This window comes from Eublepharis macularius, chromosome 8 (genome assembly GCF_028583425.1).
Source record: "Eublepharis macularius isolate TG4126 chromosome 8, MPM_Emac_v1.0, whole genome shotgun sequence".
NCBI lineage: Eukaryota > Metazoa > Chordata > Lepidosauria > Squamata > Eublepharidae > Eublepharis > Eublepharis macularius.
Window position 1 is genome coordinate 101,223,945 of NC_072797.1, and position 288,358 is coordinate 101,512,302.

Genomic DNA, 288,358 nt, shown 5'->3' on the forward strand with positions numbered 1-288,358 from the left:
CACAGTAGAATTCAGTAAGCTTCGGGAGCTGCAGCAGCAGCATTTCTTGCTGCCAGCAAGAACCAACTCTTTCCTGCCTGTTTGTCCCCAGCTACCTCCAATCTCCATTATTTCCTGTGGAGAAAACTATGGGGGCTATCCAGGGGGGTGGAGGTGGCATTTTGCAAAATAAATCTACACAATATTCAGGGGAACTACTACTAACTGTCCTCTAATGACTCCCCAAGTTTCAAGGAGATTGGACCTTATGCAGCCATTTTATGTCCCCCAAATGAAGGTACCCCCAGCCACTTCATTTGTTTCTATTGTGGGGAGAAAATGACTTCCGCTGCAGAAACCTATGGATAGATAGCTCCCCTAGTTTTCCCCATAGGGAATAATGGAGATTGGAGGTGGCTGTGGACACCTTCTTTGGGGGGTTATAAAGTGGACAATCTTTATTAAACTTGAGGGGTCTTTAGAGAACAGTTAGTATTATGTGTCAGGTCCAGTATATATCTTAGCTATACTGACTCCATTTTCTAATGCTTTTAGTGTTTAAGTATTTTCTCCTCAGGTGCACCAGTTCCCAGGCAGCATTCCCACCAGAGGAGACTGTTTTGTCTAACACCGTTCCACTAGGCATTGGCCTTGAAGGAGAGCAGCTTCCCAGGACTGAAAGATGTTGTTTTGAGAACTGTGGGGGGAGGCTGTTCCAGATGGGTATTGTTACTCTGTATCCTATGCTTGCTCTTCATTGGTAACAATGATCATGTACCATCCTGAGTCTCCTATTCAGGACAGTGGACTATAATGGATCTTTTCTGCAATAAAGCTTCCTTTGCCAGACATTGGACTTATTCTTGCTTCTAAAGGGAATCTTGCAGAGAGTACCTTATCTAGCCACAGTCTGACATTTTGTTACCAATCATGTCTGAGTCGGGCCCAGCGGAATCCAAGGTTGTCCCGGACAGGGATCCTTTGTTTGATCCGTATGCGTCTCCCGACAATCAACCGGTGCAAACCCAAGACTCCCAGGAGCTGGGAGCAACCGGGAACGGAACCGGAGCCTCCACTTCTACCCTGCCTCTCATCGACTTCAGTACTCGGAACGAGACCGAAAGCAACCTTGGGGCAAGGCCGAAAGCAACCGCTCTCCCCTTGATCTCGGTACCCACCCCGTCGGAGTGGGGAGCCAGACCCCGAGAAACCAGAGAGCGCCGGGCAGGTGGACTCCATCCACGAGTCTCGATGGACGGGCGCCGAAGCCTAGAAACCGTCCCGGAACTAGATAGCAGCCAACCATGGCGATATTGGAACAGGACGTTTGAGCAGATGGAGGGGGACACGTCTCGCCGTGGCGCCCTGAGTTGGGATTATTCCGAACTTGCTCCGTGGAAAGAGCCAACGGAAGTCCCTGAACAAAGTTGGGAGCAGATACGGGGTCGCACCTATGCGGTAGATACCAGCATCTCGGCCGTGACGGGTATGGCCAAGGGAATTCTAGCCGCGAGGTCGCGAATAGTCCAAGGGGACCCTCCTCCGTGGGGCCCTTTCTCCCCGGTGAGTACAGCGAATGAAGGTTCCCTGAGCGAACAACCAGGGCCAAGTCGTATGCAACAATTAGAAGCTAAGCTGTTGGATATGGAAGAAAGTTTGGCTCACGCCATTCATTTAATTTCCTCAATGGGGGCAGGAGAAAGACTGTCTCCTGAAGAGATGGCGATACAGATAGCTACCCTTCAAAGTGTCATCTCCTATCCGATGGAGGAAGTTCAGCAGCGGTCGTCACCTACCAGCGAGGGGGGCACCTATCCTGGCGAATCGGGAGAACAACCCAAGGAACTTCCCACTCAGCGGGAAATTCCACCGAGAAGGGATCACCCGGTTGTGCCATCCGGTGAGACTCCCATCGAACCTCCTATCACGGGAGGGGAGGTGCCGCCAGACGAGACCCCCGTTGAGAGGCCTATGGAAGGGGAGGAAAAGCCAAGTGATACACCGGTAATACCCCCCCATACTTCCCCTATAACGGTCCGGCCGGACCAAGCGGGAGCACCCGTGGCTCCATCCGGGGAGGGAGCCCCTGGTCAACCGCGCGAAACTGTTCCTGTCGGGCAACCTCCGGGAGATGGTCTACCAGCGCCAAAAGGCCAGCCGATGCTTCCCAGAACAACAACGCCTGGGGGGGCAAGCCCGCGCGGCCTTCCACCCATTCGGCCTTCGCCGCTGCGGCCCCTTCCGCTTCGACCACAACTAACCCCGCCGCTGCAGCCGATTCGTTTGCCACTAGAACAGCCCATAAGACCACCTCCGAACCAACCGATGGGGCCTACACCACTACGACCCCACCAACCCACCCCTCAGCGGCCGATCATTACTCCGCCGCACCGACCTCAACCGCTACGGCCAGCACCTCCGGCATTGCCGCCAGCCCAGCCGAGAGCACCACCACCAGCCCAGCCGAGAGCACCACCGCCAGCCCAGCCGAGGCCGCTACCCCCGGCTCAACCGGTGATGCCGCCGCCAGCACAACCGGGTCCCCCCATACCTCAAGTGCCATTGATGCTTCCGGCGGACTTCTACCCAGCACCGGCTCCGAGGCAAGACCTCCCAATGGGTTGGGTGAAACTGGACGCCACTTTTGATGGGGATCCCTCCAAACTGGGCTTTTTTCTAGTGCAAGTCGTGCAATTCTTCAACCGGTGGAGACACCTCTTCGGCAGCGAGGCCAGCCAAATTGAACATCTCGGCTCCCGCTTACAAGGGAAAGCAGCGGACTGGTATGTCGGACTATATAATATCGGGGCCCCAGAACTCGATACTCTCCAGGGGTTGGTAGATGCTATTAGAGCACAATATGAAGACCCCTTAGAGGAAACCAGGGCCCGAACAGAATTGCAGGCCATTAAGCAGGGCAGCATGTCAGCGAGAGACTATATCACGAAATTCCGACAATTGGCTGCCAAGTGCCCCAGGTGTGAGGAGTCCACAAAAATTATTATGTTCAAACAAGGACTTAATCCGAGACTTTTGGACAGAGCCCTCATGCAAGACAATCCCCCTACGTTGTTAGGTTGGATTCAACTTGTTTGCGAAGTGGAGAATCGCATTTTAGAAGTCCGTTTGGTTGAGCAACAACAACAAACGGGACAAAGAAGACCATTGACCTTACAGAAGGGAGCTCGGGGAGCTGGCTACGCCACCCGTGGAGCGAGAGATGCTAGATGGCAACAAGGGCTGTGTTTGCAATGCGGACAGGCTGGTCACTTTGCAGCACAATGCCCCTACCGGCCTGTGCAAAGACCTCCGCTTCAATTACGGCGTCCAACCCTTGCTCCGTTCCCTACGCTCCAACGCCCGACTCCAGCTCCACGAGCAAACAGAGGCCGCGGCGCTTCCCAAAGGCCAGCCTCAGAAAGAGGGCTGGAAGCGGAAGAAGTTATGGAATACGATCCCGCTTCCCCATCTGCAGAAGTCAATCCAGAAAGTCCCCAGTCGGGAAACGAGATGGATCTGTCGTAAAAGGGCCCAAACGACAGATCCGCCCTAAGCCTGTCCCTGCACGGAACCGGCCACCTGGGTCCATTTTATTCATGCCAGTGACTCTAATCAACCCAGAGAGAAAAATGCACATTCGGGTGCAAGCTCTTATTGACTCGGGTTGCTCAAGAGACATCATAGCCCCAGCTCTAGTCAATGGACTGGTCTTACCAACTCGGGATTTACAAAATCCAGTAATTTTTGAACAAATGGATGGTACCAGCATGAATCCGGTCACGACTGAAACCATCCCGGTGATCACAGGCATGGGACAACATTGGGAAAAGAGGTCCTTTGTCATCAGCTCTACTGCCAAGTACCCGTTAATTCTAGGCAGCAAATGGCTATGTGATCACAATCCCTACATAGACTGGGCTCAAGGATGTATTACCTTCAATCATGCCAACTGCAAAATTCACCGTTGGAATCAAAACTGGGGCGAAGACCCAACATACAAAGAAAAGGCCCTTCTCACCCAAGAAGAAGTCAACCAAATACCCGAACCGTACTGGCCTTTTCTAAATGCTTTCTCGGAGGAGGAAGCTGATACTCTACCCCCGCACCGACGAACGGACTGTGCGGTGGAAATTTTACCCGGAGCCTCATTGCCTAAAGGACGACTCTATCCCATGAGTCTCCATGAACGTGAAGAGCTCCGGAAATTCATCGACACCAACCTCCAACGAGGGTTCATCCGCCCAGCCTCTAGCTCCCACGCCGCTCCAGTTCTCTTCGTGAAAAAGAAGGATGGGGGACTCAGACTGTGCACGGATTTCCGAGGACTAAATGCAGTGTCCACCAACAACGCCTATCCTATACCGCTCATCCGAGACCTTCTCAACGTCGTGGCCCAAGGTAAGATCTTTACAAAATTAGATCTAAAAGATGCTTACTTCCACGTTCGTATCAAGGCAGGGGATGAGTGGAAAACCGCGTTTAATACACCCCTCGGACAATATGAATACTTAGTTATGCCTTTTGGATTGACGGGAGCCCCGTCTGTATTCATGTCCATGATAAACGAAGTTTTACATGAATTTCTGTACAAAGGGGTGGTGGTGTACCTTGATGATGTTTTAATTTATTCTGACACCGAAGAAGAACATGTTCAAATGGTACAAAAGGTCCTGGCCACCTTGATGAAGAATAAACTGCCCATCAAATTGTCCAAATGTGAATTCCATAAAACCGAACTCACTTACCTTGGGTATTGTATCTCACAAGAGGGATTGAAAATGGATCCAGCCAAAATACAGGCGATTCAGGATTGGCAAACACCCACCACCCGCAAAGAACTGCAATCCTTCCTGGGTTTTGCCAACTTCTATAGAGACTTTATAGCAAATTTCGCCCAAATCACGCTCCCCTTAACAGAATTGCTGAAAACCAAAGATAAAGGGGACCAAGCCAAAAAACCCTCTGCTAAACTACAATGGACCCCCGATTGCCAAACGGCCTTCGAATGCCTTAAAAAGCAATTTGTAACGGAACCCATCCTCTCCCACCCCAACGAACAGTCCCCCTTCATAGTACAGGTCGACGCCAGCGATACGGCGATAGGGGGGGTTTTGCTGCAGAAGGGGGAGGATGGGAAATTGCGGCCTTGTGCATTCTTGTCTAGAAAATTCTCAGAGGCAGAAAGGAATTGGAATGTGTGGGAGAAGGAGGCCTTTGCAGTGAAAGCAGCTCTCACAAACTGGAGGCATTGGTTGGAGGGGGCGAGATACCCTTTTGAGGTCTGGACAGATCATAAAAATTTGGAGGCCCTCCGAAGCCCACGCAGACTGAATGCCAAGCAATTGCGGTGGGCGGAATTCTTTTCCAAGTTCAACTTCACCCTCAATTATCTCCCGGGCAAAACTAACTTTTTGGCAGACGCCCTGTCGCGCATGCCCCAACATAAGAGCAAACGGGCGGAGACTGTCGACACGGTCTTCTCGCCTAAGCAACTTGGGGGCGTGGTGACTACTCGCAGCCGTGCTAAGCAGCCCCTCCCGGCCGACCAAGAATGGAAATCGAAACTTAAAACTGAAGTGGAGAAGGAGGGGAATAAAGCTCCGCTAAACAAACTAACCCAATCCCCACAGGGGGATTGGCTAGCTGGGAGCAAGTTTTACGTCCCGGACAGCCTTAAGCTGGAAGTCTTGCAGCGCTGTCATGATGCTCCCACTGCTGGACATTATGGGTACCTGAAAACTTTACACCTAGTTCAAAGGCAATTCTGGTGGCCGGGCATGCGCAAAGACATTTCCCAATACGTTAGTTCCTGCCCTGTTTGCCTCAGCGCCAAGACCAGGAAAGGGAAACCTCCGGGTCTCCTGCAACCATTAGAAACGCCGAACAGGCCCTGGGAAGTAATCTCCATGGACTTTATCACTGATCTACCTCTTTCAAAAGGACATAATTGTATTTTAGTTGTGGTAGACCTGTTCTCCAAACAAGCCCATTTTATCCCCTGTACTGCTATACCCTCCGCTCGAAAACTAGCGGATCTGTTTCTAAAACACATCGTAAAATTACATTCTTTTCCGTCCAAGGTGATTTCGGATCGCGGCGGACAGTTCGTTGCCAACTTCTGGCGGGAGCTTTTGAAAATGTTGAATATTGAACAAGGTATCAGTTCAAGCCACCACCCACAAACCGACGGGCAATCCGAAAAAACAAACCAAATATTAGAACAGTTCCTTCGTTGCTACATCAATTTCCAACAAGATAACTGGGTGGACCTTCTCCCTCTAGCCGAATTCTCCTATAACAACAGTGTACACGCTTCAACGGGAGAAGCCCCATTCAAAATTGTATATGGGACTCACTTCAATCCCTTCCCATTGGACGCACCCCCTCTCCAATCCTCTAAATCGCCAGATGTATCCTCATGGTGGGGGGAGGCGGTGCAGCAATGGACTATCATTAAGAAACACCTTGAAAAAGCCAAATTGGATTACAAAAAGTACGCAGATCGCCATCGTGTGGCCGAATGGGAATTACAACCAGGAGACCATGTGTATATTTCCACAAAGAACCTAAAGCTAGCTCAGACAAGCCGCAAACTCGCTCTGAAATTCTTAGGACCTTTTCCTGTGCGCAAGGTAATAAATAAAGTGACTGTTGCTGTAACATTGCCCAAGAACCTTCGCCATGTGCATGATACGTTCCATGTCAGCCTTTTGAAGAAAGCTCCCATCGACAACAAATGGCATATCAAAGCTCCACCCATTCCAACTTTAATTGACGACCAAATACACTATGAGGTGCAACAAATTTTGGACTCTAAAATCAAGAGAAATCAACTTTTTTACCTCATTAGATGGAAGGACTTTGATTCTGGTTACGATGAATGGGTGAACTCTGCACATGTTCATGCTCCTAGATTAACCAAAGCTTTTCATACTCGCTACCCATATAAGCCAGGGGGGGATCTATTTTAAGGGGGGCAGAAATGTCAGGTCCAGTATATATCTTAGCTATACTGACTCCATTTTCTAATGCTTTTAGTGTTTAAGTATTTTCTCCTCAGGTGCACCAGTTCCCAGGCAGCATTCCCACCAGAGGAGACTGTTTTGTCTAACACCGTTCCACTAGGCATTGGCCTTGAAGGAGAGCAGCTTCCCAGGACTGAAAGATGTTGTTTTGAGAACTGTGGGGGGAGGCTGTTCCAGATGGGTATTGTTACTCTGTATCCTATGCTTGCTCTTCATTGGTAACAATGATCATGTACCATCCTGAGTCTCCTATTCAGGACAGTGGACTATAATGGATCTTTTCTGCAATAAAGCTTCCTTTGCCAGACATTGGACTTATTCTTGCTTCTAAAGGGAATCTTGCAGAGAGTACCTTATCTAGCCACAGTCTGACATTATGTCTCCAACAAATTTGGTAAAATTTGGTTCTAAAATGCCCCCCCAAATCCCTGGAAAACCCCAAATTGCATTTCCCATTGGAAATAATAGCCAAACTTTACTCAATTTGCTCTGTATTGCCAAGCTGAACTGGAGAATGAGTACCCCCTCCCCATCCTTTTCAGGTTCATGTATCAGGCATGTTTCTGAACGTTGGCTCAGATGCTTGATTGTGTTGCTTCCATCTTTCTTCCCAACTCTTCCTTATCTTGACTGAAGCCGCTGCATGGAGAGGAGAAGGAGGGTGCAAGAAAGAGGAGTAGGGAGAAAGAAGCGTCAACTAGAAAATGGGAGGATTTAAAACATGACAGATTAAAAGTAAAACAGTTTGGGTGAAAGCTGGATCTAAGGGCAAAAAGAGGGGAGAGGGAAGCAGAAGCCTCTCAAATTCGATGCTCTGCAATGGAGACTCACTGATTATGACCATGGACTCGCAACCATGACTACACCAGTTACCTGACACGTGCATGAACTAGGGCTACTGGACACATATTCACCTGGAGTAAAATGGACACAAGCAGGCAGGAACAGGCATGATTCTAGACACTTGCATAGCCTTGTTGTCAGGCTCTGGTCCTGGGCTGTCGGTGCCTGGGGGAGGTGGGCCTTCCAGGTTGACCCCCCCCTCCATGAGCAACATCAAGGTTATGCTTCGGACTTGGGGGGAGGAGGAGGGGTTTACAACAACCAGGTCCCTCTCTCCCTCCATCAAGTAGACTGCACTCTCACGCTCTCCGCTCTCTCTCTGGCTTGTCTCGCTTCTTTCTGTCTCTCACCCACGCTGTCTCCCAACACTCTTCATCGGCTTCCCTTCCTTTACAGGTTCATAACAATGGAAGAAAAAAACCATCCGACGGGCAGGCTGGTTCACTTTCTTGGTCCTGTTTCTGTTCTTTATCAAAGATGGTAGCTGGACTGACGTCAATTTCACAGTTCTCAAAGCATTCTATTCAGGTAATAATAGCACGGATGACCTGCCTTAGGAGCACTACCTGACGTGCTTCCATCTTACCCTCTTTGATCTGTACGTGTCAATTACATCCTATGAACCCAGCGTTTTGAGTTGCTGCTGAATACACCGTATTTTGCCCTGCATAGCACTTTAAATGACTTTTTGTATCTAGTTCATAGGAATTGTTATGGATGTATGCACTAGCACTTTATGTACAGTCCTTGAGGTGGGAAGATTGCATGTATATTGAAGGCAATTTATAAATGAAATATAAACTTTAATAATAAGCATAAGACACTGGAATTGTTTATACAATATATTTATAATTCATGTTTCATTGTATTTTAGTTAGTCTTCCACGATTTTTGAGTTGGGTTGCATTCACAGTAATCAGACAGGAAATTCATAACACTTTTTATGTTTCTCATATTGAGCTCAAGCAGCATATCTTCAACTCAATCACATCTGTTTCATTAACAGCAGTACAGACCTGAGCAGTCTTCTGTGTTCTTCTAAGACCAATGAAGGCAGTGATGGTCGTTGTGGATTTTCCGGGCTGTATCGCCGTGGTCTTGGCATGGCGATACAGACCAGAAAATCCACAACAACCATCATTCTCCGGCCGTGAAAGCCTTTGTCAATATATTGAAGGCAGTGATCTTAGTGTTGGAACAGGCAACTCAGCATGCCTTCGACTTTGGGGGGCACTGGATGTGTCTCTGTGTGTACATGTTATCTTCCAGATGAGCCAGTTGCTTCTTTTTGTCTAAAGTGGGAATGCCTCTCTGGCCACTCCTCTTCCTCCTGTGTCCATTGTGTGAGAGACTCCCCCATCCCTTCCTTGAGGTCTCCAAAAATGCAGAACACCTCTGCATCTTTCTCCTGCCATGGGGAGCTTCCCTCTTATACCCATGCAGCCATGATGCTGAACAAGAGTTGATTGTGGTGACTGGGAAAGTAATATTTCAGACTAGGATTCTTTCTTTTTTCCTTTCTTCTCAACAAGAATTGCTTGAAATAGGAATATGCCTCAATAAAATGTAAGTTATATCTTTTCTACATTGATCCAGAGGAGTTAACCGTGTTAGTCTGTAGTAGCAAAATAGAAAAGAGTCCAGTAGCACCTTTAAGACTAACCAACTTTACTGTAGCATAAGCTTTCGAGAATCACAGTTCTCTTTGTCAGATGCGTGGAGGGTAAGAAGAAACTGGTCAGATATATAGGTGGAGAGGGGAGGGGGGAGTAGATGCAATCAATAGCTTCTGATAATGGGATCAGTTTGCTTCTGATAATGAAATCAGTTACTTCTGATAATGAGATAACCATTCGTAGTCCTTATTCAATCCAAGCCTGACTGAGTCAAATTTCCATATGAATTCCAATTCAGCAGCTTCCCATTGGATTCTGTTTTTGAAAGGTTTCTGTTGAACTACAGTGACCTTTAAATCCTTGATGGAATGTCCTGATAGATCGAAATGTTCTCCCATTGGTTTCTGGATGTTGCCATTTTTAATGTCAGATTTGTGTCCATTTATTCTTTTATGCAGAGGTTGGCTGGTTTGTCCAATATACAGAGCAGATGGACATTGTTGGCACATAAGGGCATATATCACGTTGGAGGATGAGCAGCTGTAAGAGCCAGAGATAGTGTAGTTGATGCCATTGGGTCCCGTAATTGTATTTCCTGGGTAGATATCAGGGCAGAGCTGGCATCTGGGTCTGTTGCAGGGCCTGGTACCTGTGCTGGTGACTCTGCTAGCCGATTCATGATTGTAAGTGAGAAGTCATTTCAAGTTGGGGGGGCTGTCTGTAGGCAAGGAGAGGTCTTCCACCCAGGGCTTGTGAGAGTGAGGTTTCATTTTCCAGGATGGGTTGTAGGTCACTGATACATTGGATGGGTTTGAGCTGGGAACTGTAGGTGACAACCAGTGATGTCCTGTTGTTAGTTCCTTTAGGTTTGTCCTGGAGCAGGCTGTTTCTGGGTACTAGTCTGGCCCTGTCGATTTGTTTCCTCACTTCATTAGGTGGGTACTGTAGCCCCCAAAATGCTTGTTGTAAATCTCTTAAGTGGGAGTCCCGATCAAGAGCATTGGAGCAGATATGATTGTAACATAAGGCTTGGCTGTAGACAATTAACCGAGTGGTATGTTTAGGGTGGTAGCTGGAGTCATGTAGATATGAGTATCGGTCGGTGGGTTTCCAGTATAAGGTGGTATTTATCTGTTCATTATGTAGTTGTACAGTGGTGTCCAGGAAGTGTACCTGTTGTGTAGAGTGGTCCAGGCTCAGGTTGATAGTAGAGTGAAAGTTGTTGAAGTCCTGATGGAATCTCTCAAGGGCTTCCTTCCCATGGGTCCAAATGATGAAGATGTCCTCCAAGAACCTTAAGTACAGGAATGGTTTCAGTGGATGAGAGCTGAGGAAGCATTGCTCCAAGTCTGCCATAACTATGTTAGCATATTGTGGTGCCATGCGTGTGCCCATGGCTGTGCTTCCAGCTACCACCTTAAACATACCACTTGGTATGCTCCACAGCCTACAGACAACCCCCCAACATTAAACGACTTACCTACAATAAACCAGCTAGCGGAGTCACCAACACAGGTACCAGGCCCTGCAACAGACCCAGATGCCAGCTCTGCCCTGATATCTACCCAGGAAATACAATTACGGGACCCAATGGCATCAACTACACTATCTCTGGCTCTTACAGCTGCTCATCCTTCAACGTGATATATGCCCTCATGTGCCAACAATGTCTATCTGCTCTGTACATTGGACAAACCAGCCAACCTCTGCATAAAAGAATAAATGGACACAAATCTGACATTAAAAATGGCAACATCCAGAAACCAGTGGGAGAACATTTCGATCTATCAAGACATTCCATCATGGATTTAAAGGTCACTGTAGTTCAACAGGAACCTTTCAAAATCAGAATCCAATGGGAAGCTGCTGAATTGGAATTCAGATGCAAATTTGACTCAGGCTTGGATTGAATAAGGACTATGAATGGTTATCTCATTATCAGAAGTAACTGATTTCATTATCAGAAGCAAACTGATCCCATTATCAGAAGCTATTGATTGCATCTACTCCCCCCTCCCCTCTCCACCTATATATCTGACCAGTTTCTTCTTACCTTCCACGCATCTGACAAAGAGAACTGTGATTCTCGAAAGCTTATGCTACAGTAACGTTGGTTAGTCTTTAAGGTGCTACTGGACTCTTTTCTACATTATTTGGTTAAGAGCTGGGCACAAGTTTTCTGACTGAGTAACTGCTAGCAAACAAAAAAATTTTTTTTTCAGTATTTAGAAGGGTGTAACTCTGTTTAGGAGTACACTGTTGGAGCCATGAAAGATAAAGAAGCACTCCTCCAAACCTACTCCTCCTGTAGTTGAGTTTACTGTTCCCTCCCACTGATGGGAACCAACAGGATGCTCACATTGGACATGAACAGGGAGGGAGAAAGGGACATGGAAAGAATAGGGTACGGAAAGATTTTGTTGGGGGTAGCAGCAGCAATGAGATATAAGTTGCAGAGTAGCAGAGTTTGATAATAGCACAATGGAAATAAGCAGACAGACTTCTGTGATTGTAGCCCTGTAAAAATACTTTACTACATAATAGGGTAAAAAGGGTACATTTGGTAGGAAAAACAACAAACAATTTCTGACTACATCTTGATGTAGAGAGAAAAGCTTAGATTGCAAAGAGAAGTAGACTGAGCTTAGACTGCATGGTCTAGTGAAGTAGTGGTAGACCGTAGTAGTAGTGAACAAAAAGCAATAAAACCTTAGTATATGTTGCTAGCTAATTTCCCCCCAATAAACTGGCTCATCCAATAGACATTCCTGGATTCCCTTATTAAGACTAAAGACACCCACTTTCTCTGGCGGGAACTTCTCTCCACGCCTAAGTAGTCCTATGCTAACTAGCTATCTGACTAAACAAAAAAAGAACAATGATTTAACACTTTCATGACTGAGCGTAGGACACTTGCACAGATTCCAACAAAAAGCCAGGGCTTCATCCACTTCCATAGCTGCAGATAGTTAAAAAACAGAAGTGCTTTATGTTGACCTGTAGGATCATTTCACACAGTTCACCAAACACTCTGTTGAAAATACAGCTTGACTTGACTCATGTCGAATTCAACAAGTTTCAGGTTGATCATTAATGAGTGCCCACTGCAAAAGTCAATTCACATTAACATTCAACCTCTTTGGACAGGATTGGGTGACGTAATAAATAGAGGCTGAAGTGTGACAATGTAACACTAAACAAATGGCCATTTCACCTTATGGCAACCTAGTTGGGATATGTGGTATACCCACAATGTAGTGTTAAAACTTTGAGGTAGCTAAGTGGACAGAGTTCAGAGAAGTAACCAATCACTCAGTGAGAGAGTACATGTGTGTAACTCAGAAGGTTTTAGGGCCAATCCCTCAGTAGGACTGTAGAAACCTTAGATCTTGGGAGAGCCCATCAAAATAGACAATAGTAGGCCAGAGGGATATGTGATTTATTCCAGCTTCCTTTAAAATGCAGAATCAGCTTCCTTTAAAATGCAATATCAGCTCCAAAGCCTAAATAACACCTGTGATTGACAGTTGCTTGAATTTCTGTCCATCCTTACAATACACAGCAAAAATGAATATCCTGCCCACTCCAGGAATATATAACCACCAAAGCTTCCTTCCACACAGGCAAGATTAGAGTTGATTTCCTTTTCAGATTTTCCTGCTGAAAATGTCAATGGTTGGGAGCTTCTGAATGAAGGAACAGAGCCAAAAAGAAAAAGGATGCTTTGTTTGTCTTGCTTGGATCTTCTCAGTGCACTGAGCTCATCTGTTTATTTATTAGTCTTAGGGCCTGACCTTTGAGCCCTTCTTACTCACTAGGGCAGCTCTTAATCAGGCGGGTAATTGCAATAATCCTCTTGGTGGTCATTGATGTCTGTGGCCTACCCTAAGCCTAGCTCCAGAGCAATTCTATGTTTGGAAATAAATCTAAGTGATGTTGATGGGATTTATTTCCTAGCATGTGTTTTTTGAGATTGCTTATTTCAAAGTAAGCTTAATTAAAAGCTTTACTTTGTTTCATTTTGCTAATTCTACATTATCATTATTGGGCTGTTGGTATTGTCTTTTAGTTACATCTTCTATTGCTGTCTAGGGTGCTTTTAAAAAAACAGCCAACTAATTTATGGATGTTCTAAACTTCTAATAGTCCTTTTACTGATGGTTTTATTTAGTTTTATTGCTGTCTTCTTATAATTCAGAAGCTAAATTGTGAGCCCTTTAAAGTGAAAGATGTGGTATAAAATTGTACAGATTAATAAATATATGTTGGGGGGCAGTTATATTTGTCCAAGCATTTAGAATTGGAAGGTGCATTTGGGTTTAGCGCATACATTAAGTCTGCATTGAGAGCGGGACCACAAGTGAGGCCTGACACAGGTTGGACACTAGTCAGCTTCCCTCAAGTTTTGATGGGAAATGTAGGCATCCTGGTCTTGCAGCTTGACTCTCTGACTGCTGTCCAATGGACTTTTCAACTGTCACTTGTCCAACATTCCGCCAAGCTGCCTACATTTCCCATCAAAACTTGAGGGAAGCTGGCAAGTGTCCAACCTGTGTCAGGCGTCACTTGTGGTCCCGCTCTCAGATGTCAACTGGAGTCTGTTTCTTCCCCTAAACCAGGATTCTAAACCATAATCTCAGTTTTGAATCTCAGGCCAGGGGGACGAAACAACCTTCAGTTTCCCCGGGCACCTGCATTTGGATCTCACAGCCAACTGTAGTTTGATTGAAGGCTTCCCCAATCAGGAAGCTTTTAACCTCACTCAATGCATGAGGGACGTGGTTGTATGGAGGAGGGAGAGAGGGAGCACATGAGCACAGTGAACAGTGTCTGCCTCTCATAAACCACCAGAGGTTGGTTGTGATGTCTGAATGTGGCCAAACTGAATTTATAACTTGAATTAGTTTCCGGTTGCTCTAAGGACATTTATAGCTATGATGCTTCCTCATTTTAACAGCTGAAAACTTGTGCATAAAATATTGGGATGTTCTGAGCTTAAATATTTAATAATAAAAACTAAGTAAGTATTACAAAAGGCAGCCAATCTCACAGGGTTTCGAAAAATATGAGCTCTTGAGTTAAAACGTATAAATGTATTTCCTGAGACATTTTTAGATTTTAAACAGAGCCAGATATATGTAAGAGGGGGTAGAGTAGCTGATTAGATGGCTTATATCTCAATAGCTTTGTAATTACTTGTTTTTAAAAATGTATTGTGTAAACAAATTTTAATATCATCTTTTTTAAAAAAAACTTAAGGATGTAAAAATCATGTTGCCCTTTTTTAGTACATATTTCTGGACCAGAAATCCCTAATATAATCCATTTAGGGAAGGCTGACAGATATACCTCAAAGTACACTGAAATATGTCCACTGTATGATGTGTATAATTTCATCCCCAGGACTTGGAGAGGAATTGGTACTTTTTACTGGAGCCCAGGGGTCAGCCTGGGGAAACCTTATTCAGGATGTAATTCCATTACCATGATATGGTACTACAATATTTCAGAGATAAAATATATTGGGTGGAATCCCACCAGCTTTTCCGGTGGTGAAAATGAGAGGAAGAGATAGACTTTGATCATCAAAAGAGTGTTGGGCAACATGGGGACACGCATGGGGAAAAGCCATGTGCGAGAAGGCAATAAAAAGAAGGAGAACTAGTCAAGATTGAACAAAAAACCCTGGCTGGATAGTATCCAGCGACTCTGTCCTCCGGTCTGACCCCTGCCTTAGCCCTGCAGCAGCAGGCACCATCCTCAGGCCCTGCAGTGCTGCCTCTATCGTTACCTCAGCTGCAGGTGCCTCTACAGAGCCCCAGGCCAGCTTCACCATGGGGACAGCAGTAGTCCACGATGCCCAGGTACAACCTTAGGCAAAAGCTTCCAGCCACCCAAGCTGACTCATCCTTCTCCAGCAGTTTCCCAGGCAGCTCAACCTCAGCCAGGAGGGTTGACAGCAGCAGGAGCCGGGCAAACATAGGCTCCAGACTGCCAAGAAAGCCACTGGTGAGGCTTCAGAAGCAGCAGGGCCAAGCCAGGCAGAGAACAGAGCAAATGTCCTGTCCATGGACTGAGATACAGTAGGTGGGGTTGGGAGATTGCAGACGGTACCCAGCCCTCCCACTGGATATGCTAGGAGAACGGTGCTCCGTGATGCTGGGTGAGGATTTGGAGAAAACCCAGGAAAGGGGGGCAAGGGGAATTCTTCAAAGACAGGTTCCTGGAAGAGCTCAAGAGGAATTGCAGGGAAAGACAGTTGAGTGTGCTGTCACTTCCAGGGCAACAGAAGGAACAAGGTGGTGTAACCCCCTTCCCGCCTATCTGAGGCCAGAGGACACCTGCTTGGGGAGCTGGCAGGATAGCAAACAGTCAAGTGGGGAAGGAGCCTCACAGATACAACCTATTATTTTTCTTTTATAACTTACGTGATTGCATGCTACAAGTCTGTACCACTCCAGGAAAAAATTATGCTTGCCCCTTTCTTTTTCTCTCAAAAGCAATCAACCACTTAGTCAATCAATCACATATTTATTACACAGATTACTCAAATAAAAATTGACTTATATACACTAGAATCTTTCCCACTAGGGAAAAAAATCCAATAGTTTTGTGTGTGCATTTTATTTCTGGCAGGTATAATATTAAACTGAACAACTGGAGTTTTGAGAGAAATTTCCTGTAGCAAAGAAAATGCAGAAACAATGAACAGTTGAGAAAGTCTCAAGACACCAGAAACTGACAGTAAACTAGACAGACAAGCCGGGAGATGACAGAGATTCTGTGTATAACACTTGAGTCTTTGTGAGCAATGGCACAATACGTGCTGCCTGATCAATAAACAACATTATACACCCAAATCAGAAAAGAAAGGCTGTATGCCTTGTCACGTTGCTGGCATTTGTCGGGTCCATTGTGAACCACTTGTTCTATGGCTGTAAATTCACTTGTTAACTACTTCCTAATGCAACTATTCAAAGGGTTTGTAGAATCCAGAGACGGAAAAACAAGTCTCTTAAACATCAAGTAGTAAAGGGCATAGACGTATCACTGGTTCCTTGTATCAAGGAATGAAAAAGAAAAAATGCTCCGCAGCTGCAAAAACTAACTTTAATTCAATATATTACCAGAATGGTATACTTTAATAAAGTACTGAAAATATGTTAACACACGTGATGTATTACACTGGAAAATCCAGTTGCAAATGATTGCTAACGTGCATTGAAAGTGCATTATCCAGTGTGCGTGAAAGCATCATTTCACACTGTGTTCCTTATTATGATGTTCTTTGGATGACAACCATAAAGAGGAATTCAAAATGGCACCTGAATACACAGCGATTCTTTTCATGTAGATAGTATTAACTGGTTTCCAAGGAATATCCTCTCCTACGTGAAATGGCAACCTCTTTTTGTTCACTCAGTAAGTGACTTTACTATAAATGTGCAGTCTGTCACCCCCCTCTGCTCCCAATGTCCATAGCTCCAGTGGGGGAGGGGGTTGACATTCCCCCATTGCAGGTAACTCTCGCTGAAATAGTGAGCTAACATGGTGCTCCACTCTTGCAGCCCACTCTAAGATCGCTTTGTCCCTGATCGGCACAGCGGCTGCTCCGAGCCTATGCGGCTCTGTGGGGTCTTTGGAATTGTTTGAAGTTTCATCTGGTTTCCTGGGGATTCCCGTAGCCGGGTGGCCTGCCATAGTGCAGGTGGCCTCGTTCGTGGTCCCGGTTCCAGAAGTAGGCATTTCTGCCAAAATGTCAGTCCTTGGCAGGTAGGGCTACATGGATATCTTGAAGGGTAAACATTTTTAATATCCCACATCTGGCCCAAAGGGAGAAAAAACCCCTTCTATTACTTTCCAGGATTTTTGTACTGGTGTTACCTGAATCAAAGGACAAATGTTTTCATGCCAGTACCAGTGGTCAATATGTGACTGTCAGTTCCCTTTTTAAGAGGGTAAGGCTTGCTCCAGGCCTTACACATGAAGAGGGCCGCATGACAAACTGTACTACATTTCCAAGGCAGTAACAAAGTAATAGAACCCCAAGACCAAGGGTAATTGTTTGATTAGTTAGCCCATGGTTTCAGTGCAGGGATTTTTCTTATTGTCTGACTTCCACATTTCATCAATAGATAGTCCTCTCCCAAACAAATCAATAGATTGACTGATAAGCTTGGAAGGTGGGGCAATCTGTCCATCACTCTGGCCAATCAGAGCAAGAAATGCGTACTAGCTCAGCTCAAGGTCATGCTCAGCAAGATGTTTTAGATGGTACATTACACCAAAGATATTTTAAAAATGGACAAGAAATATGTGGGGTTATGCTGGAAATGTAAGGACGCAAATGGCTCTTTCTTTCATATGTGGTAGACATGTAAAAAAAGTAAAAAAAATTTGGAAAGATACACATGCTGAGATTCAGAAGATTTTAAAATTTAACTTTGCTATGAAACGTCAGACCATGCTGTTGGGAATTATACCAGACGATGTGGGCAGAACATTACAAGAACTATTTCGACATTTGCTGATGGCGGCAAGAGTGGTAATGGCAAGCAAATGGAAAGAAGGAGAATGCCCAACCAGAGAAATTTAGAAGGACAAAATGTCAGAATATGCAGTGATGGCAAAATTGACAAATTATATAAATAGAAGGCCAATTAAAGAATTTGAAGAGAAATGGGGAAAATATTTTGCCTATAATGATAAAATTTATAAGATGCTTTAGTTTTGCAGATTTGAAAACGATTGCATTATGATATATTTGATAACTTGATTGTAAGATAATTAATCATATAAAGATAATAGATTTTATAATATTGAAACATTGGCAAAAAGTAAATATTGTTACAGTTATGTAAAGTATAAGTAAAAGGTAATGAAAATATGGAGCAGAAATAGGTCAGAATTCTTAATAGTACTTTATTTTTAGGCTCTCAAAGGTGGTGATAATCAGTTATATTAAGGAATAAGCAGTGTTAGTGTTAACAATTATCTTTTTTCCTCTTTATTATTACTGGAATAATAAGTAGAAATAGGTTTGAACTTTGCATGTGTTGCTTATTCTGGGAAAATATTCAGTAGCTATTTTAATATTCATAAGCATCATGATGTCTGGTATTTTGTATTTTAATAATCTTTGTAGCACACAGTTTCATGTCTGCTTGTTCCTTCTCCCCCTTTTTCTGTACCCCCCCTTTTTTGCTTTAATAATAATTTAAAAAGTGAAAAAAGGTCATAATCAGCAGTGATGTCTACTTTATCTTCTCAGATTCTCATTAACCTTTAGTAATCTCCAGACAATGGTGGGATCCACTGGAAGGACTGCTTAACAGTGCATATTTTTTGCCTTCCTGTTTTTGAATCATGACATGTTAACATACTGCTGTATTGAATTCAATTGTCAAATATAGATGGTTTTTAAAAGATGATATGCATGTCTATTTTTTTCCCAATTGAGAAAATAAAAGACATTGAAACAGAGTACAGAGAGAAGGGGTGGGTCCTCAAGAGCCTCAATATCTCCTGTGATTAGGGAGGGTGCTGAGTTTACCTCCCTGCCCTGCCCCCCAATCTGAGCGATCTGTCCTTAATTAACTGGTAAGATTGCTCTTTGCTTGACATCTTGAAGTTTGCTAAGTAGGAGGGACGCCTGACCCATCCTCATGACCAGGGGTCATTTTGTAGAAAAAGAGCTGGAGGAACTCATTAGCATAACTCAATAGCATAACTCATTAGCATATGCCACGCCCCTTGCCATCACTGGAAGTGTGTCATTGGCATAACTGATTTGCATATGCCACACCCCCTGACATCACCTATCCTGGCTGTTTTGGACCCAATCTTGGCCATTCAGGGCCAAAATTGGGCCCAAAATGGCAAAAAGGGGCTGAAAATGGCTGGAAAGGGGCCCAAAATGGTTAGGATTGGGCCGCTGTTGAGTGGGAGAGTCAGAGGCCCGAATGGGCCCAAAATGGCTGAGAGTCAGGTGGGCGGGGCCACCTGACATGTGACCTCTTTGGGGAACTGCTGGAACTGCATTCCTGTGTGTTCCCCCTCGAAATGAGCCTTGCTCATGACTCAGAATCAGGACAATCTCCAGTACAGGATTGGGTAATGGGCCAAGACTTCAGGTCATCTCATTGAAGAGCAATACTAGAATCATCCCTTGCATGTCCACCACCCACCCCCTCTTCAGTCTTTACTTGAAAGGACTGATTCATTTCTGCTCGTTCTGGGACATTTGATATATTACTATTAATGTTGTTACTTGCTCCAATCCCCTATGTTTGTGAGAAAAGCAGCGGTATCGATATTTTAACTAAAAATAAAATGAACGTTCATTCCCTAGGTTTCTAAGAGAGCAATCCCAAGCAGGTCTCCTCAGATTCAATGGGATTTACTCCCAGGAGAGCGTTCTCAGGATTGCACTGTAAGAGTCTGGAAAAGGGACTGGCCAGTGCAATAAATACAACAGAGCCAAACTATCACTTCAGTGGATCATCTGAGGTCTTGGCAGGTGTCAGAAAGCAGCAGCCAGGGATGCATAATGGCTTGAATATATTAGTTATCCAGAGTGGTGGAAAACACTGACATCTGTTGCGTCCTGTGGAAACAGGAACATGGTGTTGATGTTGTCACAGAAACACAGCCGCTTTCCATCAAGGTCACTGCCAGCCAGAGACACTGGAGAAAGGTCACACAAAGGAGGCTGTGACTTTATGTGCATGGCTGAAAACCAGAGGGGAGAAAAATCTCACATTGAGTATTTCCCATTTTTCACTCCCATGCCTTATTCTGATTTCAAAATTTAAAAATTCTCAGGCTCAAATACTTTTAGAAAACTGAGTCCTGCCTCTTCCTATGGGAAACAAAGCTTTCCCACATTTTTGACTTGCCGCGTTTGTTACTAGTTTGAATCAGCATACATGTTCCTTTCAAAGCTAATTCTTTCCAATACAGGCCAGCTTTTCTGAGGTGTTAAAGTAGTCCAGTTTAGGATTGCCAGCCTCCAGGTGAGCCTGGAGATCTCCTGGAATTACAGCTGATCTTCAGACTACAGAGATCAGTTCCATTGGAGAAAATGGCTGGAGGGGGACATTATACCTTGCTGAGGACCCTCTCCTCCCCAAACCCCACCATCTTCAAGATTCACCCCCAAATCTCTAGGAATTTCCTGTCCTGAAGTTGGCCACTGTAGTCCAGTTTCTGAGTTACACAGAACTTTTCGCCTAGCAGGGTTGCTCAGCGCCCTTGTCGTCATTCCAATTTATCCGGAGAGGCGGATTCCGTTCCCCGCGTCGGTCCACAACCCCGTCCTCACAAGGGGCAGCGCCAGACCCTGCAGCACAGGCTCCCACGTGATGTGAAACTCGTCTGTGGAATCCCAGGATCGGGGGGGGGGGAGTAGTTTACATTGTTGGCTTCGGGCAGCAGCGCGCAGCCGCAGTGCGGGTGAGCCGGTGTGTGCGAGAGAAGCCGCTTGCCACAAAGAAGCACGAGAAGAGTTCGCGGGAGAAACTCTGCGAGCCGGTCCCGGGTTGCCGAAAAGAGGCGGCTCCCCCCGTCGCCTCAGAGTCGCTGCAGCGGCTCGGAGGGCTTTCCGGGCGGAGAATAAGCGGTGCCTGGCACAGCCTTCTCCCTTCGGGGCCGCCTGCTTGGGAAAGCCAGAGCTGCCTCTACGCGTCGGGACGTGCAATCCCCCCTCTCCCCGGGCTGAACAGCAGGGAGGTGAGTCAAGCCCTCTGGCTCGGGAGGTGGGCAAGGGGTTGGGCTGGGTGCGACCCGGAGGCGGGAAGGAGGGCTGCGGGCTTGCCTCGTTGAGAACCGGGAGGGAAACTTTTGTAGAACTGCGCCAAGAAATGTGTGTGAAAGCGCAGCTTGGTCGTGAAAGTCTGCCCTCCTTTCCGCACCCGGGAAGGTTGAATCGCCTGGAAACGGGTTTGGGGTGTGCTGCGGGGGCCCTTTGGCTGGAGGGATCGGCTGCCCTGTCTGCTGTCTAGCTCCCCTTCCTCCCTGTCTCCTCGTTGTTTTTTCGCCTTTGGTGTTCTTTATCACCTGCGTTGGGGGCGGGAAGGGGCTGCCTCTACGGAGAGGGGAAGCGGGGCTGTTGGTTGGCAGTCCTGTTGGTGCCTGCACAGCCTGGGGCTGCGGGACTTTTCGCTCGCTTTCCTTTTCCTCCTTCGGGCTCCCCTTCACTTGACATTGCAATAGCCGGGGCCCTGAGGGGAGCGGGAGCGAGGGCTGCAGCTTGCTTCCCTCTTCTCTCTTGCTGCTTGCTTCACCTCTTCCTCCAGTTCTTGGGAACAGCAGGGATGAGAGAAGCTTTTGTTCTGACATCAAAGGTATCTGGATGGGGAGGGGGCGTCATTTTGGAAGCCAGGAGATGATGTCTGTCAGCGCTTGGTCGTGTTGGCTTCGGGTACAAGGGGAAAGACTCAAACTTTCTTCCCTCCCTGCCTCCCTCCCTCCCTGCCTGGCTGCTGCTGTGCACCTGAATTAGCTAATGAAGCTGCATTTTATGCATAGCTGGAAGCTTATTGATCTACTGATTACTCAGAGGTCTGGCTTGAGGAGCCTGTTGAGAGAAAGCCTACCAGAAAATTATCTCCTCCAGCCCCTCCTCCTTTTGCAACTTGGTTGCTTGTTACTCTTGTATTTGTAGCCCGAGGACGGGGTTCACACGCTTGCCAAAAAGTTCATGGTTATTCCTCAGGTATGCCAATAGGTATCTAGAATCTCTCCAACCCACCTCCTGTCTCTATGGAGGCAGTATATTGTATGACTACTCTGTGCTTTACTACAAGCAATCCTTGTACCTGGGCCTGAAAAATGTAGCCAAACTTTGTCATGCATGTGACTCTACTTTGGATTACTAGTAACTATCTCATTCACTTTACAGCAAAGCATACGAAGCATTGCTTGAGTAATGTGGATTTTTTAAGTCCCTTACTGCAACTCTGTGTTTTTGGTAGGGGTTGCATGGGAGTGGTTAACAATTTCACCCTTGTGATGTGAAGAACAGTTCAAACAAACCACTGGCCATTTGAAGCTCTGTGTACATGGCTGTGTTGCAGGTAGCTGCACATAAAGGCTGTGCTATGGGAGTAGGCATAAGCCCTATTGATTTTGTTTTAAAGAGAAGAATTACCTTAATTTCTCCCACATTGCCATTTTGTAAAAGCATTCCTCTGTATTTTAGTATGATTATGGCTTAGCAAAGGTGAACGGGATTATTATTGCCAATTCCACAATATCAATAGAATTAATTGACTCTATGACCTGTTTATTAACCACGTCTGAACTTAGTATCTGCGGTAGAGAAAAAAGGATACTAAAGGTTACTGAAGTGTCTAACTTTAATACAGAATTATTGACAAGTCTCTTCGTCCTGGATGTGCTCTCCTAACTTTGTCCCAGTCGGATTTTAAACAAGGTTTAGTGTTGCCCTTGGACCAGTTAGGGTCCTGAGATGTGGTGGTGATACAGGAAGGGATATTGTTGCTTTGTTTCCAAGATACCCCTGATATCTGAGATTGGGACATACTTTGCTGTTCAGTTTTATTTGGTCAAGTAAATGAGTTTGCAGTCACCAGAATAACCTTTGAAAAGTTTCTTGCATATTCCTAGTCCATTTAACAGATATCCTATAGATGAACTAGAACTGAATCTCGAAAAGCAACAGCTGCCAACCAAACCTGCTGTGAACTCCCTGAGGAAATGCAGCTAGCCTTGGGAATAGCTGTTCACTGATGTGAAAAGTTTGGCTGAAGTGGGAAAGACTTCATTAAGCAATGCTGGCATGGCTTGGGATAGCTGTTTGCAGGCGTTGCTTCTGGGACTGTACAGAATCTGCTGGCTGGTATGATGCTGTATTGGAAACAAACTGGCAAAACTGGTAAAAATTCAAAAGAATTGGTTCAGCAGGCACATCGAATTGGGCTGCCACCTTTTGACCCAACTGAAAGTCAAAGCTGTTTAAAAGTAATTCTGTGTAGAGTATGTTACTCCAGTCCAAGTTATAAAACTGCCAGAGAATACATGAACTCACTGTCCCTCTGTCTGCCACGCCTGTCTTCTCACCCTACCTGGATGAGGGCCTTTCTCCCTAGCAGAAACCTCCTCTGGCCTGCTCCCTGGGAAAAAGAACGTAGGTTTTTTCCCCTCCCAGACTTATATAGCACTAGCTCCCTGTGTTCTGATTGGCCAAAAAGGGTGCCAAAATGGCCCAGGGGCTTCTGGGAATTGTATGCAGGCCTACTCCCACTGCTAACAGGCTTCTGAGGCCTTGCTAGGCCTTTCTGGCACAGACAGATGATGACACTCACAGTAACTTTTTTGCCACCAATCTGCAAGGTAGGAATGGGTTAATGTAGAACAAGTGTCCCAGAGGAATATTGTGGCCAATGGCAGCAAACGCTTCTGAGATATCCTGGAGAATCCACAAGATCTTGCTTTTTCTGTCTTTCTCTCAGATAGGTCACCTGTCAGGGCACCTAAGGCAGTTTCTTTTTTCCTTGTTATATATATATTTATTGTAAAAAGCAAAATGATAATATGGGGGGATACAAAAAAGAAAAAGAGGGATTATATAACATAATTATGTAAATCAGAAATAATTATAACAAAGTATATAAAACAGAAATTTTTATTTCCAAAATCCCCTTCCATCTAAGGCAATTTCCATCCTAAACTGCCTCTGGAAACCAAATTGAAATGATCTAGATAATTTGTTTCATCCAAAAATGCCTAGAGCTAAAACACTGTCTACTCATTTACATTGGTAAGAAAGGAAGCTGAATGGCTTTGGCCAAGATAGAAATAAAGGATAAATTGTATGTCAAGAACAGAATAAATTAAGTGATGGAAAGGAAGAAGGCTTTAACTTGAAAGCTGGTATACCTAAGTATCTAAGTGTGTGACAACCTTTTTCTAGGATATGAGAAAGCTTTTCTGTATTGATCCATATCTGTAGTAGTATTGTGGTCATATAACTCCTACCACTGGGTTATTGGCATGGGTAGGACAGTACTGGACTTTCCAATTATTACAGAACTGAAGCCATTGTTTGGCTGGTAGCATACAGTAGCTCAGTAAACTTGGCAGTGCAGGGCTCCCTTCAGATACAAATTTGCTCAGACAGAAGTAGAAAATGTACCCATTGTGGCTTTTAAAAAAAATTAATGAATGAGTCGGCCTTCCTTTCTGCTTTCTAAACTGTAATACCTCTTGGTCTCTCCATTCTTGCTGTGCATGGTCTATGTTAAATAATAGATGTAGGAAGTGAAATGAGAACTCCCTGATGAAGAATTTTCTTGGTAACTGATGCAGGCTCTGTTTTCTTGCTGTTTGCAGTGTGGCAGGAGCTGTCAGAAATGGGCAGCAGTTCATCTCCTTGGTTATAAAAGCATAATCAGTTAATTGGAAATGCTTGTAAACTTAGGCTGTCAGCAACCCTCTCTAGAGTTCATTTATTTAATGGAATTAAGTAACATAATATAATGGTAGTTTTAAACTTGCACATATGTATGAACCATTTGTACCTGCCCATGTTTTTTAATTGAGGAGAGGACAGAGATGTTTTTAACAGGAGGAGCTACTTTTAAAATCATGAGCAATTTAGAACTTTTTGACCAGTGGAAGTTTTTTAAAATAATTTTATCTTTGTGGACTTGGCACTGCAGCTAGAAATCACTGTGCAGCTTTTGTGGCCTTTTTCCTTTGCAGAGAGCACTGTTTTTAACTCAGTTTTCTGTTTATTATGAAGGTTTCTATGGTCTTGTCTCTTGTGATACATTACTGATTTCAGGGATTGGGTTTTGTATGTTAAGTGATTGGCACTGATGTAGAGAGTCATTTAGATTTCCCATGAGACATGAGGATATCAAAGATGCCACTCAATTATGGATTCAAAGGTCTATCTTTATCATCCCCATGTCTAATAGTATGCATCAGTAAGGATGGTAATATATGGTTTCTTCAGACAATGAACAGACAATTCTATACAGCAACAGCTATCCCTCTTAGATATGTTTTAATAAAAAGATTTGAACAGTTAGAAAATGCTGATATAAGGCTGGTGATTCATGGTAGCTCTATCTGCCTTTCTGTTTTGGAAGACCACAACATAACAGGCAATAAAAATAGCTAATTGTTATAATAAAACATATAATTAAGGAAACAACAAGGTCATAATGGATTGAACTCCAAAGCAGCCAGTCACATTCAAATGCCAGCTGAAATTGCTTAAGTTTTTGCTGCTTATTGAAAGGTCCATTGAAATGCTTTCTTTTGAAAATTCCGCAGTTCACAGCTGTGAACATTCCTGCCTCGTGTGCTCATCTGCCAGTTCAAAGGTAATGTAAAGGAAAGTGGAAAGAACCTCACAGTATGGATAAAAAAGTTGTTCATTTTGTAATTCCTCTTTTAACTTCTAATTACCAGCCTGGTCCACTATAAAGGCATTATAGGGAGACCTCACTTGTGTAATAAGAAGAATGGTGTTAGTCCAGACCCTTTTTTCAGATGGTCCTGCCCAGATTTTGAATTCCATACATGGTGCCTTATTATAGGAACTGTTCCTTAGATTTTCCCTAAGGAAATCCTTAGATTTCCTTAGATTTGTCCTAACCTGTGAGAAGTTCTTTTTGGCCATCGTCCCCAGTTTGTGGAAATTCCTCCCCAGAAGAGATTAATGCCCTCTCTTCTGGTTTACATTGAAGACTTTTCTTTCTTGAAAGGCCTGAGATCTGGATTAAGAATTGGGGACAATGCTACTATTGTTAAGGCTCTGAAATGTTGTGATTTTACTATTTTGTGTTGAGTGCTATATTTGGCATTTAAGCTAGTGAGCTGCTTTGAGGACATTTTCAGATGGAAAGGTGAATTAGAAAACTCTTTAAATAATAAACTCTGAGCAAGATTCCCTTTGCTGACTTAGTGGGAGATGGTATTCCCTTGAGTACACTGTACAAAGGTCTTTTTAGGTAAGCCGTTGTTGAGGTTTGAAATGGGATTGCTTTGTTTACTCAGAAAAGTAGAAACTGCTCAGAAACCTGTCCTTGTGCACAGCCAGAGTGCAGCTTTGAATTATATTATCAGCTTGTGCTGTTGAACCCTTGGTTCAACTTGAGAATTATATTTCTTCATTATAATACCATACCTCCTTGCCCTTTTCTCTGCAGAAAATACATAATATGCATAATTGCTGAAATGCTCTTTAAGAAGTAATAAGAAGAACATTTAATTCTGAATGTGCCGTGTTTGGAGATCAGCCTTTTTATTGGGCGATTTCACAGAAATATGTAAGACTTCCTAGGAAATTGCAAATCCTAAATGAGTTGCACACTGATACCTAATCTAATTTGAGCATAGCTGAGGATCCATAAGTTCCATGGAATGTGCCTGTAGGGCTCTAAGTGCCATAATATTGTAATGGTGGTTGTTAAGGCCAACCTTCCCCTTACCTAAGCAAGTACCATTTGCTTACACAGCATGGATCTCTGGATCCAAGCTTATCTTCTGGAAGATCAACACAAGTAGTGGTTATGATCATATAAAGTTACATCAAATGGTAACAAAGCTTCTGTGGCATATCTCTATAACCTTTGGATCTGAGCCATACTACTTCTACGTAATTATGTAATGCTATGATAGTAGGGACACGTCAGCTGAACTGTAAGGGTTTATCCCAATTAAGTTCCTGATTTCTGCAACTGGCTCAGCATACTAATTCTAAATTTAAACCAAAGAATATAGAACTTCACTCTCATGGAGAACACTGTGGCCAGTAACTATTACCAGCCTTTTTTTTCCTGATAGAGATCATTTACCTTTTTGTGGTGCCAAGTAGTGTCATAACAAAGAAAAAAGGCAGACTAAAACAGAAAAGACCACGGGAAAGATGTGCAACAATTGCAGGTTGAGAATCCATACATGACATAAACTGGCAAAACAATACATTGATTATAACTTATAAAATACTGAAAATATTAAGCTTTTAAAATATGCAATGTACCCTCTGTGGTTGTATCAAGGCTCTATCCAGTTATGTCAACATGATTTTATTATTTTAGCAAGGAAGTAGATTCCTTAAATAAAAGAGCTAGTAGGATACCGGCTGGAAACCTGGGAAAGGCTTTAGTTTAATCTTGAATAATCTTTAAACCAACCATTCATCATCAAGCTGAATGAAGTTGCCAGGCATCAGAGAAGGAGTTGGATATATGCTATGTTCTGTGATCTTACTATGGATGAACATCTAGAATCTTTTCATACGTGAAAGGTAAAAGAAGCCAAGGAGAGAGAAGATGAGAGAAGAAGATAAATTGAAGAAGTTAATATTGTGAATGATTGGAGGGGGGGAAATAAAAAATGGCTGTTCAATCTCCCTTTCTAATTCTAGGAGAAGGAACTAGAACTGAGTACACAACTGATTTCAATTAAGTTCCTACCTAGCATAATTGATTGAAATCTACTGCTTCCAAACTAATAATGGCCAGCAGTATTAACTGAGGTCAAACTGGGACCTGGTAAATCAATAGAAGAGACTGAATACCAACAGCTACTAGCTAATGCCAGTAATTCTCTGTAATCAAAGTCTATCTAAACTGTTTTGTGGGTGCAAAAGTAAATAACGGGAAAGGATGGATGAATATGTATTTATTTGATCCATTTGTATATCACCTTTCTCCTGTCATTGCATTAAAGCTGGTTTACAAGTAACTGCCCACAATATAGTACTCATAACGGAGAAGAAAATGGGGAAGGGAAGAAGGCAACGTGTACATTTGGCTACAGACTCTTGGGTAACTTGTACAACTATTATAAAATGACTACATGGAATGATCACTGCTAGTGACACTTCTGGGATGGGAGGAACTAAATAGCTGATAGTGTAGGCAAGTTGATAGAAGGTGATTCTATCAACCAGCCAGATAGGTGGATTTTGGAAGAGCCCTTCTGGATCAGTTTAGTGATTTTTCTAGTTCCAGTATCCTGTTTCCCAATAAAGCTGGAGAGATACTTCTTCCAAATATGTACGCCTATTTTGCCATCATGTGTAGTAGCCATTGATGAACCCATTCTTCTTGAATGTGACTTGTAGGAACCATATCACTCCAGTCTTTTCAACAGTTTGATTCAGATAATATTTACCTTTAGAGGGCCACATGGCTTGGGACCAACGAACTTGGATCGCCTACTTCCTTATGGGTTGGTTAGGCAGGTGAAGTGGCTGTTGCTTCGTGACTTGGTTGTGCCTGCCAGTAATGGGTAGTCACATGATATTAAAATAATTTTCTGTACTGAGCCTCACTGTTATGCTAGTGGAGACCCAAAGCAGCTTACAAGAATGATACAATTTAGAAAGACAGTATCTGTATAGTGGGGGCAGTAATAAAATAGTATGGGTCAGGTGAACTCTCCCTTTTCAGTGTAATGTTTGTGTAGCAAACCGACACAGAAAAGCAGAACTTCTGTTTTTTCTTACAATATATACATGTACGGCACTTGACTTGTACTGTTACAGAAGATGAGTAATAACAACTGTGTTCAAGAAGCCCATCTTATTCAAAGGTGTGTGTGTGTGTGTGTGAATTCCTTTTTGTGTTTCTGTGACAGACTGGCAACAACATTTTCTGTCTGTTTGGTATCTTTCAGTGTCATTCTATCGTCTCCTATGTACAAGAATGGCTTAATTGCTTTGTTACTGAGAGTAACATTGCTTTGTTACTCTCTCACTGTGTTTGTATAAATATCTCTGTATGCTTTATGCCTTTTATACTGAACTGACATAATATCCTTGGAGGTGTCTAGTTGCACTAGAGTTGCACATTTTTTCTTTAATTAGAAATAACTGGATGCTAACAAATATACTGCTGGTGGGAGTAAGGAATGTTGTTCTCTGCCACCCACAGCAAGGGAGTTCAGGAGAACCCAGTGAATAAGTGCTTTGCTTGTACAAAGCATATAAATCTCCCTCTTACATTAAAGTTTTTTCACATTTATTTAAAAAACAGTCTCTTTTAAAAGCCACAACACCAGTCTCTTGCTTCTCTACTACAAGAGGAATTGGGGTGCTCACTGCGGAACTGTTAGAGGCTCCACAAGAGTTTAGTACAATGAAATAACCTGGCATAATAATTTCTTACCATCTTCTTCCTGTTCTGGTTCCCAGTTAGGAATGGTTAACTGTTATGACAGCATACACTGGCACTATGAGGACACTAGGATATCTAAGGGATAGTCTGTGTGTTTGCATAGAAGTCAAGGGAAGATGAATAGTTTACATTAATGTATGTACGTGTGTGTAGGGGGAAGGGCAAGATGTAAATCCAGGGGAATATTCTTTTTTTTTTTCACCTTATAATAAATTCAGATGTTAGTTGAGCTATTTTCTTGTGTATGTCCCTATGGCTGGCACCAATATTTGTGACTGGGTGTCCAAGTATGATGCAGCCTCAGATAGAAAATTAATTTCCATCTCCAGATTTTCACTCTGGTATAAACTATTGAAAAATGACTGTGCCAGAGCCTCCTATTTGACTAGCACCAGTCTCCATAACACCAGAACAGAGTTTGCATGTGTCTGGTTTCAGACCATGACAACAACGTTGCTTGATGGTTGCTGTTCCTGCAACTGCTTGTGTGGTGCTTTTGTATATGCCCAGCTCTGGTTCTGGATGATTTACTCCAGTATGTTCTGTCCTGTCTACACAGAGCCTAGAACCAAATTTCTTGCTGTGATCTGAAGAGCTTAAGCTCTTCCTTAGAAACAGTGAAGATAATTTTCTTTCTTTGGATGCTCACCTGTTCATATCATATAGAGTGTCATTTGCTTTGGCAGCTAGAAAAATAAGAGTGAACGTTCCATCTCAAGGGTGTTATGTTTTAACATGAGAATTTTCAGATCTGGTTATTTTAGTGTTGATATTTATGATTTTTTCCTTTTATTTGGCTGTTTTTATAATGACCTTTGCCTGCATATTGTAAATGCTTTTGTACCTTTTTGTGTGTATATCAAATCTTTCCCTGAATTTGAGATCAGTTTTTATGTATTGAGTTTTTCAGATGATGAGAACTCTTCCATATGAAGTATTGTGTTAAAGAGCAAATCTTACAATTTTTTTAAAGCTGCCAGATACAGTGATATATCTCATTGGTTTTAGTACTGTTCTCTAGCTTGCCTGCTGTTGTTTAATTAATGACAACAGTGTTTCTGGCATATTGCCTGTAAGTCTGAGGAGAAAATGGTTTCAAATATCCTGTGAAATGTGTTCTTTATAGAACTGTAAGAAGGATGCAGTAAATAACTGACTTAGTCAAATGCTAATACTCCTAGTATGTAGATGTAAGAAGACTCGGTCTATCTTCACTTTTTCTGGCTGTGCGAGCCCAGTGCCAATTCCCAGGGCAACTGTGACAGCTGGTCGGTGTCCAAAGTCCTGCCTGTTGTTTAAACTTGTATCAGGAAATGATTTGTCAGAAGATCAAAGCCCTAGTGGGGTGAATGAACTCTTTTGCCAAACCACAACTTTGGCCTGAATGTAAATATTGTCTGACATATTTATGAGGCCTGTCAGTGCTCTTGACAAGAGAATGATTTCTGCCCTTCACACAAATCTGACATGTCTAATTTCATACACCAGTTCATTGGGGGCTAATCCATTTTGTATTTGAGAGATGTTGAGCCATAGAGTGGCAGAAGACTAATATTTTAAATGTATCTTCATCAAGAAGTAATTAAACTAAAGGCCATTCTGGGGACATGAGGTTTTCCCCTTAATTATACTTATCTGTTGAGTATTTTCCACTAAGTGAGAATCTCAGAACTCCTCTGTGGAAGGTAAATATGACCATGGCAATGCTGGTGACCATAACAGTAGATAAAGCTTTTTTAACATCTTAAGAGATTTAGATATGTATATGCTGCATGATTGCTCTCGTTGTATTTGTCACTTCTATTTCCCTTGGTTTCTGTCAATTCAAGTATCATTTGGGAATTCATCCAGTGACACATTTGAGACCAACAAGATTTTCAGAGTGTAAGCTTTTGAGAGTCAGATGGGTGCCCGTGAAATAAATTAACTACGCCTGTGATGGTTATTAAAAGTTCCTCACTTTCCCAAGGTGTGAGCATTTCTTGAGGCTGCATGGCCAGCTTCAGTTTCCTTTGGATGTGGAAGCATTAGAGACTTTTGGTGTGTTTATAGTATTTGATTTATAAATATACCTGTAACACAGATGGGCAGGCCCCCTAGTATTTTGGCCCTTAGCCACAATAAAAGTGACACATGATGTGCATAGTAACGTGTGAAACTTAGTAAATGCCAAAAATTTCACAAACATCTAAATTTTAGTTTCTCTTTAAGCTTGAAGTCCAGGCCAAATGGCCCTCTGCCGCCCCCCACTGGCTCTGCATATGGGCCCTGCATATGAGAGGCAAATGTCTTTAGCAGATTTTCCAGAAAGAAACCTAAACTATTAGTTTCATTTAATTCCACTTAAAAACTCTCTTTGTCCTGTTTAGAAAGTGGAAACTGTTTTTTTAACACCGCAAACACCCTGTGGGCATTGGTCTGAGACTCCCACTGCTGCAAGTGTCATGCTCGTTCAGGAGACCAGCCACAGTAATTAAGGAACATTAAAATTCCTTTGCTCCAATTCAGTGCTCATGCTGTCAACATTGTGATTATACTTGGTGTATCAGCAGTGACAGCTGTAACTGGCATGTTGACAAACCCCAGCATCAGTGTTCTGTTATACCAGTGGTTCTGTGCGCAGGCGGATGAGATTTTCTTCCTATCAAAGCTCCCTTCATCAGATGCCAAGGGATGCTTTGACCCTCAAATGCTTATACCCTGAAAATATTGTTGGTCTTTAAGGTGCCATTGGACTCAAATCTTGCTGTTCCACTCTAGGCCAACATGGCTACCCAACTGAAACTATCTTTATAGAGATGAGTAGTCTTGTCCTGAGAATTTCAATTTCACACTAAGACTATGTTTTTGTCTTGTGAATGACCACCTTTTATCATCTAGTGATATTATGAAACCGTGACTTCAAGTGTAGCTGCTTGAGCTGTTACAGCTTCTTGGTGTGTGGCAGATGTCAATATGATGTTGTCCAGGCTTGCAGTGGAACATGGAAAATGTCTGTGAAGCCTCAAGGCACCATATAAGAAAGGTGGCTCCACTGAACGAACATGCACATACATACGCACACGCACACGCATTTCCATTAAGAAGCAAAGATGTTAGCTTCAATTACATAATCCAAAAGAAATGTACAGTACACAGAAGATTTTGAATGATACCTTTTCAATATATATAATTTTTATGCTTGACTTGGAAAATGTAGTATTGATTCATTCATTAAAGGGCAATTGCGCCCCCCATCCCCTTATTGCTTCATCTCTTACCTCCAGAAGAGTTTTTCCTAATTGACTTTTATGGCTGGCAAAATATCATTGTGAGAAAATGGAGAATCTTTATGACTAAACTTTGTCTTTTGCTCAAACAGTTTAGTGAATGTTTTCCTTTGTTTGATACCTCTGCGCAAAAAGTTCAATGTGGAAAACACCCAACCTCACTCACCGAACCTTACCCAAAAACATATGTGAAACTGCCATATATTGTTTGCTGGCAGTGCCTTTCGTAAAGCACATCTACTTGTTGCATCTTCCTAAACATTGCAGAAATCTTCAGTTGAAAGAGCATATAAATTAGTCACAATGCTCCAGAGTTTGAGTGTTGCCCATCCCTACTTTAGGAGAAAATTTAAGTATGGAAATGAAACATCTTATGAAATAACAAACTTGTATTTATTTGAATTTTCAATGTATAGCCTTAAGTGCCATAGCAATGTTGTATTCATGCTATAATTATACTTTGTGGATCAAACAAAATGGAAAATTTCCAAACTCATTATGCATTGGCTTTCTAGTATTTCATTCAGTAAAATACCACCCACCTTCCCAGAGAGGTCAAGTTACCACTCCAGGGAATATAATAAAACAGTGTGTTGTGTGTTCTCACAGACTGAATATAGTAGCCTAGATTGTACTGGTTCTTTGGATGGGATTCCCAAGACATAAAATATAAAATCCAGCAATCCAATTTAAAGCATGGCAGAATGTCATGGACAGTTTATGGCACAGTGTTGGGTTAAGGGGATGGCAAGCAAAAGCACAGAAATCAATCTGAAAAGGAACTTAGATTTGCATATATTTGTTTCCAAAAATAATTTTTGGGGTTATTCCCAAACCATACTTTCCTGCTACAAAGAGATGGTTCCCTGTAAGATGCCCCTAGCATTCTGGAAAGAGGATAAAACCCCTTCTGTGCATGGTAGTGTATGGAGTTGTGCTGTTCTCTGGATTGTGACCCTAGTTTTAAAACTGTTGGACAACAGTTACTTTTCAAAAAAGTGTTTAATATAATGACTATAGCTAAAGTGTTTTTGCTCAGGTGAAATATAATCATGTAACCCCCCTCTCCCAATGGTTATTTCAGCACTTAAAAGGGTGGGGAGGAGGGAAGAACAGTGTTTCACCCTGTTGCTGAATCCCTGAGTTTGGTCCTGAGAGGGAAAGAGATCTTGGGGTTGTAGTGGGTAGGTTGATGAAAATATCACCAGCAGGGGTGAAAAAGGCAAACTCAATGCTGGGGATTATTAGGAAAGGGATTGAATATAAAACAGCCAGTGTTGTATTGCCCCCGTTTAGATCTATGATTTAGCCTCATTTGGAGCACTGTGTAAAGTTCTGATTGTGGTATCTTGAAAAGAATATTCCCGAGCTAGAAAAGTTCAGAAGAGGGCAGTCATTCCTATGAGGAAACGCTGAAGAGACTTGGACTTTTCAGTTTATAAAAAAGCAAATGTGGGGGGGGGGGGGAGTCTGAGATTAAGTTAAGTGTGTGATAGAGAAAGTGGATAGAGGAAACTGTTTCTTCCTTTCACATAACAACTTTGGGCACTCAGTGAAGATAATGAGCACTAGATTCAGGAGAGACAAAAGAAAATACTGTTTTATTCGACAAGTAGTTAAACTGAAGAATTCACTGTCACTGGTCAATAGTAATGTTCACAAGCATGGATAACTTTAAAAGGCTCTTAGACAGTACATGGAGGAAGGCCTGTCAGTGGCCACTAGTCATGGTGACTAGGGGTGTGCACACTGAAAATATTTGGATTTCTTGCTTTGGGTTTACCCAAAGCAGGAAAACTAGGGGAGCTATCTAGGGGGCTGAGGTGGCATTTTGCAAGCAAAATCCACAGAATTTGCAGGGGACCTACTCCTAACTGTCTTCTAAAGACCTCCCAAGTTTCAGGGAGATTGGACCCTGGGGAAGGCAAGATTTGTGTGTTTCTGCAGTTGCTGTCATTTTTTCCCTGCAATAGGAAGAAATGGGGTGGCTGGGGTCACCGTCTTTGGGGGAGCATAAAATGATTCCCCAAGATCCAATCTTCCTGAAACTTGGAGGGTCCTTAGAGGACAGTTAACAGTAGGTCCCTGAAAAATTTTTAGATTTATTTTGCAAAATGCTATCCCCATTCGCCTGGATAGCTCCCATAGGGAATAATGGAGATTGGGGGAGGCTGTGGACAAACAGACAGGAAAGAGTTGATTCTGGCTGGCAGCAAGAAACGCTGCCATGGCTCCTGAAGTGGGGATTGCCCACCCCTTTTGCACAGATGCCCCCCTTTCCTGGCAGGCTGAGCTGCAAGATCTCAGCAGAGATGTGGAACCCCCATTTTTAGCCCCTCCCCCAGAAACTCACCAGGGTTTTTTCCCCTGATACGTCCAATTAAACAAACAAGTTTCCCTCTCAGAAAAGCTACAGAGGAAGGTTTGAGCATGTGTGAAGAGAAGGTGTATCATGGGATACTATCTCTTGTCTGGGAGGAAAGAGAAAGAAACACGTGCCAGTTCAACTACGGTATCGAGTGCAGCTCAAGTGCAGTGTGACCACAGTGTGTGAGTGAACAAGAAAGCAACAGGGAAACACTCATAAGTGCGTTCACATGTCATATACCTGTAATTCGTCCTGTGTAGTTTGGCCTAGGTCAAAATGGTTCAGAAACAGACCAGCTGTCATGTTAAGCATTACTTCTGCCTCATCTGTGTTACACGTGGCACCCAGATCAGAGTGTAATCGAGCTATTTTATCAGTCAAAAACTTTGCAAAGGTGTCACAGCTAATTGTCTGTTCTTGAACCAGCAAGTGTTCAGATTTAGGGCTCAAAAGATATCAAGATATTTTTTTTAAATATAAATATTTTTATTTTTAAAAAAGAAATAGAAAGTACAGAAATCATCAAATCATTATTATCTATTTCATGCAAGAAGTCTATAAGGGGTTTTCAATCAGCTATAAACAAACTTACTGTCTTTTCTCTAATCAGTAAAGTAAGTTTCGCTGTTGGTGAAGGTGCAATCTCCAGCACCTTCACCAACCATTTCCTGTGTTGTAGGCCATATTAGACTCTTCCACTTTTGCGCATATAATAATCTCGCTGCCGTTGTCATTTAAAAAAAACAAAATTTCATGACTTATTTCCTTCTGAGTGTCCATTAATCCCAAAAGAAAACACCGTGGTTTCAATTGTATATTTGTCTTTAAAATCTTATGACTTAATAATTGTATTTGTGTCTAAAATCTTTTTGTTTTCTTATATGTCCATCACATATGGTAAAATGTTCCTTCATGTTTTCACATTTTCAACATAGACTTTGTACATTTTGGCCAGTTTCTCCAGAGTCCTATACCAACAATACATTATCTTATAAAAGTTATCTTTACAACTAGAACTTAATGTAAATTTCAACCCTTTTAACCATATATTTTCCTATCGTTCCATTCATATATCATATCCAAAAATTTTAGCCCATTTAAATCACAGATTCTTTCACTTGGTCTTCCTCTGTCTCAAATTTCAACAAGAGTTTGTACATTTTGGCAATAACATGTCCATCATTTGTACTCATTTCTGTCTAAAATTTAGTCTTAGATTGCTCAAAATTCTTATGCCTTTTGTCTTCTTCAAAATTTTCTAAGATTTGCAAATAAGAAAACCATTGGCAAGAATATCCTTCTGTTATCAAATCTTTTCTTGCTTTTATTTTATATTCACCTTGCAAAAAATTCTAACGTATCATGGAATGTTAACCATTTATTCAGAGTTGTTATCTCTCTTCTGAAGTGAGTTTCTCTCAAACGTTCAGCGCAAATGATTAAATCCAAGGTTGGCCTTTTTCATGTGTGGGGCCTGTCACCATTTGAGACAGGCCTAGGGCTGTGAAGCTATGAAGTTCTGGGCTCGCACTGACATGGAGCATTTAGACTAGGGCTGAATCCACATTCACCTCTCACCCACATTTTTCCCGGTATTTTTGCGTTTGTCTTCAATCCGCAAATTTCTCCCCTCCGTTCACATTCCATTCTCAAATGCGTTGTTCTCGCGCGCTCCTACGTCACACAGAGACTGGAATATCTGCATTTTTAAAAAAAATTTTGAACTGACTTTTCCGTTATTTCGATCTCGCCTTATAAGGAAACATCAGTGAAGCGATATAACACGTGACCGTGACCGATATAACAGTGTGCCCGCACGTCTCATGCCCCATTTTCCTGGTGTGAGGTTATAGAACATCATCCATGACAGTTTTCGAGGAAATGTAAAATGTCATTGGGGACCGATTATAACTTGGGGGAAACATGGAGGTGTGATGGAGGTCCTGCTCTGTGTTTTCTTAAATTCGAATGATTGATTCACCATAATTTCGATATCACAGTAATCCAGAGAAAAATAAAAAACAGTTAAAAAGGATGTTTCGCGAGTCTGTTCTGAGGAGGGATTCACCCCAAAATGATTTTTCAAACGACCAGATTTGATTTAGAAACAACATGATCAATAAATCCAACACTATGAAGTCAAAAACAGTCTTTTGCAGACTACGGAGCACTTGAAAGTTGAATCAGCCAGTAGGAACTCTTGGAACGGCAGGAGAGACAGGAAGGGGGGTGGTTTTTTAAAAAACCGTGTAAATTGCGCATTTGCCTGTTCATGTCCACCGTGAAACTCCCGATGAAAACCTGTTACCACATATTCGGGAGAAATGCGAATGAAATGCGTCTGTTTAATGAGGTAATGTGACCGGCACTGGGGATTGCGTGGAGAATGCGGGGAACATGCGACTTAGATTGAGTAATGTGGATTCGACCTAGGTGTCTCCAGCACCATGTCCAAGAGCACCTTGCCTGCTCAGAAAAAGGTGCTTACTGGGAAGCTGAAGTGGCCAGGACACTAGCAGAATACCCAACCTGTCCTTAGTTCCCAACGTAAGGAGTATGCAGTCAGTGCCTGCTATAGTTTGTACCTGGAGTCTGCGGAGGTTAAAAGTTTCACGGAGTACAATAGCAATACCACCTTCCCTGCCAACTGTGCAGGGTTGGTGGAGGACTGCATTAATCAGGTGGAGTTAGCTGGGTTAGGGACACCATCATTTTTTCCCAACCATGTCTTGGTTATGTAAGCCAGGTCAATTCTCCAGTGGTCCGGAGTGGGGCAGTCAAGACCTCTGGGTAGCTCCTCCTCCGTCTCTTACGCAGGGCCGGACAGATCTGCGATCCTAGGGGGAGGGGCTCCCAGGCAGCTCAGTTTTTTCCGGCCCTGCTCTGCAGGCAGACATAGTTTTCTTTGCTCCGTGGGAGCAGCGGTCCTAGGAAGAAGAAAAGAGACGCAGGCTCGCTGGGGAAAGGAAGGAAGTATTCCTCCAACCCCTCCCCCCCCTCCTGTTCCGAGTGCAAGGCTTGAAGGCCTCGGGAGCGAGCAGCAGAGCCGACGATCCTAGGAAGCTAGGACCCGGCTTCTGCGGAGGCGCCACTTTGCAAACGGCTGGAAACGCCGTAGAAAAGCCGCGGGAAGAGAAGGACGCCCGGCGCGGTTTCTGAGCGGCGGCGGCCTCGTATTTAGCGTCTTGCTCGTGAGTATTCCGATGGACCCCGTGGAGAGGCCTCGGAACCTCGAGGAAGCGGGAGAGGGGGGAGGGGGAATCTACTTGTAAGCCCCTAAACGGCACGGGGACAGAAACGGCTATATAAAAAAGAGAAAACCGGAGGTTTCTTTCCCTTGAGTTCCCCCTTCTTAGGCCCAGTCCAGTTAATGGCAGCCTGATTGCCTTTGGCCTGAATGGTGCAAACTGATCATTTTGTAGCCTTTGGAAGCTGAGGAGGGTCAATGCTTGCTTATTTGTCCCCTAATTCCTGCGGATTGAGGGATGTGGGGTTATTAGGCTCTGGCTGCATTGTAATGCCCGCCTACGCTTCTCTTCCATTTAGGCGGGAAGATTTGGCGGGAATGACGTCACAGGCCAGTACAGCAGAGCAACAAGTGGCTGAATCCGCTTTAAGCAGCATGGAGTCCCCAAAGTTAACAAGGCAGCTACACCCTTCTCAAGGGGAAAGCCTGGGGGGCAGTGACCCGGATCTTGCAGGCCCAGATGCAAAGGCAAATATCTTAGCCTGGCTGCAAGCTGAGATTAAGAAAGGAATAGACGATGCAGTCAAGAATCTGAAGCCAGTTTCCCATAAGAAAGGCAAACAGCCAAGTACCTCCAAAGGGAAAAGGCGTGCAGAACCCACTACCCTAGTTAAAACCAAAAAGAGAAAACTAAGGGAGTGGGAGGATGAAGACTCCAGTGACTCAGATGTCCCCCTGGAAGATTCAGAATCATCCCACAAGTCCTCAGGGAGTGAAGAAGGGGAGCTATCTGAGGAGGAGGAGGTGGATACTAGCCAAATGCAATCTAGGCTTTTCCCTCCTGATATGTATTCTAAGTTGCTTTCAAAGGTATTAAGAACTCTGGAGATATCACAGTCTATTGCAGGCAAAGAGGAGACGGAATCCTCCTACCCCCAAGGTCTGGAGAGAGCCTTACCTAAGATGGGGCCTAAACACTCAGGGGTGCCCTTACCTGCTATTTTCCACGACGTCTTGAAAATGGAATGGGATAATCCAGCAAAACCTAAGCTGTATCAATCAGTTTTTCACAAATTCTACTCCTGGAACCCAGAGGATGCTAGAAAGATCAAGCTGCCGATCGTGGATGACCCAGTTACCAGTCTAGCTACCACCTCGGTTCTGCCCATGGATGCTGAGGGCATGCCTAAGGACCCATCAGACAAGAAGATCGAACAGGCCCTGCGCAGGGACTTCGAGGCATCAGCAGCGTCTCTAAGATCCTCAGCAACTGGGTCCTTGTTTGCTAGGGCGGCCTATACCTGGGCCTCAGATCTGGCAGCGGCAGGCAGAGAAGTCCCTAAGGAAATTAAAAATGAAGTGAAGAAAATAGCCCTGGCAGCAGCATTCGCAGCGGACGCCACCTTGGACTCATTCCAAATGTCTTCTAGAGCCATGGGCTTCAACGTGGCAGCCCGTAGGAACACGTGGCTGAGGAGCTGGGATGTGGACCAACAAGCTCGTAGCAGGGTGGCAGCGATTCCGTACACGGGTTCCAAACTTTTCGGTGAAGCCTTGGACAAATATTTAGTGGAAAACGCTGAAAAGAAGAAGGTGCTGCCATCCAAGAGAAGGGACACGAGGTATAAAGGAAGGCATTCCTTTCGAGACTTCAGAAGAACATCCAGACAGAACTCCGAAAGACCTTTCAGGAACAGGTGGCAAACCAAGCCGAGATCGGATGCCAGACCATTTGCCTTCAGGAAATCAGTCACCCAATCCAAAGGACAGAAAAAGAACAATCAAGCATGACTATCCGTGTCAGGGGAAGTCAAACCAGATTGGAGGTCGTCTTCAAGCCTTTGCACCCCAATGGAGACGAACAGTATCCGACAGGTGGGTACTGGAGACGGTATCCAAGGGCTATTCCTTGGAATTCGAGGAGGTGCCAACCAGACGCTTCATTCAAGTGTTTCGCAGCCGGTCGCAACACAAACATCAGAAAATGAAACAGGCTATCAAGCACCTGTTGCAGATCAAGGCGATAGAACCAGTACCCACACAATTCAAGAGACAAGGGGTGTATTCTATTTTCTTCATCGTCCCGAAGAAGAACGGGGAGATCAGGGCCATTCTGGACCTCAAGTGGCTGAACCTTCACATAAAGGACAGAAAGTTCAAAATGGAAACGATGAAGTCCACCACCGGAGCCATACAGCAGGGGGACTTCCTGGCATCCATCGATTTGTCAGAGGCCTATTTGCACATCCCTATGCGACCATCTCACAGGAGGTACTTACGTTTCGCCTACGACGGGGAGCATTTCCAGTACAGGGCTCTCCCCTTTGGCCTGAAATCTGCACCAAGAGTGTTCACCAAGGTGCTGGTAACGCTGGTGGCCTTCCTCAGAGTCCAGGGCATTGCCCTGTCCCCGTACCTCGACGACATCCTGATAAAGGCGCCGTCCCTACAAGCAGCACAGACAGCGGTCACAAGGACTTTGGATTGCCTGGAGGATCACGGCTTTATTGTGAACTGGCAAAAGAGCATCTTGCTCCCTACTCAGAGGATCGTCCACTTGGGAGTTACAGTGGACACAGTATTGGACAAAGCCTTTGTATCACCGGAGAGACAACAAAAAATTCTGTCCTTAATCAAGGAAGTGCAAGCGGGCAAACCAGTGGAGATAATGCAACTGGCAAAGCTGCAAGGCATGTTGGTGTCCTGCCAGGACACACTGCAATGGGCCAGATTCCACACCAGGCCACTGCAACGGTTTCTACGTCCATACCAACGCGTGATTTGCCACAAACAGCACAGGCTGGTGCGGATCCCTCAGTCGTTGTCCAGGGCATTGGACTGGTGGCTGGATGCAAGCAGATTTGCGGAAGGATCTCCGCTCAGGGAACCGAGCAGGATACCCATGACTACAGACGCAAGTCTGTTAGGCTGGGGAGCCCACATAAAGGGCAGAGTGGCTCAAGGAGAGTGGCTTCCCGAGGAGAAAGAAGCAAGTATAAATTTTCTGGAGCTCAAAGCCATAAGGAACGGGCTACTGGAGTTCGAAAACGCCCTACAGGACAGTCACGTGATGGTACTCACCGACAATATGACAGCAAAGGCCTACATAAACCGGCAGGGAGGCACCAAGTCCAAGCTTCTGAACCAGGAGGCAGAGAGGATCTTCTCCTGGGCGGAAAGCAGAGTGCAGTCAATAAGAGCCAGTCATATCGCAGGACAACAGAACACCACGGCGGACTGGCTGAGTCGGAACAGACTCGACCAATCAGAATGGGCTCTGAACAAACAAGTATTTGCACTGATTTGCCAGAGGTTCGGCACCCCGGGAGTGGACCTCTTCGCTTCTGTGGGGAACAGGCAGGTGCCTCAGTTCTTCTCGAGGTACAGCGAGCCAGAGGCAATGGGAGTCGATGCGCTGACTCAGGAGTGGCCGAAATGCCTTCTTTACGCCTATCCCCCTCCGAAGATAATACACAGGGTGCTTCAGAAGATCCTCGATCAGAAGGCGGACGTCATTCTGATTACGCCGTTCTGGCCACGGAGGCCATGGTTCCAGGACCTCAAGAGGATGGCTCGGGGGCAACCGTGGTCTCTGCCGTGCAGGGAAGATCTTCTGACACAAGGGAAGATCCGGCACCCAGATCCTGCATCTCTAAGGCTGACGGCTTGGAGATTGAACATGGTCAACTTCGGGATTTAGGATATTCAGAAAGGGTGATTTCCACGATGTTAGCTTCAAGGAAAGTATCTACTAACAAGAGCTATAATAAAACATGGAAAATTTTCAATGAATGGTGCATTAAGAATGACAAAGACCCCATGTCAGCTACAGTGAAGCAGGTCCTCCTGTTCCTGCAAGATGGTTTGGACAAAGGACTCAGTACAAGCACGCTGAAGCGGCAGGTGGCAGCGATCTCGGCCATTAGGGGAACCAAGTCCGGGACATCTCTGACTACACACCCCCACGTCAAGAGGTTCCTGAGAGGGACTACTTTGCTGAATCCACCTCAAGTGCATCGTTTTCCTACATGGAACTTGAACTTAGTGTTGAACGCACTCACTAGAGAGCCCTTTGAACCAATGGCAACTTGTTCTCTGAAGAATCTGACTCTTAAGACAGTCTTTCTGGTGGGTCTGACCTCAGCTAGAAGGGTATCAGAGATAGGGGCGCTTTCTGTAAACAGGGATCTATGTATTTTCCACCAGGATAAGGTAGTGTTGAGAACGGATCCTGCCTTTATTCCTAAGGTAAACTCCTCCTTCCATAGAGGGGAGGACATCGTTTTGCCCTCCTTTTGTACTAATCCCAAGCATGATAAGGAAAAGGAGTGGCACAGGCTAGACGTGAGAAGGGCTCTGAGCTTCTATATAGATAGGACTAAGCAATTTCGTAAAGGGGAGAGCATGTTTGTTTCATATAGGCGGAACTCCATGGGTGGAAAAGTCACAACTTCGACACTCAGTAGGTGGATCAGGGAGTGCATAGGGTTAGCGTACAAAGCCAGGAACCTTTCGCCCCCGGAAGGCATCACGGCTCATTCCCTTAGAGGGACGGCCGCCTCAGCGGCGTATAGATCCTTTCCATCCTTGGAGAAGATATGTAAGGCTGCAACCTGGAAGTCAGTTCACACTTTCACTAGGCACTATAGGATAGATCAGATTGCGTCTTCCGACGCAGCCTTCGGCAGGAGGGTGCTACAGCACGTACTAGACTCCTAAGTTACCCGCCCAAATGGAACACTGCTAAGCATACATCCCAGAGGTCTTGACTGCCCCACTCCGGACCACTGGAGAATGGAAGATTTTTTCACTTACCGTGAAGCTTCCTTTCTCGGTGGTCCAGGAGTGGGGCAGTCACAATCCCACCCAATCAGGAAAGGGGTTAGTTGAAGCAGTCATATAGGACACAAGAGCAGACGGAGCAAGTTGTCAACTTGGTCTAGGTTACTTGTTGTGAGTGTGTGGTTTACACTGTTACGTTATTGGATAGTTCATCAGTTGCTGTTATAGTGTTTTGAAGCAGGTTGGTGGCAGCCTGGGAACGAACTGTATGGGGAGTCAACAAGGGCTTGAAAAGGAACTGAGCTGCCTGGGAGCCCCTCCCCCTAGGATCGCAGATCTGTCCGGCCCTGCGTAAGAGACGGAGGAGGAGCTACCCAGAGGTCTTGACTGCCCCACTCCTGGACCACCGAGAAAGGAAGCTTCACGGTAAGTGAAAAAATCTTCCATTCTCTCGTCCTGCAACAACACAGTCAGGTGGGCAAATTTGTGCCTCATCGATCTGGCACGACATAGTATTAGAGTGAAGGTGGGGGAAGAAGAAGACCTTGTATCATCAACTCTAGGGGTGCTATGGAGGTTGGGCAGGCAGCAAGCAACTGTCACGGGCTGGGCTAGCCCAAGCGAGGTGGTTCCAGTTCAAACCTTAAGGCCAAGGTCAAAAGGGAGTTCCAAGAGCGAAAGCCAAGTCAAACCGGTGGTCAGAGCACGAGATAATGCCAGGAGTGAGTCCAGAGTCCAAGAGCGAGGTCAGGCACAGTCCAAAGTCAGTCACTGATGGCATCAGGTCCAAAAGCAGGCACGGGCAAGGTTCACAGAACACGGAGTGGTTGCAGGAAGTAGACACATTGCCTCCATGCCTGGCAGTCGCTCCTGACTGGCTTTTATAGCCAGGCATGGTTTTCAGCCAGCTGCTGGGGCTCCATCCTGATGCTACTCATGGTCGCTCTCCAGCAGCTGCCGTCGGCTCAGGAGATGAGCACTGCGCCGTCTCTCCTGCAGTTCCAGTCTCTGGCACTGTCTGCGGCGCTCTCTAGGCGTGGGTGAACCTGGGGGGGGGGTTGGAAGCCCCTGGCTGGGCTTCCCCTGTGGTGCTGGTAGTCCCTGACTGAGCTTCCCCTGTGGAAGTTCCTGGCTGAGCTTCCCCTGTGGTATTGGGGCTAGAGGGTGCTGGTGTCTCAGCTGCTGGCTGTGGGCTTTGATCAGCCAGCAGCTGCTGCTCCTGATTGCCGGCTTCTGCTGAGTCAGGGCTAGGGCTGGCTACACGGAACTCTTCTTCTCCTGAGGAGTCCTGGCTGGCTACACAAGGCTCTTCTCCTCCAGAGGAGACCTCACTCTCAGACTGGGCCATGACAGCAACCTTGCTTGATATTGGCCATCTTTGATAAAACTCACCTCCTTATGTACCGACTCCCATCTGTACTGAGATAGTGCATACCTCAATTATCATTGGTTCAAATACTAATCCTAGACTTGATGGTTGCTCTCTGTGGGTGCTGGGCACATCTTTTACCATAAAAAGGTGAAATCTGAGTGTTCCATTTATATTCTGAGTTAGTCTTTTCTGCTAGGTAAACAAAGTGTTATCATTATCTCCACAATACAGCTGTGGAGCTGGAGCTGAGAGGAGTGGTTTACCCAAGGCCACCTGGTGAGCTCTTGGTTGTAGTGGGATTCAAATCAGCAGAGTGCTGATCCACAGCCCAACCACTGTGCTACATTAGCTGTAGTATATAAGAAACTCTCCTAATTTTCTGGAATAGAGTGAGTTATGTGTACAAAGTGTTTGAAAAAAGTAACAAATAGAGAGGTACATAGTCTAAAGTATATTTCTTAACTGATCTTTAGCTGATCCCTTTTTCAAAACTTTGTCTGTATAACTTGCCCTGCTCCAAAGTTAACAATAGCTAATAATTTTGCCATGAAAATATGTATCTTTTAGTTTAAAATATAATGCATCTGAGTTGCTAATTTAATATATCACATTTATCAAGGAAGTTCCTATGTTTAGGTTTATGTTAAACACTTCCTATTTTAAAAAATGGAGTGTTCCTCTTAGATCAAAGAGTGACTCCTATGTTTTTGGGGTAGTGTTCTAACCTAATGAGCAGCCCCTTCAACTTAGCAGATGCATTCCTTCATCTCCTTACTGTCTTACACACTTCAGAAAAATTTGAGAATATCAGGAAAAGCATCAAAACACTTTCTTTAAATCTTTCCCCATTAACCTCCCTCCCTAAGCATTTTTAGAGAAAAGGGAAATATATTTGAACCTCTGTAGTGTTGAAACAAATAGGAGCTTAACTGCAAGACAAGGGCAGCAATTTAAAGCATTAGTGTCCAGTGGCTTGTTAAGAATTTTAATCTTGCTTGCATTCCATTATGGCTAGGTCATACAGCTTTACGCACTAGTTAATGGTAATTACTGATATTATTCCTGAACAATTATTACTGGCTGGTCAGGCTTAAGCTAAAACCTCAGTCTTCATGATCTGTAATTGAGCTTCATTTGCTGACTTTATTTAGAACTGTTCCCACACTGTTCTGTTTAATCCAGTTTGTGGTGTTTTTTCTCTCCTTCTGTTGTTTCTACTAATATTTCTGTTAAGACACCAGCAACCATGTTGAAAAGAACTTTGCAGAGAGCATTTCTGCCAAGAGGATATGACAGTAGGGTTGCCAGGTCCAGGTTGAGAAATTCCTGGAGATTTTGGGGGTGGAGCCTGAAGAGAGTAGAGTTTGGTGAGAGGAGAGGCCTCAACAGGGTATAATTCCATAGAGTTCACCCTTCAAAGCAGCCATTTTCTCCAGGGGAACTGATCTCTGTTATCTGGAGATCAGCTGTAATTCTGGGAGATCTCCAGCTATCACCTGGAGGCTGGCAACCCTATATGACAGCCACTCTTTACAGTTTCATTTTTATATAATGAAACACCACTGGGGAAGGGATCTGTTGTTGCAATGAAAACAGAATGTTTAAAAAGTGCTTTAATACTGATAAATGGGATTGTCAGGTCTCTGTTCCCTCTTGGCAAGAGAGAGGAGGACCTGGCACTTATTGGGGGTATTTTCTTTGTGTGTCCACAAAGTGTGTGCATGCTTTTGGCACTGCCGCATCATGCCAGCTGTGGGACTGCTCCTGTACTTTGCGCAGGACCAATTCATCCCATTTGGGGCTCCAGAGGATTTTTCAGACCTTGAAATGAGATAAGAAATTTGTAGTTATTCACAATGATGATTTAATTTTTTTTATTTACTTCACATACACCCTCTCTTGCTTCCTAGTGGGAAGCCAAAAGCAGTTTACATGCATTCTCCTCTCCTCCTGTTAATCCGCACAACTACCCTATGAGATAGGTTAGGCTAACAGTGTGTGGTTGGCCCCAGGTCTCCCAGCAAGCTTCCATGGGAGAGTGGAAATTAGAACCCGGCTTTCCCAGATCCTAGTCCAGAACTCTAACCATTACACTAGAGTGGCTTTCAATACATTCTTAACTACTTTATTAAAATACATGGGATAGTTAAGAGGGTCTGTGTTATGCATAAATGAAGACTTGCAACCAATGTTCCCTCTAAGCTGTGCAGTGTTTTGAGCTAAAAATCTAATTTGTGAGCTGAAACAACTTGCATTAAAGTTTTGAGCCTCCTTTTAAAATAAAATTATTTTAGTCTACAAACATACAAACATAAACTACAAACTAATTTGTATTGTTTCTCGCTTAGAAGCAACAATTCAAGCAGTCATTCAAACATGGATTCTAAATATCAAACTAAATTACTCTGTAGGTAAAGTTATTAATACTTTTCCTTCCCAACTATTTGATATACCCATTTCATTTTAGACAGAAGCTGAGGAATGGCAAACCTGACGCCTTAGTAACTTTGTGCATGCAACTTTAATAGCCTGAAGTCCATTTGTCAGTTTTCTGGGACAAATAAATAAGAACTGCACAGTGTTGCTGCTCAGAGGCAAGTACAGAATTGCAAGCTTTGATTTTTCTTTAGAATATTTATGTACCACCTGTACAGAGAGCTGCTTGAGGTGGCTCACAAACAGAAAACAACATAATTTTTAAGAACTCAGAATGACAAGAGCAAACATTTCCAGAATGCTTTGATCTATCATCATTGGGATATTCTAAAACTGGGCCCATCAGCAGGTTGCAAGCTAGTTAACATGAACAGGATCAAACCCTAAACCTCTGGAATTCGCCAGTAACCCCTGGTTTTGTACAAAGTGAAAGAAGAGACTTTGTAGCACTAAAATTTAAAGTTTCAGTTTGGTAGCCGTCTTGGTCTGCAATAGAACAGCAGGATTGGAGTCCAGTAGCACCTTAGAGACCAACAAGATTTTCAAGGTATAAGCTTTTGAGAATGAAAGTTCCCTTTTTTTTTGTATCTGAAGAAGACAGCTTTGACTCTGGAAAGCTCATATCCTGAAAATCTTGTTGGTCTCTAAGGTGCCACTGGACTCAAACCTTGCAAAATCTTCAAGGCTTCCTGTTTAATTCAGCACCTACAGACTCTTCTGTGAACAAGGACGCCTTCCCTCAGCTTCTGCTGTAGGAGAGAAGGCAAGTCAGGCACAGCTGCCCTTGGAGGCTCACTTTAGCTTCAGATCCAAATTTGGGATGGGGAGCCAAGAAGGGTTGTGAGCCTGTGAGCCTGCAACGAAGAAGGTGGCTTAAAAAAGAAAATGAGAGAGCGAATCTGGAGCCAGCCCCAAAGCGGCTGTGCTAAAATAAACCCCCAACAGTGCAATCCTATGCAGAGTTACTCTGTTCTACATCCATTGATTTCATTTTAGATGGAGATGCTCGGCTTGCCGAGACAGGGCAGCCAGATCTGGTTCTTGGCTGAGTATGCATTTCAGGCTGTAAAAGCCGCATTGGAAGAGCTCTTGAAAAGGAGGCCTCATCAGTGGTAAAGTCCAGCCAGCCTCCTTCACCACAATGGTCTTCTCCTCTTCACCTTTTCACTGTGAGGAAAGGGCAAAGTGTTTAGGGTCTTTTGCTTTAAAGAAAAGGCTGCTGAAGGAGAGGTGTGGGTCATGACAGAGGCTTATAAAATCTGTACGCAATGTGGTCAAAGTGAACGGAGATCCCCCCCCCCCTTTATAATACTGGAATTTGAGATCACTGAGAAATTTATTGACAGTAGATTCCAGATAGACAAAAGAGTAGTTCTGCACACAATGCATAGTGAATTCATGGAATTTGCTGCTGCAAGATGTGGTGATTGGCCTGTGGCTTAGATGGCCTTTAAAAGAGGATTAGATAATCAATGGGGAGGGATGGATTTATCAATGACTGTTAGCCTTGATGGCTAAATTGATCCTTCATGTTCAGAGAGTGTGTACCTCTGAATGCTAGTGGCTGGAGGCCAGGCAGTGGGGACACCTATCACTGCACATAGGTTTCTTGCTTGCTGTTGTTAAAACAGGGTGCAGAATTAGCAGACTCTTTGATCTTCTGCAGCTAGGTTGTTCTTTTCCTTAGGGTGTGTTAACTAATGTGGAGGCCATAATACTGTACTGCTCCTTTTTAAGATGAATTTGCTTTTTGGTATAAAGGTTTAAAATGGGATGGGGTTATGATTTGGCAAAAAGTTTGGGGAAGTTATCCAATTCTTAGCAGTTTTGTTGGGCGTACATTAAGGTTTTATATTGGATACTACATACTAATATAACTCTGGCTTCAGGTATGTGAGTCTATAAGTGACCAGAGGACAGCGGAACTAAACCTGTTATTATGATTGAAAATAGAGGCTTGATTTTTTAAAAGGATTTATATATAAAGAAACTAATGAATTCTGTTAAAGCCTTGTCATCACTAATTATTGCTTGTCAAGTATTGTTGACTCGAGTGAAGTTTTTTTGTTTTTAATTGTATATTATGAGGAAATTATACCATAATGTCAGAATCTGCTTGGGGAATAGCCTACAGTTTCATTATAATGATACGATCACCATAGCTTTGGTTAAGATGAAGGAGCCATATATTGAGACCTGGTTTGCACCCACTCAACAAACAGCATTTGATCTAATGGGCAATTGAACCTGTAAGCATAGCATAGCCGTATAAATTGTTTCCATTTCTTACAACATGGATTTGCAAAAACAAAACGAAACACCCAAAACAAAATAAGCAAATATGTCTGTGCAAATAAGGAAAGCTGAACCTTAGAAATATGCTATCCAGATTTTTAAGAGATTATTTGGAGACGAACAGTGCCATCCTAAAAACACTTTCCTAGGAATAAGTCCCTTTGAACAGACTTGCAAAGGATTCTGAGTAGACCTTTTTTAGGATTGCTCTCTAAATGTTGGCTTGTAAGGTAATTGTCTTAAGTAACGTGGTCTCTGTTAGTGCTGTTTAGGAGCCTTTTATGTGGGTTTATAAAGAACTTTAGATATTGTGGTGCATTAAACATTTTCCGTGAAAGTAACAGGCAGAAGCTCTAACTTACATGAATAAGATGAAGAGAAAGTAGAATATACAGTCTGTTGGTCATCCTGTATTCAGATGTCACATTAAACTGGAGTTCAATCAAACCATTGTTTATAAACTGTGGTTTATTGTGACATCCAAATGGAGCCTTGGATTAATTTCCTTTGATGGTTTGGTGGTAGAGGATAAATGCTCTTTGTAAAGGCAAAAATGCTCATTAGTTGTGTGTCTTAAGATGCTAATAAAACTTTTTTTAAAAAAAGCCTTTAAAATGTTAATTCAGAAGTGGTACACCTGGTTAACAGTAGCTGTGTGGGTGGACTGTCCTTGAATTTTGTAGACTTAATTTAGCACTGCTCAGTACTCAGTGATGGAAAACAGCTATAAATTGTCTGTGCGCACCCATGCATTATTGATAAAGGGTAGAATAAAACTCCACAATTTCTTTATTTCATGTTGTCAGCACAACAGCTGGCTGATTATTTGCTTTGTTTCCTACTTCTCTTTTCTTCTCTCCCACTTTCCATTTGTAGATTTTTAAGAGGTGATGACAGCTGCAAATTTCACACCAAATTCTGTATCAAAAAATCTATAAATCTCTTTTTTTTCTCTGAAACCAAAGATTTGGGTACTGTCTACTGTTTCCATTTCTCTTATTCCAGTGTTACTTACTCTTTGACGTGCCACTTGTGGCTTTTCTGAAGTCTGCTCCCCAATGTGGCACCCACCCCATATTTCAGGATAGCGGGCAAGGGCATTGCTTGGTAAGGTTTACAATTGCCATGTGGTTCACAGTGGCAGTTTCAAAGGGTGGGCTCCATGGCGTCAAATTCCTGCTGAGCACCCTCCTCTTCCCAAACTCCGCCCTCTCAGCTTCTTCTCTCAGATTTTCAGGACTTTCTTTGTCCAGAGTTGACAAATCTTTTGGCAGCTGTCATGAGGAAAGCAAGCTGGCAAAGGAAGAGAGTAAAACCACCTGGGATAAGAGCAAGTAGGCCACAATGAGGGGGGGGGGGTTGATGGTTTTACTCCTCTTTTTAATCATAATAAAAACTGTGCTTATAAGCTACTCTTCTAGGCAGATTAGTGCCTCACTCAGACCAGTAAACAAAGTCTGTGTTGTTATTATCGCCACAATAAAGTTGGGGCTGAGAGGAGTGGCTTACCCAAGGTCACCTGCTGAGCTCAAGGCAGTAGTGGGATTTGAACCCACAGAGTCTGATTTACAGCACAAACACTTAACCATTATGCGACAGCAGCTCTGATGGCAGTTTGGTTTCTTCCAGGCACCATCTCTCTGACTCACCTGAGCTGCTGCAGTGCCTCATGCCGGGGAGTCAGTAAGAAGTCATTGTGGGGAGGATATAGTCCTTCTTGCAAAGAGAGACTTCATGCTGCTGCTGGCTGGCTCAGAGTAGAATTCTGCAACAGGAACCCTGAGCCCCCATTACTTACCTTGATGCTTTCTCTCTCCTTGGCACAAGGCAGAGTAGCTTTGGGCATCTCACTCTCACCAGAGATGTGAGCCTGGTGCTAGGGAGAGACTAAGAAGACAGTGAAGGAAATACAGGACACAGATTCAACAGTGGTGGGGAGAGACAGCCCTACATACTCAGAGGTACCCTAGTATTTAAAAGACTATAGTTATATATTTGAAATTAATACTTGTATCTTATATTATTGTATGTTTAGTGGGCTTGCATAAAGGCCCTGCAGTAGTCATGTGGTTCTTTTAGTTGACGGTAATTGCTTTCTACGTGCTGTAGAATGAGTACCACTGACTGACTCACTCTAGCATCTTCTTCCTGCCTTCCCCACAAACTGAAAGATCCACAGTTTACAAGAGCTTCAGAAAAATCTCTGCAACAACCAATAAAGTTTAGAGTTGTTATGGCATTTGTAGAAATAGAGGGTAAATCACAGAAGGATATTGTATCACTAGAAAGCTAAGAGTAGAATATCAAGTATTCTGCCAACTCATAGGCTACTTACGGTTCCTCACCTCTAAAGACTTGAGGCATGCTTATTGAGGAAACCATGAGACGATCTGATGGGGTTTGGCTCATATTTTCTAGCTTGTTCAATTGGTATGCTTATGTGCATGATGTATTTTAATACTGGTGGTCTTTGTTTAAATGGATTATTATTCCTTTTGAAGCTGCCTTGATTGAGGGCTGTTTTTGAGCTGAAAGGTGAGATATTAATTTTATTTATAAATGTATTGTCATTATATATACACACACTGTTCCTTTATAAAAGGCAAATTTAGTACAGCTAAGAAATATTCTTAATATTTCTTGCTGGTCTTTTTCTTGTTCTCTCATCATAAGTGTGAAAATATTTTTATTTACTTTTTAAAATACCTCTCCTTTTTCCTTAATGGGGGTCCAAAGTTGCTTACATCAATCTCTTCTCTCTCCTGAAGACTTTAGCAGATCATAATCCAATAGGATTAACTTGGAAGAATGGAAGTAAGAAAGAAAGAAGACGGAGATTAAATGATACTCTACTCCTGCAAGACAAAGTAATATAAAAATGTAGGAAAGATCTTATGGAATATTTCAAACTGAATAATACAACTGATGTCAACGCAACAACAAAGTGGGGAGCTAGTAACGCCTGTATTAGAGGAACTTTAGTGGCAATAGCTGCAGGAAAGAAAAAAGAAAAGCAGGAGACTATAAAAATATACCAAAAATTGAAGACATTGGAACAAGAGCAGAAGATTACTAGAAATCAGAAAAAATTGAAGGAAATGAAACAATTAAATAAACAGACTCATTGGAAGTAGAAAAAGTACAGAAGAAATTGGAAGATATTTAGCATTTAGATATTTAGTTTAAGAAAAGAGACAGAAAAAAGAAAGATACCTGGAATTAGGAAAGGAAATCAAGTAGTTTATGCAGAACAAGAAATGAAGGAGCAAATTAAAAATTTGTTTTTAAATCTTTATAAAGAAGACTCTATAGATAAAGTAGAGATGGAGAAATATATATCCGAGGTACCAAATAAAGAATTTACGTCTTAACATAGAAGAAATTTGAATCAAGTGTTAACAATACAAGCGATCAACCATGCCGTCAAAAAATAAAAAATCAGCAAAGCACCTGGTCCAGATGGATTGACAGCAACATATTATACATGTTTTGAAGATATATTAGCAATACCCTTACAAAGAATAATGAATGGGATACAAGACAGAAAGTGTATGCCAGTAACATGGCAAGAAGTGACTATAACTTTAATATATAAAGAAGGGAATGATCCATTATTACCACAACCATATAGACCAATTTCATTATTGAATGTGGACTACAAAACTTTTACAAAAATGGCAGAGAAATATTTCAGATGTGATTCATGAAGATCAAACAGGATTTGTTCCAAAGAGATATATGAGAGATAACATCAGATATCTGCTAAATGCAATTGAGTACTCAAGGAGAAAAGGAGAAAAAACTGCATTTTTGTACACAGAGAAAGCTTTTGATAATGTGTCTTGGAAATTTTTGATGGAAGTATTACAAAATATGAATTGTGGGACTGAATTTTTAAATTGGATGCAAAGCATTCCTATTGATCAACAAGCCAGAATTTTAGTAAATGGCTCCTAATGGAGAAAATTGAAATAGCGAAGAGAACTCAACAGGGGTATTCAGTATCACCACTATTGTATATTATGGCATTGGAAATACTGGCTGTGAAAATTAGACAAGACACTATAATTGCTGGAATAAAAGAAGACAAAGGAAAATGCAAAATTAAAAGCTATGCAGATGATATTGTTTTAACAGTTACAAAACCAAATAATTTTTAAAAATATATAATGGAACAAATATTTTGATTTAGATTGTATTCTGGATATAAACTGAACAAAAAGAAGATAATGTTATTAATGGCAACCAGAACAGAAGAAGAAAGAGAGAAAAAATAACAGATTGTATTTTCATCACAAAACCAGTCAAATATTTAGGGATAAATGTAATGGAACAAATGATAACAAATATAAATGTAACTGTCAAAAAGGAAAAAACAGTCCATGGCTGATATATTATCAAATGATGTCTAAATTTAAAGATCAACTTTAAATCGATTAAAAGAGAAAACAATGTTCAAACAACTAATTGCATATGTTTGAACAACTAATTACTAGAGATTCAAAGGACCTCTTAGGAAAAGTACATAAAATGTTACCGCAGTACGTCACAGAATCAGAATAAGTAAAAACTGTATGATATGTTTTTACTTGTTTTATATGTGTGTGTGTGTGTGTGTGTTATCCATACATGGATGCAAAACTTCGGTGAAAATATAAGTATGAATCAGTGGGAAAATGAAAAATTCAAATGAAGTTTGAATATTCATGAGTATTCTTGCCCCTTTTTAGAATTACTGTAAAAAGCTGCAAGAATACATCAGGGAAGAAGTTAGAATTATACTGTTTTAAAAAGTATATTTTCATCCCACCTTTCCTTTATGGGGCTCAGGGAGACAAATGGTTGTTCCCTTCTCTATTTTAACTTCAGAACAACAACAACATCTGATTTATATACCACCCTTCAGGTCAACTTAAACCCACTCACAGCAGTTTACAAAGTATGTTATTATCCTCACAACAATCACCCTGTGAGGTGGGCGGGGCTGAGAGAGCTTGGAGAAGCTGTGAGTGACTGACCCAAGGACACCCAGCTGGCTTCAAGCAGAGGAGTGAGGAATCAAACCCGGTTCTCCAGATTAGAGTCCTGCCACTCTTAACTAGTACACCAAACTAGCTCTCACTGGCTGAGAACTACCTGTGTGAAGCAGTTTCACCACCAGCTTGAATCCCATCTATCCATTACACAAATTGCAGAGCATTTCTTTTGTGTGAGGAGCTTTCTGCTGATGTAAGAGGCTCCACTTCTTACGTCAGTGAAAGGATTCTTGTGCAGGACAAAAACTCCAGCATTAGTGGAACAGATCTGTGGGATCCAAGCCGTGGTTTTTGAGTAATTTTCTCATAACCGCAAATGGTTTGCAAACTGTCACAAACCATTACCTAAGAGTAAATGATACTGATGTGTAGTAATGTGAGGTCTCACTTGTGGCTTTGTTTCTGCTGCATTGCCTAAGAAGCTATTAAAGACAAAGTGTTCATTTTTTACCTTTCCATATCTTGCTGACTTTTAATATAATTCACAAAGCAATTAAACTGGCGGTGTAGTTTCTGTCAGGAATAGCCCTTTCCTCAGTTAGCTAACGTGATTGACAGAGGCTTGCTGGAGATTTACATTAAGAATAACTCATTCTTCAAAACTCTTTTTTATTTTTACTTGGAGTTATAAGGGTAAATCAAATATAGTGGCTATGTATGATTAAAATGCAGAAGTTATGATTTCATATTGACTTTGTAAATCTCTTAACAGGTTTACCCTTACCTAAACAATTCTCTTGAGGAATAAGAAGGTATTGGGTGTTAAATAAACTCTTAAATGCTTTAGAATGGATTTATTTATTTAAGTAAAGTAAAGATTGTGAATTCAGCAGAAGGGCTTAAGGAGAAACTCAAGAAAGTGAGAAAAAGCAAACCATATAGTAAATGTTTCTCTCATTTTCTAAATACAAGTTTAGTACAAGTAACAGTATTTTATAGAGAAAGATAGAACAAATCTCTTCCTGACACGACAATATTACTGAAATACCTCTGGTTTCCAGACTTAGGAAATTATGTAAGCCTTGCTAATGGATCCCTTTGCAGTAGATCTGTATGGATCAGTTTGGACAGTTTTCTAAATAGCCTAATAATAGGGTTGCCAGGTCCCCTTACCCTCCTGATGGGAGGGGTTGATGTGGCACTCACCTTTTGAGAGTCCTTATGCATGTGCACTCCTGGCACAGTGTAATGACATCTCTCCTGGAAGTGATGTCATTGCACCCTTTGGGAGTGCGCCCGCTTTGTGCTGGCCTGGGAGATGAATAACTGGGTGAGTGGTGACAGGGCAGAGGCTGGGAGTGGGAGATCCCTACTTAATAATGAACATTAGTTTTCCCTTAAACAAAAGTTGGCAACTCTATTACTTCAGTTTGCTGTTGCACCAGGAACAAAAGTCTAGAAAGAGATTGTTCAAGGACAGTAGGGAAAATATGAAGAAAGGTTACTGAAAGCAGAAATTTACTCCGTAAAATTGAGTTAAAGTGCATGGAAATTAACCTGGATGATGCTTCTTCTATTTCTTGATGAGTCATTTTATTGGACGTTGGATTTGACATGATTGACCAGTGTGATACAATTTTAAGCTTATCAAAGAGTAGGATTAATAGTGCCACTTTTATTTTTTCCCTTGAAAGACAAAATTAGGCATAAAGTTCTAGGTTCAAGAAGGATGACAAGTTAAAGGGAGGCTTCTCTCTTTCACCACTGTGTTTATGTACTTTGTAGAAGGCAAGAACCCATGTAGAAGTTGTAGGTCAGTGGTAGAACACAAGCTTTGTGGAGCATTTCCAGTTAAGGTTCTCTTGTAGCCCAGACTAGGAAAGACTTTTCTCTACTGGGACCAATGGACTGATTTGGTGGACGAACACAGCTATAATCTGAATCCCTGTAAACTCCTAGTCTTCTGGATCACTGAAAACTCCTAGCCTTTAACAATATTTTGTTACTATAATGAATAATTCATGTTTGTCTCTGAGGAGTTAAATAATGTGTGGTAGAAACAGATTTTTTGATTCATGCATGATACTGCTTTGTAGCCATTTCCAAAATTTTGGTGACAGTTCATAGTTACTTATTACTGCCTCTTCTACACTTGGATGTAATTGCACTGATCATTCCTTACTAACAATAGACTACTCTCCCAATGTTTGTAGCATTTAGCTGTGTGCTGTGATGACAGAAGAAGGTAATGAGATGCATGCCTTAGGGTTGCTTTAGAAATTGAGGTGTTTGAACAGGGAGGTATCTGTCAGAGTGTTGGAAGTCAAAGAACACGTCTTTCTGTTCCGGCTTTGAGAAGCGAAGTGTTTATGAGGTTCACTCTGTAGATGGGACCTTCTTAAAGATTAACCAGGTAGGCATAGATGTTACATGCGTTGAGCAATATAAACGTGGGTGATGTTTGAGTGTATATTTAATAAATACAGTGATTTAAAGACAAGAAAAATGAAATGTTCCTCTTTTAGATCTTGCTACTTTTCAGAAGATGTTCTTTCAGAAATAATGAGTGAAACAAGACAGGCTTTGGTTCCGAGAGGTTAGGTTATTTTGGAGTGGGTGGGAAGGTTTCAGGGTCGCAGTACATATGTCTTGTATAAAAATATGAAAAAAACCCATGAAATCTTCTCCCAGCTATCATACAGAGTATTTTTCACAATTTAAGTCTTCATTAAGAGTAATTTTACTAATACTGCCATTTTTAATGGAACATAATCCTAAATCAAACTAAGGCTGGGAAAGCGAGAGAACTTCTGGGATTTGGGAGAGAGTGGATAAGGGGAGAATCTGTGGTCCAAGAACAGTTTGAAATAATAAGTCATAGGAAATAGGAAAGCTGTTATCCTAGATGTACCAGTACAGGAGTTACTTCTTTATTTTCAACAAAATGCTTCATTGTTAATCTTGGATGTATCCCCTTCAGTTAGAATATCTTGATAGACTGTGAAAGATGTGGCAGTTTTCACAATATTGTAGTTCTGATTAATATATAAAGGTATCTGTTAACGTAGCAATTTATTCTATAGTTTGGATTCCCTCCCACCCTTCCATCCACCTCTATGGGTTTCTTTTATTTTGTTTAAAAGGTTAATTAAGTTATGATAGATGTTGATAGGTGCAGATAAAGACACCAGAATACTTTATATAGCTTTTAAATTGTTGAAAGTGTTTTACAATGTTTTGCTGTAAATTTGAAAACACTCCAGTAAGTAGGGTCTGTCAGAGCCCCGTATCGCAGATGCTAGGCTATGGCTGAGAAAGTGTGGCTTAAGGCAATCTGTTGAGTTCATGGAAGAAGCAAGATTCATTCTGAGGATTTTCCAATTCATAGTTTAGCCTCTTAGCCATTACAATACTCCATTTGTCAAGGGCTTGGAGCACCTTCCTTATTAAGAAAGACTAGTGTTTGGTGCTTTTAGTTCATAGACCAGGTGACTAAGGATAATTATGGTACATAATTTTTATAAGCCTTTGTCCTGTGTAGAAAGTGAACAGACAATGTTCTCCCTCTCCCATAATTCTAAATCTTGGAATCACCCAGTAAAATTGAGGAGCAGTAGCAGATAATTGACTCTCACGACTTGTGGGACACAATTATGGAGATAACACTATCAATGCCTGTTTGCTATTACAGAACTCTATCAATGGCTGTTTGTCATTATGGTTCTCTTTCATGATGTTCAGAAGCAGTATGTCTCCTGAATGTCCTTTACTAGGTGGCAACAGCAGGGGATAACTGTTGCATTCGTGTTCTACTTGTGGGCTTCACCATAGTATCTGGTTTGAAAAAGATGCTGAACTGGATGAATCTTTGATTGGGCCGTGGTGGTACTCTTATGTTCCTGTCCAGGGGCTCAGAGTGGTATTTTAACCTAGCAGTAGTCTTTGACAGATTAAGTTTAGAGAAAGTGATTCCCCGCCCCAAATATTACACTGTAAATTCCATCTCGTGATTTTTATATTATAATAACCCAGTGATGCTCACTCAGTGGCTTGGGAGTCACATGTAGCTGTGTGACATGGTACTTGTGGCTCTTCTGAGCACCATTCCCCAATGTGGCATCCACCCCTGTTCCAGGAAAATGGGAAGACTATTTCCCAGTATTGGTTGGCCCCTTGAAACACAGCAGGGACTGGAGGATGGGTAAACTACTAGCCTCCCTGAGGTGTGGGCTGGGGATGGATGGCAAGGGCCCATCTTCTCCAACACCCCTGCCTCATTCTCCACGGCTTCCACACTCTCATCCCAACAGCTGGGTGAGTTTTTGCAGAAGAGATAGCTAGCCAAGAGAAGACAGAGTAAAACCACTATCACAGCAACCACCCAGGAAAAAAGTCAGCTAGCCACTTTCTCCACAGTCAGTTTGCTGGATTTGTATGCTGAATGTCATATCTTGGCGTAATTTTTATACTTTGTACTTTCTTGTATGTTTATATTTGATTTTATGGTGTATTTATTGTGCTATTTTATATATGCTTATGTATTTATACTCCTGTAGTTTATTTGATTATGATGTTTGACCCGCCCTGAGTCTACTTGTGGGGTGGGAGGGCTAGAAATTTAATAAAGCAAATCAAATCAAATCTCTCTTCTGTATGCCTTGGCAAGCTTATTCTCTTGCCTGAGCTACAGTGCCTCCTTGATGATGAGAGAGTAAATAGGCAGAGAGGGGCATAAAGTTCAGAGACATAAAGTTCAGTGGTGTTAGGAAAAGAATACTAAATGATCAGAGATACTCTGATAATTCAGAACATTATAGCTATATATTTAATATCAATAGTCATGTGTCTCTTTTGGTTGTTGTTAAGTGTGAATGTGGCTCTCCATGAATCTCAGAGTGAGTACTTCTAATTAGAGATGGGCACGAACAGAAAAAAACCCGAACATGATGTTCATTGTTCGTTGCCATCCATGAACAGGGACTCACAAACAACCACGAACATGGCCCAGTTCACGAACATGTTCATGGTTGGCTGTGGGGGCCACCAGGCTCTCCTCCAGCCATCATCCAAGTCAAGATCCCTACTGCACCACTCCCAGAAACCTGGCCTGAGCAGGCACCAGGAAAGGTACCAATAATAAATAATAGCTTGGCCCAGAGCCTGGCAGCAGCCCTGGAACTTGAAGGGGTAGATCCCTATCCCACCACACACAAAGAAAATTCAAGCTCCAATGTACTCTCCCTGTCTCTCTATCAAAATGCCAACTGGAACTGTCTCTCTCCCTTTCCACTGTCTGCAAAGTCAGAGCTGAGATCCCCCCTCCCCCCTGCTCTTTGCTCCCTTGCTGTAACAAATTTGGAGCGCCACACTTGAAAGGAAGACCTGCCTATCAAGCTAAATTGGGCTTAGATTGGAGTTTCCAGGGCAACAGCAGGAGTTCAGACAGAGTTCAGACAATCCCTGCGTAAGTTGCCAAGGGAATTGATTGCAGGTGCCAGATTGTCTGGCTTGAAGAACGAGGCTTGCAACGACCACCTGTTTGTTTAGAATGGGGCATCACGAACAGCTTGTTCGCAAACACCAGATTGGGCTGTTTGTGGCTTTTTTTTGTTCGTATAGCTGTTCGTGCCCATCTCTACTTCTAATCCATTTACATCAGCACATTATAGCTCAAATCCATGTTTCTGTGAGAAAGGCAGAATATTAATGAACTATTTTTATTTTTATTTTGTAATATGGAGTGTTAAAAAACTCTAACACTGTATGCGTTTTCCTCGAAGTACAATGGCTTGGGTTTTCCTTCCTGGTACTTCTTCTTGAATATATAATTGAAAGTTTACAGAGAAAATATAACTCACCTGACTGGTTAGACTTTCCTCAATTTTCTTCCAGTCTTCAGTAAACATTTTAAAGATAAAATTGACAGTACTGTATAGAACAAATGGGAAGATAATCTTATAGACAAGCAGAGTGTGTTCTCACTCTGGCAGGATCCATCAGTTGAACAAAGATTTTTGGCATTCAGTGAGTTTAACTGTGAGCTCCGTATTGGTTGAAAAAATAGAAAGGCATAGTCTGTTCTGAAGATTAGGTTCATGATTTGGTGTACAAGAGTGTTTCAGCAGAGAATGATTTTTTAAAATAGGTTTTTAACTATCTTACCGCTACCACCCCAATATTGAGATCCTGTTGCTTATAATTGAAAGCCTGTGCAGATTTTGTATTAATAACTGTAATAACCTTTTGTAATAACCTTCCTTTTCTTTCACAATACATTCATTTTTATCCTTACCAACCATCCCATTCAAAGGCCCTTTTTGCACTTACGGGTTAAACCGCCATTTATGAGCATTCGCCCCGATCGCAGTGACTTCGGCATTGTACCTGTTTATTTCACACTGTCCACTGCAATTTCGATTTGGTGTCTGTGCTTCATTTCAAAACCTCGGTGCAATTTTGGGCTTTCGGGGGCCTTGCAATTCACGTCACACCTTTTTTTAAAAAAAATTGAGCATGCGTAGTAACATTGCAATGTTGGAACCCTTCCCCCCTTTTTGCTGATTGGGCTGTCCCCTGCCCACTTGAGATGCAATTGGTGGCAGAGTTCTGGAGGAAAACATGTACCACTCTCATTTTTTAAAATCAAGCCAGGAAAGGGTTAAAATGCTGCCGATTCATCTCCTCCCAGGAGGCAGAGGCTTGTTTCCAAAGGGCTGTGCAAAATGCTTGGATTTCCCCCCCTCTTTGGCAAAGTCTGAAACATGCCTGGGAGGGAGGGAAAAGCAGCCATTTAATCCTTTCCTGTCTTTTAAAGCCAGGAAGAAAGTGCAGTAACGTTACAACGTTGCAACCCATTCTTGTCTTTAAAAAAAAAAAGAATGTGTGTGCATACCCTAAGGGAGGAAGGAGAAAGCAGCTATTTAACACTTTCCTTGCTTTTAAAGCTAGCAGGGAATTAGCAGCAAGCTTAGGAATCATTCCTGGCTTTTGAAAAAAAATAAAAGAGCATGCATACTGGGAGGAAGGAAAACAACGAAGAAGCAGCTTTATGACCCTCACCTCATTTTACTAAAAAAAATGGTGGACAAGGAGTTCAGAGAGCTGAGGAGGGTGGGAGTGGTTAATTCTGCACAAACCAATCAACTCCCAGGGAAAAGAAGAGGGGGGAGAGAAGCAAAAAGGGGGCAAAAGTGTTCACATTAGCAAAATGCGGGCCAGCTGCCAGTCGGCAGCGAACTTAAAAAAACATCGGGGTATGTCCGCAGGGGGAAAAATCGGGGATACAGCGGACAAAAAGCGGGACTGCATCCCGTGACTGCTTTTAAGTGTGAAAACCTTGCAAACATGGGATGTGGAACAGGTACAAACGCGCTCTAAAAACCGAGTGCGAAAAGTACCATAGATACTTATACTGAATTTATCCCATTAAGATGTGTGTGACTCATGCACAAAGGAATCTTGGAGTATCTGACTGAACTGAGGGAAAGTATAAAGTATACGTCTTTCTTTTAGACAGGAGAAATAATGTTCACTAGTTACTAGTTCATCAGTGGTGTTTTAATGACATGGACTTCCATGCTGTTCCACACTATTATATAGTTGGAGGTAATTTCCTCAGGAATATTTCCCAGAGAGGCTTTAGCATAATGCTTGATGCTTTGTGGCCTCTTCTTCTGATGACAATTGTTGACACAGCAGGTAGGTTAATTTTAATCATCAAATTAAATCTGTAATAAAAATAACAAGTTTAAATCATACATTTAAATTGTTAACCTCAATGAAATCCATATATTCTCTGAACAATCATGCATACTTGCTGATTGTCACAGCAATTAAAGTATATTAGTTTTTAACTAAATAGGACCAATGATAGCATTGCATTTGTATTGCAGAAATATGTGCTTATATCAAAAAGACAGACATTTCCCATTCTCTGTACAAATAAAAGAAAGACTATGGTTACAATCCTGTGCATGCTAATTTAAAGCAAGTGGGATTTATTTCAGAGTAACTAGGCTTAGTTTTGGATTGTAAGTGTTCAAAATATTACATATAAAAGAACCAGTATCTTCTAGGGGGAAGTGTTCAGGGATTGTGAATAATCTATATTCATCCACAGAAAAATCCAAAGTGGAAGTAGGACAACCTCAATTGCCTTCCAAGACAATAACCTTACATTCCATTCCCATCAAGAGCGTCCTTTATCATACAGACCTGTCTAGTAGCCTAATCAAGCCTTCAGTCAGTAAGATAACTCCATTTTCACTCCAGTTAGCAATTAGCAAATGCAATAGTTAAGCTGTGAAATTGTTTCTGGGTCCTTCAGCATTGTGGCTTTCTTCCTTAATTTTCTGTCATTTAATTGAATAAGTGATCCATAATTCACTGATCAAAGATATTGTTAAATAACAAAGAGAATTTGAATGTTTGGTTACAAAGGAGTAGCTGTATTAGTCTGTTTTAGCAAGATTACACAGGAGCACCTTAAAGACTAAAATAATTAATTTGCCCTCATGCTCTTGAATATGTCAGTGTGGTACACAAGTGGCTGTAAATAGTGCTACTTGAAATGGAAAACAAACAAAATAGTAAAATGTGACCACTTGGTTTGTTACTTTAACTAAAAAGCCCAGGTGTGTGACTATACATGTTTGCTTAGAATGCCTGCCAGCATTCAGACTATAAACACTTCCAATCATTTGAAAGAGTGGGTGGATTTGAAAAATGCGTGAATGAAAACTGGCAGACAGTCTCATCTTGCTGGTTTAATTCTTGATGCTTAACCACCACCCCTTCTCCTATTTTTTCATGCGTTGCATTTATTCAAAGGTAGGAATCCACACTTGAAGGTAGGTGTGGTTACAAACTTCTAGTCCAGACCTGTTTAATGTAGCCTGAAGGAAGAGTTGTTTTTGAGTGTGTATGTATGCATTGCACACATGCATTGCACATTGGGAGAAAATATGAGGATCTCAATAATGCTAGCTGTACTGTAGATGGGGAAGGAGGGCTATGTGTGTGTATCAGTTTTATCACCCTCCCTAAGTTGAAAAGAAAAAATGAATTTATATAGCAGGAATAATGACAACAGTGAACAGGAAAAAGAAAGCTGGCATTGGTCTCAATTGTTTCCAAAGTCCCTAAGGGAATAACTAGACATGATGGAATTCCTTGCACCAATTTGGGGACACTGCTAACATTTTAGAATCTAACAGGGCAGTTTAAAAATACCATGAGGACCCAATCCTGCTCAGGCCCTCAGCATGGGAGGACAGGGGGCTCTTCTCCCCACTCCCAGCATGCCTTTTCAAGTGCTGACACAGCTGGGATGTGTGACTGTTCGATAAGGCGGGGGGGGGGGAGAGGAGAGCTGAGAACCTGGTCCCACTAGGATGTGGGCCACATCAGGATTAGAACCCATGGCATTTTAAATCACCTCCATTAGACTCTAAAATGGCAGTGATGTCTCTGGGCTGGACACAGGTATGCTGTCATGCCTAGTTGTGCCCTAAGAGAGTAATCCTAAGCAGGGTCTTCTACTCAGGCAAGGCTCGCTCCCAGGAAAGTGTTTTTAAGATGACACTACATGAGACCTAAGGAGTAGTGTCAGGTGGCCCTGGATTCTTACTGTCCTGTCTCAAAAAATAAATGCTATAAAAGATTCTGAAATTTATAGTAAATAGGTCAATAGGTCAATTGCAAGAGGTGTTGTGGAGAGTACCTTTAATGCTGTTCACAACTTGTACCTTAAGATTCATGCTATACTGAAAAATCTCAACAACTGCAACTTAGTACATAATGAAAGTTATGGGGCTTACACTTAACTAAGTAAACAAGGATTTTTCCTTGTTTGTTCCCTGTGCACAGATATTTGGCTCATTATAGATGCTGCTACGCCCACTGTGGCTAATTAGTGGATGTTCCCTTAAGCTGTTCTATGCACACCTTTAATTTTCTTGACATGTTTCATCCAACCTCCCAGCAATGTCTGTTGGGTGGAGTGTCATCTAGCCATAAAATTCAGTCACAAACTGTTCCAAACATGTATAATGTTGAGAGGTTTATTATATGAAGTCTTAAAATTGCATAGAGTATTTTGGGATTCTGACAGGTTTTTTGTGTTAGGCAACAATGCTATACACTGTTGTTTTGAAAGAAGCTCAATGAAATCAACAGACTTTGCTTTCAAGTATATCTGTTTCAGACCACAGACCTAGACTTGTTTGGTTATTATACCTAATTTTGAATCAGGCCATAGGAGGTGGATCCAAATATTTCACACAGTGGGGCCAGGGCCAGACAGTGGGGGAACCCCAAGTTAACAGAAAGATAAAGTTATATATATATATATATATATATATATATATATATATATATATATATATATATATAGGGATCTGTTTTTCTGCTTCTGTAAGAAAAAATGTGCCAATAAGATCTCTCAAGTCAAGGCTAGGTTTTGAGGTATCTGGTCATTTTGGAGGTTGCTAGGGAACCCAGTGCCAACATTGCTTAGGGTTCCAAATCTTGATTGGTTTCATTGCAGGGGGAGAGAGAAAGGTGGACTAAAAGGTAAAAAGATGGGCAGGAGCAGACAAGGTAAAAAGGGAAATCTAATGACGCAGGAGGTGGAACAGAAGTTGGATGAGGAAGGGAGGGGAACAGAGGCTGAATGGGGGAGAAACAGAAAAAGGTAAGTGGATGGGAGACAAGGAAATAGGAGTAACATTGCCAGAGAGTAGCAAAGAAGAAAAATGAGAATGACAAAATGAGATCTCCTGTGAGTTCTTGCACGTCCCTTGCTTATAGTTTTGGTACCTTGTTCTAAGTTAGCTTTTTCAATTGATACTATTGCTTCTTAGCCTCTCGTTCTGTGTTCCGGTGTCATAAATGTTGAGATCCTACAGTTTTTTTTGTGTGTGTGTGATCCAAGATAATGGCCTTATTTTTTAATAGTCTATGGCTTTATTCAGATGTTACAAGTTCTAACTAAGCTGAGATGTGCATGAACATGACTTGATTAAACTCACCTTTTCCTCTTACTCCTCCCTTTTCTCATGGAGCATGACTGAGGAGTCCCGATTTGAAACAAACTCAGTTTTCCTGTACTGAACAAATGCAGGTATTTGATTGAATTAGTATTTCTTTCCCTTCTCATTATACTGGGATTAATAACATATTTGTAAACCACTCTGAGAGGGCATCAAGTTGTCCTGAAGGGTAGTATATAATCAAATGTTATTATTGTTATATACCTGGGTTCAGCTGTGGAATTCTAGTTTGTCATGGGGAACTGAAGTTTGTTTCAAACCAGGAATCTGATGCTCTGTGCAAAAAGGGAAGGAATTGTGTGAGTGCTGCTACAAGGCCTGTTCATGCATCTCTCTGAGCTTGTTGTGACTACTGAATGCAGCCTGTTGGTCTGCCACTCATTGTTACTGTCAAAATGTGTAATAAATGGGAGGAAAAAAAGAATGCTAATTCAAGATGGAATTTTCATGTATGAAATCAGGATTCTTACAATAAGTTTTGTATTAACTCTTTCACTTTGCATTTTTGTCAAAGATACTGCAGGCTTATTTCTAGCTGGTACCTCAAAGCTCTTGTTTCTGCTGTTCTGCTCTTCATTTACTTTATACCTCACCTTCCTCCCCAGTGAAGATCCACTGGTTTGTTATATTTCTCTTTATTTTATCCACACAAAAACCCTGTGAGGTAGGCTAGGCTGAGTGTGTGTGATTGACTCATAGCCAATAAGCTGTGGCAGAGTGAATCTGTCAGGGCTATCCTTAACAGAGTTACTCCAGTCTAAGCCCATTGATTTCACCTGAAACTGGATCAAGTTCATGGAAGTTATTTTCCTGCCATTTCCCTGAAAAGCTGTGGCTGAGGACCAGCTCACCTTCCACAGCAATTTTGCCATGTGGCATGGGGGAAGCTGCAGCAAGGAGGTTTTCTTCATGCTTTCATTTGTGCATCTTGCCATGAAGTAAACCTACTCAAGTGTAAAACCACATTTTTCTCCAAGTCAGTCTTTGTTTTGAGGCCCTCATGAAAAGAGTGGCAGCATGTCACTAGTTTATCAAACATAGTCAGCAGCCAAGTTGTTTAAGCCTGAGTGTGTGATGAGAAAATACCCCACCATACTCTACAATGCTGTTAATTTGTAGGTCACAGTGGAATCAAGGAGGCCACTGTCCTTAACTTGTCCAGCCTGCTAAACTGTAGCCTGTTTAGACAGTATGGTTAATTGAAGTCTCTTCATCCAACAAGTGCGCCCACAAGAGGGCGTAAATGAGACGGGCCTCTCTCTTGAACGCACACAGTCAAGAGAGGTTTATTTTGTTCTTGTAGAATTTGATGCATCTTGGGCTGTGAATGATCTAAAATCTGCTGCTTTGCATTTAACTCTTTTGAAAGATTATGCTGTTATCTCAGTAGACATGATGAAATATTTAGTGAAGGTAAGATTTCCTGGGCTAAGCACGATTTGCAGATCTCCTTAGAAGAATATGTTGTCAGCAAATAACCTTTTTAATGGATCCAGATACACTTACAAAATTTTCTTCATGGAAGATGGGCTTGACCCAAAACTCCTAAAATAAATAAATCAAGGATTTTTTTTAAAAAAACACAAGAACATCAACATGAAATGAATGAAAATTGATTGAGAATCTGAATAGGGAATGGGGGGAAAGAAACCAGCATGCTCAGATATTAGTTCCATCAGTACTGCTAGCGGAAGGAAATTCTCAGATCAGCTGGAGTACACTTTCTAGAGCCAGTGCCACAAGAAGAGACTCTTCAGCTGAAATTTAGTTCAGAAGTCCCCTTGCTTTCAATTTAAAATAGAGTTTAAAACTTAATGTTAATGGTGTGCCAAAATCTGTCCATGGTGGCAGATTTTGGTGTTCATCCTTACACTCAAGCTGTTGTCTCATTGTAAATGCCAGCTGCTGTTGGCTTTGAATTTTTCAGTAGAGATGGGCACGAACCTAAATACGACCCAAAAAACCCCACGAAACAGGCTGGTTTGGGGTTCGCGAACCAGGGTTCATGGAACCGCCTTTCCATGCTGGTTCGTTGGGTCGTATTTACAGGGCAGTTTAAATGGCCATTTCCGCAGCCCAGCCCCATGCTTACCTTTCCAGCAGTGCAGAGTCCTTCCTCTCCTCCCAGGAGGGGCGGGAAGGTCGTTTTTGCCACAGCAGCCATTTGAAGGGCAGGAAGGCTGTTTTCAGCCTCTTCCGTCACCCTGCAGGCCCCCAGGGCAGAGGAAGAGGCCGAAAATGGCCTTCTCGCCCCTCCTGGGAGGAGAGGAAGGACTGCACTGCAGGATAAGGTAAGTGTGGGGCTGGGGGGGTAGGGAGTAGGGGGGCTGGAGTTTGGGCAGTTTAAAGGGACCTGCTGCTTGCAAGGCAGGAAAGGGCACTTTAAACTGTTAAATGCCCCTTCCCCTGCCACTGTTAAGGCCAGAAAGGGGCATTTAAACCCCACAAACTGGTTCGTAACTGGTCCAGTTCCGTGGTTCATGGTTCGTATTTTTTTTTGTTCCGTGCCCATGTCTGTTTTTGAGTTCAACACAAGCTGATCACACAATTTTTGAGTTCAACACAAGAGATCACTGTACCATGAGCATGGCAACCCAGTTTCTGATAGGCCAAAGTGACTATGTCATTTATAAGTTTTAAGAGGCCACTGTAAGGCAATATTAAGCTTTCCAGCTCTTCGTTAATTTGCTAATTTGTAGTGTGCACAGTGCCCTGAGAGTGAATTACGGCTGTTTCAGGTCTTCCAAGTTGTCTCTCCCACCTTCTAAGAACAAAGAAACCGAACACATGCTTTTTTGTCTCTGAGTGCTTTTTTTCCTAGTATCAAAAACTGAGACATTCATATACAAACATCTGATTTGTGTAGCAAGTGTAGCTTGAGGATTAATTAGTCAATAGTTAAAATTGTATTGTGCATTCTATCCTGTATAATCTGGGCATTTAACCATGTATTTTATAATTTCTTTTTGCAAGTATAATATAAAAAAAATACTTATCCAGGAACATGACTGGAGCTGGAAAGACAGTTTACATTAATGCTAAAAGTTGCTTAAGTTTTAGCATTTCAGTATATTTTGAGGCAAAGGGATTCCTCAGGTAACAACAGCCACTAGGAGAATGCCTTTCTGATATGAAGGGCATTTTTCAAAGAGGCTGTTTTTATTGCTATCTTGGAAATAGACATTGGAGTTTATGAAGAAAGGAAGCAGAATCTTACAAATCCCATGTTAGCTGGCAGTCTTGGTGTATTCCCAGAACTGCAACCATAGATTACAGTAGCTACCTTGTCATTTTAGCAATTCTGCAAATTTTGGGGACAAACTTTGTGTTCACATGTTGCACTTACTAGCTGATTCTCCTTTTAAAAATTACATTACACTTCTCTGCCTGGAGAGTTTTTTGAGGCCGGCAGCAGGTGTGATCCTGTGGCTCTGCCAGTACTGTGTTCAAAGTTGAGGCCTGGCTCATCTTCACATTTTCCTGCTACGTCTCAGCTTGCTTCTTTGGGGCATTTTCATACTCTCCTATATACATAAACCATGCGATTTGAGGGAACTTAATTATAAACCGGGGTGCCGATTACATCACCTGTCCTGTTTTCTTCCTTTCATCATCTAAACTGCTCCAGTTATGTTTTCCTTCTTCATCTTGAGCCCTCCTTTCTTTTTCCTGCCTTGAACTGATGAATATGCTTCATTTTTTTTCCTGCATAAAGGATAGGATGAAGATAAAGATTAGTAATAGGCTCATGCTTCTTCGTAGTACTTCCTCCAAGTTCCTAACACTTTCTGGAAGGACTTCTCTAGAAAAGTTGCCTGGGGATCAGTTGCATAGTTCTTGTGAAGGCACCTAGCAGCCCACAGTCACTGCTCTCTCAGGGAAAATTCCTCTCTTAAGGTCTGGCTTCACCCTGCTGCTAGAGATTTCCTAGTGTTAACAGCTACAGAAAACTGCTTTCCAGTGGTACCATATTTGGAAATCTTAGTTGTTGTTCACTCTCTGCTTGAACTCTTTCCCTGGACATGGAGTTCTTACTATGCACTGCCATGGAATTTCTCCATACAACAAACTCTGTAGCTAGGACTAAACCTGGGCCAATCATAAGCCTTTCTGACCAATCTGGTTTCTTGGTGCTCAGATATAAAGATTTTATGTTACATTGATTTCTAGACTTCCCTACATTTTGGGTGCAGAGCAGGCCAAGGCCTAGCTAGCAGCCAGGCACCTTCCAGCCTCTCCCATACATTTTACAGTGAGCTTAAGTTTGGCCATAGACAGGGGAAATCATTAATTCTGTTCCAGAGAGCATATACATCAGTACTTTAAATTATCAGACTTCAAATTAACATATATCTTGTTTCACAAAACTACATATAATACATACATCGTGATTAAGAATTAGAGTTGGCAGTCAGGAGAAGACTTACCCATAGGTGGATTCTCAGCAGTGACCAGGGTTACCAAATCCCCACCAGGAGCAGGCGATCTCCCACACAGCAGCAGCGGAGGAAGAATGTGAAAAAAGAGGCTGATGGTGTGACATCATTTCTGGAGAAAACCCTGTGGAAACACTGTTTTTTTCTGTAGAGTTTCCAGCATTCCTAGAGAGACACGACGGCTTCTGGGATCTCCTGGACATCACATCATTGCTGATGGCCATTCCCCCATGCCCCACCCCCTGGTTGCAAGACTGTGCCAGGGAACCCTACCAGTGACATGATAATGTTTATTCCATCAGGAAGCAATGTCATTGCATGGGGTGATGCCTTCACATTTGACCAAAATGCTATGGTGTAACTACAGCGTTTTGGGCTAAAGCTAGAGCACTGCCTGATGTGATACCATTAGTTCTGGGTTGTGCTGAAAGTGGCAACATGGCATCAGCATTATGCATTCCCACCCCCCACCCCCACCCCATTTCCCCTAGCATCTCCTTCCCTGTCCAGCTGAGTGGCAGTGAGCAGAGCTGGCAGGGTGAGTGTGGCAGGAAGTCTGCCAAAGTTGGAGACCGGGTCTGCTTATTAGAGTTGGATGCCATTATGCCACGATTACATGTTGAAATACAGTGTCATCTTACATTAAAATGCACCATGTCCCCTCTATGGTGAAAACTTTAAACACAATACCAAAAAATCTGGTGAGTGATGTGGCAAGGACCAGGGCAGATATCAGCAATGATATCCAAAGGAACTGAGGAGTAAATTTCAAGTGACAGTGGCCAACCACACCATTTTAAAACAGCAGTTGTAGTTGGAAATTAAATACCTGAAGTAGTAGCAAACCCTCTGCTTAACATAGAGTGCAAAACATCAGAGGTCTGTGAAGTCCAATTTGTTTTAACATGCTTCATTCCCTGTTAAGATTGTGTTTATACTAAAACTTAACATAAGAAAAGTATAACTGTGTCTAAATGTGCACGGGAAGTGATCTTTTCTTTGAAATGTCACTAAGTTTAAAATATGTTCAAGGAAACCCCAAATTAGCGTTTAATAACCCCGGTACTGCATGAAATCAGGGATCCAGCAGAACATTTCCACTGGCAGAACTTTTTTTTCACCATGTAGTGCAATGTTCTTGCCTGTCCTGCAGCCTAGAATGCCAGGAACAGCATTTTAGGGGGCATTTTGGCCTGCAGGGAGAAATGAGCGGTAAGAAAGTTGTTAGGTACACGGAAATCACTCTGTCTGTGGAAATTCTCTGCCTGTGATTAAAGAAGATTAACTAAGGCTTGGGGATTCTAAATTGACAAGGAGTTGTTTGCAGTCAGCTCAGTACCAGAAACCATATTCTCCCTCTGAGGTGGAGAACATCCTGGGTGTTTCCCACCTTCCAGTCAGGGAGGTAGGAAGTTACGTTTTCTTCCTGTTTCCTGTTGGCACAAGGGCCACCCCTTCTCCCAGTTCTTTCCTGCCTCCAGGGAGACCAGTAGCAATAGCAGATCTCTCTGCTGCCTCTTAGGCCTTTATTCCACTTTCACTTTAGCCTATCTGATTCTTATTCTTCTACTGTGTACTGCCTTTTCTTTAGTCTTTATTTTTACCCTTCCTCCTCCTCCTCTTCCCTCTATACCTGCCTTCAGCAATCTGTTCTTTGGGGGAGTGCACACGACCCCACTATGGAGCTGGCAGACTCCAATGGAAGCTTCATGGGAGAGGAAAAATAGTAGAGTCTGGTAGCACCTTTAAGGCTAACCAACTTTATTATAGCATAAGCTTTCGAGAGCCACAGCTCTCTTCATCAGATGCAGACTCCGACTGCGCCTGATACAGACTCACGGGAGATCTCAAGTGTGTCTGTTGGAACAATTTGTGGTGGATCAGTTAGTTGACCCGTGACAAAATTCTTCTAATGAAACCAGTTTTCAGTAACCAGTTTCTTGTTGGGTCTGCATGTATTCGGGTTTGCTTTGGGTCCACCTGTTAAGAGAACATAGAAAGACGAGTTAGAATTGTATTTACATACTTACCTGTTGGATTCCTACCTGTTGTCCTCGGGAGCACCGGTCCACACACCGATAGGAGATGTATATTCTATCACTCCAAATCAGGTCATGAGACTTATGTCTACTTGACTTTTGTGTACTTTCAGGCCATTGCGTCTATCTTAGAAATATTTCTGTACATAGATATTTTTGTATATGTAGTGTCATATGTGGATTCTCTGAATTTATTTATAAGACTGGGTTTATAAGATTGTATTTATTAGACTATTCATATTAGAGCTTAGCTCTTGTACACTTTACACTTCATTCCAAAATTATTTAAAAATTATTTATAAATATTTATAAACATTCTTGTTGCATATAGTCTTTTCCAGTATCCCCCAACTTGTGGGTTTATAAAAGAAAGCAGGCAAGCAGTTCTAAACTGTAGTTGTCTTGTACATTTTGTAAAGTCAATCCATGTTTTTGGATATAAATTACAGCAAACTGATTTGTCACAATGGTTGTTTCCGTGCAATTGTCAATCCCAAAAAAACAAGAGAGTATCACGGTAATAACCAAATAAGCTGCGACAAAAGCCGTGATGAACTAACTAGTAAGTGATTTATAATACAATTAAAGTTTACTAAACATCATCCAACAATACTTAAGTTGAAAGAAGGTGAATACATATAAATTGGTTGCATATACATAAGGCAAAGCATATTCCAATATTACAAATTTCCTATATAGATATAAAGTGCTTGTGCCTGTAATTGACAACAACTTGTCTACAAAGTAACCAAAGGTAAGTCCAAAGGAATTTTTAGGAATTTTTTATGATGGTGCAGATATATATATATGGTCTTCTGCATATCAATCCAACTTCACAATAATGGACAACAATGATGATATTTCAATGAGAACTGCGACGGGATAATCCCATTGCAAGTAACTGCTATAATGCAACAGTAATACAGGATCCAGTGATGTGTCGATGTATCCGGCGTCTGAACGGAGCAACAAAATTCCTGGTGCTTTTTCCTGCTGCCCTGGCTTCTGTCTCACTTGTTGTCTCTTGTTGTGTGTATAACTGTCTACACCTGATATGGTTTGCTTTATCTTACAACAATTACACACTTAGAGGTACTTTTGCATCATTCTAACCATAATCACTGATGTAATACATAATAATACCTTGGGATCTGTACTTTCCACCCTACCAGGGAGAGGCAGCCTGTTTTTCCTGTAGGCCTGCATATGTTGGAAGAATTTCATGATGTTCCCAGTCACACCTTTTATATTTAAAGAGTACTTATGAAAACTGCATTTATAATTTTATTTTAACATTGTTATTTTAATAAAGTTGCTCTTTAGCTGTTCCTCTTAGAGATTTTGTATTTCAGAAGAAAGTTAAAATTTTATAGTTTTGTTACATTAGTAGGAGCTAATTGTGGATAGAAGGTCTTACTAATTCTGTTCATACCATTTAGAAATATAATTATTTGTGTGTGTGTGAGTGAGAGAGAGAGATCAACTTTATTCACTAGATGGCAGTATGTATATTTAAAGTTCATTTTACATGAAGAATAGAAAACTAATTATTGTTCCAAAATATCTTAAGCAAGAACTTTCTTCTCTACTAGAAATGAACTGCCTAAACCCGTTTCTTTCAAGATTAAAAAACCACTTACGGTCCATACATAATGTTACTAAGTTACAAAATGAGCGCTGTAAATTAAACGGATACGTTATAAACATTACCCTTGTCTTTTTTCATCATGTAAGGAGTCCTGTACAGCTGCAGCTGCTGTGGCTCCTCAGCCAGTGGCGAAGGTGTGCCTCTCCCTATATCAACCCAGGCTCCATCAGAGGTCCTCCTAGCAAATGTTGCTTGAGGTGCCACCATTCTACAAAGTTAAGACCTCCTTGGAGGGGCCCCATCCGTTTTTAGGTGCTTGGCCTGTCCTCTGGAACACTTCTTGGTTTCAGGAAGTTATGCAAGGTTATGGTAATCATTTGGTTTGAGGTTTATTTTGGAGTAATGCAAAAAGTGTTTTGACGGTATATTTTATCGTCTCATTTAATTACCATAGATGAATGTGGACCGCACAGATTTCATGTCTACTTCCTACATGAAATGGTCCTGGGTTAATTTATCACATTCATGTTTTTTAAAATTCATTTTGGAGATCATGAACAGGGCGAGGGTTCCCAGGAGTTCTCCCATCCAAGAACTTAGACCTGCTTGGCTCCAGCAAGGGTGGCTGCATCGTGTGCTGCCTTTAGATCTTGCCCTTGCCCTTGCCCTAGTGTATGTTAGGATTTTATGCTCCATTAGCTATTTAAACCAGTGATCTAGTTTCCCCAGCCCATTGTTTTTAACTGTTTTAATTGTATTTGTATTTTTGGTATGTTTTTAGCTGTGATTTAACTGTTTTAGTGATGTGTTGTTGTGGTTGATTTTAATTGTTTTAAAGTGTGGTTTTATTATGTATATTTTAACGTGTTAACTACCTTGGTGGTTCTTTTGAGGACAGTAATGTGGGATGCATGGAGGAGGGCTGCAGCAGGTAATAGTAGCTCTGACTTCGATGAAAAGCCTCAAAACTACTTGCAGTCTCACTGAGGTGCAGTGGTCAGAATATTGGACTAGGATCTTGGAGACCCAGTCCCTGTTCTGCTGTGGAATGTCGTTGGGTGTTCTTGAGCCAGTCTTTCTCTCTTTGTCTCATCCTGACCTGTGGGGGTTGTGGCGGGTTGGATAATATGGAAGAGAAGAAAATGCTGTAAGTGGATTGGGGTGCTCAGTGGCAAGGAAAGCAGGGCATAAGTAAATAAAATGCTTCTATTCATCGAAAAATAAGGATACATTTATATAATGCAGATTTTTTTAAAAATAAAAAGTGACTTTTTAGCAGCAAATTTTAAACTGGCTCTCATGTGGCAACTGTGACATTGTATAGTGTCTTCATTTTGCTAGCTGTTGTGATTCCTGGGGACATGAAGAGTAAAGAAGCACTAATACGATTAATTCATCTCTGGATAATCGCCCTGATGTACATGACATTTGAAGATGAATGAGAATTTGAACCCTTCCATATTAAAATACAGAAATTCATTTTTAGTTTGGTGTAGTGGTTAAGAGCGTGGGGTTCTAATCTGGAGAGCCGGGTTTGATTCCTCACTCCTCCACTTGAAGCCAGCTGGGTGACCTCGGGCTAGTCACGGCTCTCTGGAGCTCTCTCCGCCCCACCCACCTCACAGGGTGTTTTGTTGTGGGGATAATAATGACATACTTTGTAAACTGCTCTGAGTCGGCATTAAGCTTGTTTATTTATTTATTTATTTTTTATTTATATTTGATTTATATTCAGTCCTCCCCGTACCAGCAGGCTCATGGCGGATTACAAGCATATACAAGTTAAAATACATAAGTCAGTTAATATAAGTTAAAAAACCATAAAAACATCAAAATTACACAATTAAAATACATATATATACATGAACATAGTAGCATTAAATCCAACCAACCAAACTCTAGCCGTCTCCAGAGCATCTTAGCAGTAAAGGAAATTACTAGATGGGGGTATTGCTAGTAGGGAAGGCATATTCTACTGTCAACTGGCATGTTGAAGTTTGGTCAGTTCAGACTTAAGTATGCCCGGAAGTTCCTTTTCAAAATATTTCATAACTCAACAAACCATAGAAGGTAGCGCATCAAACAGGTGTTACGGGTAATGGGAGTGGACAAGAGCTGAAGGACCTGTTGGTCTGGCTATTGTATGAGTCAGGTCCACTTTCATGCTTTTCTCTCCAGCTGCTACAGAACTGTGGACTTAAAAATAATACCATCTCAGAGTACAGAGGCTGCACATGCACTGTAGTGTATGCAAGAGAAGCACTTGGTCATACTTTTGTAGCCTGCTTGCCAAAAAGTTAACTTCCACTACCATTATAGAAAAAGGCAGACATTTTTCTCCTGTAACCAGGCTTTTGAGTTCCACATTTAATTACTCAACTGAAAGTTACAGAAAGAATATATTAATATAACTTTCATGATAGATGCGAGTCTCTATGTTCAGCTTTTCCTACCTCTGTTAGAGCTCACTTTGGAGCAGCAATAATTCAGTGATTCTGAAGTATTGGACTAGGATCTAGGAGACCCAGGTTCCGATCCCCACTGCTCCCTGGGTGACCTTGGCCAGTCATTCTCTCTTAGACTGACATGCCTCACAGGATTGTTGTGAGAGTAAAATGTAAAAAGAGAGACTCCCTGAGCTCGTTAGAGGAAAGACGAGGTGAAAATGTATTAAATAAATAAGACTAAAACTTGGAGTCTATCATCATGGAATCATCATGATGAGCATCTTGATAAATTAGAATTTTGTCTTCCTGATCAAATTTTTTCTTACCAGATCTGATGCTGCATAAACAAAATATTGGCTTGCTTGTTTATTTATTTAATCAGGGCTTTTTTCTGGGAAAAGAGGTGGTGGAACTCAGTGGGTTGCCCTCGGAGAAAATGGTCACATGGCTGGTGTCCCCGCCCCCTGATCTCCAGACAGAGAGGAGTTTAGATCGGAGGGCAATCTAAACTCCTCTCTGTCTGGAGATCAGGGGGCGGGGCCACCAGCCATGTGACCATTTTCAAGTGGTTCCGGAACTCCGTTCCCCCGCGTTCCTGCTGAAAAAAAGCCCTGTATTTAAATTCAGTTTATATTCCGCCCTCCCCGCATCAGCAGGGTCAGGGCGGATTACAACTGGTATAATAATTTAAAATACAGATAGCTTTAAAACCAATAAAACCATATAAATATTTTTAAAACATTGTTTAAGGACAGTGCGCTCCCAAATTAATGACATCTACAGTGTGCTAATATGAAAGGGTTCCCCCCCCCCTCTTTCTACAAGAATATTGTATTGCTGCTTCTGGATGTGTTGAGTGAGAAGAGAATCTTTTTTTTTTATTAATGGCAGAACAAATGTTTTCAGATAAGAACAAATTATTGAAACCAGAAGAAGTTGTTTTTTATACACTATATAATATATCTGTTAATATCACCATTGTGTTCAGACTTTCTCCTTAGTCTTTCATTTTTAAAATCAATGTTTATGACTTCATTAAAGGAAGTAAAGTGCACGCACGTGGATAAGGGAGCCCTTAAGTATTTCTTTGCACACACTTTGGCCCTTCTGGCCGCAGACGCAGGCTGCTCAGGCCGGGGGGGGGTTGTCTTTGCCCCCTGGAAGGATATTCAGTGGTGGTGTAGCTTAGTGCCTTAAAAGGCAGCTCCGCCTCTCAGTTATCACCTTGGGCAAATCTCCATTGTTGGGGAAATTGGGGTCTGTCAGGATCAGCTGGCATGTTTGATGGCTGCCAGTTGTGAGGGCAGACTGCCTGGTGGGATCCCCTGTACAAGTCCTTCTCTCAGGCATGGCTTGTGGTGGTTGGAGCTTTAAGGGGGAAAGCATTTGCCTGGCTGGCTGGGTCCCAGCTATGCGCATGGATGGCTCGCACCTGGGGCAGTGGGATTCACCCACACAGGTCAAGGTAGAAATCCCGGGGTGACCCCAGCGTTTGGCCTGTACCGCTAGTTATGCCCTTGCCATGTTTACAGTTAATGTTTGAGTTAATGTTGTCGTAAAATAAAAATGACCCATTAGAACCCAAGCCGTGTGTCTGCCTCTTTATTCCAACTGGGGGGTGGGAAATGGTGTATTCTTCATTTTGTGCTGCTTTGGAATCTGCCCTGAACTACTTCTACTAAATGTACTTTATTTGATGCTATTCCAGGAAGGTGGGAGTGTTTGTTGGTGAGTTCCAGAGGCTGCTGCCTGTTGGGATGGACTTTTCTCTGTCAATCACTGCTGCTCAAACAGAACTTGAGCCACATGAACCCAGTGATTTGACTCAGTATAGGGTAGCTTCATGTGTCAAGTAGTTCTCTGGATAAAGTTGCTTGCACAGAGCAAAGAAGAATGCTGTGTTCCTGCCATTTTCTGTATTCCAGAAATGAAACTGAGATCACTGGGTGGAAAAAAAGGGATTGTTGCCCTTGGGAAGACTTTTTTTTTAAGACCAAAAGGTGAAAAAATGTATTACATCCACTTGACTGCAAATTGATACTTGGCAGAAAATGTGCTGAGGAGACTTGCATCTTTTGTAGTGAAAGCATTTTTAGAAATTTTCTGGAGCAAATGGAGAGGTCAACCATACTGGGAAGTAATTTAGGTGAGATGTGGGCATAAACATTCCTGACTTTGAACAGTTTAACTGCAAGGAAAAAAAAGTAATTTTCTGAAACCCATTGTTTGCCGTTGGCAGCAGTGGGTGTTTACATTTTCGTTTTTGTTCCACAGGAAACTGGGTGTTTCTGTATCCACAAGTAGCCTGGTATTACATGTAATTTCTGAAAGAGATTTGCTTCGCTTCAGAATTTGGGCATTTGAAGCCGATGCTTTCCTGTTTGGGGAATGTGGGTTGAGGTAGGATGGCCAAATTGCATACTGATTTGTTTGATAAATGAGTTATGTAGATACACTGTACTATCTTAAGATAATACAAACAGTGTTTTATTCTGGATGGGTATCCATATTATCCTTACGCAAAAACAACTCCACACCTATGCTTTATACCATACCTATATATAAAGGACAGAGTAATTTATTGTATATAAACTTCTGTTAAATGCAAGAGTCTGCTTTACCTGATGGCTGGAATTAGATGCACAGATATATGGGTGGAGGTGTAGGAGAGAGAGAACAAAGTTTATGTGGTATGGTACAAATAAAGAACAAAGGGATATTGGTAGTATAGTACTTGATCTAACCAGCTGTGCCATAAGATTAATCCATCTTTCTGTTCAAGATTTTATAAGGTTGTTGCCATCTAGCCTTTTTGAATTTCTAAAGGGCTGTATCCACAGATTTGAAAACTGTATAGAGTGAGACTCGTCCCACTTCCTCTTCCTTCTGAGCCTCCTGAAATTTTGTTCCTCAGACAAAAGTGAACCCTCAGGAACAGCCAAGAGGGCAAAATGGGGTTCTTCAGTAAAGGGGAGAATTGGCAGAAATTTCTAGTGCTGTTTTGCTAGAAGAGTGGTTTGCTTGGGTAGCACACTTGCTTTAATGTCTTGAGTGGTGTTTGTGTATGACTTTTCATTTCAGTCTTGGATAATAATAGAATTTTAATAGCAGAAACTGTTGTTCCGGGAATAAGATCTATTGAACTTCAGCTGCTTGTGTTCTATATATTTCAGAAACCTTGACACTGACTATTGAAATAAAGCATGCACCACTTGCAGTGATACTTTCTTTGTCTGTTGTACTTTCCCATGTTGCTTTCCTGAAGACAGCTTGAGATAGATAGCAATTAGTGTGGGAAGATTTAAACTGAATGAATAAGTAAGTAAAGTTTTTATCATGCCTTTGATCAAGGTATGTTAACAGGAAGCAATTTATCAAATAAAATTTGGTGTTACATTTTGGACAGAACCCAACAATTTATTTATATTTAACTCAGCTATAGTCTCTTTTGTGTGTTTGCTTTCCTCTTTACGTTTGAAAAGTATACCCACCTTCTAGTAGGCCATCTCTCTCAAATGTCTGCAGTTACAAATCATATCAATCTGAAGTTTCTAAGACTTTACAGTTTTAAAAGATGACTGTTGTAGTGAAAATTGTATAATTCCTCCGTCCTCATTTCTTCTTGATGTTCAGCTGTAATCCTGTTTTGGTACTTTCTTAGTAAAAAAAAAATTACTAAGGTTAAAATGTTCCTACCAACTTCTTATTAACATGCCAACAAGCAATAAAGGTAAGGTTATAGCAACAAATAAAATAAAAGGTTTAAAAGTAGTCATTCTTAGTTACTATTGTTCATCATCATTCTTCTGTGCCTCCACACATGGGACTGCGCAGTCGCAAGCCAGCCACCGGAAAATTCTTTACTGCTTTCTTGAGCTCTGAAGGGGCCGTTGGTCGCGAGCCTACAGCGACTGTTTCCTGCCCAAACGGTCACGTGTCCTAACGGCGAGCAATGGCCCCTTCCCTCAGTTCTCTTCTTGCCGCCGCTAAAAGTTGAACGTCCGCTTCGCAGCTCCGTGATTGATCATATTTTTCTTGACTATTTTGGTACTGATTTGGATTTCGGACTTGGCTTATGCTTCTTCTAACTGATTTGGACTGATTCGTGACTTGGTGTGTATTGACTTGGCTTGTTTTTGACAACGCTTATTGCTGAACCCCCTGATGGCTTCTAAGGCCCTCTTTAAGCACTGTGCCCAGTGCCAGACAAAAATGACCCATACTGATGGGCATGATCTTTGCTTGATCTGCCTCGGGGAAGGTCATAATGTGCCGGCGTGTAAAATCTGTCAAAATTTCACCCCCAAGGCGAGACATGAGAGGTCTCAGCGGTTGAGGGCGTCGCTGTGGCAGAAGGTTCTGGATGGTGAGGAAGTTCCGAGGCCCCCTTCAGTGGCAGGGAAAACGCCGTTGTCTCCCCGAAGGCTGGCCACAGTTCCACTCCTGCTGACAGACGTTCTAGAGCGGGTTCAGTGGTTTCTTCTAAGTCTGTCTCGAGATTGGAGCTGGCAACTAAGTCAGTGCCGAGCACAGGGCCAAAGGAAATAGTGTTGTCAGGATCGGATCCGAAGGTGAAGTCGGCATTGAAATCGGATTCGAAGGAGAGGTCGGTGTCGAAATTGGATCCGAGGAAAGACTCGGTTCCGGCATCGAATCCGAAGGGCAAGGCGGGCCCGCTATCGGAGGCGACTCCAGCGTCAGATCCGACAGGTCATGCGACTCCAAGGTTGGAGACTACTGGAAAGAAGTCAACTGCTAAGAGGTCTTCGGATCTGAGAGCCAGTTCAGAACCTCCTCTGAAGAAGCCAAAGAAGGCTAAGCATCGGCATTCTCGGTCCCCGTGGCGTTGGTCTGCTGATGAGGTGGTGTTGGTTTTGCCACGTACACCTTCACCTCATTTGGATTCCCCGGACCGTTCTGTTCCTGATGAAGGAGTGCCCTATCCAGGAGTTACTGTGCTTGTCTCCGGGGGACAGCGTTCTCCGTCACCGGAACTGAGTCCGGCTACCCATTGTCGGACCCAGCAAAGGCCTTCTAGGTGGCCATCTCCCACTTCCCCTGCATCATCCGTCCGGAGTCGGCGCCGTTTCTCCGAGGGGGAAGTGCAGGCTCTGCACATTTGCTTGCTTTGCAGCACCATCATGCCTGCTATATCCCAACCCCATACCGTTGCCAGTGGAGAGGAGCGCCATTGGGTTATGACTTCTCGGATCCGAGGCCTTATGCATCCAGGGAGCATGGGTGGCTGCCTCCACCATTCCCAAGTGAAATTCCATCAGCTCCTGCCTCTGAAGTAGGGGAAGTCGATGCTGAGTGTTCCGACCGGGAGTCAGAATCACTGTCTGAACCTTCGCCAGATGAGAACGTGGGCCCTAGTACAAGTTCTCCTTTTGAGGACCTTCGTATATACTCCAACCAGATGGCCCGTATGGCGAAGGCATTAGAAATTGATATGTCATCTACAGTGCCAAAAACTAAGAATAAGCTGCTTTGCTGCATCTATGGGGATAATCCAGCTAGAGTGGGTTTCCCCATGCTGGAGGGCCTAGAAGAGATAGTGGAGAAAGTGTGGAAGGTGCCTTCGGATCTGCCAGCTACGTCAAAGCATATTGAGCAGATGTACAAAATCAAGCAAGGCACGTGGCAATCATTAATTAAACATCCTCCACCATCATCTTTGGTAGCTGAGGAGATTCAGCATCGGCGGTCTGGCTCCCTCTCTGCTCCTCCAGATAAGGAAGGAAGAAAAATTGATGGCTTGGGTAGGCGCCAATACTCAATTTCTGCATTAGGCCTGCGAATAGCCAATTATCAAACAATCATGACTGGCTATCAATTGTATTTGTGGGAAAAGCTGACATCCTATGTTGCTGACTTACCTGCAGATAAGAAGGCCGTAGTCTCTCTCCTGCAAAATGAGGCCATTCGCCTCTCCAAACAGCAAATGAACACGGGGAGCCATGCTGCTGATACTGCGGCTTGTGGCATGTCTACAGAGGTGCTCTTGAGAAGACACTCCTGGCTCCAATCAACTGCTCGCCCAGTGGAACTGAGAACTAAGACAGAGAACTTGCCGTTTGAGGGAGATTCCTTATTTTCCAGCAGCACGGATGAGGCGCTGAAGAAAAAGAAAGAGGATAGGCAGACGGCTAGGTTGTTGGGAGTAACCTCGGCAGATAGACCTGCGTTTAAGCCACGGTATTTGACCAGATACAACCCATACCAGTATCAGGGGAGATACCAGCACTGCCCTTACTTTCATCAGAACCCCTCAGCTCAACGCCACTACTGTTCCTCACAGCAGCCAAGGAGGCATAGACCGTTCAAGCCCCGGTCATCTCAAGCCCTGGATCAGCATAAAGATCCTCAAGGGGCAGGGAGGCAGTTCTGACGGGACACGCCAACCTCGACCCTGAGTTTTTCAGACAGGCTGAAGCTTTTCCTATCTGAATGGGAGGCAATAACATCTGACTCATGGGTCTTAACAATTGTTAATAAAGGTTATGGGTGGGAATTCAACGAGTTGCCTGTGTGTATTCCACCATCACTGGCTGTAAATAATACCTTGGTTGAGTTAGAGGATGAAATCATATCTCTTTTGGCCAAGGGTGCTGTGGAAGAGGTGGCATATGAGGAGTCTGAGAAAGGCTTCTTTTCTCGTTTCTTCCTGGTCCCCAAAAAGGATGGGGGTTTACGTCCCATTCTAGATTTAAGGGGACTTAATGCTTTTCTTAAAGTTACGAAATTTAAGATGGTCACATTGTCTGCAGTAATTTCCTTGCTAAAGGAAGGGGTCTGGTTTGCTGTCCTTGACCTAAAGGACGCCTACTTCCATATTGGAATACTTAAGGAACATAGGAAGTTTCTGGGCTTTGTTTACAAACAAAGGGTATTCTGTTATAGGGTACTCCCCTTTGGCCTGTGTACGGCGCCACGAGTATTTACTAAGTGTGTGGCGCCTGTGGTATCTTTTCTCCAGGAAGCAGGCTGTACCATTTTTCCATATCTGGATGATCGGCTTATCGTGGCAGATTCAGAGGCTCAGCTGCTGCAAGATGTGGACTTAGTAGTGAACACTTGCAAACGCTTAGGTCTGCTTATAAATTTTGACAAATCAAAACTGGTGCCGGGCCGCACAGTATCCTACATTGGTGCTGTGTTGGACTCAGTAGGAGCAAGAGCGCTACTGCCTCATGAAAGGGCTAAGTCAATTAAGGGCTTAATTTCCATGTTCAAGAGGAACCGTTTCCAATCTGTGTGCCCAATTCAATGATTATTGGGTCATATGGCAGCTGCAACCTTAGTGGTGCCATTTGCGCGACTGCATATGCGTCCGCTTCAAAATTGGTTTGTACAGAGGTACAATGCTATGCATCACCCTCCATCTCTCAAGTTCTCGATACCTAGGGCCATACTATCCTCCCTTGACTGGTGGCTGTTGGATGACAATTTATTTAAGGGAACTCTGTTTGGCTATTTACACCCTGAGGTCACGGTGACCACTGATGCATCCTTGCAGGGATGGGGGGCCTATTGTGGTTCTGTATGTGCGCAAGATGTATGGTCAGAAAGGGAAAGAAGTTTGCACATTAATGTACTAGAATTAAGAGCAATACGTTTTGCACTTGTGTCCTTTGCAGCGCTTCTCCAGAATCGTCAGGTGTTGGTACAGACGGACAACACGACTGCCATGTATTACGTAAACCAACAAGGGGGCACCGCATCTCTGACTCTCTGCAGGGAGGCCATGCTCATTTGGCAATGGGCAATGCAGAATGGTGTGGCGCTTCATGTTATACACGTAGCGGGATCTGACAATGCTCGGGTGGATGCGCTCAGCAGAGTACTTCTGTTGGACCATGAGTGGGCGCTAAACGTAAAGTACATTGGGCCGATCTTTCGGTTGTGGGGTCTACCAGACATAGATGTGTTTGCTACTTCAGCAAATGCCAAGGCCCAGATATTTTGTTCAAGGGCAGGGAGTGACCCCCTGTCCATTGGGGATGCTTTCCAGTTTGTGTGGACCCACAAGTTACACTATATGTTACCACCGTTCCCATTAATACCAAGGGTGTTAGGCAAAATAGAAAACGACAACACCGATTGCATTCTGGTGGCATCCTTCTGGCCGAGGCAGGTGTGGTTCCCAAAGCTGTTGCAGCTGTCCAGACAGACATATGTGCGCTTACCTCCCCGACAGGATCTCCTGGTGAACGGGAGCCTGTTTCATCACAAGCCCAGGACATTGCACCTGACTGTTTGGCAGATATGACCCCGCCTGTAGATTGTTCTAAGCGAGTAGAGGAGGTTTTATTAAATGCAAGGAAACCCTCCACGAGACGGTCCTACAATGCTAAGTGGCTTAGGTTTGAAACCTGGGCAGTAACAAGGAATGTGGTGCCTTCTAGGTGCCCTTTAAATTTGATCTTTGATTATCTATGCCAGTTGAAGGATCAAGGACTTATGGTCACGTCCTTAAAGGTGCATCTTGCGGCTATTTCTGCGTTTCATGAACATATTGAAGGCCATACAGTGTTTTCTCACTGTAAATCCTGTCAGTTTTTGAAGGGAATGTTTAATCTCTACCCGCCTGTGTCACTACCAGTGCCTCAATGGTCCCTGTCCCTGGTATTGTCGAGGTTGATGCTACCACCTTTTGAACCGTTAGCCACATGCCCTTTGGACTTACTGTCTTATAAGGTGGCCTTTCTGATAGCTGTAACCGGCTAGGAGGGTTAGCGAGTTAACAGCACTTTGGGCTGACCCTCCATTTCTGAGGTTTCATTCTAATAGAGTGGTTTTGTGGCCATACCTTAAGTTTCTGCCTGAAGTGGTATCTGCTTTCCACCTTTCACAAGAGATCACATTACCTGTATTCTTCCCAAAAGCATCAACTAAAGGAAAAAAAGCTCTTCACACATTGGATTTGAGAAGGGCTTTAGCCTTTTATTTGGACAGGACAAAGGGTTTCCGTAATAGTCTGCATCTGTTTGTCTGTTTTGGGGATAAGGACAAGGGTCACAGGGCATCTCCGCAGACGGTGTCCCAGTGGATAGTTTCGGCCATTAGTAAAGCTTATGCTATGGCCAGGGTAGACTGTCCATCGGAGGTCAAAGCCCATTCCACATGGTCTCAAGCGACATCGTCAGCCTTTCTTAAAGGTGTTCCACTTAGTAGCATTTGCAGAGCGGCAACGTGGTCATCTGCTGAAACATTCGTAAAGCATTATGCTATGGATGTCAACGCAGAGCAGGATGTTGCAGTGGCAAAGGCTGTCCTTCACTCCTTGTTTTCCTAAAAAAAAGGAAAGAAAAGAAAAAAGTTTTTTCCTTCTATAATTGAGATTGGTACCCTGTTGATGTGTGAGTTATTGAACATGTTACTTTGTCTTGTCATCATTGTTATAGATGGCTGTCATGTTTGGGTTTTTTTCTGTCTAATAAAATAGAGTTGGACTTCACCCCGCCTCCTTATTGTCTAAAGTTTGGTACTCTCCCATGTGTGGAGGCACAGAAGAACGACGATGAAAACAGGGTTGACATACCTGTAACTTTTGTTCATCGAGTTCTTCTGTGCTGACACACATCCCTCCCTCCTGCCCTGCTATGAACTCCAGAAATATTGCCTACCATGCTGGGTGGCGGCGGCAAGGGAGAACTGAGGGAAGGGGCAGTTGCTCGCTGTTAGGACACGTGACCATTTGGGCGGGAAACGGTCACTGTAGGTTTGCGGCCAACGGCCCCTTTGGAGCTCAAGAAAGCGGTAAAGAATTTTCTGGCGGCTGGCCTGTGACTGTGCAGTCCCATGTGTGTCAACACAGAAGAATTCGATGAACAAAAGTTACAGGTATGTCAACCCTGTTTTTTGTGTCCCTCTAACTTGGTCACTCCTATCTGCTTCAAAACTTACGAGTCATTGCCTTGATGAGATGTAGGCTATTATGATGACTATAGAAAACCTATACATTTTAATATGAAGTCACTTTATCTACCTTCAATAAGCACTCACTGGTTTGGAGGTATAGTACCATCTTGCAACTAGTTATAGTCATCAAATTGTTCCCAAGTTAGTTCCTGACTAAAGACTTGTACATAGCTTGGTCAGTCTTGTCCATTTACCTGTATATTCTAGACTTGACCTCCTGTGGGCTTGTACTACTTCAGCATACGTGGAATCTTATTTTTTCCATGTTAGGCCAATTAATAGGTTGCTAGAACAGCTGTGGGGTTTTAGGTGTGGTGGCATCTGAAATGACTTCCTTCTTTGGGTGGGAAAAGTCTGTTTTTCTAGAAACAAATTACAGCTGTTAAAATCAAGTAAGGGCCACATAAATGGGCCCTTGAGGTCTATCATAAATCTGACACATACTCAAGGATCCTTCCCTTGGCCACTCAAACAGGTAGTTATCCACCAGCTAATTAAAAAAAAACCATTCCTTGATTAAAAAAATTATTGTCCACTCTCTAATCTGTCCATTCTGAGCAAAGTGATTGAAAGTCCAGTAGCTGACCACCTCCAGATCTTCTTGAATAACTAGTGCTTTGGACTCTTTTTAGTATAGATTCAGGCTTGGCTATGGGATGGAGATAGCTCTAGTAGCTGTGTAGTGAAATCCTAAATACAGTTACTCCAGTCTAAGCCTACTAGGCTTAGACTCTGCTTAGGATTTCACTGTTAGTGGATGATCTCCATCTGAATATAGACAAAGGCCATGCTTCATTATTGCTCCTCCTGCATTTATTTGCAGCCTTTGATATGGTAGACCATGCCATCTTGTTGAAGCATGCATGTACAGATATTCCTGGTACCATTTTTTAAACTCCATCAATTAAAAAAGGTGCTTTGAAATTTTCTAGGTGTTTCATTAGGTTTACAGAAAAACTGTATCCTAATTCTCACTAGCCCCATTGTGCTAATTTTTTGTTCTCTGTGGGGGTCCACCTTTGGTAGTTAGATATAAAGATGTAAGCTGGTACATGAACAATTTACGGACATTTTCTATACGTATGTCTTATTTTATAACCTCTCCATATCAAGCGCTATGTAAATTTAACTGTCAGCCTTATCATCCTAGGCTGCTTTGCCTGCAGGGATAAAAGATTTCCATATCTGACAGAAGGAGGGGAAGGTAACTAGCTGTGTTAAGTTCCCTAATACTCTTTTTGCTATGTACTATAGAGAAAAAACACAGCAGGGAAGACTGAATACAAAAGTATTAAGTGCTCTGGAGACAACAATTAAGACTAATCCCATTATCCTATTCACATTGACTGCTTGTGTCTTTTTTGCCATGAATGTTTACATGGGTGATGGGTGGTTTCTTATTTTATATACCGCTCTGAGCCTGCCTGTGGGGAGAGCGGGTTGCAAATGTAATGAAATAAATAAATAAAAAAACAAGTGAAAGATCAAAGGTGAAAGTGGACAGCCAAGGTTGGATAACTGAAGAATGCATGTTCAAGGAATAGGAAGGTGATAAAGCTATTTGGAAAAAGGAAGGAAAGTTGTTGCTGAAATTTTATGCTGTTCACCCTACAGATGAGGCTCTAAAAAATTAAGGCCAATTTACAGCTAGATCTTGGGGCTCAACGTTTTCCAGTCTGGTCTCACAGAGACAAGAACCACTTCCAGAATGTTATGTCCTATGTTATAAGAGAGGTAAGAGAAGCCCTGTCCAAACATTTCAGTTTAATTATAGACAGCATTATGATCGTTCCCTTAAATCAGGGCTGGAGAATGTTCTAGAGGTCAAAAACCATACTTAGATTTTTATCTCCTAAACTAAAGAACATCCAGTTAAGAGTTCTCAGTCCTTGCCTTTCCTTCATTGACAGCAACAGGCTGCATATCTTCCTAGACAATGAGGACTTGTGGGTTTCATCTGTTATTATAAATAGATAGGCCATAGAATTCAGAGTCCCTGAGTTTTCCTCCAAGTTCACCTTCTCTTACGTGAAAAGTTTTTACCTTTACTGTCCAAGGAAGTAGTGAATAGAGTCCCTGCTTTTGATGCTATAAAAGACCCTCATAGATTCAAGGGCAAGCCTGGATTGCATATAAGGAGTTAAATAAGGGAGCAGCTGTGGCTCAGTGGTAGAGCATCTGCTTGCAATGGAATTCCTTTGTTTAAATATTATATCTATAAAAATAAATAAAATAGCGTTTCAATATTTTTTAATGTTTGCCATCTTGGGTACCCTGAGTTGAGTGGAAAGGTGGCAAAAAATGTTTTAATTAAAATAAAATAAATGTCTCTGTACAAGCAATTCATATTACAGGTGTTCAAAGCAGTGTGGCAGATTGAACAAATCTTATAAAGAGGATCGTGAATGGGTATTACAGCAATGAATTATTCTCTGATTCAGTACAAAGAATAATTGAACAAGCTAGAAAAATTTCCATTAGGAAACCTGTTTCGTTGAATTTTGTAATAGGATGCTTCAGAACCCCATGTCCTGTAAAGTAGATTCAGTATTTTAGTAACTCTATGAAGCTGCTTTCTATGAAGCAGTTTGAATAAGGAAACGGGGAAAGAGAGTGTACATTTTGCATGATTTGATCTTTGTTATTTGCTGCCCCTGCCTTAGCTTCTCATAAGGTAAATGAATTCTGCCTCGAAAATAGCTCTTGTTAGTGTCTCCTAATAGGCTGGCTTACTTTAGCTATCATATGATAACATTTAGCTATACTTAGAAGACAGTACTGTCGTTCTCAAGATTTAAGAACTTTATTTCGGTGTGCTGACCTGAGCTGCTGTTTCTCTCCTTTCCGGCAATTCTAGCTTTCAAAACTTGTTTAAACAAGCTACAGTAGGATGGCAGCAGGTAAGAAACTTAATGAAGTAGGATCATGGCCAGATGACCTTTAAAATCTGTATCATTACATTACATTTTATAACAGGAAGGGTTAATTTGTAGGACTTATCTATAGTGTTTGAACATTTTAAATTACAGTATAATGTCTGGGGGAGAAAGCCACATTAACTGCATGGTTAGTAAAAATCTCTTACCCATTTGTTTTACTTTGCTTTAAGACAGATATAGAATTGATAAGTATGGATTTTTAAAAAGTGTATGCAAGTTTATTTGAGGTGCTTGTGTGGCTAATAACTATAGCTGCCAAACGAAAATTATTCCAGGCATTTAAAAAAAAAATGTAGGGTGATTTCAGATGGAAGCCATGTGCTTCATATTATGAAGTAAAAGTTATTTAGAGCTGAGCACTGGACCTGGAAGTTCAGTGTCAAGGAATTAACAAACTAGTCCACTGCGAAAGTGCGTCACTTGTGAAGGCTACAAAAAAGGAGCTGAAGTTGGTTGAGAACCAGCTGATCAGGCTACAGATGGAACGAACGCAGACAATTTTGCGTCTCCAAAACGTGAAAGAGGAGGAAAAAGAGGATCTGTGGGAGGTGGTCTCGGAACTATTGGCGATACCCGCGAGGACGACTAAAGAAGAGGTTAAAAGCGCCATTTTGGAGGTCCGTCGGGCTTCTTCAAAATATGCAACAAAGCGACAGTTGCCTCGTGAGATCATTATTGACTTTTCATTTAAAAAGATTCGGGACACCATCCTATATAACTCATACAATGCGGATTTGGACTTTATGGGTTTGAAAGTCAAGATTTTGAAGGACGTTCCATTTCTAGTCCGGAAAAGGCGTTTTAAGTATAAAAAGTTTGCAGCTCTTCTGAGGGACCATGGAATAAAGTACAAATGGTTATTCCCGGAAGGAATATGGTTTAGATATAAAGATCAGGCCTATAAGATATTATCAGAAGATCAACTAAAGGATTTTGAGGATAAAAACCCGGAATTCTGCTGCACCGAGAACGAAGAAAAGGAGAAGCCGGAGGGGGGGGAGGAGGAGGAGAGCACCGCAACAGCGGTTGCACAGAGAGAATTGCGTCCGGGACCTAGAAGGGGGAGGAAAGTTTAATCAGAATTTGAAATGCTTATTCTCTGTATGATTAACCACTCCATCATTATCCTATGGAGCTATTTTTGTATTATGACAGTATGAAGGGAAAACATTGAAGTGTAGTGTTTAGTGTTTGTAGGTCATCCCCCCCCTCTTCCTTTTCCATCCCCCTTTGTCCCTTCCCTTTCCCCTTTCCTTGTGATAGTCTTGTGTAGTGCTGTGTAGTGTTTTGTAGTTTGAAAAATAAAAAATTTATATAAAAAAAAAACAAACTAGTCCACTGCAAATACTGCACTCTACAGATCATTTAATTTTGTTTACAATTTGAGTTTTCTTCCCTGGTGTCTATATGTTGGTAATTGCACTGATAACCGTAGTCCTCTGACGTAGTGGATAAATCAGTAAAGGTTATCAATAAATTTTACATTCTCCCCCGCAAACAACTTGAGTTAACACCTTGTAGGACTCCCCAGAGAGTTGTCATACAGTTGCATTTTTCCATTTGAATGAATTTGAATGAATGATGAGTCTTGCATATAGCATTTTATAACGACCAAGAGTAGCTGACTTGCCAAAAACTTGACTTGTTGTATGGAAGCAATTCTTTCCATTTTTATTGAAATGATAGACTATATCTTTTAATTCTACATACAAAAAAAGTACATTTGACAGAAATGTCTTCAGATTCTAATGCCTGCAAGAGTTTACTTATCACTTGACCTGGCCCAACTTTTAATTTAAAGTCTCCACATAAAATAATGTGGGAGATCAAATGATGGGAGATCAACGATTCAGATGTTGCAATAAGGGCATCCCAAAGGCACACACACACCCTGGCCCGCAAGTCTAAACCTCTTGGGGGAATGTATACATTAGCACACAGAATGGTACCAAAGTGAGAACCTTTAAGTAGTAGTGTCTGAAAATTATTGGGACAACTATTCTCTAGCACCTGAACTTCAGCTTTCAGGTCAATTGTAATAAAAGTTACCAATCCTCCACTTCCATGAGCGAAGTTTGATCACTGGAATGGAGAATGCCCTATACCCTTGCGTAACAAGGAGATCGAGATTCTGGATCCCAGTTCCCTGTAAACAAAGTATATTGTGACTAGATAAAAAAAATAAGAATCATGAAGCTTATTATTCCATCCCCCAAATTCCTGAATAAAATTTTTAATTGTTATTTGACATTAGATGTTTAAGTCACCCTCTGAGTCCCTCTGAGTCCAGAAGAACACAGGGATTCTTGTATGATAAAACTTCACTGTGGTCAATTTGATTATTTTTGTTGATGGATTCTTGAAAAACTTCTGATCATTAGGGCGACAGGTGCCTCTATTGGTAACATTTGCAATTCGATGTTGTTTGTAGGAGCTTTTGGCGAAAGATTCTCGCCATCAAAATTGTTGTCAATGAGTTATGTTCTGGGCAAGTTTTGGCCTCTTGGCATGGTTCCTCTGAAAGCTTTAACCTTAGCCTGTCTAGTTTTTCTGATTGCTTTCGGAAGAACCGGGAAGGAGCTGATTAGATCTTCTTCAATTGAGTTTTCCAGATGTTGATTTTTGGTCTTGGGGAGCTTTGTGGATGACTGCCTTTACTAGGACTCCTTTTTTACAAGTGGCTGTAGCATATTTGTGTACTTCACACAAATTAAATAAGATATTTGGAGGGGGCACCATGTGTGTTGGAAATATGGAACTGTTTCTGCTGATTTTGGATGCATGTGATTATTTTGTCTCTTAGTTAAGCAAGTCTGGATGAAGGTTGTAGCTGATGTGTGTATTATTTGTTGTTCCAAATACTCCTGAAATGTTTGCTTCTTTGATTTCCTCTGAGAGATCATATACCTACTGTTAACAAAAATATGAATTTTGATATGTTTACAGCTGCAAAAATAATAGCAGCAAAAAATTGGAGAAATACGAAAAACCTAGCTATTAAAACATGGATTCATAACGTTTAGCAGTTAGTAAAACTTTTTCAACTGTTGGAAACTTTTCTGACTTTTGATACCATTGCTTTATCTATTGGCTTTTATATCTGTTCTTCTCTATTCTGATATAAGATGATTTTAATATGCAAAATTTAAATAATATATTCCAGGATATTGTGTGATGTTTTAACGTGTTTGTGGAAATTAAGGTTAAAAAGTAAGAACTTGGTTTAATTTGTGACACAATGGGTGAATAAATTGTTGAAAGGATTTAATTTACTTCAAGAGTTTGATTTTTTTCTTTATGAAGGAACATAGATTCTTGCAGATACATGAGTTTCTGGCAGTGGTATCTGGCCTGGGTTTGGCCCAGTATTGCAATGCAATTAAAGCTGACCTTTAGAGCTGAACCTTGGTTAGGGGAATCAGTGTCTGATTATAGTTTGGAATGTATGCTAAGATACAAGAGTCTATCAGAATAGCATACTTGCTAATGTCAGCTTAGACTGTTGCTCTGGTTTTCTTCAGAGTGTGACTTGAAAAACTGTATTTATGGTTGAAAAGGAAGAGCAACCAAATTCTGGTGTTTCATTCACACCTTCTGATGTTGCCGCAGATACAATTAATTTGAAAAATGATACAAATCAACAATGGTGTAGGAAAAGCATCTTGTCTGTTTCTGAGTGCCACAGTGGGAGTAAGCTATGAACCAAAGTGTTGTGCCCGATCTGCGTGTTTTAGCTGTGTCAGATTTTTTTTGTTTGCATATTGTATTTGGAGCATGGTACTACTTGCAAGCAAAATAAAGAACATAATTTGAAACTTGTATAAAACATACAGGTGTATGAATGTGTAAAAATTTAAAGTTGGCACATAAGAGGAAAAATAATCTTACAAGTACATAATTGTTGTTATCCATGTGATATTGAAAACTATTATGTGAAGTCTAATGACTTGGAACAGGCAGAACGGAAAGAGGTTGATATAGTGTGAGTTCATGGGAAATGTTGCGAACTGACATCTTGTGGACTGGAAGTGCGTACGTGAGAAGGAACTGAAAAAGTAGGTGCTGGGCCTTTGACCTCCTGCCTGGGGGGTCGGGGGACCTGGCAGCCCTAAAGATGATCCATGCCACCTATATCACTAGACAAACTGTTATCAGACAGTAACTGTGCATACTAGTAGAATGTTTTAGATAAAGCTCTTACACAGAATGGAACATATTTTTTGTTCGCCTGATGTCCTAAAGAGTTAAGAATGAGATAAATCAAATTCTAAGAGAAGGACATATCTTCCCTCCCTCCCTGTTTGGGTGCTTCCAAAAAAGACCTTGTGGATAGCAATACTGGGGTAGTTGCTGGTTATGATGAGAAATCTGTGGGGCAGGTCCAAAGAAAAGTTATTAATTTCTCAAGTAACATAATTGTTGCTTAAATGTTTATAGAATTATGCTAGAGGAAATGTTTGGATATTTCTAGGCTACTGCCTAACAGTTTTAGAATTCTTGAGCTTTTTAGGTCGGGGCTAATATGTGACTGATGTAATATGTGACTAGAATTTAATCCTAGTCCAGATTTAATGTAGTCTATTACCCACTAAAATCAATAAATTTAGATTGGAGTAACTCTGCACAGGATTGCACTGTGGCCAAAATACAGAAACCTGTAAAGGATGTGCTTCCATGCATAGTTTTATATTGGCTTTGAAAACCTTTTCTTGCAGTCTTTGAATATTTAAATGTTTCATTACCAGTTTATGAAGTGTAGAAAATGCTACTTGGGTTCTTTTCCTCAGGACTGTCTGAAGAAAGTTGTTTAGCTATCAGCTAGAATGGTTTCTTCTTTTAAAAATACAATAACTGAAAGCAATTTCAAAGTTAAGATTGGATGCCTGATTGCAGGATTACGTAGCATAGAAAATCCTCGTATAACTACCACAAAAATTTAAACTAGCTCTAAATATTCTTATTCTTAATTTCTCAGTCTGTGTTCCTGTAGATTAAAATCATTTTCCACTAGGGCGATGCAAGAGAGAAATTAAACTATAAACTGGGAGGCTATTTTCTTTTCATTACTGTGGCTTATTCAGAATAACACAATGCTGAAATTTATAGTAATGTAGTATGTCCTTTTGGTGCAACTGCTTATTCCCTGAAACAATATCTGTGCTTGTAAAGTGTAGTCCTTTCCCCCTCCATGAAAGTGCTGTTGTTTGTGCGCTGCCCTTGGAGAAAGGTGCCTGGATGAGGTTATGTTTAAAGTAGCCAATGGGGAATTGGCTGAAGGCAGGGCCAAACCCACCTCCAGCCAGTGGCACTTTGGCTTCTGTGGGGAAGCTATAGATGAGGCCGTGGCTCTGCCTCTCCAGCCTCTTTCCACAGATTCATCACCCACCCACCCCCAACTTTGTAAAGTGGGCTTAATGCCAGTTGCTGTTCAAGGCCATGTAAGAATTTATACCTTAGGGAATCTGTTTGGCTTTAACTTTTCCTCCCTCCCCCAATTAACCCTGCTGGTAAGGGGAGAAACTTACTAAGCTGTCTTTGACGGTAGGAGGAATTCCTTGGTTACAGCAGCTGATTGCAGTGCTAGTAAAGGTGTTAAAGCACTAAGTTCAGCACCCACCTTAAGGCATCACTTTAAAGGTGAAGGAGATGATGGCCTCAGACCAGGATCTTGGGATTAATGTAGCTGCAGGGACTGGGAGACCTTTGTAGCTGGTTAGGAGACAGCATCTGGCACATTTCTCTCAGACATCAAGTAATGTTTGCCAGGGATGAGTCTAAAGAGTACATGTGATTGTTGAAAGGCTCAGAGCCAGGGTGGAGTTACCCAGCTCATAGGGGTGCCTATGTAAAGGAGGTCTGACTCATCTGCATTGCATGAAGTTATTGTTCATATTGTATTAGTATTGCATTATCCATTAAATTATGTTGACTTGTATCATGTCTGCTTACAAATCATGTTTTTTACAGTTTGTTTCTGTTATGTGTCCATTGATCTTCTGTGTCTTTGACTCATGGTTCAGATGTTTGAAACACTAGTATGGTTGTCTAAGGTGGACTAAGGAGGGTAAGGAAGCCATTGTGTGTCTTTTACCGCTATACCCTCTCTGCTTTTCAGGAATTCAATGTAGTTCTTATCTACTTCAGTCCTCAAAGAGCACCAGAATCCGGAACTGAAAAGGCTTCCTGACTGAATTTTTTGCTGATATTCTAATTGTTTCATTAGCAGATTGAAGCAGGAGAGTTATTAATGTCCTCTTCCAGATTATTTTTTCAGGAACTAGCACTAGAACTGGGTTGAGTTCTTGTGAAATTGAATTTGAACTTTTGGTTTGAATGCTTGTATACATATTCAAATTGCATAAACATTGAAACATTTTTGCTAAGTCCACCAATGGCATTAATAAACAAGCAAAGTTTGCTGGAGTTCATCAGACTGCTTTGTTTAGTTCCTTGGTTTAACTAGTTTTGGAGTTACTACTCAGCACTGTATTTAGTTGTCTCATTCATCCTCCTTTTCAGCTTTTTTGGTTATATGACTAGAGGCAACGCAGTCTCCCTGTATTCCCATCAAACCTTTTCTTATATTGACTTTCAAGATGGCAAACATCTGGCAAAAATCTCAAAGCCCTTCTCCCCCGCCCCATGTAAAAACCCTAATGGCGCAATCCTAAGCAGAGTCACCCCAGTCAATGCCCATTGATTTCTTTAGGTTTTTGATATATCTGTACCTGTTATTGCACAGTGGTATCAGGAATTAAATGTCTTGAAATTTCTGCTTGTATGTTTAAAGTTTCTAGCTTAAAAATAGGATTCAAAATATGTGGGTTATGCTGGATGAAATCTCTAAAGCTGAGGTGGGCAGTATTTCTAATGAGCAAGGTCTGGAACTTCAATATCTTGAATAATTTTGCTTCTCCCCACGACTATCAAAATAAATTTATGCAAAATCAGGCAATTTGTGCTCATTTTCTTGCTTTGCATTTTTTTAACACAGAACTAGGGTATCCATAATAGAACAGAACATTAAAAATGGAATCTTGGAATTGTCTCTGATTTGATAAACTGCTGGGGAACGGTGGAAGGAACGTAAATAGGAGTGAGGAAGTCGTATGAATGCACATCTGCAGCATTGCAGTCATCTTCAGTCCCGGCCTGGCTCCTTCTTTTGTATCTCCTTAGTTCTTACCCTTCATGGAGCTAAATACTTGCATTCCAAATAAATGATGTTCATGGCAGTAACAGGAGCTTTTAGTTTTTGGCACAGTCCAAGCAAGAAACATTCCTGAAATCAGTGCTGTGGAGATTGTGAGTGTACTGGAGTTTCTATGTGATTTTTTTTAAAAATTGAACTTTTAAGTTTCTAATTATGGATATGATGGGAATTTGTGCTTTTCTTCCACTCCCTGCCCTTCTTTCATCCATAAAACTTTAATTCTGTACAAGTTTTCCTTTAAATTAAATCCTGTTTCATATATTTTGTTCCAGCAGCCCGGAGGGTTTCCTCGTACAAAAGTAAAGTAGCAACTTTGTGCCACATTGAAATTCACATTCCAAGCCGAGTGGTATTCCCCCTTTCTAAAATGCTGCATACTTGCAGGGTTGTGTTTATTACCCAAAGTTGCTAAGTTATAAGAGTGATGGGGAATGTTAATAGCATAAAATTTTAAAATCTGAAGAATGTTTTAAAGAGATTTGGCGTTTGAGACCCTTAACAACTTATAATCTAATGCTGATCCATGTATTTTATACAAATGTCTTTTTTCTCATTATAATGATGAGCCTTTTTGAAAATAAATGCACTGGATTATTAGCATTTAGAATAACCTAGAGCCTGTTTAGATGCCATTTCTCTTCCAAAAATGGACTCTGTATTGCTGGCTGGCAGCAAATGTGGCTGACAAGGCAACAAGTCTTGTGCTATCAGACGTGCAGGCTCTGGATGTCTTGCAAGTCTAAGGGCATGCCTTCAGCGCTAGGTCCTATTTTAGGGCTAGCATCTTTGGGGATAACGGCTGGGGACAATAAATCAAGAGGCAAATGGAAGGGAGGCTCATCATGGGGCAGGAAGAAGATGGTCAGGAAGGCATTATTAGCCCTGTCCTCTTCTGACATCACTAAGGTGCTGGCAGGAGGTCCTCACAAATCCTTTAGGCTGCATCAGTAGCTGGAGGGATGGCCAGGGTGGCAGGCTGGGCACTGGGTGGTGGATCACATCAGCCCCCCCCCTTCTGGCCAGTGCCCCTAGCATGATCCATGAAACCAAGACTGCTCACATGCCCATGCACAAGCACAAAATCATCCTTGCAGTGGCTCCCCTGTCCCCCTGCTGTTCTCAAAGATTAGTGCCCACAATTTATAAGTCACTTGCTTATTGTCCCATCCTGCGCCTAGAGCGCCCTTTAATGGTGCAGCCCACCACTGGTAAATATTTCCAACATCTAATTTTGAGAATGCAGTTCCCACTAATAACAATAACAGAGTAGCTACTGAAATCAACTGCAGATTCCTTTCAGTATTTACAAAACACGTTCAAAGCATGTCTACATCCTTTGTACAGCAGTGCAACAAACCTGATAAAATTGCTCGTATACACAGGGACTTGGAGAACTTCAATGGCAAATAAAATATGATGTTTAAAAATTATATATCATAATTAAAGTGTATCCACTGGTGAATGTTACTGAACACTTTGTAGCTTCACTTAAGCCCTAAAACATGTGAGAATCTCTGTTCAAATGGGAGATAATGATCTAGTTGGTTGGAGTGTCAGACTTAAGATCTGGGAGATCCTGTTCTGCCATGGAAACTTGCTAGCTGCCCTTGGGGGAGGTTACTGACTTTTAACCTAACATGGTACTTGTAAGGATAACATAGAAGAAGGGAGACTGTTGTTAAGGTTCTTTGGGTCCTGTTGAGGGATAAATAATGTGGGTTATTTGTGATCACCAGAACAATATTATGTATTTCACTTTGTCTGAGGAGCTTCATGTGCCATGTGTGATAACTTAATCTCTGGAAGGGTGTGGACGTGTTTAAATACTGTATATTCAGGACTGCTGTCTAATTAAACCATGCACTATAGTTTGGAACTTCAGTAGATTTCATGCCACTGAAATTACAGATGAATGAAAGGCTCCCACACATGAGTAAAAGACCCATGTGAAAGCGTACATTTGACATATTGTCATTATAAATGGAACCATTTCAGTCTAAAGTTTGTGATAGTTCATAAGTTTGTCAATGCATTATCTTGACCCTGATTCTTCATATATGATTTATCGTGTGGTGGTGTTTACTTCTGTACATAAGGGATCAGCATTATTGCAACTAGCATATCATACTGTGATATGTACTTGCACAGTGTGTCCCCCCCCCCAGCACTTTACATATTTGATCCCAGTAATCCTTAAAATAGCCTGATAACATAGGATGCTGTTCTCCTCATATTGAGGTTAAGAAACGGCCAAGTATGCTAGCTTCTGAATAATGTTGTCTGTATAGAAGCCTAGATAATAAATATTTTCCTTTAGTTTCCTGCAGTACTTTTGTTTACTGAAACACTGATGGTTTTAATTTTCAACTCTGACTTTATTTTTCTCCTATTTTCCTGACTGACAAAAATTAAAGAGCTGCTCGTACGTGAAACATAGCAAGCTGCTACATCCAAACTCTGGCTATGTTGGTTTGAATAAAATGAAGCCATTTTTTATTGTTAAATTTCATAAATATACTAATTCCTACAATTTTATGGTAGCAAGGTTATATATAATACATTTTATGTTCTTTGCAGTACATTCCTAAGCAGAGTTATTCTCTTCTAAGCTCATTAACTTCAACAGGCTTAAACAAGGTTGCCAAGTTGAGTCTGGTGACCGGAAGAGAGGTGGGGTGGAGAATGGGGGTGTAAAAACATAGAGTTTCCTGTGATTCCTAGAGCCTACTCAGCTGACATCACAGCGTAGCCCGTGACACTGGCTTTTTTTAAAAAAAATATTTTTTTTGCTGCCACTCAGAGCAGTGGCAGACAAATGAGACTGCTAACAAGAGGCCTTCTGCCATATCTGGAGGCCTAACAACGTAAGAGAGTATCACAAAGAGATACAAGCCCAAGAGAAGTTCATGAAACCTAACTAACAACAACAATAAAGAATAAACACTTATATAATTCAATCATGTGTAATTATTATATCATGAGCGGTAATGTATCAAACGTTGTATACTAGATATAATATGTACAATTCCAACCACGCATCATCACTGCAGCCACATCAATGATTGGTTAAGTACATCAATTTGTTAAAGGGGGTCACAGTTAAAGTGCTACATGCTATGCCTTGCTTATACAATTGTAAGTATTTTCTTAAGGTGCAATTGTAAGTATTTTCTTAAAGTGCAAGGTGCTAAAGCAGAAATTTGTTCATTCAAGCACAATGTGCCTCACAAAAATGTTCATCCAGTGATAGACTGTTGAGGGGCCGCCGGAGCATTTGGATGAACGTTTTTGTGTAGCACTTTAACTGTGACCTCCTTTAACAAATTGATGTACTGAACCAATCATTGATGTGGCTGCGGTGATGATGCGTGGTTGGAATTGTACACATTATATATAGTTACGTTTGATACATTATCGTTCATGATATAATAATTACACGTGATTGAATTATATATCTGGAGGCGTGGCAGCCCTAGATTTAGAACAGTATAAGCAATGCATTGCACTAAAAGGTAAATTATATTTGATGAGGGAAAAACACATTATATTTCAAATCAGATTTTTTTCCCCCTTGGCTTCAGAATTTGCAAAAAATGCTCCTCAGAACATGTTCACTCTGCAGCAGATTAGCATATCTATTTACTTACTTGCCTTTCCTGCTAAGAGCCCGCAAACTGTGGTTCTCGAAAGCTTATGCTACAATAAAATTGGTTAGTCTTAAAGGTGCTACTGGACTCTTTTTGATTTTGCTACTATAGACTAACACGGCTAACTCCTCTGGATCTATGACGCAAAATCACTGTTCTCATCACAGTAAGGGCTGCTAACTATTCCTCAACATCCACAACGGTTAGAATGACCATATTTGGGCTTTCTTGAGATGGTGGAAAATATCATCTTTGGCAGTATTTAGGAAAAGATGCAAGGCTGAATTATTTATAAGGACCTTTGGGTAATTGGTTCAGGCTCAGTTAATGTGGTGTTTGCTGATAACGCTGTTAGATTTGTTTTAATGATAGTTGGACATGAAATCCTGAAGATAGTCATTTTTAATAATCAGACTTTCAAATAAATGGATGAGCTCTTTACACAGAGCCTCATTTGTATGGGGAATTTTTTTAATTTACCATTTTAAAATTTATTTTCAAAGAAATTTGTATCACAAACATACAAATAATAAACTTCAACTTGTAACTTTAACATTATGGGGAACTTGCAGCCTCTCTTTTGGAATAATGAGGGGAATCTGTCCACCTACTCGCTTTTAAGTATGCAGTGCAGACAAAATTGGAATCACTGAAACTTCAAGTCTGTTCTCCTCTTCTAGCCATGCAACTGGCCAAAACAGAGGGAGCAGAGCTGTAGAAAGCAGTGTGAGTTGCCTGGTTCTGGTCAGTGCTGGGAGCAGTTGCCCAAGGCCCTTCTGTTTCTTTCCTCTCTTCCACCCACAAGCAGATATCTGCTCCAGGTTATGGCTGAGATCTGAACTTCTAATGAAGACTGTTTAAGCACTGAAAATTCTGTTCAGTTTTTAATATGAAAATTACTGTTACTGCTTTATAATAAAAGGAAAGGTCATACATTCACATGCTTTTAAAATGATTGATACTAAAAGAAGTGGAGATTTTAAATACCTTTAGATGAGTGACAGATATCATGGCTGTTTTCACACACCTAAAACCTCCGGAAAATTGCACAAAACTCATGGCACGACGGCATCTTTATAGCACGAGTTCCCTTTTAATGGCGCGATTTCTGACGTCATTACACCATTAAATGGGAAACTGCGCTATGAAGACGCCATTGTGCTGTGAGTTTTGCACGATTTTCCGGAGGCGTTTACAAGCATGTGAAAATGGCCCATGTAGACTGGTGGTTCTTATCCTTTTATATCTTACATCCCAGAAATCACTCTGTCAAAGAACCTGCGCCTTACATGATAGAAACAAAAAACCCCACCTTTTCCAAGAAAGACATGTTTACAGGCATTTTATTATTATATTTATCATTTATAGTACCCTTTAAGGGCATAAAAATTGCAGTAAATCCAGAGGAGTTAGCTGTGTTAGTCTGTAGTAGCAAAATAGTAGCTATCGTATACCCTTGACCAAAGAACGGTACACTCCTTCTATCTGGGATGGTCGTCCTCTTCCACTGAGCGCGCAGCTTCGGGAGGGACGCACATGGAGTGGTGAGGGAGGAAGGGGACACCCGCCTAGCCAGCCAGATCAGCTGAATCAACCCAGGTGATCAATGGGGTGACACATGTCTCAGCAATAGTAAAGAATCTAGTAACACCTTTAAGACTAACCAACTTTACTATAGCATAAGCTTTCGAGAACCATCGTTCTCTTCGTCAGATGCACAGTTCTCATCATCAGTTGCATTCGTCAGATGCATCTGACGAAAAGAACTATGGTTCTTGAAAGCTTATGCTACAGAAAAATTGCAGTAGTGTTGGTAGTAAATTTTATTGCTATGGCTTTAAAACACAAACATAAAAGTAATAATTCTATTAGTAATGAAAATTGTAACAGTTTTGATAAGTATAAATTTTACTTCTACAGTAACTATAAAGCAAAAAAATTCAATTGTAGTAGCATTATTGCAAGTGATGTGAGTTTAAACAATGAGAAGGGACAGTCCTTCTAAACTGCAGCTCTCACATATGGAAGTCAAGTATATCACAATTTAGAAAATGTAAGTCAGCTTTACCAACTAAAAATATATTGGGGTATCATACACCCAGTGTTCTGTAGTCGTTGTGATGATTAGGACAATCCTTTGACTAAAAAGGGTCTTCTGAACACAAAATGTGCATTCTTTTTGGCATTCTTATGATACAGTTAAATAATACCAGTTCTAGGTTAAATGGATTACAATTTTGACTGCATATTCAATTGTATTGATTTACCTTTTCCCAATAGTTACTGATCTGTTGAATGTCTTTAATGCTTCTGGTTATTGCACATTTTTTTTAAATAAAGCAAGTGTTTTACTCATATTCCCATGGTGTACTGCTTAATGTATGAGGTGGGTATTTACAGTTATAGTGAATGCTTTCAGGGGAACCATAACTATTCCCAGCTGCTTGCCATGCATAAGAAAAATAAGTATATCTGCCCAGCTCTGTCTATAGCTGCATTGCTATATCTGCATTGCTGCATATAGCAATGCAGCTATATGCAGCAAACCTGCCAAAACTGTAACATGGAATGTTTCCCAAGTCAATGGCTCTTTCTGCCTTCCAGACGATACAGCATAGAATAAGTGTTCCCCTCCTTCTACCCCTCCCTTTTTTGACTTGTAAAGGCTTTAATAGGCTTTATGTATTGGTGAATAAACACTTGGCAGTATTTGCCTCTTTTGTGGAAAAGGAATTTGTTCTAATAGGCAACAATTCACATGATGCCAAACCATGCAAATGCCAAGGCTTTTGGCACTATAATTTGCTCGGCAGAGAACAGTTTGTGAATACTGAATTAAAAATGCTTTCCCCCTCCCATAGCATAATCTTGTATTAGGAATAAAACTTCTGACCTGTTCATACTTGTTTTTGCATTTGCCCTGAAGTCTTCAGAACACTGTAATCTTGGGCAGGTATGAGACGAACATGTAATAACACCGCCTAAATGTTTGTCCTGAGAAAAGTGTCTTTCTTCAAACTACCTGTTGTGTGGGAACTTTTCAACTCTAGTATCCATTGTATACAATGAAAACCTACATGTGTATTCACACATTTGTATAGATCAAAGCTAAGTCTTGTCTCTGGAAACATGGTTCATTTTTTCGCGGATTAATCTCCCTTTATATCATTTTCAGTGCATAGTTTTCGTTAGAGTCACCTACTGTTGGCTTGAGTGCTACTGAGGGGTAGAGAATACTTGCCACACCGTGACTTTTTTTCACACCTAGGATTAAAACCAGGGCTTTTTTTCTGGGAAAAGAGGTGGTGGAACTCAGTGGGTTGCCCTCGGTGAAATAGTCACATGGTTTAGATTGCCCTCCGCACCGCTGTCAATCTAAACCCCCCTCTGTCTGGAGATCAGGGGGAGGGGCCACCGGCCATGTGGCCATTTTCAAGAGGTTCTGGAACTCCGTTCCCCCGCATTCCCCCTGAAAAAAAGCCCTGATTAAAACTATGTTCTGTTGTAGACATGGGGGATTGGCAGACAAACATCTACTAGTGATTCCTGGTCCCAAAGAGGTTCGCCTTGCCTCGACCAGGGCCAGGGCTTTTTTGGCCCTGGCACCAACTTGGAGGAACTCTCTGACTGTGCAAACTCAGGCCCAGTGAGACCTGTTATTATTCTGCTGGGCATGTAAAACGGAGATGTTCCACCAGGCTTATGGTGGGTTGAGGCAAGCATATCACACAACTGGCCTCCTACCAAGGGGGGTAGGCACTTGCCCCCTTGATTCTGTTGTTCATTCAGTAGTTAGACATGGGCCCAAATGACTTAAGATGTGCGCTGCACTTAGGATGTTTTAACAAACTGTAATTTATTTTTATGATACCAGTGTTTTATCTTTTATGTATCTTAACTGTTGTGATCCGCTCTGAGCCTGCTTGCAGGGAGAGCGGAGTATAAATTTAATAAATACATCTATTCACCTGTATCATTCTCTGATAAATGAATCTGTTATCATTTACTAATTAATGAATCCAGCTGCTGTGTGTCCAGAGTCATATTTGGGTGATCTAATACAGTCTTTATATTTGAAACTGTGACTCAAAGACAAGATGTTGGCATTGGGAACCTCCCCCCATCAGCACTGGCAAACCCCGCTTCACATTTCATGAGTGTATCTAATTATTCAAGTGTTTTTCTCATGCAGGTAGAACCCCAAACTGTCGACTTGAACATGAGCCCCTTTTAAAAAAATCTTGACAGTCTTCCTAACTTACATTTTTTTCTCTTTTCTGTGTTACGTTACAAATAAAGTGTTTCGGGCAGGTAAGTTTAAAGCTGCTGGATGGCAAAAGCCTTTTGAACAACCTAAACACAGACGTGGAACTTTTCAAATAAAAGTAAGCTTTGTTTAGGCAAATAGAATATAAATCAAAGTGAAACACCAACTGTGAAATAGGTTCATGAAATCTAATCTGTGTCTTTGCGTTTGTGCAGCATTCAGTGCCTTGGTTTTTACTCAAAGCCATGCTCGTTCTTGTTCTCTTCCATTAGTATTTGAAAAGAAGGGTTTGCTGAGTGTGAGTGGTTTTAATCACCATTTGTGCCCAGTTTACATAGATACTCTTATCATGGTATTCTGGAGGAACAGCTCTCTTTTACTTTGAGAAGAATAATTCTAACTCTCAGAGTTGGCAAGGGGTTAAACGTTTTAAATTGGAAATTGGCTGCATTTAAGTCATTTGGCTTTGGAAATCCCATTCAGTTCTTACATAGGAATTGGAAGCCTTCTATACTTGAAGTTTAGGGCATTCGTCTGTATTTGAATTGCTTAAAGGAAACTGGTTTTTGAAATGTGGCGTTCTTATCTTTTTATTTTCTATTTCAGGTTGCATGCCTGATTGGATTTGATGCATGAAATTTGCATGACGCCTAATGATCAGTTTCTGGATTTGACATTGAACAAACATGGCCCATCCAGTGAATATTAATGGCAGTTTTACAGGTAACTTCTTGTTCTGTCATAAGTAATGTTATTATAAGGAATGATTTCAAAGCTTGTGGTTCAGACCATATTCTTAATGTTGATGTTCTTATAATGCTCTTACTTTCTTACTCCCTTCTGGTAGGAATGCATAACACAGAATTTCTGCTTGCCATGTTGTGATTTCCATGCTAAGTATCTGTCATGTATGAGTGGCTCTTGCACGCTGTGTGTGTTTTTAGTAATCCACTGTATAATCTACATTTGTGATGTAATAGTTAACAAACCAGTTTCCATTTTTAACAGGAAGAGTTACTTTCAGGACTTGAGACTTCAAACAATTCCGATCTGCGGCTTGTGGTACCATTATAAGAACTGACAGTTTCCATCATCTGAAGTTATTTGATAGTGTGAGATGTTTTATGGACACCTGTAGCTTTATATAGACTGTGAACAGTGTTTGAAAAGATATTTGCATTGATGTAGGACTGATCCCCTCTATAATTCCTTCCTTCTTTAGATTACAGGAGAATTTGGTGCTGCTATGTTGAACCAACCGTAGACCTAATTTAAAATGAGTCTCGGAGGTTTTGGATGTTTTTAAGGTACATTCTAAGATTGCAGCGTTCATAGCTGCAGGTGCTCCAGGAACAATGTAAGCATTTCAGTAACTGACCAAATTTAATAGCAATGCAACTTTGCACCAGATCGGGGGCTACTTGTGGCTGTTAGAATAATGCAAGCAGCTGGCAGTTTTTGAGTAGGCAACAAGCAAGGTTGTGCATGGGGCAGTTGAGAAACACACTTAAAAATAGCAAGCAGACAAGCCCCAAAGCTTGTGTTCTGTGTGCAGAGAGATGGCCAGCTTGGCTGTTCAGAATCTTGAGAACCCCTGAATATCCATGTTTGCTAGCTGACATTGTACCCCTTTTTTCCATTTTTTTATAATGGGCGATCACTACATGATGCCATAGTGCATGCTCATGCACATTCACTGTATAAGAGCATGCTGTGCTAAAATGGTGAGCTCCTACAGTAACTCCTCAGTGCTTATGCCTCTGGTACAAGTTGCACATGTATATTCTAGCTGTGAATATTCCAAACATGAAACATTTTCTGGCTTGTATAATCTCCCTGCCAGGAGAACAAAACTTCTCGTGGACTAGTAGAATTTGGGCTACTTGGAAACCTTAAACTTCCCATGAGTTTTTTTCTACCATGTGGGGTGGTGGAGCTTAGAGAGGGTGGGATTTGAGAGGGGAGGGACTTCAACTGGCTATAATGCCATAGAGTCCACCTTTCAAGGCAGCCGTTTTCTCCAGGGAAACTGATCTCTGTCACCTGGAGATCAGTTCTCATTCTGGGAGATCTCCAGCCACCATCTGGAGGCTAGCAACCTGAGGAAGAAGGGGTTCACACAGACACACACACGGGAAGCAGTGCCTCCCAGGGTTGTCACTTACTGTGGCAGACCTTGTTGCTGTGGGTAGGCAGGTGGTGCAACAACAGGACTGGTTGGCACCTCTGGTGTCCTATGCACCTGTGTAATCACCTATGTCCACCTAGTGCACAGCTGGCCTTGGTGATAAATATAAGAGGTTTGATTACTTAATTTGTCCTACTTGAGGCTTCCTAGAAAAGAGAATTAACTAATTTTGAACATGTGTATTAAATTTAGTTTTGATGTGTCAGTGCTAAAGAAGTTATAATATGTCAGTACTAAAGAAGGTATAATATTACAAACTATATCTTACTACATAATTGAGTAAGTGGGTTCCAGATGACTCACCGGTTATAGCAGAGCACAGGCGTGATAGCATGCCTCTCACGGGGATAAGTGGAGAGTCGCTCCCATCTACGGCCACCCAGTCCAGACCCAAGGGGGCCAGAATGGGCTCCTGCCCAGCGCACAAGACTGCCAGGACGCCTGCATCCTCCCCTCCCTGTGCTCCTAGCCTTTCCACCCACCTGATGGGCACAGGAGCACCCCAGGTAGCTGCCTATTCTCCCCCCACCTTCCACCCACCCAATGGCACAGGAGTGCCCCCTGGGGAAACCCCTCCATCCCCCAACCACTTACCTGGCAGGAGGGTATTTGACAGCTGGGTGGCAGGCCACAGCGGCGGCAGCATGAGGCTGCAACAGCCTGGAACCAGCTGGTTCGGCTACTCTGCTGCCTCGCTGCCACACCGCCACCTGAGCCTGCGGGGCGGTGGGGAAGGCTGGAGCCGCTGCTGCCTCCAGCCCTTCCTGCCCCTCAATTGGCCGTGGCGCCGCGACGGCCATTTGAAGGGCAGGAAGGGCTTCCTCCGCTTCTTCTGGCCCTTCCTGCCCCTCAAATGGCCACCGGCGCGCCAAAGCCAATTGAGGGGCAAGAAGGGCCGGAGGCGGCGGTGGCGACGGCTCCGGCCTTCCCCACTGCCCTGCAGGCTCAGGCAGCGGCGCAGCAGCAGAGGAGCCAGAGCCATCACTGCCACTGAAAAGGTAGGTGGGGGGCTGGGTGTGGGAGTGGGTGTGGGATGATGTTTAAAAGGCCGCACTGCTGCTTGCAAGCAGCGGTGGGGCCCTTTAAACTTAGCCCCAAAGCATTCTGAATGCTTTGGAAAGCTTTGATTAGGGATTTCCGAATTGCTGGCCCCGATTCTGATATCCCTAATCTTTACAGATTGGGTCTAATTTGGGTAATTTACCCAAATCGGAAATCCGAAGCACACACCCCTACAGTTTACTCCAGTCAACATTCTGGCTGCAACCTACTGTACAAACTTTCTTCAAGGACAGTTCCCCATAGAGCACATTGCAGTTTCTTATATATTAATAGACAGTGGCCCTGATCTGAGGATATTTAAATCCAGAGTCTGGAGCCATGAACAGACAAGATACATCTTCCTATACATCTGAAAAATGTCCCAGGATTGCAGAAAAATCGGAAATCTTTAAAAAAAAAATACATTGGGTTGGGTTTTTTTAAAAAAATCAAAATGATAAAAGGAGTCTGTAGCTTTAACCAGATGCATTCAGTGGTTTAGGCACCCGTAACAGTATAGCCCATATTCTAGGCTTGGTTTCTGTCAGTAAAAGGAAGGGTGCAGGGCCCTTTCCAGGGCTGTTTTGGCCTTGGAGGAGGACTCACTGGGGCTAGGCTCAGAAGCAGCCACTGGAGGTCTTGGTACCACTGGCTTGTATGAATCACCCAGGCAATCCCCTTCCCCAAAAGCCAGCATACTGTAGTGGTTAGAGTTTCATGTCAGGATCTAGGAGATCCAAGTTCAAATCACGACTCTGCTATGGAAGCTCACTGGGTGACTTTGATCCAGTCACACACTCTCAGCCTAATCTACCTCTCAGGGTTGTTGTGAAGATAATATGGAGGCAAGGAGAATGATATTAGCGACTTTGTGTCCCCATTATGGGAACAGCAGTATATAAATGAAGAATTATAGGTGAAGATGGAGGAAGGAGCAGATAAAATATAAGTTGTTTAGTGGCTTTGAAGGAGAAAAGAACAGTGAGCATATGGGAGTTGCCAGGAGGAGGGAAAGAACTGGGCCCAGCTCACTCAGCACCATGCAGTTGGGCCACAGGGCAGAGGCTGTTGGGACGAGGAGGGGGAAAGATGGGGAGCAGACAAAGGTGGGTGGGAAGGAGAGCTGGAAAGTGGGGGACTATGAGGAGTAGACGGGAAAGAGGATATGGTGGGAAAGGGGGAAAATGTTGATGCTCCCTGCCAGTCTTTATAGTCCACACTTGTCTTATATACTAATAGCCAAGTGGCCCTGATCTGAGGATACTTAAATCTGAAGACTGGAGCTATGAATGGACAGGACAGATCTTTCCACGTACTTAAAAAATGCCCCAGATTTGCAAAAAAACCTGAAATCTAAAAATTTTTTTTTTAAAAACCTCAAAATGATCAAAGAAGCACCTGTAGCTTTAACCAGATGCCCTCAATGGCTGTTGCTAGGCAACCATAACATCTTAACCAGTATTCCAGGCTTGGTTTCTTTCAGTAAAGGGCAGGGGGAGGGCACAGGACCTTTTCCAGGGCTGTTTTAGCCTTTAAGGGAGGACTCATTGGAGCCAGGCCCAGAAGCAACCCCCAGAGGACTTGATGCCACAATGGTTGCAAGAAACATCTGGTCCTGTCTGTTTGCTACTGGTCAACAGCACACCCACACACACCCCACCACCCAAAAAAAGCCAATGTAGTGTAATTGTGAGAGTTTCAGAGTAGGATGTGGGAGATCCATATTTGAATCACCATGGTACTGTGGACACTATACTGTGGTCACTGGGTGACTTTAACCCAGTCAAACATTCTCAGCCTAACCTACCTCTCTGGGTTATTGTGACAAATAATATCAAGGCAAGGAGAATGATGTAAGCTGCTTTGGGTCTCCATTGTGAAGAAAGGCAATATATAAATCAAGTAAATTTTAAAAATAGGTGAAGATGGGGGAGGGGCAGATAAAAGGTAAGTTGTTAAGCGGGTTTGAAGGAGAGAAGAACATAGAGAAAGGAAAGCATATGGTGGCTACCAGAAGGAGGTAAAGAGGAAAATAGTGTGGAGAAGGGGATGCAGGGGAAAGTGAAGTGCCCCCAGCAAGTTCTTGCTTGTTACCCACCATGCAACTGGGCTCAGTCTGCACCACACAACTGGGCCATAGAGGAGTGGCTACCAGGGGGAGGGTGAAAGGTGAAGACAGGTGGGCAGACAAAGATGGGTGAGAAGGAGACAAGGAAACAGGGAAAGAGAGGAGGCTTTGGGGGCAGGGAAGGGAAAGAGGACATGGTGAGGAAGAGAGAAATGAGATGGCCTCCTGCAAGTCCTTGTGGGTCCCCACCACTTATTCTAGTCTAGATGTTAACCAGGGCGTGCACTACAAGAACTTTGCCCAAGATATTTTTTGCCGAAAAAGGGCTGCTGTTGGCTATCACAATCCAAAGCTGGTGAAAGGCACCTCTGGCCCCTGTTGCCACCTTTTTATTCAACACGATTTCTGGCTTGAGCAGCTCCCCTAAGTTATATACCTGCTCCATTAGTGGGAATGTGCAACCAGAACAGGAGACATTCCCAGGGTCAAACCTTCCCACTAACAGGAGCACCTCAGTCTTGCAACAATTAAATTTTAGCTTTTTAGCTCTTATCCACCGCAAAGGCACCTGTTCACGGTTTACACAGCCTCCATTGGTGAAACAAATGGAGAGTGCTGGACAGATGAGTGGGACCTAAGGCTCTAACTCCTGTTAATATTCTGCTATAATTTCATTGATACAGGGGATGTGTGATGTGGCAAGGAATGTGGGTCTGGGTGACTCTTTAGGTAGAAACTGGTTTGATTCCCATTTTCCTGTTCAGAAAGCTTTTAATGTTTTGTGAAAGAGAAGGAATTTTTCTGTTGAGAGATCAAAATGGATAAGGAAGGCATGAATGGAATTTGTAGGAATTTGTAGTGTAGCCATAGGGTTGTCTGCAGTACAATCCATTTTGGGTTCATAATATTCAAGTCTGCCATTTTTTTTATTTTTAAAAAATAATGAGCAAGAAAGGTTGTCTTAATTTATGCCATAAACATGATAGCTACATGTGCACCACTATCATACTGATATTTAGCTCAACAAATACACAGTTTTGCCTAATGGAAGTTTTTTGAATAAATATGAAGAGGTGTTCAAAAGATGCTGGTACACCACCAAAACTACTCAGCAGTGAGTAGGTATGAATTTGGGCTGTGATTGAGATTTTGTCCAGTTTTCAAACACTGCATAGGAAACATTTTTGCTTTCATGCAAATTCAAGCAAGATATTTGACATTTATGCACAAGCTTAATCTTTTGATTCTAGCTAACATTTAACATTCCTTTTCCTCTAAAACTGTGTACGTGCAAGTACATTACACCCTTTTATCCCTGCAAATCTAATTTGTGTGTCTGTGGCTATGACCTTGTACAGAATAAAAACCAGTTCCAAAAGTAACTGTTTAAAAGTTTAAAAAATGAAAAAGTTTAGCAGTGTATTGCTTCTTGGGCATTGTTGAGACTTGCCTTATCTTATACACCCTTCAAGCCCTTCATCCTAGCCTGTTATGTTTGGTTTCATGTGTACCTGTTTTTTCAAATGCTAAGCATTTCATAATGGCATTGGACTCCCAGGCTCGTCTGGTATTGTTACTGTGTTTTACCGGGTGAGGGAGACTAGTCTCATAATGAGCAACAATTTGGGCGTTGAGAGTATTGAAACAGGTTTCTTAATTATACTGTGTTCAAGGAGTGGAAAGGCAAACTCAAGAGGTGGAGGATTTTTTTCCATATAGCACCCTGAGAATCAATGAGGAAGAAGGGAACTAGTGCGACTTCATTGCTGGAGCTTATGCTGACTGAGAAGTTTGTGGTCTTCAAATGCAATTCCAGGTGTAAGTTGTCTGAAGGAATTGTGCAGTGTTCAGGTGCTAGGTTACAGTGGTGATGGCTAAGTGTTGTTTTTCTTTTGGAGGGTCATTTTGTAAAAGTATTCTAGCTATCCAAGACATACTAACTAGAACCTGTAGACAATGTTGTGGGTCAAAGATTTAGCGTTTACAGGTTGTTTGCAGTGTGCTTTGCATGTGCATGAGAACTCTGTGGGAATGTGCGTGTGTCTGACTGTAAATGGATAGTGTGTGGCTCTAAGATGTAATTAACAGTATAACTTTATTGAACAAGCTGCAAAAGAAGATGCTGTTTATAAACATACAGTCATTGCAGACTTCATATTAGGAACAATGCCATTAAAATACTTCATCCATGTGACATTTTCTAATTGTTCTGTACAGTGATTTCTGTAGTGATCTAGAGAATGCTGTGTCACAGGGCCAAACTAGATGTGTTAACATCCACAGGTTGGACTCTGGACACCACTGTCATTTTAAAGAGATTTTAAAGTGCCATGAGGGCCCAGTCCCGATTGGCCCTGCAGTGTGGCTGGCTGAAGTGTGCATTGCCCCCCCATGCCTTTTCAAGTGCTGATATGTCAGTAATGGGCCATCACTAGTCAGCCAAAATCTCTATGGTGGCCTCCTTGAACAACAGCAAAAACCCTGTCCGAATAGATTGCTTTGCTTCTAGAAAAGGAGGAATCCTGTTTGGCAACTTAAAGTAAGGATATTTGTGAGAGACAGAGTAAACATGTGTCAGCAGACTTCTGATTTAAGTTTATTGGAAGTTCTTTTTTTTGAGAGAAAATGCCAGTTCAGATCCCGTTCCCTGTCCCTTTCTAGGTAGCTTTTTACCCCCTGCGCAGTCAGTGTTGAATGCAGTTTCTCTTGCTTAATGCCTGGTATGGCACTATGCCCATCTTTTAGTTATGCCACATCAAATGGATCGTGTGTGGGAATCTAAAAACCATTCTATGCATTAATGCATAATGAACGACTGCAACATTTAGATTGCAAATGGGTTGTCATAATTTTGAACACTTCTCCCATATATGAAAAACTATGTGAAACCTTTCATGGTGATGTACTAGTTTACTTTCTGCTGGTAACTTTTTTGTGTGGGGAAAGCGTACAAAATGGAACAGTCAACCTTCAGTCTGAAGTGGTACAATCCAGAATTCTCTCACTTGGGGAAACGTAGATCTGCTGCGGGAGACTGGTCTCTGATGAACATGAACAGCACTCTGTACAACACTAAACCAAAATGACATTGTTTTCTTAGAAGGAAAGGGCAGGAGGCGCAAGTGGTCAAGTGGTGGAGGCCTGCTGGCAAGCTGTTCAGTTTCAGTGTCTGAATTGCCTGGAAGAATTATGCGGTTTGCAGAAACCATGGTGGAAAACCCACAACAACCATCATGGTGGTTTCATTCCATAACTTCCAGTGTTACTGGGGTTGTCAGGAGTGCATTGGTTTGCCCCTCAGCCTGCCAATTGCTGGCAACCAACAGGAAGAGGCAGGCCACCCATACAGCATATTCCCACCACCGGAAGGCAGCCCAGGCAAACGGACACTCACACTTCCACCCTCACATGTGATGAGATCACTTCTGGAAATGACATTATCGTGTGGAGCATGGGAGTGCGTGGACAGTCTGTGCTGGGGTGATTCTTTAAGAATTGGCTCAAAATCCTAAGGAAGTTCGGGTACGCACCCCCCCCCAACCTCCCACTGATCATCAGAAAGACCTGGCATCCGTAAATGCTGTACAGATGTACACTGGCATTTCAATTACACTTTATTATCTCTTCCCCCCCCCACTCCTAATCAAGCATCCTGGTTGGGCTTGCTCCTTTTGGCAAAAGATAGCAGATCTCTGCTATCAATAGAGGAGTGAGTGGAATCTGGTGAGAGAGGGCTGTAACTGGGAGAAACAGTGCAGGATTAATAACAACAGAGTGAGACTGAAGGGAGTGGTGGCGGGCATATTTTATGGCAACAGTACAGTCGCCTAAAGAAAGATTGTAATGCTCCGTGCATGAAAAAAAAACCTAAGTGATTTGTTTCATTATAGTTTACTTTTAAAAAGTGTAAAACAGATTCTTCAGAGTGCTCAATGGCCATAATTAGGGTTGCCAGCCTCCAGGTAGTGGCTGGAGATCTCCTGGAATTACAACTGGTCTCCAGGCCACAGAGATCAGTTCACCTGGAGAAAATGGCTACTTTGGGGGGTGGACTGTGTGGAATTATGCCATACCAAGGTCCTTTCCCTCCCCAAACGCCACTTTCTCCAGGTTTCTCCAGCCCCCCCCCCCCCAGATCTCCAGGAATTTCCAGACTTGGAGCTGGCAACCCTAGTCATAATGCACATAAATGGGTGCTGCATGCACTTTTCCCGTTAGCCCATCTAGAGCTGCTGTACACTTGTTGCCCTTTAAATAAACTTGATATCCATTTTTCTGGTCAGCAGCGTTTTTAAAATACAGCTCTTTGCAAATTAATTTTGAATTCAGAAATGAGCTTTCAAACACTGACTCCTTTCCTACTCCCAACTCCTCTCCCCAAGTTTGTCTGAACTGGCACTTTCCCTTGAAAAGCCGCATAACAAAATAAGAAGCTCGTTTGTATATGTTTAACTATGATGTTTTTGTTTAGTGGGTTCAGACTCTGAAGTGATTTCAACAAGCTCTTTATTCAGCAGGATCATCTCTGAAACACAGGCAGCAAGCTGCAGATATTTATACACAACTTCAACCCCCAGACCACGCCCCAGCTTTGTTAACACCCAATAAGAATCACCTAGCTAGAAGCCCTTGTTTGCCTCAACATTGTATCTTATTTACAGCATAGTGATTTATTGTGCTGTTATGATTGGCTGCTGCTGGCACTAACAACCAATGACAATGCAGTCTTCAGGAGCCTTTTTTGTGTTAGAAGCTTGACCAATACATAACAGTTTTGTTTGTTTATGTTTAACTATGATGGCAGTAAAGTGGCACCAGAGTGGATATAAGGTTTGAAACTGTTCACCTTCCTGCCAGACAGCAGGCTAATCTGCTTTGACTGTAACATTTCTGAGAAGATTATAGCAAAGCTGGTCTGGGAAAGATCAGAGTAGCAGTGTGCACTAAAAAAACCCGTTATATTTTGGAACTGGGTATCTGGAATACCATATATATTCAGTATTCCCAATATTTGGGTTCAAAAATACCACTATAGTATTCAGATTCAGGTTTTATTTAGAATTCCATACACATCCAGCTCCAGTATTCCCTATAGGGGGATTTTCCAGAGGGCCGGAGGGGGCATTGTTAAGCAAACTACACCAAAATTACAGGAAAACCTAGTCCTGCTTGTCCACAGAAGACCCCCCAAAATGTCAAGTCAATTGGATCAAGCAGTCCAACTCTGTGGGCTCCTGAAATGGTGCCAGCCGTGCATTTGCATTAAAGTTAACCATAGCGTGCCTGGAATCCCCCAGCGGCCCATTGGTGCCAGTCGCAGATGCCTGAGGAGTTACAATGTTCCCTCCATTTCTCACCATTTTTCTCCCCACCACCTGCAGGGGAATGGCAAACCTAAGGGACAGTATGTGAGAGGCCCAAGGTCACCCAGCAAGTTCCATTGCAGAGTGGGGACTTGAACCTGGGTCTCCAAGATCCTATTCCAACACTCAAACCGCTACACTACTCTGGCTCTCATAAAACCCATGTCATGGCCACATTAAACCCATTTCATTTAAACAACAACATATATCCTGTACTCCTTGGGCAATCTCAGTGTTATTGTCTGATAACTTTCCTGACAATCAAACCTCTGCTATAGTGGCTTCCTTTTTAGCCACGGTGATAAAGAAACAAGATTTTCATGAGTTTAGATAGTTTAAAGTGATAATGACGAGTTATGTCTATGTGAATTGGGTATGTTCAAGTGTACAGTTCATATTTTGTTGGTGTTTGTATGGCTTATGGCTTCGGCCGGAAAAGCAATAAACATATGATGATGATGATGATGATGATGATGATGATATCCTGTACACTACTACCATCAAATTTTTATCTCATCAGACGGAGTGGTAGCTTCCAATTCTGAATTTCCACTGTTTTCTCAGAGGATTTCAGATGTGGGGAGGTTCAAAACAATCTCTTTAACAAACTTTGCTACTCTTTCATGTGTCAGTTCATTTCTTAACTTAGTATATATATTTCCAAACTGATCCTTTCACATACTGCAGAAGATGAAATATTATGAAGTCTCCAACAGATTTTGAGGGTCCTACATGTCTACAGTTGTAATTATCTAACAGTGGAAGGAGTAAAGGGAAGCTAAAACCAAATTCTAAAACCTTCCCTAAAAGCATTCCATAAGCATTTTTTTCAGTGGAGGGGGGACTTAATCCTTAGGGGGGAGAGTGTATTTCACAAAAAAAATTCCTGTGGTTTTTTTTTTAGTTATTTAAAACCAAACTACAGGAATGCAAGTTCTGAGTATGTAAAGCAAGTTGAAGAGCTTGCTGCTAACACTCCTGTTGCAAATTAAACTATGCAAATTTGCAAATCTGGACTTCACTTTTGTGATATTGAAGAAGCCCCTTCCTGTAATTAGTGAGATAGAAAAAAATGTGGATAATCATTTCATGTAATTGCAATGTTTATGTATGGATGGCTTACTGAGTTCTGGATAAACTCTACTATGTTAAGCGATCAGCCATAATGTCTAGATTGAAGCAATCTTGTAAAATCCCTGGCAGTATCCGCCTTAGTGGAAAACCACGTTAACAAGATTGTAACTCACTTCCGGGGAAATTATGTGCTATATTTTCTGGCAAAAACATCAATATTTGTAAAATCTTATTCTGAAGGGAGGAGGGAATGCTAGCTTGTGCAAAAGGGCAAGATTTCTCCTAAAATTATTCTTCCAAACAGCTTTTTACAGTCTCACTGTCTTCAAAGGAATAGATCCCTTTCCATCCCCCCTTTTCTTATTATATTATTCACTCTTTTCTTGCTTCATTGCATTCTATTCTATCCCTGGGAATAGGTGTTGAATCACATAAATACAGAACACACCCTCCTATTTGTAAGTTTCCCAAAAGTGTGTAGGTGTATTTATTAACAATGATATCTCTCTCTGAATACTGAAGAACAAACAACATTCAAAACTGGGCCATTTTTGGAAAGCTCACTCACAAAAATGATAGTATCCATAACTTACCTTCTTTTTTACACATATAGTTCTGTACATTTTTCCAGTACAGCATCATTGAAATATTACCTTGTGACTGTTAAATGATATAGAAGTCCTGTCAGGAGCTATTGACTATAATATATAGTCTATGAGAACACTGAGTTCCCTTTGCCAGCAGGGTGACATTTCTGCAACCTCATACACAAACAGGGGAACCTTGAGTTCGTCGTCGTCCTTCTGTGCAGCCCCACATTGGGACTGCGCATGCGCAGGCCGGCCGCGGAAAGATTTGACTAGCTATAGAATCGTGAAGAGGGGGACGCCCGCCGGTTCCGCGCGTGCGCGGTTCCGTTCCCGCCAAAACCGGCATACTTAAGGCGAGCGTCCCCCACATTCCCTCAGTTCCTTTTTCGCCGCCGTCGGAATTGGTTGTGCTAGCGTTCTTTTTCCAACTCTCATTATGGCCCTCTTCAAAAAGTGTCAGAAATGTTCGACGAAGATGACCCACTCCGATGGGCACGACTTGTGCCTTCTCTGTCTCGGGGAAGGGCACATTGTTCAGCGCTGTGCTATTTGCTAGTCGTTTACACCCAAGGCCCGCCACGACCGTTCTGCTCGGCTGAAGGCCTTCCTCTGGGGGTCTAATCTTCTACCCCAAGATCAGGCGGGTAAGCAGGATGCGCCTCGTTCGGCCGCTTCTCCCGCTCCCGGGCCTTCGTCTGACCCGGCTCGTGGTTCCTCGGATCCGACCCCCTCGGAACCGGCTGCGGTACCGGCTACCCCCCTTGTGACCGAGGGTGCTACCCGCCCGAAGAAGCGCTCGGCGGAGCGCTCCGCTGTGGAACGGGCAGCTTCGGCGCCCCCGGCAAAAAAGTCGAAGTCTCGTTCGAAGCATCACAAACGAGACGTCTCCGCTCCCGCCACTCGCGGCCCTTCGCCTGTGCCGGCTTCTCTTTCAGCTCCTCCGCTGGATGCCTTGCACACGCCGTCGCCGCCGCACACGCCTCCACCGCATATAGAGGATGATTACATCTCGGTTCTGAACTTCCAGGATCCGATCGTGGCCTTCGAACATGGCTTGCCATCCGCTCCTGCCTCTACTGATCCATCCGTTCCGTCCTGGCCCCAACAGCAGGTCCCGGACGCCCGTTCGGTTCCGACCCCGTGGCTGCCTCCGGTGCAGAACTTTCCGGGCATAGGTGATGTGGCGACCTGGTCATCCTTCGTGTCCTGGCTCCAGTCATCGGCGGCGCTTGTCCAGCGCGCTGGCCTGGTCCCATCGGTACCTGCCTTCTCGTCGACCATGCCAGAGACGTCCGTGAGACAGCCAGGACATGCGGTCGCTCCTCCGACACTGCCTCCGGTCTCCCGCGCGGAACCGATGCCATCTGCCTCTGCGCAGGTGCCGGAGTTCTCCGGTTCCGAGGATGAGGAGGGTCTGGCTTCCCCCTCTGAAGCTTCCTCCGACCTGGCGTGGGATCCGTCCCCTGACGACGCCGTCGGTGAGTCCAGAGCATCCTCTCCCACCGAAGATCATCGTATGCTTCCTGAGCAGATGATCCGAATGGCAGAAGCTTTGGAGCTGGATGTCACTTCTTCTGCCACGAAGCACAAGAGTAAGGTCCTCCAGGCGCTGTCCTCTGGTTCTTCGGCATCTGTGGCTTTCCCTCCGGTGGAGGATCTCGTTGATGCCGCGCACAACTTGTGGCAAGCACCGGCCTCGGTTCCGGCGACTGCCCGGAACCTGGAAAAATGTTATCGGCTGAAGCAGGAGGATTGTCCTTTTCTCTTTGCCCATCCGAAGCCTTCTTCCCTGGTCGCCGACGAGGTCAACGCTCGGTTCCGTCGAAAGTCGCAATCCGCTCCAGTGGATCGAGAAGGTCGGGAACTGGATGCCCTGGGTCGCAAGGTCTACTCCTCCGCGTCCCTTGCTTTTCGTATCGCCAACTTTCAAGCGATAATGGGATCATACAACCTGTTCCTATGGAACCGACTGTCGACCTACATTGCCGACTTGCCCGCTGCCAGTCGCCCCTTGGTCAAGGCTCTGCAAGCTGAGGCTGTGAAGCTCGCAAAACAGCAGATGACAGCCGGGAAATATGTGGCTGACTGTTCGGCTCGCTCCATGGCTTCCTCTGTGGTCCTCCGAAGGCATGCTTGGCTCCGCTCCACAGCCCTGCCTCTGGATAAGCGGACGAAGGTTAAAGATTTCCCCTTCGAGGGGAGCCTCTTATTTTCGGAGAAGACGGATGAAGCCCTGTCCCTCATGAAGAAGAATCACCAAACGGCTAAGTCCCTCGGCGTGATTGCTGACCAGTCGGCCTCGAGGTATCGTGCTCCTCGGTTCCAGTCCTTCCAAACGCCCTACCAGTCTTCCCAGCCCTACCACCAGCGCCAAGGCCGCTATTCTTCCACTTACTACGGCCACCGTTCCTTCTCCGGTTCGCAGAAGGGTGCTGCTAAAAGGTCTTCTCGGAACCGAGGGAAGCAGGGACCTCAACGCTCTCCGAAAGGTCCGGCGTCGGGTCCGAAGCAGCTCTTCTGACTAGATCTGGACGCTGCCCTGCCTGCCTCCCAGGATGTTGGCCAGACCCCCTTGTTTGGGAAGAGGCTCCGACTGTTTCTGCCCGTTTGGCGGACTATCACTACTGACTCCTGGGTGTTGTCTATTGTAGAGCATGGCTACAGATTGTTGTTCACCTGCACCCCCCCACTCTCTCTGCCCCCTCGTTATACACCTGTTTCTGGTTCACTGTTGAATAATAATGTTCAGGAGTTGCTTCTAAAGGGTGCTGTGCGTGTGGTTGATCTTTCCACCTCTCCCTATGGTTTCTATTCTAGGTACTTCCTAGTGGATAAGAAGGATGGTGGTTCTCGCCCTATCCTAGACCTCAGGGGTCTCAACTCCTACCTTGTGACCCAGAAATTCAGGATGCTCACCCTGTCCAAGGTTATAGAGCTGTTGGACACTGGAGTCTGGATGGCCATTATTGACCTGAAAGACGCCTACTTTCACATCTCTATACGTGAGGATTGTAGGAGATACCTCAGATTCTTCTGTGGGTCAGTGGCCTATGAATACACTGTTTTGCCTTTCGGGTTGGCTTCCGCCCCCCGAGTATTTACCAAATGTATGGCTGTGGTGGTGGGCTTTTTACGCTCTCAAGGATGTGTCATCTACCCCTACTTAGATGATTGGCTCCTGGTTGGGCCATCTGCCCTTGGGCTCAGGGATCAGCTCTCCCTTGTCACTTCCCTGCTTAATAGCTTGGGCCTTCTCATTAATTTTGGAAAGTCCATATTTTTGCCTACGCCAACGATACGGTTTATTGGGGTAGTTCTGAATTCCTCTTTAGGGAGGGCGTTCCTACCTTTGGACCGTTTAAACCGCCTGGTTTCTCTGGTGCGTTATTTCCTGTCTCATCGCTACCAGACGGCCTTACTTATTCAGACACTCCTTGGGCTTATGGCCTCCACTACGAGTGTAGTGCTTCTGGCACGCCTCCATATGCGGCCCCTGCAAACCTGGTTCCTTCGACGTTTTAACCCTCTTCTGATGTCCCCTCACCGGAAGTTCTCCATCCCAAGGGGTGTGCTGCGCTCCCTGGTCTGGTGGTCCCTCCCTGAGAATTTATCCCGGGGCTCTCCATTTGGCACTTTCGTGGCTGACGTTACTGTCTCCACTGATGCCTCCAATCTCGGCTGGGGTGGCCGCTGTGGTTCTTTGACAGTGCAAGATGTCTGGTCGCCCTCTGAGGCCTCCTTGCACATCAATGTGTTAGAACTCCGTGCAATCCGGTACTCTCTTGCTTCCTTCACAGATGTGCTCCGGAACAAGCGGGTCCAGGTCCTGTCCGACAACACGACGGCCTGCTACTACGTGAACAAGCAAGGGGGAACGGTTTCACTCAGGCTCTGCAAGGAAGCCGCACGACTATGGTCTTGGGCGGCCCACAACAATGTCTACCCCAGAGCGATTCACATCGCGGGGGAGCTGAACGTGTCCGCAGACACCCTCAGCAGGGTGTTTCTCCCGCAGCACGAGTGGTCCCTTCAGCCCAAATATCTCCTTCCAGTTTTCCGCCAGTGGGGGTTTCCGGAGGTAGACCTCTTTGCTACGGCTTCCAACAGACAGGCCCCGCAGTTTTGCACCAGGGCTGGGGTGGATCCTCGATCCCTGGGAGATGCCTTCCAGATACCCTGGTCCCCAGGCTTCTTTTATGCCTTCCCTCCAACCCCGCTCCTGCACAAGGTTCTTTGCAGGATTCGAGCTTATCGCACCCACTGCATCCTGGTGGCTCCATATTGGCCTCGCCAGGAATGGTTTCCCCTCCTGCTCTCCCTTTCGAAGGGATGTTGCCTACCCTTCCCAACCGCCCCAGACCTCTTGCTGCGGGACGGTGTGTGGCACCACAATGTGGGGGTTCTGAAGTTGACGGCCTGGCTCCTGCTGGCTCCAGAGTGACCTTCTCTGCTGAGGTCTTGCGGATCCTTTTAAACTCACGAAAGCTCTCCACTAGGCTGTCTTACCAGCGCAAGTGGTCCCGTTTTTCCAAGTGGTTGGCTCCCAAACGGGCTTCCCCTTTTGTATGCCCCCTACCTTTAATTTTTGATTACCTGGTGGATCTGCACTCACGTGGTCTGGCTGTGAGCAGTATTAAGGTCCACCTGGCTTCGATCTCCGCTTTTCATGAGCGGATTGATGGGAGAACCGTGTTCAGCCATCACTTGTCCAAACAGTTTCTCAAAGGGCTTTTCAAAACCTTCCCTCCCAGGGTACCCCCGGTTCCACAGTGGAGTTTACCTTTGGTTCTGGCACAGTTAATGCTTCCGCCCTTTGAACCACTGGCTACCTGCCCTCTGGCATTGGTGACATTAAAGGTGGTGTTTCTGGTGGCTATTACCTCCTCCAGAAGGGTTGGGGAGATCTCTGCCTTTCGGGCTGATCCCCCTTTTCTTCAGTTCTTCCCTGATAAGGTTGTCCTGCATCCTAGTCTGGAGTTCCTCCCGAAGGTGGTAACCAAGTTTCATCTGCAACAGAAGGTTATCCTCCCTACATTTTTTCCCAACCCTTCTTCCCCAGGGGAACGAGCCTTGCACACTCTCGATTTGAAACGTGCTTTATTGTTTTATTTGCATGCAACAGCAACTTGTAGGAAGTCCCCTGCATTGTTCATTTGCTATTCTGGACCCCGTAAGGGTCTGCCTGCTTCCCCACAGTCCATTTCCCGCTGGTTGGTGTCTGCCGTTAAGCTTTGTTATGCTAAAGCTGGTGTGCGGTGTCCTTTATCCGTGATCGCCCACTCTACCCGGGCACAGGCTGCTTCTGCTGCATTCCTGCGAGGAGTTCCGCTTCGGGACGTCTGTCAAGCTGCCACCTGGTCGTCTCCGTCGACGTTCATCAAACACTACTCTGTGGACGTGAATGCGAGACGTGACTCGGCAGTTGGGACTGCTGTCCTGCACTCGTTGTTTCAGTGACACTCACACCCGCCCCCATTGGTGAGTAGCTCGCTATACTCCCAATGTGGGGCTGCACAGAAGGACGACGACGAAAAACAGTGTTTCTTACCAGTAACTGTTGTTCGTCGAGTATCTTCTGTGCAGACACACATTCCCTCCCTCCTGCCCCGCTGTGAGTGCTGTTTCGTACTATTTGGCCTCCGGCGGCTCAGGGGAACTGAGGGAATGTGGGGGACGCTCGCCTTAAGTATGCCGGTTTTGGCGGGAACGGAACCGCGCACGCGCGGAACCGGCGGGCGTCCCCCTCTTCACGATTCTATAGCTAGTCAAATCTTTCCGCGGCCGGCCTGCGCATGCGCAGTCCCAATGTGTGTCTGCACAGAAGATACTCGACGAACAACAGTTACTGGTAAGAAACACTGTTTTTGCACACAAAATGCCAAACTATTGTTGAGATACTTTTCTGTTGAGATACTTTGTCTACCTTGCTGGTTATGTTAAATCCGGTTCTATAAATTGTAAAAACTGAAATTATGTATTGCTTCATATATATATATATATGGTTGATATAAATCAGATCTTACCAACAATGGTAAAGTATTGCTTGATTCTGTACAAGCCTGCCATTTACAAGGTATTTATTAAAAGCCCTTTTTCAAGTATTCAGGTGCTTTCAGGTAGAGACAGCCCTTTATACGGGGTGCCCACTCCCTGTATATTTCCTACATCCTAGTTTCACATCTTGTGCATGGAAGGAGAAGTTCCTGATTTACCTGTTCTTTTTAATGCATAAAATACATTTATTTTCACATACTAGGATGTACTGCTGGATTATTGCACCTGTTTTGAACTATACGTAGGGTCTTAATGTGATTGTTTATCATTGTTTTTAGTCACCCTGAGTGCCTTTCTGCAGAAAAGTAGTTTGAGTGCCTATTCATTAGGAAAACTGTTTGGAAACTCAGCATGGGAAGGGGGGAGCTCATGAGAAAGATTTTTACCATCTCCAAGCGGATAGCTGTTACGTAATACTAGGCTGTGAAGAGCATTGCCTGTAAAATTCAGCAGACACTCTCCTTGGGAATCTCCCTCCCCACAAAATGCACTTGCTTTCAGAATCATGAAACAGATTGATACTACTTTAATTCCCTTTTCTAATTGCTAGCTAGTTTTTTTTTTAAGGTCAACAAATTTGGATCAAGTTTTGAATACATTTTCTGAGCTAGAAATTGGTTTTGAGAAGGCCAGAGAACTGTGTTCTGAAAAAGTAGAAAGGGCAACGTTGGTACTTAATCAAGTTGATGGGGTGAAACATCACTTCAGGCTTCCCTACATAAGACCTTTACCAAATTCTGATGATATAGTTCTCATGGTATAAAAAGAAGAGAGTAAAATTCCATACTGGAATTAGGTATTCCTTGCCATTATTACAATCAAGGGTTTTCTCAAGAGTGCAAGACCAAATATTGAAAGCAAAATGAACATTTCAAAGAACAGAAATTTACCCTCTTCAGAAACTACAGAGGATCCCTACTAGCATGTAGCTACCTTCTAAAAGTATGATTGTGTCTTTTTGAACTACATATGAATTTAAATGATGGAATAATTTAAGAGAACAGGTTCCACACACACAAAAAACCCATAAAGAAGAGATGCCAAAATTTTCTAAGTGGTCTCAGACATACTTCCATCCAGTGAAAAGCAAAGTGGAAATTAGATAGAAGAGATTTTTGAAGCATACAAATGTAAATTGGTAGACAGGTGTGCTTAAATAAAATCTATCCTGCACCCAGGCCAGTAGGTCCAGTAGAGCTCTAAGAATGTAGTTGTTTGTTCCACTAGTGACCCTTATCAAATGTCTGTGCCAACCCAGGATAGCACATCTCCATCAAATTCAGGAAGGTGCTGTCCAAGAATGGCCCAAAGTATTCACGTGTTGCTGGCCTCAAATAACAGCACATGCCATTTGAAATAAAAGTGGTGGAAGGACAAGTGATTGAGCTGCCAAATCCATTTACAGCCTTTTTTCCAAAATGAAGAACATTTAACCCTCCAGCTGGCTTGGCACTATATTTGTGCAATTGTACTGTGGCACTATATTTGTGCAATTGTACTGTGGCACTATATTTGTGCAATTGTACTGTGATGTTGAAACAGCATGTGTGGTGCACTGTTATCCTTCCCTACTCTATTTTAGATAAGAAAATTGTGCCTCACCAGGTCAATTAGTTACTGTGCAATCTTCGCAATCAACTGGCTTTATTGAGGCTGAAGTTTTGTAGTCTACAGCTGACCTCACTAAGATGAGTCTTCACAGACAAAGGGAAATGGTTGGCTACAACTCATTCATTTTCAAACCTGGCAGAACTAGTCATTTACCTGAGGTGTATGTAGATCAGAATCAGAAATTAAATTTGTAACTAGAACACCTCAAGATAGACCACCAGTGAAGATGCTGCAACATTGTTGAAGATGCTGCAACGTTGACATTTGTTGCTTGCATATGGCTAAAATATGACATACACCTCAACAAACCTGAGGGCCAGGTTGCTGTTGCACCTTGAAATGAGCTTATGCTGCTTCTTCCTTGCTGCCTTAGCTTTTTCCTTCTCTGCAGTTCCAACTCCTTTTTTTTGCACATTCTCCCCTTGCCTTTTCCACTTTCCTTTTTATCCCCCTTCTCTTCCTGCTCTGCTTCCCTTGATTTTTTTTCTCCCCTTCCAACTTTATATTTTGGAGCATCTTTAAAAAAAACAAACCTCCAATTGTAAGGAATTTTTTCAAATGAGGTTTAAGAGCATATTTTAGTGTACACTGTGTAATTTCAAAGTGAAAAGATGTTCTTAATTGAATATAATATGATTCCAACATTAGGAATTACAAGTATTGTTGTGGTTAACTAGTAACCCTCAGAATCACCACTAATATCACAGAAGACATTCCCTTCTTAAAGGTACAGGCACTGCTTCTGTTATGGGGGGAGGGGGGGGTTAATCTTTGCTTTTTTCTGCAAACCAGGGTTTTCTCAGGTTTGTAGAAAATTTATCTTGGTCTTCATATCAGTATTACCACAAGCGTAGCTGTTTTCAAAGATACTTTTAGTCATGTTTTGTTTATAAGATGCTGCAAAGATCTGAGCTGATACGGCTTCCCCCAAAATGTAATAAACTTAACTTTCCCTTCAGTGAAGGAAATATTTTAATTAGGATTATTTACAATGCCTGTTTCTCTCCCATCATTTAAAATTGCATCCTAATACTAGTGGAATGCCTTGCCATATCATAAATAAAGGGACTGCCCACTGTAGGAATGCTTGGGGGACCAACATATTTTATAAAGTATTTGTTGCAAAAAAGTGTTTGAGTTGTCCAAGTCTGTTGGAATGTTGGGATCATGTAACCTATCTTGTGCTTTACTCTAAACCAAGCCTTACTGAGATGTGGGGATAAGTCCCAACTAACAGTGAAATCCTAAGCAGAGTTACGCCAGTCTAAGCCCATTGAAATCAGTGGGCTTAAACTGGAATAACCCTGTTTTCACTGTAAAAGTGCAGTGGAAAGCAGTACAAAGTTGTAATGCCAGAGCTGCTTCATATGGTGGCCCAATGTTTAAAGTGTAATCTTGTGGTACTTTTTATATTTTGTGTGTCTCAAGAGACGTAAATATGTCGATATTGAATCTTTACTGCCCATTGTATTTATTAAAAGTGAACAAACTGACAGCTCTTGAGGGCTGCTTCAGTCATGATATGTTAAACCTGTTTCACCTATAATATATTTAAAAAGTTGTTTTTGCCCTGAGTACATACATTTGCACACCAGCAAGGATATTATAAATATAGAATTAAGATAATGCACTAATGTTAACTTTCTCCCCCCCCCCCCCGGCATATATCCATTTGGCTTCCCCTGTTCCCCTCACAGGGGAAACTTGCATCAGAAATATACATGCAATTCAGTACCTACCTGTGGTGTTCAGTCTTATTCCAGTGCTTTTATTTTCATAATTAATGAGGAAAAGATCCTAGTTACTTTGATGCAGTAATTTGTTTCTTTAGTGCCTCCGCTATGAAGTTCACAGGTATTTAAGTTATATAAACAGTCCCTCCCTTAAGCTGTTGGTTTTTGCAGCTGTATGTAGAAGTTGTTCTCATGTTCAGCAATGTCATTTTTTGAAAAGAACTTCCATAGTTATTTTGAAGTTTAGACTAGAGATGGGCACGAACCACAAGAAAACTGAACCATGAGGTTCGTGTTCGTGGGTTTTCACAAAGCAGGAACCACGAGTTGGCATGAACTCGGGTAAATTTATGAACCAGTTCGTGGTTCGTGGGGTTTAAATGCCCCTTTCCGGCAGCTTAGCAGCGGCAGGGAAAGGGGCATTTGACAGTTTAAAGGGCTCTTTCCTGCCGTTCAAGTGGCATGTCCCTTTAAACTATCAGCTGGCAGGTGGCAGGGGGGATCCCCCTCACCACCTGCCAGCTGATAGTTTAAAGGGCAGAAAAAGACAAAGTCCCCGGATTACAGATTAACACAAAAATAACAATTGATAAATAGAATATACAGCAGTAAACGCTGATTTATTTAAATTGACCATGAGTACGGGCAATAAACATATAAATACACAAATTAGCAACACAGAACGAAATGTATTGGAGCTAGAACATCGTAGCTCAGTCATACAAACATATGTACACTAATTACAATTACAATTTGCAACAAAAGTTGCCAATTAGCAGATATCCAAGTGTAAAGTCTTTGCAAAAATATGAATGGCTCAGCTCAAGAAAGTCTGTGTCCCGCTGTATCAACAGCTTGAAAAAAGAGGGGGGATTCCCAACTTCTCCCTGGGAAATTCTTTATTGATTAAAGCTTCCGACAGGATTCCGATTGTTGTCCTGTTTCGTAATCCTCTTTATCACAGGAAATTAGGTCACTTCTGCAAAGTAGTATTGTGTAAGAAATCTGCCAAATTCTTAAACGTAACAAGTATTGTATGACATAATATGTTATTTTTGTGTTAATCTGTATTACGGGGACTTTGTCTTTTTCTGCTATTCATACCCGTAATTGCCTCTTTACTATTTGCTTGATAGTTTAAAGGGACCTGCCGCCTGCAAGCAGTAGGGCCCTTTAAACTGCCTAAACTCTAGCCCCCACCTCCCAGCCCCAGCCCCACATTTACCTTGCCCTCTGGGCTTGCGGCATCCTCTCCCTCCTCCCACGAGGGGCAGGAAGGCTGTTTTTTGCCTCTTCCGCCACTGTGTGGCCCCACAGGGTGGCAGAGGAGGCTGAAAATGGCCTTCCCGTCCCTCAATGGCTGCTGTTGCTGTTTGTGGCCTCCTCTGCCACCCTGTGGGCCCACACAGCAGCGGAAGAGGCCAAAAATGGCCTTCCTCGCGGGAGGACGCTGCAGGCCCGCAGGGCTAGGTAAGTGTGGGGGGTGGGGTGGGGTTTGGGCAGTTTAAAGGGCCCTGTGGCTTGCAAGCGGCAGGTCCCGTTAAACTATCCGCTGGCAGGCGATGAGGGGGGATCCCCCCGCCACCTGCCAGCGGATAGTTTAAAGGGACCTGCCGCTTGCAAGCCGCAGGAGAAGTTTATATGCCCCTTTACGAACCAAAGCTGCCCCTTTACGAACCAAATGAACCAGCAGACCAGTTTGTGGAAGTTTGTGGAAGCAAGCTTCCATGAACCACTGGTTCACGAACCACAAACCGGCCTGGTTTGTGTGTTTTTTTGGGTCGTAATTCGATTCATGCCCATCTCTAGTTTAGACCTGTAATGAAACCTTACAAATAATTTCACAGGCAAAGCTCTGAAACCTTTTCGTTAGCCTACCTTCTGACATGTCGATGTTGTAAATCTTTGGTATAACAAATAAATAACAAATTTACTTCAGATTAAAAAGACTTTCATTCATAATTATATGGCTGTTAAACTTGTTTATGAAGAAGTTATTTTTGAGCCTGTTTCCCCAAGAGCCAGTTTGGCATAGTGGTTAAGAGCGGCAGAACTCTAATCTGAAGAACTGGCTTTCATTTCCCACTCCATTTGAAGCCAGCTGGGTGACCTAAGTTCAGTCACAACTCTCCCAGAGCTCTCTCAGCCCCATCCACCTCACAGGGTGATTGTCGTGAAGATAACAACACACTTTGTAAACTGCTTTATGTGGGCATTAAGTTGTTTTGAAGGGTGGTATATAAATTGAACGCTACTGTTGTTATTATTATGTAATCTTCCTCTAACTCCTCTTTAGAGATTTGGATAATACTTGTAAATTTACTTCATGGAATACCTTTCTTCCACATTTCATATTGTGCTGCAGAATTAAGTTTACTATTTTTTAGAAGAGATGATCAATCTCTGTGCTCTCAACAATCACTCTGTTGTGGCTCATACATGGGGAAGTAATATTTTGACAAAAAATTATCACCCTTCAGAGAATTCATTTGTGTAAGATAATCCAGTAATATGGGGTTCAGGCATGGAGTACATTCTTCAAGTCATAACTAGAGTCTTATTAAATATAAAATCTAGAGATGTAACGTTAAAGTATGTTGTCCCTTTTTAACACTTGAATAGAACATAGTCGAGAGAGAGAGAGCACTTTTTACCACAATGTAATTTAAACTTGGTCTAAATAAACTTAACCAGGGCTGTGTACAATTCTTTCAGCAGCTAAATCTGGCCCACAGACCAACAGTTAGACATTTTCCATTGGTGCAAAAAAGATTGCAGTACTTACGGTTAAGAGCAGAGGGAGAGTGATGGGGAGTGGGTTTTTTGGCATCTGTCCTTTTTGATGTTGCAGTGGCCATGTGCAGTAGGGTGCCCTTCCCCAGGTATTTCCTATACTTGAACAATTAATGATATGGGATCCTAGTGAATGTTGGATTTATAGCATCTGAACTACCACAGTGCAGAAGGAGTTGCTGTCCTCAACCCTTGCCAGTCTTCTTTCCTTTCGAAATAATCTATTAACAACAGTCAAAAACAATTTGTGCACACTGATCTTTCTCTGTGGTTCTAAGTAGGGGAGACAATAAGGACCATGAAGTAGACAATCTCTTCACCTCTTCTTTCTTCTTCTTTATTGTTCTCTAACCTTCTTCATTGGCCCTTATTATAAGTGGTTTAAAAATTAATCTGAAGAGAAGATAAAGGTTTGAAGACTATCTTGCTTTATCTATAAAGTTCCAGATTGCCACTTAGAGATGGGATTTAATGGAACATATTTACTTACTTTCTTATCCCTTCTGGCATATATATTGCAAAATGAACTGGAGTGTTTGTGGTTCTTCCCAGGCAGAGCAGGAAGCAGGAGAACAAAACCTTATCTTTTGTAACCGTAGCATCCTCTCTGATCGCTTTCCTGTGTCCAAGGCAACCTACTCCTGCTTGTCAGTCTCTTCCACTGTCTCAAGCAGCTTTTCCCAAGAACTTCTCCTTGTCAATAGCCTTCTTCAGTTCCCTGTACTGTCTCTTTGCTTGACTTCTGGTCATCAGTACTGAGAGTTACTGGTGGAGGCAGTGCAGGAGGGGAGCTGGAATGTGGAAGTCCATTGGTAGCTACTAAAGCTTCTAAGGTGTATGCTTGTTGGCATCTTTTCCCCAGGGAATTAATTAAAGAATAACCAGCTTTGCTGGGCTTTCATATATCACTTTCATCCAAAATCTTGCAATATAGTAAGTGTGAAATGCAAAGGTGGTTGGCTTCAAATCCTCTCTTCCTTCTCAGTCTTTGCTTCAAGACTGTACTGTCTTTCTCACATTAGATTTGCTCTGATAGTTGAGTTAGGAATTAATTGTTCGGTGGTTGTACTCCTCCGTTTATGAAGACAATAAGATCAAAGTAAATGTTTCTCAAACTTTTTGCCTTGGGACCCATTTCTGAATTTACTCTGCTTTTTTGGGGGCTGTTACAAAAAGTAATTCCCAACCCACAGTTTACGAACATTGGAAGAATACACAAATTGAAATCCCCACTCTGCTGTAAAGGTTACCAACTGACATTGGCTTATCACTAATATTCTCACCCTAGTCTAATGTATTGGTTTGTTATGAGGAAAAGAAAATTAGTTCTGAACTCCTCTGAGAAACAGTGAAGTAAAAATGTAATTTATTAGTATGCCAATAAATCAATTAGTATGTAATTATGTAACAGCTTCCCCCCTTTTTGAACTCTAAAGCTTGCACAGTGGCTAACTGTTCTCTTCTCAAACTGAGAATGGGTGGTGGTGGGGCTGCCCTTTATAGAAGAGAATGGAAGATTTCGTACGCAGGTAGGGATTTGTAATATGCCTATAGCATGCAAGTAAGACTACCAACTTTCTGTTTCTATGCAAGTGGTTTTTTGTGATTGAAGGGTAACAAATTCTGATCTTGGGAAGAGGTGGGGGGGGATGAACCTCTCAAAGTCTTAAAAGTATTGTTACATCAATGTGTTCTCAAAAGCTGATGGATAAGCATTGTCTCAGAAATGTGCTCTGTGGAGTTCATGAGAGAGCGTGGGCAGAAGATAGCTTTTCCACTGAGGTGCATCCCTTCCCCCTGGCCATTGATTAGGTATTACCTATAAAATGGTTTATTTGGTGCAAACAGATTAGGCTCTGCATCTGTTTAGAGTTGTTCATTGCCCTTGCTTTTTGTTTTTACTGTAAACAGTAACTGGTTGTGTTTACAGGATCTCTCAGTAAAATTCTGAGAGCACACACTCGTGCCATTTGTATCAGGAGGTCTTAGTACTCGTCAGGCTAATAATTTAGCTGGAGAAGGAATATCCAGAGGTATTTCTGATTCTTCACGCCCCACAACTTTAGTACAAAATACAGTTGAAAAGTGGGAAGCATGATATTGAATGGTGTCTAATGAAGAAAGAAACCTATAAGTTATAAAGGTGATCATAAACACACTCTCTCATCTTCATCTTTATGCACACACATACTTTCCCCGCCCGTACACATTTGCAGCAATTTCTCTCTTCTGTAGTTATTGAAAACAGTTGCATAGATTAATTTGCTCAACCATTTTGAGTCATTCAACTTTTAAGAAATGTTGTGACTGATCCTCTCCTTGCTGTTTGTACCCTGATGATATCTCAAGTCAAGTTTCTTGTATAATGAAGTGCTAAATAGTGCAATTTTGTAAATTAAAAAAGATTGGTTGCTGTCATCGGAAGCAACTTCCCTGCACCCTTTTCCCTCAGCACACTTCCTCCCAACCTGTTTTTATGATTATGCTGGAATTAGCTGCTAGGAAACTAGTCTGGTAGTCAAAAACAGACAGGGTGGAACCAGAGTGATAACTGATCTATTAGTAAGCTCCATATGTTTGCACCACCAAGCAGTATCTGTGCATTTCATCATGGCAGAAACATAAAGTTGCCTTTAGTGGAGCTTTTAAATGTTATTAAATTGGGATGAGAACGATTGAAATTGTGGCACACACTTGGAAACTTCGATCGTGCTTTTCACAACATTTTAATTGTTTTTGTTGTTGTTGTATTTATTTTTACGTCAGAAGATCTCTGGAGAGTAAGCAAATACAATTGCTAAATAAGTAACATGGAACTTGGAGTTGAGGATGAGGCCCTTTTAAACAGTATTAAGATGGATTTGCGTAAACTAAGACTATTATAAGAATTCTTTGCCAAATTCTGTGATGTTTAACTTTAGATAAAGTATCACTGAAAACCTGCAGACTTTGTACTCTCTCATGACAGCTGGCCTAAATTGTAAATTATCTACTAAAGCCAAACAGATGGGCTCCCTTTTTTCTTAATATACTTTATGGGCAGAAAAATTAAATATTTTATGAGAAGTTCAGTAAGCTTTGTTATGGTACAGCAACTGCAGGATCTGTAGCATGCAATTAGACAGATTAAATATACAATCCTAAAAAGAGTTACTCCAGTCTAAGCCTATTGCTTTCAGTGGGCTTAGACTGGAGTAACTCTTCTTAGGATTGCACTGTATATTATATGTGTCATTGTGAGTGATAAAAATGCAAGTGAATGTAAACTCTGTTATTGAGAGAGCCAAACAATTTCCCTCTCCCATTTAAAATAAAAATGCACTTGCCATACATCCTTAAGCAAAATTGTGCTTGTTACAGACACAATAAGCTTTATTTTAAGCCTTCAAATTACTAGTTTTGCTGGACAATACCAAACAAATTAGACTGCATATCGTTTAGGAACTTGAGTACAGGTCAGGGTATGGTTACAAGAAGGAGTTATTCTGACCAAATTGTTTCAATGAACCTTTTTTTTGCCAGTGATTGGTCAAGTAGGGTAGAAATATGGCTGAATGAGAGAACCCCGCTGCTTTTCTTTGTTTTTCCCATTTGGCTTGTTTGATATGATTAGAAAAGTATAACTCTTGATAGTAAACATGATGGGATTTTAGTCACAGACTACCAGTTTTCTGTATTGGATTATTTTGGATTACTGAATAATGTGAAAGAGGATGGAAAATGGACCTGAGAACTCCACTAGCAAAGTCTGGCAGGCAGAGGACGGTTTTGTCAGGAAATTCCAAATGAGTATAAATAAATTCTCTGTAGCAACCCATGGGCTTCTTGCCTGCTTATGTGTCAAAGAGTACATATCCCCTTTAAGGCTGAGGAAAGTATGCTTCACACTTCCTGCAAGCAAAACATTTTAATGTTCTGTGCTCTCTTCTTCATAGAATGGTAAGTAAAACAGATTGAGGGGGAATTGGGGGAGGGGGCTAAATGTTAGGTAATTCTTAAGTTCATACTTTCAGTGTATTTTAACTGTCCAAATGGAAGTAAGCTTCTCCTACCTAGGCTGAATTCTCTTGGTTATGTTGTCACTGTGACTCTTAACATAAAGATTCCAGTGTTCTCTCAGACAAAGTAACACACTGTTAGGCAAATGCCTGAGGAAAGTCTCTATTTTTAGTTTACCTCTGCTGTGGATAAATGTGTTGTTTTTCAGCTTGGTTTTCTCTTGCATAACATAGCTAATTTCCTCTATGGATTTTTTTCCTTGTCTGGAAGCTTATTTTTAGAGGCTTTAATTCTCAACTTTAAAACAGGACCATGAAATACCATTTGTGTTTGGATACACTACGGTCTTGGAACGAGGGATGTAGAGAACTGTAATTTTCCAAAAGACTGGAATGCTGTGATACAGATAAAACATTTCTGCTCTAAAGCATTTCTTGAAGTGTGCACCTTCCTTAAGGCTATCAGGTTGTGGATGTTTTGCGGGGTTGGGGGGGTGGGGTAGGTAGTTATATCAAGTTTGGCCAAACAAGTTGGCATAAAAGAAAATGGAATTGTGAACTGGATTTATTTTCTTTGCATTTTCTGTAAGGTAAGCTGGTGTGTGTTTGCTTGAGTAACTTCTGTAGCTGCCAGATGTAATGTAACTTAAACAGTGAGGGATATGGTTACATTTTTCTTCTACTTTGCAAAGTAAAGGTAAGAGTGGACTCTGTTTTGAAATAATTAAAATGACTGACCCCGTTTCAACATAAGTATATATCAGGCTGTGTGTTAGCTTGCTGGGCCTTCATCTAAAATATTGTTCACTACATTTTGGCCTGTCTGAAATACTTAGGTGTCCGTGACATTGTGTGAACATGTTGTAGTGTATTCATTTCTGGAGAATTTGCCCCCCCCCCTGCTAAACCAAGTGATGTGATTTCTGCCAAAATATGTCAGAGGAATGTCTTGTGTGTTATCAACTGCACATTACTCTTTCCTAGGAAGGAGAGATTCTGGTGTTAGATATTACATCTTGTTTATAGATACACTGGTATTTGTAGGAATGGCGAACTGTTTCCATGAGGGAGATAAAGAGTGATGAGCTGCAAGAGTTGTTCTTGGTAAAGGGTAGAACCATCTGTTCCTGGTGTAGGGCAGTCTAAGAATATTGTTTCATTGCTCTAGACAAGCCCCCTTTTTACTTCTTTACAACTAATTTGCCAGTGAACCCAGTGAGAAACTTGTATCGGACAGGTGTCGAAGTTGTGCAGGCAGTTACTATACAGAGTAGTGACTAAGCAGGTCTTGTGTAGAACTTGGAAGACTTTGTTCTTTTTCATTAATCCCTCTGAGAGGTTGTGTGTCAAGAAATCCCGGGCTGACAGAGTTCTCTTCTCTTAATCTCACTGATTAACCCCAGCTAGTGGTGCCTCCCTTAGCTCCAACATGAAAAATTGCTTGGCTAAGATTAGTAAACTGGATGAAGATGTGAAGGCCTTGGATATGGAAAGCTGCCAGTAAGGGCAACAATTGCAAAAGTATCCCAGGAATATGGCTTATAAATTGTTGTAGAGCTATACAGCAAAAAGGCAACAGAGTATGATGGAGTCAGAGAATGACCAAAGGTTGCTATTGAACATCTTATTGAAAATACCCAATAGTGAGGTTTTTTTGTGCAGAGTCTGGCTCCTTCTCCAGCAGTCTAGGAGTAACTATTTTTTAGGATCCTATACAGAGGCCGGAATCATGACCCTAAATTCCTGCAAACTGAAGTCTTATCTTGCAGACTACCAGTGGGCATTTGCTGTGCAAGGGCACCTGTGAAGTCTGCCTGTATGGATGTTCTTGTTTTACTGAGCAAGAAAAGTAATATGCTAATTAGCACAAAAAATTACTATTCTACAAGTAAGTAGTATGAGCTGCTGCAACAGAATTTGGTTGGAGATGTTAGAATATGCGGAATACAAACCTAAGGAATAATGTCTACTTCTGTCCTCAGAGGTGTCCCATAATAGCTATTGCAGCATTATTTAATAAAACAAATGGTGTGGTGTTCATTACACATAAGGTCTTGCACATAGTTGCTCTTTGAAACAATATTTACTCTAAACACATGTCAGGAAGTGGTGGTGGTGACATGCAAGTTTATTGATCCTGTAGAAAACAGTATGTTTTCATCCTTGCAAGAGAGAATTAATACAGCTATGCCTGATATGGCATATGCTAAAAATAAACCCCTTAAAATATGAGAAATGAATTAAGAGGAGCACTTTATTGCCTTTTAAGCATTTAAACTAAACAAAGTAAAGCAGACAGTAAAATAAAACACAACAATAATTGCTCCAACAGAGATTTGCCTAAGTTCAAGACAAGCTGACAGAAGCCAAAAGGAAGGTCTTTGCCAACTTAAATTCTTTGGCAGAGAAACCCATCTCCGAGTTCTGGGAAGGAAGGTGGTAGCGAGTCTAACAATAGGCATATTTAAATGCTTCAGAAGATCCTAATTTTATATGTTGCAATTTTACAATTAAAAGACATGGGTTTTGATTTTAAAAAGGTAAAGGTAGTCCCCTGTGCAAGCACCAAGTCATAACTGACCCATGGGGAGACGTCACATCACAACGTTTTCTTGGCAGACTTTTGTTACGGGGTGGTTTGCCATTGCCTTCCCCAGTCATCTACACTTTACCCCCAAGAAACTGGGCACTCATTTTATCGACCTCGAAAGGATGGAAGGCTGAGTCAACCTTGAGCCAGCTACGCTATCTGAACCCTGCTTCCACCAGGTCATGAGCAGAGCTTGGGCTGCAGTACTGCCGCTTACCACTCTGTGCCAGAGGGCTCTTGGGTTTTGATTACTGGGCCATATATTATAAAACTGTGTTTTTATTCACTTTGTTATTTCATTTATATTGTAAGCTGCCTTGAGTTCCTGCAAGGTAGAAAGGCAGCTAATAATTTTTTTTTAAATAAACTTTTGATCAAATTTTGTTTGTACAAAATGAAATAACTATATATTAGAAGGGCTTTCAGGTGTATGAACAGTGGTAACCCCATCCGATTGTTCTGTTGGTACATGGTCAGTTGAGGCAGTGATCTCCATCCTCTCTAAACCCAGGGCCTACTGAGCTGCAAGAGCCACTTTAGAGACCCTACACTGGGTGAAAAGGTGGACTGGACTAAAATACGTTAAATGAATTTTAAAAGTAAGGAAATGTGATGGAAAGAAGGAAAGCCAGAAATATGACCTCACTGGTCACAGGAAATACAAGCCAACTATCAGGAGGTGTACCATTGTGAGGAATAAGTGAAGGGTCAGTCAGGGAAGTATTCTTTCTACCACTGAGTGACTTTGGCTTGCTGTCTTAATGTTGCTCTCAAAATCATTCAGAAAGAGGCAGGAGGCATGACTCCCTTGCTTTCTACACATGCAGCACGACTTTCTAAAATGCAGCAAAAAAATATGGCCTCTCTATAGGGGCTCACAACCTGGCAGGTGAGGCTTCAGAACTCATCTGAGGGTCCTGAAGTTGACTATTGAATGAATGGACTGAGCAAGCAAAACTACTTTGATCTATTCATCTTCTTTGAACTTACCTACTTGATAGTTGCTGTAGTTGATGCTGTGCTCAATGCCCTGATTGACCTTCGAAATGAGGAAATCTGAGTTGCTGATTTTATCCCTCTGAGGGCCAAGCTACAAGTGACGAATGACACAGGTTGGACAGTTGTCAGCTTCCCTCAAGTTTTGATGGGAAATATAGGCAGCTTGGTGGAATGTTGGACAAGAGACAGTTGAAAAGTCCATTGGACAGCAGTTGGAGAGCCAAGCTGCAAGACCAGGATACCTACATTTCCCATCAAAACTTGAGGGAAACTGACAAGTGTCCAACCTGTGTCATTCGTCACTTGTAGCTTGGCCCTCAAACACTCTCTCTCAGGTGTTAGGGCCCAGATAGCCCCTTGGTTTACTTGAGGGGCTGTTGGTGATGAAAAGAAAAGGGAGATGGGTAGACAAACAGTGGAGGATGACTCGAGACAAATCCAGCAACTCTTGTCCCTTATGCTTTTCAATATCTACATGAAACCACTGGATGAGGTCATCCAGAGCTTTGGGGTGAATTGTCACCAATATGTGGATGACTCTCAGCCCTATCTTGCATTTCAGGCTGATCCCAGGGAGACTATAGGAAATCTGAACCAATGTCTGGATGTAGGCTAATAAACTGAAGCTTAATCCCTACAAGACAGTAGTGTTCCTGGTAAGTGGAAGGTCTGGCCTGGGATTTAATTTGTCCTGTGTTTAGATGGGAATGCACTCCCCTTGTAGGCACAGGTCTGTAGTCTGGAGGTGCTCTTGAACACAGGCCTACAGTTGGATAAGCATGTGGCAGTTGTGTGCAGGAGTGCCTTTTACCAGCGTTGACTGGTTAGCCAGCTGTGGCTTTTCCTGGGTAAGAAAGATACTCTGTGGTGCACGCCCTGGTTATATCTAGATTAGATCACTGCAATGCGCTCTGCTTGGGGCTGCCATTGAAAAGTACTTAGAAGCCTTAGTTATTACAGAACGCTGCAACCAGTATATTGACTGGAGTGGGCTATATCAACTCATCTTGGCCTGTCTACGCTGGATCCCAATCTAGTGTAGATAGGCCCAGTTCCAGAAGCTTGTGTGGCCCAATTCAAGATGCTTGTGTGTCGACCTTTAAAGCTTTATCTGGCTTGGAACACAGCATACCTGAAACACCGCTTATTCACTTATGAACCTATCCAACCGCTGCAGTCATTTTCTGAGGCCCTACTTTGGGTGCCCCACCTTCTGGGACTAGGCAGGTGGCATCCCAGTGAGTGAAGGTTTGTTTTTGTTTGGGCTAGTGTTTTCTCAGCAGTCCCTCCTCCTCGCCCTGTTTTTAATTGTTGTTGTCACGGATCTCTGTGATAGTTGTGTTTATGTATATGTATTTTATTGTATTGTATGTGCATTTTAACTTGGTTTTAAAGATTAGGTTTTAAAGATTTGTTTTTATTTTGCATGGTTCTGTTAACTGCCTTGGTGGCCTGATGAAGGCAGAAACGTGGGGTATACGTTTTGTAAATAAATAAATACAGAAGCCTCTAAATGTGTATCCATTTTTTTTAAATGATATAGTATAGGTTCTCAGTGTGGCAAGGGAAATCACATGGAGAAAAATGAAGCCCTTCCTGTTTGTAGCCAAGCAGAACTGTGTTGTTATCCTCCTCCAGCTTTAGGGAAATTAACATCTCTTGTTGGAGCAGTTTTCTAAAGGGGTAGTGGCACTACTTTCCCTGCCTTTGCCAATGGCTATGTGAAGAAGGAAAATGCAGGAACCAGAATATGTAGAAGGCTGTGGGGAAGTACTGAACAGCCCACTGCTGCCTCCTGTTACCATCTCTAAGGAACTATTTTAAATGGTGCATTTTATAAATTCCTTTATTGTAAACCTCCTTGGGAACTGTTGTGGCTGCTCTAAGGCTTTAAGAGGCTTGGGAAAGTGGCAAGTAAAAGGTGCATGAAGGAGTCTGCCCTGGGCTAGCTGGCTTCTCTATCCAGTGGCAGAGTCCGGACCTCTTAACTGCCTGCCATTTTTGTTTCTTGCAGCCTTTCAGGTAAGAGAGCACATCCTTTGCAAAGGGAAAATACTCTACTCATAAGCTCTTTTTAAAAAATCTTGGGAGGAGGGTGCCTGAGAACTTTGCCTTTAAGCACAAAAAGGAAAAGTGTAACTCCACTGATGTTCTCAGAATTTTTTTTAAAAAATAAAAGCACACTGTTTCCTAGAAGGGAGATAAGTCATTTGAAGGGGTGACTACCTTACTTTAGTTTCCCTCCTTTGTAAGGGGAAGCTGTCATATGATGGGTGTTCATTACCACAGGGGGTGAGTGATTGGGATGCAGGACCCTTATATGCACAGACCCAAAACAAACTTGGAATTAGCCCTGTTTGAGGACATGGGGTGGAAACTGTGGCTGCAGAAAATTAGAGGCCATGAGAGGGTGTTCTGGGTGTCGATGGGTGGAGTTGGTTACCTGCCAGAATGCAGTTCTACTTGTCATTTCAGTAAACTAATGAATGGTTGGCAGCTGTAACTCTTATTCTAACCATACTAAATCCATTTGCCTAGATTGGTTTACATATAAGGAAGTTGTGCTTGGCTGTCATGTTTCTTAGTATTATTTTAGATTGGTGGCTTTGTGCTACCTTTTACTGTTAGATGTGCTCCTACTTGGCCAGTTAGTTCAGTTATTATTAAGTTAGTGCTAGAAGATCCATTGTTAGTTTGCTGCAGTTTCTAATGGATGCTCCCAAAAAAGAACATGCATAGTTGTGAGTAGAGTGTAACCACTTCTGTCTTCCTAGACCCAAATAGGTAGAAGACCCTTTCAAAAGTAGCATTACTTGCTCAGAGCGGGACCACAAGTGACGCCTGACACAGGTTGGACACTAGTCAGCTTCCCTCAAGTTTTGATGGGAAATGTAGGCATCCTGGTCTTGCAGCTTGACTCTCTGACTGCTGTCCAATGGACTTTTCAACTGTCACTTGTCCAACATTCCGCCAAGCTGCCTACATTTCCCATCAAAACTTGAGGGAAGCTGGCAAGTGTCCAACCTGTGTCAGGTGTCACTTGTGGTCCCGCTCTGAGCAAGTAATGCTACTTTTGAAAGGGTCTTCTACCTATTTGGGTCTAGGAAGACAGAAGTGGTTACACTCTACTCACAACTATGCATGTTCTTTTTTGCATAGGAATAAGGGATAGCAGCTACTTCAATTGCGAGCTAGAGTACAAAGCAGAAATTTTAGGGAATATATGGGTTCATATCTTTCTAACATAAACAGGAACACCAGATCTCATCCTTACCTGTAACTGTTCCTTTTTATGTTAGAAAGATATGAACCCATATAGTGTTTCCATTTTAAAAGGGGCAACCTCCATTTTGATACCCAGGTATGTTAGCCTCACCTATATGTGTGTTTCTGTTCTGCGAGCACAAGATGAATCAAGCTCATGCTTGCTCTGTCCCACCCACCCCCACCCCCCACATTCATTGCTTAATCATCATCTTCACATATATAGTAATACTGTTGGACAAAACTGCTCAGGAGGCTTTTCCTCCTCTGGAATACTGTTCAAATGCTGTTCAGTTTTGTTGCCAGTAGAGGTAGTCTGCTGCATTCTGATACATTATGTCACTCATGACTTGCTCACATTTAATTATCTTTTAATAAGCCTTTCCTTTCACATTCCTGTACAATGGTAAAGGGTCCATTTCAGTGCAGGGTACATGCTTTCCCTACTCTTCAAGTTTTCTTTCTATTACAGAATTTACCATTTTTCAGTTGATTTTTATTGCCTGGGTAATTTTGTGTTTCTTTAGTTCTAAGACAGTTTATGTTCATTGTGGAGGTTGGTGGTCATTCTTCCAGGCCCTAGATAGAGTATCGACTAGAGTTAGGTACGAACCAGAAAAAAACTGAACCGTGTGGTTTGTCCAGTTTAAAAAAACACGAAGTTTCACGAACTTGCCCCAGTTCGCGAACCAGTTCATGGGGTTTAAATACCCCTTTCTGTGCTGCTTCGCAGTGGCAGGGAAAGGGACATTTCACTCCCCACCAGCTTGGATCAGCTGCTTGTCGGGGAGATCCCCAGCAAGGAACTGACCCGGGGGTTTAAATGCCCCTTTCTGTGCTGCTTCACAGCAGCTGGGAAAGGGGCATTTCACCCTAGCTGGCTTGAATCAGATCCCCGATAAGCAGCTGATCCGGGGGTTTAAATGCCCCTTTCTGTGCTGCTTCGCAGCAGCACGGAAAAGGGCTTTTCATCTCCTGCAGGCTTGGATCAGCTGCTTGTTGGGGATGTCCCCGACAAGCAGCTGATCGGGGGGGGTTAAATGCCACTTTCTGTGTCACTTTGCAGTGGCATGAAAAGAGGTATTGGGCTTTTTCACAAACCAAATGAACAGGCTTCCACAAACCACTGGTTTGCAAAGCACGAACTGGCCCAGTTCATCACGAACTTTAGTTTGTCTTGCAGTTCATGCCCACCTCTAGTATCAACTCTTAAAAATCCTGCCACTATTCAAGTATGTGCTGCTCCCATGGGGGTAGATCACTTTTTAGCAGTCTCCTTTTATGTTTTGAATGTCAAGTGAAATTACATTTTAATAGTAAACCTACATTTTTGTAGTATATTTTTATTTTGAAAAACAGAATAATAGATATACAGAAAGAAAAAAGGGATTATATAACATAGTTGTGTAAATCAGAAATAATTATATATAACAGAATATATAAAACACAAGATATTTCTCCTCAACATCCCCTTCATCAAATTTTTAAAGACACTTTCTATAAGATACAAAAATACTTATGATTGGATACCTTTATATTCAACATCTTAAATTACAAATTTGATAACTGATCTGTTTTACATCATTGTAACATAGTCAATATTACATACTTTCACCATTTCTATATAGCTGACACAACTTTTTTAACAAATGGATAATATATCAAAATACATAAGGAATTACATTTTTATTCAAGACGTTTCATTTGGAACTTATTCTCATTCTGCTTTTATATTGCCTACATTTGTCTTCTGCTTGCATAATACACATTCTATCTTTCCTCAAAATTTGTAACTAAACTATTTCTCTTTTTTTTTTTTTTTGAAAAATTTTTATTGGGTTAGAATCCATTATTTCCACATTTACATTCAATTTTCCCCAATTTTTTCATCTCTAACCCCCTCCCTTTCCCCCCCCTTTTTGTTGACTTCCAACAGCTTTCCAACCCTTTGTCCCCTTTCCCTTACTTTTATTAGCTTCCTCTATCTAAAACAAATATATATTTTCCATTATTCTAAGCAGTACATCCTTAACTATTTTTAACATTATATGCCCAAACTGTAAGCCTTTGTTTCCATCTTAGATAAACAATTTATCCCAATTTTTCAATTTCAGGTATTTCTATATATCATAAACCATATAGATCATACATTCGTTTATATCAAACAATTTGACTTATTCTCTATATATATTACTCATTCTATCTTTTTATAATAGTTCTATATATCTCTCCTCACGTAGTCAATCAATTTGACCCATCTATATCTTCAGACATTCAGTTTGGTACAAAACTTGTCAGAAAAAAAAGAAAATATTGTTAGTTAATCGCTCCTTATATTTAGTCCTTATAATTAATTATTTTCTCTATGTTCTGTTTGTTAACCTATATATATCTATATATATGTCAATCTATTAATCTGACTGCTTATTAATTCACATTTATCTCTTCTCCCCCCGGTAAAGTCTCCCCCCTCTACTTCAATACTTCAGTAGTTCTCAAACTGCCACAGTTTTCCTCCCACCTCCCATTTCTTCTCCAGGTATTGTTTCAGCTTCTCCCAGTCTGTGTTGAACTGCCCTGAGTCCAGATCTCTCAATTTTCTTGTCATCTTGTCCATTTCAGCCATATACAGCAATTTGTAAGTCCAATCTTCAATAGTTGGCACTTCTTGTACTTTCCATTTTTGCGCATACAAAAGTCTAGCTGCTGCTGTCATATAAAATATCAACGTCCTGTGTTGGGCTGGAATTCCCTCCATTCCCAAGTTCAGTAGCAGGAGTTCTGGGTTCTTATTAATTTGAAATTGTAAAATTTCACTCATTTCTCTTATTATTTCACCCCAGTACTGCCTGGCTACCTCACACGACCACCACATATGATAGAGGGAGCCCTCATGCTTCTTACATTTCCAGCATTTATTAGAAGTATTCAAATTCCCTAGCGCAATCTTCTTTGGTGTCATGTACCAACGATAGATCATTTTATAAATGTTCTCTTTGATATTAATACATGTCGTTGTCTTCATTGTAGTTTTCCACAAGTATTCCCATGCCTCCATTGTTATTTCTTTATTAAAGTTTATAGCCCATTTCACCATTTGTGTTTTAACTATCTCATCCTCGGTATACCACTTCAACAGTACTTGGTATACCTTGGATATTCTTTTCTTATCTTCTTTAAGAAGGGTCTGCTCTAGTTCCGAATTCTCTATTCGTATACCTCCCTTTACAGAGTCCGAATTATATAAGTCTCTGATCTGTCTATACTGGAACCAATCGTAGTTAGGTGATAGTTCCTCTTGTGTCTTTATTCTAAGTTTGGATGCTTCAGTTTTAGTTATTTCTTTATACGTTAAACATTGTTGTTCATTATCAACAGCTCTCGGGTCTATCACCTCATATGGAACCACCCACAAAGGGGTTCCTTCTTGTAGATAAATTCTGTACTTCTTCCAGATTATGTATAAACTTCTCCGAACAAAGTGATGCAGGAACATCGAGTTGACCTTTACTTTGTCATGCCATAAATATGCGTGCCATCCAAATATTTTTTTATATCCCTCTAGGGCTAATAGTTTCTTGTTCTTTAATGTCATCCATTCTTTCAACCAAACTAGGCAGATTGCATCATGATAAAGTCTCAGATTGGGCAGTTGCATTCCGCCTCTTTCCTTTGCATCTTGTAAAACTTTCACTTTCACTCGAGGCTTCTTGCCTGCCCAAACAAAATCTGATATTTTCCTCTGCCATTTTTCAAATTGTTTGGAGTCTCTGATGATTGGTATTGTCTGTAGCAAAAACATTACTCTTGGTAACACATTCATCTTAACTGCTGCAATCCTGCCCAACCATGACAAATTCAATCTATTCCATTTAATCAAGTCTCTCTCTATCTGAGTCCATAGTTTTTCATAATTGTTTTTGAATAGATCTATGTTCTTTGCAGTTAATTCGACTCCCAAATATTTCACTTTACTTGTTACTTCACAATCCGTTGTTTCCATTAACAATTGTTGTTTCTGCTTAGTCATATTTTTGCATAATATCTTTGACTTCTTTTTGTTGATGAAGAAACCTGCCAAGTCTCCAAACTTCTTGATCTTATCTATCACTCTTGGCATGTTCTCCAATGGGTCCTCTACAATTAACATTATGTCATCCGCAAATGCTCTGACCTTGTATGAATAGTCCTTTATTTTTATTCCACGAATTTCATCATCTTGACGTATTTGTATCATCAGAATCTCCAATACTAAAATGAACAACAATGGAGATAACGGGCAACCTTGTCTTGTTCCTTTACTTATCGTCAATTTCTTGGTCAATTCATCATTCACCACAATTGCTGCAGTCTGGTCTCTATAAATTTCCTTAATTGCTCTGATGAACCTTTCTCCCAATTGTAGCTTTTCCATAGTGGCAAACATAAAGTCCCAGTTTAAATTGTCAAACGCTTTTTCAGCGTCAACAAAGAAGAAACCAACCTCTTTGTCACAACGCTTGTCATAATATTCAATAGCATTGATCACTGTCCTTAAGTTGTCTCTTATTTGTCTGTCTGGCAAAAAGCCTGCTTGTTCCTCCTCTATGACTTCCGAGAGCCACCCCTTCAATCTCTCCGCCAATATCTTCGCAAAAATTTTATAGTCATTGTTGAGTAGCGATATAGGTCTATAATTTTTCACATTAGTCAGGTCTTGGCCCTCTTTTGGGATCAATGATATATTCGCTTCACTCCAAGTTTCTGGAATCCTTTGATCCCTTAAAACCCCATTCATCACCTCTTTTAGGAATGGTGCCAGTTCATTAGCCATTGTCTTATAGAATTTAGCCGTAAGTCCATCTGGCCCTGGCGCCTTTCCTAGATTTGCAGATTGTATTGCCTTACTTATTTCCTCGTCAGTTACTTCACTATTCAACTTATTTCTCCAAGCTTCCGAGATTTCTGGAAGTTTGGTTTTCTCCAAATATGACGCTATTGATTCTTTGTTTACTTCTTTTTTATTATACAGCTTAGCGTAAAATTTATAAAAGGCTCTACTAATGGTAGCCTGCTCCAAATACGTTTTGTTATCTTCGCAAATTTTATTTATTATCTTCTTTTCCCTTTTCTTCTTCAATTGCCATGCCAGGTGCTTCCCAGGTTTATTAGCACCCTCAAACGCTTTTTGATTCAGTCTTTTGAGATTCCACTCCAATTCTTTATTGCTCATTGCTGTTAGCTGTTCTTGAAGTATTTTAATTTCCTGGTATACCTTCTTTTTCCCTGGTCTCTTTTTTAGCTGTATTTCTTTGGCTTTTATTTTCTCCTCAATCTCTTGTCTTTTCTCCTCTTTCTTCTTTCTTGCTCTACCATTTAAGTCCATTAGTATGCCCCTTACAACCGCCTTGTAAGCATCCCAAACTTTATTGGTTGGTACTTCTTTATTCACGTTGTATTGTATAAAAAACTTTGTCTCTCTTCTCAGTATTTCCATATTCTCTCTTTCCTGTAACAAGTCCTCATTTATTCTCCATGCTTTCCTTTTTCTCTTTTTTCCAAATTTCCACATAATTGGGTTGTGATCTGAGCCTACCATAGGCATTATTTCTACCTCCTTAGTCCATAATGCTAAGTCTTTTGAGGCCCAGATCATATCAATTCTTGATAATGTAGAATGCCTTGCAGAATAAAAAGTAAACTGTCTGCTTTTAGGATATTCTCTCCTCCATACATCTTCAAGAGTCTCTTGTTGAATCAACTCAAAAAAAAGCTTTGGTAATAGTCCTCTTTTCTTTTGTGCCGTTGTAGTCTTTTTGTCTAGTTCCAAGTCTGTCACTCCATTGAAGTCTCCAGCAAGAATTATCTGGTCGTATACAAGATCGTCTAAATGCTTCCTTAAATCCTCAAAGAAGCTTTCTTTTGCACCGTTAGGTGCATAAAGTCCGACTACCAACACTCTCTTTAAATTCCAAATACATTCCACTGCTACAAATCTAGCTTCCACATCTCTCATAACAAATTTTGGCTGTAGCTCCTCTTTTATGTACAACACCACTCCTCTTTTTTTCTTGTTGGAGGCCGCTACATATTCTTTGCCCAATTTTCCAGATTTTAAATATTTTACATCCTGCTTTCTGATATGGGTCTCTTGCAAACAAACAATGTCACATTTTTGTTTTAGTAGCCAGTGAAAAGTATTTTTCCTCTTATTCGGTGAGTTTAGTCCATTTACATTCCAAGATAATACTTTACACTCCATACTCATGATCTTGTTGGTAAGTCTTTTTCATTGTCCTTAATAAATCGCTCCATCTCTCGCTCAGATCTGATGCGTTTTTTGGCCCCTCCAAACTCAAAGGACACTCCTTCCGGTAACTCCCATCTGTACCTGATTTTCATGTCCTTCAAAATCTGAATTAGCACTTTATATTTTTTCCAGTCCAGTAACACTGATCTGGGCAGTTCCTTCATTATAATAATCGTCTTGCCATCAATCTCCAATGGATCTTGAAACTGTTTTGTCACAATCCTCTCTTTCATATTTCGTGTTGTAAACTGCACAATCACATCTCTTGGTAGTTTCCTCTGGGTTGCTATTCTCGAATTCACACGGTATGCCACATCTAGGATAGCCACAACTTCCTCCTCCTCCTTCCCCAGGTACTCAGCCAACACCTCAGTCATCTGTTCTTGCGCTGACTTTCCTTCCACTTCTGGCAAGCCACGAAAACGTAGCTGCTTCTCCATATGTTTAGTTTCTGCAACTGACATTCTCCCCTTCACCAATCTCATCTCTGTTTGTTGCGTGTCTGCTAAATTCTCCATCGCGTCTTCTACTGTTTTAACTCTCTGCTGCGTTCCTTGTAATTCACTTCGTATTGTTTCCATACCTTTTTTCACTTCTGACAGCTCCGATTTTACTGTCTGTGTAACCTCTTTAACCTCTTTTATCAGCTCCAATTTCGTGTCCTTAAGTTCTTTAATCATATCTAAAAGTTTTTTGTCCAGGTTTTTATCCAGGTTTTCTATTGCCGATTGCCACTCTTTTTTTGACATCGTGGGGCTTGCTTTAGCTCGCTCCCACGAATCCGCTCTCTTCCTTAACTCCGTGGCGTAAAATTTAACGTTTTTCTATTTTAAATGTCCCGGTCTTCTTATAGAAATTAAATTTTAAAGAGTCCAAAATGTCGGGCGTCTTTTCTCTATGGTTTCTCTATGATTTTGTAATCCAAGATGGCCTACTTCCTCTTCCGCTGAAGCCGCGACCCTTCCCCTTTCAAAAATGGCGATTCCCTACTTCCTGCCCTCCAGCAAGGGCCGCTTCTCTCCAGCCACTCTATTGTTATTACGCACTTCCTGTCTCCCGTCTTCCCACAGCAGATCTCGCGATGGTGTCTTTTTCTCACAGCTCCAAAGCCACAGGTATTCAAAACAATAGTCCCATTTCTTTAATAACTTCTTTAAACTTAGTCTCTTTTTAAATTCGATTCCTGCCGAGTCTTCCCCTCCTTTTCACTAGTCTGTTGCAGTTTAAAAATCTACTTTTTTTCCTCTCTGTTTTTATCAATCTGTCCCGTCTCAGAAGATAATGATCTTTACCTTCTCTTCACTTTTCTCGGGTTGTAATCGCTGTTTCGATTTTAAGTTCTCCTCTCAGCTTCTTCCCCCAATCGATGCTTGGGTATGTAGGTCTTATGCCAGCCGAATTGGCCCCAAAACTGCCGCAGAGATTATAGCCGACCCGTCGCAAGGTGGGACCTCAAGGATCGGGGGGAGACTCGTTGTGTAGAGCCCCCCCTCGTCCGAGATCTAGCTCACCCTAGGGTCTTGAGCGTTCTTTGCCTGCTCCCCGCCTGAGAGCAGTCGGCCGCGGGCTATTTTCACCCCGCCGGCCGGTTAAAACGGCAGTCCGGTCAGCTCCGCAAGTGGAGCTGCGTTAGACCTCCATGGATCCCAAACAGGAAGTCGTAACTAAACTATTTCTCAAATAAGCTGTTAATGTTGCCATTATTGCATATTCGGCAAGTTTGTTTTCCCATTCTTCTAAGCCTGGACTGATGTCTGATTTCCTTTTTGCTGTGTGATTCTAGCTGCGGTCACCATTCAAATATCTCTTCCAGAACTTTTGGTAATTTATTAGGCACTATTCCTAATAGTTTCCATAGCTATTAGCTTCCATAAGGTAGCTTTTAGCTTCCATCGAGAATCTAAATTTTAATATATTCTGCATTTCCCCATGTATTTCCTTCCAATATTTTTTTGCAAGTCCACCACATAGGATAAAAGCTTCCATCTATATCTTAACATTTTCAACATTTTTCTTTTGTAGTTTTTATGTACTTTCTCGATATCCTTTGGTGTAATGTAATAGTAAACATATATTAATATGCACATGGGTTTAACCCCACTGTTCCATCTACCCTCCTAAACACCCTGGTAATGTTTTGTATGTACGTAAGTTTTTGAATTTTATTGCTGGTGGTTAATGTGGTTTTAAAAAAACTATTACTGTGGGTTTAAATGCAGGCCTCTGAAGTAAGGAGGGGAGCTGGATGGGTGAATGGAGTCCGCTGTAATTGGGTGATTGCTGTATCCTTGGGGGTGGAAAGAACTGCAGCTTTTAGTCAGGGTGCTGAGAAAAAGTGTTCCTTCTGGCTAAGGCAAACTGTGTGGAAGCCTGAAAGGGGTTCATTCTGTCAAATTCAGCAAATCTGTGTGAGGTTCTGAGAAATTCTGTCCCAAGTGAGGTAAACCACGTGGAAAGGCCTGAGTGTATCTATGTCTGTGTGGATGAAAGAAGAGTATGTTTAGTTAGTGAAGATCTCTGTGAAAAATTAGTTTTTGTGACCAGTTCTGAGAAAATATAACTTTTTGAAACCACCAAGTTTATGAACTATTTTGAAATCAATATGCTTATCAAAACTGCTACCATCATGCTTATGTCTTATTAATAAATTCTACTTCTCGTTAAGCAAACTGCCTGATTCATCTAAAATTTAGGCTCTCTTTATATCTCGCAACTACCCTCATGTGCTGACTGTTCTGTCATACTGCTCTCTATAACAAAACATGCCTACAGTACCAGTTAAACAGCGGCGGTCTAAGCCAAACATCTTTGGTGGCAGCAAAAACCTTTTGAGGGAGGCAGTAATATATAGATCACATAAACAGGGCAAAACCAGAGGCTTGTTCCACCAGACAGGCAGCCCGTTCCCTGTATGCACCTCATGTACCTCCCCTCACTCAGCTACAGCCCAGGACTATTGGGGAAAACAGAACTCAGAGCCACTCTCCTTATATATATGCTGCCACCATTTAGGCCCATTTAATGTTACCAAAACAGGGTTAAACAAAACAAAAACAAACTTTATTTACACGATGGAGCATAGAAGTGAATGGATTTTAAACTAATAACATACTGGGGTTAAACAGGGAAGGTTTCAATATAAAAGAACAGATTAACAGTCAGCTATCTCTCTACTACCTTTAGCCACATCTCAAACCCTTCTCCCAGCAGCTCCTCAAAGCCTCCTTTCCCTCCAGTGGACTCTCTCATTGGCTCAGCATTCCACCCACTCCCATTAGCTGCCTCTCAGGTGAGGCAGAGCTGGAGCCAGTCCTCCTGTCCACCACAGTAACATAAAGAGGAGCTGAATTAAAGATCCAAGGCAGGTTTAAAAGCAAACAGAAATTGTTATAACCCTGTTGTGCTTGACACTGCTAATAAAAAATGCTTATTTTCTCATATAATGCTATTTTCCTATACCATAATGTATAGAGAACTATAAGGAAAGCAATTAGGGTGATGGCAAGCAATAACTACTATTTTGTAATTTGATGGAAACTTCTGAGGGGACAAATTGAGGAGGATGATAAAATCCATGATTTTAACCCTTGGTTCTCCCACATAGTGCATTGGCTTAAAAACCAGTTAAAGAAAAAACATTTTAAAAATCATTTTATCCATATGTGCTAAAAGGAAGGCTTAATACATTCATGTGTATATAAAAACTATTCTCTCAAGGACAAACTTAAAATTTACAAATGCATATGATAGATAAAACACCTATTAAATATTGCCTATTTTATAGAAATATTATTTTAAAAGAAGAGGGATTGTGCACCTTTAAGAGGTTGTTCCATTAAGAGAAAAGTGTGCACTGAAAAGGAGTGGCAAAAGGGAATGATTTTTTTTCTTCTGAGCTAAAACTATGCACTCATTGGAGAAAGCTCAGCCTATGAAACTTTGTGAACTGCTTGCCTGTATTTACACTAATGCTGAGCATTTCTCATCACCCCATAAGGAAAAAAGTTGAGAGACAGGGATTTTTCAGGCAAAGAGGTTGTTGACGTATGAAGCTATGACTGCGGGGAATAGTCTGAGGCCTGTAGACTTTGGACAGAAGGGTGTTTGTCAGACAGAAGCAGAGAAACCTTAAGGTAATATCAGTGAAAATCTGAAAAGCTTTTGTGCTAGTGTTCAAGTTCTTACCTTTTTTGTCTAGGCAGGAGAAGCTGATTATACAGCAAGTACAGGTCTAAATATTCTGTCTGCAGAGGCTCAGCAGATCTACTGCAGTTTTATTTAGATTGCTTTGGTGCGACATGCGACTCCTGTGTCTGCAGGAAGCTGGGCTGCCCTGATATCTGAGCTGGTAGTTTCTCTTTCAGCTGAGATATTTTAGACTGCACTGGAAACGGGTCTGGCTGCATAGTTTTTAATATGTCACTCTGCACAGTATAGGAATATAAAAGAAGCTACATAAACAATCACAAATGAATCTGCTTCTAAGTGGGGAACAACTGCTTCTTTAGACTATTTTGTGCTAAAATCTAAACAGCTTAGTGCTAAACTGCTAGAAGTGTTATAATACTGGCAAATTGAGGAGGAAATGTTTTTTGTAACCCTTAGAAATCCTTTAAGCAGTATTATAGATCATTGTAATACTAAGGATTATCTGACCTTTCGTAGGTAGTAAAATGTGTAAAACAATGTCATGCTATAGTAGTAACGTAGGATTTTCGTGAAGTACTTTTAGTGGTATAATAATAAGGGAGTATATAGTGGCTTAAGTGACATCTTCCAGAAATGAGTGTCTACTTTAAGTTTCACTGACATATTCTTAAAATGGTTTGTGTGTGCGTATACTAAAAATGTAATCAAGATAACATTTTATCTGGAAGCTTTTCTAGTATAGAAGTCTGATTAAACACTGTTGGATAGAGTTTTTAAAAATAATTCCATGTAGACTTTTAAACATTTTATTCTTTTTTTGCTTTCAGAAAAAGATGAAAATGCTGTAAGTGGGGAAGAGGACAGAGACCAGACAGATCCTTATTTTGTGGAAACACCTTATGGTTACCAGCTAGACTTGGATTTTCTCAAATACGTGGAAGATATTCAGAAAGGAAATACTATAAAAAAACTAAACATTCAGAAAAAGCGGAAAGTGACCGCACCTTTTGTAACTGTCAAAAACACTGGTATCCAGTACAGCGGATGGACGTCAAATGAATCTCTCTGTTCGTCTAACAGTGATGAAAACAAACATTCATCATCCCTCTTTGCAACACAAAGCCAAGCAGCAGCCTCAGTCTGCACAAGACCATCTTTGTCTTTTGAAGCTTCTCCAAACTTTTTAACCATCCCTGAAAGCAAACAGTTACTGCCTCCTTCGCCACAGCTGCCTAGACACAACCTTCATGTCACAAAAACTCTAATGGAAACTCGGAGACGACTGGAACAGGAAAAGATTGCAATGCAGGTGATCCCGGGAGAAACCCGAAGGCCCAGGCTTTCTAGTTTTGGAGCCATGGGGTCAACAAGCTCGCTTCCTTCCTTTGTTGGATCCAGTGGGCACAATCAGATGTCTCAGCAGTTTCAGAATGGGTACCAGGGAAATGGAGACTATAATGTTTATCTAACGTCCTCTTTGGGCAGTTCCATCCGGCATAGTCCTTTGAGTTCTGGTATATCAACGCCTGTCACTAATGTTAGCCCAGTTCACCTGCAACACATCAGGGAACAAATGGCTATTGCCCTCAAACACCTCAAGGAGCTTGAGGAGCAAGTCAAAACCATTCCTGTACTCCAGGTTAAGATTTCAGTATTGCAGGAAGAGAAGAGGCAGATGGTGGCAAAGCTCAAAAGCCAAAGAATAGTCAACCAGAATGACACAGGCCATTTCAGAAAGAGATCTTATAGTGCAGGAAACGCAGAACAGTGGAAGACTCTCTCTCCTGTCAGAAGAGGTGGGGAACTCTACATAGATTGTGAGGAAGAAGTGGGGAGTGTGGAACAGAGCTCAGAAAAGGTAGAAGAGTTTAGAAAGTTGACTGCTGAAATGCAGGCCTTAGAGAAGAAAATACAGGACAGCAGTTATGATATTCCCTCTAACCTGAGAGAGAACCGTGAAAGTGTAACAGAAGAAAAGAAGTCTGTTGGTGTGGGTGCAGAGGAAAATATGAATGATGTTATTGTATATAACAGAACTTTGAGAGCCTGCAGGGATGTAGCAATAGGGACAGAGAACGAGTCTAAAGATTCTAGTGTTGGAGTGACAGAGGGGATGCTTGGTCTATCTACAGAGGCTGAGCGGGAAATAGAGCTCCAGCACCAGACAATTGAAGCCTTAAAAGAGAAAATCTACCGGCTGGAAGTTCAGTTGAGGGAAACAACTCATGACAGGGAGATGACCAAGTTGAAGCATGAGCTTCAGGCAGCTGGGTCTAGAAAAAAAATAGACAAAGCACTGATGACTCAGCCTCTTGTCTTCAGTAGAGCAGTAGAAGCAGTGGTACAAACAAGAGACCAAATGGTAGGAGGGCATGTGGATGTTACTGACTCATGTGTAGGGAGCTATCTCCAGATGAGCAATGTTGGCGTATCCTGTAGGCCTGTGTTACAGAATGCAGCTGTAGGTCCAGATGTGCCAATGAATTGGTGGATTGTAAAGGAGAGGAAAGAAGTGTGTGACCAGTGCATTGGGAGATCGGTTGAGATGTACAACAAGAGTGTGGGAACAGAAATGACCATCTGCGAAACTGGAGTCAATACTGAGGAATCTGTGGACAGTCTAAGCTTGTGCAAGTTAGAGCTGAAAGTCAAAGGGGTGAGGTCTATAGGCTGTGGGGATTGTCTGACAGTCTGTCCATCAATAGAGAGTGTTTCCTGCAGCACGAACACTGAAACTGGTTGCAGAGCAGATTGTGGAGTCATGGCAGTGCCATGTACAGCTACTCAGGGAACCAATACAGTATTAGAAAAGTGTAACCAGTTCACCAGTACAGAAACGGTTTCCTTAATTGATTCCAGCACTAACACTTGGCTGAGCACTTTCGATAAACAGACAAACACTGTTATTGTGGAGATGCGGACCGTGGCTGTGGGAGATGGTAGGGTAAAGGATGTAAATACAGCTCCTAAAACTCGTTCCATTGGTGTGGGAACATTGCTTTCTACCACCGCTGGTTTTGAAAAACCTTCCCTACCAAAGACCAAAGATACTGGAGTGGGGCAGATCAGTATTAATGAGAACTACCTAGTTGGCCTGAAAATGAGAAACATTGCCTGTGGTCCCCCTCCGGTGTCAATAGTGCCACCCAGCACTAGAAGCATTGGTGTTGGGGATGAATCTGTGTGTGAATCGGGAAGCCTGGCGCTGGACAATCCATTCCCTCTACCTGAGATGAGGACTGGCTTAGATCACTACATCGAGCGGGTTCAGAAGCTTGTTCAAGAACAGCAGATGCTTCTTGCAGAAAACTATTCTGAGCTAGCAGAAGCTTTTGGGGAGCCTCATTCACAAATTGGCTCTCTCAATTCTCAGCTCATCAGCACCCTATCTTCAATCAACACTGTTATGAAATATGCAAGCACAGAGGAACTGCGCAGCTTAGATGTACCAAAACAGTGTATGGAGAAAACTACTACAAAAGGTATGCTGTGAAGACTATTGTATTTTTTCCCCTTATATCTTGATAATATCTTAGAGGTGATTGTAAAGAGGTGGCATGGTGATGGCGTCTTAAAAATGCAGTGCACACAACTGCTTATGCCATCTTTTACCTCTCAAAGGAATGAAAAGACTGACAGATTCCTGTCTTAAATCCTGTCGATGATACTGAAATCATGAGTGGTATCAGGGCTCGAATACCTAAAATAGCTAAAAATACCCAGTGATTGAGTTATCATCTATTTTGTCTCCCCGGTTATTTAACCTTTTTATATCTTTAGAGATCAGATCCTGCTTGATGACAGGAAGTGACTCTAAAATTATGGCTAGAGGTATTTCTAGAGTAGATCCAACTTTTACCAGGAAAATCCAAGTTCATTTCATTTCTACAGATGTTTCAATTTGTTTCCCTCGCTATCCCCTTGACTGATTCTACACACTTTGTCATGTTGCTTACTTTTTATAGTAAATTCTGAAAAACTGTTTCCACTGTTTCAGTGCTACTGATGTTTATGCGGGGGATAGGGAATATAATGCCATGATCTGTCATTATTTTATTCATGTTATGCATAGTCTGCCTTCCTCACTGACACTCAAGACAGATTTCACAGTGTAAGGCCATTTCCACACTGCCTATAAGTAGCATGAGACTCACGGAAGGCTGCCGGCTTCCTCGCTCGATTTTTGACACCATCTGTTTACAAAATGCCACAAACGGTGATTTATGGCGTTTTGTAGTCGGATGGTGTTAAAAATCGCGCGAGGAAGCCGGCAGCCTTCCCTGAGTCGTGCGCTATTTATAGACCGTGTGGAAGCGGCCTAAGTCAATACAATCAATGACTGGGAAACCCGACAAACAATGCAATGGGGTATGGATTGCAGAAATTTGAAGACCAGCGTAGAGCCGAATACAGATATGAAACATAAGCAGAAACAAAATATGAGTACTTTGACGTGAACATATTAAATGATATACAAACTTTCAAAAGGAACACCAGCAGATAGTACCTAATAGTAGAGTATACAGGCCATGTCCCTTTACCAAGGCATCTGTCTGATCTCTTACAGGACAGACCTGTTTCCAGAATTAAAAGCCCTCTTGAATAATTCAGTTTTGCATGGTTTGTGGAAAGCCAAGAGAGTGGGAGCTTCAGATATTTCAGGAGTAGCACAGAATCTTGTATCTCAGTAAGGTGGGCCAAACTTTTACACAGTTAATCAGAACAAGGCCACTGGCCCTGTCCTGGCATATTCCCAGAGAGTAGGAAGGTCTTTGAGAACTAGGCCTTGGTCACTTATATAAAATCAACACTTTGTTTTAATTTGAAGTGAACACAGCTAATCTTGAAGCCTGATTACTACATGACATTAGCTCAAGGCTCTCTTGTTACTCCTTCAGGAAACTACATCAGATTAATTGCAGGTGGGTGTTCACACACAAATGGGTGCAATTATACAAATTGAGTATTAAGGAAAGAAAATTAAAAGTCAAACTTGCATTCCCAGGTGATACAGGAAGTACCTAAACTTGTTCCAGAACAGAGAGAAACAGCTGAAATTAAATACTGCTCTCATTGGTTAGAACACTGCTAGACTTGTAATTATATCTTCCAGTTTCTTCCCCCTCAAGGCTAAATATTATCAGAATAGAATTATATTTCCTTTATAAGTCATTTGTTCTACGTTCCATACTTAGATATTGCAGGTCATTTTATTGACAGATCCAGAACTGCAATGCTAACAGGATAAGAATTAAGTATTTAAAAGATATTTTCACTCCAGTGACTTGGAATTCTAACCGGATATTAATGTACTCTTTTGTCTCTCCTCCTGTTGGTCATGGAGATGTAAGAACAGAGTAAGTACAGGTGGAGCTATGATTCGGCTGCTAATATAAACATTCTATTAGGACTTCCATTTCACATTCTTGTCAAAAATATTAAGGTATCTTTGTGTTCTAGTTGTGGCGTGTCTACCATTTTAAATGCAGGAAGCCTGTGTAATCAGTCACTTTGTTATTTTAAGCCAGAGTAACATGCTGCTACTTCAGCCAGTTCTTGCCTTGATACAATACCCCAGAGTTCTCTTATACCTTTTGTGCTTATTGAAAATTCAGGATGACTTCAGACAGATTTCTTTCTATCTGTATGTAGTTCAACCTTCAACTGATTACAGATCATAAAATAAATAGTGATGTAGTCTGTTAAAGCATAAGTAACAGTAATTTTATGTGTTAGACTAGCTCCCATATACTCTTCTTAAGACATCATTGTATTGCAGTTTTAATAGCATGATAGCATCCATTCATTCATCTATATTTCAGTTTAGGGTTGCCAGGGACCTCCTGGCTCACATGATGTCACTACCAGGAGTGACATCATCATGCAGGGTCAAAGGGTGCCCCTGGGTCAAAGGTGGCCCTTGTCCCAGCCAGTGTGGGCTGCTCTTGCTGTAACTGCAGCCTGCTATTGTTTGGCACACGGGCCACGGCGGCGAGAGCAGGTGTCGGTGGTGAGAATGGCCTGCTCTTGCTGCCTGCTCTCACCACCGCGTGCCACCCGTTCTCACCGCTGCTGCCAGCTCTTGCTGTGGTGGCCCCTGTGCTCAGAACAAGAGCAGGCAATGGCGAGAGCGGCCTGGGTGGGATAAAATGTATCAAAACATTACAATTTATTAATTTTGAAAAATAAGACAGCCTCTGATTGGAAGACACTGATTTCTGTGTAGCTTGAAGCTTAAGGAATCTATCAGCACAAAAAAGTTGGTCCGCTATTTCAGGACAGCTGCACTCCACAGGTGGAATCTTCACATGTACTCATCGGCTAAAGCAGCTTTAATGTGTACATTGCTCTGTTTCCCTTCTTGCTTTGTGTCTTTATCTGAGTTCAGTAAGATAAAAATAAGTTCTTGACTGCATTTTACTCTGCAGTAGTTACCGCTGTTAAACATAGGCAGTTGGATTCTGCCTTCTGTATGCAGTGTTGATGAGACTGTATAAGTATTTAGTCAGTAACGTAATCTTTTTTTTTAAAGCAGACAAATAATGAAAGGCCTAGAAATGAATAAAAGTAAGCAAAGAAAGAAATAGTTGGAACAATGCTCAGAAGAGAAAATAAAGGCATTCAAAACATAAATTTAACTGTGTTAGTGTGATACACTAGAATTCATTTTATCTTGTCAGTTTGAGGGATAGTATTTTAATGTACAGAATATGACTATCTGCACAGAGCGACGGTTCAGATTCTGAGAGGTGACTTGCTTGTGAAGTATTTAGTAGGCAAATTGTTAGCTTCTCTCTGATGTATTCTTTCCTTCTTCCCCTTGTTGGTACTTGGATGCCCTCATGAGCCTAGCACATACACTTCCATTAAAATCCATTGCAGTGGTATCTGTAAGCCACCTATCCTTCTGCTTATGCTTCTTGAAAGGCAGGAAGGCTAGTGGACTAAGTGTGTCTTTTATGCAAGACTCTGAGGCATGCCATAAGCCTCTTCAGTGATGTCCTATCTCACCCCCAAGAATAGAAAGCAGTAATAGCAGCTCGAATCCTCCCTCTCTCCTCTTTGTTATGAATTGAAGATTATTTTCTGTATCTCTGCAGGAATACCCATTTACCAAGTATACTCCAGGTAAAAAATTGCTCCCCCATCAGTTGTTTCAGTTCAAATACTCATAACAATCAAAAGAACTTTCATTAAAATTGAAACTAATGTGCCTTTTTAAATACTTTTGTTTAAACCAAGTGCAAGTTAAACTTGCAAAATCAGATCCCAATTGGTTTCACGGGCAAATTGTCTTCCCAAAAAAAAAAAAACATTAGGGGCCGGTGGAGGGGAAGTAAAAATATAATAACAGCATTCAGTTTATATACCACCCTTCAAGACAACACCCACTCAGAGCGGTTTACAGAGCGTGTTATTATTGTCCTCATGACTAGAGGTGGGCACGATCCAAAAAAAAATACCGATGAAGCCGTTCGTGGATCCAGGCCGCCGCTGAACCCAGGTCACCGATTCTAACCGATCAAGTTCCGTTTCTGATTGTGAATCGGGGAGGCCAAAGCGGGAGGGCGCCCCGCTGTTTCCAGCGATATAGGAACGGTGGTTGGTGGCAGTGGCTGCCAGGCCCGGCGGGCACGGGGAGGCGGTGATGAGCTGCCTCCCCTCAGGGAGGGAGGGGACGTTCACACACACACACACACACACACACACACACACACACACACACACACACACACACACTTAGAGCAGAGGGGGGGAGATTTTAACCCAGCAATGAACTGCCTCCCCTCAGGGAGGGGACATTCACACCAGGACCAGATCTATGGTTGCCAGCGCCCAGGGCAACCGTAGTCAGGCTCTTGTGTGCGCGCGCTAATGGGTCGCCCCCCCGCCCACGCAGCAAGCCGGCTGTGCCGGTGCGCTGCAGAGCTGGCGGCAGTGCGAGTGGCTCGGGGGCTGCCCGCGCCGTTCACCTGCCCCACAAGACAAGGAGCGGCTGGCTTGCCCGCGCGCCCCTTGTCCTGGGGAAAGGCGAATGGTGCAGGCAGCCTCCCAGCCTCCCGCGCTGCTGTTTGCCTTTCCCCAGGACAAGGGGCGGCCGGCCTGCCCACACGCCCCTTGTCCTGGGGAAAGGTGAACGGTGCGGGCAGCCTCCCAGCGTCCCGCGCTGCCTTTTGCCTTTCCCCAGGACAAGGGGTGGCCGGCTTGCCCGCGTGCCCCTTGTCCTGGGCAGGGCCGGATCGACGGGGGGGCAGGGGGTAGTCTGCCCCTAGCGCCGCCAAAGAGGGAGTGCCGGGCGCAGTTGCCAGCCCCAGGAGCGCGCCTGGGGAAAGTTGAACGGCGCGGGCAGCCTCCCAGCCACCCGCGCTGCCTTTTGCCTTTCCCGCAGGACAAAGGGCAGCCGGCTTGTGGGAAAAGCAAAAGGCTGCACAGGTGGCTGGGAGGCTGCCTGCGCCATTCGCCTTTCCCCAGGACAAGGGGCGCGCGGGCAAGCCAGCTGCCCCTTGTCTTGCGGGGCAGGTGAACGGTGCGGGCAGCCTCCGAGCTACTCGCGCTGCCGCCAGCTCCGCAGCGCACTGGGACAACCAGCTTGCTGCGTGGGCGGGGCGACCCAGGAGTGCGCGCGCGCGCAAGAGCCTGACTACAGTTGCCCTGGGCGCTGGCAACCGTAGATCCGGCCCTGGTCCTGGGGAAAGACGAACGGCGCGGGCGGCCTCCCAGCCACCCGCGCCACCTTTTGCAGAGAGTGACAGACAGAAAAACACCCATTCCTCCTACAAAGCCCCGTTTTTTAAAAAAGCAAAAAACCTTTGTGCCCATGGCTTCAGAACACCCCCTTCCCCCTCCCTTCCCTGGGTTGCTGCTCCATGGTTTGAAGGAAGCCTGCTAATCAAGGAAAGCTGGGCTTTCATTCGGTTATCCAGAGTGACAGAAGGAGGGCAAACGCAGCTCAGTCATTCCCCTGGCTCCATTGCTAGGGGAATAGATTATTGGCGCCTGAGTGTCTGGCTCTCCGATTAGATCACGATGGCCCCCCCTCGAACGCTGGATCAGTTGCCGTGGACGGAACCGATTAGCTGAGTCCCGATGGCGCAAACGCCATTATCGGGGGGGTTTTCACATCGTGATTCCGATCATGCCCATCTCTATTCATGACAATCACCCTGTGAGGTGGGTGGGGCTGAGATAGCTCTGAGAGAGCCATGACTGATCCAAGGTCACCCATCTGCTTCACACGGAAGAGTGGAGAATCAAACTCAGTTCTCCAGATTACAGTCCTGCTGCTCTTAACCACTACACCAAACTGCTCCAAACCACTACACCAATACAGTATTGGGATATGCATGAGTTGTAGGTACAATTTACAGATTACAGTGACAGATTACAATGTTATGCCTTTCCTGGATAAACATGTTATATGAGAATATGAGGGAATCTTAAGGTCAAACAGAACTAAGTTTATATATATGCTACTCAAAAAGGTAAGTACATGAGAGTTTTTGTGTTCTTGCCCTTCTCCACTGGCAAAATTAAGTTATGTTGGTAGCTAAATTGGCTGCTTCTATATAAGTACTGTCCTCTCTGAATTTAATTGGGGTAACGGTGAGTTATTATCTTCAAACAACCTTTAAAAACCCTTCCTCAAACCATCCAAATATGATTGGTTCCTTATAGGAATTCTTTCTGTTACCTCTGTTTAAAATGCACATTAGCCACTCCAGTAGCTGTGTTATCTTAAGTCAACTTTCATGATTTGTTGGTGTTCTTGTTTGAGAAGACTTTGTCCACAGAATTGAACTTCGTCTACCTTATATTTAACATTCTTATCTACCCTACTAGAGAATTTACATCCTAAAGGTTCAACTACATTGAAATAAAAGTTACAGAAGCAGAAATGCTTAGCTATACCAATGAAAAGGCAAAATATAAATCTTAAAATAAAAGTACTACATCTGACAGTAACCTCTTCCATAAAAAAATTAATAATTGAACTATGCAATTGTCAAAGAAGATGCCAGTTGGATAAGAACAGTGGGTGACAAAAGGGATTACCGTATTTTGGAGCTTATTTAAAGTGATTTCCACTCAACTTCAAATAAGTGTTTTTAACATGGGTAACTTTAGAAGTAGTGTTCAGTAAATGAAACAATTGTATGAAAATGTTAAGGAACATTTTGGTTTGGCAAAATCTTGTTCAGTAATCTCTTGTGTTCTTTGCTAACAGAAGAAAATTTGCTGCATGTTCCTCGTGGCCACATTGGCACTTCCCATTTCGTTTCAAGCTCACATGTGTCAAAATTAGGACCAGAGGTTGGGACCATAAGTAAAGAGAAGTCTGCCATGGTAGGAACAGGACAGGACCAGAAAGCTTCACCTTCCCAAGATAGCACGATGTCTCCAATTAATCTTACAGATGACCAGCTTGCCTCTGGACTTTATGGTAACTATCTAATGTTGAGAGCTATCTTTTGCTGTCATTACATTGGCCTCTAAAATAATAATTGATTTGATCTACAGAGAAACACTGCAAGAAAAAATGTAATTTATAAACAAATATAGTTTATACAGGAAGCAGATTGTTTCTCCTAATTCTGTTTAATATTTTAATACTGCTAAATGTAAAAGTCAAGTCCAATATAATGGCAATATAGTGCCATTCCAGCAGCCAAAATATAGTAATACCTTTTATACAGGGCTTTTTTTCTGGGAAAAGAGGTGGTGGAACTCTCTATTATTACATGTGCGCACTCCCAGAAATGCGTGATGATGTCACTTCTGGAAGTGACGCCACTTCCCGGAACCCAGCACAATGCATTACGACAAGATAAATGTTAGTAAGCTTGGAAAATGACACTATTATGAGAAATGTATCCTCTACAAAAAGTGATCCAAAGGAGTTAGCTGTGTTAGTCTGTAGTAGCAAAATAGAAAAGAGTCCAGTAGCACCTTTAAGACTAACCAACTTTACTGTAGCATAAGCTTTCGAGAATCACAGTTCTGACGAACAGAACTGTGATTCTCAAAAGCTTATTCTACAAATAGTGAAACCTTCCATTCCCTTTCCCAAACATTTCATTTCTTTGGAATCATATTTTAATATATGCAGGAAGGATGGGGCCTCCAAAAATCCAAAACCCATCTCTCAAATTAAATTCTAACTGATGCCCTCTGCCAGCGTAGAAAAAAAAATTCCAAAATTCTTTCTCAAAATTCCTCAGAGTTTGAAATTCCTAATTTTCATATTTTCAGGGAGGATTTTGCTCAACTTTACTGCATTAGATCTATACTTAGTTTAAATGGTTTTTTTTGTTGCCTGCCAACTCTACCTTACCAATGGCTAAGCTGTTGTGACATTGTGAAATGCTCATAAATATTCCAGTGTCCCAGACAAACAGTATTCATAAAAGCTTCCTTAACACCCATATGTCCACTGCAATTTCAGTGATATTAATCAGCTGAGGGTGGGGAGAACCATTTGTGTTACAGCTATTAAGACATAAGTACACCTATATGCTGATGAATATATTGATGAAAGCCTTCTGTGACCTGGACACAGCTATCCATTCCTAGCATAAAACTGGAATAACCATAGCTGATATTTTAACTAACACAGAATAAATCTGCATTCAAAAGCTGTGGGAACCATAACAATGCCAACTTAGGTCAACAAAAGAATGAAAGCAACATAAACACACACAGCCCCACCCACCCCTTAAAAAGAAAGCAGAATGAACTCAAAGCAGCTTAACCGCCTCTGCAGAGCCCATGGGGCCAAAGGAGGAAGGAATCACATGGGCAGATTCTAAGAGCTGCCAGAACACCGTTCAGGAGCATTCCCCCGCAAAAAAAGGCCTGCTTTTATGCCTTAAACTAAATTTGGTAAGACTAGCTGTACAGTTTCCTCTCTTCCTACAGAGTTGGTGATGCATTTTATTTCTTATTCATGGAGTCCATGTTTGTTGTTCTGTACACTAATTAGGTTGTAATCTTTAGATATCATGGATTACAATTCCTTTGTCAAGTGAAATGAACTAATTACACTTCTTACAAGTTGTCCAGTCAGTACGTTTTATCTTTTATGGGTTGGGTAAAAGTAAATTTAAATATTTAGTGGGTGATCTTATTTCTATGCATTAATTCTGCTCTAAATTTTAGAAGTAACATTCAATTTGAATATCTGTATACAGTTTCAGCTATCTGTACCAGCACACCTCAAATCTGTAGATTAAATGGGAATTGCTGGATTTTAAAATCTGAAATCACAACTGTGCATAAATATTGAGCAAAGCCTTTACTAATGAATGCTCTTGGCATGTTTTCTACTAGTATGTACAAATGAGAGTATGTTGAAGTCAATCATGAAGAAGAAAGATGGTAACAAAGACTTGAATGCGAAGAAGAATCTGCAGTTTGTTGGTATAAATGGAGGGTAAGTGAAGTACTAGCTTTGAGATCACATGTAGTATCAGCGGTGGATGTAAAATAGTGAAATATTTGGTCTAAATAACCAAAGTCATATAGTTTCACTGAAGAGGAAGCTAAAAAACTAAGACTTCATACTGTGGTAGCCTAGAGACTTCTCCAGGCAATTGGTTTTTCGTGCAACAGATGCAATTATTACTCCTGCCTTGAGAGGGTTCCCCTTCACTCAGCCATGAGCTTTATCACAGTGTAAAAGCTACAGAGCTTTTCTGAACTAATTCCTTCCGTCATCCGTATATGAGCAATTGGCCCAAAAAAACCCACAACTATTTATGCGATAGGAATTTATGTATAAGAAGTCGCTTGCTTAGTACTGAATCACAAGACGTTGTTACCTAGGTATGAAACAACATCAAGCGATGACTCTAGTTCAGAAGAAAGTTCCTCTTCAGAGTCTGATGATGAGTGTGATGGGAACGGATATGTTCCAATTGAGGAGAATGGCAGCCTACTCAAGGTAGATGGACAGCAAAGGCTAGACAGCAAAGATGTTAAGCCTGTCCAGGTGGAAGAAGAGCATCAGGGTCAAGGGGCTGAACCTGAAAAAGTGGAAATCCGTGAGAGGTATGATACCATTTTCTAAAGTAAAGTATGTATTAAAAACAGGAGCCACTCACGTTCTCAATATTCATACTAGTGGAATTTTCAGAAGGACTTGAAGTGTCGTCATCTTTTGTTTTCAGGTGAGTCTGAATTTCAAGCGCATCGTAAGAGACCAAAATCTACTTAGTATAAATGTTGATTTCCTAACTGCTAATTGGTGCATTCCTTAAAGTTGTCTCTCTCCGTAGACCAAATCCTGCCTATAACTTCTAGAGTGCTGAGGCTTCTTGGTTTTGAAAGTGCATCTTCCATGTCTCTACAGTTCTGTAGTTACTGAAGCAAGCCCTTCTTTATGCCTATTCATCTTTCTTTCCTCAATAAGACTCTTCCCAATAAAAATTAAATCCTTGGTTTTAATTATCATTATCTCATACTAGAAATTTTAGCTTGATTCTAACTTCAAATACTGAAACTTCATCTAACGAGATCCCAAATATACTTGAAAGAATTGTCTTGATCACTGTTAATTTGGAACTGTATTTTAGTCATCATGAGTTGTGATGTCGTGCAGTGTACTGGATAGAGTGCTATGATTTTGACACAGGCACTCATGTTTGCTAATTTGATTTCCTGTAATTAACCAGCTGCTTTGAGCATGACCTAGATCTTCTGGCTAAGTGAAGGATAGAAGCCACTCTTGTTCTCCCAGCTGCTACTCCCCTTCCAAATGCCGTGGTAGGCTCTACTGTTGTGGTATCTCAGGAAACATATACTACAGCTCTGCTCTTGCAGTATGAGAAGATTTCTTATAATAGGGGCTTAAGCACTGAAGCTTGCACAGAGGCATATTATTGCCTTGTGTATGACTAGCAACAAAGACCATTGTGGGGGAAAAATACAACGGGCTCTAGAAAGGGGAGGACAGGCAGGCAGGCATTCCCTTATCCTCCATCACTGATTCCAGCTGGTGAAGGAAGGAGGGTGGGCATTGTCATCTGCACCACGCCTGATCTCAGCCATGTGGTGGTGGGTTTTGCTACCTGCTCCATGCCTGATACATGCTGGGTAAGGGGGGGGCATTGCCTCCTGTTCTGCGCCTGACTATGGCTGAAGTGGGGCAGGCATTGCCAGCTGCTCCAAGCCAATCCCAACTGGGTGAAGGGAGGAATTGCCACCTGCTCCCCGCTGGGTGAAGAGAGGAATAGTCATTGCCTCCTGCTCCCTGCCTGATCCAGGGGGCAGGCTTTACTACCTGCTCTGCTCCTAATCCCAGCTGGGTGAAGAGGATGCGGGCATTGCCCCCTGCTCTAGTCCTGATTCTGGCAGTTTGAAGGGGGGGGCAGGCATTGCTGCATGCTTTGCTCTTGACTCCAGCAGGGTGAAAACAGGGTGGGCATTGCTGTCTGCTCAGTGGCTTATAACAGTAGGTTGAAGAGGGCAGGCATTGCCACTTGCTCTGCTCTTTATCCCGGCTGGGTGAAGGGAAGAAGGGCATTGCCTCCTGCTCTGTGCCTGATCCCAGCCAGGTGAAGGCGCGAGATGGGCATTGCCACCTGCTCCACTCCTGATCCCAAATGGGTGATGGTGAGTAGTTGGCATTGCCACCTGCTCCACCTCTAATACCAGCCAGGTTAAGGCAGGGGAGGGCATTGCCACCTGCTCCACTCCTAATACCAGCTGGGTTAAGGCAAGGGGGGCATTGTCACCTGCTCCACTGCTGATCCCAGTCGGGTGAAGGAGGGTGGGCATTGCCATCTGATCTGCTCCTGATCCCAGCTGGGTGAAGGGGGGGTAGGTATTGTCACTTGCTCTGCTCCTGATCCCAGCTTGGTTAAGTGTGTGGGGTGTGTGGGCATTGCCACCTTCTCCGCTCCTAATACCTGCTGGGTTAAGGCAGGGGTGGGTAAAGCCACCAGCTCTGCTTCTGATCCCAGCTGGGTGAAGGGAGGGGCATTGCCAAGTGCTCCGCTACTAATACCAGCTGGGTTAAGGTCCGGGTGGGCATTGCCACCTTCTCTGCTCCTAACAACAGCATTGTTAATGTGGAAGGGGAAATTCCACCTGTTCCACTCCTAATACCAGCTGAGTTAAGGAAGGGGGTGGGCATTGCCATCTGTTCTGCTCCTAATACCAGCTGAGTTAAGGTGGGGGTGGATATTGCCACCTTCTCCGCCACTAACACCAGCTGGGTTAAGGCAGGGGAGGGCATTGCCATCTGCTCCACTCCTAATACCAGCTGGGTTAAGGTGGGAGATGGGCATTGCCACCTTCTCCGCTGAGTTAAGGCAGGGGGAAGGCACTGCCACTTGCTCCACTCCTGATCCCAGCTGGCTGAAGGGGGGTGGGCATTGCCACCTGCTTTGCTCCTGATACCAGCTTGGTTAAGGCAGGTGGTGGGCATTGCCACTTGCTCTGCTCCTAATACCAGCTAGGTTAAGACGGGTGGTGGGCATTGCCATCTGCTCTGCTCCTATTACCACCTTGGTTAAGGTGGGAGGTGGGCATTGCCACCTGCTCTTCTCCTAATACCAGCTGGGTTATGGCAGGGGGCAGGCATTGCCAGTTGCTCCGCTCCTGATCCCAACTGGTTCAGAGGGGGGCAGGCATTGCCACCTGCTCCGCTGCTGATACCAGCTAGGTTAAGGCTGGGAGGGGGCATTGCCACCTGCTCCGCTCCTAATCCAGCCAGGTAAAGGTGGGATGGGTGGGCATTTCCACCTGATCCGCTCCTAATCCAGCCGGGTAAAGGCGGGAGGCGGGCATTGCCACCTGCTCCCATCCTGCTCCCGGCCTGGGCTTCCCACCATGGCATGTTTTCTGGAGGAACATGGTGCCTTGTCTAGGCTTCCCTCCATGGCAGCGCCCTCTGGTGATGAACCAGGGTATATAGTGAAATACGCTGAAATACGCTTACTCAATTATATAGTAAGATAGTGATGATGACATTGACATCTGCTTGTTCTGACCTGTTATGCATCTCTGGTTAAATCAGTTGCAATAGCTTCTGTATGTGGTAAAATAAGTCTTTCACGCAGCCTCTTTCCCCCTCCATACTTCTCCCATATTATTATATGGCATTTGCACAGTAATGTACTTTTTATCACCATGTGACCTGTAACTTTTAATATTCGGGCATCAATGAAATCTTGCCAGTGAGTCTAGTATAGTGTGGTTCAATTCATATGTCACATAAAACTGTGGGGTTATTTTAATTGTGGTTAGTTAGTGAATCCAGGATTCAGCTCACAGACAATTGCTCAAATCCTAGTTCACCTCAGCAAATACTGCCTTCATTGCCCTCTCTCTGTAGCCTGGGCAGAATCACAAGAGAACAAGCTAGGATTAAACCAGTATGTTTGCACTTGCATTTGTTCATAATATCTGTAATTAATGAAGCAATGTCAAATCCTGGCTTCAGAATCTAGTTTGTTAGACCGTAACTATCATTAATGAAGGGGCCTGCATTCAGACAATCACACTAACCATAGTTAGTTAAACCATGATTTTGTGCAATATTTGAATAGAGCCATTGGGGGGGGTGACCATTTTTCATCCTCTTTGAGTTGAAGGGGTTTTTAGAACTGCTGCTGTCCTAGTCAAAGGCTTTTTAAAGCTCTGTAATATTGCCTCCTCACTGACCTACTAATGTTCCTCCATTCTGAAATATGACTAGTTGGACACCTCTACTGATCTTTGGTGTCCCCATCAAAGCAGATAGAACCCAAAGCATGTAAATATTGTTGTTCAGTGTACTATGTCTTATGGACAGGTTTCATGTGTGTGTATCTTTATATAGAAAACTGTATTAAGAGATACACAAAACATGTTCCACTTTGTCTAACACAGAGTACTCTTCTCATTTGTATTATTTCCTACATAATGAATACATTACATCAAGAAATATGGGTTACAAATCTGAATCGCAATGAGATTCTCATTGAACTGAGAAGACTGTGTAGAGTGTCAGGAATATTTAAATAAACGACTAACAGAGTATCATAATAGTGGCAGAAAATAAATGTAAACATTTCTGTGCGATGATATTCCAGCAGAAGCTCTCAAACTCATGGCAAATAATATTTATTTAATGGTAAACTTGTCTTAACCAGCTGTCATTTCTTAAACGTTTCTATATTATTTGTAATAAAGCTTTCATTGTTTGATTAACTGGCATAATTAAATGTACTATTCAGAGTTGTTGAATCACATCCCTACTGGAAAAATTTCTAATTGATGCAGTGCAACTGATAGCAGTATCCTTAATTATCCAAATACACTTGAGAAATTATTGCCATGTTTATGACATTTTGCCTGGGTGACCAGAGTGGACCTTGAAAGTGGTACCCTCATTTTATGAAATATTTCTCTAATATATAAAAGGCAAGCCATGTTGCCAATGACTCACTTTTTATCCCCGCACAGGTGCACTCTGCGGGTATAAGAAGTGAGTCATCAGCAGCACAGCTTTCCTTCCTGCTGCCACAGTGGCCTTCATGGGGCCTCTGGAGGCCCAGGAAGGCCCAGCATGGTGGCGGGAAGGCCTGGCATGGCGGCACAGCCCTCCAGAGGCCCCGACGAGGACACCGTGGTGGCGGAAGGCCCAGCGCGGCATCACGGCCCTCTAGAGGTCCAAGAAGACATGGTGCAGCCCTTCAGAGGCCCAGGAAGGCCCAGCATGGTGGTGGGAAGGTACTGCCCTCCAGAGGGCGTTTTCTAGAGCCCATTGTTTACACGACAATCTTGGTTGCTAGTCTTACAGTATACAGTTAAGGAACAAGTTCTAGATTTTAATTCAGCCTGATTCAAAAAAGGCCAGCTTTCTTGCAGCAAAGTTACAGAAAGTTTTGCAACTTTCTATAGCAAAACCGGAGTCCGTGATTCTTCACAAAGTTACACCTCTGAATTTAGTAATGCTACATCAGGAATTTCAGTTCATGGAAAGACTTTGTACCCAATTGTCATTCTTTAGATCCTTTACACTAGTTGATAGAGCTTGAAGGGGGTTACTACAATAGGTGTTTATGCCTGTGAAAAAAACTTTGGGAAGCCTGGGGGAAGCCAATACAGTGTGTTCTGTGTGTTTAAAGTGTGTCAAGTTGCAGCTGACTTATGGCAACCAATCATGGGTTTCCAGGACAAGAGATGAAAAGAGGAGATTTGCCTAGTGACTCTGGACTTCTTGATGGTCTCCTATCCACGTACTAACCAGGTCTGACCTTGCTTAGCTTCTGAGATCTTACAAGACAGGGCTAGCCTAAGCCATTCAGTTCAGGGCACAATTTGCACTACTCTTCTCAATATAGAACATGGCTCCACCGACTCCCGTTGCAGGAATATATTTGTTTTGTTTATTTAGAAATGTCAACATTTCTAATAATGAACCAGGGGTAGGGGTGACATGTTTGTTTTGAATTTTTTTTATTAATAATCTGAAATTGCCTTTTTTTTTTCTTTCCTCAGATATGAACTGAGTGAAAAGATGTTGTCGGCATGCCATCTGCTTAAAAGCAGTATTGATGATCCAAAGGCCATGGCCAGCAAAGAGATAGTAAGTGCAATATGGTTTGGTAAAAAAAATGCCCTGAGTATTTGTTGCATGCAGAACTGATAAGCAGGAGCTGCTGGTTTCATACAGCTGCAGACTCTTAAGGACCAAAGAAAATCTGTTTTTGCACTTTGTTGCAATATGTCCATAACATGGAAGGGAAATCCCTGGAAATAGTGGACACTCTCTCTAGGCCCCTCCTGCAGATGGTTTCTAAACCTATAGAAAACTCTCTAGGGGCTCTTGTGGAATGAGCTACACATTTGTTTGCTGTGAGGAACTGACATACTAAAGCAAAGTATTCAGTCCCTTAAATTAGAACAATGTGGCCTTGCCTCTGTGCTGTTAATTTTAGTCCTGTTTTCAGCCCACATGCCTTCCCCAATTTTGCTATGCTGGTGTTTATTGCAGCTTAAAAAAGAGAGAGAGAGAGAACGCATCAAATAAACTTCTCACTACTACATATGTACAGCTCGCTCAGGTTGTTAAAAGCAGCACTGCCATTTGCCGTGCTATACTTTTGATCTTAGCTTGGATGGGAAAGCACACAGGATAGGGAGTTAGCATTCCACTTGATTTACGAAAGTATAACATTCACATTCTGGACTGGAATGCACTTTGCCTCTTACCAAACTTAGAAATAAATGTTCTTTCTATCTCTCTGTTTTTGAGTTGGTGTGCTTCATGCTGTGCAAACAAGCAGAAAAGAGCTACTTGGCTAATACTGCATTTCAGCCCCTTATGTTTTGAAATACTCTTTCCTTCAGCCTGATTGTAGCACATTTAATGAGAAAATATTGTGAAAACACAGATAAATGTTACCACAGACAGAGGGTGCCTGTTGCTGTAATATTTGCCAAAGTATTTGTATTCTTTCCTACTGCAGTGGCTTCAAATGCCGTTTACAAATCCAGCCAAAACAAGCTTAAAACAAGGACCTAAGACTATAATTTCAAAAAAGATAGAAATGGGAGTAGAGCATCATTTTTAAAATGAAACTGATTAAAACCAAGTAAATGTTGTTAAAATTACACATCATGTGCCTGGATTCTAAAAAGTAGACCATTCAAGATGATGGAGAGGCCATTATAGAAAAGGTCCACCCATATGACTTCCAAAGATGGCGGCACATGGAAAAGGGACTGGGGGAAAAATCTTTACATACTGTCTTGCCTTCCAAATACAGCTAATTCTGATCTAGAAGCCAGATTTCATGGGTGAATGCTTACCTCTTTTTCTGGCTTGTATAGATCTCACTATTTATAGCACATTAATACCTGAACTTTATTTATTTATTTACTTAATTCATTTATGGCCTGCCTTTCTCTCCAATGGAGACCCAAAGTGATTTCCATCGTTTTTTTATACTGAGAGGTAGGTTAGGCTGAGAGGATCCGCCTCATCCAAACTACCCAACAAGCTTCAGTGGCAGAGTGGGAATTCAGACCTGGGTTTCCCAAATCCTAGTCTGATACTCCAGCCACTACGCTCATTCAGAATTCTGTTGCATCCCCTGCTTCTGTATTAAAAATACTGCTTGCATCCCTGTTCCTTGATGTACTCTGTAGCTAAACAGCCCTTATATGTGAATGGGCAGGGAATAGTTTGCATTGTTCTGAGTCCTCCTGTATGTGTGTGTATGTGTGTGATTTCAGTATTTTGAAGTGTTGCTAAAATACTAGAGAAATTCAAGAAGCCAGACAAGATGGGTAGGTATGAGTCCCAAAGGGAAAGAAAGAGATGAGCCTACAGTCAGTATGAGACACATCATTTTAAACAGAACATATCTTTGAGCTCTGTTTGGTTTTGGCAGAGATTTTCTTTAAACACCATCCAACACGAGTGGTTCCGCGTGTCAAGTCAAAAGTCGGCTGTACCTGCAATGGTTGGGGACTACATTACTGCCTTTGAAGAGGTTTCTCCTGCAGTTCTTAAACATGTGATCAATATGGCGGATGGAAATGGCAACACAGCTCTGCATTATAGTGTCTCCCATTCCAACTTTGAAATTGTGAAGCTGCTTTTGGATGCGAGTAAGTTGATTTTTCTGATGATTTTTTTTTGCCTGATCCGCCCATATACCACTACATCCCGTGAATATGAGGTTAAGTTCTAGGATATAGCAATGTAGTAATTGCTTTTCGGTTTCCTTTACCCAGACATCCTCTCAGATCCCCTCTAACAACTAATATCACTGTTGTTTCTAAGTTTTGATGCTCTAGATTCCATACTGTGACTGAACGCTAAGATTCAATATGGCTCAGGAGCGCCACCTAGAGCGTCTCGGTTCCTGGACCCCTGGGGCTTACATGAGAATAATGCTTTGTTCTGCATTCCACATTGGGGCTACCTGGCCAAGTTAATCTTTTTTTGATAAAGGACAATTGGTTTGGGCCAGATTCCCATTTTGTCATGGAATTGCAGAGTCGTAAATATGGCGAGACTGTCCTGCAATAATTCTCTGATTGGTAGCAATAGTCTCTGACACCACAGATGGGGCTTTGCTGGAGATCAATTAGATCTGCTAATCATTCTTCCCAAGGAGGCTGGCTTAGGTCAGATTCTATTGCCCATAAATATTGGGGAGCTCTGGTCCCTGCTTTAGAACATCTGGAGACCCCGAGACTAGAGGGCAACGAGCTAAGAACTCCTCTACTACCTAGGTACTTCAAGGAATTCTGTACATGAACTGAGGAACTTGCTACAGCCTAGATAAAGAGGATGTGTGCTGTGTAATAGTATGTTCTTCCTGGTGTTTTGTGTTTGTCCCTTTCCTACTCCTGTTGAATCCACCCCCCCACCATTCCCTTTTTTTCTACAATAAACCTTCTTTCTATAAAGACAACTTTTGGCTTCCATAGTACAATATATTCTTTTGGGACATTTCTCTGAATCTCTGTACCAGACTGCTTGAGTGATACATAGTTTGCTATAAGGTATTTTCTAGGATTTCCAGCCTGTTACTTTGTTATTTGCTAGGACTGAGCTGAAAGGGCACCTTTCCAGTGGGTCAGTCTAGATGTTCTCGGGAGGATCCTGAGTGGTGGCAGCTGATTATCAAGGTGCTTTCCAGGGAAACTTCAGTCTTAAGGGAGTTCCCAGCAGGGAATGTCACTTTCCCCCCTTTCCTAACCACAAGAGACACTGAGACACACATTCTCTTTAAGACAATGGTTTTCATGCCAATATTGGGACTTTTGCTGTAGAAGGTCCCGAATTTGTTCTGTTTAAGAATAGAACTTTTCATAATATCAGTTGGCCCATGACTGCTACTCCTGTAATGCCATGTGAGAGACATAAAGATCTTGCTTATTTCATTTTGACCTTAGAGCCAAGACATCTGTGTCTTGGATAGGAACTGCTCACTTCAAAGGTGTTTGCAATACTTTGTTTAAAAATCTATTCAGAAACCCACAGGCTTATAGACCTAGAAAGAAGGCATAAAATATATGAAACATATTCTGTATGTCTCCTCTAGCCATATGAAGTGGCTGCCTGCTGGTCAATTGATACATTAGACTGGATTTTCCTTTAACTAAAATAATCTCAAGGGATTTTTATCTTTTGTAAACCTGAGGGTTAAACACCTTTCAGCTTTAGCTTCTTCCACTTACCTGTTCACTTTGTAATTGAAATCTTACAGGTGTGGTCTGCAGTGGAAATGAGCATAAAGCTGAAGTTCAGTGACCCCAAATATTGTGCCTGTGATCACTCCTGCTAATGTGTTATCTGGCAGCCATTGCTGCCTCCCCCAAAGTAAAGAGCCAGTCCTGGCTTTGCTGCTCCTTGCTGAAGCAGGAAGTGCCTCATAATAGTCCAGGAGGCATCATCTTTGTGTCTTCACTCATGTGGATTGAGCTACCTCCATGGGCTGAGATGTCACCAATATAAGACGCAGCTCTACCTTTCTTTCCCACTCAATTGCAAGGATGCTGTTGATGTGTTCTGAACCAATGCTTGAATTCAGTAATGGGGCTGGATGAGGGTGAACAAGCTGAATCCTAACAAGACAAAAGCAGACCAGGAACTTGAGATCTCTCCTGTTTTGGACAGGGTTATACTTCCCGTAAAAAGCCAGGTTTGCAGCTTTGGGAGTACTGCTTGACACAGCAGTCACCTTAGAAAGCCAGTTTGGAATACTTTCACCCAGCTTCAGTTAGTGCATCAGCTGCACCCTTTTCTGGCTCAGCTCTAGCCACAGTGATCCATGCCTTTATTACATCTCGATTGGTTTATTGCAATGTGCTGTACTTGGGGCTAACCTTGAAAACTGTTCGAATGCTGCAGCTTGGCTACTGGTTGGGACCAGCTATCAGGAACATGCTACCTCGATATTTTGTGATGGTGCCCATTATTCTCAAAATTCAAAAGTGCCCAGCAGTTAAACAAGGTTAGGGGCCACTTGCATAATGGATGGGCAACTACAAATGATAAATTAGTTTGAACAACTACTGTCACATGCATACGTTCCCCCTCCCTTCCTTTGTTGTCCATTCCAGCCTGTCTGCCACATCTGAATACTCATCTCTGAGAAACGTATGTGTGTTTTGTTGAAGCTGTTTTTACTATGCCAGGCATTTTACTGAAGTATGCAAGTTCCTTCCACCACAATATTATTTTAAATAAGAGAAGCACATTCCAGCCTACTGGATAGCAAATTAGTAAGCCCAGTGGGGTCTCTTTGTAAAAATTGTTGAGAACAAATTAAAAACAGATGTACTGGGGTTGAACAAAGGGAACAGCATCACTGGTTCTTCCGGCACTTCTGCAGGGAACTGAATGCATTTGATTCTATAAAAGTGCTTCTCAGCATCAGAAGTCATCAAACTGGCAAGCATTTTCTAAACTTCCCAAGCGTGTCAAAGGTGGTGTTAAATGATTATGCAGTTCTTTGTGTATATGTTCTTAAATGGAGCCAAAACTTGTACATTTCAGCCAGCATTTTACTGTTTTGATGTTTTCCTATATAAATCTGAAGCTTCCCCTCTATATACCTGAAACTTCGGCCAAAAGTTGGCTATGCCTGTAGTTCTGCTCATAGAATTCTTGAACTATTGCCTTTAAATTTAACTGTGCCTTAGCAGTTGTCTGAAACATGGCTTTGTGCTGCCTGTGCAGCTCTTTTGTCATGCGTGCAATAAAGAGAGTTGTTTTCTTTGCTTGGCTCAAGAACAACTCCCCCCTCCCCCCCCCGGAAGTTCTTCTGAATCATCTTCATTATGTAAGCAATTGCTGAGGTTCCAAAAGGCTGCTCTAATAACAGTTTATTCAGTTCTTTTGCACAATTGGTGCTTCTGGGCTTCCAACTTTCTGAAGAGACTCTCATCTGTCCCTCTGCAGATGTCTGCAACGTAAATCACCAGAACAAGGCTGGGTATACCCCCATTATGCTGGCTGCTCTTGCAGCTGTGGAGGCTGAGAAAGACATGAGAATAGTGGAAGAACTCTTTGCCTCTGGAGATGTGAATGCTAAAGCCAGCCAGGTTGGTACTGCAGAACAGAGATCATTTATACTAGTTGATAGACTTTAAAAGACAGTAGAGAATTAGTTTGGTGTAGTGGTTAAGAGCACGGGACTCTAATCTGGAGAGCCGAGTTTGATTCCCCAGTCCTCCATTTGAAGCCAGCTGGGTGACCTTGGGCGAGTCACGGCTCTCTGGAGCTCTCTCAGCCCCACCAACCTCACAGGGTGTTTTGTTGTGGGGATAATAATAACATACTTTGTAAACCGCTCTAAGTGGGTGTTAAGTCATTCTGAAGGGCGGCATATAAATCTAATGTTATTATTATTTAGGTGTGGTCTGATGGCTAGAAGAGTTATGCTGTATCTAAGATTTGTTTTAATTCCATTCCACTTTATTATACTGATTTTAAACTGCCTGTCAGTTGTGGTGTCCTGTTTTATATTAATAGCCAGAGTAATTATCCTGATGTGCATCTCACTGGTATATTGTGATAACTGGAATTATGTATATAACACTTAAATTATTTATGAGCAAATGCTGAATTTATAGGAAGTGCTGTTAGGTAACTAGCCTGTTTTATATGTATGCATTTATAATTGTTGCTCCTAAAACAGAACCTTAGAAGATGTAAACATTATCTGCAAATTTTATTCACAATTTCCCAATTTTTTTCTCTTTATCTGCTAGAGAAAATGGATGCATGCATGCATGCATAACTTGCAGCATGCTTAATTTGTTGGGCTTAATTCATGATTAATAGAGTTGGACCACTACTGTTCAAACAATTATAAGGTGAAGACAGATAGTCTTAAAGCAGTGGGACTGTTCTTGAAGTGCCCTCATTACATTCAGTTCAAATGTAGTTATCCTTCTCCACAGCTAAACCCCAAACAAAGTAATTCCATAAATCAGAAGTTGGTTGTACGCAACTGTATCTTCAAGAAACTTCAGTCCTTGTTTTGCATTTTTTTTTAAAAAAAATCCTTTTAAATTAATAAGGTGACATATGCAGTGAAAGACAAAGGAATGTGTTTGATGCCTTTGGAAATCAGATGTAGGCAACCTGACTGAAGCATGGCATAAGAACAAGACAGATGGCTGAGCTAGCATTTGATTTGTGGGGTATATCTGTAATTACAGATATGAAGCTGGGCTTGCCCTGCAGCTGAGTGGACACTTTTTAATATTATGTCTGTCTTCATTCTAAGTTTCTCTAATAGGTTAATTTTGGGTTTGTTTGTTTTTTAAATAGTCCAACCTCATTTTGGGAGTGTGCATGCAGAAACTAGGTTTGGTGCTGGGCCTTGGAAACCCAGCAGCATCTGGGTCGAGGAGGAGGAGACATTGGTGCAGCAGTGAGAGTAGTGGGGGAGTGAAAATGATTGGGTAGAAGAGGAAGACAATTGGGGATGGGGAGGGGGGAAGGGAGGAATAACTATTGACTTCATTCTGAGCAAGACTCTATTGCACTAGTATTTGTTCCAACAAATGAGTATAAGGTATAATTACTTCATATGCTTCTGTATCTAGGCTGGCCAAACTGCTCTGATGCTTGCTGTGAGCCATGGCAGAATAGATATGGTGAAAGCTTTGCTAGCCTGTGGAGCAGATGTCAACATCCAGGATGACGAGGGCTCCACTGCTTTGATGTGTGCTAGTGAACATGGACATGTTGAGATAGTTAAGCTCTTGCTAGCACAACCTGGATGTAATGGAATCTTGGAGGACAACGTAAGTTATTTCCACAGCCTCTAAGTACTTCACTTAAATACCAGTTTATCTTTGGCTGAATGTTCCTTAGGAGGTAATGGAGGAAGGGGGTTGAGGTTTGCAACTTTAATTCTTGTGTAACATCTACCTGTCATTAAAGTGCTAATTTCCTAATTTCAACCGTACTTTACACAAATATGGTTAATGGTAGTAGATGGTCTAGTTCAGGGATAAATTGAACCAAAGGACTAACATGGGTTGTAATAGAGAATTGGTGGGTTGCTCACAGTGGCTAACCACAGGTTGCTAGTTCTCTCTTGGTTTGTGTATTCATGTGGCGAGAATAACTATTGTTTCACCACCACCACCTGTACAGAAACTCTTGGATAAAGTATCACTGTGATAGTATTGTTAGCCATCTTATATGAACTATTCAATACTTGGATGCCAGCAAAAGGCCCTGGAGTCCAGCAATTTAATGTTTATTTCACCTTTGCCCACCTTCATGCATCTTTAAGAGATGTTTCACATATTACATAGCAAATCCAGCCCTGCTCTACCAGCCCTGGCTCCCTAACAAGAGTACCTGTATGATACACACTTGAAAACACATGTATGTTGCATTCATACAAAGTAGACAACCACTCCTCCAGGCAGGCCACACTTTTGATGGAGACCTAGGTCTCAGCAGTTGCCAGATCTGCATTTTTTCATACTTGACAGGTCTGGCAACTTACCCCCTTATCTCTCCTCCCATGACCTAGCTACAGTGATCCATGCAATGGTCTCCTCCAGACTGGACTAGTGTAATGCACTCTACACCAGGCTGCCTGTGAGCCTGACCTGGAAACTGCAACTGTTCCAGAATTCAGTAGCACATTCTTTACAGGGACACTGTTTAAGGCACATATCCGGTACTATACCAGCTGCACTGGCTCCCAGTTGAAATCCAGATCGGGTTCAAGATTCTGGTTTTGATGTTTAGAAGCCCTTAATGGACTGGCCCCAACATACCTGTGAGACCCCTCTCTCTCAATACATCCCCTGGAGAGCTTTACAAACAGCTGATAAACAACTACTGGTGGTCCATGGCCCAAGGGATATTTGTCTGGCCTTGGCCAGGGCCAGGGCCCAAGCTTTCTTGGCCCTAGTTCCAGCCTGGTGGAACTTTCTCCCATGGGAGATTCAGGCCCTGTGGGATCTGTTGCAGTTCCACAGGGCCTGCAAGACAGAGATGTTCTGCCAGGCCTATGGTTGAGGCCTGACAGTGTCCCCTTCTGACTGTTAGTGCTGCCTGAGACCGATTGTTTTCATCTTCTACTGTCTACACTTTATGGGTTTTATAGAGCTTCTGATATGATGCATATTTGTGTAAATTTGTATTTATTGATTGGTTTTATCTGTTTTCATATGTATTTTAAATCTGTATTTAAATGCTTGTTGTGAGCTGCCTTGAGACTCTGTACAGGGAGGCCGAGCTATTCATCTAATAATAAATGTAAAGTTTTCAGGATATAGTCTAAAGGCTGAAGCTAAATTGGTTTGGGTTGGATCAGTACTTGGGTGAAACACCACCTCGAAATGCATATATACCACCTTGAGATTCATGGAAGAAAAGTGGGATGCATTTAATTTTAAGATTGTACTGCATTTTTAAGGGTACACTTGATCCAGAAAGATGCCATGGCTCAGTTGAGCTGTCACAAACAAGTCTGTGTGAGTGGCACAAACCTGGTTAACTGTCAGGCTTCCCTGCCCCTTGGCAAGCCAAGATTTATAACAGAAGAGTCATGCTTCAATTAGTTGCTTCATTGGAGGGCACCATCGTTAACTGAAGTTTGCTACTATCCCAGTAATTGGCAGTTCTTAACCAAGATCAAAGTATGATTAAAATTCTAATTATTGATAAAATCAAAGCTTGGTTACTAAAGGTGCCCCTTCCTACATTGTGACACAATGGAGACAGTCTTAAGATCTGTGTCTTCAGTCTTGGTGGCTGCGTGCAGGGAGGATGGGAGAAGCCCACGACTCTGTGGGAATTAATCAAGTTTTTGTCTATTACAAACAACCTGAGAATTGTTTGTGACATTGAGATCCTAAACTGCTTTGACTTGAATGGGAGGTTGACGTATATGTAATGGTGCCCGAGAAGTCCTTGTCTCTTGAAGTGCTTAAATGCGGGTATTTCTCTTGAAAACTAAACGCCTTCGAAGAATTGCAGAAGAAGCAGTAAGGACTGAAGCAAGTATCACAGGAAGTTTTTACTGTGGCTGAAATAAAAGTATCAGTAAATGTTTCATTATAGCTATTTCCGCCTCCAGTAGAGAACTAAATGTGATCTTCCACCCTGTAATTCAGACAACAGTGGTCTGTTATTTCTTTGTGTCAGATTACACATCATCTAGCAAAAGCATGGTTGTAAAGAACAGCCTGCTTTAGGAGGTATTTGGAATTTAAAATTTTGTCCTGTTAAAGGGAGTTATCATAGCTAATGCTCATATATGATTGGCATTTTTCTCCTCTCCACATTTCTACCCATCTCACTTTTCCTGAACAATAACCTCCCCCTCCCCGAAACAAGTGATAGAATTATTTGTAGCATTCTTATGGTGATGGTGTGCTCAGCAGTAATACAGCTCCCTTGTTGAGAGAAATTATGAAGCCTCTGGCTGTTGAATTGCCTCATAAAACAGAAGCACAGAGCTTGTCACTTAATTATGAAACTTAAAAAAAACAGGATTCATTGTCTTGGCTGGCTGAATAACAAGAACTTTATTTTTGTTTTTTGCAATATCTGAAGGTTGTTGCGATATTTAAAATGTTTGGATAGACATGTGTGCATAAATCTCTCTCTTCTTTTAAGGATGGCAGCACAGCGCTTTCGATAGCTCTTGAGGCAGGGCACAAAGATATAGCTGTTCTTCTCTACGCTCATGTAAACTTTTCCAAACCCCAGTCCCCGGTGAGTACATAGCATATTCCACATATTTCATCTCAGGTTTGCATGTTCCTCCAACCAAATGCCCGTTAGCCCCATGTCACTATCCCCAGTATTTTGAAACTGACTTTTGGTTTGTATTCCTTGGTTTTACTCAGCTCCCACCTGGCCTTGTTTTATTCACAGTTTTCAGTACAGCAGTACTACCTGAGACATCTTTCATCACAATTTTACTGGATCTAATCAGTGGAGCTGTTGGCTTGCAAGAAAGAAACATGAAGGGTCTTGTAGTTCTGACTACAGGGGCACACAGCTCAAAAAGTTACATAGGCCAGAATCACACTTGATTGTAGCTAAGTAGGCTATATTGTGAAAGAATGACATAACCATGACATCATTTATGGAGACCTTGCTCCATAAATGGGTCTAGGAAGCTGAGAATTTGGCAACTCATAGGCCTTGAGCAGACGAGATTTGAAAACTGCTATGTCATTCCATAGATAAGTCACAGGTTGCAGGCTGTTGTATGGAGGGTTAACTCCTCAGCTGTCATTGTTTGAAAGCTGGCTCTTTGCTTTTTTCTTTTTTTATAATATTTGTATTGTTTTCCAACACATATATATACAAACATGAGACAGTTATCATTTTACATGAGACAGTTAGCATTTTGTCGATATCTATTATCTATTTCTTTATCTCTTATATTCCATCTTACTACATCAGTTGTGAGTTCCATTATGTCATTATACAGTTAATCTTAGTATCAAAGCCCTTTGCTTTGTTGTTAGCATTTTAAAGAAAAAAATTCCTGGGTATTGGCACCTTTCAGCAATTTGCCTAAGGTTTGCCACCCATGTCTTATGGCATTGCTTCTTCGGCAACCAGCTGCCCTGGCACAACTGTAATGGCCTCCTACTCAGAACTATAGCCAGCTGGAGTCCAGCAATGCTTTCTAAGTCATCAAATTGCTGGAGGAGAGGTGTTGCAGGCCACACCAGCCAACATTGATGGGCTGTTTATTGTGCGCTCCTGTCCCAGGGTATCACCACTGATTCCTGTAACAGCTGTCTACCATTATTCCTTCCCTTGGATTCTTGCATCTGAGAAACCATGTTCTTTGGCATCCCTCATATTGTTGCATGCTTTTACTGTAGCTGGTGAAGCTGCACTGAGCTTGATTTCAATAGGTTATTCAGTAAACAGAAGGTCAGTAGCTTTCTGCAGCAAGCTTAATTATTTCCTAAATTAACAGCCCTTTTTTTTTTCTTCTTCTTCTCAGGGAACGCCGAGGCTTGGAAGAAAGCCATCTCCTGCTCCTACTCTTAGAGGCACATTTGATTGCTAGTTACAAATGCCTGTATATTCTAATGTCCACCTCTCTCAAGCTGCTAGTAGTTACTGTTTTACAGTGACAGATATTGAATGTAATTGTATTGTGCCTGAACTCACCAGCACCCGGAAAGCAGATAGATTAACATCAACTGAAAAAAAGAAAGGTTAGGAAAGTCTCCTTAATATTATTTAGCATCAGTGCACCACAGTGTGGCTGCCAGGTGGAATCTTTCCATTGTTCCCTGTAGCCACCCAGATAAGGCAGTCGTCTTCACACCTGTTGCAAGACTGTGAAAGTTTTGTGGATATATGTAGATAATTGTCTGATTGCGTGGTAAGATGCTAGATATGCAATACTTGCTGTGTGAGGACAGTTGTAAAGAAATTGCCTCTGGCAGCTGTTAGCCTTTGAATCCTTTTTACCATCTTTTCAGCCTCCGGGAAACAACATAAAAGTCCTATTTTTCTTTGCTGCAGAATATATCTTCCTGCTATTTTGTTTTAAGCTAAATGTTCAGTTATATCTATTTTCTTCCCCTTCCCCACCCCAACACATCTTGTTGGTGTTCTTAATAAGTATTTATATTTGCTTCTGCTGGGATTGTTGACAAAACCCTTTTTATCATAAACATCATTCCACAATAGTTTAGTTCTGTTGTAATGCTGACTTTAAATTAAGAAGTGGCAACTGCTTACCTTGCCAGCTCTTTGGAATGTTGGCTGGTGGGCTGATGGCTTAACAATGAAAGACAAGCCACAGTCTGCTCTGAGACTTGCAAAATAAATTGTTGCTGCAGGTTTGTATAGCTTTTGTATTAAAGATTGTCACAGTATTTTTGACATTTTTATTCCATAATAAAGTAATACATTATACAGAACTGTTACTAGGTTTTTATTAACTGTCTACATGATCTCTGAGGTATGTTGGAGGATGTGTAGCAATAATGTGTGATGCTCATCTCCAGTGAAATCAAATGTAGTTCTGGGCACATCTGTATGGAATGCTAAAATCCTGTCATGTTCACTTCAGTCATATGTATTAAAATGTTTGAAGTGCCTTAGACTCTTGCCATATTTTCAAAATAAATATTTCCTTATGATATTTTATTCTTGCCTTTTTCTTGTTTTGGGTGGGGATGGGGAGAAAAGAATTAGAAAATTTATTTATTATTATTTATAGTTTTCCCTTCTCATTGACAAGGCAGATTACACAGTGTAAATCAATGCAATCAATAGGATGGGACATCCAATGAGCAGTTTAATTTAATTTAATTTATTATATTTATATTCTGCCCTCCCCGCTTTCGCAGGCTCAGGGTGGATAACAAAATACAAATATCACATACCATTAAAAACATTTAAAAGCATTAAATGGTACATTTAAAAACATTTAAAAGCATTAAATGGTACAGCGGTTCTACCGCACAGCGAGTCTACCAGAACAAATACATGCAGTAGTAATGAGTGTGGCAACAGCATCTGTGTAACAGGATTAGAATTGCAGAAATATAAAACCAAGCAACAATCTAAAATAAAAGGGAAACGAAAAGAATTAACATGAAATGTTAAACAATGAAGAAATTGCATAGCAAGATAATACAAACAGCAACAGAAAGGACTAATTATACGCAGTAGTATAGTTCACAGCCCCTTTCCCTTTATTAAAGCATCTTCTTGAACTATTCCATTACACTATAGTCCTATCACCTTTGTAAAAATGCCCTTCTAAATTCTGTTTTGCATCATTTGTAGAATGGCAGGAGAATAGGAACCTTGCTGACCTCATTGGGCAGGTTATTTCATCAGGAGGCACAACAGTTGTTGATCTTGTCAGTTGATCTTGTCAGTTTTCGGGGTGACACCTACAGAAGTCCCTGATCAGATGAGTGAAGCTGTCATGGTGCAGCATAAGAGAAGAGGTGGTACTGCAGATATGAGGACCTAGGGCCATGAAGGGCTTTGTATGCGATGGTCAGTACTTTGAATTGACCCAGTAAATGATGGGCAATTAGTGGACTGCAGAATGGGAGTAATATGCATGCTGCACCTAGTTCCTGATAGTAGCCAACAGTATAAACACAAGAATCACCATGCTAGGCTGAATTTCAAAATATGTATAGTAATCTCTATCTTATAATTATGTTTACAATTACATCAGTATATAATTTCTCAGCAGAATAATACAAATTTCCACAGACAAGTATAAAGGTATATAAATCGAACGTTGTTATTGTTATTTTCTGATGGGATATTAGCTGTACCCTAGGGTGCAGTGTACTGAAGTTTGGTCAGAGTACAGAGGGGAAAATGGTCAGTCAGTCAGTGTGTGTGGAATCCTGTATGGGTGAAAGGAGAGAGTTATTCTGTGAACGAAGCGCTGAGGGAAGAAGTCTGTGGGTTCATTTGTGGATGCAATCAGCCTATACGGATAATGAATTTCTGGGAACTCTTGAGAAAAACAGGGTTTCTCACCTGTAACTGTTGATCGTCGAGTCTCTTCTGTGCAGACACACATTGGGACTGCGCAGGCGCAGGCCAGCCGCGGAAAAGATTTTTCTAGCTTTAAGAGATGTGAAGGGGACGTTCGGATCCACCGCGCATGCGCGCCGGTGTTCCCGCCAATTTTGAATGCATATATATCCGAACGTCCCCGGCATTCCCTCAGTTCACCTGAGCCGCCGGAGAAACAACGGAAGAAACCAAGCACTCACAGCGGGGCAGGCGGGAGGGAATGTGTGTCTGCACAGAAGAGACTCGACGATCAACAGTTACAGGTGAGAAACCCTGTTTATCGTCTTCGTCCTTCTGTGCAGCCCCACATTGGGAGAGTAACTAGCATCTCACCAATGGGGGCGGGTGTGAGTGTCTACTTGAACAAGGACTGCAGGACAGCTGTGCCCACAGCCGAGTCACGTCGTGCATGCACATCCACAGAATAGTGCTTGATGAAAGTGTCTGCAGTGGACCATGTCGCAGCTTGGCAGACGTCCCGGAGCGGCACTCCTCGCAGGAAGGCAGCAGAAGCAGCTTGCGCTCGAGTGGAATGAGCGGTAACCAACAAGGGACACTGGACTCCAGCATGCTGATAGCAAAGTTTAATCGTAGACACAATCCAGCGAGAGATGGACTGGGCAGAAGCAGGTGAGCCCTTGCGAGGGCCAGAGTAACACACAAACAGGGCAGGAGACTTCCTGAAACATTTGGTGCGGTGCAAATAAAACAATAAAGCACGCTTTACATCCAATGTGTGTAGTGCTCGTTCCCCTGGGGATGAGGGTGTTGGAAAAAAGGAAGGGAGGAACACCTTTTGCTGTAGGTGAAATCTGGAGACTACCTTGGGCAGAAACTCCATGCTAGTGTGGAGCATGACAGTACCAGGGAAAAACTGCAGGAAGGGAGGGTCACACCGCAGGGCAGACAGCTCCCCAACACGCCTAGAGGACGTGATTGCCACCAGGAAAGCCACCTTCTGAGTGAGCAAAGGTAGGGGACAAGAAGATAGAGGCTCAAAGGGCTGGAGCATCAGCCGGGAGAGAACCAGGGAGAGACTCCATTGCGGAATGGGATGGGCCCTAGGAGGGAAGGTCTTGAACAGGCCCTTCAGGAACTGCTTGGAAAGCCAGTGAGTAAAAACTGTCTTCCCATCAATCTGCTCATGGAAGGCAGAGATTGCAGCCATGTGGACCTTAACACTGGAAAACGCAAGGCCCTGGGAGCAGAGTTCCAGGAGGTAGTCCAGGATGACAGGAAGCGGGCAACTAAAGGGAGAAACCCCCTTCAGGGCCAACCACCGGGAAAAACGTGACCACTTCCTCTGATAGGACAACCTGGTAGACGGTTTCCGGGCATTCAAGATCACCCCAAGCACTCCAGAAGAGAGGCTCACTCCCGGGTGCCCAGAAGCCAGGCAGTCAGATTCAGTACAGCCACATCGTGATGCCACACCCCGTCCCTGGTTAAGAGGTCCGGGGCGTGAGGCAGGGGGAGGCATCGCCCCTGGGACAGGGAAAGTAAAAGGGGGAACCAATCCTGGCGAGGCCACCGAGGGGCAACGAGGATACAGTGGGTTCGGAAGGCCCTGACCCTGGAAAGAACCTTGTACAGGAGCGGGAAGGGCGGGAAGGCATAAAAGAGCCCTGGGGACCAAGGTATTTGGAAGGCATCCCCTAGGGAGTGGCGGCCAATGCCGGCCCGGGAGCAGAACAGCGGGGCCTGTTTGTTGCGGGCAGTGGCGAAGAGGTCGACCAAAGGCGTGCCCCATGTGCGGAAAACCTGGTCGAGGTAAACCCTGTTTAGGGACCACTCGTGCTGAGGCAAAAACACCCTGCTCAGCGCATCCGCCGAGGTGTTGAGATCCCCGGCAATGTGCACGGCTCTGGGAAGGACGTTGTTGACCATGGCCCAATTCCATAGAGTCGTTGCCTCCTTGCAGAGCTTGAGCGAGACCGTTCCTCCCTGCTTGTTGAGGTAGTAGCAGGCCGTGGTATTGTCCGACAGGACCTGAACCCTCCTGTTCCGAATGGCATCTGCAAAAGAAGCGAGGGAGTAACGGATCGCCCTAAGCTCAAGAAGGTTGATATGCATGGATGCCTCAGATGGGGACCAGATGCCCTGAGCCGAAAGCTGTCCACAGCGCCCTCCCCATCCCAAGTTGGAGGCATCGGTATAAACTGTGACCTCAGCTAGGAAGGGGCCGAAAGGACAACCTTCAGACAGGTTTCCAGGGACAGTCCACCAGGCCAGAGAGCGCAGCACCACCCTGGGGATGGAAAACCTCTGGTGCTGACCCATGGTGAGGGGGTTGTACCTCCGGACAAACCAGTTTTGCAGAGGCCTCATACGCAGGCGCGCAAAGAAAACCACCCCTGTGGAGGAGGCCATAAGGCCCAACAGAGTCTGAACCAAAAGGGCCGTCTGGTACCGGCAATGCATAAAATGCCGGGCTAAAGCAGAAAGCCTGGCCAACCGGTCTGGGGGCAGGTAGGCTCTACCCAGCAGGGAATTGAAATGGACCCCAATAAACCTAATGGCCATGCCTGGGGTCAGGATAGACTTATCCCCATTAACCACCAAGCCCAATCTAGCCAGCACGGACAAAGTGAGGGCAATATGGGCCTGGAGAGAGTCAGGCGAGGGTCCCACCAGGAGCCAGTCATCCAGGTACGGGTAGATAAAGCAACCCTGGGACCGCAGGTATGCCACTACGGTGGCCATGCACTTTGTGAACACTCTGGGTGCAGAGGCTAGCCCAAAGGGCAACACTGTATATTCATACACAGAATTCCCATACACAAACCGCAGGTATTTCCTGTGGCCCTCAAATATAGAAATGTGGAAGTAGGCATCCTTCAGGTCTAGAATGGCTAGCCAGACGCCCACTTCCAGGAGCTCCATGACCCGCGCCAGGGTCAGCATGCGAAACTTCTCAGCCTTCAAATAACCGTTGAGGCCTCGAAGGTCTAAGATAGGCCGGGAACCTCCACCCTTCTTATCCACAAGGAAGTATCTGGAGTAAAATCCCCATGGGGAAGAAGAGACATTGACCACCCGGACAGCACCTTTGGTAACCAACTCCATAACATTATTGTGTAACACAACATCACAACAAGGAGAACAACGGGGAGGGAGAGAGAGAGGGGGTGCATCCGTAAACATTAACTTGTAACCATGGGCCACAATGGACAGGACCCAAGTGTCAGAAGTAACACGTTGCCAACAGGGCAAAAAAGGTCGAAGCCTGTCCAGAAACTGGGCAGCAGAGGAAGCACCCTCGGAGGCCAACAGGGGAGCGTTCAGGCGTAGTCAGAAGACCGAGGGCTTCTGCGCCGAGGTCGAAGGCTTGGGTGAAGAGGGCTGTTGCCTGCCCTTGGACCGGCCGGAGCGCCTGGAAGGGTGACGCTGCTGGGCAGAGTAGGATCGGTGACCGTAGGACTGGCCCGAGAAGAAGTGCCCTTGACGCTGCTGGTAAGGCTGGTAAGGGGTCTGGTAGGATCGGAACCGACCATAGCGATACCTCGGACCCGACGACTGGGCTGAGGGGGCGACCCCGAGGGACTTGGCCGTCTGCTGATTTTTCTTCATCAGGGAGAGGGACTCATCCGTCTTCTCCGAGAAGAGCTGGGGCCCCTCGAACGGGAAATCCTCCACCTTCGCCTTCTTCTCTGGAGGCAGGGCCGTGGACCGGAGCCAGGCGTGCCGACGCAGGACCACCGAAGTTGCCATCGCTCGCGCTGCAGAGTCGGCTGCGTCCTTGCCAGCTGTCATCTGCTGTTTTGACAGCTTCACGGCCTCGGCTTGGAGGGCCTTAACCAGGTGGCGGCGATCCTCCGGGAGGTCGGAGAGGTAAGAGGACAGCCTCTTCCACAGGAATAGATTATAGGATCCCATTATGGCCTGGAAGTTGGCAATACGGAATCCCAAAGACGCGGATGAGTAGAGTTTCCTGCCCACGCCATCCAGCTTTCTGCCTTCTCGGTCCGCCGGGGCCGACGAGGAACCGGAACGGAACCGAGCCTGACCCTCCTCAGCCACGATGGACGAGGGTTTCGGGTGATTGAAGAGGTACGGGCAATCATCTTGCTTCAAACGGTAGTACCTTTCTACCTTCTTTGCCGTCGCGGACACGGACGCCGGCGTCTGCCAGAGCGCGAGAGCGTTATCAACAAAATCCTCCACAGGGGGAAACGCCACCGACGCGGGGGACCCGGAATACAGTGCCTCCAGCAGCTTACTCTTGGGCTTGGAGGTCGTGGAGGAGACGTCTATCTCCAGCGCGGCGGCCATCCGCACCATTTGTTCGGAGAACAGCCTGTAATCGTCATTCGGGGACGACGAGCGGGGCCCACCCACGGTGTCATCCGGGGAAGGATCCGAGGCCGCGTCCGAAGAGCACTCCGACGGGGACGCCAGACCTTCCTCATCCTCGGAATCCGAAAACTCCGGCGAGGTTTGCGTCGGAACCGAAGATCGGTGAGCGGCCGGGGCCGACGGATAAGTTGCAGGAACCGACGGTCGCAGAGGCAAGCCCGGAGGTGGAGGAGCGGGTGCTGGGAGCCCGACTGGCTGAGCCGGAACGGAGACCATCGGAACCGATGGATGTTGCAGGAAGGGCAGCGACTGCTGGAACCACGCCACAAAATCCTGCCAGGAGGTCATGTTCCCAACCCCCGCGACCGGCTGGCAAGGGGGCAGAGGAGCAGGCACCGGCGCAGGCCAGCGAAGAGGCATCGGAACCGACGAGGTAGACGGCAGTGGAACGGAGGCCTCTGAAGGCGCCGGGGCGGACGGCAGGGAGCGCTCAAAAGATTGGAACGGTTCCGGGAAAGGCGGAAACGGCATGAATTCCTCGGGAACCGACGGAGGAGGCGTGCAAGGAGGCAACGGGGTGTGGAGACTCACCACATCGTCGGGTATCAGGACTGGTTCGGCCGGAGAACCAGGCAGCGCAGTCGGAGCTGGGGACAACGCGCGGCCCTTGGCCCTCGACTTCGCCTTGGCCTTCTTGGATGGGGGCTCCGAAACAGCCTCTGGAACCGAAGGCTTGGAGGAGGACTTCGGCTTGGGCGCGGAACGCTTCTTGGCCTTCCGGCTCGAAGGACGATCCCCGGAACCGGAATCAGGTCGGGCCTCCGGAACGGGTTGCCCCGTCGGTTCCAAGGGGAGCGGCTCTGGCGACTTACGAGACGGCGCCGGTGACGGAGCGGCGGAGCGCGGCCTATCTCCCGAAGAGCCCGATGGCTTGGGGGGGAGAAGGTTGGCATCCCACAAGAAGGCACGGAGCCTGGCCTTCCGATCACTCCTTGCCTTTGGAGTGAAGGACATACAAATGGAGCAGCGCTCGACAACATGCCCCTCGCCCAGGCAGATGAGGCAGAGCTCATGGCCGTCCGAATGGGTCATCTTAGTGCCGCATTTATGACACTTTTTAAACAAAGATGTCTGCGACATAATGAACGGTATCTCCCGACAGATGACAAGGGGAAAATACCGACCAGCAGAAGAAACGATCCAAAACTCCGAAGAGACGCTGAGAACGAACGCTAGACAATAAGAACCTTTTCGACGGCGGCGAAAAAGGAACTGAGGGAATGCCGGGGACGTTCGGATATATATGCATTCAAAATTGGCGGGAACACCGGCGCGCATGCGCGGTGGATCCGAACGTCCCCTTCACATCTCTTAAAGCTAGAAAAATCTTTTCCGCGGCTGGCCTGCGCCTGCGCAGTCCCAATGTGGGGCTGCACAGAAGGACGAAGACGATCAACATGTTCTTCTTTTTAGAGATATTTTTAGCCTAAGTAGCAACTGAATAGAAAATTAGTCTCTCTGACTGGGTCTGTAGAAAAACATTTACAGATATTTACCTACTTTGAAACCACCATGTTTACGCTGATAAACTACTCTGAAACGGTTGCACTATGTACTTATAAATGAACTCTGTTTCTGTTTAAGAAAAACACCTGTTTCATCTATAATAAAGGATCCCTTTTTTACCTAAGTCATCCCACGGTCTGACCATTCCGTTATACCACTATCCGTTACTAAGACATCCTATACTATAAGTCAAACAGAGAGAACTAAGATGAAGGCCTTGGCGACAGCAAAAATCTAAGAGAACACGAAAGAAATCAGGGAGGTAGCAATATATACAGGTCACATAAAGGAGGCAAAATGCCCCATGCACCAACTAGAGTCTCTGAGTTGACTTTGAGGGGGAAAGTGCATTAGAGTGCATTATAGTAATTTAAATCCAGTGTTACCATGGTGTGGATCCAGGTGGCAACTGGCTAGAACAGTTGAATTATAGTAGGGGGCCATCTTCTGAGCTAAATGGGAAGAAAGCATTTTTTGCACTGCACTAACTTGCTTATACAGCAGTATTGTTGAATCCAATAGATCCCCTAAGCTCTTGACAGAGTAAGTGAGGGTCAGCTGGATTCCATCAAAGGTGAGAAGTACAATTCTCTCAAGATTTCTGTCTTCTTAACTAACATTACCTCTCCATTCTCAGGATTTAGTTTCAATTTGTTCACTCTTAGCCAGTTTACTACAGCAATTAAATACCTCTACTGTATCACCATGTGGCTTGGATAAGGGGATAATTGAGCTGGGTGTTGTAAGCATACTGATGACTGGTAACCCCAAAACTATGAATGATTTGTCCTAAGGGCTTTTCATAGAAATAGAAAACATGTGGAATAAGATTGTGCCTTGTGGAACCCCACAGGACAGAGGAATTATTTGAACCAGTCCAGTGGTCATCTTTTTATACCTATTTCTGCCTCCAAATGCCTCAGCAAGATGGTATGTCCACTGTGTAAAAGGCTGCAGATCTAATCTTAGTTCAGATGTAATCCATCTACTAAAGCCACCAGAGCCATCTCTGTCCCATAGCCTGGCCTGAGTCCAGACTGAACAGGGTTCAGAGCAGATGCGTTATCCAGGGAGACCTGGAGTTGGTCCACTACCACTTTCTCAGTCACTTTACCCAGAAAGGAGCAGATTGGAGATTGGGCGATAATTGGCCATATCATTTTTGTCTAGAGACGATTTCTTAATTAGTTGGAGGATTACAGCCAGCTTGCGTGGCCAAGAAAAGGTGCCCTGGGTTAGTGACCGATTTATGATAGACCTCAAGGGCTCATTTACATACTCCTTACAAGATTTTAACAGCCAAGATGGGAAAAGTTCCAGTGCATGAGTAGTGGCCTTCACAGATACCTGGATCCTGTCAACATCTGTCACATGAAATCAGTAAAAATGGTTCATAAATAGGTCAGACGATGTATCAAGCATTTCTTCTGACCAACCTCTGTTACAACTGGCATCCAGATCAGCAAAAAATCTTTGCAAAATTATCACAGCTAATTGTCATTTCCTTTTTTTAAAATTTATTTTATTTTATTTAAAAAGAAAAATTGAGAGTGGACAGTAATATAGTAATAATAATAAACTATGCACAAATTAACATAGTTAATGATAAACAACAAAAGAGTGATATACAATGCATAGTATAATATAAACAAAATAAAGATCAGTTACATGAAAATGCAAAAAAGGCATAATGCCTGACTGCAGCCTATTTCTTCTCTCCATCTCATTACTTGCATGTACTCTGCATTTTATATTCAACATTTTGAAAATTTAACTTTACTATTGATCCACTTCCACAGTAACCATTCTTGGTTTTTCTTAATTTTCTGCTACCTATTCAAAAACAGAAAGTTTATTTTATCTGAAATTCTAAGATTGGTCTGTTATACCAAAAAAAAACACGTTAATTTTGCCATAGACACATATTCTCTCAGAAATGTTTAAACATGCTCAGGCATGTTGTTACTATTATCAGAAGATAATAATAATATTTGATTTATATACCACCCTTCAGGAAAACTTAATGCCCACTCAGAGTGGTTTACAAAGTATGTTATTATTATCCTCAAGACAATCACCCTGCAAGGTGGATGGGGCTGAGAGAGCTCCAAGAAGCTGGGACTGACCCAAGGTCACCCAGCTGGCTTCAAGCAGAGGAGTGGAGAATCAAACCCAGTTCTCCAGATTAGAGTCCTGCTGCTCTTAACCACTACACCAAATTAGCTCTCAAAGGAATGAATGTTTTCAAAACTCATATATTGTGGCTAAATGGAATGACTAACAGATTAACAGCCACCTATCTTTCTGCTGCCTCCCTTAGCAGTGTCTAATAGCTTTCTCTCTCTCTAACTCCCTTCCAATCGACTCCAGCTGTCATTGACCCAGCATTCCACCAGTTCTCATTGGCTGTATCTTAGAATCCAGTCCTGTCCATCATAGCAATGTACTGGCTTTCCAATGGCACTTTAGGCTTGTTGTGACATTCTTTAAGAAGGGAAGAGTTTCTTGCAATTCTGAGATGTTCTTTTATTAACAGCCACATTGACAACTTATGGTAAACAAGTTTTGCTAAGATGTTTTATCTTTTTGGGTGGCTTGTGGTGACTCTGTGAGCATCTTTACTGAACCATAGTAGATTGATCAATTATGCTACAATTACTGGTGATTATTGAACTCTTTTTGTTCATTTGTTAAAGGATATTTATTTTGGTTACATCTCACTTGTTTTCAAATAGTAGACTTGTTTTTCCTATACATCCTCTATTTTTATCAACCTTTCTAGCTTTTTAAATTTTTTTGAGATTGTTTGAATGTTTATTTTTCTCTTTGTTTTTGTGGGTAGATATCTGCCCCTTTTTACCACTTAGCTGGAACATTCACTTGTGTTTTCTTTTGTAAATAGCGTAGAGAGATTGCGCTCACAGATGTGACTTTGTTTAGTTAGTCTGTGTCTCAGAAAGTGATTCTATGCAGGGCTCATTTTGAGGGGGAACACTCAGGAACGCAGTTCCCTAAAGAGGTCACATGACAGGTGGCCCCACCCACCTGACTCTCAGCCATTTTGGCCCATTTCGGCCTGGATTGGGGCCGAAACAGCCCAGATTGGGCCTTTGATGGGTGGTGGATCACTCTCTCACTCAGCAGTGGCCTGATCCTGACCATTTTGGGCCCTTTTTCAGCCATTTTCAGCCCCCTTTTGCCATTTTGGGCCCAATTTCAGCCCTGAATGGCCAGGATTGGGTCCAAAACAGCCAGGATAGGTGATATCAGGGGGAGTGGCATATGCAAATCAGTTATGCTAATGAGTTCCTCCAGCTCTTTTTCTACGAAATGACCCCTGATTCTGTGTAACTACCTTCTACTGCACTGTGGACAGTCAATTGCATCATTACTAGTCTATGTTTTTATATATTTTAGTGTGTGGAAAAAAGACACAAGCTAACTAAGCAAAGTCATGTCTGTGAGTGCAATCTCATTACACTATTTATAAAAGAAAACACAAGTGAATGTTCCAGCTAAGCGGTAAAAAGGGGCAGATATCTACCCACAAAAACATTGGTATGATTTAGTTTTGTAAAGCAGATAGAGACACTTACTCAGAATATATATGATTGCGTGATAAACTGTTGGTCTATATAAAATATTAAGTGAGAATTCTGCCTCACTTTAACCCCAGAACAGAAATCTGAGGAAGCAGGGAAGCCACAGGCCAATAATGTCATGGTAGGACAATAATCCAAGAGGTATTTTGCACACCATGGTGAGTTGTTGCACAGTAATTGGTTTTTACTAATCCTGACTTTCAAGCAAATGTCTTTTCAAAAGTGAAGGAATTTTGGCCAAACAAGCTCCACAAAGTTCTGTATCAGATTACCTTGCAGGTACTTTTCATTTCTCTTTCTATGAAGACAGGTGTTAGTAACATGGTAGAAAGCCTGACCATATGTGGAACAGAAGTAGCTTTCTATTTTCTGGTTTACCGAGAACAGTAGTTTTATTTAGAATGGGTTTGTGACCGGAAGACACTTAGCTGAACTTCACTTAGCTAAGGAAATTGCTAATGATATGTTTGCCCAGCTGTTGGTTTACCATGGCAGCAATTTCCAAGATCATATAAAAAGAACAGTAATTGAAGATGATCCCCCAAAGAACTTACTACTAGACCAGATCTGTGCCCCATCTGAGGAGTTGGATACAGCCTTGATGACTTCAACAAGGGATGCCAGATAACTGTTCTAAAATTGTAGAACACACCCAGAGCTCTGGTGGTCAAAAATATGGGAAGTTACCATTAAAATACAGGGCATCTGACAGTCCTGTTTGGATTAGGTTACTTGCACCAAAGCTTTGGCACAAAATATATTTTTCTCTTCTATTTTGAAATCTACAACATGCATAACTGTGCCAGAGTAATTGCCTGTAATTTGGTGGCTCATCTGAAAAGTCAAACTGCGTATCAAAGGTCCTGAATTCACAGCATATACACAAGTGTAGATATCCTAGCTAGTAATTTACCATTCCTTAAAATATTGACTTTGAATATTCAATAGTAAGGGGAAATAGTGTGTAATGATCAAATATATTCTATCTGTCATTTCAAACATTGTACTAATTTTTTATTTTAGCAACCCAAATCTATGCAAAATGCTGTATGTATAAACTAGAGATGACTAATAGTCCTTTCCTCATGGAACAATAAGATAACAGGTCTTCCTTCTGTATGTGCACAGACTGACTTTGGTTCAAATGCAACTCCACAAAATGAGAGGCAGGGTTTAGCCTGTATTGTAAAGATTATATCCTATTAAGATGTGGGTCTAATGATACATCAAGAGCACATTTATCATTCAATAGGAGGCCTGTATTACAGAATGGAAAGAAGAATGACCAGGATAGGGCACCTCCATTAAAATTCCTGCAGTAAGATTTATGGGATATGAATGATTATATCAGTTTCAATCAGTCCTGCACTGGCTTTGGAACTGAAGTGCCTTTGGTCACCTTGATTGACAATCTTTGCCAAGAAATAGGGACAGAGTGACTCCATTGATACTTCTGGACCTCTCAGCAGCTTTTGTTACCATCAGCTATGTTGTCATTCCACATCACTTGGTGGCAGATATCGAGGCACTACACTCCAGTGGTTATAATGCTATCTCTTCAGCCAACATTAAAATGTAGTACAGGAGGACATTTGCCAGAATCCATGCTGCTTTTCCCATAGAGTCCCTCAGGGTTAAATTTTGTTTCCCATATAGATATAGGTCATCCGGTGGCTGAGAGTTAAGTGTCAATATGGAGAGGACGCCCAACTCTATTTTTCTTTTTCAGTAGAGTTGGTGAATGTTTGTAACTGGTACCTGGAGTCAGTCAGTAAACTAAAGTACAAATCAGGCTGAGGTAATGTTTGTCAATAACAGTCAAAATCTGCTATTATGGTTGACTTTTCATGGAAGGGTTGTACCTTATCTGAAGGAGCAATTTTTCATCTTGGAGCACCATTAGATCTGCCCCTAGAGATGGAGGTGCATGTCTCTCCTGTGGTGAATAACAGTCTTTGCCCTGAACGGTATGCCTGTTGCAGTCTTTCTTCGATGAGCACAATTTACCATGTTCTGCTCAAATCCAGATGAGACTATTGCAATGCACACCATGTAGGACTGCCTTTGAAGACGGTTTGGAAGCTTCAGTTAACTTAAAATGAACCTAAATACCTGAGTAGCACCTAATCTATTCTCAAGTTTTAAATGAGTAAGAAGCCTGGCCTGCTGGTGTGTGGCTGGACACTCAGTTTTATCTGATAAAACAAATGACTGGTGGTCTTGGGTCAAAAATGATCTCGACCAGGGCTTTTTTTCAGCAGGAACGCGGGGGAGTGGAGTTCCGGAACCTCTTGAAAATGGTCACATGGCCGAGCGGCACGGAGGGCAATCTAAACTCCCCTCTGCCTGGAGATCAGGGGGCGGGGCCACCAGCCATGTGACCATTTTCTCCGAGGGCAACCCACTGAGTTCCACCACCTCTTTTCCCAGAAAAAAAGCCCTGATCTCAGCCGATCCTCAAACTTTAAATGAGACTAGCACCCCCTATGGAGAATGCATTCTGTCAGTGCTGAAAGAGCTACATGGGCTTCCAAGCAAAATTTAAAGTACTGATTATTATCTGAAGAAACAATCACTGCCCCTCAAGTGCCTGCCTCTCAAAGGAGATCAACCGCAGAGGCCCTTCACTGTGAGCACCTTCTCTGCAGGGGTGCCCCATGCAGAGAACTTTCTCCCCATGGCTAAGATAGTGCTTAGCTTTAGCAACTGTAGGTGCCATGCAAAAACCCATCCTTTTATCCAGGCCTCTAGTGGGATTGGTTGGTTAATTGTTACTGTTGGTTTGGTGGCTGAATTTTTTTTTGCTATCTTTAATGGTGATTTTTATTGCATTATTTTGTTTGTGTGTGTGTTTATTGTGGGCCATGTAATTGTAATTTCAGGTGAGAGTGTGGGATGCTCATTTTGAAGGAATAAAAAGCAGCTTCCTACCTACCTGGAGATAAGAGACTTGAAGCAGCTGTATAACTTTCACCTGGTTTTCATATATAGGAAAATGAAGCATTATACTGTGTAATCCGCTTGAGTCTCAGTGAGAAAGGTGGACTATAAATAAATAAATAAATAAATAGAATGGACTGCAACACTATCACATGTAGTTAATTCCAGTACTGAATACTAATTTTCATTTTTAAAAATACCTTTGCAAATAGAGTTTCTTCAGCAGGGAGGATTCAACCTTTCTTTATTTACTATATCAGAACTTTCCAAAATATGATCTTCTACTCATCATCTGATATCGTCTATTCTACTAGCTCTCAGTCTCATGTGCATGCCAATCAGGTCTCACTCCTACCTTTAGAAAGTTTCTGAGGCTGAAGAGGATTTGGGTGGAATACCTAAAGTACTGTACTAGTGTAGCAAAACCCATGACCTCAGTCTGCCTGGAGTTGGTAGGGGTGTGACCATCTATGCAAACTTTTGCTAAAACATCCTGCAGTCAAGCTGGAAAATGTTAGGGAATAGCTAGCCAACCATGATTGCAGCATCTCTCAGTGGCAGTTTAACACTTTAAATTAGTCCAAGTTGGCACCTGATCTATCCTTGTCTAATGCTGCAGCCAGTCAGTAACATTTCCCCAAGGAGACGGGAGACCCCTGCTGGTATGATCTACCAAATGCAAGGTATTTATGCATTTTGAGAGCAAAGCTTTATAGCTGTTTGCCCCAGGGTCATATTGGTGGCTGGTGTAGATTATTGTTGTCCCATCCATGTCTCCAAATCTGTGGTCAGAAAGTGCTGCCTGTCACTGCCCTGCTAGTGCTATAATATCAAGTCTCATTGAAACAGCCTCATTTGAGACTGTTACTGATCATAAATAATCATGATGTCTTCTTCATTAATTTATTTCTGTACAGAAATCTTGCCTGCGTGTGTAAAATTCCATATGATTAAAAAAATACATGAGAAATTGAAATGGACAAATGGAGATAAATACCATCTTTTTACTTATAAGATTCAGAGGGCTGCAAGCAACTAACTGTATACTGTTACTTTAGCATTATTTTGTATTATGTCTGGAGTGGGGACAATCTTGAAGGGGAGGCAGAGAAGAATGATATGGACACAATGGACTGGGAGAAAATCAGGTCACAGCTTTATTGATTATAGGTTCCTCAGGTCTCGCTGCAGCAGAGGCTGGGGACAATGGGTTCAGCTGACAATCTGACTGTAGCCAGTGGGCCACCTTCCCACCTGTCTGTTGGGGGTAATAACCAAGGAAAGACAGCTTAGGGCCAGAAGTAGCAGAAGCCACTACTCATGCCCTCCACCCAGAGCCTCTTAAGAGGACCCTTTAGAGTCATGCAGGGAACAGGGAACACCCTGTACTGTATCTCCAGCCACTGTCTAAATGCCACCAGAGCCAGACAGCTTAGCTTGCCTGGCTCTACCACCAAAGCAAAGGCAACGGTAATATGCCCCAGTACTTTACCACCATGAGCTGGGAGAAGGTCACAGAGTGCCAGGGGAATTCCTCCATGCACCGTCAATTTGTTGGGATCCAGCACACCCAGCCTCTGTAGCTCCAATCAAATGATCCAGACATCTAAAAACTACTGCAGACACTGTTCCAGGTCAGCTCCATGGGGTGAGGCCTATCCTTTTACCCAAGTCACTTCCTGCCAGCAACTCTCAGATGGTGTGCAGTCACCTCACCAAGCACTGGTGACAGGTATTCTCAGTTCCTTTCCCTTTTGGTCCAGCCATGTTGTGCCCAGTGCTTCTCCCTACCCAAGCCAAGATCCCTTCTGGACTTCACCACAGGATGTGCCCATAGACCCAAACTAACTTCCTGTCAGTAGCTTTAACTAGAAAAGGAGAGGAATTAGGACTGCTACCTACCAGAGATTTATATCCTACAACTGGGTAATCCCCAGTGCAGCTAAAGTAACAGCATCAATCAGGAGAGAATGTTCTCAAGTGTGATGGCTGAAGAACTACAGGAGCCCATGCAGCCTGGAACAGTGTAAAATAATAATGATACTGGAATCTAGTAAGGGGTGCTGGCCTGGAGGCAAATCATGCCTCTCAGGGGGCTGGCAAAAATGCCTTGATCACCTATATGATGGCACACAGTACAGATGCAGCCAGCTTCCCTGTCCTTTTTGGTATGTTTTTCAGTTTCTGAGACAGGAGGATGAGTCTTCCATTCAGGACTTGCACATCATCGGGAGGGAATGCCTGAACAGATATGCCTGACTAGCAGGCTACCACCAACTCCCCACCCTGAGGGGCACAAAGAACACCAAGCATAAGACCCATTTGAGAAGCTTTGCCTCACACTGTAAATGGCATACAGGAGCAAGAGAGCCCTGCAGATCACATAAGACTGTGTTGGTTAGAGGAAGCCTTTTGATAAGGCATGCCTGATACACTGCAGCACCAGCATTTAAGGTGCCCATCTGGTCCAGTAGAAGGCCCATGGATCTTTAAAGACCATGCTAAAGAAGGAGATAGATACTGACTGTATGCCCCAGACTTTGGGCCATAGCTATATCCCATAAGGCACACAGGATGTCAGTTCATAAATGATGGGCCAGCAGCCCACAACTTTGGTATGATAAGGCTAAACAGAATGACTCAAATGCAGATGCATAGTTCAGTGTTGAAGGTAATATAGGCGTTGTACTCTCTGTGTCATGGTCTACGAGTTCATCCAGAAGGGGTTTGGGGCAAATAGGAACCTGGTTCTGGAGCATGTAACCTCTTTTCCTGAAGGCGAGACAAGGCATCTGCTATGCAGTTGTCTACACCTGAGGCCTGGCTGACTGACCAGGAGATGTCAGCCCACAAAGTAGCACAAAATGTCCCAGAAGACAGTAACCCTCTCTGATTTTGATGTTTGGCTGTCAACCACCTGCACCACCAAAGCAAATGCTGGCACTCTCAGTTTTTCAGCCTTCTGCAAATTATTTCCATCACATCCCCTCATTGACCCTTGGTCAGCTGAATGGGAAGGCCAGTGGAAAAACCATGCCTCCCAGATGCACCTGAGCGTACCTGTAGGTCAGCCCCCAAGTGCAAACTGCCCTGCTCAGAACCACCCTGTGTAATTAGATGGGGGGGGGAGCCAAATTCTCATAATATCCTTTCTCTCCTTAATAATTCTCAAGTGATAGCGAGCAGGAGAATTCTAGCTGTGGACCCTGGCAGATGTGCTGAGAAGCCCAGCCAGGTGTGACAACTCTGCATACCACCTACTAATGCCTGAATATCCTGAAGTGTGTATTAGGAATGGCACAGGCCTTGGAGAAAGATCTTCTTGGCCTCTGGAAGCTGAGAGGAGACGCTGATAGAGTCAAGCTCTATGCCAATGTAACCCAGCAGAACCCAGGCGACATAGATCCCTCTCCTAAATTAACTTTTCCAATTGGAGTGTTGCTGGGGGTGGGGCGGGAATTCAAGTCAATAAATAATAGCACCCCTGTGGCTTACCAAATAATTATGAAATTGCTATACAAAGAAACCACTCAAAATGAGTGTTTTCAAAGTAACAAATATTTATCATTAACCCCACAACTTTGCAACTATAATAATTATGAACATAGCAATATTTGTAAAGACAGGATCTTCCGTGCCCTTCAAAAAGGGCACTCTGAACTAAGGTTAAGCTGTGACAAGTGGTGTTCAGTACTACGAAGCCCAAAATGTTCACTTATAGAAGAAACACAGGGCTGCTTCTTCCCCTGTGTGCTCTTCGAGGCTCCTGCTCTTGAGGCTCTCTGTCTCCAGCTTGGGCTCTAGAGCCTCTCTTGCCTGTTGCAGGCCAGACTGACTCAGGGGACAAACCCCGTCTTTATAATGTCTCCTTAAAGGGAAATTCTAAAATTTAATTTCTCCCTTGTTGGGCCCATCAGATACCTGCAAAGAAATCAGCAGTTCCCTCAGCCAGGCTCTACGCCTTCTCTTGCCTGCTGCAGGCCAGACTGACTCAGGGGGAAGAGTTTTAAACAATATCTAACATTTTGACAAACCCCGTCTTTATAATGTCTCCTTAAAGGGAAATTCTAAAATTTAATTTCTCCCTTGTTGGGCCCATCAGATACCTGCAAAGAAATCAGCAGTTCCCTCAGCCAGGCTCTAGGCCTTCTCTTGCCTGCTGCAGGCCAGACTGACTCAGGGGGAAGAGTTTTAAACAATATCTAACATTTTGACAAACCCCTTCTTTATAATGTCTCCTTAAAGGGAAATTCTAAAATTTAATTTCTCCCTTGTTGGGCCCATCAGATACCTGCAAAGAAATCAGCAGTTCCCTCAGCCAGGCTCTAGGCCTTCTCTTGCCTGCTGCAGGCCTGCCTGCCTGAGGGGCTTGGGCTCTGGCAGTTGATAGCATAGGAGGAACTTTACCAGCTGTCCATGCTCTGTGACCTTTTGCTCCCTAGACTCTAAATCCTAAACTTATAATAAAAATGAAATGTTTACAAGAAAATGGCATGGGTTACAGCAAGGTAAGGGAGCCTAATGGTGGCACACTCTTTCAATCTGCTATCAGGATATCAGGAAACTACTTGCTACTTGATGTATACACTTGAATTTGCTTTTTTAATGCTTATTCATATCTTACCATGTATTCATTATGCATATAGAGATTGTATACAGTAGCTAGTTAACAAATTGAAATTGAATCCAGACCAGATGGAAGTGATGCTAGCTAAAATTGCAGAAGTCTTGAAGGACATTGTGCTTCTGACCTTTGATAGGATTCAGTTAACCCTGGCTGGCTCAGTTAAGAGCCTTGGGGTTATACAGGCACTGCTGCTAAAGAAGCAAGTAAATTCAGCTGCAAAAAAGACCTTCTTACAACTCAGACTAGCATGGAAGATGGCCCTCTACCTTGACATGGCTGATCTGGCCACATGGATTCATGCCACAGTAACATCAAGACTAGGTTACTGTAATGCATAATCTTCCCTCAAAGTTGTCTCAGAGACTCCAGGTGGTGTAAAACACTGCAGCTCCTTTACTCTCAGGAGCTAGAGGGCGCATGCATATCATTCTCATTCTGCAGTAACTCCATTGTCTTCCCCCGGTTCAATTCAAGGTAATGATGCCTATCACATTCAAAGCCCTTCATGGCCTTGGACCCTCATATCTGTGTGACTGCCTCTCTCCGTGTTCTAACACAGCAGCTACACTCGTCTAGACAGGCCCTTCTGCAGATATCACCCTGCAGTTGGGCAAAATCAACAGCTGCCTGCACACATGGTTTCTCCCCCACCTTATAGAATGGCCTATCTGAGGAGGTCAGGAAAGCTCCCACTCTCTTTGTTTTCAGCAAGCTAGTCAAAACTGAATCATTCAGGAAGGACTAAATGCTATGCTATTAGGTATTGCCTGGTGATACAGATATGTACCACACTGCAAAATATGCCATGGAAATTAGTTATGCTTTATTTCAGATGGATTTCATCTCTGCAATTAGCTTTATGCTTGTTTAAATTTTTTCTTCTGTCATACCCTATGGAATCCGTTTTCCTGAATGTCCTAACTGTTGTTAATTATTGTACTTTGCCCAGTGAATGTTCTAGTGAATGATTATATTATATTTTAACTCACACTGTATAATCCACCTTGGATCTCAGTGAGAAAGGTGAAATATAAATAAAACAACAGCAACTTCCTTTGCATGTGAACCTCTGCCAATGAGAAATAGTCCTCAACTAATCCCATTTTCTAAATCTAGTAGAGGGGTATCATGATTGTCATCATGTTCCCAATAATTCACTCCATTTTTTCTTATTTTCCCTGAATGATATTATTTTTCCTTGTTGGGGGTGTAAGCTTTCCTGAGAGGCTCAGCTCATTTGAGCTATAGCCTTTCTCTCAAGCCATGCCCTGGGTTTCTTGGTTGTGCCAGAGGTGTGAATACCTGCACCCAGCTTCTTCCCCAAACCTAATTCCTTGCTGTTGGCCATTCTTCCCACAAGTGGAAACTGGAAACTGCCAGTCAAAGGAGGGGAGGTAGTAACTCAGCCATCCTATTTAAAACCCTTTAATTTATGACCCCATTTAACATTTCTCATGCAACCTGAAAGGGAATGCTCAAATGGAATGCCCACTTTGGGTAGGCATGAGAGCTCTGTTCAAATGGACTTTCCACAACTTGACACTGTTTGCAATTCCATCAGTGTGAATGTAGCCCCCAGCCACACCCAGTTAACCTTGGACCTTCTAAGCATCTTGTTTGCATCTCCTCCCTCCAATCCCAGGGTTATTTTTCCAAGCCATAATTTGCCTTTGATCGCTGGATGGATCTGCTTCTAGTAGCCAAGGGTATCTTTCTGCCTAGCTTCTTAGGAGTTTGGTCCAGAATTCCTCCCTAAAAGTCTAGTCAGTTCTGTGCCCTTTAATCTGCCAGAACTCTGGACCTTCAGCATTATCAGGTACAAGCACGAGGCCCACTGGACAATTATTTTCAGGGTCATTTCAATTTCTCACTCCTCCCACAAATCTCTCTCTTTTTCTTTCTTTGTTTAATGCTTGCCTCCCAAGCTCTTTTGAGCTGAAGAAACTGAAGTATACGTGCGTGTGAGTATGCATGCACGTGCACTCACTACGTCTGCTTGACCTACGTGGATTCCTCCCCCACCCTGGAGATAGAAACTGGAGCGAACACTCATAGCTCACGTTTGGCACGTTGAGAAATCAATTGCATGCCTCTGCCTGTGCTGCCCAGTGTGCAGCTGGCTGCTGAAGGTTCAACAAGGTAGTTGGAAAGAGCTGGAAGGAGAGGCAACCCACACTCCTTCTCAGACAGGTTGTGAGGAGGCCCACTTTCCCAGCCACCTTCAGGGAACCATATTTTACAGAAGCTTGAGTTCTTGCATATTTAGAGTCTGCCCTTCCCAAAGGCTTGCGCTGGTACCAATAAATGTAAATGCTTTATATAAAACACCCAAAAAAAGAGGATATTCAGATTTGCACTTTGCCAAATTTCAAATACTTAGGAGTCTCACCCAGAGCTGCAAGGGGGGATTGCTACCCCCCCCCAAAAAAAGGGCTCCTGTGTCTGAAACAGCTGTATGATATGCCTATCCAGCAGGTTCAGCGTCTCGCGGCATAGAAAAGGCTTTCCCTGTAGAGTTTCTGCCTCTTGTGCCTCAGGGATTTTGCAAGAAAAACTGGTGAACTTAGGCGACTGGTCCATCTAGTCCAGCATCTGGGTCTCCGTCATCACATGGAAAGAAATCCTTTAAAGAGGACCACTCTTGGAGTTTCCCACTGCTCTGAGAAGTGAGATAACCCATCTGCTTTTCTGTCAAAATATTAAGGAGCTCCTTGAAAGCATTAAAAACAGAATCAGGAGTAGAAAATCTGCTGTTTGTTAAAAAAAATCTTGTGGCAATTAATCCCAAAATTTCATTATGCATTGTGTGAAGAATGTACTGTGAATCAATTTTATTGGATAACCTGAGTTCTAGTTTTTTGAGTGCCATCCAATTGTCTCGTCATAGGGTTTTCAATGTAAGAGATTAGCAAAAGTGGTTTACCATTGCCTTCTTCTGCTGTACAGTACAAACCAAGGTTAGTTGAAGTGACACTGCCGCTGTTTGCCATTGTGAAAGATCCTCCGCCAATGTCACCTTCCACTAAAGGAGAAAGCACCAAAGCAGGATTACAGCTGAACATCAAGAAGACAAAAGTAATGACTACTGAGGACTACTGAGTTGACAATGAGAAAATTGAAATTATTCAAGATTTTCTGTTCCTTGGCTCAATCAAGTGGAAGGCGGTAGGAAAAGAGGAAGACCTAAGAGACCTAAAATGAGATGGCTTGACTGGATAAAGGAAGCCACGTCTGCCAGTTTGCAGGATCTGAGCAAGTCTGTTAATGATAGGATGTTTTGGAGGTCTTTCCTTCATAGGGTTGCCATAGATCGGAGGTGACTTGATGGCACATAATACAACACACAGTTTTATGAGATAGGGAGAAAAAAATTCATTTCTCCACCTCCTGCCTAATTTTATAATCCACCTTTCTCCTCACTGTGGCATCTTTTTCTTCTATATTAAATATTCCCAAATGTTTCTTCATAAAGAAAGGTGCTCGGACCCCTTTCATATTTTTGATTGCTCTGTTCTGGCTCTTTTCAAGATTTTCAATATCCTTTGAAAGATGAGACTATCAAATTTGGCTACCACACCACTTAACCTGATCATTTAAAAATAAATTAAACAGCATCCCCCCCACAGACCCTTTATTTACATAACTCTAGAGAGAACTGTCTATTTTTACTGTTCCATCATGTCCAGACACCAAAATACAAGGTGATCTTTTCAAGAGCCATACTAAAGTTTTTTCAGCAACTTATCAGAGTTGTGGAAGTAAACAGCATATCAATAAACAATGGAGTCTAAGAACGCTCATGGCCTTTTATTTTTCAACAATTTATACACATAACCTTAACTCCCCCTTTCTCAAACAAGGAAAAACTGTCAGGATCCTATCAGCAATATTTCTACTTAGTCCCCATAGCCTAAGAATGTAGTTCTTCTCAGGATGTGTCCTGGGAACTGCCAGAACAGTACAGTCCTCGTTTCATTGTTGTGCTTCCTTCAGATCCGTTTCCAGAACTCCCCTTGTGTAGCTTTGGGATGGAACCTGACACCACCACCAGTTCAAATTAGGGTCACCAGCTCTAGGTTGGGAAGCACCTAGAGATTTGGGGGTGAAGCCTGGGGAGGACATGGGTTTGGGGAGAGGAGGGACCTCAGAGGACTCTAATGCTATAGAGTCTGCCCTTCAGAGCAGCCATTTTCTCCAGGGGAACTGTTTGTTGTAGTTTGGAAATCAGTTGTAATTCCAAGCACTTTCCAAGTTCCACCTGGAGGTTGGCAACCCTACTCCAAATCTATGTACCTGCTCAGCATTTCACACAAGGCTAGCAAGGTGAAGCCTTAAGATCATGGCTTGAACCATTCTGCTTTTTCACTCACCTCTCTGCCTTTAAATAAAAATCCAGCCTGACAAAGAGTTCTGCTGAGCACAAAAGCTTGCACACTGTTTTGTGACACTTTGGTTCATCCTAATAAAAGGTATTACTGTTAGAGCGAGTGTTAAACAACGCTGCGGAATTAAACGCCGAGCTGGTTAGAGAGGCAAAAGCTTTATTTGAGGAAGTTGCATACTTGAGGGAAAAAGGGGGAGAGATAGATCCTAGCTATCTGACTACATCTTGCAGAGAGAGAGAAGAAGTGTGGCAGGAGAGAGAAGAAGCAGGATATTGCCCTGTTTAGCCCAATAGGAGACAAGACAAGGAAATGACCCCCAGGAAACAAGAGAGGTGCTACTCTCACTGTCCTAACTAAGTGATCCTTGCTGCCCCCTGCGTGGTAGGCTCTTCTTACTTCTTGCTGCTGCAGTACACCAGACATTGTTATTTCTAACAATTACATGGTTTCTGTGGTCTTTTTGAATTATTATTTTATCTGGGACCAGTGCAACCTCTTCCAAATAAGATGAATCATGTTCAAAATTACCAACAGCAAACCATTTGCTTAATCACTTGAATCAAGTTACTTATTTCTGACCTTGTCCACCACACTGGAAAGCTGGCTGTATCCAATAAAAGATTAAATATCATAAATAAAAAGATAGCAATTAATTGTGTAGCCTCTTCTACGAGACCTGAGCTTTCTTTGTCACACACTGCCAGTTTATCAAACCCAGCTCCATTACGGTTGTCTTCTCCCTCAATTGATGGTGACATTCTAATCAGAAAGGCCTTCTATGTACTAGAGCTAGTCTATGATAAAAGAGCAAAACCATATAGAGTGCATATAGGATTCTATCAGTCTTGTATTGTGAATTACAAATGTTCAAAATGTCAGTTTAATGAGTCATGCAGCGGCCCTCAATGTTCTAAGTCACTGGTCCAATTAATTTTTTTAGTGCACATAAAATGAATTCGAAGTTCAGTGCGGAGTAATACAGCGGTTGTATCTGTGGGCCTCTTTTCGTTTCCTTTATAGATCAGGCAAAGCTAAACTTCGGATACACAGTACAATTAGCCAGCTTGATTCACTGAGTAACTAATTAACTGAAGGTTCAAAAATTGGCATGATCCTCTATGAAAGACTCTCAAAACGTCCCTTTTGTCAAGCAATTGTAATTTTTTTAATTAATTTCATTGCATTATATTGATGCCGAATGAGCTATGAGAGATAAGGAATCAACCTAAATCCTGTTTCACTGTTTGACAGTCCAATCTAAAGATGTGCTCAGTGCTGCCAAAAATTGCTTACATCCAGAATTGTGAGCTGAAGTACGATGCATAACAGGGCAAAAGGTACTCTGGTGCAGTACAGTGGCTAGGGTGCTAGACTTGGATCAGAGAGGTTCGATTCCCTACTCTGCCAGGGAACCTCACTGGGTGACCTTGGGGTGGACATTCTCTCTCAGCCTAACCTACTTCACAGGGTTGTTGTATGGGTAAAATGGGGAGGGCAGCACTTTGTGTGCTATCTTGAGCTGATTGAAGGAAGAGCAGGATAAAAGAGTACTTCATAATTTCCACAGTGGTTTAATGTGAATTACAGCAGTTATCTTTTGTGGAAAGTGGATTCTACCTGGCAAACTATTACCAAACAAAGCATCTACTTTGACTGAAGCTGAGCCTCTAAGGGTATGCTTTAGATGATACTTTGCTTTAGTAAGCAATATATGAAGTACTGACATATTGACCTGACCCAGTGAAGGCAACTACTTGTGTGTTTATATTTGGCCTGCCAGGCTACAATAGCAATGACTGATATAGTTCTAGATGTTTCCGATGCATAGTCTTGCCAGTTCTTCAGTTACGCCTTTGCACCTGAGTGGCAGCGATAGCTTTGTGTAAAGTGGCGTCAAGTAATAGCCAACATATGTCGAGTCCAAGGAGTTTTCAAGGCAAAAGACATTCAAAGCCATAATTTGCCATTGCCTACCTCTGTGTAACTACGCTGGCTTTCTTTTCAAATCCCAACCAGGACAGAGAGCTTCTGAGAGCTCATGAGATTGGGCTAGCCTGGGCCATCCAGCTTGGGGCAGGGGCTTTAGCAGCAGCAATTTCCAGGAGCAATGATGGGCTTAGACCCATTTTCTCTCACCGTGCCAGTGCCAGTTTCTGGAGCAGGGAATGTGCCCTGCTTGCCTGGGAAAATAATGTGGTGTGCTGCTGTCCCATTTGCATGCTGAGCTTGCTTAGTCCTGTTTTAGAGACTGAGGAGACGCTGCTGCATTGGATCCAATATGATTCATATAGCCTAGCCATGCAGTGGTAGATGCACTCAATGCACTCAGGAATGAAGTCAGGGTGGGGTTGCACACCTCCTGGAGGAGCAGGTTTGTAACCTCGAAGGGCTGCTGGACCTGGGGCTTCTGTTGGATAAGCAGGGCCATTTCCGGGTGGTTTACCTGCACCCAGAATGTCGTGCCACGTTGCGGGGAAATGCACGAGAAAACACGATATTTCGCGTTTTCCCTGCAACATGGCGCGACGTTCCGAGTGCAGGTAAGCCATCTGGAAATGGCCCTGGTGATGGTCAGAGGTGCCTTTCACCAACTTTAGCTGTAGCCTTTCCTGGGCAAAAAAGGTCCTTCTGCTGTGGTGCATGTCCTGGTAACATTTGGATTAGGCTGCCGCAATGTGTACAACGTGGCACTGAAGTGTGTTCAGAAGCCACAACTTGTACAAAATGCTGCAGCCAGAATGCAGACTGAAGTGGCTCTTCAAGACCAAATCATTCAATATTGTTCTATCTACAGTGGCCCAAAAGTCCTATACGTCTTGTGGCCAGCATATTTTAAGGACCACCTATCTGATCACTGCAGTCTTGGAGGCCCTCCTTTGGGCACCCTTATCATCCAGATGGCAACCTGAGAAAGGGCCTTCTTGGTTGTGGCACTCAAACTATGGAATTCCCTCCCCAGGGTGATTTCATGTTTCCTACTTATTGGTGAAAGCTTTTCAGTGGAAAGGCAGCATTAAAATGTTTTAAATAAATAAATCCGTACATTTAGACATGCTGACAATATGTGCTGGATAACCAGCTAAAAAAAAGTAAGCAACAAGGGTGACAAATACCTTTTGTTACTAACCTGTAGCTGCTTAAAATGTGTAGCTATAATGGATATGATTGATGTACAAAATAGCAACTTTATAGTCAAATAGCAGATCTTCAAAATGTGACTATTTTAACTCAAACAACCAAATGGGTGACTTTGATTCTCCTGTACTGTAGACCGTCTTTAAAATGTTCAGCATTTGTGTGAGATCCAAGATTCGTCTGTGGAAGGCGCTTGTGGCTGGGAGTGTTTCTTGCATTTCTGTCCCCTGACCCCCCCCCCCGAGCAGTCTTGACTCTAGAAAAGTTTGTTCTGAGGGTCAGGGGACCTACCAGTACTAATAGCAATGCGGCTTAAGAGGCTGCCTCTCCCATCAGTGTCGCTTCTCTGATGGAAGGGGGAAGAGAGAGCAATTTAGCAACCTTCCTCCTCCCACTGTAGACTCCCGAACAATTAATACCCAGGGGCCCTCAAGAAGCATCCTTTCCCAAAGTTGGAAAAGATGCTGAGGGAGGGAAATGCGGGGAACATCCCCCATCCTTGTGTCCATGGATCCATCCCCTTGTCTTTAAGAATATATTTGCTATATTAATACTTTCCTCTGGAAGCATAATTTCTCTCTCTCTCTCCTAGACTAGAAACTGTAAAGATGCTACTTCTAGAAGTCCTAAAACATTAATATTTTAACCGGCACACTGCAAATTGGTGAGATGCCATCATGGAGAAAGTAGTTTCAGCATCTCTGGTAAATGCTCTTTGAGACTCTCCTCAATCTACCTTTTTCATCTGAAAAATGCTTCACAGAGTATTTGTTTACTGTCTACTCTCACAAGAACCAGTGAGGCGACAGGAAATAGACCAGGGTAGCGATTTCCTCAACTGACTGGCTTTAAAGGGATATGACTTAAGATCCTAGACCATGCCCTGGGAGGACACAGACAAACAGTCAACATGTAGCATCTTCCTGGACCCTTACTGTGCGCATGCAATCATGTGCAGCATGGGCTGCTGATAGCATAAGCAATAAACTGAGGCCAACTTGACTACATCTCTGTTATTCTTTATGTTGCAGGGCTGTGCCTCATCTGTACCTGGACATAATACACAACCAGCTCCATCTTCGACTGCATGTGCCCATGGTCAAATGGCTTCAATCTGTTCTCTCCTTAAAACATTCATAGTGTTTCAAGAATTCAATGTGGTTGGAGAGTGACTTAGATACTTATTTATATACCGATTTGACTGTTTTAGGGTCTGCTTCAAGTCTGAGGACTGTTGTATCTATATCATTTTAGGCTGCTTGGAGTGTATTATATTGTCTTTATGTTGTTGGCTTTTGCTTGTTTTTGATGGCTGTTTTTATAGTTTTGTTTTATTGTTTTAATTGAAAGCCTCCTCAAGAAGGTTTCTGGAGGAACAGTACACACATTTTCTATATAAATAAATATTAATTTATTTTGTCCCACTGTTGTCTTCAGTTATCTTTGATGAAAACCTGCCAAATCAGTTTGCCAGTGGGATGACACTACAAGCAGCAAAACTCTTTCAGTTTTCTAGGAGAAGGAAAAGGCTTGTTATCTGTCTCCAGGTTTTCTGTGGGGTCAAAAACCTCCTCACAGCTTCTGAGAGTGGATTGTTTTACTTTCACAAGAAAGACTTCAATTGTGTTTTGTATCTTCTATGTCTGTGTAATGATCTTACAAACTATACATTCCAAAGTTAACACTTTTTCATTCCTATCCCATACTCACCATTGTTTAGTGTGGGAGAGGCACTCGTCCTTGCAGGAATTTTCTAGAACGAAAAAAGGGAAACTATCAGGAGTGATCATGTGCTTCTTTAATAACTGCATCTGTTCCCTAGAAGGTGTGTATCCCACAGGTTATTGGAATCAAATAGCCACATATCTAGGAATTATTGTTCCTATTTAATGCAGTTGTTTCTTGTGTTCCATGCTACATTAACCATATTCACAAGTTTTTTTTTAATGTCAGAGGCTAAAAGACTGTTTTCCTTTCCAGACAATGATTTCATTGTATGAAGAACATGCAGTTGATTCATTCGATGGAGACAGACTAAGGGGTTTTTGTAGGAAAATATAGCAGAGATTGTGCAAAGATTGCACACTGGAAATAATGAGAATAGATTCACAAACACACTCCAGTGTAGCTCTGTAAGAATACTTTACTAAAGGATAAAAATTAGGGTTACATTTGGAGAAAATAATAAATTGCTAAGCTGACTACATCTTGCTAGATAAGTGACTTAGAGAAGAGACAAGAAGAAGTGAAGAAGTGGAAGTGAACAAAGAGCAATAAAACTTCAGTGCTTAGCATCAATTAATTGCCCCCAATAAACAAACTGCCCAATAGAAAATCCTGATCCTGCTTCATTATGCTTAGTGACTCCCCTTTCTACTGGTGGGCGGGAATCTTATTTGAAGCTCTAATGGTTACATTCAAAGTATGTTTACTAATTAAGTAGGTAACACAGTTTAACTCTTTCATGACTGAAATGAAAACACTTGCTAATTCCTACAGTCTTTAGTTTTTCCAGAGCTGAAGGTGGTTTGAAAGAGAGATTGCTGCTTTTGGTGAGAGTCCACACAGCCAACTTTTCTGGAGTTGAATATCTATTTACAGGGAAATCATAATCCAGGTCACTACCAGTGAAATCCTAAGCAGAGCTACTCTAGTCTAAGCCCATTGATTTCACAGAGTGAACTACAAACATCACATACCCGTTGTTTCTGGTGACGCCATGGCACAAAAATGTGGCTGCAAAGCATGAATACCCATGGATCCCCAGGATTTTTATATGGGATCCCCCCTAAACTCATCATCACATCACTCTGTAAGTTGCTTTGGGTCCCCGTTGGGGAGAAAGGAAGTTATAATTGAAGTATGTAAATAAATAAGTAAATAAATACAGTTAGTTGTGGAACTGGTGCGAGACCTGGTGCAAAAGGAGAACCCATTCACATATCCTTCCATTTACATGTAGAATGTGGGGTGCGGTTTGGCCTTTCCCTACACTTAACACATAATTGAGGACCACTATGTTACTTCATTGCACATATGTGATGTGTGGCCTGATGGCATACTCAGATGAGGAAGAATTGCAAGAGACAAAAGGTTAAGTGTTCCTTATATTTTGCTTCTCTGCTCAGAATTTCAACTGCCTAACTTTTTTTCATTATAAACATCAAGTAGCTATTCAAAATTTGCAATTTACCACTCAGAAAGTAAGGTATCCACCCTGCCTTCCAGTCTTGAGGATAAATGAACCTACTAGATTAAGCTGTGACTGACCCAAGGTCACCCAGCTGGCTTCAAGTGGAGGAGTGGGGAATCAAACCCGGTTCTCCAGATTAAAGTCCCATGCTCTTAACCACTACACCAAACTGGCTGTTTTAGGGCTCCATCTCTTTTAGGGCTACCAATTCTGGAGACTTGAGGGAGGTGCAGCTTGGGAAGGTCAGAGTTTTTTGAGGGGAATGGGATCTCAGTGGGGTATAATGCCATAGATTCTATACCCCAAAGCACCCATTTTCTCTAGGGGAACTGATCTCTGTAGACTGGAGGCGAGTTGTAATTCTGGGAGATCTCCATCCCCCAAATAGAGGTTGGCAACTTTAATCTCTCTGCCACAGGCACAGCCAGAGAGGATGATTTCAGAGAATGAATGATCCTTTTCTTTGAGATATCCAGACCAAACTATTGTAACCTGCTCTTTGATGGACTGCTTTTAGAAAGAGTCCAACTGGCAACTGTCCAGAGTGTGGCTCTCTGGCTCTTAGCAGGGGCCAGACGTTATGGTTATCCTACAGCATTTTCATGGGCTGCCAGTCTATTTTTGGTTCCAATTTAAAGTGCTACATTTTATCTTTAAAGGCTTAAATTACTGCGTGATTACCTTACAAACGTACCTGCACAACAATCTCTTTAGAAGAGGGCAGAATGCAACCAAGCTGATCAAGGGGTTAGAGCATGTGTCCTGTGAAGAAAAGATGAAGAGTCTGGTAATTTTCAGTCTACAAAAAAGATGGCTAAGAGGAGCATAGTAGAGGCTTATAAAATGATGCATGGGGTGGCAAGGAGAGGGAGAGCTTTTCCTTGCTCTGCCACAATGCTAAAAATCGGGGACAGCAAATGAAGTTGATAGGCTGTAGATTCGAGTGATTACACTGAGAATTCAGCTCTAGAGGATTGCTACAAGCATAGATTACTTTCAAAGGTGTTAGAAACAATCATGGAGGAGAGGTCCATCCTATGCTACTAGCTAAGAAGCCTAAAAGGAACCTCTCTATTCAGATGCAGTTTCAGGAGGGTAGCTGGGTTGGTATGCAGTAGATAAGCAAGGTTCGAGTCCAGCAACATCTTAAAGCCCAAGAAGAGTTTTCAGACTTCTGACACCCAGTGCTAGGAGGCTCTTGGCCTGGTCTTATTACACTGCTTATCAGATGTATCATCCTATTGATTTAGGGTTGGCCAAGTTTGACTTTTTTTAGAAATTGAATGTTGAGACATCTTTATGCTTTAGATGAGTTCTGTACTAGAACCCAGGGCCGTAGAGTTTGCTCCCCTCTATTGGCACTGGTATATCAAAATCTGGCCCAGCATACCTCAACTACTTGACGGTTCCTAAATACCAACAAACCTTTATGCTGGCTTGTTTTAATTCAGTCCCAACAGCAGAATTATCTGGCTGCTTTGGAAGAGTCCCATTAGCTGATAGATTTTGTAGGCGTGACACAGGGAGCCTTGACACTTTGCTCCACTGTTTATTGGATTGTCCAAAATCCTAGAGGTATAGGACTATGTTTGTTTGTTTCTTTGTAAAAGATCTGGTCCATGTTCCAGCCCACGATGAGTTACAGATTCTTTGGCTGGAAGTGATCATATTACAGCAGTAGATAAATTCTTTTCCTATGTAATCAAATCTAATAGATCACCAGATCTGGACAACTTGGTGTTCCAGCTGTGTTGGTCATATCTGTCATTATTATCGTTATTTGCTATTACGATTATAATTGCTTTTCTGGTCTTCTGTATTGTTGATGCTCAGGAGGACAGTAATGGTAAGACCAGAGAATAAAAGAAAAAAAGGTTTCGGGTTGCCAGCTCTAGGCTGGGAACTCCCTGGGGATGTTGGTGGCAGAGCCTGGAGAGGGCAAGGTTTGGGGAAAGGAGGGGTTTCATTGCCATAGAGTCCACCCTCCAAAGCAGCTATTTTCTCCAGTCAGCTGACCTCTGTGGCCTGGAGAACAATTCAGATTCTGGGAGATCTCCACCCACCCACCTAAAAGTTGGCAATCCTCTATTGATTGCATTGACTTTACAGTGTGTAATCAGCCTTGAATCTCAGCGAAAAAGGCACACTACAAAGAAAGAAAGAAAGAAAGAAAGAAAGAAAGAAAGAAAGAAAGAAAGAAAGAAAGAAAGAAAGAAAGAAAGAAAGAAAGAAAGAAAGAAAGAAAGAAAGAAAGAGATTTTCTTCACAGTCTTTCCCATTGTAAATAATAATAAAAATTCTGAGGATCCAGGAGGATCTGTGCCTCGGAAGCAGGTTTTCGTGCCATAGAAGTGCCACAAATTTCTGGAGCCATTTTTTTTTACGGCTCCGTCTGTGCAGTATGTGATTTGACGTCGGGTTTGCGGGTGTTCCATTTTAAACACGACAGGATCCATGAGGATCTGAGTACATCGGCGTTTTATTTTTTTCCGTGGGACACCGGAATGCATGAATAAAACTGATTGCTGGGACCATTTTCTGGCTGGGCACTGCGGCCCCGCATCTGTCCGGCACGCAGCCGGTCCCAGGCTGGCTGCTCGGGCTGAACGGGGCCGGGCAGTGCACGAGACGAAAGTTGACAGCGCCGGCGGAGGCGCATCGCCCAGCAGCTTCATGCGGCCCCGCGCAGTTTGGCGGGAAGCGGGCAGCGCGGCTCCCTGGTCCAATCGCAGGGCGAATGTGCCGCGGGAAGGACCCAGAGCCGCGGCCAGCGCCGACCCGAGCCCCCCGAGCCCCGCCGCCGGGGCCGCCAGCCACTTGGCGGGCAGGAGGGGGGGGCGCCGCGTTGCCGTCGGAGGGCAGCGAGGGGAGGAGCCTGCGCTGCCCGCCTCTGGGGAACGTGCTCTGAGTCTCGCCTTCGGCGCCCGCCCGGCCAGTCGCCCTGTTCTGCCGCGATGCCCAACGAGGCTTCCTCCGAGCAGCTGCCGGGTGGCAAGCTGGCCGCCTTCGGGAAGTCCTCCGGCGCGGGAGCGGCGGCCGGCGCGGCGGCGGCGGCGGGCAAGAAGTCGCCGCGGCTGCCCAAGTGCGCGCGCTGCAGGAACCACGGCTACTCCTCGCCGCTGAAGGGCCACAAGCGCTTCTGCCGGTGGCGGGACTGCCAGTGCAAAAAGTGCAGCTTGATCGCCGAGAGGCAGCGCGTCATGGCAGCCCAGGTACGCAGCTGCCGCCCGGCCGCCCGCATCCCTCCCGCTCCCCGGCAGGGCGGGCCGCCCGGGACACTCGGGCCCCCGTGGCGGGAGAGGCGTTGCAGCGCCTGCCCGCGCGGCCCCGGCGCTGGGCGCGGGGAGCGGGAAAGATGCGTGAGGCCAGCCCCGGTGTCGAGGCAGCTCCCGCCCGCAACGGCGTCCAGCGGAGGTGGCCTCGCTGGTCCCTCGCAGAACCTCGACCAGGGGCAGCCCGAGGGAGGGCCCGCAGCGGCCCCCTGGGCGATTTCCTGCGGGCTCCAGAGAGGCCCCTTCTAGCGGCTCTGCGAGGGCAGCCATTGCAATGATCGACGGGACCAGGCGACTCCCCAGGAGCCGATCGGGGTCCGCCGGGGTAACCGCTCGACTGCGCGCCCCTGGACAGTTGCCCTTAAACCCCGGTGGCTGGATTCAGTCCCGAGCCGAGATGGCAGCTTTGGGCTCTCTCGTGCCAGAACAGTCCCACAAATGAAATATCGTTGTCGGAGAGTACAGGCTGCCTGTTGCTTTCTAGGGCCAGCGGGCATCTCTGCCTCTTTCCAGACAACACTGGGCCGCTGCCTTCCAGCCGCAGGTGGAAATGATAAAGAGGCTGCGGCCCCACGGAAGAGCGAAAGTTGAGTCCAGTAGCACCTTAAAGACCAACTAGATTATCAGGGCGTACGATTTTGAGAGTCAGAACTCCCTTGGTCAGATAACAGGAATGGGAATCTTGCTTTCCTGGATGGAAGCCCCCTTGAATAACATGAAGCTGATTTCAAAATCGACCAGTTTAGGATTTCTCCCTAAGTAGGCTTGCAGTCTAGCCTTTTAGGATCCTCAGCATAGGCTCCTTAGTCCTGGATCCTTAGCCCTGGATTTAGGATCCTTAGTCCTGGAGTGCTGACTGCATTTTGACTGGCAAGTCGCTCAGCAGGGCTGTGCTGAAAGGGCTTGTGGTCAGTAGACTTGGGGGAGAGAGGACCAGAAGCACCAGGGAGCAGTGAAATGGAGACTGAGGGTTAGGGAGCCCCAGAGAAACATACGAGTCAAAGCCAAGCATGGCTGGGTTTGCAGAAGACTGTGCAGACTCATCAGGAGCAGTGAGACGCTTGCATCTGTTCCTGAAAGAGCTCTGCGCACTCGCTCCTGTGTCGCTCTGAGAACGACCAGCCCATATGTGTGGCAGGCTGGAGGTCCTAGATCCCAGCCTTGCTTATGCAGCCAGACTCAACTCTAGTTGTCTTCACTAGCCTGCATTTCAATATGATGAAACTGCCCCTCTGGGCAATAATTGTTGCCTTCCGTCCTTGTTGATAGAATTGCAGAGTTGGAAAGGATCCCAAGGGAAGACTACATCTAACCCTGATTGGGACTGAATATCTCTAGTTAGCACCTGTCCTGTCTCTGTTTAAAAACCTCTTGCAGCCAGTAGATCTTCACCCCCAAAGCACAGTGTTCTACTCTTGACGTTCTTCCTGATACTTAAATTCAACTGGTTTTTCTGTAGTTGAAAGGTCTAATACCTATTCAACAGAGTAACAGTCTCTCTGCCATCTTCCGTCTTACAAGCTCTTCAGATATAGGAAGACTGCTGTTGTGCACCCCCTTAATTTATTGAAGCTGAAGATACCTTTGCTTTCAAGCTCTGGAAAAGGGTCCCCAGCCTTTTCCAGCCTAAGGGGACCCTTGGAATTCTAACATAGGGTGGTGAATGAAACCACAGAATATCGGGGAGTGAGGTTATCCATAACTGCTAGTAGGTCTTCAACATTTCAGACTCTGGAAGGTCACTAATAGACCAGTGTGTCAGACTAACTCTGTTCCCATGCTACAGTCATGTGCATCCTGCATGTATATGCATACATCTGTTTTTAAGAAAGAGTCAAGAAATTCAATTTGCAGTTGAAATGGGGATCCAGTACTTGGATAAATGTGCTATTTGAATTACATGTTTGGCTGTACATGCATGAGAATTACTTAATAAATATTGTACAATGTATGTGAATTGTACATGCATTCACTGTAACTTGTGAGTAGGGCTTCTGTGTAAGAAAGAGTCAATGTGCATTCACTTTATAAATGAAACAGGATAAAATCGAGGGTTATGTCACTTGTTCATTCGTACATGCATTAAATTTATCGTGAGAACTATTAAACACATGTACGAAGATAAATCAAGTGTACACTGCCCACAGATTGTACATGCAATCAGTGTAACTTGTTAACAAAACTAATATCAGGCAGCTTTCTGTGTTCCTCATAGAGATAAATGCATAGGCTATGATTTTTGCATGTTATGGTCATGCCATCAACTTCTTTCTTTCTGCTCCTTTACTTTCATCTGAACTTCATCTCCGTAGCTAAGTTTGGGTGCCGTTTCCCCCCCTCCTGTTTCACAGCAGCTTGCTGTTCTGAAAATCAACATCTTATTTTGGCCTTCATTACTTTTCTTTGCCTGTTGTGCAACTGTTAAAGGTACAGGAGTCCTATCCGTGGTGGGGGTGGAGGAACTCTGACACCTCTGAAGCTGGGATAAGAGAACAAATTGTCCTTTCTACATTATGCAAAATGAAGGCCTGCTTCTGCCTTACTGCTCTGTTTGCACCACAGTGCCAATGCACAGCTAAAGAAAGCCTTTGGATCTTGTTGAGGTAATGCTTGCATTTGTAAGAGGATTTCTTGTTCTGGGGTTGATGGCATTCTGCTCAGCAATTTTTAGTTCTAATGCACAGATTTTTGCAAGCACGGTGCCTTCAAAACTCAGGCTTCTTGCAAAAGTATCCAGTCAAGTGCAACTTGTTCTGCTGCTGTTGGCTGCATCTCCCAGGGTGCTCCCCCACTGTGGCACAAATGCTTTGGGTTTGTGCGACCTACAGAAGTGAAAAATTAGTAGATCATCTTATTTATACTGGTTTCGAACCTATTCCTCCCCCCCCTGCCACTCTGGAAATATGCCTGTTGCACAAATGAAGCACCGCGGTCTTTCCACTTTTTATTCTTCACTAGTCCGTCTGGAGAAATGTACACAGAAGCGTAAAGGTGATTTCCCAAGAAATTTGGAGTCAGAGTTTAACTACTGTTAAAACATTTTTAAAACATGTTTATTAGCTGCAGGCATGTTGGCCTGTGGGTTTTTGTGTGCTGCAGTTTAAATGCCTTTTATCATGGTATGTAAATAATGACAAAAGAGAAATGCAAATGATAAGTTGACAGCGGACAACTTTCAGACTCTGTGTTCAAGTCCAGATTGAGGCATACGGGGGCACAAGTTTCTAACCCTGTATTTGCTAATGGGGGTCTGAATTGGCTATGACTCGTACTCATGAGGTCATGGTGGGCAGCTCTGCGAAAGCAACAACTGTGTAGCGGCAGTGAAAAAGACAAACTGGATGCTGGGAATCAAGAGGAAAGTCACTGAAAACAGAACTGCCACTATCATGGTGCCTTTATAGAAATCTTTGGTGCAGCTTCATTTAAGTCCTAACCATCCCCCCTCAAATAAGACCGGATAGTGCTGAAAAAGGTACAGAAATGAGCGGATAAACCAATCAGATGCTGAGCAAGGCAACTGGTGAGTCTAAAATAAAGGGGGAAAATACCCCAAGGCCCGTGATTGAACATTTTAATCTCCCTGGTCATTCCATCATAAACCTCAGGGAAGCCATCCTCAAACATTTGGGATACACACATGGAACATAAAGTGGTGTAATAGAAATTTATTCCAAATGGGTTATTAATTTTTATCTCACTATAATTGCTGACACTAACATTGTTTTTTAGGGCTTTTGCTGTCATGAAATGTATTTATTGGCTTTTAAAAAGTAACCCAGTTGAGCCTGATCTCAGAAGCTAAGCAGGGTCGGCCTTGGTTAGTAATTGGATTGGAGACGTCCAGCGAAGACCAGGGTTGCAGAGGCAGGCAATGGCAAACCACCTCTGTTAGTCTCTTGCCATGAAAAACCCCACTAGCAGTCACCATAAGTCAGCTATGACTTGAGGGCACTCTCCACAAAAAGTGTTAGACAATTTCATGGAGGTTAGGCCTAACTGCAACAGCTGTCTGATAGGTGCTAAAAGAGGGTTCTGACTCCCTGTTTATACCTAGTTTGTTAACTGGTTTGTTCTTAGACTAGGATCTGGGAGTCCCCAGTTCAAATCCCTGCTCTGCCATGGAAGCTGGCTGGTTAACTTTGGTCATACTCTCTCAGATTAACCTGTCTTGCATGGTTGTAAGAATAAAATGGAGGAGAGAATGACAATGGAGTAGATCGCACCCCTGTTCTGCTACTATACAGAGCAAAGTTTATTTATTTAATGTTAAAATATTTATACCCCACCTTTCCTCTTGGCTCAGGTTTGAAGCCTTCAATCTAAGGAGACTCTATTGGAGGAGAAGCCACTTAATTTGGAGGAGTGCTCCTTGGGCTGGGAGGAAGGCTGCTTGGAGGATGGTTTGATCTACCCCAAAGTATTGCAGTCAAATAGTATGATACATACAACAAACAATGCTGTAGGACTAGGATCACAAACATAAACAAGGCATAAAAAAGTATCAAACATGACATGTCATAAACGTAAACATGGAATTACAAAAGTAAAAAATGATGCCTCAAAAGCAAGAAAATACATAGACTGCAGTCCTGTTCCCTTTATAAAAGCACCTTCTATCATATTACGGCCTTATTTCCTTTATAGAACAATTCTGTTTTACGTTTTGCAGAATGACAGATTGTAGTATTCATTTGACTCTTACTATTTTCCAAGAACTTGGATGTTCCATAGTTACAAGTGCAATTCAGGATCTCTTGCAACAAATCTTTTTAGTGATTTAGTGAACTTTCCAAGGTTAGATGAGCATAACTTAGGGAAGGTTTTGTACCGCTGTCTACACTTCCACTCCCTGCTTTGTCCTTGTCTTAACACAAGCTGTTTAGGATGGAGATTTGAGCCCTGACTTTTCTGACCTATTTGCCATTTTAACCCCCCCCCACCTCTTTTAAGCTAAAGAGCAAACACTGATGAAACATTCTTGTTTTCAGGTGGCACTGAGAAGGCAGCAAGCCCAAGAGGAAGAACTGGGCATCAGCCACCCCATCCCTTTGCCAAGTGCCACAGAAATGTATGTGAAGAAAGAGAGCAATGCAAATGGATCCTGCTTATTGATGGAGAGCGGCAGCCCCACACAGTCCACAACAACCATGGCAGCCACAGGGTCGGCCTCAGTGACAGGTAATGCTATGCAAAGAGACTTGGCCTTCAATCCTATCACATATTTGGGGTCTGGGAGAAAATGAAGAGGAAAGGGACTGCAGTGGCTTTTATAGCCTGAAGAAGCATGTAAGATAATAGTAATTATATGAGCTCCGCTTTGATTTCTACATTGGTCGAAAATACTTTTTGCAGGTGCAGGACTACATCATCTTTAAGAGAACTTGGCAGTTCCAAGGTCATAGTTCCTCAGTTGTTTAATATGTTGCTTTTAGAATTGCTTATGCTCTGTTTCAGCATTTCTTCAACTCTGTATTGGGTTTCTGGGTTGAATCTATTCCAACTTGCATTTATATACCATATTACATAGTTCATTGAAATCTTTGATATGGACTGTACTGACTCAAGCTGTGTAATTTATCTTGAGTCTCAGTGAGAAAGGTGGACTATGGATAAGGTAAATAAATAAATAATCTGGTAATTTGACTCCTGGCCTTGATAGAAACTTGTTTCAGTCCAGCCAGGGAGATTGACAGGGAAGCAGTTTTCTGTACTCTTAGATGCGGAAGAACCATAACTGCTTCCACATGGGGATTTTTCCACGTTCAAAGCAGGAGATCCTAGGGAAACCATCCACATGACATGTTGATTTTGATCATAGTTCATGCTTTTCTGTGGCTTTTCCCTTCAAGCTAGAAAAAAATAAGGAGTGGCAGCAGCACAGAAATTGGGCATGTGTGGATGCTGCTCTTGCACATTCCTGTTCTGCTTGCTGTTGCTGCCATGGCTCAGGAACGAGTAGTAATGGTGTTTCCTTGCCCCTGCCTAAAATAATGCATGCATCTTTCTCAAAACTGCAAACTCCTACCAGGATCCAGTATTACATTCATGCAGCCAAGTCAGGTTGTTGGTGATAATACCGGTCATTTGTGAGAAGAAAACTTGTGCCTGTGGCTGAGTTCAGCTCTTGGGTAACCAACGATCAACAGTAACCCTGACAGTTTAACTGGGGCGACGCTTGTGTTGGGAGGATATATGATATTGACAGAAATGACATAAACAGGTTAACACTGGTAAAATAATCAAGGCCAAGACAAAAATGAGCTACCTTTTGTTGCGCTGTACCATTCTAAGAAAATTGTCCTTAGTATTGGTTTCTTGGAGTTTGTGTTGTTGAAGCACTTTGAGCTTCATCTGGGCTGCATGGTCACAAACACTGGTGCTCCAACCCAGCAGTGCAATCCTATGGAGAGTTACTCCAGTCTAAGGCCATTGACTTCAATGGGCTTAGACTGGAGTAACTCTCCATAGGATTGCATTGTAAGTGTACTTGTTTATAGCAAGTACTTGCTTATAGCAAGTGCCCTTAATTTCAGTGGACCTTTACTTCCAGATAAGTCTGATTAGCACTGCTTCCCAACTCATGTCAACATTGTATTCTGGTATGATCCATAATTGCCCCCAAAGTATTCTTTCTTTATTAAAATATTTATTTCTCAACTTCATGATGCAAAATACCCCCAAGCTGGCTTACTGCATAACAGAACGTCAAAGCTATGTGCAGTTAAAATAATATAAAAACCTGAACAAGTAAACAGATATGTTGAATAAACACCCAGGAATAAGAGGAAAATAAAGCAAACTCACTTTACAGTAGACTATAAAAGTCAAATAGAGTCATAGCAGTACAGGTAGCAATGATACTAATGTTTTCGGGGTAGTGATTAAAAAAGAATTAACTAAGACAAAAGCCTGGTAGAAGATAAAAGTTTCAACTTTGTTCTAAAAATCAAAAGTGGCAATGCCTTACAAAGTGGAGGGGCTTCTACAATCCCAGTGTTGTCACCAAAAAGGCTTTGTCAGATGTGGCTGCCCTCTGAATTGTTCATGACATTGGCACAGAAAGCAGGTATGACCTCAGCATCTGCCCAGGTTCATGGCGTAGAAGACATCTCTTCAGGTTTCCTGGTCCTTAACTGTTCAGGAGTATAAAAGTAGAATACAGCACTATTAATCCTAGCAGTCCTGTCTAAGGCTCCTGAACAACATGGACTTACTTTTGAGAAGACCTGCTTAGTATTGTTCTCAATGTGTAAATGGAGCTAGGTCAGAATTAGGATGATTTTAGAAGTGTTCTTTGTGAAGTTTTATCATATTCATAAATATGGAAATAAACACTTTTGGAAAGAGAAATACTTACACATAGCCAAGATTTTTCTGCTGAAGTTTACTATTGAGTAATAAACATTTTACTAACTTAATTAGTTGATTAATTAACCCAATTTTTTTTTAATAAGAGGAGGCTGTTTTAATTAGTAGAATTAAGGGCAACAAGAATGATTTGGTTCTCATATTTTACAGTAATGGGGTAAGAAGAAGAAAATATCAATTAGAAGATGGTAAAAGTAGGCTTTCCTCCTAACAACGGCCATATTGAGGTTTTCATAAATGGAGATTTTAAATGACAGCCTTGATTGTCACACGTGAATCTTTATGCAGAAATAGACACTTCTTCAACTATCTGGTGTAATATTAATATGACTTAAGATCCATGCTAGAACTCATCTGTGTCATTTAGGTAAGCTGGAAGTGCAAGTAAAATACCTAATTCTGCCAAAAGAGACATCGTGTGACTTGAATTAGGGGTACCACATTCTTCATTTGTTTCGTTTATTAGATACTTTTGTTAGTCTTTGAAAATACACACTAACTAACTAGTAAAGATGGATGCAGATTGATGCTTTTTGCTGGAACTTTTTTTAGTTTCCTTCTAAATCAGCTACAAAACCTAAACTGTAACTGCTTCTCTACAGTTGTCTTATAAAGCATAAATTGTTAACTGGTCCAAATGATTCCGCACACATTGGATAATGCACTTCCAATCCTCTTTATAGATCATTTGGAACAGATTTTTTTGTGTGCGGAACAAAAAATCCACCTCGAACGATTGATAAAGTGCATTGAAAGTGCATTATCCAACATGTGCGGAATCAGCACATATGTTAGTAAGAATCTTAGAAAATGGCAATCTATAGGCTCCTACATGGGTTGATACCAGGCAGGACTTCTTCACAAACAGGAGTAAATTCCTACAAAGAATAAGAATGCATTCTGGAATACTAGTCACAAGGGAAGGAGGGCAGGGCTCTGCACATACCCTGACAGTCTGTAAACTGCATATGTGGAGTTCGGTGGCTTGAATCCTGACCTTACTTTCATCAGAACTCTCTTTCAAGTAGATGGTTCAGGAAAGCCTAAATGAATGTCAGCTCTGATGGTTTGAGAACTGCATTACTCCTCCTCTTGATTGTCTGGACTCCCAGGTGCTACCACACAATGGCCTTGGAGCCACTACACACGTAGTTGTCCACTTTACACACTTCTGACCAGTTTACACGCTTCTAACAGGCACCTAGTAATAAATGTACAGCCCTGTCCTATATGGGTTCTTCAGAAGGATGCAGCTTGAAGACGTTGCAAAATCTGATGGGAAATGGACAACTTATTCCCTGATTCTCCATTGTTGTCTGAGGTTGAGAGGCCCTCATTGATGGCCACCAGATCTAGAACAGACTCTTGGTAGCCTTAGGTGTCAGGTTTCCTGCCTGGCATCTCCAGAGATCCTGGTGGCAGCAGATTCATTTTTCCTGCACAAGTTTTTTTTTTTTTTAACCCAAAGGTCTAGCAGTTTTTCTTTCAAACTTCATCACACCTCACATAGTTTACAGTGAGAGGAATAGGGTGTGAAGGGGCCACACAAATCATACAAGGTACCGGAAAAGTCTTTTTCTTGCTGTATCCATTTTATTGGCAGGTCAGAAATATTATGGCACATTGAGAGACCAAAGACAATTTTTCAAGCCTCTGGTGACATGCCGTTCTTCAAAGAAAAGGAGGGGGGAGAAAAGAGCGGCTGTGCTCAGCGGTATGCTCACACCCCATTCCAGTCACAGTAACACAGGTTATTTTAAAATGAGTTTATCTTTAAAGTCAATGTAGGAAAATAATAGGAAATGCTGGACTTTGTGGCATGGGGGGAAAAAAGCTGAAAACCTTGCTTACATTTTCTCTGAAAATGCAAACACTGCAGTTTATCTCAATAACACTTCAAGAAATGTGGAGAGAAGAAGAGTTTTGGGCAACAGGGAATACAGATTGAACCCATATAATTAGGATTGTGTTTTTGAAAAAAAGGTCCTACTATATTAAGAAGTGTGGTAGATTGTTTCCACATATCTTTTGTGATAGCCAACACAGAGGTTGTATTCCAAAATCTCTTCTTAATTATAAAATGAGACACGCTGGATAACTTTGAGCTTGAGTGGTAAAAAAACAGTTTTCAGATGATGTTAAGCAGAGAACCAGTGGGAGGTGATTCTAAATTACTGAATTCATCCTCTTTCCCAATTTTTTGTACACTTAATACCATGTTTGATACAGACTTTGTCCCACACTTGGCCTTAGCAGGATGGGGAGGCATGGACACAACAACTTCCGTGCCTTTCAGCATCTAGCATTTGCATCCTGGTTTGGATTGACCAGCTCCTGCTTTGTGAACAAAGCCCATCTCTCCTCCAAACAGGTCGTGGTGATATATAAATACCAGCCGTTGGTCCCTAATACCTCTCCAGGATTCTTAGCAAAGGTTCACTCCTGCACAGAGGAATTAACAGTTTCATCCAAAGCAGAGTTATCCCCTTCTAAGCCCACTGATTGCCGTGAAGTAGGCTAGGTTGAGAGTCACTCAATAAGCTTCCATGGCAGGGTAGGAATTTGAACCTGGGTCTCCCAGATGATATTCCAGTACTCTAAATCACCACACCACACAGGTTGTGTGTGTGTCTACATAATCAAAATTAATGACTTTGTTCATCTATAATTCTTTTTCAAGAATAGATTCACACATCCGATATCATGTTCATTCAGAAGAAAGTTTCATAGATTTCAATGGGAATTACTTCTGAGAAAGTGTGCTTCAAGTTGTAGCTTAAATGTGCCAAAATTCCAGATGACTGACAGTGAAATCCTAAGCAGTGTTACTCTTTCCCTGGTCTTAGACTAGAGTAATCCTAGGATTTCACTGGGTGTCATGATGACAAAGCATAAAGTAGCGGCAATGGCGGAGAATCAGGAAGGATGAATAACTGGTTTTAGAAAAGGTTTTCTGGAGAAAGTGGCTAATATTTTTAATTGCTTCATGAGGTACATGTGGAGATAGCTTGCGCTTTTTGCCTACTTTTGTAGATGACATCCCAGTACTTTGCGTAGATAATGTGCCAGCTCCGGGACTCTTGGGATCATAAATTTGGGGGGAAATCTGGCATGGTAGTGGCAGATTAACACCGAAACCTGTCAGCATATTGAAAAAGTCATGTGGTGGTGGTGGATTTAACAGCTAAGTATTATGTATGAGGAATAGAGACACTCACACCCTGCAAACACCATTTAATAGCCCCTCTCTTCAATTGCTGTTTAATGCTTCCAGTATTGGGGCTCAGCCAAACACCTGGGGGAACAGCAGGGACATGAACTCTAGAAGGGGAGATTCTTCACTCGTCCTCATGCACCCACTTGGCTGTTAAACTCAGACCCTTCTCTATTGCTTGTCTCTACATGATTGGGCAGATCTGTGTCTAACCATAACGTATCTGCTGCCATCTTGTCTGGCTGCTTCCTTGACAAAGCCATGTGTGTGGCACTTCAGGTCTGTGTGTGGCACTTTCAGTGTTTTTTAAAACTCAGCAGGCACGTGGTGTCCCACCTTGGATCAGGGCTGTAGGGCACACAGGGGGAAAGATTACATGTTCCCCTGCACTGTTTTCTTGATTTAAAATTGCCACAAGGAGCTGCTATCCAGGTGCCTGTATTTGTACTTGTATCGTTTCCCAAAGGGAAGCTCCCAAGGCTGTTAAATATTGGAAAAATGGTTGTGGGGGAGAGCTTAAGTCCCCTGCTGTCCAATATAGGTTAGGCCACTGTGTACCCGATAATTGACTTTAAAACCAAAACACTGAGAGCTCCAGAGATGGCCATCCTAGAGTGTCTTCTAGTTTAGCTGTCTTTCAACTCAAGGATCTATCTGGAAAAAAATAGAAGAATATTACTCTGTCATAGGGTGGTTGCAAAAACAGTTTGGCCCAGTAAATATCTGCGCTGAACCCAAAGGAAGAGGAGGGACTACTAACCTTTTAATTTATTATTAGGCTTATTCCCTGACAATACAATTCGGGATACGTGACAGAACACTAGTGCCAAATGAGCAGAGGCTTCAACCTCTTACTTCTGTGATCCCTTTCTGTAAGGTTGAAGGAGCACAAGGCAAAGAATCGGCATTCACTGGGGCTAGATGAATGGTTAAGGTGTTTATTGCTGCTGCTTCCCTAGGATATGTTAATAACATCTGCTGGAAAGCTGTCAATAAGTTCAGGGTTGTTGCTTGAGGAGGTCTGATTTTTTTTCTTCCACTCATTTCCCTCCCCAGAAGTATAAATATTCTATGCGCCAAAAGTAAGCATCCTATATAGGCATCTTCATTGTGGTTATGCATCTTGTGCTTCAAGGTTCAGTTTTGCAAACCACTTTACATTGTTCTGAGTTTGAAATGAAACATGAGGTGAAAATGATGGTGCTGATAAAACTGCTGGGTGGGTGGGAGAGGGTCATCTCCAGAGTTTATGGCTATGGACTTGGGTTGTTCTCTGTCTGAAGTTGCCCCGTTACTTCAGTCTGATTTAGCAACATCCTCAGCAAGTGGTCTTTCCTACTGTCTTTGGTGAGGGCTTTTGCAAAGGGCCTGTGGTTCTAGTTCTTACGGAGCTTTCTGGTCTCAGATATATACCTGGAGAATTACTATTTTGGAAGTGTCCTTAGAAACATCCTTCTCCCATTCTCCAATATCACAATAAAGGGGTCTAATCTTCACTTTGTCATAAAGTTTACTAACTGTACGTCCCCGTCAGAATGTACCTGTTTATATTCTGAAGGGGACACACAATCCTTTTTCTCAGCCGCATAGAAATCATTGGCCCCCGAATTCTTAGGAAGTAACAACAAGATGAGTGTGCTGGTGATTAGGCCAGGGTAAAGTTCTGGGGGGAAATGGATAAAGCCAAGAAAAGTATACCCAGCTGGCTTTTGGGGGCTGGGGGGGGGTCCCTACTTGGAAATGTGGCACAGTGCGTTTTAGCATCTTGTTGTGAGAAGGGGGCATAGATAAATAAGAGGTTGGTGACAAAAATGATGTACAGCTTGTAGAAAAGGAGACTATAACAGTCTATAAATATTTGAGAGGTAATAATATGAAGGAGGGGGAGGGATTATTTACAGGGCTTGCGGCAGTGTACAGAGAGTGATGGCTTGAGACTGAAAAAGACAAGGAAAATAATTAAGTTAGGAGACCCTATCTTAACTAGAAGTGTAATTAGGCTGTGGAATGGCCTACATGAAGATAAGGAGGTGCTTTAAGCATCATTGGTAGAGGGATTTAAGAGACTGTGCTGAAGAGAACTCCTTAACCCTGCATAACTCCCTTTGTATTTGTAAAGAACATGGATAGTGTGTTGGCTATATTATACGGGTAGTATGTTAGCTTTATCATAGCTTTGTTATATAGTTTGTTCCAGTTTCCCTGTATTATTAAGTTGCTGTCCTTTGCTGCTCCTCAGCATCTTCCATAACTTCAAACAAGGGAAACTTGAATGCTTAACACGTTGTGATTTTTAGATGCATGGCTATGGTTTTTTAAAGTAAAAGTGAAAACGACATCCCAGTTTTCAAAAATACATGTATTTATTTATATACTTCCAGGGCTTTTTTTCAGGGGGAAGGCAGGGGAACGGAGTTCCGGAACCTCTTGAAAATGGTCACATGGCTGGTGGCCCCACCCCCTGATCTCCAGACAGAGGGGAGTTTAGATTGCCCTCCGCACCATGCGGTGCAGAGGGCAATCTAAACTCCCCTCTGTCTGGAGATCAGGGGGCGGGGCCACCAGCCATGTGACCATTTTCTCTGAGGGCAACCCACTGAGTTCTACCACCTCTTTTCCCAGAAAAAAAGCCCTGTATACTTCATTTATGCCCCTTTATTTACCCTTCCTGGGAACATAAAGTGGCTTACATTGCTCTCTGTTTTATCCTCATAAATGGGGCCGCCCAGAGCCCGTTCGTGAGGAAGGCAGGACAGAAGTCCAATAAAATAAATAAATAAATAAATAAATAAATAAATAAATAAATAAATAAATAAATAATGACCCTGTAACATACATGTGGCTGGCCCAAGATCACCCAGCGAGCTTCCATGGTGGAGTGGGGATTTGAAACTAGGTGTTCCAGATCCTGTAACAGGAGCCTAGATTGGATGTAATTTCCTGTATTTAAGAAATGCTTCATAAACATGTGTGTAAAATGTCTGCCTAGTGAGATCCGTCTCTATGCATCTGACACAGTGGACTGTATTCCATAAAAGCTTATGTAGGATAAAAACTTATTCAAGGGGCCACAAGATTGTTTTTCATTTGCAGCTTATCCACATACACAAGTGCTACCACTAAAGCCCAGAATGCCTTTTATTTCTTTACTAGTAACAAAGTCGGTTGTGGGAAAAAATAAAACAGGCTCTAGAAAAGGTAGGGTGGGCAGGTGGGCATTGCCTCCTCCTCTGTGACTGATCCTGGTCGGGTGAAGGTGGGGGGGGTGGGCATTGCCACCTGCTTTGCTCCTGATCCAAGCTGGGTGAAGATAGGGGGGGGGCAGGCATCGCTACTTGCTCCATGCCTGATCCCAGCTGGGTTTCGCGGCAGGTGAGCATTGCCACCTGCTCCGCTCCTGATCCCAGCTGGGTGAAGGCAGGGGGCAGGCATTGTTGCCTTCTCCACGCCTGATTCTGGCCTGGGCTTCCCGCCGTGGCGCTTTCTCAGAAGGATGGACTGCCTCTTCTGGGCTTCCTTCCACGGCTCTCTGGAGGCACACCAGGGTATGAAGTAAGTTGTCTGGAACACACTTAGCCTCTTATGTAGTAGGATTTACATGCCTTTCTCAAAAAGCAAAAAAATCTCAAGGCAGAATTTATTGGCTCAGCATATACCCAGGCCCTGGACATTCCTTTTTTCCATGTTTGTTTCCTGAGGATCAACTCCTAAACACCATATTCTTTTTAATGTTTATGGTTGTTTCATGACTGCATTGGCCCAGTCAGAATTGGCATAGTATTTTAAGCGTAGGATCCAAGAATTAGCACACAATGGGGCTTAGCCATTATCAACATTATGGTTAAGGCATATAAAATTCATCCACATCTTTGAAAAATGAAAAGAAATCTTTTTAGGGTCTGTGTATGTTTGTAGAACTAGCCATGAATCCTGTCACTGTAGGTCAGAGCCTTATCATATTGCAGTCTAATTTCTGCAAATGAAGACTTGGGCAATTTCTGCATGGGTTATCTGCCCTGGGTTTGATGCTGTTGGGAAGTGTGTTTTCCCACCCTGCTTCCCCACAACATTATGGTATATTCACGTGCTTCCCAAGGTTTCTTTAGTTTCTGCATATCTGATTGCTGATTTTTTAAAAATCTGAAAAAACCTGGGTGCCTTGGGGAGAGTGGCTAGTGCTGATTGATTGTGGTAGGAAACTACAGGGAAATGGGCTGCTGCACTGTACTGGCAGCCACAGTGCAACAAGGAAATGGTCACCATGTGGAAAACACAAATCTCCTGGTGCCATTGATAGGTAACAGGACTGCTCTCCTTTCCATGCCCCCAAATTGAGCAGCTTGCTAGCTAATGCATAGAAACTGCTCATGCCATGAAAACCTTCCCTGGGCACCCAGGAAAAATAGGGAGCATGTTCGACCATGGTTGATAAGGAGCATATTGCATAAAGAAAGCATGGAGTGGTAAGTGTATAATAAGTTTGTTTCCAGGTTACATTTTATTTTACACGTGCATCTTACCTTTCAGGGTAAATTGAATCATTTGCAATTTGTCTTATATGTTCTTGGTAGTTGTATATTACTTTTGCCAGGACCTGTGGATTTAGCATTTGATAAATGGCAGCCCTAAATAGCAAAGTGTTCCACTTGCTTTCAGCAACTTCATTTCAACAAGAGCAGAAAACTCTCTCTGTTACCTTTTTTTTTTAGTTTTAAGAAACCACCTGGGTTTCGCTTATCATGTTGCTCCTAACGAAGTGATCTCTGAATTCCTTATCAACCCATCTACTCCCTTAGTTTATTTTTAGTGTAAGCTATAACAATTTTATCTCTGTCATATTTCCTCCAAGGTCTCCCCTTTGGTTACTTGGATTGCCTAAACTCCCTTTTAACATTGTCTTTGATATTCGATTAATGAATTTGTTCTGTTCTGAGATAAACATCGTGACTTTTTCTCTTCTTAGACTTTTTGTTGGTTTAGAATGTTAGGTGGCTGTATTATGAACGGAGATTTCCAGCTGACTTTCTGCATCTTTTTAAAATGGGCTCACACCATGCCATCTGGTTGATATTGACATATCTTGCATGTTGGAAACAGTGTTGTCTCTGAAGCTGACTTACACTTCATTCTCTATTTTAAATGTTATATAAATGTTTCAAGATATTGACTTGATGAGACTTTTTAGCCAGTCTTTTGAAAATGTTTTTATTATACAAAATTACAAAACATCAGTCTGACATCTACTGCTGAACTTTATACTACAATTAACACTTCAAAAAAGACACAAAATTGAACAGTGTTTTATCTATATTGTAACCTATGGTCATAAACTCAACAAATGTTTTCCATATTATTTGATAAGATTCCATATTAAATGTATCCCCTGTGAACAAAATGTGACATTTTAAGTCATTCCTGCAGTATTCCATGCTTTAACACTCCAGTCTGAAAACAGAGGTTCTGAACAGTGCCAGAGTTTTCCTTTTGAGATTTCATCAGCTGTAAACAGATTCCAGATTAACTCATAATGCTCCTTCATCACACTTTGGCCAAGTAATATGTGAAATGGATCTAACAGTGCAATCCTATGGAGAGTTATTCCAGCCTAAGATCATTAATTATCTGCTTATTATCTTTAAATAAAACAAATATTAGAAAGACACCTAAAATCCCCAGTCCTGTCTTCTGTAAACCACACTCAGTTTAAATCTATTGTTGGAATCTATTGCTACTTGAGAAAGTCAGGATTACATAACAGTGAGAAGCAGTGTGCTGTAGTGGTTAGTGTTAAGACTAGGATTGGGAAGGCTTCAAAGCCCTATTCAGCCGTTTTGCTGACTGGGTGACCTTGGGCCAGTGTTTTCCTACCCTTTCTACCATACAGGGTGGTTGGAAGGAGAAAATAGAAGAGGGGAACACCATGTGTGCTGTCCTAACTTCAGTGTAGGAGAGGTGGGATAAAAATGTGATGGACAGAATATGAACCAGGGCTACAGGATGTCATTAAAAGTCAGCACTTTCCCCCATGCCTCTCAAATCCACAGTCTTGGGTAGATTGGGAATAGTCAGCTGAAACTCTTTGGACAAGTGATCACCTGGGCGCCATGTTTCAATCATACCCCAAAATCTTACCCTTTAAATAGATCATTAATTTATTGCTCAGAGCATAGTGAATTAGAACAGGATAAGGCCGGCAGTGTTCTTTCAGGAGACGAATGAGATGGACGGTCTGTCTTTTCTTGTATTCCTCTTTTCGTTATGTGTTTTCCTTTGTCTGTTACAGCTTCTTACAGGCTCCACATCCTTTTGGGGTGGTTCAGTTCCTGTTGCCTGTCTACAGCAAGCAGGGGGAAAATGCCATTGGTGCAATGGTGTTAAGTCAGTTCTGCAGCAAGCCCCAAAGTAACGCCACTGTGCTATAGGAATCACTGGAAAGTCTATTGCAAAACCACAGACTTTCCAGTGATTTCCAAAGCACAGTGACATCTCTACTGGGTTTTCCTCAAAAGTGACATGATGCCGTCCTGCCAGTGGAATCCCACCTTGCCTTCCCCCAGACTCCTGGTCATTGCCATCCACTGGCTGGCGACCCTGTCTGTGGTTCATCTGTCTCACCAGGTTGGCCTCAAAAGGCTCAGGTACTGCGATTTTCCTGCTGATTCTCAGGTGGCTGCTTTGAAGATCAAGAAGATTCCCTTTCCTCCCATGGATTTCCCATGATTTGCAATGCCTCTCCAAAGCTGCAGTTGGCTACTGCAGAAAAGTACATGTATAGGAAGCCCCCAACTTGCAAACAAACAACCTGTACTTATAAATGCAGCAAAGACCAAGAAGTGACTCAAATGCTTCAGGGGAGTGAGTGAGGGGAAGGGTGACAGATGACCGAGGAGGGACAACATGGGAGCATGGAAGTGTTGGAGTGAAGGAAGGTCAGCAAGGCGGGCAGAGATAAAGTGGGAGGGGGGATTTGTATTAAACAGACCACCTTCCTTTTAATTTTTTTTAGCTCTTCCCGAAACAGTAAAAAACTTGAAGAGCTTTCATATCAGACATGAGTTAAAGACCTCTCCTTGCCCAAGGCACACTATACATTATTAGCCTTCTGTAATAAAACTCCCTGTAAGCAAGATAGCACCAGCATTCAAAGAAAATAAAAAACAATTTCTTGTTCTACAGTTATTTTCTGTCTTGTTTAATTTCTGTGCAGTATGACAGCCATATTGTTTGCCTGTTTCTCATTGCAAACCCAGTATTTCAGCTACATACTGGATTAAACAGGCTCCTGCTGGCTAACTTGGGAACTTAACCAATGTCTATGAGTTGATATTCCCCTCTTTGGGAAAACGTGTTCTTAGTTCCAAACACCTGACTTAAAAACTAACCTCTAGAATACAACCTGTTTGTAATTTAGTAATATAACTGTATTCTGTATTTTTTGTATTTTCCATCAACAGTCAATTTCACCTTTGAAAAGGTTTTTCGAATTTTCGCCACACAGATAATGTGTGTGTTTCTGTATAATACAACAAAACCTTTTCGGGGTTGCAGGGGCACAGCCTTCCAATGACAAGAGATGCCCTATGAAAGAATGGTTAGTGTCTTTGGGAAATTGCCGATGTCATTAAAAGCTGATTATCTGTCATGAATGATTGTATAATAATTAACAGCATAATTAACATTAATAATTAACATTCCACATGAATATAATTACAAATTGATGAATACAGTTTCTGTTTCTTATATTGCAAACTCGCTCCTAGGCTGGGTGACTGCAGTTGGCAGTGAATGATGCCACCTTATCACTGACGGGGGAAATGCTATTCATTCTTTAACTATATTAAAACACACAAACTAAGCGTTGTTTCTGGACAAAAGGATAAACCTTGAGAAACTTGTGAGCTTAGCCATTGACGTCTTTATGGATAAAGCCAGTGCCTGCCCACAGATGGCTTTTCTTCTCTCCTGAAGATAGCCCTTCTGGGGATACTTGATAATAATTACAGAAATAGCACTCCAATTGTATGAATCCTCCCGGACATATTTGAGGGCACATCAGATGTTCTCTAGCAGCATCAAAGAAGTTCTCAGAGACTGGCTGTTTTGTTGTAAGGGACAAGGGCAGTGGGATAGAGGTGTGTGGAGATGATGGAATTTTTTTTTAGTAGTAAAATGTAACATTTATTCAAACATTCTGTAGAAACATTTCCCCTGGCTTTAGGTTAAGCTACAAGTGGTCTAAATAGAGCATTGCTGAAATCAGTATTGAAAAGGGAAAACATGTATCATAAAACCAAATCTGCACTGTTGTCCTGGGGAGAGAGAAAAAGCTGTTTTAGACAAAGCAGAAAGTTTGTCACAGAAGCTTCACTGCATTTCCAGTCTAATTTATGACACCTTTTTACAAATTGTATCCAATTGCCAAATAGTAGAGTCCAGTAGCACCTTTAAGACTAACCAACTTTATTGTAGCATAAGCTTTCGAGAACCACAGCTCTCTTCATCAGATGCATCTGACGAACCACATCTCTTTTTGTCAGATGCATCTGACGAAGAGAGCTGTGGCTCTTGAAAGCGTATGCTACAATAAAGTTGGTTAGTCGTAAAGGTGCCACTGGACTCTACTATTTTGCTACTACAAACTAACATCTCTAACTCCTCTGGGATCTATATCCAATTGCCATTACATGTCATTATCGCATTTGTCCGACCAGTTAAGTGATTCAGTAGGCTATACCACAATCTTTTTCTATAGAATGAAATTAAAAATAGGGCATCAGCTACAAAAGGGTCTGTGTTCTGAAAATGCGCAAGAAAAATTTGGCCCAGAAATGTGGAGCGAAGCGTGGACAGGTGGTAGAAAGTTATCTGAGCCCCCCCCCTTATATAGCTACAGTATGCAAGGCCATACAAAACTGGAAACATCTTACTGAAGTAATTTACTGCCTGTGAATATTGAACATACTTTTTATTTTCTCCGCTAATACAATGTTTGTGTAGTGGTAATATAAAAAGGTATCCATATTTAGCCACAATCCTAAGAATCCCGAGAATACTTTCCTGGGATAAGCCTCAGGAGGAGCCTGAGCAGATTTTAGATTGCGCTGTAAGACTCTTCATGAAGAGCTGAACTGAAGATTCTTGGTAAATACTTGGAACACTTTGAATTTGTATAGCGTAACCATATGTAAGCATGTATTTCACTCTTTCCCATTGAAATGAACAGGGCTTAAAACGGCTTGATTTGGGCTAGATTATCATGCCTGCCCCCTCAGAAGAATATTTCCTTCCGTGAGTTTTCAGTGTTTTTTTAAAATAAAGTCATTTTCTTACTTGACACTTGTTTGAATAACAAATGCATCTCTTTTGCTTTCATTACTGTATTAGAAACAGTCAGTTGGGCAAGAAAGAGGGTCAAAAGCAGATTAAACCTCAGAATGCTCTATGGAGTTAACCTGAACATTGCAAATGGATTCCTAGAAGGGAATTGGTCATCTTTTCCATCCTACTGCAACCCTGTGCCCTCCTAAATAAATGTAAATTAATAAAAATGGCCCTCAAGAGGGTTGGGATGTGGTATGGGGTGCTGTGGCTTGAAGATGGAATTGGCAGAATTTCCTCCCCCCCACCCCACCTTGTGCATGAGTTATGTGACAGCCGACACAAAAGGACTTTTGTTAGTTTTCTCTCCCTTCCCCACAGCATTCCTGAGAGCTCTTCATCGCCCAGGAGTGGCTTTTCAGATGAAAGTGCGCTGGAAAATGGCAAAAATACTTTCCATGAACTCACTCTGCAGTTATTTAGGCTCCATCCTTACACTTCTAGTATTGATGTGTATAGAAATACACATTGATGTGTATGGAAATGTGCAGGTAGCTTTTCACTCAATTGCTTAGTAAAGTGTCAATTTGCCCAGCTTATAGTATTCTGCCTAATAAGTGGAGATACATCCAGAGGATTGTAAGCACATGGCACTTACTGAAGGGGGTGTAATGTTATAGAAATAAATAACTTAGAGCATATTAAGACTACTGGTATTAGATTTTTCATATTTTTGCTTTGACATGGTAAGCAAGAATTTCGGGAAGGGGAGGATTCCTAAATAGATGGTTTTTTTCTTCATGATATGTTTGCAGCCTGAGGTTTATGTAAGACGGATTTTAGATCTCTTTCATATACAGGTAAAAACAATAAATATAGATGCCATATAAATATAACTGGTCCTAAGATGCTCTGGAAAAAGGCAGGCCTATACATATTTTATAAATAAATACATGTGAAGTACTTAACTTTCCACAGGGACGTTTTTGCCTACTTAAAAATGGGAGGAAGAGGAATTAGATTGTGCTCCTTGTATTTGCTGTTCTAAGTTCGACTTGTTCTTAAGGTATTCTTGTTCAGATTTACTAGATATGTATTCAGTGGGTGAGTTATATTATTTTAACAGGAAACCTTAAGATAGTAAGGTTGATCTAGTTAGCGTAATAGACAGGCATACTCCAGCTTTGAAGTATAATAATTAAATATTTCTGAATAGCTGTGATGCATTGACCCTAGCCTATAGGTGCTTTGGACTCATGAGTAATTGTTTACCATTTATCAGTAGCAAATGGTGTGTTAGGCGGGAGAAGGTGAAGATAGCAATTTTCCAGCAGCAGCCGACTAGTTTCATTGATACAAAAAAAATTGACTTCCCTGCAATTAATGCATTAGATGAAAGTGAGATGTTTTGATTTCTTAGCAATTGATATGCTAGCTTATATTTTTGGTTTTTTTGTACCACACATGGGAAAGATGTTTGAAATCTCCTGCAACAACTGAGCTGTGGTTACTCGTCCTCTGTGCTGTTTAACATTTGCCAAGTCCCTCATCTTTAGTTTTAGCACCAAAAAGGGCATAGGAATCATGGTAGGCATTTCTGTTCTGGTACTCGCTTAGCATTTGTCAGTGGGTACAAGTAACTTTTCTGACTTCTAAGCATACAGAACATCCAAGGGGACCCACATGATAAATCACTTGCTTAAACAATTTACTGCCCACTTCTGTATGTATGGTGAATAGTGTTCTAAAGGTCAGAAAAGCTTCCTTGATAACATAATGCAGTGAGCTGTAACTGCATCAAATTCTGGGGGTTGTAGAGCGGCCTGGGAGAAATAATTATGCCTGGTAATGGGTAATTACAGATAATGGCTCTTTTTGGGGGTGGCTGGAAAAAACAGCCTTGTCTGGAGAGAATATTGCGTAGCGCATTAACTTTATAGTAAACTACAAGCGCAGTACTGAAAACAACGCAGTTTTTGTAAGTTGCAAGGGAAGTTTCTTTTGTAAAGGTAGGGTTTATTTGAAGAAAACAGGACACTTTAGGATTCTGTTGTTCTCCTTTTCCATTCAGGAAAGAGCCTTGATGTCTTAGCAGAAAAGCTGGCTACCAGTGATATGCTGAAACACAAAAATTGCTCTGTCATGATAGTCTGGTGGGAGAAACACATTGTTCCACTGGTTTCTGATTATGGCTTTAGGGAGTAATTTCACACCAGCCTCATTCAAGGTCCAACCTCAGACCTCAAAGGCAGCTCTGAATTGAACAAATCCACTGTAGCCTGAAGTACCGCCAGATCTGCTAATGAGGGAGGGAGAGTTATTCATGGGGAGGGGGGGTGTTTCTGGGAAATTGCTGAGCTCTAAACTTCTTTTGTAATCTGAACATAAGTATTGCACATGTGAATAACTTGATTCCTGTTAAAAAATTATTGCAGCCTGAATTTTTTTTATAGAAGTTGATCAGTGCCTGAATTAATTGTGGCCTCCCCTGAAGAAAGCTGTCTTTGATTACTCGGTCATTGTAAAAGTTAAGATAACATGCCATCATGATGCAGTGCAAGTCTTTGACTGCAGTTTCAGGATGCAGCAACAGGGAATGGTTGTGTTTTTACGAGTTTAACAATATTGGCATGTACTTATTTGTGAATACTGATCAGACTCTAAAGAAGCAACAGAAAAAAATTTCTGTCCCTGATCAGGGATTCCACAGATCCCCATTCAAGCAAGTCTTGTGAGTTTTAATGCCAGGAGCCACGAGTCCAGAACGCAAAAATAACTTTGTTGAAACAGATAAGAGAACGTGTTTTATAGCAGAAGAGAGCGCGCATGGTGTAGAGGTTGGCGTCACTAGGCTAGATAGATCAGTGGTTTCATAAATATAAGACAGCTTGTATGTTCATAGGAATTGCTGCTCCAACCTCCACCATTTGGGAGGAAAGGTCTGGATGAGCACTAAATACCATCATCAGAAAGCTGCCCACTATGTTCTACATGCTACTAGTAGTCAGTGGTGCACTGTCTGGGCTCATGGCACAGATAAAACATCTTTTTTGATCTCACAGGAAGACTTGCTTTAAAAATACACACCCTTCCCTGAAATGAATTATTGCAAACTACTGTTAATATGGTGTATGCTTGAAGCCTTTTGTACAATATGGAAGGATCAATAGTGATATTTATTATACGGTGCATTGATTTGGAATGAAAGTGAGAACTGCATTTCACATTGTGGGGCGAGGTAGCAAAGATGCTGTCTAAGGATTTTAAAACATGGAGGTGAGTTGAGATGTAACAGTGAAAAATCTTTTCTCCTGACTACTAGAAACTCCAGCCTTTGTTCTACCTACTAATTTATGTTTTTCAGTCTATTGTGTGAACTTAAGGTGCCCTCTCTAGTTTCAGAATCTTTTCACCTTCATCCCTTTGAAAGATTTCTTCCGTGGCTATGAAATCTAGAAGTTTATTGTTTTTAGACTTGCGCTTTCATTTTCTTTAGTATTTTACAGTTCTAATAGTGACTATATTTTGTAAAAGACTCAATTTTCCTGCTTGCTTTTTAAAAAACTCGATCTTTTATGTTTCAGTTTTTATCCTATTAGCCAACTTTTTCCTAAAATGAAGACAATGAACTTTTTTTAGTCTCTTCCTATGAGGAAAATGGTCCATCTTGTGGTAAAATTTTACCCAATTCTAGTTTCCCTAAGAAAATGGTTGTACTCCGAGTGCATATGCACTCTTGATTTATATTAAAGAACTATCCACAAGATGCCTAGACTGATTTGGTTATTAATTGTATAAGACCTTGAGTTTCTACAGTGGCATTTTTGTTGAAATCTTTAGTACGTAGCATTATTGACCGTTTGTGGCTCTAGCATTGCTAATATTGTTATGCAGTTTAAATCAAATAACAAACCTTTTCATAAGAACAAGTAGTCTGTTTCCTCAATCCAATTTCAGACATCATTAAATCATGCTAGAGTTTAGCTGTTCAAGGCCTGGACAATACAGGATAAAGGGAGGTAAATCGTTCACTAAAATCACTGTTGGTCAGATGTCTGGGGATGATGTGATAGGCTTGCTAAACTGTATTCTGGGAATACTTTTCTTCCCAGCTCTCTTAGGATGGTGTCACTTTGCAAAATTCCAGTTTAAATCCATAGAGGCTTTGTGCTAACCTTACAGAACCTGTCAATCTTGATATGTGTGTGTGTATACATATAGTAAATATGCATTTCTTACTCATTTGTTGAGTTTAGTCCATTCATCTTCCTCCAGGTTCCAACATTCTATAGTATTGTCCCAACACCTAAACTATAGTACCTGAAAGATAAGATTTATTCTCATTTGTATTGTAACTGGGAAACATATAGTCCATAGTGAGATGCCAGTAGTGTAAGTGACTTCGCTCCCCCTGCCCGTGATGCACAATTTTGGTGGCTTGCTAATTTTTCAGTGACTGTGTGCTGCCCCAGTGTGCAAAACTAATAGAGCTGCTGTAGCACAAGTGGTTTGGCTGCAAATCAGCACTCTGCTGGTTTGAATCCTACTACTGCCGTGAGTTCTGTAGGTGGTCTTGGGTAAGCCACTCCTCTCATCCCAAGCTCTCCATCTGTATTGCGGGGATAATAATAACACTGACCTTGTTCTCCTCTCTGCAGAGGGCACTAATCTCTCTAGAAGAGTGATATATAAACACAGTTGTTATTATTTTATTAATACAGTCCTGCTATTTATTTCAAAGGGGTGAGTGGGAGAACAGTAAGGTCACAGCCCATTCTCATTCCTCTGGAGTGCATATTGAAAGGGTGGAGTCAGCCAAAGTGCTGTCCTCTCTCTATGGGACTCAAGATGTGGTGTTGAGGTATGCAGGAGGATCACACTGGGAATGCTTTGATCCTCCTCCTTGCCCCTCTGACTCTCTTCCTTCTTTACACTTGCCATCCTCTCCCATCTGCTACTCCTTTGTTCTGCAGAGTCTGAAATGCATTGAAAAAGAGACTTCTAAAAAATCACTTCTTTCAGTTTCCTAACCATCTATGCGCTCCATTCTTTTCAGAGGGACGGATGCTCATTCAGGACATTCCTTCCCTGAGCAGCAGAGGGCACCTGGAGAGCACATCTGACTTAGTTGTGGACTCCACCTACTACAGCAGTTTTTACCAGCCGCCTCTGTATCCTTACTACAACAACTTCTACAACTATCCCCAGTACCAGATGGCTGTGGCCAGTGAAACCACCTCTGGAGACATGGGGAGCACTTTGGTAGGATCCCCTGCTAAAAACAGCCTCCGAAGTCTCCCAGCAACCTACATGTCAAGCCAGACAGGAAACCAGTGGCAGGTACTGTGTAAATGAGTGATGTTGGAGCATGCTGTGTGCTAGACCAATGGTCTTGTTTGGAGAGTACTAGTTGACCAGAACGGGAAAAAAAGCTAGTTCACCTAGAAAATATTGCAGAAGAGAATCTGAAATGTTCAGTGTAACTCAATAGTTTACCAGTTCTTAAACTAATATAAATCAGTTCTATAAAAACCGTTCCAACTTACCCATTTGGTTCATCTTCTTGAAAACTAGTGCATCCTAAAGACTGGTGTGGATAAGAATGCTGGTTCCTACTTGTTTCATCTAGCAGTTGGAGCTTCACTTTTGCTTTATGCAGCAAAGAAGAGAATGGACATCTCCAGCTCTGACGAAATAGTCACCTTTTCGGAACAGAGTCTCAGACGAACTAGACGTGACAACATCCCCCAGGTCAAATCCAGGGCCTCTGCTTCCATTTTAAAGCCTAACACGGGCAACTTAAAAATGCTGCGAGGGCTTGATAGCAATCAGGCCTGTGGATTGAGTTTCTGGTTTTCTCTCTGCAGATTTTGAAGCGTCAAAACAACCCCCCCCCTCCACCACAGCTGTTTCCGCACTTTAAAAGGTATGCAGGAGGAAACAACAGTGCCTTGTCCTGGCACGCTGAGGGCCCAGCCAGGATCAAGCCCTCACAGCATTTTTAAATCGCTAGTATTAAGCTTTAAAATGGTGGCAGTGTCCTTGGGTTGGACCCAAGGATACCATCGTGTCCAGTTTGGCCCTCCTGGACCAGTTAGAACAAGCAGTCGGTGGAGTTGGTGGTTCTCTGGGGTCACCTAACTTGTAGCTGATATCTGTGGTTCGTTCCAGAATATCCTTTGTCCTTCCAACATGCAGTTACATGAAGTACTTGCTGTCAGGAACCTGCCCAAATAGAACAGGAATCCTAGAGCCTTTCATAGAAAGCTTGTCCTTGTAGTTCAGTCATCAGATTAGTTTTCTGAGTAGCAGATGGTGGGGTAAGTCTGCCTTCTAACCAATGGGTGTGGCCAGGAATGGCTCTCTGAAACCTCAGATGCAAGACCCTGACAACTTAGAAACACAGAAACATAAATCTGGAAGTAATTGCACCCCCCTGCACAAAACAGGAAATTCACAGCTACCTCCTCCGCTCCCTAGTGACCCCTGATCTGTGCCCAGAGAAACACAAGAAACCTCCAGGATCTCTGGCCAATCTAACCTGGAGGAAGATTCCTTCCTGATCCCAAGATGGTGATGGGCATATAAGAAAGGGCAACAAGACCTAGCACCAGCTCATCCATAGTGAGTCATAAAATCGTCACTGCTGTGAGGTGGCCATCTAGCCTCTTCTTAAATACCTCTGAGGATGGAGAACCCACCACCTCCCAAGGAAGCCTGCTCCACTGAAGAACTGCTCTAACCGTCAGGAAGCTCTTCTGAAAATCTATCCAAAAACTTGTTTGCTTTAATTTTGTTGTTTCTGGTTCAACCCTCTGGGGCAACAGAAAGCAACTCTGCTCCGTACTCTATTTGACAGCCCTTCAAATACTTGAAGAGGGCTATCATATCACCTCTCCGTTGCCTCCTCTCCAGGCTAAACATACCCAGATCCTTCAACTTTTCCTTAAAAGACTTGCAGTGCAATCCTAAGAAGAGTTACTCCAGTCTAAACCTATTGAAATCAATGGGCTTAGACTGGAGTAACTCTTCTTAGGATCGCTCTGTTAGTCTCCAGACCTCTCACCATCTTTGTTGCCTTCCTTTGGACACATTCCAGCTTGTCAACATCCTCCTTATATTGTGGTGCCCCAAACTGAATGCAATACTTCAAGTGAGGTCTAACCAGAGCAAAATGATACCATCACTTTACATGATCTGGACACTGTACACCTATTCATACAGCCTAAAATCACATTTGCCTTTTTAGCTACAACATTACACTGCTGACTTGTTCAGTGTATGATCTACTAAGACCCCTAAATCCTTTTCACATGTACTACTGCCAAGACAAGTCTCCCCCATCCTATAAGTATGCCTTTGATTTTTCCTACTTTCCTGAACATGATGTACAGATCAGAAGCTTTATATTTTATGTAAACATGGCGTGGGGTGGGGAATTGCTTGTTCCCTTTCAGGTAGTCCTGTTTTTATTTCTTTCTGATGGCAATGATTAGGGAAGAAAATATAAAATAACTGCCACGGAAAGCTAAAATGAAAAATTAATTGGCTGTACCGAGAGATATATTACACTGTTAATTACAAGAGGTGTTGAGCTTGTTGACCTAAGCAACTTGTGTGTGAAGGATTTAGAAAGAAAAAAAAAACAGACACAGGCACCTTAGAATATGGTATCTGAACTAAGAAAATATTATCTGCATATCCTTCAGCAACTGCTTTTAGTTTGGTTCTGCCCCGCACAGTGAACCAGATCCTTCCCATTGTTTTAGCTTGATCTCAGCCTAGTTTCAGTCCTCACCACAGTCCCCAATCAGCAGGGCTTTTTTCAGTGGGAACGCAGTGGAACAGAGTTCCGGAACCTCTTGAAAATGGTCACATGGCTGGTGGCCCCACCCCTTGATCTCCAGATAGAGGGGAGTTTAGATTGCTCTCCGCACCACTGAGCGGTGCAGAGGGCAATCTAAACTCCCATCTGTCTGGAGATCGGGGTGTAGCCACCAGCTATGTGACCATTTTCTTCGAGGGCAACCCACTGAGTTCCACCACCTCTTTTCCCAGAAAAAAAGCCCTGCCGATCGGCATGTTTTTGCCCTCACAGTTCTTGGCATAGTCTCTTTGGTGGTCAAATGTGGCTGTTCTTGCCTCTTTTGCCAGTGGAAAAACTGGCAGGTATCCAAGCCAGTGACTTCTCTATATGAAAACAGCTTATGGTAAGTGGATACACCTGTCTGCTTGGAGAGTCACAACATTGGATCCGTAAGTTCCTATCAGCTGGTACCTCCAGCCAGGAGGAAATCTTAATGATGAGCCATTATCCGGCGCTATAGCTCCTGTGAAGAGTATCGTTTCATGGAAGTGTTTTTGACGAGTAAGAGCCATAACATTTAAAACAGTCTTTGCCCAGAGCTGGAACATCCTGTTGCCTCCACCTCTCCCCACCTGCATGTTCGGTGGGGCACCTCAAAATGTAACGCAAGTGCATTAAATAGTGGTCCTCCCTGCTTTTACCAGTTCTGGTTATTAAATGCTTATTTTGGCTCCTACAGATTTGGAATATTTCATCAGCCCTATTGTAGACTGTAGGAATGGTATATTCTATAGGAATAATAGACAAGATGCAACTGAAGGAAAACTGTAATGGCTAACAGCAGAGATGGGGATCTAGAAATAACTACATAAAGCAAATCAAATAAGAGGAAGGATGGAGATTAATATTATCCCTGAAAAGACTTGCACAAGATACAATTTATTAATTTACAAATTAAAAGCTATATAGAATTTTTGGGGGGTGAGGGGATGATGAACCAATTTACCAAAAAATCGTTCTGAATAGTCTTAAAGAGAGGGTCCAGTATTCTTAAAATACTGTTGGATTCTTGGCAACTTAAACCAGTGATGCTTTGCCATGCTAGGAGCATATCATGCGCAGCTTTTATAAGATACCCTTCACAATACAGATTTATGCTAAAAGTAACCTAATGTTTCTGACAGCTCAAGTGTGACATGAATATAATCCACCTTTCTTGGGGAAGCTAATCTAAGCAGTTTATTTTCCGATACTGCTGATAGGGCTATATCTCTTGATGTCACAGCAGTTGAGATTCTGATGGTAACATATTGTTTGTGGGTCACTGCTTTTGTCTAAAACAGTAGGTTGGAACAGAATAGCAAAGGTTAATTAAGTTTGTCTATCAAGGTGGGACAGATATAGATAGTGCTTGTGTTTCTCACTCTGGAATCAAACAGTAGGGAAATTACTGTGTTTTAAACCCCCACCCCCACTGGTAAAAGTGCTCAGAAGGTTTTAGAAGTGGAACTCCATAACACCAAAGAATCCTAATGTGGAAATGCTGTACTTAATTTAGTGATTATAAACAAGCCCAGTTTCTCTAGATGAGCCCTGAAAATAAACCTTGACAGGAGATGCTTATTGCACTGTTCATGGGAATAATCTGTTTCCTGTGTCCTACCTTGTTGGTCTAGTGAACTATATTCATAGGTGTTGATAGGATTTTTTTAGAGCTAATCCAAAGAGCCAGAACAACTTTCTCACCTGTCCTGTCATGGTAGGATGGGTGTGGGATCAGCTGTTCCTACCTTTCCTCTGTTGCCTGAAGCAGAGAGATCCCACCAGTCCACTGAGAAAGGGATATGGTATGAGCATGTACAGATTTCCTTTTCCTGGTAGGGCTGTGACAAGATGAGAGGCTAGGCTGACTCGGTATATGACCAGGACTCCTGCAAACATAGCATGTGCTTTGGAGGTTTGGGGGGGGGGTGTCTCCAGGGTTCACAAGTTCAACTTTCCATGGACCTGTTTTGCCTGGAGTGACCTTGGAATGAAGAAGACTTTAACCAAGAGGATTTATTTGCTATAGGTGGGTGGGATGTGTTTATTTTCTACCTGGACATTGGAAAATTCATCTCAGCTCATAATTTTTCATTACAAAAGCTGTGGGGACTGTATTGTTTGTTAGATTATTCTTAGCCTTTTTCTCCATGCCTAGAGTTATGGGTGTGGTTCTTGCCCTTGCCCTGTCCTCTCCCAAGTGGTCACGGTGAGAATTTTCAGTGTTTCAAAAGAGTGAAGGTCTCTCTGTCCTCATTGGCTAAATGATCTTCTAAGTCCCTTTATAATACAGTGCTAAGGTCAAGCATTTTTATGTTCAGCTGGCTTTTTACAGTTACTATAAAATAGGGTAGCTAAGCTCTATAAAAAGGAAACCTTGTGGTTTCAGATTTACTGTGGTTCAGATTTACTGTGGTGTATATTCTAAACAGTTTAATAAAACAGAACCTAAAGCTTTCTAGATTTTCTTCAGTGGTTAATCCAACGTCGATTGTTTGCAGAGCCCAGCCTCCATCTGTCGGTCGTACTGTGGTTCACAGACTTGGTGTGGGTAATAAGATTATAAAACATGTCTCTTGCTAGCCAGCTACCACATACTAATAATAATAGTTGTAATAATTCATTGAATCCTGGGATTTTAGATGGTGGTTTTTTTGAAGAAATAGGGAAGGAGGGGGGGAACCCAAGAAGGCTTGAAAGGAAACAGGTCAGTTTTTACATCCCCAGGAGAAAGAAAACAAACTAGACAGCTTTTCAACACCAGTGGATAGTGCTGGCATTTTATTGCTGCTAAAACTATATTGTCCCTGTCAGGTGATTATTTTTAGGGGACCCACAGGAAAAAATCCCTAAACCAAAGAAAGGCTGTGGCAAGTGTTTAAAGGTAAAACGGTACAGAGAGTTTGGCAGCATTAGACTTGAGGGCAGGTTGTGTTTATGAAAGGAAGAGGAACTTTGAGAGTTCCTGTCTGAAGTTCTGTAATTTGGAGTCTTGGCAGCTCCTCAGTTGGTGTCCAGCATATTTAGGTTATTTAGGCAAGTTCGGCCAGCGCCTCGGCTTTTCTGAATCTGGAGGATTGGCCATAGACCTGCTAACATGTTACTCAGTCCTGGCTGCTGTATGTAATTTTATGATGGGTGAAAAAAGGGAAAGCTCTGTTGCCTAAATTATACTGCATTATGTGGGGATACGAATGAACCTCGGATGTAAGTTTTTATCAAGCAAACTCGATTCAGTTTTCTGTGGCACCACTTTCAGTTGTTAGACCATTCCAAAACTGAAAGAAGTCGTTGACATGATTGACAAGGCCGCTGTAAGGACCTGGGTCGTCATTGGATTTGAGAAGTGCAGAAGGTAGGTGGTAAGGGTGATAAAAGCATCTTGAAATTGTGGTAGGACTTCCTTTAAGCTGAGAATACAGAACTTCTTGAACTGGAGACAACCAGTTTGGTGTCGTGGTTAAGAGCGGCAGGACTCTAATCTGGAGAACCGGGTTTGGTTCCCCACTCCTCCACTTGAAGCCGGCTGGGTGACCTTGGGTCAGTCATAGCTCTTCTAGAGCTCTCTCAGCCCCATCTACCTCACAGGGTGATTATTGTGGGGATAATAATAACATACTTTGTAAACCGCTCTGAGTGGACGTTAAGTTGTCGTGAAGGGCAATATATAAATGTATTATTATTATTATTATTATTATTATTATTATTAAGAACTTTAGAGATAGCATGATAAAATTTGTAGTCTCCCATGATGGACTCATGCCACGAGGCAGAAATTATCTGGGCAGAGATATGTTATACAGAAGACAGTGACGTAGATGATGGTCGCATGGGTAATCTCTGGTCAGAGCAGACTTTTGAAGCTGTCCCATTGGCAGTACATTGACAGCAGGATTAAGGGTGCATGTCATTGTGCGCATCTATTCTACCACCTTCAACTCTGAAGGTGTTCTACTTTGAAAGCACTTAGAGCAAAATAGAACACTTGTGCTGATACATCTAGTATGGGAAGCAAATTGAGGATTTCAGCATATGTATTCTCAAGATGGCAGCTATAATTACAAATTCAGAGGTAAAGTGGGATACTTCTCTTATCATATTAAGTTTAGGGAGTAGTCATTCCTATTGGTTCAATAAATGCAAGTACATTTCTATGTGCCTGTCTGAGATTTGTGTTACTTACTACTTTCTTTTTTCTTTCTCTAAACAGGTGAAAAGCCCAGAGAACCGCCATGGTATGAGTTCCCAGTATAGGATGCATTCTTATTATTCCCCCACATCTTATTTGGGACAGAGTGTTGGGACCCCTGCTTGCGTCTCCCAGATTTTAACTTTTGAGGAGAGTCCTTCTTTCCCTGAAACAAAAGCAAATGGTAAGCATATCATCACCAAGAAGTAATGGGAATAGAGTGGGTTGCCATGAGAAATGATCTAGTCAGAAACACATAACTTAGGAGACGAGTGAAGAGAGTCTGTGGATTGGATCCTGTGAATCCATTTCTTTGGCACAAGGAGACTTGCTCTGGCAGAAGAGACTCTTGGTGGAAGAGGCAGGAGAGTAGTTGTATCCCTTCCCACATATTGCAGTTGCTTGTTTTGCATGGGTTTTTTTTCCTCATGAGGCTTCCTCAACCTCCAGTGTTGCCTTTTTGGTACTCACAAGGGGCTGCTGGGTAAACGAGAAAGCAGGAAAGATCCCCCTAGCACCCCCCACTAACTGTGCGAAGGATCCAGCTTTAAGTTTTTTATTGCCGTTTTCTCAGTTGTTCCACAAATGCTTTGTTCGCTCATTCTTTATTTTTCTTCGGCAGTAACACTTCCCTGCTTATTTAGAGACCCAGCCACGTGGTTCAGAATCTGCAGTGCTAGCCATGATATTTCTTTATTTCTACTCTTGGCAAATCCCCTCTCTAGTCAGGTATTTATGAAACAAGAGTTGTGGGAGAAGAAACTTGTTCAAAAATACATTGCCAGATGCAGACACAGTTCTAGGAGGAGGAGATGGGAGAGCACTCCTCCTATGCATTTTTAAACTGCCCAAAGTGCTGCACGGTCAATCATTATTGACTACTCGTCTAGGCGATATTCCACATACTGATATTGTTCCCTAAGTTAGCTCATCAATCAGCAGTGGACAAGCAGGGCGAGGTAATTTACTGAGCTCCAGCAGTGTTTTCCAAGCTCTGACAGAGTGTTTTTCCATAGTAGGAGAACCTGCCTGGCTCAAGTAGTACAGGAACAATTATGAAGGGTGTGAATAAAAACACTCCGCACACTTTTTTGATGGTCGTCTTAATAGTTCACTCTTTTCCTAACACATTCATCATTTCAAACACATGCTGTACATTTTCAGCCTAAAGGCAAGATAAATGTTTTTGTTTGTGTCTTCTGTTGTGCCGCTCCCCCAAACTGCAACATTTACAATGGCTACTGACCAGGTGAGGATGGTGTAGACAGTGGAACACTACTCATATCAAAATGGGACACTTGGGCCGTTTCCACACGGCTTACCTGAAGCCGGGCCATGCCGCAACGTCGCGGATCGTGCCGGGGAAAATGCGAAATACCGCGTTTTCTCTCACGATCACGCAAAACTCGTGCGAGAAAATGCGATATTTCGCGTTTTTCCCGGCACGATCCACAACTTTGCGGCATGGCCCGCTTTCAGGTAAGCCGTGTGGAAACGGCCCTGGTTGGTTCAAAATACATTCTCCTTTGGTTACCAAAAAGAACGTCAGCCACTTCAGAGCTCCTTCAGAATTTTAAACTGTGATTGAACCACAAAATAAGCACCAAGCTGCTGTCACGTACTTAGCCACTGAAGTGAGAATAAAGCTGAAGAGAAATCAATGAACAAAATACATGATACAACCTTGCTGTGAAGGTGCACTCAAGACAGTGACTATTTTGCCAACCCATCATTGCACAATGCAAATGTAGAATTCTGTATCGGATGCATCATTCGGCATTTGGAGAATCTCAGTTTTCTGTTTTTATTTTCAAGCAGGTTTCCTGCTGAGGGAGTAAATTGGGTTTTAAAGCATATAACCAATGCCTGGTATCATCACAAATGCCAGAGGGAAATTTGAACAGAATTACCAGTGTTTGGTGATGGGGCTATAGTGCATATTCTCATAGCTAGGACAAGAAAATGAAAAAAACAACAAGCCTTGTATGCACAATTAGCATTTCTTGGTGCACATAGGGGGATTCCTTTGGCACAATTTTAATAGGGAATATACTGCTTTCTGAACATAGACAATCACAGGGAGGGAGCACACATTTGGACACTGCCTTCATGCATGGGCACCATTCTCACAAGCTGGCGATGACATACAGGCAGGGAGAGGCCAGTGCTCTTGCACTCACTCTCCTGCTCCACACATTCAGTCAACACACGGAGGGGGTCTTGGGTAGAGGGCCTTGTCCTGAAGTTTTATTATATTATGGAATGACAGTATAATTCAACATCAGGTAGTTAATTCAGCTCCAGATATGTACATCGGATTAATTTTTAGCATTAGATCCACAAACAGTTTACATACGTTACGTAGAATTGACCTGAGTATGACAGGTATCAATTCCATTGGGATAGTCAAGGCCAGTTTCTCTAGTCAGTGGTTCTCAATCTAGGGCCATATGCCCCCCCGGGGGGCCCAAGATATTCCAAGGGGGCCACAGGTAAAAATTGCATAAATGGGGGACCATGGCACGAGACTAGGGGGCCACAGAGGGAAGTGAGAAGTGAAGAAAACAGAGAAGTGACCGAGAAAAGAAAACAGAAAAGACAGTGTGTGGGGCGCTGTTTCTTCATGCAAGTGTAACCCTGAGTCCACTAGGGGGAGCTAAAGAGCAGGGGTATTCCATATAAGGAAGAAAAAGCGCAGTTTATTGGCATATAAAATGCCACTGCCACTCTCCAATGCCCACCCCTCCCTGGACTGCACATCTGCCTTTTGAAGCTCCTGCCTCCGCCCGTGCCAGTACATCATAAACTCCTTCTCTTAAGGTATTCGTGTTTGAAATACAATGTCTTGTGTATGGAGATGGCAGAAGACACAGAATACCTGCAGGGGGTAGCAAATCTGAGAGTTAGATAGATAGCAAAATAAGATCCTTCTTTCTTCATCTCTTCAGTCCTTCTTGAATGTCTCCAGATTGGTATTATTAGGCTACTTCCTGCTTCTTCCCAGAAGTCTCTCCCAGTTTAGTAAGGCAGTTAGTATCTATTCTGTTTCTCTGCTTTCTATCAGAAGGCCAAGCTACAAGTGACGAATTACACTTGCCTGGCAAGTGAACAGACTCAAGTGTATTCCTCCCTTGATCACTTGATCAGTGAAGTGCAAGTGAATGGCAAATGAACAGGGAGGAATACACGTGAGTCTGTTCACTTGCCAGGCAAGTGTAATTCATTGCTTGTAGCTTGGCTCAGAGTTTTAGTTCCTGAATAAACCCTCTTCATTCACTCCTTAATCAGACTCAAGATCATTCATAAGATATACCATACCCTACAGTTTGTGCTCCCCACCACTGGTGCATGCCAACGTGATCGGAAGTCCACATTAGAGTGCCCCCGCCCAGTGCAGGATCATGAAAGTGTAGGGTTGTAACGCCAGCATCCACCAATGGACTCGCTCATTGTGGTGCCCGGTATCCTTCATCCTCTGCAGTGCAACATGGTCGCTTACCAGGGCAAAGGGGTGGCACAGCAGATGGTATCTTAGCGAGGTCACCGCCAGCGCCTTTCTCCAGCGCAGAGTAGGCCTTCTCTCAGAGGAACAGCCTCCTGCTGAGAAAAAGTACAGGGTGTTCTCAACCCCCATGCTTTTGAGCTAGCACCGCCTCTTGTTCTACCCCCAAGGCATCAGTGTACACAGTGAAGGGCTGCTCAAAATCCAGCCCTTGCAGCACTGCGTTGGTAAGGATATTCATAATCTAGTTTAGGGATTTTTGATGTTCTGGCCCCCAGGGTATTGGCTCCAGTACCCCCTTCTTCAAAAGATCCAATAAGGGGGCTGCTCAAGTAGCAAAATACGGGATGTAGTATCTAGCTAGCTCCAACAGTTTTTTTTAAAAATTTTTATTGGATTAGATGTCATTAAATTGTACATTACAATCAGTTTCCTTTAATTTTTCCAATTCTAACCCCCTCCCTTTCCCCCCCTTTTGTTGACTTCCAACAGTTTTCCAACCCCTTGTCCCTTTTCCCTTACTCATTTTAAATTTATTCTATCTATCAAACATAAACTTTCACTTTCTTCTAAGCTTATCTATATAACACAGTGCTCCTTCTATCTTCCTACTTACTTTAACAACTAAATAATACATAACTAAATAATACATTCTTGGCATATTTTCTTTTGATAATAATCATTTAGCTAATTTTGGTACTCTATACTCTATCTTATAATCTCATCTTCAATATGGGACAAACAATTTATCCCTCATTTAGCATAATTTTAGATACTTCTATAAACAGTACATTCAATATAAGTCAACCAATTTAACTTATACTCTATATATTACTTTTTCTACATATCTTATCTTCATACTGTTTTAATTATATAATTATATTATTCTTTCATTATGCAACTATCCACCAAAAATAGTCAACCAATTTGACCCATATATACCTCCAAACCAATTCAATCAATTTAATACATGATCTATACATTAATATATATTTTCCCACCTTACTTAAATTCCTTCATTGCAATTATAAAATTATCTCCATTATACAATTATTGCCAGAAATGAAATTAATTAGTTTCTATCCTTATAATTAGTTAATTTCTATCATTATAATTCTTGTAATAACACCTATAATACTTAATGCTATATATAATAGTCTAATAAAATAGTTGCTTAGAAATTCTCATTTACCTCTCCACCCCCTGGTAAAGTCACCTCCCTCTACTTTTATTGTATTTCAGTAATTTTCAAACTGCCACAGTTCTCCTCCCACCTCCCATTTCTTCACTAAATATTGTTTCAGCTTCTCCCAATCCGTGTTGAACTGTCCTGGATCAAGGTCTCTCAGTTTCCTTGTCATTTTGTCCATTTCCGCCATGTACAGCAATTTATATATCCAGTCCTCAATAGTTGGCACTTCTTGCACTTTCCACTTTTGCGCGTACAAAAGTCTAGCCGCTGCTGTCATGTAAAATAGCAATGTCCTATATTGTGCTGGAATATCCTCCATTCCCAAGTTCAGTAGCAGGAGTTCTGGGTTCTTATTAATTTGAAATTGTAAAATCTCGCTTATTACTCTTATTATTTCCCCCCAGTACTGCCTAGCTACCTCACAAGTCCACCACATGTGATACAAAGATCCCTCATGCTTTTTACATTTCCAGCATTTATTAGACGTGTTCAAATTCCCTAGCGCAATTTTCTTTGGTGTCAGATACCAACGATAAATCATTTTATAGACATTCTCTTTAATATTGGTGCATGTCGTGATCTTCACTGTATTCTTCCACAAGTATTCCCACGCCTCCATTGTTATTTCCTTATTAAAGTTTATAGCCCAGCTAGCTCCAACAGTTGATGGACTTGTTGCTTGGATGTGAGCCATCGTAGCTCTTGGAGGGCCTTCACCTTGCTGTCCACGGGTTGTACTTCGCCCCTTCTGACCAGATGCCCCAAGTATTGTAGGGCCCTCCAGGCCAGGTGACATTTCCAGGCATTCAGGTGTATGCCATATGACTGTGAACGCCGCCTCTAGGTGCTGTAAATGCTCCTGCCATATTTTGCTATATACCACCACATCGTCTATGTAGGTTGCCACAAACCCTTGGCAAAGGCTCAGCGGATAGTCCACTAGCCACTGAAATGTAGCCACCACCCCGTGGAGCCTGAAGGGCATAGTCATGAACTGGAACAGAGCACAGGGGGTTGTAAATGCCATCTTCTCAAATCGAATCGAATCCCTTTATTGGCCTAACAGCATAGACTTGCACAGTCAGCAAGGAGACAGAACATCCATTACCCCAACGCTTAAACCATTCTTTCAAAAGCCAATAGGCCTTCATGTCATCTGTGGGAGTTATCTTCAGGACATGGAATACCCCACCTGCCCCAGAATTGCCCATTGAGGTGGTGCCAGAGCTGGACACTATGGCTCAGGCCATCTCTTGGACACGTCGGTCCTGGGCCACCCTTTGCAGGTCCATAACATGCTGAATTAAGTTCCCTTGTGCACCCGCCAGCCATTCCCCAAAGTGGATCATGTCCACTAGGGATACACAGGGCATTATCCCTTGAGCCCCAGGAGTTGTCATTGTCTTTACTTCCCTCAGGTAGCGCCTGCCAACTGCTTGGATCCTGGACGAGCCCCCACTTTTGTGAAATTTGCCCCAGTGACCTCAGAGTAGGCACAGCTCATTTAACTGAGCTGCAGCCTCCCAGCTCATCTCTGCTTCTGGTGCTTTCTATGCTCGAGTCACCTGTGCTGTTCCCGAGCTCAATGTAGGGCTGCACCTCCAGCTGGTAGGCTGGGGCGTTGTTTAGGGCAGGGAGTTCGGAGTTGCCTGACTGAGCTCAGCCCCGAGCAGCTCTGCCTCTGCCCCGGTGGCTCACTGGGACTGGACCTCTGTCCCGGTTGCCCTGGCTCTGGTCGTCGTCGGTTACAGCTGCTTCACCCTTGTGCCTGAGCCTCCTTGCTCCTTCTCATCTCTACCTCTCGTTCTCCATCTCCACCACTCCACTCTCCAATGCCCCTCCCTGGGCTGCTCGTCTTCCTTTTGAAGCTCCTGCCTTGCTGCCTCCGCCCTGCCCCCCAGGCGGGGTGTCTGGTGTCGGTATGTCATAGCTGGATTTAATGCAAATTTCCCAAGCTATACTTGATCGAACTGAGTAGTCCATATGAGTCTCCCAGATAATTCTGACCAGATTCAGACCTGCTGAGCTTCTACAAGATCGCTACATCCTCTGTCATATTTTTATCCCATCCTTCTTCCAAAAAGCTGAGAGTGGTGTTCTCACCACTATTCTCACCCATTTTGGGTGGAAGATCCATCTAGTTTACCTGTTTTGATCACATGCCTTCCAACCATTTTCTAAGATATGTGGGAAAGAGCTGCAAAACACAATCGAGGATCATGGTTTATCTGAAAATTCCTTCCAAACACTGATCTGTTAGAAATAACACAAAAATCCCCTTGTTGGATCTGACCATGGGTCCATCCAGTTCACCATGGTCTCCAGCAGTGGCTCAGCAAACTCTTTAGAAAACTCAAAAGTAGAGCATGATGGGGGATAGCCATCTCATACTATTATCTCTGTAATGTTATCTTCCTTAATGTTAATGGAGGAGGGGAAAGTGATGTAAGGTGCTTTGGGTCCCCATTGGGAAGAAAGGCAGAGTATCAATGAAGTAAAATAAAATAAATAAATCTTCCCACATGTGACAACCACACAGTGTTACTAGATAATATAGGAGATTTGCTTGTGGAGTTTGGCTCTTGGGAAAAAGAATATCTATAGCCAGAGAAGTGTTTTCTCCCCTGAGCATTCCTGATTAACTGTCTTCCTTTTTGGGGCACTGGGTTTGTCTGTTGCCATCACTGCTTTTGGATCTTGAGAGTAGCTGACAAGGTGTTATGGCTTCACATGAGATTTCAGTTCAAGCACTTCAAAACTTGGGACTAGTGTACCTCAGAGAGTATTGTTTTCCTATACGGTAATCCCACTTCTGCTTGCTGGAGCAAGCAAAGGAGGCTTTGTTTAGAGGTATGTCAGAGAGGAAGCTAGAACAGCAAATTAGGGCCTTGTCCATAGTCGCCTCCAAAGATTAGGGTTGCCTTGTTGAGTAAAGAACGTGAATGTATATGATTGGCCTTTGTGGGCAAAATATAGAACACCTGCATTGCTGAGATGTTGGAAGGTGAAATTTTACAGTGATTGGGTCATGCTTGCTATATTTGTTTCTTAAATTATTAGGATTATAGTTTTAGTTTTAAATCTAATAGAGAATGTTATTTGCCTTAAGGTGGCTACTTTAACACTGTAAATAAATGAATACATTGGGCTCCCAAGAAGGAAGTTTGCATTCTACCAGTACCAGCCATGGCTAATAGCTCAAAAAAGATGCTGAATCATCCCCTTGGGAGATGACATGGAGGGTGCCACAAGGGAACCATCTCCCACATGGTTCAGTATCTATGTAAGGCCTCTTAATGAGATCATCCATTGTTTGGGATGATCCATCAGTTTGCTCATGATCCCCAATCACATACTACTCTCAATAAGTCACTGGTTGCTGCTGTCTCTTTCCTGGCTCAGTGTCTGAATATGGTGGTCAGCTGACTGCAGGAGAACAAACTGAAGCTGAATCCAGATAAGTCAAAGGTGAGGCTGGCTGGGCCAGTGCTTTAAACAGGCTTGTTCTTTCTATCATGAATGGTCTACAGCTTTCACTAAAGGATTCAGGAGCTTACAAATGTTGCTGGACTTGGTGTTCTCCTTCAGGCCTCAGCCAAATAATGAGAGCCGGCTTATCAGAGGCAGGATGCCAGCATAGAATAAAGAAAGTCCGTAAATCACACAAGGAAAGTCTAAGCAGCCCAAAGGCCAGTTTTCCAAGAAAGCAAGCCGATAATAGCAGTGAAACAGAGTCTTAGGAAACCTGTTGAAGCCACGCTGAAGGGCCGCCTCCCTCAGACTCTTACACACTGTCTTGCGCCCAGTTTGCAACAGCTGTTTCAAATCTCTTGCGATGACGTCTCTCCTTCCTCTGGAATGGCCCACCTGTGCTGACCTGTGTTGGGTCTGTAAGTCCCCTCTTTGCCTACAGCAGTGTTGTTCTTGTGGGTCTGGGGATCCTGGAGAGGATAGGGCAGCTGGCTGATAGTGAACTGTCAGCTGTGGGTGGGGAGAGGAAGCCTCCTGGCCTTCTAGCTGAGATTCCCCTTCCGACTGCTCAACTGCAGCTGGCTGGGGGCTAACAGGCCTGGAATCCAACTACTTTTCAGCTAAGGAGTCAGAGCTGGCTGTCTATTTGTAGACACCTGATCTGGCCACACTGATCCAGACTTCAGGAACTTTGAGGCAAAATTACTGTACTGTGTTCTGTGTGGCGCTGCCTTCAGAGATAACCTAGGAGCTGCAGCTGATGCAAAATGTGGCATCCTGTTATATTGTCTGGTCACTCAAAATCATTCACAGCAGCTCGGAGAGCATACTTGGAGGATTCCCTCTCCCCTCCCTGCAGAAGTGAGCTCTAACAAAACAGGTTGGTGGCCATTTGTGGCCGTCAGAGCTGATGGCTACATGCGCTCAGCCCATAGGACAGTAATAGCTAAGTGAGTTCTGGCTTTGCTACTCTCCTGTGCGCCAGAATGTTTCTGTTTGCCCACCTGGCAAGATTTAGGAGTCCTTTGTACAGCTTAGAGCTACAGCCATTTCTGGGTTCTGTTTGCAGCTCACAGCCGGCAAATGTAAATTTGTTTTAGCCCTAAAAGGCAAACTGCTACACCAATGTATACAGTATTCAATCAAAGTTGTGGATGTCTTGGTGCTGTAACAAAAACTGCGCTTACATTCTTATATTTCACTCTTCTAGACAGATTAGTGTCCTACTCAGAGAGGAGAACAAGATCAGTATTATTATCCCCACAATACAGCTGAGGAGCTGGGACTGTGAGGAGCAGCTTACCCAAGGCCACCTGCTGAGCTCAAGGCAGTAGTGGGATTCGTTGGGCTGATTCGCAGCCCAACCACTTAACCACTAAGCCACAGCAGTACATCAAGTTTGCAAGACTGGAGGCTCAGTATGTTGTGCATAGGGATGGAGTGCTAGACTCTCTGTTGCCATGGCCATTTAGCCACTTTAGCACCTAACCACATATCCTAGTGCCTTGTAGCTACAGATTTAATTTGTTATTTTAAATCAAGATGTGGTTCTTCAACTTGTCTCTCCCAGGCTTGCTTCTAATTTTTCTTCCTCTCTTGAACCCCTCACTTTTCCTTATTCTTGTGAAGTACTCCTTTCAGACCTACTTCAGTAGCTCCCTGCTTCCTTCAGCATGCCTTTTTCTAGTTCCTTTTATATTCTTGTGGTGTCACATTTCTAGGATCACCGCTTATGACAGCTAGAGACCCTTCTGTTTTCCTCACTTCCTAGTATACTAAGAAACTCAGTCTTTCTACACGAGACATCTTACACAGGGATGCTCGAGTGTAGGGAGACACAATGTTAGCTAGAAGCATAGTTTTAAAAGACAGAGTTAAAGGCTCTGTCAATTTCACCTCTCTAAATTAGGGCCCTGGAGATGTCAATTTCATCTTTGCTTCCCCCTCCCAAAAGGGGAGGTGAAATTGACAGAGCCTTCCAGGAGGCAAAGATTAAATTAACAAACCCTTTGAGGAGCCATCTCTGCTGACGCTCTCTTTTAAAACTACCCTTGTGTAGAGAGGTGAAATTGACAGAACCTTCGGCTCTGTCTTTTTAAACTATGCTTCCCGGCTAACATTGCGTCTCCCTACACTTGAGCATCCTCATGTAAGGTGTTTTGCGCAGAGAGACTCTCAGCCTATGTCCAGCTCCATGTTTCTGTGGGTCCTGGGCAACTGAGTATGACTAGGCCCCCTTCCTCCTTTAGCCCCTCCCCTTTAGCTCTAGCTTTCCCCTTGCAGCTAGAGAGCAATTTATCCCCTCATTATCAGGAACTTCATCATCACAACAAAATCTCTTGCTTTTGGTAATGCTGCTGGTGATGCAGCCTCAATTCTGTGGATTTGATAATGAAAACTAAATGGCTGTTTCCACACATGTTGGATAATCCACTTTCAATACTCTTTAGTGAACGTTTGAAACTGATTTTCCATGTGTGGAACAAAAAATCCACTTCCAAAGGATTGTGAAAGTGCATTATTCAACGTGTGTGGAAATGGCCAATGAAAATCTTTTTTAAAAAGTTACAAATTTCACAGTCCTTTTCTTCCTCTCATGTTAAATTTACCTTGCCTTTTCTTGCCTTAAACAAGTCAGTGTGTAGTTGCAGCAACATGGGACAAAAATACCATGAGAAAAACAGAAAAGGCAATAGCTGTTAAAGCAGAAATATTTGCTGGAGTCAGCGTTGCTGGAATCCTTCAATGACTGGAGAATATGGCACTGATTCTTGGTGGGAAGATTTCTAGACCGGCAGAAGACAACTAGGGGAGGATTGTCCCTTAAACCACAGATAATAACCAAAATAGGCTATTCCCCCCCCTTATAATTCATAAAGTCTTGTGCTTACCTCTGAGGTGTAACTTTGGTTTTATGGAGCCCTTGCCAGTTCATATATTAGCACTGTTAGGCCTACCATTTCATTCATGTTGTTCTGCTCAGTTAACTGCCCGTTTACTCTCTGTGTATGGGGAGAAGAGATCAGTTGCCCTCTGATTTGCTTTTTTCTTTTATGAAGGGTGAGAAGTTTGCACAAATATTCCGATTCTCTCTGAAACAAAAGGACAAACTATGTTATTATAGATGGTTGTTGGGGGTTTTCCGGGCTGTCTTGCCGTGGTCTTGGCATTGTAGTTCCTGACGTTTCGCCAGCAGCTGTGGCTGGCATCTTCAGAGGTGTAGCATCAAAAGACAGAGATCTCTCAGTGTCACAGTGTGGAAAAGATGTAGGTCATTTGTATCTACTCAGGAGGGGTGGGGTTGAGCTGAGTCATTCTGTAAGAGTTTCCCAGGGTGTGGAATGCTAATGGCGGGAGGCTTCACTGTATCCTGAGGCGGTTCTTTTGCATATGGATTGGTGCTTGATGTGCTAATCTTCTCTGCAGGGCTATTGTCGGGTGTGGAGTGTTTTGTTGGCCTGGTGTTTTTCAGAACTGGAGCCCATGCTCTGTTCATTCTTAAGGTTTCTTCTTTCCTGTTGAAGTTTTGCTTATGCTTGTGAATTTCAATGGCTTCCCTGTGCAGTCTGACAAAGTAGTTGGAAGTGTTGTCCAGTATTTTGGTGTCCTGGAATAAGATACTGTGCCCTGTTTGAGTTAGGCTATGTTCAGCCACTGCTGATTTTTCAGGCTGTCCAAGTCTGCAGTGTCTTTCATGTTCTTTTATTCTTGTCTGGATGCTACGCTTTGTGGTCCCGATGTAAACTTGTCCACAGCTGCAGGGTATACGGTATACTCCTGCAGAGGTGAGGGGATCTCTGCTGTCTTTTGCTGATCGTAGCATCTGTTGTATTTTTCGGGTGGGTCTGAATACTGCTTGAAGGTTATGCTTTTTCATAAGCTTTCCCATCTGATCAGTAATTCCTTTGATATATGGCACTTCAGGCAAATGGCTACTCCAGAAATGAAATCCGAAGAGCAATCAAACCCAGGATGAATCAAACAACCAAAGAAAAACAGTCTCCCACAGGAAAAGTGTTTTTGCCATATATCAAAGGAATTACTGATCAGATGGGAAAGCTTATGAAAAAGCATAACCTTCAAGCAGTATTCAGACCCACCCGAAAAATACAACAGATGCTACGATCAGCAAAAGACAGCAGAGATCCCCTCACCTCTGCAGGAGTATACCGTATACCCTGCAGCTGTGGACAAGTTTACATCGGGACCACAAAGCGTAGCATCCAGACAAGAATAAAAGAACATGAAAGACACTGCAGACTTGGACAGCCTGAAAAATCAGCAGTGGCTGAACATAGCCTAACTCAAACAGGGCACAGTATCTTATTCCAGGACACCAAAATACTGGACAACACTTCCAACTACTTTGTCAGACTGCACAGGGAAGCCATTGAAATTCACAAGCATAAGCAAAACTTCAACAGGAAAGAAGAAACCTTAAGAATGAACAGAGCATGGGCTCCAGTTCTGAAAAACACCAGGCCAACAAAACACTCCACACCCGACAATAGCCCTGCAGAGAAGATTAGCACATCAAGCACCAATCCATATGCAAAAGAACCGCCTCAGGATACAGTGAAGCCTCCCGCCATTAGCATTCCACACCCTGGGAAACTCTTACAGAATGACTCAGCTCAACCCCACCCCTCCTGAGTAGATACAAATGACCTACATCTTTTCCACACTGTGACACTGAGAGATCTCTGTCTTTTGGTGCTACACCTCTGAAGATGCCAGCCACAGCTGCTGGCGAAACGTCAGGAACTACAATGCCAAGACCACGGCAAGACAGCCCGGAAAACCCCCAACAACCATCGTTCTCCGGCCGTGAAAGCCTTCGACAATATATGTTATTATATTTGCTTTTTGCATTGGAAAGGCATTTTTACTGATAGGGGGCTCACCACTCAGAGTTGCTTTCTATTCAGTTCTGAGTAAAACTGTGTGTAGCTGGCCGGAATGCCGTCTGCCAATACTATAAAAAAACAAAAGGAAGCAACAGATAAATTAGCATGGGGCTAATTACAAAGGCTGCAATCACCCTTCCCTCAAATTAGCCATAACATTAGATATCTATAGCCTGCTTTTCTCCTGGATGGGGACTCAAAGCAGCTTACAACATCATTCTTCTCTTCTTCATTTACCTTCACAACACAGCCCTGTGTGGTAGGTGAGGCTGAGGGTGTGTGACTGACTCAAGATCAGCCGTGGCATGCTGGGTAATTGAACCTGGTTCTCCCAGATCCTGGTCCAACACTCTGACCACTGCCCCATATTGGCCCTTATTTCCCCTTCAGTTCTTGAAAGGTTGTTTGCAAACATAGTTTTCTTTTCCATTGGCAATCAAGAGTGTCACAGAGCCAAAGCCCCACTTCCTGTCTTCCATGAGCTCCCCTGGGAACCTTCTCCCCTTTTCCTTCAGCCCAATGCCGCTGTAACAACAAAGCGCGTTACAACAGGGCTTCTGTTAGGATAAGATGGCATGCAGGCATCAGGGAATCATGGAAATAGTTACTTCTTTAGTCCGCTCTCCCCACAAGAGAGCTCAGGGCAGATTAACAACATACAAATACATCTAATAAAACCATTAAAACTCTGGTAGCAGTCATACAAGATAAAGTAATAAAAACATATTAAGGCAGCCCACACTGCACCCCACATCTGATATCCTTAAGGCCTGGGAAATACCAGAGCTTGGGATGTTCACACGGGGACATAGCATGATTTCATTCGGATACTTGTTTGTCACAAGATCTTTCTCCCCATGTTTTTGCCAGGTGAGAGTCAGGCAAAGAAGAGGGCAGCAAGTGGGCCAGTCCATTTGGAAATGGGTCTGAATTGCAGAGGAGTTTGTGCTCAGTTTGAAATGCTCAGAACATCCCAAACTAGGAGTTAATTTCAGAAGCCCTCAGTTCCAAATTTTTCTAATGTTACTAATAATGTTTGCAGAAATCATTGGTTTCCAATTTGTTTTCTTAAAAACTTGACTTGAGTTCTTTATTATTAATATTAAAAGTATTAGTTTAGTTATTACACTTGTTTTCCATTTTCATTGGTTTCCTTTCCCCCCACCCATTTAGGGTTGTCCTTAGGGATTGTACTCCATGCCCAGGGGAGGGGTTCTTCCTTAAGAAGCATAGGTAAGCATCTCTTTTTAAGCAAAGACTGAGATTCTCTCCTCACGAGACAGCGCATGTTCATCAAGTGTAGGGAGACGCAATGTTAGTCTGAAAGAGTAGTTTAAAAAGACAGAGCTGGTAGAGATCGCTCCTCGGAGGGTTTGTTAATTTCATCTTCGCCTCCCTGAAGGCTCTGTCAATTTCACCTCTCCAGTCTACATTTGTGTGGGATTGCAACCAGAGGGCAGCGAGGAGTGGAAATGGGTAGGAGCTGCCTTCCAGAGCCAGGCTTGGACCTGGAGAGATGATAATGGGCTGAAGTTTCCCTTCTGGCATTTCACAGCCCCTTCACATGGCTCCAGTGTACAGCAAAGCAATCCAGTTAAGTAAACTAGACAGCCTGTCTCAGAGCACTGGAGCGAGAGAGGATGGAAGAGAATCCTGGACACATTTCATAAAAAGAAGAGGAAGATGTGACAAGATGAAAAAAACAGAAAAGGAGAATGAAGGTGAAACATGCCTTGAAAGCCACCTTCTTTGACGTTGTAGTCAGCCTAGAGCGTCTGACATGTTTCTCACTTCTTTGCAGATGCTGAATTGCTTTAATCAATTCTGGGCTTAGAACATCCCAGCCTAAGCAGGTGACTGGGGGAGAGAGCTGAAGGGAGAGGAATTGCAAGTGCATTAGGGAAGCCAATTTCTGGAAGCCTCTTCGGCGTCCCACTTCAGTGGCAGCATCTGGGAGGTTTCTCACCAGCTTTCCTCCTTATTGTCTGCTCAGATGAGCTTATTTACAGACAGGAAGTTCATTCTTCCCCATGCTCATTGATTTGAGTCACTATGAAGTTGCAGTGACTTCTAAAATTGTACCCTCTGCTTGCTACTTACTTCAGTATGGAATAATTGTTACTCAAAACCCTCAAATTATTGAAGGGCTGTTTAGCCCTTTGCTGTCAACTCAATCATCTCAGTCTACTCATCTTGGTTAATCTGAGGGAATGTTCAAGGAGAAGAGACTAAAACACCTTGAGATTTCTGGTGTGTGTGAACGGAAGCATTGTTGATTCAGAATAACAAAGCAGATCAGTTTTCAGTATTTCTGATGGTGCAAAGAGTCAAAGAATGAAAGGAGGCTAAAGGAGTTGTTACCTCTAAGTAACTGAGATGAAAGACTGTAATTGAAGGAGGCTGGGATAGGTATGTACTTCGTGCAAGTAGTTTAAGTATGATCATACAACCTAATATAGTTGTTTTTTTACATATTTTGACCACTCTAAATTTGTTGCCAGGGTGAATAAAAAGTGATCAAGGTGGCATATTTTCTTGATATTTTTGAGTGGAGATTAATAGGTAAACTGGACATTGTAATCTGCATTGGCTATTGTGATTTCAGATCTGGTAGTGGTAGTTATCCCAAATGAATAAACGCAGCGCCTATATATTGGTGTGACACCTAAATCCCTTGGAGTGTAATCTTGTGCTTAGACCCAGTGAATTAAATGGAGTCTACTCATGCATAAGCATTTATAAGTATTGGGCACTGAATGCCATCATTTCCGTAGTTGATTTCCTAAGCAGATGGATAGACTCATCAGCACTTTGTGCCTAGGCAGGAACTCCTTGACCTCGCGTTCACTTGAGACTGCTTAAGAGGACTGCAGGAGGTGCAATGGTAGATATGATTTCTTTAAGTTTGCTCTCATCCTCATGCCTTTAATACTGTGGTTCTGGTAACCAGCAAGTTTAATTCCCAGTGCATAGCTCCTCAGATGCAGAGCTTAGGCCAAGTACAAGTTGAATAACCTTCAGGAAAGCTGCGCTGTCCTTCTGTCGGCCGCTGTCTTTGAAAATTGCCTCCAGAGTTAGTGAGCAGGAACAGTTAAGATTTACAAACAATGATGAAGCTTGTCATGCATCTTTCACCATTCATCATCTGGGTGCCGTGGCTGGGCGGTGAAGTGTTCTTCATAAAAACCAGCTCAGTGTGAAATACACCTCGCTGCAATGTTTACTGCTCTGAAACTCGTCAGAAGCCCTTTATAGTAAATCCAGATTGCGATGTGACATTACAGTATATCATTGCACAGCGCGGTGGGGTTTACACTAGGAATGAGTGCAGTTCACACCAGATGAGATGTCGAAATTGAGTTATGTTGGAATTTAGTTGTTATATGGGGATAGCTTTTGTTTTCTCAAGACTGAAAAGTTAGCTTTATATATATTTAGGTAATATATAATATGCTTTCTATACATATACAGATCTGGGTGGGGCTACTTGTCTTGCTCATAGGTATCTGCAAGGATACGTGTATGCATATAGACTTGTATGCATGCAACTTTTCTGTGTGATACACCAAGCTGCAGTAACTGTGCCTGTAAATGTATATGCGTTTTTCTGTTGTGTTGCATATGTGGCTACGGTTTGTCCATTACACGTTTAATTACATTTTATTTGAAACACTAGCCCTGCTGCTTGTAATCCTCACCACATTTGCCGCCGAGGCCCATGAACAAAACAGTGTGGCCTAAGAACCTTCACGTGATCAGAACTGCAATGGGCCCTTGTAACATTTATGTTAACATAACACCATGTATAGCAAGGTTGTGCTGGTGTATCCTCATCCTAAAAAACTGCTTGTCACAATACCGAATCTTGGGACTCAGCCTTCAGTTTATTAAAATTAAAAACCTTTGTGTGGTAGTGGTAAAGCAATTCTTTTGCAGTTGCTTCCCAAAAATCCAAATCCAGCATTTCCATTGTTTTTGAATGACCATTCCTAGGTTTTCTGAGTATTAGATTTATATTATAGTTTGCTAAAAGGATAACAGCAAATCTTTTAAAACAACTTTCTGCTCAGAATATACAGGTCAGTAATGCCTATTCAGGAGATTTGTTCATCTAACAAAGTATGATTTCAAAGGTTAAAGCTGTTTTTGCAAGTACTTAGTTTATGGGACTTCATTCAGAATTTTCGGTGTGGGAAAGTCATGGTACTTTTAGTTTCTAAAGGATCATTTCATACAAGCATTCCAGCCTGCTAAAGAGTGATACTTAAAATAAGTTCTCTGCCGGTTTGGTAGAGGAGACTGGTAGTCGCTCAGCATTCGATATCACTTGATCCCACCCAAGCTCCTGGATTGTTGCTTGATCCTTGAATTCCAAATCCAAATTGCAATTTTTACTTATTTATTTACTTCATTTCTATCCTGCCTTTCTCCCTAGTGGAGTCCCCAAATGGCTTACATGTGTTTCCTCTCCCCCATTTTATCCTCAGAATAGCCCTCTGAGGTAGGTTAGGCTGAGAGTGTGGTACTGGCCCAAGGTCACCCAGCAGTTTTCCATGGCAGAGCAGGGACTTGAACCTGGGTCTCTAAGATCCTAGCCTAACACTCTGACCACTACACTACACTGGCTGAAGGAAGAAAGAAGGTAACAAGAAAAGGACAGGGGGAGGTCCTCCTAATGTTACTTGCCTCCTTCTCTTTGTGAGGTGCGGCACGTAGGGTGGTGTAATAAGGTTGAACCAGTCTTCATTTTTAGGACCTGGGCAAGAGACCCACAATACCGCTCCCCCAATATGTACTGACACATACCTGGCGAAAGAATGGCTGGCTGGCTGGCTGGGGATCCCCCCCCCGCCATGCTTGAAGGTGCAACTCCCCTTTACTGCGTTTGCCAGCTCTTGCATTCTACTTGCTTGCTTTCCTCTTTGGGTCCAATTCAGGGGCATTCACCCACCCTGTTCTTCCCTATGAACCCCTTGGGATGGTGGCAGGTAGCAGCCTGGAGGAAGGCTGCTGCCACCAACATCTCATGGATAGAACTGGAACCCAAAAGCTGCTTCAAAGGCCAGACTAACAAAGAAAGAAAGAGGGCCCTGGTGATGGCGTTGATGAACTGTCAGCCTCATTCATCAGTCATTTCAAAGGGCTTTGGCCCAGATCTGAGTTTCAGCCTGATGCTTGGTGATATAGGGCTGCTACAGAGCAATGATCTTGTGTGTCTGCTCCATCCTGTGGAAGACATGTGCCAGCTGTAGAAGGAGCCAACCAGCCTTCATGGCTGGAAGTTACATGGACCTCCTTGCCCTACATCAGACCATTGATCCGTCTTGCATGGTGCTGTGTACACTATCCAGGGAAACGAGTATTGCTTCCACAAACACTGTTGCGGTGGTTCTGCTTTATGTGTTCACTGCAACTTCCATTGCTTGGTCATGTTGGCTTCCAGTGTGCAGGGGGTGGGGCACTGCACTAGCATCCAGTGTTACGATAAGGTAGGAGCTGAAAACTGGCTTGTGTAAAAAAAATTGGCAAAGGAAAGATCTTTGCCATGGAAAGATCCCTGTTAATAAAAGGTGTGATCCAGCCGTCTATGGATTTAAAGACTGCAGATCTTCCTCACATTCCCTTCCACCCATCAGTTCTTTCTGACCCTGGAAAAGTTTATTTGTAGGGTTGTGGGACCCATATGCTGTAACAGGCATGTGGGTCAGAAGTCTGGGACAAGTGTTTGTACACACAGAACCCAATGAAAGAACTGAGGACACCTTATCTACATAGCAACCCCTCCCCATCTGAATGGCCCTGACTGTTCTGACTGAGGACACTGAACGAGCTCATATATGGTTCATAGCCAGGAGTGGTGGCTGTACTTTCTACTGCAGCTGAAGTTACCAGCATGTTTTATGTGGCTTTTCACATAGTCTTGATCAGGTCTTTCTTTCCTGGAAAAGAGGTCGTGGAACTCAGTGGATTGCCCTCGGAGAAAATGGTCACATGGCTGGTGGCCCCACCCTCTGATCTCCAGACAGAGGGGAGTTTAGATTGCCCATGCGCAGAGGGCAATCTAAACTCCCCTCTGTCTGGAGATCAGGGGGTGGGGCCACCAGCCATGTGACCATTTTCAAGAGGTTCCAGAACTCCGTTCCACTGCATTCCAGCTGAAAAAAAGCCCTGGTCTTGATACCTGAGAATAAGGAATATCTCCTTATTCACATACCAGGCTAGGAAATATTAGGGGAAAGAGCCATACGGGGTAATAGCTGAAGCTTTTATACTGCAGCTTCTGAAATGCTAACATTCAGTGCTCAGGCACTGCAAAACAAATTGTATTTGACTGAGAAAGAAAATAACTTCTTGTCTGAAACCAAATTATCGCTTTTGTACAACTACTATCCCCACCACCACTTCCCACACTGAAAATACCACTTGCTTACAAAGTGAGCCCATGAAGCAAACTGGAGAGGAGTGGAAAAGAGCATAGAAGGAAACGCCCTTGGAGAAGGCGGGGGTGGGGTGGGTGAGGAAGTCTGCCCTGCAAATACTAAACCTCCGTTTGTTGATTATAGTGGCTGCCTTATGGCATCCTGGAGTTGTCAATCACATCTTAATGTTTCTAAAAGCGAAAAGTCAATGTGTTGTTGTTTAATTTGACATGACTCTTGAGCTGCGGAAAAGCATAATCGCTGGAGGGGACAGTTAAGTAACTGTGCTCCATGTCAGCTTGTCTCGCTCCGACTCCCGCACTAAACGCTTTGCTGATGAGCGATAGATTTGGTTAAATACCAGGGTAATTGCTAGCTCTAGCACCCAGCACTCTTGTAATGCCTTGTACAACATCAGTATAGCTCTCGCCTCAGGCAGTTGGAGGCTTAGCCACTAAAGAGGGCACTTATGTTCAATTACATTGTTCTCCTTTTCCTTTTTTGAAAAGCAATTGTTGCTGAGCCAAATGAGTGATCATAAATTATATTTTTCCCCCTGCAGACCTGTTGAAGTAGATCAGGCATGCAAATGCCAAAGCTGCTATTTTCTAAAGCTTGTCAGTAATTTTTTTTTGTGTGCATGTCTGCTTCACGTACCAGGGACACGCCAGCATTACTTAGACAAGGAAGGTTTTCATTTTAAGCCTGCACTCGCTAGACCTTTAAAACTAACTTACTTAGCTGGGGTAAAGCCAAATAGTTAATTCTTCATGCTGTAGAATAGTGGTTGTTTACATTTTTTTGAAAGCTAGTGATATTTTTTAACAGAAGTATATTAGCTGATGTACGCATAACATCATATATTTTCTAGCGGCAACATTTTCAGCCTCTGCAATTGAAAAGTGCCCATTTCTTTATCGTTCTATAGTTCTCTTGCCATTTAAAAAAGAATTAAGCTGATCTAATTTATTTCTTTTGAAATGGCTGCACATATTAATTGCTCTCGGAAAGTGGCTGGTTGTGGGTGGAGGTGAAGTAAGACATTCACTCCGGTATGCTCAGTAATGTATACACTCCCAGATAAAAGCCTCATCACGAATAACTAAGGTCTGCCCCCATGGGGCCTGCCACAGCTGTAATTTAGGATTCTGAAAACTCAGAGGAATCCCCCATTTGCAGAAAAATCTTTCAACCTGTCCACATCTGAGGATACTTAAATCTGGAGATTGGAGCCATAAACAGACAAGACTGATCTTTCTACAAACCTGGAGAATGCCTCAGGTATGCAGAAAATCTGAAATCTTTAATAGATGGGTTCATTTTAAAAACTCCAAAATGTAAAAGGAACACCTGTAGCTTTAAGAAACAGGTGGTCTCAGTGGTCAAGGCTGGGCAATCACAGTAGTTTCACCAGCATTCCAGGCTTGGTTTCTGTCAATAAAAGGAACCGGGATGGAGCTATTTTGGCCTGTAATGGAGGACTCATTGGGTCTGGTCTGTCAGCAACTCCTGGGATATTTGCTACCGCCCTAGTTGTGTGACTCCCCCAAGCCTGGCTGTTTGCTACAGTTCAGCAGCAGCTGCCCCACAAGAGCCAGTGTGGTTTAGTGGTTAGAGTTTCAGACTAGGACTTTGAATTCTCATTCTGCTGAGGAAACTCACTTGGTGACCTTGGGCCAGTTAAATATTCTCAGCCTAACTTCCCTCACAACTACTAGAAAAGGAGGGGAAGTCTCCAACCAGAAACTAAACAACTAAGGGAGGGAAATCCCCAGGGAGACCCAAAAACACGCCTAAACAATCAATTCGTATTATTTTTACAAGTAATTAGTGTACAAGTGTAAAAAGTGCAGTCATCTAATTCCAACATATATTAACAGACCAAAACCAATGCATGGAAATTCAATAAATCACTGTCTCAGTCTTTTATACAATCAGAAAAGATTAAAATGCCGCAGTGAGTTTTTTTATTCCATCAGGCGTCTTCAGAGTAGAACAGCAGCGATTGACAACGATGGTAGGTGATATGGAAACCTATCAATGCATTGTTTCTAAACATGGATGAGAGATTTCGAAATCAGATGAGAGATGTTATAAATATTGGCCAGGAAGAAGAATCTTGAAACGGGTGGATTTCAAGCTGGCAAGCTCGTAGCCATTGTTGTCAATCGCTGCTTTTCTCCTCTGAAGACGCCTGCAGCCTGGGTGGAGCCCACAGTCGTTGAGTGCGACCTTAGCTGGCTTGGCTGTTGCTGATGGAGCCCCGTCAGCTGCAGTCTTGGTGGCGCCCCTTGCTGCTGCCTCTGTGTCTTCCGCATCTGCCCTGGTCTCATCTGTGTGTCTATGCTCTCTGTTGGGCCAGTGAGGCAAGTCCAAAAAGGGCAGAATCACCGACCCCGGACACATGTGCAGGCTGTATTATATGCACATATACTTCATACAATCAGGAATAATGCTTTTACAACATACAGTTTGTATGCATGTAGAGTCTATGCATATACATGTGATGTGTATATGCATAAGAGGATGTTTTAAAAAGTAATCCTTGGAGTGAGAATATATATATATATATTTCTTAACTGGTCATTTTTAATAGTGTATCAAAATATTTGATTGTATTTTATTGATACACGAATCTCTGAACTGTTTATTGAAAAGCTTGGATTTTCAGACTGCAGGCCAAGTCGAAATCAGGATACTTTGAAATTACATATTATGAGGCAAGTATAAAAGAGGTGCATTGTTTAAAAGAGCCTCCATCTCCAGTTGCAAATCTTTTGTTCGGTGTGCCAGGTATTACTGCTAAGAAAGCACCCTGTGACGGTTGAGGCTGCAGGTCAGTGTCTTTGGCAGTAATTCTGGGGAGCTGAGGGGGGAAAGATAATTAGGCCCTGTTCCCTATACCAGTCTTTCCCTTTAAACCTTAGCTCCTATGGCTACTGGCAGCTTTAAAAATAAGAGTCTGGTAAAATAATCATGGTACTCATAATATATTCCTCAGTTAGTGATAATTCAGGTATGTAAATAGAGAGTTTGGTTCCCCACCCTCTTTGGTGGCTCCCATTCAGGCATTTAGCCAGGCTCAGACTTAAGTCGTTTCAGCAAGATCGCTGTATTGCATGCCTTCACATTATACGTGGGACCTTTATTTCAACATTCCTGAATCTCAGTCCTAAAGCCAGGATAGGGGGGGAAAAGCTACTGAGGGTGTCTTTATTTGATGAAATTTTGAATGTTTATGTATATAAAGTACACAATGCATCTACTGTGTTGTGACCAAAAACTGGAATATTATTTTTTAGAGTTATTGTGATATGTGGGTCAGATTGGTGGACAATTCCATGACCAGTTATTGTGGGGGGGGGGGCAATATGTCCTTTTAAAATTCTGATTATGATTATATCATGTTTTACCCATGGAGAGGGATTCAACAAGAAGCAGAATTATAGTCCCAGAGAAGAAGCAGAGCACATACCAGATTACAACAAGCTCGGAGAGCGCATACTAGGCTGATTTCTATCTAATTTCCAGGAGATATTGAAATTCTCACTTATCACAACCCACCAGCAGTCCAGACTCTCTTTTCATATGTTCCAAGGGACTGGATGACAAGAATAGGTTTAACAATTTAAATGATAGCCTAATTAATTAATCTGAATTACTTGTGTTAAATAGTGAGAGAGCTTCCTCAAATAGCAAATGCTTTTCACCAGGGCAGTGTCCCTTTGCATTTACGTGTTTCATTTCCAGACTGGATCTATGCTGGGTTTAAGCCATCATTTATGTGTCTACACTCCAGAATCCATGCATCGCCAAGTTAATGTTCAGTCATATCACAAAATTGGGTCACATCAGAGGTGTTTTTTATTTGTAGAATTGAGCCTTTAGATCCTTAGAACTGAGCAAGCTTTAGAGAACAGATATTTTTTTCTTCCCTGAATAAGAAGGTGAAAGAGCTTAAATAAATGAGCTGCACCACTTGAGAGCTTAAATCTTTAAAAAATTGCTTCTTATTAAGAGTCTAATGGTTTTTAAATGTAAACACAGAGAACATTTTGCCTTCCAAGCATGACTATCCTAGTGGCTTCTCACATCACTAGAAGCATATTACGTTTTCCAGGCCATTGACTTACAGGAGATCATTCAGGGTAGTTCTTTGTACGGCGTCAGCCTGTTGATGACTTGATTTTGGTGCTTGCGTGCTTTCTTTTTGCATTTTTCCCCATGATACTAGCTAAATAGTGTTTGCCCATACAAAATACAGATGATTATGTCACAGCAAAGAGGACCTAATAGTGTGAGGCTTCACTAAGTGTGGCCCACGTCCTGAGATGTGAATCTTATCTCAGTTCCGGTACGGACCTAGTTGCTGCCTAATTTTGGACAAATTCTTCTCCCTGTGATTCCTATGAAAAGAGAGAAATAATGACCACTGTTCTTGGGAGAATGAGTAAGGGGGGGATTGAACTTTAGTGTGTGTTAGAGAAAGTGAGAGTTTTTTGGGGGGGGGGGGATGGTTGAATTTTTTAGGCGGAGGCTGGTCCCACACTTCAGCTGCTAGTACTCTTCTCTCTAAATGTGTTGCTGCCTACCTTGATGTTCCAGTGTCTACGCAAGTTTTACAACAGCGGACTTCCATAGAAGAAAAGAAAATAGATATCCAAACTGTTCAAATCAAATGGTGTCATGGGACAATCAGATACAAAGAAGAATGAGACTGCTGTATCTTTACTGTGTGCATTGACGAAATTTCGGCAATTGCAGCTTCCCATGCAAAGTTGAATAAACTGCAGCTAGTAATTCTATGCATGTTGGCGATTGCACAGCAATTGGATACAAGTTTGCAGAGTTGCAGAGTTTGATAATAGCGCAATGGAAATAAGTAGACAGACATCTGTGATTGTAGCTCTATAAAAATACTTTACTACATAATAGGGTAAAAAGGGTACATTTGGTAGGAAAAACAACAAACAGTTTCTGACTACATCTTGATAATCTCAACTAGGTACTAAAGAGAAAAGCTTAGACTGCATGGTCCAGTGAAGCAGTAGTAGTGGACTGTAGTAGCAGACTGAACAAAGAGCAATAAAACCTGAGTATATGTTGCTAGCTAGCTGCCCCCAAATAAACTGGCTCATCCAATAGACATTCCTGGATTCCCTCATTAAGACTAAAGACACCCACTTTCTCTGGCGGGAACTTCTCTCAAAGCCTAAGTGGTCCTACGCTAACTAAACAAATCTGACTAAACAAACAGAACAACAATTTAACTCTTTCATGACTGAGCGTAGGACACTTGCAAAAAGTCCAACAATGCAAACAGCTGAGATGGCGATGTCATCTAACCAGAAGATTCATTTTCCAGATGTAGACATTTTCAAGCACATCCCAATCCATGAAATGACACCTAGCCATAATTTGATGCCCACTACTGTTCTTGTGTTGCACTTCTTGACAAAACACTTCACTGCTCATTAAGTTTAGTGGCCCTAAGTGTGATTGTGAGTCAAATACTATTTTCAGGGACAGAGGACCTCCTTGAATGGCAAAATTCAAGTCCAGTAGCACCTTAAAGATCAACAAGACTTCCAAGGTATAAGCTTTCTAGAGGAACTCCAGAAAGCTTATGCCCTGGAAATCTTGTTGGTATTTAAGGTGCTTTGGAGTCAAGTCTTGCAGTTCTACTGCAGACCAATATGGCTACGCACCTGAAACTCATCTCCTTGGATGAGTTTGCTTCTCCTTCTATAGCCAAAGGTGGGACTAGGCCAAAGACTTCCATCTGTCTGTCCTGCCTCCACTGAGAGATTTTTTTCACTGCTGTATTCTTCAAAATGGCCTTACTTAGATCTAATCCTTCTCAGTTATTGGTAGGTTAGAACTAGAAGGAGGAATCTACATTTTTTTTACAAGATTAGGGATAGATGCTGCAGGCTTGTGGAGCCAGAATGGCCAAAGATCTGTGTATCTTATTTAATAATAGTAGTCCCTAAAGTAGTCCCTGAAGTCCCCCTGTAGATTCTTGCATGTGCATTGGCGTGCTTAGCTCAGTCTTATTTTAACACCTAATAGTTTAAAGATGGAGTTCATTAACGCCACTCTTTGTTTGTAAGTGATCGTATTAGATCCACCATGGTTGAAAACATTGGGTGAAATCCAGCTGCTTTAAATCAATGAAGTCAAGGGGAGGTGAATTGCTCTGTATTATCAAAAAGATCTTAGCCTGGCACTGCTCCCCACTAAATTACAATGGGCAACATAATAAGGACTCGTGCAGCTTCTCCTGTGATTTAGTTTTTTACAGATGACTCTAGCACTTGTCTACCAATGCATTTTGCTAATTACATCATAGATTTCCTTATTGATGAATACATGCTGAATTAACACAGGAGCATGAATGTTACCCTTTCACTATTATTGTTGTACAAGAAGCCATGGCAGATGCTGGCAGTTAGTTACACAAACATTAGTCTTAACGACTGGCCATTTGGATTTGGTGACAAACGGCAGCCCGGTGGAATTCTGAGCCACAAACCAATCAGGAAGTTAATGAGGAGAGAAATTACCACTGCAGCTTCTCCTTAATTACATCCACGCTAGGCAGGAAGGGAGTGCTGTGGGTGGATCTTGACTCATCAAAGGTGCACAAGGTCAGAGACCCTTTTGTTTTGTCTTTTGTATCTATTGCAGAAGGAAATGTTGCAAATATTTTTGCTCCATATTTGTTTTTAAATCCTTTAATACTTCATTTTGAGGTTCTGCTTTATTCTTACTTTTCTGGGGACGGGGTGCCACCTTTTCTTTGTATTCCAGCTCCTGTCTTGTTTCAGTGAATGTGCTTTTTTCCCCTAGCACCAATGATTTGGATCTTGTACATACGTTGACTTGGCAGTGTGGATGCAAGCTCCCCTGTGACTGACTCGGATGTCTCCAGGGGAACATGTGAAAACTTCTTTCATATGTAGGATCTGCACCACTTGGGTCTTTCTCACACCAGGACAGACCATTGAATGCTTGCAGAATTTTACATGATCCTCAGATTTGGCTTGGTAGCCCACAATTGCATGTGGTCCTCACAATCTCCTTTTCTCTCTTCTTGAGCCTTACGTTGTGAGCAGACTTTCTTGATTTGTACCAAGCACTGGGAAGAGGAGGGGATGAGTGCCCCTACAGACAACTTTCTTTCTCTGAAGCTCCGTATCAAATGAGAAGGCGCCTCCTCTCCATGCCTTCCTTGTCCATGCCAAAGGGCTTGGGGAGGGAAGGGAGTTCGTCTTACGTATGTGCCGGGCTTTGGAGAAGGCAGAAGCAGAGCGGATTATTATTGCTGATTTTTCCAAAGTGCTGCACATGAAAGAGACCTTTTCCTTCTCTCAGTGTTTTGCAGGAAGGACAAAGGTGCACCAGCCCAGTGAAAGAGCTTTCTGCTGCTCTGAATTCTCTGTAGTTTAGGAAGGGTTCTTAGTGCTTAGTGCAGGACTACACATGACAAGGGGGAAGTTGTCGTTGGCAGCCTAGCAGCTGCTTTTTGACACTCATGGGGAGTGTTTTTGTGGCAGCAGCCAGTATGTAAAACCACCACTTGTCATCAGTTGCCACTTCTTTTCCTGGCAAGACTCTTGCACCTTTGACAGCTACTTGATAAGATGAAATTCAGCTGGGGAACTCTTCCATCATGGAGACAAAAGCTCCACTTCTGAATTTCTACTTGCTGTCTAGCTGTAAAAGGTGCAGGAACCTTGCCAGAAAAAGGTGGCAACCCAGAGGGTTGTAGTCTTACCACTACCTCTTTCTGCCATGTTGATAAGTAGCACCCTTGAAGCATATCGTGAAGATGTCCATGTATTGTTCAGATAGGCCTTCACAGCCCATTCAGACTCTCCGTATGGAGCAGCTTCCTTGACAGCATGCCTGGCTTCTGCAGTGGCTACATATGTATGAAGGCTTCTTGTAAACTTTGCTGAAGGTTGTTATCACTGAACAAATTGGAAACTTGGCTCACACAGTGACTTGCATTGATTGTCGCCGAATGCTTTAGGAACGCCAGGGTGCTGTTGTTTTGCTCTCTAGTGTTATAAGACAAATCACAGTTCTGTGCGCCAAGAAAGAAAAACCTTTTTCTGACCTAGTTTTCAATAGGAACTCTTGATCCAAAGTTCTTGGAGCAAACGGAATACCTCAAGCGACCAGCACAGATTCAGGAGGAGTCAGGGAAAGGAAGGTCCTAGGGGAAAGGAATAAAGGGAAAGCTTCATGGGTGCTGAACAGGAAAATCCTCCCAGATATGTGCATTGGGACTCTTACCACATATGCAACCTGAAATACAAGAAATGGAGGGAAACATCCCTTCCCCAACAGCAGTATCTTGCCTGTGCAGTGGGAGAAATACATGTGTATGGGCGGGGGGGGGGGGCTGACTCCGCTATTGTTTGAGGTGTGTTTGGCGTGGTCTCTCTCTTTTTCCTTTCAACGTGGTTTTTTTCTTCTTCCCTCCCCCTTTCTCTTCTTTGTCGCCTTCTCAGTATTTTCACCTCCCAGTAGTCAGGATTCTGGCTTGGTTTCCCTTTCCAGCAGCTCTCCCATCAGCAACGAGAGCACCAAAGCAGTCTTGGAGTGTGAGTCGACCTCTGATTCTGGCACCTTCACTGTTAACGCAGTCCTGGAAGATGGCGAATAAGCCATGCTAAGCCAACCCTGGCTCCTCGGGAAAAGTGCCTTCTTGTTTGCTTGTGGTTGTCTGTTTTATAATGATTGATGCCAAAGTAACTGTTGAAAAAGAAATGTTTGATTTATCCTGTTTCTGCTTTCTGTGTGTGCTGAACTTTGAGGGACCATTCCCTCAGTCGTTGAGGGACCAGAGCCATGAAGATCTCTGTGGTCCTTTCAATACTGTCCATTAGAGGGACACACAAATTACTGAGTATAATTGTAGTATAAAAACATGGCATTTTGCCAATAACACATAATCACAGTTAGATGAACTGCTATGATACTTAAATTTGTGTATATACGATTTCTACTGTGCAAATTTGTTAATTCCTTAAAAATGTTCAGAAGCCTGATGCAGAGTAAATATTTTCACTTAAAACTTTTACAGTGCGATCCTAACTAGAGTTACTCCAGTCTAAGCCCATTGAAGTCACTGGGCTTAGACTGGGTTAACTCTGTTTAGGAGCGCACTGTTAAGAGGCTATAGAAGAGCAAAGGATGATAGGAAGGTGTAAGGCTGCAGGTTTTACAAACCCCTACAGTGAAAATAACTTTTTAAAGAAGAAAAAAAACCTCTTTTATCTTTATGGTTGTTTGTTTCTACGGAAGATGTTCGTCTCTGAACAGGCATGTTTTCTCCCTGTGGCATAAAATTAATATAATTTTGCATTTTTATGAGTTAACCTATTGGCATTAGGCTACAATCTTAGCTTCATATGGACAGTATCTTTTAAAAAGTTATTATGGATTTTCAGCATTGTATTAAAAATTGCTTAGCATGTACTTTCCTTGGGTTACAGAAGCCAACCTGAAATGAAACTAGTCTTTTAAAAAAGTATTCATTGTTCTCTGTAGTTGCAGCAGTACCTGAAATAAAAATGTTATTGATGACCAAATTTTCTTGTGTGTATAGTTGGTGAGCTGTATTAAACAGGGGGGGAAAAGAAATTACTTGTATTTTCTTCACTCTGTGCTTTGAAAACATCTATTTGATTTCACCCCCATCTGTTGTAATCAATAACCTGACCATCTTGTTTTTTATTAAATGCACTTACTCTTAATTTCATCCACCAGTGGTTTTAGAGAGAATAATGTGGAGTTACCTATATGGGTTTGACATTATAAATCACTTCTCGGGGCTGAATCGTATAGTGGTATCGATTGATCCTGATATATCACAGAAATTTACTGTCACTTCTGTTTTCAATTAAAGATACAATCAGTCAGATAATGACTTAATTGGATTTTACAGAAGATTGAGTTTTATTGCCCAGTGCTTTACGAGTTTAGTTAAGGAAGATCATTTTATCACACTTGTCAGCTTGCTACTGCAGTGGGATGCCCCTGCCGCCGCCGCCACCGCTGCCGTCGCCATTGTGACAAAAGCGCAGTGGGAGCAGAGGGCAGCTAAAGAACAATGTTGGCTGAGGAGGGTGCTAGACGCTGGACTGGAAGAGGCAGTCAGGGCCAGGACACGGGATTCACTCTTCCTGTCTTGCTTGGAGTATCTAAATTATTGTTGAAATTTATTCAGAAGGCTTGAAGTCAATCCCTTCCCCATTAACACCCCACCCCCTGCAAATAAAAAAAAACAAACGGATTTTGAGAATGGTGGATGGCATCCACTCTGTATTTTGCCACTCTCACATTGGCGTATGGAGTATACTGTGCACCCCCATCCCTCCAAGACTAGACTGGCCAGAGTATGTTTTTGTCCCGGCAAGCCTTTGAATGGGTAGGTGGGCTTGTGCGCCTGTTCCTTAATTTGTAGTCTTCCTGCTGCATAAGGATCCCGGGAATTAATCTTGGACGGGTGGCCGTTTTGCTATCGGTAGCAACGGTTTTCAGAGCCTCCCCTACCTCAGAATCTGCACCCAAGAGTAAAATCTGCATTGTGCCAAGACTACTGCTGCTCATATGTGGTGACTGTTTTGTGAAGACGGTTTTGTTGTTCTCTGCAAGTGTGTTCCGATTACAAAGGAATATACCAGGAAGAAATTGTAAAGCCCTGTTTTAATAAACAAAGCTCTGGGTATTATATAAATTACAAATTGCATGCATCATGAAATTCTAACTGATTCAGTATGTAAGTACCTTTTACATACAGGAAACTTATTTTTATTTTAACCCATTACTTTAAAATTGTTCTTTTTGGTTGACTTTCTTAATCTTATCTCCTCCAACGATTCAAGTAAGTGGAAATATCTGAATGAGGCTAATTTAGTCTGTGTGGACCAGAGTATTCATTTTCTATATGTTTGTATATATGCAGAATGTGTTATATTCCTAAAGTCAATTATTGCATGGGAAGTAATTTGCTGCATGTGATGTAAGCAATGAGAGTTTCATTGTACCAAAGGACAACAGAAACAAAACAGTGATTGACATCTATGAAATTCATGCCAACGCATTTCTTGAAGAATGTATATTCCAGTGGTCTTTGAGAAACTCCAAAGTGAGCTACAGTAAAAGCTCCAGCAAGGAAGGAGAGGAAGGAAGAAAAAAGGCTAAGTGCTGTCTCAAAATCCCCTTCTAAACATTGCCATTCTCCCCATTTCACCGGTGCAGAGATAGCAGGGTTGCTTTATGTAGCCCTCTAGCCATCAGCAGTTAATAGAAATGGGTGCCAGTTGTTCACTGTAGGCAACTGGGTGGTATAAATGCACCAGTGTGTGCAGAGGGCACCGGGCACAGTTTACTTCAAATTAACTGCATTGTGGATTGGTGAATCAAGAACTTCAAGGAGGTGAGTGCTGGATGAGGTTATAGCTTTAGGGTTTGCAGTTCTGTTCCTCTCGTCTCCCAGTGGTAACATATGCTGAAGCTGCTATTGGTTTCAAACCAGCACACTATAAAGTATAAGAGGAGGAAAATTATTTTTTATTTATTTAAATACTGTTGCCTTACCTCTTCACTCCTAAGGCCCAAGACAGTTTACAAATCACCCAATAGCTCTGTGTGAACTCAACCATAACAATAAAGCATCAATAAACATTAAAATGCAGATCTTAATTTCTTACAAATGCCCTTCTGAACAACAGTTCCCTTAAATTCAACAGGGTAAAAGCCTTGCTAACATTTTCTTCACGGTAGGAGATTTATAGCCTTTGGCAGGGAGGAGGGAGGGGGGGAACCGTTCTTAATAAGCCTTGTGGAGAACATAGGAGAAATGGTTTGGCCAAAGAGAGCTCCGTCATGCATTCCAACACCACTATTTTTATATAGTGTCAAGGATTATCAGCCACAAGTGGATAGGGGTTGCCATCGTTTTTCCTAGCAGGCTCCAATGCTTTTATTATTTATTTGTGTCATTTATAGTCCGCCTTTTCCACTGAGTTTTAACAGCTACATGACAAGACTCACTGGATAAAGCTTTCCCCATCACTCCGTCTCCACACTGGATAAAGTTACTACGGAATATGTTTCAGATCTGAAGGTATTAAAGGGATCACTTGGAAAATAAAATTGGCATCCATAATCAGTTTAATTTATTTGGCTATTTGTGGCCAACCTGAACTGCAAATCCTTTCCTTGTGGGCAATAATGGCACTGGAGAGGAACAAAGTTTTGACATGTCTGCAAGTGTGATATTGTTCTGATAGCAATAAATAAAATACAAATGCTGTTCCATGCAGTGAATGTAACCTAGTGAATAGTATCTTAAAACAGTAAAAAGGTGTGTTTGAGCCTCTGTCAACTGCTATTCCATGTCAACACAATAGACATTTGAATGCCCATTCTAGCAAATTCAGATTTTACCTCAACAGCAGAGAACAGTTTAAGCCTAAATTTGATACACCTCTCAGGCCTTCTCATAACTATTAAACTGTTATAGGGACTTCTAGATTCTTTGCCGTTGGAAGATAGGAGGAAATGGTGTTTACTGTTCTCCATTTTGAGGTGTTTATGAGCAACTCTAGCAAGTCCAACTTCATGGATCTTTTGTTGCTTTGAAAAGAAAAACCTGGAAATACTCTAGGAATACTCTAGGAAAGTAGGTTCTTGGTAAAGATTTTTTAAAATGCGAAACAAAATCCAGTAATGAATTTGCATGTGGGACTCACAACTTGAAAATTCAAAAAGATTCGTTTGTATAGCATGAACCTTTGAAATACACGTTTTGTTTATTGTTATTCTGCACCCAGAACTCATGTCCTCTCCTGTCTTTTAAGCACAGTGGAAACATGAGAACGGGCCCGGCTCTTGTTACAGCAGACCTGGTTTAACAGAGGGTTCTCTCTTGGCAGCTTGCTTCAACCAAGGTCCTCACCATACAGAACTCTGAATACAATTCATGCTGTACATTATACAGATCCTTTTCCTTTGCATGGGCAACTTGTTCCTGGCAACAGGACACGTCACCCGAGCCCTTCCACAGGTAACATAACAGCATTCATGTTATGTTCCCACTAAATACCCTCTTTTTGGAAGCAAGGGCTATTTTCAAGACAGGTGAAATCTCAGGCACACAAACAGCTGTGCATTCGAAAAACACCACCAATTTGTCTACTTGTAACCTGACATTCCTCTGTGAGCCTCTTTCCAAAGAATGGGTAGTTTTGCTGACCAAGTGCTTGGAGCTGCACCAATACATCCCTCCCCCAAATCATTTTTAAAACCAATACCCAGGCCTGAATTTATGTGCAGCAAAGTGCTTCAAAGCATATGCAAAGTGCTGGGTAATCACGCCCCCAGTATCTGATGAAGTGACCCTTGACTCAGGAAAGCTTATACCCTGGAAAACTACTTGTCTTTAAGGTACTACTGGACTTGAATTTTGTTCCACAGTCCCAGGTCAATTGAAATGAGGCTGCTTCATCCAGTACTAAAATGAGTTTGTAACCTGGTTTTGTTACATCCTCGGTTGAAAGAAATACGCTGCTCTTGTTTTTAATTGTGTAACCTGTTTTGAGTCTGAGAAGAGTATAAATTGAACAGAACACTTACTTCCATACAGAAATAGGTATGTGTTACATGAGTTAATTATATTCATATGTGGACTTTAGGATTTTTCTTTTAATTCTGTAAAGCAACTTTTCCAAGGATGGAATCCAATCCAAGGGCTTTCCTACCTCTGAAATGGGGAGCCAATTTTCGCAGAAGGCTCAGATACCTAAGAGGATGTGGCAACTCAGAACTTAATCTTCACAAACCAGTTCTTGGGCAACCACATCCTTCGTAATCCGGCATTGAAAGGAAGCTCAAATTTACTTCCTTCCAGGTTTGTTTCAGTGATTTCAGGGATACTTATTTAGATTCCCAAGGGGGAGGAAACGCGCTCTAAACTTTGCAGGTTCGCCTTTTAAAACTTCCTTATCCACTAGCGCGATTCATTTCTGAGCACCTTCAGACTGCCTAGCAATCGTCGTCTCCCTGCAGCGAGCCGCGATCAGTCGGCCGGCCCTGCGCGTAGCCCCTTCCCCATTACAGGCAGGGCTTGAGCCTTAGAGGTAAAATGTCAGCTCATTTACTGCAGGGCCTGATTGGCGGCTGTCGGGGTGTGAAGAATGCGAAAAGCCAATAAAGCACTGAAGGAACCTTTTGCTCTGGACATCAGATCAGCCTCCCGGTGTTTAGCGGCGTGTCTGCGGTTCTTTTGTCAATTTCACGTCCACCCCTCTTCTCCACCCCCATCCCCCGAACGGGTTTTGTCAAGTTCACATCAGTTTGCCAAGAGATTTGTTTTTCCCCCAGCAGGTTCTGCTGTAAGTATCAGCGGGTCGCCTTTTCTGTTGGCTTCACGTCTTAATGGGAGGCATTTTTCTAAGGCTCGCCAATTAGCTCCCTTGCAGCTTGTGAGGGGCCTTTGAATAAGAGCAATGGGGAAGCGGGAGATGGGGGTGGGGAGAGAGAATCGTAGCTAAACCCTGAGAGGCTGGAAAACAGACGCCTTCCGACTCCTATCCCAGGAAACGCGGTTTTTGTGCAACTTAGAAAAGCGCCCTGACCTCCTCCGAGTTTCACGCCAGGGCGCGCATCTTCCAGCCATCGCCGGGCCCCTCCGTCCTGAACTTGTCATTGATTTCTTAGCGCCGACGCGTCTTGCGGTGACGGAGGAGGTGAGGCAGGGTTAGACCCCCCCCCGCCGCCCCCCGCCTTCCTCGGGGCCTCTGGACTCGGACTTGTAGAGATTTCCCACAGCCCCACCCCTCCTCCAGGGCAAATATATAGCTTCATATGAGCGCTCGAGCCCGAAACACCCCTTCATCAGTCACAGGGCCTCTTTATAAAAGTATAACGAGGCTCTGCGAGCAGGCTGTCCCCTTCGCAGGTTGCCCGACGTGCAGGCGGCCCTGGAGTTTCCTTTTTTCGAAATGGGAGGGAGGCGATCCGACCAGAAAGGTTTTGCCCGGCTGGTTCAACGTTCAGCGCACAGACACGATCCCGCCTGCGGAACTCGGATTCGGAACTAGGCGCGGGCAGGGGCATGCCGGCCCCCGGTTCTGCTTGCAGCCGCAGCTCAGGTAGTTCGCATTTCTTAACCGATTGTCCGCGCACCATCCTGTAGCAGGAAAAACACTGCAAAGTCCAGGGAACCCAAGTGGAAAGGATTATGCGCGAGCATTAACTTTTTTCTACAATGCTTCGTTTGAAAGCGCTATGGAAGAACCAACATGATTATAATAAATGCCTAGATCTGGCCCTCTTTTCTCCAAGCAGCGCCTTCAGAAGGCTGCAGTCCGCTGCAAATCACCTGGAAGTAAGTGCCACTTGATCCAGTGGGGCTCCTACATCCACAGGATCATGCAGCACGACCAAGTGTTCTGCTGCTGGATATTTTTGAGTCAACTCCAGACAAGACTGGTTTTTTTCAATTTTGTGTTTCTGCAACAGACAAACACACACAAACGTGCATGTAAATTCCCTAAATAAATAAATAACCTCGCCACCCTGCGAGGATGCGCAAGGAAGACGTACCCAGTTTAAACAGTAATAAAACAAGTAATGAATAAAGGAGAGGGGGCTAAGCTTGTGAAGAAGATACTAGCCAGACATCCTAGAAACGAGTAGGAAAGGAGGCGGAGAGTTAACCTGAGCAGGAAACCTGTCACCCAATCTGTATGAATGGCTGGTGATTCCTTCCCTCCTTTGCCCGGGGGTTCCACGGCACTCGTTGAGAAGCGGGGCCTCCTTCCCTCTCCAGGTTAGATCGGCTCTGGCATTTACACGTTTGGAAAATCTGCCTTTCCAGTTGCAGCCGAGGGTCTTCCGAGCGCGGGGCGGGCGGGGGACTCTCGCCCGGCAGTCCCGGTGGACGGCGCTCCCCCTCCGGCTTCTCCCTCGGGAAACTCCAGCCAAACTGGCCAATCAGCGGGCGGGCATCGAGCCTCCCGCCGCGCTCTTTGGCCAAGGCGAGCGGATCGTTTGGAGCGGGATGGAGGGAAGGAGCTCGCGGTTTTTTTGGGGGGGGCTCTTCAAGCGTCTCGGGAATCGCCCTACAATAACCAAACGAGGCACTCTGGTCTCTGGGCTGCTCAGTAGTTACCACTTATATCGACGGGACTTAGGGCTAAGGAGATCTGGAGAATCGCTGTGAATTCAAACGAAGAAAGTCGCTGTTCTTCAAATCGTCCCTGAATGTATTCGTTTAGAAATAAGTTCGTGGCTCTTGGTGAGACCTGTGGCTGTGGGCCGCTTCCTATTGTTAAGATCCGGCTGCGAGATCAGACGCCTTTCTGCACTTCATTTACCCCCCTCCTCCTCCTAGACGCGTCTATTGGGACTGACACCCCGATTAAGCGTGCACACAGGGCAACTTTCAGCCCAGTCGTCTCCCTGGAAAAGTGGTCAAAATATAGGATTCCATACGTGGGCGAAAGTGGGGTTTTAAAATGCTGACGGTGAGAACAACCCACCCGGTGGTGTTTATCCTGCATTAGACGGAGGGGCATATAGAGGAATACAACGCAGCCTCTGGTGTAACTGGCGTTTCCCAGGCCACAACCCTGTTAATGCTGATCCAAACACCCCTACTTGGAAGTAAGACGGGGCCTCCGCGTTCCCGACTCAAATTCTGTTTTGCTTTTAAAACATGTGACTTGCCGGCGGGCCGTGCAGGGCAAGGGTGCTCAGCCGGAGGCCTCCCTGCGCTGGACGCTTTTGAAGCCCCCTCCCCTCCCCTCCCCAAGGGCGCCTTCGCGTCCCGCGTTTGGACCGGGACCAAGGGGCAGAGGCGCGACATTTACACCCGCGAAGTCGGCCGAAGCAGCGCAGCGGGGCCGGGGCTGGCGCGGAAAACTTCCGGGCTTCCCGCGCCTTTGCCCGGCCTCCTTTGATGCCCTGAGGCCGGGCTTTGCTCCAGAGGTCCCATTGCGGGCTGGTTAATCGCCTCGTTAAACGTGAGAACGCGCCACACGTTTCCGTGCCTGCCCGGCCGGGAGACCTGCAGGCTGGAAGGGCCTTTCCCGTGGGCGCGCCCGGGGCGGGGGCGGGCTGCGGAGCGCGCCGCCGCCGGCGCCCTGATTGGGACCATATGCCGGCGGCCCCTCGGCGCTATTCTTCGGGGCTCCCCGCCGAGCCGCCCGAGTCACCTGGAGGTGCCTCCTCCGGCCCCCGCGCCCAATTAGCGGCTTAGCCGCCCTGGCAACGGAGCTCCTGCGGCGAAGTTTACCGCGGGCCCCGCTTCTGAAAGGCTCTCGGCCGGGATCCCATTACGTGCTTGACTGACCCCTTTCTGCCAGCAGCAATGGGAGCGCCTCTGGTCAGGTGTTGGGTTACAATAGGCGCTCCGGCGGGGGACATCAATACAGACCCGGCCCGACGGGGAGATGTTGTCAAATACCAGGCCCGGAAAGCGATTCCCAGCCCAGGGGGAGGCCGGCGCGGGGGGGGGGGGAGGCTCGGCTCGAGGGAAAGGCGCCCCCCCCGTCTCACTCCTCAAGAATGCCTTTGAACGCCCGTCGGCCAAACGGCATCTCGCCACTGCCCGCCTCCTTCGGACCTGGACGGCCACGGAGGGCATCTCCCGGGGCTCACTCCGGCAGCAAACAGAGCTCCAAGAGGGGCTGCCGAGTGAGGAGCAGGCTGGCGCGGTGTGTCGAAAGGAGGCGTAGGCGCTTCCCCGCTCTCTACACAACTTCCCTCGGAGCAAGAGCCGGGCCAGTCGCACCTTAAAGCCCAACTAGGTCTCCAGGGTCTGAGCGTCCTTCAAGGGGATCCCAAAAGCTCAACCCTTGGAAATCTCGTTGGTTTTCAAGGTGCTATTGCGCCCGGCTGCAGACCAACACGGCTACCCACCAGAAACTACGTTTAAAGAAGGCGATTTTTCTATTTCTTCCTTTATCTAAATACGATCCTTTCCCATCATCTGTAGCTTTTTTAAAAGGAGGACGAGTTAGTTTCTTGACGGCCGATCCTGGCGCCCGACTGCTTTTTAGCTGTGGCGCAACATTTATCTCTTTCCAGCCTGTTTTTGATTATTTTATCCGGCCTCCTCAATCGGTTTATTTTCAAATGCCAGTTTCACCTTCTCCCGAAACGTCCTGGGCAGAATATCAAGATGGGGCTGCCTCTGAAAAAGTTTATATCCCTAATAAAAGAGTGGCAGGACTCGGTGCTGCTTTCCCCCCCTCCGTGGTTTTCCTTTCCTGGTCCAGTCAGTTTTTCAGTTCCCCTGTCTTAAGGTTACGAGCCAAAAAACAGACCTCACCTGCCTCCTCCTCAAAGCTGTCTTTCCTTTGGTAATTGTCCTAACTGGAAACGAAGAGAGGGTTCGTTTGAAGGTTACCACTTGGCCACCGGGACGATTTCTCCTCTTCGCTGCCTCCCTCTATTCTGGAGTTATTGCTAAAACAAAACAAAATGGCAAAGAAAATGGTCTTTAGAACTTCTGAAGAAATCGAAGGAAAGGGGCGGGAGGAGAATTCAGGCAACTCTCGGATCAAAAAGGGAGTGTTTAATCTTTCTTTCTTTTTAAAGAAACGGTTTCTTTTCCAAATCGGAGAAAATCCTACGTTTGAGGAAGAGAGCAATTTTTCAGAAGTAGAAGCTCTCCCACCCGGAAGCGTCCTCAATGCATCTCGCTGCTGAAAGATAAGTAAGACTCGCCGCCGAAGGAAACCAGTTTGGCATCCACCGCGCTCTATCAGCAAGTCAGTGTGGAGTGGTTGTTGCTTGTTTCTATTGCATCATTTCACATTTTCCCCTCTGTTCCTTACAGAGGGAGAAACTGATTTATTTCGATTTTGGACAGGGATTCCTGTGAGCCAGAATTTCCATAGAGGAAAGCGTCGTTTCTCGAGACCAGCTACAAAGATTTGTATTCACAGTTTAATATGACAGGGCTGCGTGTGAACACTCCATTTCTGGAATGACACAGGCAGACATTATTGGGGTCGTGGGTTTTACAGACCTCCCCCACCCCCTTACAGCAAAGGGCACCCCTTTCCCGTCCGCGCCAATGCTTGGGCCCTTAGAAACAACGTGACCTCCAGGTATTAGACTTGAGCAGATAAAGGGGCGCTCACGAGCTCAGCCTTTGCACCTCAGCACTAGGGCCGAGGGACCGAATGGGGGGAAGAAGGCTGCCTCCGGAGTTCCGCCCGGCTTCCCAGATCAGTTACCCTCGTTGGCCCCGCCGGGCAGCTCGATGCGGACTCCCTTCTCAGCCGCGCGGAGCCGCCGTGGCTTGCACCGGCTGGGGCCGAGTCGGGGCCCGTCGAGGCAGCGAGGGGTTAAAGCGAGAAGGCCCTCGTCGCGCCTCGGCCAATCGCTGCTCGGCAAAGTTGGAGAGGAGCGCCAGGCAGCCAATCGCTGGCCGGCATCTCCCACCCGGGCTTCTGCAAGCGGGCCAGGTGCGCGCACGGCGGGGCCCAGGGCCGGGGCAGCGCCGACTAAGCCCGCCGGCCAAGCCCGCCGGCCCGGGGGTCAAAAGGTGCCCGCCCAATACAGGCATCCTGCCGGAGCCAGCGAGGCTTTGCGAGCAGGCCTGCGAGTCCGGGGCCAGTTTGGGCGGCGGCGCGGTGCCCGAACCCGGCAGCGGGAAGCAGCCGCGCCCGCCTCTGCTCTGCTGCCCCTCGAGCCCGGGAGGGGCCCGGCCGGCCAGCCGGCGCAGCGCAGGGGGAGGCGCGGGAGGCGGGGCGGAGCGTGGGCCGGGGGCGGGGCGGAGCCGGCGCGGCAGAGGCAGAGGCAAGCGAGCCCGCGGCCGGCTCGGCCCCACTCCGCTGCGGCTCGGCCGAGGAGGCGCGCTGCTGCTGCTGCTGCTGCTGCTGCGCCGGAGACGGGATGCGCCGGGCGCCGGCGGGCTGCGCGCCATGAACGGCTACGGCTCGCCCTACCTGTACGTGGGCGGCCCGGTGGCCCCCCCAACCCGGGCGCCCCTGCAGCGGACGCCCAAGTGCGCGCGCTGCCGCAACCACGGGGTGCTGTCGTGGCTGAAGGGCCACAAGCGCTACTGCCGCTTCAAGGACTGCACCTGCGAGAAGTGCATCCTCATCATCGAGCGGCAGCGCGTCATGGCCGCCCAGGTGGCGCTGCGCCGCCAGCAGGCCAACGAGAGCCTCGAGAGCCTCATCCCGGACTCGCTGCGCGCCCTGCCCGCCGCGCCGCCCGCCGCCCCCGCGGCCGCCCCCGCCGACGGGCCCGCCGCAGCCCCGCACCGGCCCCCCGTGGAGCTGGCCGCCGCCGCCGCCCTGCGATGGGCCGCCGAGCAGCCGGCCGCCGTCCTGCCCGCGCAGCTGGCCAAAGCAGGTAGGTGGGCCCTGGCGGGCGGGGGGCGGGCCGGGGCGGCAAAGGCCCCTCGAAGCACTGCGGGCGGCCAGCTGCCGCTCCCTCCGCGCGTCCCGCCTTGGGGGTCGGCCGGGGAGATCTCGTGGCCAGCGCAGGGCGAGATGCCCCGGACTCCAAGCGGGGCTGAGTGGGTGTCGGGAGCGAGCCAGAAGGAAGATTTCGTCGCGGGTTGCGAGGATGGAGGCTGTGGAGCCCCCGAAGGCCGCTCCAGGGGAAGGAAGGCTGGCGTTATGGGGTCAGGGGGCGTCCGGGGCCCGGGCTTACGAGGGGAGCGGAGCGCTCAGGTTCCCCGAGCAGGTGGCAGCAGCGACTGCTCCTGGAGGCCGAGGGCTGCCGGGTCGCCCCTGCTGGGATGGGCTGCGCGGCGGGCAGGGCCAGGCGGCGGAGGGTTTCGCAGGCAGCAAAGGCAGAAGGTGCCCCCTCCCCCCCCCGCCCTGCCTTTCGCGCCCGCCTTGTCCTTCGGGATGGCGGCTGTGCTGGCTTAGGCTCTGCCCCTCTCCGGCGAGAGCAAAGCCCGAGGGAGGGCGGGAGCGGCTCGGGGTGGGCGCCAGCGACAGGCGCTGCTTTTCTTCGCTGCTGGTCCTGCGATGGAGGCTCCGTTCCCCTCCGCGATCTCCGACGTGGCAGCGAAGCCCAAGCGGTCGACCGCCCCCCGCCATCCCCATCCCCAACAAATGCAGCGTTGTAAGAAATCCCGCGGCCGCCTCTGTTTCAGGCCCGCGCACAACTGAAGGAGGGGGGCGGCTTTAGCTGCCCAGGTATAACGTTTTTGTGCCTTCCACCTTTGCTGGGTCCGGAATCCGCGCCGAGCTCTTCCTCGGGCGTTTTGAAAAGTCAAAATATTTTAATTTCTCCAAAGGTCGAATAAGTTGCTCCGAGGCATCGCGCGCGCGCGTGTTGTTAAAACCAAACTAGTGCAACAAGTGTGTGTGTGAGAGAGATAGAGAAGGAGAGCGCTGGAGAGCTTGCGCGCTTACTTGGGAGTAACTCCAGATGGGCAAGCGGTGTGAGTCTGAAGGCGCAAAATGAAACCGGAGCCCAGTGGCGCCCTGAGTTTATGCGGGGCTAAATCTCGCCAGGCTTTAAGGTGTCGCTGGGTCCCGTTTTCTTTCATGCCATTGAACTCCCTGGAGTTGGCTTGCGAGTGAATTGCCGTAGAGCAGCAGCAGCGCTTTTGATTTTAGCTGCTGTTGACTCACCTCCAGCTCTTTTCTTCCGCATCTTTTATTGGGCAGGTGGCCTAAAGCCTTTGGATTCAATGTCACGGGGCTCGGCCCCAATCCCAGCGGGGTCCAGCGGAGATCAAGGAGCCGAGTGCACCTTCCAGCCGCCCGGGCCCTGCTGAGTGTGTGTGTGTGTGTGTGTGTGTGTGTGTGTGTGAGAGAGAGAGAGAGAGAGAGAGAGAGAGAGAGAGAGAGAGAGAGAGAGAGAGGTCAGTGGCCTAAAACGGCTAGACTCGGGACCTTGTCCCAGTTTGCCTCTTTCTTACCAAGCCAGAGGCTTTGCCAAACGGTGGTTTGCATGGCGGTGCAGGAAATCAGCGCTTTGAAAAGGCAGAGCCCAGAAATCGTTTGCAGCGGAGTGGAATTGGACATTAGGCAGGAATGTGTGCGAAAAACTGGCCTCTAGCGAATCTGATGTCGATAGCGCGTCTGCGCTATTCTTTTTAGCTCGGTTTGGCGGTTTCCCTTGTTTGTTTGGTGGTTCTGCTCTTCTGCTAATGAGCAAATTGTGGACGGCTTAAGATCCGCTTCTGCAAGGAACCCTGAGCGACGCAAGTCCTCTTGGCAAGGCTCGTGTTCTCCAGGAGGCCACTTGGACTGAAGCGGCTGTAGCCCCGCACCTTACGCGGAAGTCCTCTGGGTTTAACAAAATCGTGAATTATCATCCGGCCTCTAAGGTTACCGCGATGCCTGGCGCAGCTCTTGAGGGCCGCCCCTGGCTCCTCCGGGGCGTCCTCCCTGAGGCCTGACTTTGGCGAGGCAGGGCTCGAACTCGTGCGGAGAAAGCGGCTCTTTGAAACCTGGCCACAGCGAATGAGCATCAAGGTGGGGTTTTTTACACCCACATTCTATAAACAGGTTGCCACAAGTTCATTTATTTTTTAAAAAAACTTGCTGCGGATTGTAGCTTTCTCCCCCAAACTAAATCCGGATTCGTTATGCCATAATCCCCTCTGTCCGGTTTAAATCCACGATTCGTTTTATAGTTTCTCTTTAGGAGAACAGGGACTACTAACCTGATTAGTGATCCTGATGAAGGAGCCGGGAGGTGTTGTTCCAAGGTAAACGCTGCTCATGTTTTAGCAATCCCTGTTATGTGGCTTTCTGCCTTCCGAGACTTTTTCAAATCGGAGACGTAAGCAGACATCGTGGTCCTTTGCAATATTTACTCAAAATTAAGCCCCCTTAAGTTCAGTTGAACTTCGCCTACCAGGAGTGAGTGGGCTTTGAACGGGAACAAAGGCTACCGGAGCAGGGGTCCTTCGGTCCAAGGCGCCGGGTGCGTCCTGAACCCGAGCGCTTCGGTGGAGGCGGAAAGGCTTTAATGCTTTAAATCCCCGAACTTTATTCAAGGGCCAAGGGGGTCAACCCGCACCCAGCGCCGAGGACAACATCGTGGTGTTATTCAGCAGCTGTCGGTTAAGGGCGGCCGAGCTCTAGGGGCGCTGCCTGGCTTTCAAAGTCCAGCTAGACCGCGCGGAACTCGGGGCCGCGCTCCCTCTGCTCCGGGCCCTCCTCCTCCCCCGAATGCTGCCGAATGAATCCCTCGCCTGAAGGCAAGTCTGGCCCCAAAGGCGACTCCTTCCTCCCCCACCCCGCCTGGCCCTCCTTTCTGCAACGCCGCCGGATCGAGGCCGCAGAAGAGGCGCAAGAGGGGTTCGGACGGCGCTCTAGCTGGTGGATTGAAATTGGCAGAGTTTTTCACGGACCTTTTCGGGTGGCCCCTTCGCCTCCCGCGCAGCTTCTTACGGATCAGCTCATCGCTTGATCTTTTACGAGTTTTTTTTAAACAGGGAATGTAAGACGGCGGGGCGCTTAAAATAACTGGTTTATTGGGCTGGTTTTAAAATCTTTTCTCCTTTATAAGACCCACACAATTGGTACTATAATTTTAAGCAATCTTGGGGCAGAAAGCGTATTCCTATTCAAAAAAAGGCTCATTTTAAAGACAACAGATTTCTTGTGGCACAAATTTTCTTTCCATGGGCTAGACAGAGCCATGGGCCAACCAGTTGCATTTCCCAGTAAACAGGCACCGAGTCGGGCCGCGCAACTTCCTGAT

At 43.2% G+C, this 288,358-nt stretch overlaps 3 protein-coding genes across 4 annotated transcripts in view; all 3 read left to right on the forward strand.

Annotated features, from left to right (window-relative positions):
• The first annotated feature begins 21,059 nt into the window (after positions 1 to 21,059).
• On the forward strand, positions 21,060 to 180,785 carry KANK1 (KN motif and ankyrin repeat domains 1). 2 transcript variants are annotated; one of them, XM_054987287.1, is made up of 12 exons: positions 21,060 to 21,193; positions 104,465 to 104,581; positions 150,490 to 153,144; positions 159,888 to 160,103; positions 161,990 to 162,092; positions 162,485 to 162,709; positions 168,149 to 168,236; positions 170,047 to 170,266; positions 173,574 to 173,716; positions 175,229 to 175,429; positions 178,272 to 178,370; positions 179,626 to 180,785. In XM_054987287.1, exons 2-12 carry the CDS (start codon positions 104,545 to 104,547, stop codon positions 179,689 to 179,691), a joined length of 4,053 nt encoding a protein of 1,350 aa, XP_054843262.1. In that variant the 5' UTR covers positions 21,060 to 21,193; positions 104,465 to 104,544; the 3' UTR covers positions 179,692 to 180,785. The 2 variants fall into 2 exon arrangements, with proteins under 2 accessions (XP_054843262.1, XP_054843263.1); XM_054987288.1 differs by lacking the exon at positions 21,060 to 21,193 and adding an exon at positions 56,705 to 56,720.
• Positions 180,786 to 212,855: 32,070 nt separating this feature from the next.
• On the forward strand, positions 212,856 to 274,242 carry DMRT1 (doublesex and mab-3 related transcription factor 1). The gene is made up of 5 exons (XM_054986955.1): positions 212,856 to 213,145; positions 218,197 to 218,386; positions 238,165 to 238,448; positions 245,168 to 245,330; positions 273,160 to 274,242. Exons 1-5 carry the CDS (start codon positions 212,888 to 212,890, stop codon positions 273,312 to 273,314), a joined length of 1,050 nt encoding a protein of 349 aa, XP_054842930.1. The 5' UTR covers positions 212,856 to 212,887; the 3' UTR covers positions 273,315 to 274,242.
• A 10,356-nt stretch (positions 274,243 to 284,598) lies between these two features.
• Positions 284,599 to 288,358, forward strand: part of DMRT3 (doublesex and mab-3 related transcription factor 3) — a 14,563-nt gene continuing 10,803 nt past the window's right edge. The window contains exon 1 of the mRNA XM_054987420.1: positions 284,599 to 285,034. Coding sequence (XP_054843395.1) covers positions 284,599 to 285,034 — 436 coding nt within the window. The remainder of the gene's footprint in view (positions 285,035 to 288,358) is intronic.

What these genes read in the sequence shown, in the direction of transcription:
- KANK1 (XM_054987287.1), top strand. Translation starts at nt 104,545, where the DNA reads ATGGCCCATCCAGTGAATATTAATGGCAGTTTTACAG. An exon ending in GGAGAAAACTACTACAAAAG is followed by an intron (nt 153,145 to 159,887) that starts GTATGCTGTGAA and finishes CTTTGCTAACAG; the next exon opens with AAGAAAATTTGCTGCATGTT. An exon ending in CCATGGCCAGCAAAGAGATA is followed by an intron (nt 168,237 to 170,046) that starts GTAAGTGCAATA and finishes TGGTTTTGGCAG; the next exon opens with AGATTTTCTTTAAACACCAT.
- DMRT1 (XM_054986955.1), top strand. Translation starts at nt 212,888, where the DNA reads ATGCCCAACGAGGCTTCCTCCGAGCAGCTGCCGGGTGGCAAGCTGGCC. An exon ending in AGCGCGTCATGGCAGCCCAG is followed by an intron (nt 213,146 to 218,196) that starts GTACGCAGCTGC and finishes TCTTGTTTTCAG; the next exon opens with GTGGCACTGAGAAGGCAGCA. An exon ending in CCCTGAAACAAAAGCAAATG is followed by an intron (nt 245,331 to 273,159) that starts GTAAGCATATCA and finishes TCGCCTTCTCAG; the next exon opens with TATTTTCACCTCCCAGTAGT.